Genomic DNA, 245,492 nt, shown 5'->3' with positions numbered 1-245,492 from the left:
GCCTTCCTCTAGGAATGTAATGTAGTAGAGAAGCTATTGGACCGGTCAGGAAATCCTGCTTCTAATCCTGCTTCTAATCCTGCTTCAGATACATACTATGACTGTGGGCAAGTCACTTGATGTCTTTGGCCAGTTTTCTCAGATGTAAAATAACTGGATTAGATTGAGTAGTTTCTAGGGTCAACTCCTGTTATAATCCTATGAACTTGGTACATTTTGTGGGCAGTATCTGAGCCCTCTCAGATTATCTGCCTTTTCTCCCTTATTCTTGCCACAGGACTAGCTTACCCCCCCTCTTTCTCTTTCTGATGAGACATTTCCTTAGTGCTAATCCTGGTGCTGGATTTTTTTTTTTTTGACAGAGATCACCCTTAGAAATACAATGTGGGGGGATGGGTAGGCAGTGCAGTGGATAGAGCACCAGCCCTGAAGTCAGGAGGACCTACCTAAGTTTAAATATGATCTCAGACATTTAACAATTCCTGGCTGTGTGACCCCAGGCAAGTCACTTGCTTCAGCAAAAAAGAAAGAGAAAGGAAAAAAAAAAGAAAAAAGAAATGCACTGTGGTCTTCCTGTATTCATCTCTTTATCTGGGTCACCTGAAACTTGGAATCTTCAGATGTTATTATGTTATGTGATTCACAATCATAAAGCATCATGGGAAAAATGTTCATGTTGAAAAGATGGGTCTTAACACCCATCCACCCATTAGGATGGCTGAAAGCACTGTGTAATTTCCCAAATGCAAGGCAGTCCATTCTTCCTCCTATTCAATTCTGGATTCAACCTGTTGTTCTTTTGCTGGGGAGGCAAAAATGGAAAAATAACAATTTCTGTAAAACGGCTGATAAGATACTATTTTGCTTAAGGGGATTTGCATTCCAAGGAGTTCAAAACCTTTAAGCGACACATTCTTAACTTTTTTTCATGTCATGGATTCCCTGAGTAATCTTGTGACACCTATGTCCACATTTTTTAAAAATGCACACACACACACACACACAAAAATCAAAGAAATCAATTATGTTGAAATAAGGAGAAATTTTCTCCTATCCCCTGAAAGAAGCCATGAACCTCAGATTTAAGAATTTGAATCTTAAATTAATGGGAAAAAATTCCTAAGTAAAATTGCAGATGTAAAGTGAACAGGTTGGAAATTTTGCATGAAAGGAGGAAGAAGGGAAACCTTGTCTAGCCCTCTCCCAGATACTCAATGCTGTTTGTTTTTCTTTTTTGCAGGAGGATCTGAAAAACTAATTTCCACTAATATGTTAATAATCTGTGGCATTATTGTTGGGAATATTTACATTTAAATAAAAGGACTGATAGGATAGAGAACAATAATAACACACAAAAATTGAATCTCTAATAGTGGTCTTTCAAAGGTCATTTCACAGCAAATGGAGTAAGGAGTAGCACAGGTTGACTATTTTTAAAGAAAGCAAATCACATTGATTGGATATTTTCTAGGAACTGTGAAATCCAGACAAGAATTACTGATTTCCTTGGTTATAATTGGCCAAAGGGAATTTTTTTTGGGGGGGGTGCTAAAAGAATGGAATCAGAATGACAACATTTTCTCCCTCCTATATCTGGGGAAAATAGGTCCTGGAATATGAATGACTTTTGGCATCTGGTTGACTGTACAATATTTAGAACCAAGGGACCCAGAAGTGAAATTTTTTTCTTCTAATCTGGATAATGGGAGATGCTGACTTTTGTGTACCTATAGTTTCCTCTCAGTTTATAATTCACAACCTTGTTAATACTTGTAGCTGTAGCTACAAGTTGCAGTCAAGGCAATTGTCCAGAAGATTTTGTGTGTGTATGTGTATGTGTGTGTGTGTGCTCGTGGAGAGAGAGAGAGAGAGAGAGAGAGAGAGAGAGAGAGAGAGAGAGAGAGAGAGAGAGAGAGAGAGAGAGTTTCTGCCTGCTCTTACCTGTGAGCTGGTTGTTTCTCCCAAGAGAATAGCTGTTTCATTTTTATCTTTATATGTACTTAGTTATTTTCAGTTATCTCTCATAGTTGAGTTATAATAAGCACAGGGCCCAACGACATCATGGGTAATATCTTAACTCATGCATGATTTGAATTTAAGTGGGCAAAATTTACAGTTGTCAGCCTCATTCTCTTCCAGAGAAATCAAAGTTCAGTGGCAGGACAAAAGTCAAGATGGCTGGTAATGACTTGAGATGCAGTGAATGATCTTGGTAATCTTAAATTTGACTGAGTTTTAAGTGCTCCACAGCTGTCTTCATGGCCATTGGAGTAAATTGCTGTCATCTGCCCATTCTTCTGGTATAAGTCTTCACATTCCCCAATTCACCTATGGGTTTGAGGTCTATGGGTTATTGGCAACCTGGTTTAACCTATCTGTCACGATGGCTCAATGGAGTGTGGCTGCTATACATGTTATAGCTTCTTGGAGTCTTAAGTGAGAGTTAGGTGACTGGTGGACATCAAAGATGGATCAGCAGCCCCAAGAAAGGTTCTCACACCAAAGATGCTAATACTCCATTAAATAAATGCTAACTTGTATGCATTTATTTTCATGTTAATTTCTCCATGTGAGTTCCTCAAGGGCAGGAACTTTTTTTTTTTTTTTTCCTATCTCCAATGTCTGTCCCTATAAGTTCCTAATACGTGATTGTTGATTGACTGATATTACAAATAAAGAAATCTTACCTTAGAGGGGTCATGTGACTTACTTCTCTAAGTTCCCTGAATTGCCAAGGGGAAACAGCCAGTAAGAATCAGAATTGAAACAGTACTCTTGCCTCTAAACTACTTGCTTCTCAACACTTTCAGTGATAGGCAACAGTGTAGCAACAAAGACTTAAGAACTCACATTGTTTTATCCTTTGTATACAGTTAAATTGATACTTTCTTGTCTTTTTAGTTAAATGTACTTTGTATGTTTTTTCTGCTCCATTTGTTGTAGTTGTAGAACCTTTTAAAATTAATATTGAAAACTGTTTTCATAAACATCATATTATTCTCCTTTTACTAAAGTCTTAGGCTGGAAAGGTCCTAGACATCCAATATACAGTATAAGGTCCCAGCTAAGTGGATAGAGTGCTGGGCCTAAAGTTAAGGTGACCCAGGTTCAAATCTAGCCCAGCATGCTACTAGCTGTATGATCTTTGGCAAATCACTTAACACTATTTATCTTAATTGCCACATTTATAAAAAGAGAAGGAGAAGGAAATGGTAAACTACTCCAGTATCTTTGTCAAGAAAATTCCCAAAAGGGGCCATGAATAAAACAACCAACCCAGAAGGGCTTATAACTAAAAAATTGATTGATAGGAGATAAAGATATTTTGCCATAGTGACCCATAGAATGGACAAAAAACACCAAATAGTTATTCTGTTTTAACAGTGATAACTGCAGTGTCTGAAGATGGAGGATATGATTATTAGAATCACAGTAATTTTTCAAATAATTAAATCCCCCCCACTTAATAATAATTTGTTTTTTCCAATTACATATAAAGATAGTTTTACCTTTATAAGATTTTGAGTTTCACATTTTCTTTTCCCTCTCTTTCTCCCTTTTCCAGTCCTTAAGCTAACAAGCAATCTTATATAGGTTACATTTGTACCATCAAATTAAACATATTTCCACATTAGTCATGTTGTGAAAGAATCAGAACAAAAGGGAAACACCACAAGGAAGAAAAAACAAAACAAAAAGAAAGTGAAAATAGTATGCTTTGATCTGCTTTCAGATTCCATAGTTCTTTTTCTGGATGTGGATAGTATTTTTCACCAGGAATCTTTTGGAACTGTTTTAGATCATTGTTTTACTGAGGAGACCAAGTCTAAGTTGATCATTGCACAATGTTGCTATTATTATGTACAATATTCTCTTGGTTCTGCTTATTTCATTTAGCATCAGTTCACGTAAGTCTTTCCAGATTTGTCTGAAATTTGCCCCTTCATTTTTCATAGCAACATAGTAGAATCACAGAAGCAAGAAGACTAGTGTTTCTGAGTTCAAATCTGACCTTAGACACTTACTGGCCATAAAGTCACGACACTTTATTTTCTTTAGTTTTCTTACTGGTAAAAGAGCTAAAGAATGAAATAGCAAGTCACTTTAGTATCTCTGTCAAGAAAACCTCAAATGAGATCATGAAGAGTTGGATATGACTGAAACTGAGCAACTAAGTGGTATCATGGATAGAGTCTCAAGTTTGGAATCTTACTAGCTCTGTGACTTGGGCAAATCACTTAACCTTCTTTGAATCAGTTTCCTCTTCTGTAAGATTAATCTAATGGCTAAAACCATTCCCAAATCTTTGCCATGAAAACTCCAAAAGAAATTACAAAGAGTTAGACCACAGAAAACACAATAAGCAAAAATAGTAGTTAAGATGAAAAAGAAAAGTTCTTTGAAATTTCATAAGATATTCTAAACTATGTCAACATAGGATTTCAATGTGAAAGTAGGCCTGGGGAGGTGAAGTATATCAGGAAATTTTATTTCTGGATGAAAGACAAGAGCCAAAGATTTTTAAACAGATGTCTATATCATGAATACTTTTTACAAAAATTAAAAATCACTAGTTGTGGTGATATAAAATGAAATGCATCCTAAGAGTAAATATAGATATAGCAGTCATATCAAAATTACGTGTTCAGATCATCAGATGATTAGAGGTTCAAATAGTGACCATAATCAAAGGATAAAAAAGAATATTGCTTCTAATTAGAGTAGTTCCAACCCAACTTTTTAAAACAAAGTGCCAACACTGAAAAACAGGAAATAGATGAAAGTAAAGATTAAGAACTCTTTTGTCCTTTTGTAAAAGTTAAATGGATAAAAATCATTTACCAAGTGGTAGACACTGGAAGCATCCAGCAACCACCTCAACCAGAAAACATTCATTCTCTTTGCCAAGTGGTACCACATTGGTAGTTAAGAGCAACCCTCATTTCTAGTACAAGCTCATTTGTAAAACATCACTGAAGAGGATTAAAGAACAGTAGCTGGGTTCCCTCATACACACAACTCCTAAAAAGTAGTCAAAGAGGTAACAATGAGGGAATGAATGAAAAAAAAAACCCAAAAACCATTTTTCAAGCACTGTGCTAGGTGTTGGGGATTCAAGGAGAAAAATTGATCCATGCCTTTTTTCCTAGGAGCTCATAATCTAATTGAAGAATACAACACATAAAAGTAAGCTAAGTTGTAGTACAAATGAAATAGGTCAGCACTGTGAGATGCTAAGATCCTTAGGTTACATATGGAGTTAAACCCATAGTACCAAGGGTCCTGCAGGGCAAGGCAGATTCAAAGTTTTGGAGTATGTAAAGCCTAGTAGTTCTCCATCTCTCCATTCTTAGAAGAAATGGTGATTCTTGTTCTTATCTAGATTTAAGATATTTTATTCCAGATAAGATAACTTACTCCAGAAGTGAATTCAGATGATAACATCTTCCTAACAGGGTTTCTGGGATACTTAAATGAAATAATAAAATAAAATATGCTGCAAACCTCAAAATGCTACATAAATTTAAGTTATTATAATTAATATTATTAGTCCCAATAGGATTCTCTGTTATTGAGGATTGCAAATTGCATTGAGTCCTGGAATATTACAAAGTCTTTTATCAGGGAAACTAAGGGAATGTGAAAAAAAAATTAGTCTTACCATCCTCACTGGGGAAACAGATGGCAGGAAAAAAAAAAAAACTGCTCAAGCTATGTCTTGCAGTCCATCATATTACTCCATGAATGAGCAATAATAATGATAATAGCTGGCATTTATACAGTATCTTAAGGAATGCAAAGTACTAATGTTATTTTAATCTCATAACAACCTAGTGAGATAGATGTTATTATTCCCACTTTACAGAGAAAAAAAAGGAGGCACAACAATATTAAATGACCTGCCCAAGGTCATTCATAAGTGTCTAAAACAGAATTTGAACTTTTTGACTCTTAAGTCTAGCACTGGATACATAGATCCCAGTTGCAGGAATAGATCTTGGACATATACTCATGGCTGGACAATGAGCTGAGCTCAGAAGACAGTGGCTAAGTAGGTCATAGAGCCACAGAACAAGAGTGGATAGATAAATAAGAGGCCAATCCCATCATTTTACAGATGAAGAAACTGAAGCCTATGGAGGTAAAGGGATTTGCCCAAGCTGAGACAGTATCATAGGATGTGAAATGAGATCTCCTGACATAAGAATCAATTGTCAGAGCTGCCTCCCTGAATTGCAGAATGCTTTTAATGATTCCACATTATCCCCAGCTACAGAAAGTGCATCATCTCAATATCAAAATCCTTCAGGTGTTGCTATATGAATGCAAATCATGAATGGAACACTCAGTCATTGAAGAATCAGCATTAGAAATAGGTGAGAAAAGGCGAGGGGAAAAGGTACATGGTGATGCAGTACATAGTTTGGAGTCAGGAAGACATCTTCTGAGTTCAGATTTGACCTCTGCCATCTGTGTGACTCTGGGAAAATCACTTAACCCTATAAGTCTCAGTTTCCTCATCTGCAAAATAAGCTGGAAAAGGAAATGGTGAACCGCTCCAGTATTTTTGCCCAGAAAACTCCAAAAACGGGCTCACAAAAATTTGGACATAATCGAAAAGAAGTTGTTACATAAGCTATACTTAGATACTAAAGAGGACTCCCCCTCCTCCCCTACTTCAGAAAGTAGGTATGTTCACTGGTTAAGTAGCAAGGATGAGAGACGAGAGATTTACAACTCAAGTGGTAGGTAGAGTGCACCCAGAAGGTAAGAAAAGGACCATTCAGTTAGGAAGAATCCCTGGGACACTTTATAGGAAAAGATGGATAAGAATCCACATATGGAGTAACCCTGGAGTCGCTAGTTTGACAAGGTTGAGTATTCGTCCATCAAGTACCAAAGTACCCGCAGGTCCGAAATGAAAAAAACAACCCTCCCCACCCCCCTTCCCAGTATCCTTACCAAATCCAAGTCTCTAGCCTCCCCTAAACCCCACCCAAATCACCCTCTTCTCAAACCTTTGTTATTCAGCTTAAGGAGATGCCGGGTATTTTCTGCTCTTTGCAGTTCCTCTCCTTGTTTTGCTTTCGATCTGGACTGTTCTCAGGCAAGCCGAGGGAGTAACTTTTAGTTTTGCTCCTGTGATTATTTCCACTGACGGGTTTTCATTTTCCATTTTTTTTTTTTTTTTTACACAACCCTAGCAACACTTTAACCGTGCAGGGATCACACGGGTAGCGTTGAACAAGCAAGCACACAGTGAGAGAGACACAGAGAGAGGTAACATTTATTTATTTATTTTCCAAATAATGGTTGTGTATTTGCGAGGGGCTGTCTCTCTATGTGAGCTGGTGTGTCTGGGTGATTCTCTCAGGGGACATGTCTGTGAAGTCACATACGTGGGTCTGTGTGTCTTCTGCGTTTGTAGGAGGTGGGGGAGAGGGTTGACACAATGTTCTTCTGGCAGGAATGCCCTGGTCCCGGAGTATTCATCTCGAAGGTGGATCCTCTGCATTTTAGGGGAAGCTGCTGCCGCTGCAGTTGCTCCCCGGGCTGCTTGGAGGAGGAGGCGGAGGAGGAGGAGGAGGAAGAAAAGAAGGAGGTTGGAGGTGGTAGTGCTGGTTTAATTTCACTTTTGGATTTGTAGACGTCGAGAGGTGACTCCTTGGACCTGGAGGTTGAGCCGTGCGTCCCTGCCTGTCGTACCCGCCGTGGGGTTGTGTCCTTGGCCGGGGCCACGCAGACCATCTCATCTGTGGGGGCTGCCCTGCAAGCTCCGGGATGGGTGGGGGTCGATGCTCTTCAGCCCTGGACACCCTCGCGAGCGGGGCAGGGGAAGGACTAGCAACCTCTGGAACCGTTGGGGCGCCCGCCGGAGGGGCTAGTACTGGGCCTCAGCTCGCCCGGCTCCCGCCGGGGGAGAGGACGCCGTGTCCTTCCCCCGGGCCCTGCCCTCGGGGGTCGGCCCAGACCCGGTTCGGCCGCCTAAACTATAATGGGTCTATCGGCCTGCAGGCCCCCGGAGTGAGGGAAGGGCGCCTGGGGCTAGGCCTGGCTGCGCGCTTGGGTCTCAGCACGTCCCGTGCTCGGGGATAGCAGCCGGGACAGGCCCCGGCTACCCCAGGGGCACGGAGAAGGGGTACGTGACTTTGACGCGGCGCGCGCTTGGAGACACACTGGTTACCCTAGTGCTGCTGCCTCTTCTCCCCGGCTTGCTCGGGAGGGACGGCCCCGCGGGCCAATGGCGAACCAGCACCGAAGCCCGCGGGAGAGGAACCGGCCGAGCCGGGCTGGGGAGCGGGGTGCTCCACGGCTGCTTTCAGGCATGGGACACCTGGCGGCGATTCCGGAGCCTGCTTCAGGGGGTGGGGGTCACTAACCAGTCTACTGCCCCTGTTCTAGTTCCAGCCAGAGAAAAGAGACCCTTTCTCCAAACTGGAGCCTATGCGTCTAGCTCTTCTGTTTCGCCGGGGTGGTCCCAGGGCTGAGAGAAGCGGAGGGGAGAGGGAAAAGGAATCACCGGGGCTTAAAGGAAGCTCCATCGGTATAGAAAAGCAATGGCATTTCTAGCCTCATTAAGAGTAGCCCAGGCATTGGCTGCCTGCCTCTTCCTTCTGTAAGTGCCCATCAGATTGGATGTGCTTTTGATGAATGGCGAGCGAGGGTGGAGGACAGCTGGATTTCCTGTTGTTGATTTTCAGGAATTAATAAGGTTGTGGTCAGGCTTTCAGTTATTCATTAATTTCCCTCGGAACCTAATGGTCTAATGTTTTGGTAATAAAGATCTCTGTCAACTCCTTAAAAAAAAAAAAATCCAATGTTCCTGGATAAATGGGATCATAAGATTTTCGAATCTGTAGAGACATGAGATCATTTAGTCCAGGGGTTTCTATCCTGGGGTCCTTGGGCCACCCTTCCGTTTCCAGAAACCAGGATGAAGTTCCATCTCTGATTTCACTAATCTCTTATTGAATTCAGTTGTGTTAAAAAATATTATCTGGAGAAAGTCCACAGGTTTCAACGAGATTGCTGAAAGAAGTTCCTGAAACAAAAAAAATTAAGAACATCTTTTGGTTAAAAGTCGAAGGATTTAGGTAATTTATCCAATGACAAGGTGGCAGATCCAGGTTTCCAACACAAGACAGTATTTTTGAATTCCACTGGAGAACAAATTCATTGTTATAGTTATATCAGTGCATCAATAAGCATGTAAATGCCTACGGGAACTACTACTTGCTGGAGATATTTATACCCCCCCCCCAAAAAAAAGAAGAAATCTTTAAGAAAAAACATTTTCCAATTTAACACTAATAATTAATGCCAGGGGGAAAAGCTCTTGATTTCAAAAGCAAAGACCAGGATTTAATTGAAATTCGTGAGTGATTGTAATTGTGCTAGAAGTTAAGTGCAAGGAAAACCCTAAAATGTAGTAGCATATAATGCGCAGTTGTTGTGATTTATGTTGCTATAATAAGAACTTTTATGTTAGAAAAAAATTGCATTTTGACTTTATTTTTCCATTTGACTCCCTTTTTCTTAGGTTTGGAAATAAAGAAATCATTTTGTACTTCAGGACTAACTTTAGAAATGCCATTATAATCATTCAGGTATATGGGAGGCAAGCCATGGCAGAAAACTGAGTTGTCACAGTGAAATGATAGTGATATATGCCATGCCTACAGATTTCTCACTCCTGAACAATGATGTCATAGTAAAAACTGTCTCCATTCTTACTTGGTCTGTCATTTATACTGCTTGGTTTAGATGGTAAATATCATACAGCATTATCTCTAATACAGATAAGCTACAAAGTAGCTTACTTAATTTTGGATTCAATCTTTTTTTTTTTTTTTTTTTTCTCTTTGCCTACTGGGTTGGAACTAATTTCTTAAATTTGTATTTTTTTAATTTTTATTATTATTATTTTTTAAAGAATCCTATCATTATCATTAAAGTAACAAACCCAGTTGTTTGTATACCACAGTAAAAGAAATTTTACTTTGGATTGAATGTTTATTTTTTCCTAGCTATTTCACTGACTGTAAAATTTAGAACTGGAAGGATTTTGCTCTTTATGAGTAAATATAGAATTAAATACAAAGTATTTTATATAGATGTAGCAAGGAAAACGTTTAATTATGAAATACAATGCTTTTTGAATTTTCTCATGGTAAAATAAACGAAGGCATCTATCTCAGTGCCTTTGCTTAGGTGTCTTCCAGCTTGCTTAGAAGCCTGGGGGAGGTCCTCACCACCATCATCATAATCAGGCTCATTTGAAGTTGACAGTTTACAAAGCCTGACAAACAGACTTGGTCAAATTACTGTGGGTATTATTTAAAATTAGTCTTTGGAGAAAGAACATTGGTCTTAAAGTCTGGATGGATATTTGGGTTCTCAAAGTAACTAGCTTGTAACAGTGGTAAAATTATATAATTAATCTGGGTTTTAGTTTCCTTATTTTCACAATACAGGAGCTAGATGATATATTCCCTAGTAAACTTTCTATGCCTAAGATTGTATCATCTACATTTGTCTGTCCCTGGTTATGTCTACACTGTCAAACCAAAACAGAAGTTGGTCCTTTTCTGACTTTGTAACCCTTGATAATTTCAATAATTGATAAGTGATGATCACTAACCGGTTTTGAAAATATTGGTTCAACCTGCCTTGTGAAGAAAATACTGTTGTGGCAGAGAGAGATAAAGGTTCTTCCGTTGAGAAGGATCAACAGGAAGGAATTTGTTTTGTAAGACTAGCTCTTTGTGAAGAGAGCTATTTTGTTATTGTTGTTGCTTTGTTTTAGCCTCAAACTCCCTTTTTATTGGCTTGGGTGTTCATTGTTTACCAGAAAAATACAAAAATTAAAGGTTGAACAAGGAGCCTCTTTGTCTACATCAGTCTTCTCAGGTCCCAGTGTCCTTTCCAGCTTGACCTGCCAGCAGGAGGAATGGACAGCTGAAGTTCTCCCATCCCATTTGAATTTTCACTAGTCCTGTTTTAACGATGAGACCTGTTTGGCTCAGGAAAAAAAATGTTTTAGTTACAGTTTGTGGAAGGTGTCTGCTCTGCTATATAGTGTTAGAAATGGAATTAGGAAAACTTGGTTTTAATTCCAGTCTGATAATTTACTTGCTCATGATCACTAACAAGTCACTTTTAACAACTCTTTGATCCAGTTTTCTTACCTGAAAAATGTACATAATAGTGAAGAGTTTCTATTTTATTCCATTGCTGTAAGATTCAATGAAATATGTACCCAATTTCAAAATTGCAAACTTTAAAGTACCTTATAAATATATTTATTATTATTAGAAACAATAACTACTATTTATAGAATTTATAGAAAATACTATTTATGAAAACAGTATGTTGGCACTGTATTGTACTTATATAGCAAATTAAATAAAAGGAGAAATTGTATGTTCGACTTGATTTGACTCAATTCAATTAGATTAAATTGAGGGTTGTCTTTTTATTTATTTGTTTTTTAACCAAGCTTACTATATGCCTAACATTCTGTTAGGTCTATAATGGATGTAAAAGAAAATGGTTTTCTAGATCTATAGTGGATGTAAAAGAAAGTGGTTTTCAAGGAGCCCTTTATACTCTTAAAAATTATTGATGACCTTGCAAACAATTGATGTTTTTGTGGGTTACATATGTTTATACTTATGTATTGGAAATGAATACATCATAATACTATTAGAGATAGCTAGGTGGTGAAGTAGCCAGAACTAAGCCTGGATGAGTGGAATTCAGTTCCTGACTCAGATACTTATCTGTCTTAACCTCTGTCAGTCTCAGTTTCCTTATCTGTAAAATGAAGCAATTAGTAGCACTCATCTCAGATAAATAATGTGAGGATCAAATGAGGTAATATGCTTTGTGAACTTTCAAATGTTGTAGAAATTAAAATAGCCTTAAACTCAGAGACCTCCTGAAAGAGTTTAGTATCTGTGGACTACACTTTGAGAACCAATGCTGAAATATGCTATTTCCATAACTCAAATCTGCAAATTATTGTTTTTCACAATCTATGAAGATGAGTATTCGATTGGACCAGACACCCACGCATTTAAACAAATATGCAGTACTTATACATATGTAGACAAATAATGGCTTTTTGTCAAATGCTTTGCAATTTTGAAATGGATTTTCCGCTATTTAAATTGGATTTATGGAGAGAAAAGCTATGAAGAAGAAAAAAAAATGTTTTCTGATACTCAGATAAGGTGATAATAGGAATGTAGTTGGAGATAGATTGAGAAAATAAAGATAATCCTAGTCTAGATGGATAGTAAAATAATGTTTCCTGAATGCTGGGAATGTTGAGATAAGCTAGAAAGCACACATTTGCTCAAGGAAAAAATATTAAAGCAGCTTGGTTTAATGGAAAGACTGATGGACTTTAGGACAGTAGCCCCGTTAAGTACATAACTATTTATGAAATGCCTATTATGTACCAAGTACTGTGCTTAATTCTGAGGATACAAGTAGAATAAAAATCAAAGATAATGCATTGTAGTGGAAGAAGCCATCATGTAAAAGGGGTTGAAAAGGAAGCCTTGGATATGGTATTAAAGTCCTGATCTTAGTACTTCTTCAAAATGTTGGTTCCTATGGGAAAAGCAAAGCATTCCCCAAGGAGGTAGGGGAGGGGTCTTACAAGATGAGGAAGTGTGGGACTTGGCTTCAAGTTCCAGTGCTCATATTTAACAGCTGTATTACCTTGATCTGTTAGCCTCTAAAATTAGAATATCACTTTCAGAACACACCTTACAAGGTAGTCATGAAGAAAATCTTTGGAGATCTTAAGGTATTATACAAATGACTACATAAATAAGAGTTCTCAATATTATAAAGGAGAGAATGACAACTTAATTTGGAGTAGCCTTGCTCGAAAAATCCTTTGGACAGGCTGCTTTTATGAAGTGGCAGTGGCTCACTTGATTAAGAGATTATCTATAAATTTTTGTAAATTAGGGAAGTAGTGGTGTTTATTATGACTTAGACAAAGTTGGGAATCAGGTTAGAACTAACAACTTTGGGTGGTGATTTTTCAATGCCTAAGTCATCTACTAATGTTCTTTTAATTTCTAAATATTTAAGCTGTGACAGGTCACAGATAAAGATAGAAGAGACTGGATTTGTAGTCAGTTCCCATAAATTCACTCCTGATTTTAGACCCAGAGAAAAGATGTGTAAGTCAAATTTCTTTTTTCTTTTCAGTTTTTTTTTTAATGAGAGGATAGGTAAGGTGATTTCTAATGTCATTTCTAGCTCTAATATCATTTTTAGTATTTATTGTTCTAAATCCCCATCATATTCTAACAATTACTAGCTATGTGACTCCAGACAAGGCATTTAATCTTTGTGTATCTCAGTTTTCTCATCTCTAAAATGAGAATAATAATAGCATCTACCTTTGAGAGTTTTGTAAGAATAAAATGTGATATTTTTTAAGTGCTTTACAAATCTTAATGTGCAAATCTTTATCTTAATACAGTCTAGCTAACATCACTTTATCATAAATTCCCTTCTGGCTTCAGAATTCTATGTTCTCAGGTCTCTTTGAGCTCTAACACTCCTATCATAATGTTTGTGGCAACTTTAACTTTTTCCCCCCCCTCTTTCTATGATCTTAAAATCTTTTTACTCAATCTTTGACATTCTACATTCAGAAGCCCCTTTTAATTCTGGCATTCTGTGTTCCAAGTCTCCTTCTAGCTCTGATATAACATGCTCTAAGATTTCTTTCAGTCCCAACTTTCTGTTTGGCATTGTTGTTGAGATTTAATTTTTTTTTTATTAATTTGTGTTGTTTTTTACATTACAAACATTTCCAGATTGTTTCTACTTTGTAAGAGGTCTCATTACAAAATTAAACAGCTAAGTAAAATTAATAATGCAATGAGGTCATCTGAAAGTGCATGAAACACACATCTGTAGCACACCTCCTCCTCATTTTTTTTAAAGAATAGAAATCTATTTATTCTCCTTTTCATTGTGTTCCTACTTAAAAAAAGGGGAAAATTTGGTAATAAATATTGTTAAGTAAAACAAATTCTCTCAATGTCTCTCTGTGTTGTGGTGTGTGTGTGTGTGTGTGTGTGTGTGTGTGTGTGTGTGTGTGTGTGTGTGTGTGTATCATTAGGGACCCTAAATCTGTCCCCTCTCTGTTGTAGATAAATGTTCTATCATCAGTCCTCTATAATCATGAGTTGTTATTCTATTGATCATATTGGTTTTACACTTTTAAAAGTTGTTTTAAAAAATGTTATTGTCAAATGTATGAATTGTTGTTCTGGTTCTGCTCATTTTATTCTTCATCAATTTATAAAAGTCCTCAAGACTGTTCACTGTTATGACAGAGTATGAATTGTTCTACTGATAGTGCTTTCCTTCATTCAGTATCAGTTCACAAAGTCTATATCTCTGAAGTAATACCTTTCTTTCTTTCAATTTGTTTAGCCAGTGCTCATCTGATGGTCATCATCTTAGTTTCCAGGTGATTTTTGCTACCACAAAAAGGCTGCTATAATTATTTTTGGGCATGAAAGACCTTTTCCTCTTTGATATTTTTTGGGTATAGGCTTATCAGTGATATGTGGTAGAATATGCGCTGTAGAGTAACTTTTTTGATAATTCTATATTGCTTTCCTGAATGGTTGTGCCCCATTCATAGATCCACCAGCAATATATCAATGTACCTATTTTTCCATAAACTCTGCCCAGAATTTATTTTTTGGTCATCTTTGCGACATTAATGGTTGTAAGGTAGACTCTCAGTTTTAATTTGCATATCTCTAATTTGGAGCATTATAATCATTGTTTTTCCTATGACAATTGCCTTTTCATCTCCATATATCATTTATCATTTGGGGAATAGTTTGTTTTTGTTTTTTGTTTTTTATAAATTTGGATAATTCCACAGATACACATTCAGTTCCCTGTGTATATTTGTAGAGACACAGACACACAGACAACACACACACAAAACGCTGTGTTGTATCTATCTTATCTATTTATATCATGGAAATGTGACCTCTCTCAGAAATTTTTCTCTAGTTAATCATTTCTTTTTTAATTTTAGTTTTATAATATTTGTTTATGCAAAACCTTCATTTTTTGTAATCTGAATAATTCACTTTTTATTTTGTGATTGTCTTCCTGCTTTCGTTTTAAGACACTTCTCCTCCCCCCATCCATAGACCTTGATGGGTGATTTTCTTTTGCATATTTCTCTAATTTGATTTTGATATGGCCTTTTATATCTAGGTCAGGTGCCTATTTGGAGCTATCAAGGCTGAAATGTTAGTCCAAATCTTCTAATTTCTTCCCTGTTCTGTCCAATTTCCCCAGCACATTTTGTCAAATATTGAGAAGTCCTCATAGTAGCTAAGATTTTTGCAATTATTAAATATTAGTATATACATTTGCTTCTTTATCTTGTATATATACCTAATCTTTTCCACTGATGAACCTCTCTACTTTTAATGAAATTTATTAATAAACACTACTTTCCAGTATAGTTTGAGATCTGGCACTGCAAGACCTCTTGTTCCCATTTCTTTTTATCATCTTTCTTGAGATTCTTGACCTTTTCTCCTCTATATAAATTTAAGTATCATTTTTTTCCTAGTTCTTTAAAGTAATTCTTTGGTAATTTAATTGGAACAACATTAAATAAATTAATTTAAGTGGTATTGTCATTTTTTGTTATTGAGTATGCATGAGCAATTCATATATTTTCAATTGCATTTATATAGTTCTTGATACAGTAGGCTTTCAAGTATTTTATATATTCTACAGTAATTTAAAATGGAATTTCTCTATTTCTTACTGAGTTTTATTGGTTTTATTGATATTATGTTGCTATACTGATGATTTGTGTAGACTTATCAAGTTTGCTGGCATTGTTTCAATTAAATTTTTTATTAACTTTTAAGGATTATCTACAAAAAGGGATAATTATGTTATTTCTTGCCCTATTTTTATTCCCTTGATTTCTTTTTCTTATTGCTATAGCTAGAATTTTTAATACTAGGTCAGATGCAGGAGGTGACAATGAACATACTTGTTTCACCATTGAATTGATTGGAAAGAATTCTTGTTTATCTCCATTGCAAACAATGATAGCTCTTAGTTTGAGATATATACTATTTATCATTTTAAGGAAAGATTTATTCCTCTATTTTCTAATCATGTTAAAGAAAAGTAGATGATGTATTTTGTCAAAAATTTTTTATGCATTCATTGAAAATATGTGATCTATTTTTCATTTTGATTAATATGATTTATTGAATTTATAGTTTTCCTAACTTTAAATCCGATTTTGAATTCCTCATTTAATTCTAGTCTAGTCATAATATATATTCCTTTTTATGTTGATCTCATCTCTTAGCTGATATTAACATTTAAAATCTTTTTATCTATTTTCATTAGAGATATAATTTTCTGTTTTGATTCTCCTTGGTTTATGTGTCAAGATGATGTTTGCCTGATAGAGGGGATTTGTTGGGATTCCTTGTGTGTGTGTGTGTGTGATTTTACAATTTATGTAATATTTCAATAAATTGTTATTTGAATATTGATAGAATTCACCTATGAATTTGGTCTTGTAACCTTTTACTTTGGTTTCTATGGTTTCTTTCATTTCTTCCTCTGGAATCAGATTGTTCAAATTCTTTATTTTTATTTTAATTTGGGCATTTAATAGTTTTTAAAATATTGATTTTTTTCATGCAGGTTGCTTTTTGTTATTGCTGACATATAATTTGGCAAAATAGCTTCTAAGATTATGATTGTTTTTCTTAATTGCTATGAATTTCTTTTTCATTTTTGATATTGGAAATTTGATTTTCTTCTTTTTAACTAAAAAAGTTAATGGTTTGTCTATTTTATTATCCAACTAAAAAAAAACCAATAATTTAAAGCTTAATTTAAAAATGTGTTTTAAAATTTTTCTTTAATTTCTTCTGTGATGTTAAGGATTTCTATCTTGATATTTAAGTATAGTTTTTTTTTTTTAAATTCTGATGTTTTTTCTAGTATTTTTATTTAAATTCTCAAGTGATAAACCTGATCTTTATTTTGTTAATGAAAGTGTTTAGGGATATGCATTTTTCTTCTAAGAATTGCTTTGCTGTATCCCCCCAATTTTGGAATATTTTCTCATTGTAGCTATTACTTTTAATGAAATTATCATTTTTATGATTTGTTCTTTTAAGAAACAGTTAAGTTAATTTTGTCTCCATTTACATTTTAATCTTTTTAGTAGCCAACTTTAATATAATTTTCTGCTTTCTATATTTGTTTGTGAGAGTATATGCCCTCAGACCTGATTGCATTTGTAAAACATGTACAATTGAGAAATATATACACTCCTTTCTATTTCCATTCAACAATCACCAGTGCTTTATCATAGCTAACTTTTCTAAAATACTATTCAGGTCTTTAACTTTCTGTCTTTGTGTCTCTGTTTCTCTGTCTGTCTGTCTCTCTCTGTGTCTCATGTGTTACATTTGTGATGGGCTGATGAGATAAATTGAGGTCTCCCATTACTATAGTTTGTCTATTTCCTTATAATTTACTTTTTCTTTTAAATATTTAGAATACTATAGGATACATATAAATTAAGTGTTAAAGTAACTTCATTGTTACTTTTCAGTGAAATAGTTTTTCTTTCTATCTCTTTGAGGTCAGTTTGTGCTATTGTTTTGTCTGAATTCATCATTGCTATCTCTGCTTTTTTGTGTGTGTTTAGCTGAATCATAATATATTTTGCTCCAACCCCATATTTTAACCTTACATAAGTCTTTATGTTGTGTGTTTCTTACGAAGAACATATTGTTGGATTTTGCTTTTTAATGCATTTTGTTAACCACTTCTAGGTGAATTAATTACATTCTCAGTTATGATAGTCATTTATATCTCTGTTCTTTTATTTTCTTATACTTAAAAAACTCTGTACTGTTCTCTCCCCTTTTAGTTCATTATTATCCTTTTTTTAAACCTCTTCACAATTCCCTCTCCGAGTTTAAGATTTGTTTTACATATGACTAATCCTTCCCTGAATCTGCCTTCTCATATCTCTTTTCCCACTTCCTGTTCTATATATCATTACCTCTGTTGAATTTAATGTTGATAGTTAATTGTTGATGTTCCCTCCTTGTACTTGCACAACTCAGATAGCAAATTCTCCCATTTTCTCTTCCTATAGACTTCCTACCCAGGCCTTCTAACCCTTTCCTCCCTTATGCCTTCAAAACATAACAAAACTATTTATAGGTCAATAACCCCTTTGACATTTTACAGATCATCTTTACAAAATCTTATCATAATGTTCACTTAGAGTAACATTTTTATTTTTTCCCTAACTTCCATATTTATATTTTGAGGTTTCTTTTTACAGTGATTTTTAAAAAATCCTCAATTAGGAACATTTGAACATTTTTTGTTGTTGAGTTTTTTTAAGACCTTTGTCTTTTGACTTTTGAAATATCTCCATCTATATTTTCTGTTTCTTCAAATGATGGTAAATCTCATGTGATCATGATTGTGACTCCTTGATATTTGATTTCTTGCTTTCTGTATTTTTTTCATTTGCTTATAGTATTTTTTCATATGTAAGGTCTAGATTTTGACAATGACATTCCTGAGGGTTTTTATTTTGGGGTTTCAGGAAGTGTTTGGTAGGTTTTTACATTTTCTTGTTCTATTATGTCTGGACAACTTTCTTTAATATGACATCCAGCTTTCCTCCCTTTCTCCCCTTCCCCTTCCCCCCCCTCCCCCAAATAGATTTCATGTAATAGGTAATCTTGTGATTCTTAAGTTATGTCTCGAATGTGTTTTCCAGGTCAACTGTTTTTCTTTTCTTTTCTCATTCTTTGGAATTTGTTGCATTCTGGAGCTGTTCATTTCCATTTTGTCTGGTTTGATTCTTAGGGAATTTGTTACTCGGCAAGGTTTTGTTCCTTTTCTATTAAGCTGTTGATGATTTTTACCACTCTGTTCTCAGTAGCATTTCTTTTGCACTTTTATTTTTACTCCCATAATGTCTTCAAAGAATTATATTTATTCTTGTAGGAAAGCTATTTTTTCCTTTGTGGTTTTGGTTGTATTTTTTGAGTTATTGTTTTCTAGGTTTATTTTTTCCTTCTTCATCTTTGTCATTATAAAAGGCATTTCGTGTGTGTGTGTGTGTGTGTGTGTGTGTGTGTTCTTTTTTTATTGTTGAGTCTAAATCTTCCATACTTTGGGGAATCAAATCAGTTGGAAGACCTTTTCCTTTACCTTGGTCTTTAGTTTTTTTCTTAACCTTGGATTTGTTTTCCCTTAGTTGAATGGAGTTCTTTCCTTTGGATGGGGAGAGAGAGAAAGGAGAAACTTTTTTTTCTTTTTTCTTTTTTTTAATTGTAGTAAGTAGCGTTCTTAGATCTTTTTCTTGATGCAGATGGCATTTTCTGTCCAAAGTCTATTGGGGTTGCTTTGGATCACTGACTTACTGAGAAAAACCAAGCCCTTCATAGTTGATCATCACACATTCTTGCTGTTATTGTGTACAATGTATCTCAGGTTCTGCTTATTTCACTCAGTATCAGTTGACATAAATCTTCCCAGGCCTTTCTATAATCAGGTTATTCATCATTTTTTATAGAACAATAATATTCCATTATCTTCATGTACCACAGCTTGTTTAGCCATTCCCTAATTGATGGGCATCCACTCCTTTTCCAATTCTTTTCTACCACAAAAAGAACTGCTTACAAACACTTTTGTACATGTAGGCCCTTTTCCCTCGGAAAGAAAAACTTTAAATTCTCATTTAAATCTCGGTATGCCTTCCTATAGTGGGAGGGACCTTGCTGAGAAGTAGGGAAGGAAGAAAAAGGTTAATGTCCTTTTTGCTACAGTCTTTTCATTTTTTAATTCACTTGAATGAAAGCTTCCTCCTCTCCCCCCCCCCCCATTTTAAAAAATCTTAATGGTGGTGTTTGTCAGTTTTACCAGTTTTACCTTGTACTCTCAGGGATTTTTTTTTCTTCCTGAGGTAGTTGAGGTGGTTTTTTTTTTTTTTTTTTTTTTTTCAAACTGAGGTATGGACAAATTACATTACAGAAACATAAATTCAGAAACTCAAAACAAAAACAAAAATCCAAGCCCATAAATAACCCCACTAATTTAGCTCCTTAATTCACTTATTTTAGTCTAGTGTATATAGATGTGAATATGGCACAGAATGAAATTTGTGGGCAAGAGAAGCAGGAAAAGATGTCAAGTAACTGATAATTGCATTTCTGCTGGAGAATCTTTTTTTTTTCCTCCCTCTCTCTCTCTCTCCCTTCTTCCCTACTCCCCTCTCTCCCTCCCTTCCTCTGTTTTTCTCTTCCCTTCTTCCCTCCTCCCCTCTCTCCCTCTTCCCCTCTCTCCCTCCCTTCCTTTGTCTTTCTCTTCCCTCCTTTCTTCCTTCCCTCTCTCATTCTCTCCCCTCCCTATCTCCATCTGTCATTTCCTCCCTTACTCCTGCTTTCCCTCCCTCCCTTCCTGTTGCTCTGCCTCTCTCCTTGCTTCTCTCCTTTCTCCCTCCCTTCCTCCCCTTTCCCTCTCTTCCCCCCTGCCCCCCACTATGAATGGCAAAGACACATTTGCCAGAAAGTTAGTCCCAAGAACAGCCAACAAGAATGACAATGGAAGAAGCTCTAGCTTCTAGAAGGTGTGAAAGGCAAAAGGAATGACCCAAAAAGATTTTAGTGTTTTATTTGCCAGTGAAAAAAATATGTATATGTAATATGTACAAAGTGCAAATTTGCCTTCAATTAGAAGAAAAAATGAAAAAGTTGGGAAAATACCCCACTATACTTCAGGATGCCAGGGAGAAAAAGAATTCTTTGAAAGATTGGGGGGGGGGAGGAATGGGAAAAGGTTAAAGTACTTCAAAGAGAGAAACCTGAAGAGGCTGAATTAAAGCCCAACCTGTATCAGAAGACTAGAAGAGGATGTGACCCAGAAAATAAATAGGAGGAAATGCTGAAGTCTTATATCTTTATGGAACAGGCCCAAAACTTCCCCAATGGACATAGCTAGACCTTAATAGATGGAAACAATTTCTTTGGTTCCAAGGAACAATTAATTGTATGAGTAATCCACTGTCTTTGGTGTTTAAGAACTCTAATGAATAATTTTGAAGCTGACTTAATATTGGCCCACTAGAACAATGCTTTGTAGTATATTCAGGAGGTTATTTGTTAAACCCAGGAACTAGCTACCTATTATACTGTAAACTTATTAAATTGTTAGCCCTTCCAGGGCTTGAACTTGTGTGTTTGCTTTGTTTGTTTTTCCTTCTTTTGTATCCCTTTGCCCAACTCTTAGTGGATACTCTTAGTGGATACTTAATAAATGTGGATTGATGCTTTTAAGGGCATATGATACTACCAAAAGGAGCCCAGAAAATATTCCTAAAAATGATGATCACAGAAGTTCCAGAAGAGAAAGGTTGATTGTAAAAGGAGTAAGTACTTAAGGAAATGGTATCTGAGAACTTACTCAAATTTCTAGACCACATCTTAGTATAATAATGATAACTAACATTTGTATAATTTTTTAAGGTTTACAAAGTGTTTTTATACATCTCATTTTCTTTACAGGGTGTCCCCAAAATCTTAGTGTAGTTTTAAGCTAAAATAGACTATAGACACTGCCTCCTCCTAATCTGTGCCATATTTAGATCTAGAAGTAAAACATTAAAATAAGTGAATCATTGGTCAAAATTTGGAAGTCTTGTTTCTTGAATGGATTTAGATAATTGTTTTTACCTAGTTTTATTCTCATGGTATGACCTTTTTTTAGACATGCATATTAATGAAGACATAAGCATTGATAGAGTTATAGCCTGCAAGCACCATATGCATTCTCCATCTTTCCCTGTGATTTAGATTTAAACTCCTTAAGAGCAGAATATGTGGTTTAGCTGTTTAATGAGGAGTAAACTGAGGTTCTAAACCGAGATGGGTCAGTTCCTTTTCTCCTGGGTCTGATTCTCTCTCTCTCTCTCTCTCTCTCTCTCTCTCTCTCTCTCTCTCTCTCTCTCTCTCTCTCTCTCTCTCTCTCTCTCTCTCTCTTTCTCTCTCTCTCTCTTTCTCTCTCTCTCTCTCTCTCTCTCTCTCTCTCTCTCTCTCTCTCTCTCTCTCTCTCTCTCTCTCTCTCTCTCTCTCTCTCTCTCTCTCTCTCTCTCTCTCTCTCTCCCCCCTTCCCCAAAGTACCCAACAGAATTCGGTAGCAAATGAATTTACCTACTCAAAGCTGTGTGGAAACAAAGTCTTTATTGATTAGAATGGATCTTCGTGATCAAAATGGCTACAAGGTACAAGGCCAATTTTACAAAGAATACATTTTTGAGGACTCTGTTTTATACAGAAGCACAGTCATTCAGATTCAGTGATGTAATGAGGTTTCGGATAGTGTTGTAAATAAGACAGGAATTTTCTTATTATTGTAAATAAGACAAGAATTCTCTGTTGTAAATAAGACCGGAATTCTCTGTTGTTATCTCCTTCTGTCTCTCCCCAAAAAGGAATTTCCTGCTGGAATTTGGTCTTTTTGATCTTAAGCTATGTCCTTTCCAAATCTCATCACTATTGTTGAATGTACAGTGCATTATACAGTGTTTTGCAAGTAATAAATACTTAATAAAGCATTGTTGAATTGAACAGGATTGGAGACTTAGAAAATTTAAGAACAGCAGGAACATAAAGACCATTTACTTCAGTGCCCTTTTTTAGTTGTTGTAGTTATTGTTGTTTAGTTATTTTTCAGTGTTGTTTCACTCTTCATTGACCCCATTTTGAGTGTTCTTCACAAAGATACTGGATTGGTTTGCCATTTTCTTCTCTAGCTCCTTTTTATTTATGAATCAAACATGATTAAGTGACTTGTCCAGGGTCACATAGCTAGTAAATGTCTGAGGCCAGATTTCAATTCAGTAAGATGAGTTTTCCTGACTTCAGGTTGAGTACTCTATCTACTACGTTTCCTAGCTATCCTTTTGGAAGTATTAGAATGAAGTAAAGATTGTGAAGATCTTGTAATTCATTTCATAAAGAACCAGTCCTGAATTCTGGGCACCAGTGTTTTAATTGAAAATGACAGATGCCAACAAGTTTTTAAAAATTGAATCTAGGGGTGCCAGGCCAGCCAGGCCTGAGTCTCATGTCCTCAGATTTTCAGAAACATAAATTTCATTTTATTAACTCAATAAATTGACAAAGCTCTAGAAAATTGATTCATGCTAACCAGAAAGCCTTTATAGGATAAGATAATAGTATCTATCATTTATTCATGTTGCTCTTTTCTTGGGGGAGGAGGGAGGAGAGCCAAACAGTGAAAATCAGAAAATTGCTTCATGATTATAGAATCAGAAAAAAATTAGAAATTGCTACAAAGTTGGTTTTGCACAGTTATTATATAGCAGAGTGCTATCCTTTCTAACTGATTAGAAATCAGAACTTCCACACACTTGTAAACAGATTTGTAGAAACATTGAAAAAAAACTCTTTTGCTCTCTAACCCCTCCCTTTTTTGACAGTGTAAAACATCCCCTTTCCATTTATATTTGATATTCATATGTTATAGTTTCCAGAATTACAGTTCATTTCACAGTAGTTTACATTTAGATTTGGTAGCTTCTTGGGAGATAAAGTTTCTCAGCAACCGTTTATAAATAATCTCATTGTGGGAAGATTTCCATGGATGATTAAGCCATATTTTTATAAAATTTCAGGAGGAGATGGTGAGTAAAGGGAAGGCAGTGTGTATATTAAATGGTTGTTTGATTATAATAGGTTCAATGGAAGTAATTTTTTATTTCACACTGGGAACGGGCATACACTTAGCAAATGTTTATAGTAACTGATATCTCCAGATCCTGGGAGCAAACCTTAACAAAATTTACTACTACTTTTTAATCAACATGTATTTATTTACTCATTGCTTATTACGCATTAAGTATTGTTGATGTTAACCAAAAGGGTGTTGTCCCTGCCCTCAGGGAACTTACAGCACGGCTTATACTCTTATCTGAGTGTTTATTCAGAAAGATCTGAGTTCAAATATATGACCCGGAGCAAGTGTCTTAACCTGGTTCACTTTCATTTCCCCAACTATAAAATAGGGATAATAATAGAGCTACTTTGAAGGATTGTCATGAAGATATAATGAGATATTTCTAAAAAGTGCATACCACATAGTAGACACTATACAAATGTTTATTCCTTCTCTTCATCTCTACCCTGCTCCTTAACAGTCTACCTGAAGAAACCACATGTGTATAAAAAGTAAAGATAAGTTTTTTTTGAGAGAGAGGCACTCTAGCAGCTTGTGGATTCAGTAATGACTTTATGTCCGAGGTGGTAGGTAGTTTTTTTAGAATTTGAAGGGATTCTAAGAGATGAAGATGATGAGGAATGGTAAAAGTTCTATTTTGTCTGAAGTAGATCATTTGGAGGGAGGTAGAGGGAGATAAAGATGGGAGGACATGAATAATGCCTCAAACTTAATTCCTGAGATTGTGGTTATTCAGTTGTGTGTCTAACTCTTTATGACCTATAAACCGTACTATCTGTAGAGTTTTCTTGGCAAAATTACTGGAGGGATCGACCATTTCCTTCTTTAATGGATTAAGGCATTCAGAGGTTAAGTGACTTGCTCAGGCTCACACACTTAGGAAGTATCTCAGACCGAATTTGAAATCAGTTATGATATCAGGGATAGGAGACAATAAAAGAGATGAGATTGAATGAGTGAATATGAAGTAAGCTAATTTGTCAGGATTGTGGAGGATGAGAAGGGAAATGATGGCTAATGAGACTAGAAAGGTAAGATAGGTTGGAGGGAGAATGATGAAGGACTTTAAATGCCAAAATGAAATGTTAATTTAATCCTAAGGGCAAGATGGAACCATTGGAGTTATTATAAAGTAAAGATGTGATCTGGTACTTTGGCAGAATTGTGGTGTACACATTGTGGGGAGAAGAGATGTAAGGCAGGAGGATCAATACTTACATTCTAATGATGGCCTCCATGCGTGAAGATGTCCAATAGGTAAGAACTGATAAGATGTGGCAACAGATTAGGTAGATATACTGGTGAGATTGCATGAGAAGGTGAGGGTGACCCTGAGGTTATGAACCTAGGTACGTGGAAGAATAATAATGTTCCTGACTGAAATAAGAAAATTTGGAAGAAGAGTGGAAGAAAATTTAGAAGGAGTGGTTTTGGATAGAAAGATAAAGAATTGGTTATATTGTAATGAAAAGTTCACTTTTGGTTATAGGGGTACTAAGTCTTGGACCTAAAAAGGGATGTTAATTAAAGATCCTTTTGATGCCAGGTCTTTGCTTTTTCCTAATTTTTCTAATTGAATTCAGTAAGCACTTAAGACTTAAGTCTACTTAGGTGAAGGGCCTTTTGTTTGATGCTGGTGATCCCAAGCCAAAAAAACAAAAAACCAAAAAAGAGTTCTTGCCCTCTAGGGATTTACATTCTGAGTATGGATGAGAGTTCATGTTCTGGGATAAATACACATTCTATATAAAATCATCGAAAAGTAATTTCAAGATGGGCAACATGTTACTAATTAGGGAAGGGGAGGCCTCATGTGGGAGGATGCACATTAGTTTCCTTCATTATTTAGCCCATAATAAACTGTCATTGAATTGAAGTGAATTGACAAATTATCTCCCCTAGAACATTGTAAGCATTTTCATGTCAATGATATGAAACATATGTGTCTATAATATATAAAGCTCAATATTAGATAATAAAAATTAGTCCTTTAATCCTAAGCAAGATTGAAATTTAATAGGGGGTCAAGACATATATAGCAATAACTTTAAAACAAAATAAGACCTAAGAGAGGCACAAAGTACTGTTATAAGGCCCAAGGAGAAGGAGTCATGTCCTGGAGATACCACGGGAGGAGGTGACATTGGAGTTGGATTCAAAAGATGGAGCTTGGGAATGAAGGGCTGTCAAGCACAAAAGGGACAAAATTATTATTTTTTTTAAACTTTTTTTTGACAGTACATATGCATGGGTAATTTTTTACAATATTATCCCTTGCACTCATTTCTGTCCCAACTTTTCCCTTCCCTCCTTCCACCCCCTCCCCTAGATGGCAGGCAGTCTTATACATGTTAAACATGTTATAGTATATCCTACATACAATATATGTGTGCAGAACTGAACAGTTCTCTTGTTGTACAAGAAGAATTGGATTCAGAAGGTAAAAATAACCTGGGAAGAAAAACAAAAATGCAAACAGTTCACACTCATTTGCCAGTGTTCCTTTTCTGGGTATGGCTGATTCTGTCCATCATTGATCAACTGGAGTTGAATTAGATCTTCTCTTTAATTGAAGATATCCACTTCCATCAGAATTGATCATCATATAGTATTGTTTTTGAAGTATATAATGAGCTCCTGGTCCTGCTCATTTCACTCAGCATCAGTTCATGCAAGTCTCTAGGCCTTTCTGAAATCATCCCACTGGTCATTTCTTACAGAACAATAATATCCCATAACATTCATATACCACAATTTACCCAACCATTCTCCAACTGAGGGGCATCCATTCATTTTCCAGTTTCTAGCCACTACAAAAAGGGCTGCCACAAACATTTTGGCACATACAAGAGGGACTATTTTTGAGGAATGGTGAAATTTCTATTTTGTCTGAAGGGTAGACTGTTTGGAGGGAGGTAGAAGGAGATAAGGATGGGAGGACATGAATGGTGTGCCTCAAACTTTATTAGGAACCACTTGAGGATTTTAAGAGGAGACTGAGCTGGGGAAGTAAATGGTACTCCAGTATCTTTGCCAAGAAAGCCCTAAATAGGGTTATGAAGAATTGAACATAATTGTAAATGACTGAACAACAATTTCCTTATAGAAGGAAATCTAGCACATGGAATAGAGTGGGAACAGCAGACCTTAAGCTAAGGAGGCATAGCCGAGTGATGGTGAAGGGCATTGGAGAGCTACCTTTGGAATCTAATTGACTGTATATAAACAGTAGGAAGTAATATTAAAGTTTCCATTGTGACTAGATGATTGTGGGGAAATCAAGAGGGGGAACAGGTTTTTATTTTTTTTTATTTACAAAGCATATGCATGGGTAATTTTTCCAACATTAATCCCTTGCAAAATCTCAAATTTTCCCCTTTCCCCCTCTACCCCCTTCCCCTACCTGGTAGGTAATCCAATACCTATTAAATCCGATATTATGTATACATATTTATACAGTTATCTTGCTGTATGAGAAAGATCAAATCAAGAAGGAAGGAAAAGAAAAACTGAGAAAGAAAACAAAATGCAAGCAAATAAGAGAAAGTGAGAATGTTATGTTGTGTTCCACACTGTTCCCACTGTCCTCTCTCTGGATACAGATGGCTCTTTTCATTACTGAACAAGTGGCACTGGCTTGAATCCTCTCATTGTTGAAGAGAGCCACATCCATCAGAATTGATCGTCGTATAGTCTTCTTGTTGCTGTGCATAATGATCTGCTGCTTTTGCTCATTTCACTTAGCACCAGTTCATGTAGTATAATATTCTGGTTAGTTTTCTGGAGGTCTTGGGACCAGCTTTTGTTTCATCAGAGAATAGCTAGGAATAAAGTTCAAAAGTCCAATTGTCTCCTTCACTGTTTGTCTCCTTGCCTGGGGCCTGGCTAGCTTTCTGGAGGCTCTTCAGATGGATCTTGGTCTCAGTGGGGGAAGCTGGAGAGCCACCACAATGCTGATGAAGATGGGATGTCTCTCCCAGTCTGAGAGCTTGAGCTCCAGCTCCAGCTTATATACTCTTTTACAATTACATCATTATAGTATACTGAGTATAAACCAAGCATTATATCACTAGGGAACCATTATTTATTGTAAGATTAAATCAATCATACTGAACTAAAGAAAGGGAATGCTAAACTAGATAACTATTGTCTTATCAATTCCACTGAGTAAAGGCACCTTGTTGTAGGTTTAAATTAATAATACAGGGTTCCTGCTCTTTACCATGTAGGCCTCTCCAATGCTCTCTGAAATCATCCTGCTGGTTGTTTCTTACAGAACAATAGTATTCCATAGCATTCATATACCATAATGTATTCAGCCATTCTCCAATTGATGGGCATCCACTCAGTTTCCAGTTTCTTGCCTGACAAAGAGGACTGACACAAAGATTTTTGCACATGTGGGTTTCTTTCAGGGGAACAGGTTTTGAGAGAAAAGATGAAAATTCTTAAGAGGTTAGACATATCTTATACTTTTTATCTCCAAAGGGCTTGGTGTAATGCAAATAATTCAAATAATGTAATTCAAAGAAATGAATGTATTTTAAGTTCCTTTAGGATAGGAAGAATGTTTTAGCCCTCAATACATATTTCTAATTTTATTTTTAGAGCAAACCAATTAAACATAAAATATATATTATATATATTTCATATATAAAATATGTGATATACAATATGATTATTATATAACTTATAATCTAAATACATATATATATAATCACATAATAATGACTGAGCATCAGCAATATGTAGGATCTGGATTTGTAATATTCCTTATAAAATCATCTACTTCAACCTCTTTATTTTTCAGATGAGGAAATTGAGGCCCATGGAGGTGAAATAACTTGCCTAAGGTCATCTGGTTAGTAAGTAGCAGAGCTGGGATTTCAACCTAGATCCTCAGGCTCCAAATTTACTACTTTTTCCACCTTCCCACAAAACCATCAATCATACCATGCACTAGAATTTTATATATATTAAAGCTAAAACTCCAGTATATTTATACTTTCTCTTAAAAACATGGTTTTATTGTTCTGTGTGAAAGTTAACATATATAGAAATTCTGATCACTTTTGCTTGTTGTCCCAGCATCTTTTTAAAAGAAATTAATATTCCATTTTCCCAATTACATGTAAAAACAATCTTAAACATTTGGCTTTTTTTTAATAATTTGAGTTCCAAATTCTCCTTTCTTTACCCCATTGAGAAGACAATTTGATATATTGGTATATAGTTGGTATGTTAACTATATGTATGATTCTGCAAAAGATTTCCATATTAGTCATGTTGTAGAAGAAAATACAGATCCAAAACAAAACAAAACAGCAAAACCAAATTAAGAAAAATAAATATAATTTTAAAGCATTTTCCCTTCTGCATTCAGATTCCATCAATTCTTTCTCTGGACATGGATAGCATGTTTCATTTTAAGATTTTTGAAATTGGTTGGGCTTTGGGATCCTAATTTTCCCACATCCTCTCCAACATTTATCCTTTTCCTTTTCTGTCATATTAGCCAGTCTCTGATAGGTGTAAAGTGGTACCTTAGAGTTATTTTAATTTGCATTTCTCTAGTCAGTCATGATTTAAAGCATTCAAAAATATGATTATAAGTAACTTTGATTTCTTCATTTAAAAACTTCCTATTCACATCTTTTGAGGTTTTATCAATTGGGGAATGACTTGTATTCTTAGAAATTTGACTCAATTGTCTATGTAATTTTAGAAATAAGATTTTTATCAGGAAAACTTGCTATAAATTTTTTTCACAATTGTGATTACAGTTTATTTCTCTTAATCCATTTCCTCTTAGTTTATTGTTCTCTCTTTTTCCTTTTCCCCTGTTCCTCCTCAAAAGTGTTTTCTTCTGATCACCACCTACCCTAATCTGCCCTTCCTTCTGCCAGTCTCTGTCCTCCTTCTTTTATTTCTTTCCCTTCCTACTTTCCTAGAGGATGAGATAAATTTCTGTACCAGCTGAGTATATATGTTATTCTCTCTTTGAGCCTGTCCCAGCATCTTTTAAACCCTCCCCTCCCCCAACAACAATAACAACAAAACCCCAGGGACATCAACCTATTTTTTGGTATACTTAAGAACTAACAGCACTGATATGCTTATCTAATAAGGACTAATAGCACTGGTATGCAATTAATAAGCCTTCCATCTGTAAAGGAAAGGAGATATTCAGACAAAAACAGTGATTTGCCTTAACATGTATCATTAACAACATATAATATTTGTGGAATAACATATGCTATAAAATAAAATCTCTTTAATATCATCTTTGTATTGATGCTAAATGATTGTGAGTTGCCAGGGGAATAAGGGGAATTATCTAGCTATGTATATCTAAAAAAATGTAATAGTATAGTCAGGTAGTGAGCTGGAACGATGTTGGGCAGATGGCTCAGGCTAGCTTGAGAAACACATTCACATGCCGTATATCTTAAAAGCACCTGAAGAGAACCCACTCTGTGAAGAGTTTTATAGAATGACATGGACAAGAATTGGAGAAGATGAAAGAAAGGGTACCAGATAGGTTTTGACCTGTGACAGTGGATTGTCTATAAAATCCTATCATGTTTAAAATAAGCCTTCCTTCTTCCTATGTGACAAGCAAATTCTATTTAGCCACCAGTCTTGTCTATTATGCACAAGGCAGTCTGCTTGAATTTCATTGTTTGTTAGAAAGTAAAGATTTATTTATCCAGAGCCAAAATAACCTATTTTTTACAAGAACTAAAAAATGCTTAGGAAAGTCTTTTTTTTTTTTTTTTTGGCAGAGTTAGATGAATCATTTTAATGAGGCCAGCCAGCTAGAATAATGAAGCATAAACCAATCTTTCAGCAAAGAAATTCCTAGCTGCTTGATGTGTCAAAGCTTTCTTGATTGTATTTTTCTCACATAGACACTATATGTTAGTTCTTAAGGACTTCTAGTAGTTAAAAAAAGTTATAATTAACAAAAGTTTTAAAACCCAATTTCATGCCCATCTCCACCTCTCCATAATTCTAAAGTGAAATTTTGATTAACCTTTTTCATGGATAAAAGACTTCCCCACCATTTTTACTTGGTATTTTTATAGCATTTTATTTTCCCCCAATTACATGTTAAAACAATTTCTAAAACATTAAAAAAAAGTTTTGAGTTCCCAATTTTATGCCTCTCTCCCTGAGATGGCAAGTAATCTGGTGTAATTTTGATATGTGCAATCATGTAATCATTTTTTACAGGAACTCAAATAGAAAGAAAGAAGGAAGAAAGAGAGTCAGAAGGAAAAATGGCATGCTTCAGTTTGCATTCAGACAGTATCAATTCTTTCTCTAGAGGTAGATAGCATGATTTATCATAAAGTCTTTGGGATTGTCTTGGATCATCCTATTGTTGAGAATAGCTGAGTCATTCCCAGTTTATCATAAAATGTTGCTGTTACTATGTACTTTTTTTGGTTCTGCTCATTTTACTTTGCCTCATCAGTTCATGTAAGTCTTTTGGACTTTAAAAACTAAATTAATTGCTCATCTTCAGGTCAATAAATACACGTGATATAGTACCTACAACATTTAAAGCACTGATAAAATAGTTTATAATCTAGAAGAAAGACTGTAATTTCCTAGAGGTCATGAAGTGCTTTTTTCCTCATTGTATTCTCAAGTTGTAGCATAGTGCTTGGCACAAGGTAGGTGCTTTATAAATGCTTATCAATGAATTAATGTGCAAATAATTAATGCAAAATAGAAAATAACTAAAAGTAATATAACATTTTAGGAAACTCATGAGGAAGGAGCTAACCTTTTATGCTGGAAGGATTAGGAGTAGCTTCATGGATGAGATGGTGTTTATGCAGTATCTTGAAGGACCAGAGAGGAGGATTTCAATCTGAAATTTGAATTTGAAATTTTTGAATTTGAAAGGGGACAGTTTTGAACAAATGAGTGACAAAAGCATAAGATACATGAAGGTACCAGATAAGAAAATATAAATTATAGTATATTGTGGAAGGTCTTGTATATTGTCAGGCACTGAGGATTCATTTGAAGGTGTTTGAACTCTGAAATACTATGTTCAGACCTGGTATTAGGAAGATTAATTTGACCAGTGACAGATGAAGTGGAATGGGATAGTCTGATTAGAAGACTATTGTAGTGGTCCAAATGAAAAGCAATTTGGACCTGAGTTAGAATAGTGGCAATGGGTTTGGAAAGAAAAAGACAGATGGGAGAGAGAGAATTAAAAAGATTTAGAATTCATAGTTGGGATAGCGCATAAGGGAGAGAGAGTAAAATCTTGAATGTTCCAAGAGTGGATCCAGGGCAAAGGGCAGCACCTTTGCCAGGAATAGGGAAGTTATGAGAAAGTTCAGGTTTGAGGGGAAAGTGATTGATTTCAAGGAAGCCTAAAACTCATTCTCTATCTCGCTCTGTGTCTCTGTCTCTCTGTATATACAGTTTTCCATCTCTCTCTGTGTCTTTGTCTCTGTCTCTCTGTCTTTGTCTTTGTCTTTATCTGTGTGTCTCTCTCAGTCTTTACAACAGCTGTCAATATTCAAATAGAAGTGAGTATTAATCAACTGTGGGTGAAGTGGGAATTTTGCATTGGAAAGAATCCTGGATTTAGTCTGAGGATAAGAGATCAAGTCCCACCTCTCCTATATACCAGCTCTGTGACCTTGGCCTAGTCACTTAATCTCCATGGATCTCAGTTTCCTCAACTATAAAATGAGGGTGTCAGACTGAATTATACTTATAACTACTGTCCCATCTTTAAATCTCTGAGTTTTTAATGCATTTGCATTAAATGCAATATATTTTGCAATATAAATTGCAATAATGCAATCCAGACCCCTCTGGAATAGGGAGAAGTCTCTAGATAGTTAACAAGACACTAGGATATTGCTGCTGCTCCCCACTTTCTGCAGTATTTATGATTGGAGATATGCAAAATTATTGAGAGACTTGAAGGGAGGTCAGAATATTTATTATTGGAGAAATGTAGCTATTGCAGAGACTATTGATATGATTTAAAGTTTTTATTATTTTTAAATGGCAATTGAGAATTTTTAAATAGACAAACTTCTTTGGACTCAATCCATAACAACAACAACAAAATTAAGTGAAGATAAAATGAGGCAGAACTCTGAGGGAATTACAATACCTGGATTATTTCCTGTTTTCTGATCCCTATGAGAACTGGAGTGAGAGAACCTACATTTGGATTCTAGCTTGGCTGCTTATTAACTGTATGATTTGTTCATAAGCTTTTTGAATCTCATTTGTAAAATATATAGGATTCATAACTATGTGATCTTAAGCATTCTCTTTCCCCTCCATCATGCTTAGGGAAGGCATTTGATCTGGTTCTCTTCTTTGCTTCTATCACTACCTTGATCCATTCATTCATACCATTCATTCATTTCATATATTCATTCACCAGCCCTACATTTAGCATAGAACTTGCATTTAGCTATTTTTATTGAATATGCTTATTCAATTATGCTCTGGATTATCTTTTATTTATCATATTTGTATAGAATTTTTTTTCATGTAGCATTAATTCCTTGAGAGGATTTTTGCCTTTCTTTGGATCCCTAGCACTTGTATGTGGCATAAAATGGGAGTTTAATCTATTCTTGTTGATTTGATTATAAATAGCCCAATTTTCATGGTCAAGTAAAGGAGACTATTAAACAGTTTGGTGAATTTTGCAACTCAAAACCCATTCTAACTTAAGCCTTGTGTTAATTCCCCATTGACTATCATGATTTTTAAACTCTGAAACATACCTGGTCCAATTGTTTTGAAAGGAATGGCATTGTGGCAACTAATAGGTATAGTAAGAAAATGCCAAAAATGCATATTATCTTGATTTTTTTTTCTATTTTGTTTGTAAAGATACCATGATTGTCTACAATTCAGTATAAAATAGCTCAGTAGTTATCTAGTGAATTTTAGTTAATACATAAAACCAATTTGGATAATTTGGGCCATTTCCCTCTTTTATAATAGATTTTTTTTTTGCTTGAACAATCCTTATAATTACTCTGGTGTCCCATTTTTTTTTTTTGGTATATACAGTCTCAGAAGGACAGTTTGAAAAATTAATTCTAGTTCTTTTTCTGGGTTTTTGTGAAGTGGGACACTTCAACTTCATTTATTATGGCAGTAGTCACTGGAAAATATTCTCCTCAAAGAACTTGAGGGCACATTCTTTTACCCTGTGTGACTTAAATGAGAGAATCAGGATATTGTTTAGTTTTTAAGATACCATTGTTTCCAGACATGAGTAGGAGGAAAAACTCAGACTGGATAGCATTTGGGAAATTGTGCAGTTGTTTTAAGTGATGGCATATGGCTATGCTCATCTTTTACTGTTATTTCTCAGCAATGTTACATGGCATTGTATATCACATTCTTGAGAGAATCAAAAGTTATAATCAACCAAATAGGGAAAATGCCTGAGTAGCACATTGGTAAGGATGATTTGCATGTGGGAAGTGTAGGAGGTATTATTGATTAGAAGCATATAACCAGGAAAGGAAGTGGGTCAGTCATGTAGTGAAAAGAGACTACAGATGAATATACTGAGACATTCATTGGATGGATCTTCTATGGAAGTTTGTGAACAAGATCTTTATATACCATAGCTACAGCAATGAATGATGCATTCATCAGAGTATCAACATGACCATTACTTCTTAACATTGTTTATAAGAATGTATTGAAGTTTTGCCCTTACTTGGCAACTAACTAGATCTAAGGATAGAATTCTGGCCCTAGGTCTATGGACAAAATTTTGTCTATGGATAGAAATTCAGGAAGACCTGAGTTCAAATGTGATCTCAATTACTGGATAGTGTGGCTAGTAAAAGGATAATAATAATTAATAATGAGGTAATAATAACATCTGCCTCAGAAGGTTATTTTGAGATTAAAATGAGATGGCATTTTTAAAAGTGTTTTGTAAATCTTAAATCTCTGTATAGATGTCAACTGTTGTTTATTCAGTAGATATTTGCTATCTCACTCAGTGTCCAATATAGGCACATTCTGAGGGATTTGGGAATCAATTATTCCTCTGTAATTTAGTCTAATTGTCTAAGGCATATAAAGGTAAGATGGTTTGTCCATGGTCAGGAGATACAAAATAAATTGTCTCTACTTTCAGTGGTTTATGATTACATAGAGGAATTAATTTATGTACATAATTAATATATTTAATTATGCCTTTAAAATGCCTAAAAATGCCTTTAAAAGACAAGTATGGAGAACTTGAAGAGAAGAACATTCCATATGGAGTGGATAGTGTGAATTAAGAATTAGTGATGGGTAAGTATAGAATATATGCTTCTTCTTCCCCTAAAAGGCTATGGGCAGCCCAAGGAGAAGTGCATTATTGTGAGTAGGGTTAGAAAGGATTTTGTGGAAATTGTCATTTGAGCTAGTCTTTATGGAATATTTAGAGTGTATGGGGTGTTTGAAGAGGACTAGCACTTCTGATGGTGAGGGCTTGCTGAACTTTTTCAGTGCTGCTCATCCTTCTTTGGTGTCCACCTTTTACTTGTGGCTCCAAGGAGCATACAGCATGCATAGATAGTGGTAACAGCTGGTAAAACTGTTTTGGCAGATGAACTAAACCAGTGTAACTGACAGGCTCAAACCTATTGGTGAATTAGAGAGATGTGTACCCCAAGCTATGAAGACTTCTCTGGCTCAATGGGTAGATGAGAACAATTTGTTCCAGTGGCCATGAAGGTTGGATGAAGCAAGCCCTGTGTAGCACTTAGAGCTTGGTCAGGCATCAAAGGTGCCAAGATCATCCATTCCATTCTGGGTTATTACCAGTCATCCTGTCTGTTGTTGTGCCACTAGACTTCAGTGATTCTGGAAAAGAGAATAAAGCTGAACCACCTTATGCAACTGCTTCACTTAAATATAATTTTATCCATGAATCAAGGCATCAATTTCATTGATGATATTTGTCCTTTTTGAAAATGAAGGATAAATAACAACAGCAAACAACAATAATTCATGGTATTTCTGGCAAATCAATATGTGAAAAAATGAAAAGGATGAAAGCATAAGAAATAGCAAAGTCCCTGGGCATTTTGGTGGGTGGAAAGTAGGCCACTTTAGTTGTAAATGTAGAGTACATATATGAGTTAAAGCTAGAAAGGTAAAACAGTATCACATTGTGGAGAGCCTAAAATTTCTGGCAGAGGAGTTTGAATTTTGTTCAGTAGGGCAGTGAAAGGATTTTGAGCAGAATAGTGACATGATCAGATCTATTAATAAAGAAGATTAATCTGGCAGCCCTATGGATGATGGATTAGAGAGGGTAGAGAGTAAGACAAAGACTGTGATTAGTGATAGGAAAAAAAAAGTTTATAGTGGAAAGCGCTAAATCAATGTAATGGTACAATGCGGAAAATGAGTTTTCCTCTATTTTAAGAAAAGATTTTGTTTCTTACATGTATTGTTTACTTTTTTTTTTTCTCAGTTACATGTACTCAAAATTTTTTAACATTAATTTGTATTAATGCTGAGTTCTAAATTCTTTCCCTCCTTCCTTCCCTTCTTCTTCAGAAGGCAAGAAATTTGATACAGATCATACATGTGCAGTTATGCAAAACATTTTCATATTAGCCATGTTGCAGAAAAAATAACACAGACCAAAAAAAAGAATAAAGTTCCCCTCCCCCCAGGCTGGGCTTAAGTGACTTGCCCAGGGTCACACAGCTAGGAAGTGTTAAGTGTCTGAGAGAAGATTTGAGCTTGGGTCCTCCAGAATTCAAGGCTGGTGCTCTATCCACTGCGCCACCTAGCTGCCCCCAGAATAAAGTTTTTTTTTAAAGTATATTAAGCAACTTTTTAAAAAATTATAGTTAAAAGCACCAAAGTTTTATGAGAGTACATAGACTTTAGAGTTGGAAAGAACTTCAGAAATCATCTACTTTATTTTAAAAATGAGGAAAATGAGACCCAAAAAGATTAAATAGGATGTCTTAAGTTTACACAGGGAGTAAGTAGAAGAGCTAGTATTTAAATCTAGCCCTCTTGGCTCCAAATCCTTTAGTGTTCCTTCTCAACAATTCTTTCATAATTCAGCATCGTACTCTTAACTGGAGTCCTTTTTCTAAATCCTTGAAGGAAGGCATTTTGAAGGTCTTGAATATTCACCTAAACTATAAGATTTGGTAAAAGGGGAAAGTTATCTATTAATCCTTAGTAGTGCCTAGCATTTGAGTGATACTGCTGCCTTTGAAAAGAACCAGATTTGTATTTGAGAATGCCAGCAGTTTGCAAGACAGAGAAAGTACCAGGGAACAAAAAAGCATTATGAGTAGTTGCCTTATTTTGTTTTATTCTTTTGAAGTGAAATGTATGATAGAGTTAATTATCTGTATAACTCAGGTAAGAAATCTAATGCAGAATAAAGATAAGGGTGAAAAGGACAAGGAGCTTTAAGAAGGCTACTGGACCTGCCATCACTTGCATGAACTGTGAATGGGTGACTCATTGAGATACTATCATATCAGATAGTCAATACTTATGGACTTTGTTAATTGATGCCACCAGGGCTTATTCAATGAGAATTCAGAGATTCACCAGATAGTTTGAAAAAAAAATAAGCAAAGACTTGCCTATACTTTGTAACTGACTCATAGTTGGACTGGCTCAGCTCCCTTCTTTCTTCAAAATTCTGTGATTATGTGATGAAAGAAAAGATGCTTATATAAGCTTCCTTAGAGCTGTACAGATAAAAAAGATGTTAAAGATTTATATATTCCTGTGCAATGATAAAAGCTAAAGACTTAAGATAGTTGGGTTTCTATTTCTACCATCAAAGAAGAAGAACATAGATTCTTTAAATTATAAAACGTTCTTTATTTCTTATTCCAGGCAAAACTCTAGAATAGATTATTAGAATGATTTTTTTTGAACAATTTGAAAGGGAATCAGTGATCACTAAGCATCATCATGGGTAGCATAAGAACAAGTTAGATGCATTCAGTCTCATTTCCTTTTTGGACAGATTTGCTAGACTTATGTGAAGACGAGATGAATTATAACACAATCTATCTAGATTCATAATTGGTTGAATAGATCTAAAGGGACATGTCATTAACCTTGTTTTTATAAATGACATAATGGAGGAGGATTTGTAATAATTTGGTTACTAATGTTAGATTCCAAGTGAATTTCCATTTTCCAGAAAGATGTAAATCTGAAGACCATGTCATAAAGTAATAGAAGTTTAATAGCTGACTTCCAATACTTGAGGACTCATCCTGTGGAAGAAGGGTTGTTTTTATTCTCTGCTTTTCCTGTGGGCATAACAAGAACTACCAACCAGATGGAAACTTCAGGGAAGCAGATGTGATCTCAATGTAACATGCTTCCTAACAATTGCAGCTGTCCTAAAGGGAGAGTTTCCTTTTACTTCAGGTGTTCAAGGACAGACCAGATGACCATCCATTTTCCAGGGATGGAATAGGGGAAATTCATGTTTTATACCAAGGTTGGATGGTTTCTGAAGTTCTTTCAATTTTTTTTTTCTTTAATTGTCCAAAGTCTTCTACTCTAAAGAGTAGACTAGTCATGTACAACCTGTACCAGAATCATTAATGTTAGCTCCATTTAATTAGAGTTGGAGACCAGCAGTCTGGATTTTTTGGCTGAGCTGAATGAATTTACTATGTTGCTTATCTTCCCACTCCCTTTCACCCAGGATACTTAATAGCTTTATTGAAGATCTTATTAAAATCATAATTCAACAGCTGACTACTGATAATTCAAAATAAAAATTAAATAAATTTGTTTTAGGATTTCTGCATGTTCACAGTGAAATAAGTTGCTGATGTACTATTTTTAGTTGATATAGACAGCAAAAACAAATAAATCATCTAGCTATTTTTGAACTGAATTATTCAAATGATTTCCTCAGTTCTTCACTTGGCTTTTCCTGTTTAACACAATCGTATACATACATTTGGCTTTAGTGACATAATGAGGCATATTTTCCATGTTTGGAAGACACAAAGAAAGCGTGATGGGATTAGAGATTCACTGGGATAGGAGTGGAATTACATAGACTTCTAGTAGTTCAACTTCATAGTTATTTTTGATCATAACTTGAATCTTTTGTGTGGCACCTACTTTGTGCTGAGCTGAAAGTTTGAACAATCATGATTCTTTTTCCCCTTTCCTTCTAACCTCCTCAACTTTAAATTCCTATTGGTAAATGTCTTTGAATATTCTAGCATCTCATTAAAATTTTTTCTTTCAAATTTTCCTTTTAACTTTAATAGTGTCTGTTGATTATTTTTCTGGGCATTGAGCCCAGTTTTCTTTCTTTTTAAAAATTTCTTAAAATTTTTTAATAAAACTTTTTATTTTAAAAATGTATGCACAGATAATTTGACAACATTGACCCTTGCTTGTGTTTCAGATTTTCTCCTCCTTCCCCCCACCCCCTTACCTAGATGGCAAGCAATCCAATATAGTTAAACATGTTAAAGTATATGTTAAATCCAATATGTATCAACTTATTTATACAATTCTCTTTCTGTGTAAGAAAAATCAGATTAAAAAAAAGGAAAGTATATGAGTAACAAAACAAAATGCAAGTGAACAACAACAAAAATTGAGAATGTTATATTGTGATCCATAGTCCTTCCTCTCGGTGTAGTTATTTTTATTTCATTATTTTAGCTTATCAGAAGTGTTCTTCAGCATCATAGAAGACATCTCAAGTATTATGCAAATGGAAGAAGGATTCAGTGTAGTGGAGTTCTCTTGATGCTGCCATTTGCAGAGGGCATTGCGTTTTGTATTCGGGTCTGGAATCCTAGAGGCCCCTCCCAGATCAGAGCAATCGGCCTGACCAGTCAGGAAAAGCCTGGAAGATCAAAAATTCCTATTGTTCAGATGAGTACTTGAAATTGTATGGACTGTCATTTGTGTAAATCTGTCAGCTTGAGTGAGATAGGAAAATCCAGAAAGAAAAGAAAGAAAGAAGGAAGGAAGGAAGGAAGGAAGGAAGGAAGGAAGGAAGGAAGGAAGGAAGGAAGGAAGGAAGGAAGGAAGGAAGGAAGGAAGGAAGGAAGGAAGGAAGGAAGGAAGGAAGGAAGGAAGGAAGGAAAGAGGGAAGGAAGGAAGGAAGGAAGGAAGGAAGGAAGGAAGGAAGGAAGGAAGGAAGGAAGGAAGGAAAGAGGGAGGGAAGGAAGGAAGGAAGGAGGGAAGGAGGGAAGGAAGGAAGGAAGGAGGGAAGGAAGGAGTGTAGATGAAATAATGTATAACAGATGTGATGGATGCAAGAGAGGTCCTCAATCTGATCTGTTATGCATCAAAGCTATGTATAGCAAGAAGATGGGCTAGTTATGCTTTGATAGTGAGGGATAATGGATGGAATCCAGAACATATTAAAAATCTAATGGGTGTGTTTGTTAGAATCTCAATGGACTGTTTATAGGAAAACATGAATGAGAATTGAGGTACAGGATGGAAAGGCATGCCTGAATGTATTACAACTTACTTCATTTAGAGAAGTACCAGCAAAAGAGGTCACAGACTCATTGAAGTGGTACAGTTGGAAGAGCATTGGTAGTCAGACAACCTGAGTTCAAATTCTGCCTCTGTCACTTATTACCTTTGTGATCTTGGACAAGTCCCCTCTCTTCTCAGAAACTGTTTCCTCATTCCCCATTACTCAAACAGGAATGGGGTTGGACTACATGACACTTGGGGTCCTTCTAGTTCAAAAATCTATGATCCTATTATTCTATAATTATTAAAGCAATTGACTCTTCCCCAGTTATGTTTTTTGGCACGTATATTCACAGCAATTTTATTTATTATATGTTATATAGAGGACAACATGTCTGAGTGGTGAATTAAACTATTATGACTAGGCCTTTCCTATTATAATTATTTTATAGAAAATAGTAGCTTTTTCTTTTGGGTAAAATGCTTCAACTTCACTAAAAGGACTTAAGTGAGTTGCATTTGATAAATGCATATGTGCTTTAAATTAAGTGATATACATTAAAACTATGCAATATCATTTTCTTTGGATTTGATTTTATTCATAAAGGTAGCTATTGGAGAGTAATATAAACATGATATTTCTCTATTCTCTTTCAAAAATAATAGCTTTTTACTTTTCAAAATACAAGCAAAGATAATTTTCATTATTCACCCTTGCAAAACCTTGTGTTCCAAATTTTTCTCTCTCACTCTTCCCTTCCCACCTTCCCTGGACAGCAAGTAATTCAATATAGGTTAAATATTAGGTTAAACATATACAGTTTTTCTAAACATATTTCCACATTTGTCATGCTGCGCAAGAAAAAAACAGATCAAAAGGGGGAAAATGAGAAAGAAAAAATAACAAAATAGCGAAAATATCCTTATGATCCACATTCAGTCTTCATAGTCTTCTCTCTAGATACAGAAGGCTCTATTCATCACAAGTCTATTGGAATTGCCTTGAATCACCTCATTATTGAAAAAGAGCCAAGTCCAATCTTCTTGTTGCTGTATCCCGTGTTCTTTTGGTTCTACTCACCTCACTTAGCATGAGTTCATGTAAGTCTTTCCAGGCTTTTCTGAAATTAGCTCATCATTTCTTACAGAATAATAATATTCCATTGCATTCATAGACCATAACTTATTCAGTTGTTCCTCAGTTGATGAGCATCCACTCAATTTCCATTAGAAAATGCCATTAGAAAAAGGGCTGCTACAGATATTTTTGCACACATGGTTTGTTTTCCCTTTGTTATAATCTCTTTGGGATACAAACCCAGGAAAGATTCCAGTTATGTTTTTTAAGAGGTATTACTACAAATTATTACTGTTTAAAAAAACCAAACCAAAAAACATCAAGATGTGTGTGTGTGTGTGAGTGTGTGTGTGTGTGTGTGTGTGTGTGTGTGTGTGTGTGTGTGTGTGTATAATAGTTTAAATACTAAAGCCAAGGCAACTTCCATTTAATATAGTAAGGACCTTTCTTGTTAATATAATTAATTGGAATTAAATTCTCAAATGGAATGCCTCCTATCAGCATTTAACAACAATGCTATGGGATCTCAGAAAAATATTCCCTGAAAGAAAAATAAATTTAATAGGAGTAAGAAATACAAGCTGTCTGTAAAACCATGGTGGCATAAAGGTATAGCTGTACCTTTTGGATAACACAGTGATCTGAATTCTATGCTATGCTAGTGATAGGTTTGGTGTTTGTGTCTGCCTGCTAGGGAGAAAAATATACAGGAAATTTGTCAGCAGTGTGAAGCTTTTTTTGGCCTATCTGATTTAGCTTTAGGTGTCTTATTAGGGCTTTTATCTGTCAGAGCATTTTAAAATCTATGTTCTCATTTTATTATTAATTTTTTTCTACTATAAAAAAAAAGATAGGGCAAATCTAATAGCTGTTTTATAAATGAAGAGATAGGCACAGAACCATCATGTGGCTTTTCTGATTCCTGAACCTCTTTGTTCATCTTAGTTCATTAGAAATTTCACTTTCTCAGGTAACTTAAAATATACCTGGTTAGTAGAAGAGCTGTAACAAAAATTTAAGTCTTCTGCCTTCAATCCCATTTTCTTTTCATAAGATCTTGATCTGTGATGGGATCCAAAGCCTTTGTAATAAAGTAATAGAGCTCTAAAGGTTTGGGAGTTTTGAAATGCATACAATACTCACTTCCACTGTTATTTGTTTCTCTAATATTCATTTATTCAGCAAATTTTTGTAAGCTCATGGTATGGGTACTATATATATGTGCTTAGAGTGTGCCTTTTTTGCTGAATAAAGGATCCATAAATATTGGCCTAGTCAGTTATGGAGTTTTATCTTCCTCTCAATGCATAAAACTTTTCTCCATATAGTCACCAGACCTCAACTTGAAAGGTTCCAGGGCAAAGGGGAACTCATTCCTTTTTATAGCAGCTAGTTTTATGAGCTTTTGTGTTGCATACATGCTGTCTCCTCTTTCCCTTTCCAGCCCCAGTTTCACCCTTATACAAAATTCTGAATTCCCTGAACAACAGTGGCACTTAACAAGTTTTTATGGCATGGATCATTTTGGCAGTTTTGCAATAATGTTTTTAAATGCTTGCAGCAAAATACATGGGATTACAAAGGAAACCCATTATATTGAAATAAATTTGATCAAAATAAGCATTTTTAAAGTTCATGGAGTCTAAACTAAGAACCTCTGCTACATAGAGTCTTATAAAGACTTATCCATTTCCAGAGATGGGGACAAATGTTTTATATCTGCTCTGGAAATATGAAGAATGGCAAGGTCTGGAATCTGAAGCTATTTCCCATAGATTCATCTCTGGAGAACCCTCAATGGAGTTCAGTCTTGCTTCAATTTAATTAATACTTAAGAGTTCCCTGAAATATAGAGAACCAAAGAATCTTAAAGTTTGAAGTTCCTAGAGATGGAAAAGACCTCAGAATCCATCTAATGCAATCCCATATTTTAGTGACCTTAAGGTCATAATCCAACTTCTCCCAGGTTAGTCTAGCCTTTTACTTAGAACTGTCTCCTCTTTGTAGCACCCTTGACATTTCCATGCTCCCCTTGAAGGGCTTTCTTTATATAATTGAAACTAAAACCAGGGATTTCCATTTATAAACATGTAAGCTTTTGTGAAGTGTTACTTTAGAAGTTACAATCAGCAGTTCACTATAAATGCTTAGAGATTCTCAATCAGGAGTCTTTATTGTTTTTGAATATTTTTATGATAGTATTTTAATATAATTTGTTAACTTTGTAAGCTTATGTAATTTATTTGATGCTTTTGAGAATGTTATTCTAAGAATGGGTCCAGAGTCTTTATGAGGGTACCAAAGGAGTTCATTAGACAAAAAGAGTAAGAACCCTTGGTCTTTATTTTAATTATTTAGCTTTTTTTTAATTTTAATTTTAGCTTTTATTTAATTATTTAGCTACATCTCTGTGTTGCATGTTTAAGGTCATGCTTAAGAGGCAGAGACCATGATGAAGGGAGGCAATGTGACAGGTGTTTTATTCTAGATGACATCTCATGCAGGGCAGATGCTCAAGAGTGAACATGTGTCAGTTGCCCTTTCTGGGGGGAAGGTATATAGAAGTCTTATTAGCAGAATGGCGTCTTTTAAAAATTGGGAAGCCATTCATCTGAACTAGCTGTAGTTCATAAAAGCCCAAAACACAAATAACCAAAAACTTTTAAATTGCCAATATTTGATTGCAACTCCCCAACAAAGAAATGAATGTGGGCTTATCATGTGAAATAAGCAAGGGGGCAGCACATTATTTTTCTAACTGTGAGTCTGATAAATTAGGACAGTCAACTGTGTATAATATGGCTGAGACAGCTCCTAATTAGCAGCAATAGAAACTTACATTGAAGGCTTGCAAATCTTAGATTCCCCACAACAATCCTGGGGGGAAAGTGCTCTTTTTTAACTAACTCCTTGTAACACAAAACAGAGCAAATGATTATAACTGTTAACAGACAGGTCTTGAACTTAATTCTTTTGGACATAAGTAAAGTGACTTATTTTATCATGGTCTCTGTCTCTTAAGCATGACCTTAAATATGCGACACAGAGATGTAGCTAACAGCAATTAATATATATGTATGTATATATTACTGAACACATGAATAAAATTTGTGAAAACATTTAAGGGCAAGAACAAATTCAAAAGTGATTTTTAAAAAAAATGCCTGTACCTTAGCAGACAACTTCTAAAATGGAAGGGTAGTAGCATTATTTATTTCTTACTGGGGGCAATAGGATGATAGATGGATAGCATAGTTGAGGGAGAGGCAGTTTGGATTTGGTGTAGAATGTCTTCCAAACTGTGAGTCATTAATTTTTTTCTCCAATTACATGTAAAAAATCTTTTTTAACTTTTATTTTTTTAAATTTTGAGTTCCGAATTTTTTCTCCCTTCCCCCTTTGAGAAAACAAATAATTTGATATAGATTATACACATGTGGTTATACAAAAAGAATTTTCATATTAGTCATATTGTGAAAGAAAACAGATCAAACAAAATCCAAGAGAAATAAGGTTTAAAAAGTATGCTTTTGCTCACTTCACTTTGCATCAATTCATGTAAATCTTTCCAGGTTTTTCTGAAAGCATCCTGCTTTTTAATTCTTATAGCATAATAATATTCCATCAGAATCATATATCATAACTTGTTCAGCCATTTCTTAGTTGATTAGCACCCTTCAAATTCCAATTCTTTGCCATTACAAAAAAAAAGCTCTTATAAATATTTGTGTACATAGAAGTTCTTTTCTTTCTTTTTAAAGAAAGAGACAGTTCTTTTTGGGAGGTGGTGATATTTCCAGATTAAAGAGTATGCATAGTTTTATAGCTTTGTGTATATAGTTTCAGATTGCTCTTCAGAAAGGCTAGACCAGTTCACAGCTCTACCAAAGTACATTAGTATCCCAGTTTTCCATATCCACTCCAACATCCACAGACAATTTGATGGGTATGAAGTGGTACCTCAGAGTTGTTTTAATTGTATTTCTCTAATGAATGGTGATTTGGAGCAATCTTTCATATTACAGATAGCTTTGATTACTTCATCTGAAAACTGCCTATTCATATTCTTTGACAGTTTATCGGTCAGTCAAGGAATGACTTGTATTCTTATAAATTTGATTCAGTTCTCTAAATACTTGAGAAATGAGATATCCATCAGAGAAATTTTTTTCAGTTATGATTGTTGTATATTTTCCTCCATCGATTTCTTCCTCCCCCCCCCCCCGTTTATCCTTCTTTCTCTCTCCTTTCTCTTTTTCCCTTCCCAAGAGTATTTTCCTTCTGAACAGCACTAACCCAATCTGCTCTCCCTTATATCTGTCCCTCCTTCCTTCCTTTATTCCTTTCCCCTTCTACTCTCTGTTGGGGCAAGCTAAATTTCTACACCCCATTATGAATGTTATACCCTCTTTGAGTCATTTCCAATGAGATTAAGATTCAAGAACTATCTATTACAACTCCATTTCCCCTTCATGGTAAAAGCTCTTACTTGTCTTTTTTATATCAAGTAATTTACCCCCATTCTATCTCTCCCTTTCACCTTCTTTCAGTACATCCCTTTCTTACCCCTTAATTCTATTTTTACATGTTATTTTATCACATTTAGCACACAATCATGCCCTCTATGTATACCCCTAACTGCCCTAATAATGATAAAGGTTCTTATGAGTTACAATTACCAGTTTTCCATGTAGGAATATAAACAGTTTAATTTTATTTATTCCCTTGTGATTTCCCTTTCTGTTTTACCTTTTTGTGTTTCTCTTGAGCCTTATATTTGAAATTCAGATCTTCTAATCAGATAGTCTTTTAATTGAAAATGCTTCAAAGTTCTCTATTTTATTGAAACACTCCTCATCTGGAAGTGATCAATAGATTCTTTCAATTTCTATTTTACTCTGTGGTCCTAGAATGTCAAGACAGTTTTCCTTGACAATTTCTTGAAATATGATGTCTAGACTCTTTTTTTTATTATGCCTTTCAAATAATTCAATAATTCTTAAATTACATCTCCTGGATCTATTTTGCAGGTCAGTTGGTTTTCTAATTAGACATTTAACATTTTCTTCTCTTTTTTTATTCTCTTAAATAGTTTTATTATTTCTTGATATGTTATATAGTTCATTAGCTTCCACTTGCCCAATTCTATTTTTTAAGAAATTATTTTCTTCAGTGAATTTTTCAGTATTTCATTTTCTGTTAGTCAATACTCTTTTATAGTTCTCTTCAATGGGTTTTTGTGTCTCTTTTTACCATTTGGCCTATTCTGTGTTTTAGGGTGTAATTTTTATCATCTACCTAGCTGTTGGTTTTTTTCTATAATTTTCTTGCTTCACTCTCATCTACCTCTCCCATTTTCCCTCTACTTATGTTATTTGATTTTTAAAATCCTTTTTGAACTCTTCTAGAATTTTTTTGGGAGGAAAGAGTGGAGGAGGCTAAAACCATTTATTTATATAATGCTTCAATGTTTGAAGCTTTATATGTGTAAATTTATTTGCTACTGATGCAGTTAGTGGAAGTGCAGAGATGTGGGAATCCCCTCTAGTTGAGGCAAGTTCAATGTGAAAGAATTCACAAACCCCAAATCTGAATGTGGCAAGAAAAGGGATTTTTATTGTTGGCTAAGAAGCCAGCTTTGCTAGGAAGACAGACTTCTGAGTGCCTAGAGGTCCTGGCAGAGAAGTAACAAAAGGTTGTCATTGAGAAGAGGGCGTCTACACAGCGGGCAAGAGTCCTGGTAGGCAGCTGTGCCAAGAGGAGAGGTCTCTTGGCAAAGCATAATCCTACTTCAGACTTCTGCAAAGATTTGGAGTTCAAAATGGTCATTTTATAGGAAGTCTGGGGGTAGGGCTTCCAATGAATGAGATTCCTTCAATGTTGTCACTGCCCCCAGGTCTAGATTTCCAGCTGAATGAGACCACTTAAGTTCCAGCTAAATAGGGAGAGTGGTCCTTGGCTAATCTTAATGAAAGCACTTAACTGCCTTGAAGGGTGGGTCTCTGTCCCAGAAGAGAGTTTCAGACTCACCCCAAAAGTCAAGGAGGACAGTTTCAGGATCACCCCCATCACTATCACTACAAAACAAAAAAAAAAAAAAAAAAAAAAGATGAATACCTGCCTCAGTTGCTCTCAGGAGATAGAAATAGACAAGATAAGACCAGGGCTCAGGGAAAAGATGAATGGTGATATGTCCCAGTTGCCCCATTAGGTTTCTGGTTATCATTTGGAAATTATTGAGACTTAACACATATTTTCTAAAAATAGTTGAAAGAAGTTCTACTGGCACAGGAAGTGTGAATTATTTAACTCAGAGTCTTGGACTCATTCTTAAGTTATTTCTATGCCTTCAGCAAGTTACTATCCAGGTGGTTACTGATCTCTGTCGAAATCAATGTAAATCAGAGTAGTTTTTTTTTTCTTTCTCAGAACAAAATTAATTTTAACCCAGAATAGTAATAGTGGATGCTTAGGGCTGCAGAATGAAAACTTCTTTCTAAAATTAGCCCTGTCAAAGAGCAGTACCGAAGTATTATTTTGTATTTTTTTTCTAAGATCATGAGTTGAAGCTGCTATCACTCAATGATTTAATTTTCACTTTTGTCATTGTTCTGAAAAACTTATTCTGTTAACTAAGTTAGGATGAGAAAAACCAGTTTTTGATTTCTACCCATCCTTCCCCCCTTCCCCCAATCTTTTTTGTAGACATTTTCCTCTTTAAAATTGCTGTCATTTGTTGATTTGAGGAAGCAGATCAATCAATTCATCCACAAGCATTTGCTTTTTAAAAAATATTTGTTATTATATTAAATATTTAAATATTTTTTAAAGATTTCTTTTAAGTCATTGTATAGTGTAAGGAGCACTGGATTAGATGTCAGAGTACCTGGGTTTGAATCTCCCCTTTGCCCTTTTCTATCTTGAACAAGTTTCCCCTTCTCTGAAGTAAGGAAGTTTATCCTGGATGGAATTCCCTTGAGCTTCTAGATTTAGGAAACATTATGATTCTATGAATTGTTTATGTCATCATTGTCTTTGATAAGCAAGTAACTAACAAATAAGTGAATCTAAGAGAGATTATAAACATCAATTAAGTTTTTATAAGTCAGATTTTGGAGAAAAAAATGTGATCTATATTCAAAACAATTCAACTAGATATAGAACATTATATTAACAAAATTCTTTATAGACATTGATTCATTTGCTCCCTACCATGATCCTCTGAGTGTAAGCATTATCTCCTTTTATTATATAGGACACTGAAGCTAATACATTTTTTAAGCTCATATTTTGGATGCGGTTGTTGATCTGTCCCCCCCAACTCTGATCTTCTGTTCCCTACCACAAGATTCTTTTTATCCAGTAGACAGGTATGTGATACAGAGGAGAGAGTACTGAGCCTGGAAGCAGGAACACTTAGCTCATATCTGAGCTCAGCTATCTATGAGGAGTGTGACCTTGAATAAGTCACTTAATTTTTGCCTTAGTTTTCTTAACTATAAAAAGATAATATCAGTATCACCCAGAGTGGTAAAAACCAATTGAAATAATACTCATAAAGTATTATTTAGCTTAGCATAGTCCTTGATATTTAATAAATGTTTATCCCTTCCTTCTCCATTTCTGTAAAGTGGGGATAATAATAGCACCTCACTGGATTGTTGTGAGGATCAAATGAGATAATATTTATAAAGGCTTTTAGTACAATGCTAGCCCGTACTTAAAAGATGTCAGTTCTTTCCTCCTCCTCCTTTCCATTAATTACTTAAAGACTAGATGTGCCATTGGTGAAGAGAAGCAAAGTTACCCTCAGGAGGAGGAGATGAAGCCCACATAGTGAGTAGATCTGGAAGAAAGGAATTTCACTCATTCTTATCTGATGTGTAAAAGGTAATTCTTCTATGAGAAGCACTCTGAATGTGGGACATATGCTAGTTATACTAGACATTTTTCCCTGAGGAAGGGTGTGGTAAAATGGCCAATCAATTTTTTATGGAGTTTTCTCTTGTTAATTTAGAAAGTTTGTGCAAACAAGGTTTCTTAGGGGTCTTTCATGCCCTTTCTAAAAGTCTATACTGTCCATGTGAAAAATACTTACAAATATGCATCTCTTGAGATTGTGGTTATGAATGTTTTCTCCCCCCCATTCCTTCACATTCCTCATTTTTGCCAGTAGCTTTTTTTGACCATCTATCTTATGTATATTTACATTGAAACTGGAGTTCACCCAAACCATTTGTTCTTTCTCACATGAACTGTGGACTAGCCATGCCTTTTCATCCTGTACCTGTATTTTTGACTTGATGAATCCAGGTCTAGGCCTTCCGATTTGTTCCTACTAAATATCATCTTATCAGATTTTACCCATTGTTCAGCTTTTTAAAATACACTTGCAACTTTAATTGCAGAAAGACAGGCCCTTATTGTGAGGGCTGTGAATTTATCTAACTTTTCTGAAAGACAGTTTAAAATTATATTTTAAAACTTTGACCCAGCAATACTATGGATAGATATATATACCAAAGAGGTCAAAGACAGAAGTAAAGATAACATAATATTCAACAGTCTTTAAAGCATTTGTTCTTTCTTCTTCTTCTTCTTCTTCTTCTTCTTCTTCTTCTTCTTCTTCTTCTTCTTCTTCTTCTTCTTCTTCTTCTTCTTCTTCTTCTTCTTCTTCTTCTTCTTCTTCTTCTTCTTCTTCTTCTTCTTCTTCTTCTTCTTCTTCTTCTTCTTCTTTCTTCTTCTTCTTCTTGCAATTGGGGTTAAGTGACTTGCCCAGGGTCATACAGCTAGGGAGTATTAAGTGTCTGAGGTCACATTTGATCTGACTTCAGGGCTGGTGCTCTATCCACTGCACCACACCTAGCTGCCCCTTGCATTGGTTTCCTTTCTTTCTTTCTTTCTTTCTTTCTTTCTTTCTTTCTTTCTTTCTTTCTTTCTTTCTTTCTTTCTTTCTTTCTTTCTTTCTTTCTTTCTTTCTTTCTTTCTTTCTGTTTTGTTTTAGTAGCTTGGAAGTAGAAGAGAAGTAGGTACCCATGGAAAATAGTTGAATAAATTATAGCATATGAATGTTATTGTCCTCCAGAATGATTTACCTGAAGTCTAAGAAACTTAGGAAAACTTGTATGAGCTGACTTAGGGAACCAAGTGAACAGGACTAAAATACCTGACATTTTTATTATACACATTTGTATATATATTTTTACAAATACACTTTTATTTTTATATCACTTTTTCTACTATATCTTATGATAAAGAAATATGAGATACAGTAACTGAAGGAACATGAGATGTATATATTAGAGATATCTTTACTCTAAATGTTCATATGGATTGATTGTGCCCCACTTGTGATAGAAATCTTCTGAGCTTATATTAGTCTGGTCAGCCACCTTGTCCCTGACATAGTGATGTCATGTTGGTCCTCTTTGAGCAGAAAAAACAATACATATAATACATTTTTTTAAAAAAAGGTGGATTTTTCAAAAATCAGCAATACTAATCAATACATTGAAATTTTCCTATCTTATTCTAAAGTCTTTCAATACAATGACTAGCTGTGACTTTAGAGAACCAGTGAGAAGTAATGGACTATAAGTGTAGAATAAAGCATGTATTTTTAGACATGGCCAGCATGTTGATTCGTTTTGCTTAATTTTGCATATTTATTACAAAGAAAGATTCTGTTAAAGGCAGAAGAGTTTGGAAAGTAATTTTTTTAAAAAGCATCAATAAAGCACTTAAAGAGGAAAAAAGAAGTGTGCTATATTTTTTGCTGCACTGCAAAAGCATTATTAGGAGGAAATGCTTATAAAGGAAAAACTGCCTTTCTTTTCTCCATCTACCATATGGAAAGAATGCTTGAAAAATATACTATGTTTTTGAGTTATATCTGTCTTAGAATTTGTGTTCTTTTCTCTCTGGTTTTGCTGAATTGAAGAATCTAATGCCATCAGGTCTTAAGAGTTGTTTCTAAAAATTTATAATTTCTATTATCTTATGGCTCATCGATTTATAAGATTTGGGAAGGGAAGACACATTAGAGGTCATTTGATACCAGTTCCTCATTTTACAGATGAGGAAACTTGAAGTTCTGATGAAAGTTACTCAGATGGTGATTTGTACCTTGGCCCTTTGATTCCATCTAAATCTAATGCTCTTTCTTCTGTTTACTCTGCACTGCTTCAACTTGATTATGATAATTTAAAAATACATACTTTAAAAAAGACTGCTTGTCTTTTAACTTTTTGCCTTATTATACTTTATTGAAAAAATGAAAAAAAGATTCCTTTCTGGGAGTAGTGGGAAGGTGTTGAGAAATTCATTAGACCATAGGATTTGGAGTTGGAAGATTACTTTGAGATCATCTAAGTCACTTCCTTTATTTTACATCTGGGGAAGCTGAGAACACAAAAGTTAAATGATATATCCAGCATGACTTTAACATTAATAATGGAATTGGGATTTGAACCTTAGTCAACTATAATGTGCTACACACTAGAAGATATATGTGTATATACATATATATATATGTATATATATATATATATATATATATATATATATATATATATATATATATATATATATATATATTCTAGAATTTATAATTTAGAACCTTAAAAACATATGCTTTATTTCCATTGGATATGTTAGTACTTAAGTTTAAAAAAAAACAACAAAACTCCAAAACCACTCAACAGTCTTCAAACAGCTGCACATTTTTATCTTTCCAATTGATCCATTATGTTCTTTTTACTACTTTTTAGTTGAATGTTTTTATTGTTGCTATATTTTGTCTTTCCCCCCCCCCCAAAAAAAAAAGGTAATAATAATAGGCAGAACACTGGATTTTGAGGCTGAGGATCTAAGTTCAAGTTTCAGTTCTGCTACTTACTGCCTGGTACAATCTAGAAGAAACTAGGTGGTGTAACAGTTAGAACCCTGAGCTTAGAATCAGGAAGATTTGAGTTCAAATGTGACCTTAGATGCTTCTTAGCCATGTGACCATGGAGGAACGTCTTAACTTCTGTCTGCCTCAATTTCCTGATATAAAAAATAGGTATGATAATAAAAGTCACTGTCGGCCAGGGATGTTGTGAGAATCAAATGGGAATAATAGGCTCTTAATAAATGCTTCCTTCTTCAAAAAAAAAAAAAAATCACTTTTCTTCTTTTGGCCTTAGTTTCCTTATCCTTAAAATGAGGGGATTCAGCTATATTATCTTTTAAATTTCTTTGAGTAACTAAATCCATAATTCCAGTGCTATGAAGCTATTGAATGGCACTTGAATAATTTTTGCTTTTTTACAACTTGTCATACCTTAATAATAATAATTATTATAATATAATAATCACATATATGATACATATGATATATATGAAATATACCATTTTATAATGACAATATATAATAAAACTAATATGGTAATACCAACAAGATTCTTTAAGTAGCACTCATAATAAAATTGAAATATTAAAGAGACTCCGAGCATGACTTCTTTAAGGAAGGTAGCTGCATCATTGAGTTGGCACTCAAGGTGTAGTTCCAAACTGATGGTTCTGTTGTGTCCTCTCTAATATCTCTCTCTTTCTCTCTTTCTCTCTCTCTCTCTGTCACTCACACACACACACACACACACACACACACACACACACACACACACACACACACACACACACACACACACTGAGAGAAAGACACAGCGAGAAATGGAAAGGCAGAGAACAACTAGAGGTTTCAAGAAAAACTTCTGATACAAGGTGATACTTAAACTGAACCTCAAAACTGTAAAGGGCTAGAACTGAGCAATGCACTTGGATAATGAAGCACGTGAGACTAATTGCCAATTGGACGGTTCCCTATTAACTTGTTTGAAGGTTGACCCTCCCCAGCTGTTCTGTGCTGGCTTGATTGGTGGGACAAAGAGGGGGAAATGACTTGTGTGGGAGGAGGAGAAGGAGAAGGAGGAGAAGGAGGAGGAGGAGAAGGAGGAGGAGGAGGAGGAGAAACTTGGGTCATGGAACTCACACTCTCTCGAACTCGTGACCTGGCGTCGGAGGGTGACAGTAAAAGATCAAGAATAAAGACGTTTAGTGATCCTGACTCCGGCTGATTTCTGGGAAGACAGAGTTCCAGCATCAAACAAAGCTAAGGATTGAAGGAGCATAGACGTGCATAGGGAATGCAATCCAGTTATGGGGGGGGGAGGGGCAATCTGCAGGAAGCTATGAATATGAAAGGTAGAATGCTGAGTATAGTTATGACTAGTAGGCTAGCATGGCTCTAACGTGAATAATTCCCTTCATGTAAAATATGCTAGGAAAGCCAGGTTGCATCCAAATTCTTGAAGGCTTTGAATTCCAGATTGAGTTTGCATTTTCTCCTAGAGCAATGGGGAACTCCTAAAGCTTTTTAAGCCAGGTGATGATACAGCCAATGATGCCATACTTTAGGAGCATTATTTTGGCAGAGGATGGGTTAGAGAAGAGGGAGGTACTATTGCTGTTGCAATAGACCAGGCTAGAGTTGATAAAGATTTGCATTATTATTAGTGACTAAATGGGTGGAGCACAGAATATCTATCTCCTGCCTCCTCTATTTTTCTTAGGTTGAAGATGGGGAGACCTATTATGAAGTTCTTACAATAGTCTAGGAAAGAGGCCATTTTTACCTTAACAAGAGTGATGCTCATATAAGTAGAGAAGTTTCATCATAGGGTTGACCTGATCTGAGGACTTCTGCCTCTTCAATTACTATTTATATTTCCTTCTTCAGTTTTTCCTTTATTATTTTTTGTCTGGTCATAAACTTCTCAAGGTTAAGGGCTATTTCATATTTCATGTGGAGATTCTAATCTTTGCTCTGTATACTCTGCCTCTCTTAATTTGGATTAAAACTTTATTAGGGTTTTTAGTTGTGTTAGGATGATCTAAAAGGATATTTATCCATCCTAAGATTTCTGGAACAGTCTTGACTTCCGTTCAATTTAACAAAACATTTCTAAACTGTTTTTCATAAGATTTACACTTCTCTTCAAACAACAACAATGTGAAATAAGTAGTAAAGAAATAAATAAGTAATAAAAACAGATTAGCCCTATTTTATAGATGATAAAGACTGAGGCTCAGAATTGTAATTGATTCACCCAAGGTCTGTGCCAGTAAGGATTCTAGCTGAGCCAAACCCAGCTTTCTTAAGTACAAATCCCCAGATCTTTTCTATACACCTGACTGGCATCCTATTACCTAAAGTGACCTCCCTCAGTTTTGGGGGGAGGAAAATCTCTAGGTACTGGGCAAGAATTTCGCTTCCTTCATCAACATTAGTTTAGCATTTAAAACTTAGAACTGACTTGTTTATCTTTGCAGCTGGAATTGTCCTGAATAGTAATGATCCCTAGCAAGGAATGCTTATTTGTTTTCTTCAATAGAACACTAAAGTCTTGTGATTTCCTCTTTGTGGCCTAGTTTTAGCCACCTCATTTACTTTCATATCCCAACTAGACACCCCTCCCCCAAACCCCACCCTATGGGTCACTGGGTCACTAAAGTACATAAGCAGTTTCCAAGGTAGAGGAACCAAAAGCATAGGTGAAATGGCTTATTTTCTCTTTGCAGTATTATTTTTTTTAATGCTTATCCTAGTCTTTTTTCCCTCCTTGAATGGGATCTCTTATTTATTTTGGATTGGCAATACTCCATTTATATAAATAGACCCTTGCTCAATGATTTTAGTTTTAGGAAGTCATCTGAGGCGTTTGTCACATCATCTCATGGATCGGAAGAGGAGACCTGGTTTCTGATCTCCAAAGTCAATGCTTCTTTTTATATCCTGAATGCCTCTTCTAAGTTCTTTATAGTCCTAATAAGAACTCATATTTCTATAACATTTTTTTAAGATTTGAGTACCCTAATTCCCATTTTACAGGTAAGAAAAATGAGGTTTAAAGATATTAAGTGATTGACTTATCACACAGCTAATATTAGAAGCAGTCTAGTAACTCAGGTTTTCTTTCTACAAGCCCAGTGTTCTCTTTACTATAACATAGAACCTTTCTTACATAAGAAGACAACTATCTGCATAAGTTAGGCTTTGGTATCAGGTCTGGAAACCATTTGTATATTCCAGTATTAATGGAAAGCCCCTAATGATCTGTGTAGGCGGATTCTATTTCTCAGAGAATTTCTATTTTTATACATAAGTGCCAAGAATTGGATTCTTTCTGCAAGAGTTAGATGTCTGAAATAGCACTTTAATATTTCAAAAGATTGATGATTTCACTATACAGTGGCTAGTATTATGCCAACACTTAATAGGTACTTAATAAATGCTTGTTTCCTTCCTTTCTTCTCTATAGTGACAGAGAAGTTTTGATTGTCAAGTCATTGTTATATTTGCATTTGTACTATTATTAATGATTTGTCAGATTCTTTCAAACAGTTGTTAATAGCTTGTAATTCTTCTGAGAACTATTTGGTATTATCTTTTGCTTTGGTATTGTACATTTCTCTTGGTTGTCTCAGATGTCAAACACTTATTAGTGATATTTAATATAAAGATTTTTCCTCCCAGTTAGCTACTTCCTTTCTCATTCTAGATGCATCAATTTTGTTTGTGCAAAAACTTCTCAATTTCATATAATTCAAAATTATCCATTTTACCTCTTATAATTGATTCTATTCCTTATTGGTTAAGATTTCATCCATATGATTTGATTATTTTTAAATTTTATAGTATCATATTTAATATTCAGATTATTATTCATTTGGAATTTATTATAGAATGTTATGTACAATATTGTCCTAAGCCAATTTCTACCAGTTCTTCTAATTCTTATGAGAGAAAATTCCTTTCCGATTTATCGAACACTGAATTATTGAATTTAATTCTTCTTCTTTGTCTGATCTATTTGGTTGATTGATTTTTCATTTTTAATGAGTACTACATTGTTTTGATTATTGCAGCATAATATAGTTTTATTTCTGGAAATTCTTTATTCATATTTTTATTCATGATTTTCCTTGATATTCTAGATATTTTTGACCTCCAAATACTTTTAAAAAATTATTTCATCTAGTATTGTATAGTATCCTGTTGGTAGTTTGGTTGATATAGCAGGAAATCTACAAATTAATTTTTCTGGTATTGTTATTTTTATTTTATTGTCATGAGCACTGAATATTTCTTCAGCATTTTAAATTGTTATTTTAAAAAAGAATCACATGTAATTGGATCTATAAAGATTTTGAGTATGCTTTAGTAGATTGATTTTCAAATATTTTAAACAATTAATAGTTATTTTGAATGAGACTTCCTATTCTATTATTGATGCCTGAGTTGGTTATTATGTATAAATGATGTGTATTGGTTTTTTAGTCTGCAAATTTGTTGAAGCTATTATTTGATTTAATTTCTTTGCTGATCACCTAGATTTTTCTAAGTATGTCAGCATGTAATAAACAAAGAGGATAGCTTTCTTTACTCTTTGCTTATATTGATACATTTGCTTTTCTCCCCTTGTCTCGATGTTTTTATCGCTAACATTTCTAGAACTATAATAAATAATACTAGGAAAAGGAGACATTCTTGCTTACTTCTTTATTATAGCATTTAGTTTCAGTTTTGCTTTTCTTTTTTGCTGTGATTTGTGTTTACATTGTTGTAGTCATTGTATATATTGTTTTCCTGGATCTGTATACCTCATTTTTAAAAAAATTTTATTTACCAGATATATGTATATGCATGGGTAATTTTACAACACTGACAATTGCAAAACCCCTTGTTCCAATTTTTTCCCCTCCCTTTCGCCCCAGATGGCAGGTTGACCAATACATGTCAAATATGCTAGTGTATACTTCATTTTGTAATCAGTTCATATGTTTTTCATGCTTTTCTTTATTATCATATTGTGTAGCACAGTGATCTTCCATTACATTCATATGCTACAGCTTGCTCAGCCGTTGTCTTATTAGTGGATACCTACTTTGTCTCTAGTTTTTTGCTACTATAAAAAGAGCTGTTGTAAATATTTTGGTGTATTTAGGGCTTTTCTTTTTATTGTTGGCTTCTTTGAGCAGTGAAATCTAACTCAAAAGATATGGGATGTTTTAGTCACTTTCTTATCATAATTCCAAATTGCTTTCCAGGATGGTTTGGATCAATTCATGACTTGGAAAAAAGTTTTAGGAGAATTTTTTTTCTCATGATAATCCATCTGAAAAACACTCAATCAGCTATTATATGTATGTACATATTTTTGACAAGCCATGGGACCATGGGGGGATGTGCAGTTGTAAAACTGTTGTAAAATAGTATTGAGATATACACACCATCTAACCATTACTGCCTAAAATAATATTCCACTCAAGAGTAATTCTGGCACATGGTCAAGTAGACCCCTTGTGTGTGAGGAATAAAAATAGCTTATATTTCCATTCTAGAATGTCAAATACAAGATTGTTCTGAGAAGGCAAGAGAAGTACATTTGAGAAGAAGAAAATTCAAAGTACATTTTTCATTAACTAAGATTCTTTTCCCGATTTTATCATCAAATTAGGTGATGCTGATCTAGTTATTTTTACCTCTTGTGTTCCAGTTTGCTCATCTGTAAAGTGGGGAGGTGAAGCCAAATAACCTGGGTTTGAGTTCCCTCCTTCCAACATTTATTACCTATGTGGCAGTGTCACTTCGCCTTTCTCATATTATTTCCTCATTTAATAGGGATAATAATATTTTCATTTAGTATCTTATAGATTTAATGTGAAGAAAGTGTTTTGTAAATTATAAACCAGAGTTATTTTAGATGATCTTTAAAGGTTCACATTCTTTGGTTCTAAGGTTATACAGAGATACTCAAAATACCTATAGCTAGTTATTTTTAGAGAAAATGTGGTTATTTTGGAATGGAAAGGGGATTTTTCTGATGTAGGCTATAGGATTTCAAAAGAATAGGACTTTCTAGAGGTGTGAGTAGGATATGGTTTGAGAACTATTTCCCCCCTTTTTTTCTTTAGGTTTATAAAGATTTTTTCTGACTTTTGACTAATAACATGAGGAAGAGACATTGTGGTAGACAGAAAGAATGCTGGTTCTGGAATCAGAGGACTTAAATTCCAATCACATCTGTCATTTTTATTATAATATATGTAACTTTAGACAAGTTACTTCTTCTTGGGTTTCCTACACTTTGAAAGGAAGATGATCTGAAAGATCTCTTTTAGCTTTAAATATGTGATCCCGTGTGTAAATGGTTTGACTGAAATTAAAAAAAAAAATCCTCAATAGTATTTTATTTTTCCAAATACTTGTAAAGATAGTTTTCAACATTTATTTTTGTAAGATTTTGTGTTACAATTTTTCTCCTTCCTTTCTTACCTCCCCACTCCCCAAGACAGCAAGTAATCTTATATAGGTTAAATATGTGAAATTCTTTTAAACATATTTCCATATTTGTCATGTTGTGCAAGAAAAATCAGACCAAAAGGGGAAAAAAAGCCATGAGAAAGAAAAAAACAACAAGAAAAATACTATACTTTGACTCATAGTTAGTCTCCATAGTTTTCTGTCTAGATGTGATTGGCATTTTCTATCCCAAGTCTATTGAATCACCATGTTGTTGAGAAGAGACAAATCCATGACAGCTGATCATCACATTATCTTACTATTACTATGTACAATGTTCTTTTAATTCTATACACTTTACTCAGCATCAATTCATGTAAGTCTTTTTAGGCTTTTCTGAAATCAGCTTGTTCATCACTTCTTATAGAATAATAATATTCTATAACATTCATATGGTTTATAAAGGATACCCTAATGAGTATCCACTCAATTTCCTTGCCACTACAAAAAGGACTATTACAAACATTTTTGCATATGTGGGTTCTTTTCCCTCTTTTATGATCTCTTTGGGATATAGACCCAGTAGCAAGACTGCTAGATCAAACGATACGCACAAAAACTACGGTATCTTAATCAGATATTCTTTTAGCTGCATCTGAGATGTGCTTTTCTCTTAAGTTCTTAGAATAAATAATATTCACAGCCACAGAGTTAATATTTAATGGTGCATAAATTTGTTGATGGAGCTATTTTCATCCTTAGTCTGGGAGATGTAAATGATACATATGACACTAATATACTGCTAGCTTCACAAGCCAGGAAAATCACAAAGTAAGATCACGAATTTCCATGTTATGTCCATTTTCTTTAGCCACAGGACCACATATAATACTCTTCACAGTAGTCTATAACAGAGGTATCAAACATGCAGTCCATGTATTACTTGTAGCCCAGAAGATTCCCAGATGTGACCTGAACCAAATTAAAATGCAATTGGAAAACATTTAACAAAATAAATAAAAATGCAGTAAAAGAGATATTACATTTTAAAAATAAGTCAATATGTGATCTTTATGTATGGTTTAGTGTCCCTCCCTTTCTATTTAAGTTTGACATCATTGGTCCATAAAGTCCCTTTCCCCTCTAAATTCAATGATTCTATTATTAGAAAAGTTATGGAATCACTGAGTTTGAAGTTAACCCACCCCTCACCGCCTTCCATGGCAAGTAATCAAATATATGTTAAACATGATAGAAATATGTTAAATCCAATATATGTATACATATGCAATTATCTTGCTACACAAGAAAAATAAAATCAAACAGAAAAATATAATAAAAAAATAAAATGCAAAAAAACCAAAAAGAGTAAAAGTGTTATGGTTTGAACCACACTCAGTCTTATACTCCTCTGTCTAGATTAAGATGGCTCTCTTTATCACAAAATCATTGGAACGGGTCTGAATCTTTTCATTGTTGAAGAGAGCCATGTCCAAAGGAAATGATCATCGTATAATCTTGATGTTGCCATGTACAATGATCTCCCGTTCTGCTCATTTCACTTAGCATCAATTCATGTAAGTCTCTCCAGACCTCTCTGGAATCATCCTGTTGGTCGTTTCTTACAGAACAATAATATTCCATAACATTCATATACCAGAACTTATCCAGCCATTCTCCAATTGATGGGCATCCACTCAGTTTCTAATTTCTTGCCACCACAAAGAAGGCTGCCACAAACATTTTTGCACATGTGGATCCCTTTTCCTCCTTTAACATCTCTTTGGGATATAAACCCAGTAAAAATACTGCTGGGTCAAAGGTTATGCACAATTTGATAACTCTTTGGGCATAGTTCCAAATTGCTCTCCAGAATGGTTGAATCTATTCACAATTCCACCAAAAATGCATCAGTGTCCCAGTTTTCCCACATCCTCTCCAACATTTATCATTATCTTTTCCTTTCATCTTAGCCAATCTGTAAAGTATTCTCCCTTTCCTTTATTCTCTTCTACCAGATCTTTAATCCTCTAGGCCAGGGCTTTTTAACTTTTTCCACTTACCACCCTTTTTGCCTGAGGAATTTTTATGCAGTCCCAAGATATAGATATATAAAAGAAATATACAAATCAAATATTTATTGATAATCATAAATTTGTGACCCTCATATTCAGGTGTGTGATCCCATGTGGGGTCATGACTCACAGTTTAGGAAGCCTTACTCTAGGCTAAGACTTTGCTATCTCAAATACCCTGTATTTTCCCTTATTTTGATTCTTCCTCAATACTACAATTCATAGTAACAGAGTTGGATATCTGATTCAATTCATGCTTGAACAAGTCATAAATGGGCTTTACTTCACTGAAGGTCATTGAAGAAGCTGGATGAATTTGGTGGGAGAGCATCTACTTTACTATTTGATTATTTTAAATGGTTCTGTTATATATCAGTCAAGAAATATTTTTAAGCATTTATTCTATTCCAGACACCGTGTTGATACAAACCCAATCCTATTCTCCTGGCACTTATAATCTAATGAGGGAAATAACATGTAAATGATTAGATTCTTACAAGATAATTATAGAGTAGAGGAAAGTGGTCTGAAAGGAATGAGGGTGGGATGGGAAAAGTCATTAGCATCTGGGAAAACTTCAGAGAGTTTGCTTCAAAAGGTGGAATTTGAACTGAGTCCTGAAGGAAGCCAGAGAAACTGCATTATCCTCTCTGGTCCTAAGTTTTCTGAAGAGTAAAAGGAAGAATGTGACTTCATGAAATATTTTGAAACAGAGCTATCACACCAGATGTAGCCCACAATAATCCCGAGTCCTGCCTATTAGGAGGCAGAAGATTTAAGGCAGAAATTGCCAATGAAAAGGCAAGATGGAGGATGGAGTATTGCAAGGAAGTCACTGTACTTAAATCCCAGAGTATGTTTAGGGAAGTTGGGAATAAGGCAGAAGACTGGCTTCTACAATAATATAGTTCACAATCTACTCACACATTCTTATTCTATGTGATTCTTGCTCATTTTCTCCTCCCTATATTCCATAGATGTTCTTCTCAAAGGGAACTTTCCTCTAAGTCAAAATTTCATAACCTAGGGTTTGTGAACTTAAAGGAAAAAAAAGCTAATAAGTAAGTAAATAAATAAAATATGTGTATAGATATTATGTATATGTTATTATGTATATGTTACATTATATACATATATACATTTCATGTGTATATATATCTTTATTATATATTATCAGTATATGTTCATTTATATGAAATATTATACATTTTATTTTATAGATTTAAAAATATTATTCTAAGAAGGGGCTCATAAGCTTCACTAAATTTCTAAAGGAGTACATGGCATAAGGAGGTCCTACTAATAATTTTATAATCTATATTTTATGGATTGGAAAATGGAAACTCTTAAAAGTTAAGCAACTCTCTAAGATCATATAGCTAATAAATATTAGAAGCAGTATTTGAATGCAAATCTTCCTGACTCTATCTCCACTTTTTTGGGGGGGCGGTGTAGTTGGTGTGGGAAATAGAGTACTGGTTTTGGAATCAGGAAGATGCAAATTCATATGCTGCCTCAGATAACAATCCTCAACTTTCATGGGGTTAACTTTTGTCAAAAGTAGTGCATAAGTCAAAACTACTAATGCTGATACATTGAACCTAGGAGACATAGAAAGATAGGTTTCCATGAGCACCAAAAACTGTAATATTTTACTAGAGATTTCTGAAAACATCCTTTTCTGCAGATAATTCTTTTTTAATTATAGTTTTTATTTACCAGATACCATGAGTAATTTTACAACATTGACAATTGCCAATTTTGTTCCAATTTTTCCCCTCCTTCCCCCCCACCCCAGATGACAGGTTGACCAATACATGTTAAATATGTTAAAGTATAAATTAAATACAATATATGTATACATGCCCAAACAGTTATTTTGCTGTACAAAAAGAATCGGACTTTGAAATAGTATACAATTAACCTATGAAGGAAATCAAAAACTGCATATAATTTTTTACAACAAAACATTAATTCTGATAATATGCACTTTTCTTAATACAATAACTATGAAATACCCCACAAAATAATTACACAAAATAAAATGAGTAGCATACAAAATGTTTTATTTTGTAGAATTCTGTGACATTTTGTGCTAAGATCTCAATTAAAAAGACATTGATTTCAGAAACTTTTCATTGCACATGGAATCTACAGTACCATAAATACTGTATAGAAAATAAAATTCTTAAAATTGAGACATTTTTTAATCTGAACCTTACATGTCATTGTGTCAACTGGTGGTATGAGGGTGTTGTCCTGTATAAGATACTGTTGTAAAGCTCTTTATCTTGGCACTCTCTGAAAACTGAAGAAGTTGTGGACTGCCAAGGTCTCAACATCAATTATGACACTGATGTTTATGATTGGTGAATGGTGTTGGAGACAGTCTATATACCAGTTTGAAATAATTTGTGCTCTATTTGAAATTCTTAAGGGTCTTGGAGTATGACCACTTCACAAACTTGTGCCCATTGCATCTCTCATTTTTTCTTCTACTGCCCATGTGCAGTTTCCAATGCAAAAGTGAAAATGAGATTACTAATAAATTACTAAATTACTAGTAAAATCATGGGAATTCATGAAGTTGTGAAAATTAAATGCATGAATGTTGAAGACCAACTTTCCTTACTAGTTGTATGATTCTGGACTAGTTGCTTAATTTATGTCTGAATCTTTTTATTTATGTGCTGGGATCAAATGAGATAATTTTTTAATTGTATTTTATTTTTCTAAATACATGTAAAGATAGTTTTCAACATTCATTTTTGCAAAACCTTGTGTTCCAGATTTTTTTTCTCCTTTCCCCTTCCCCAAGAGTGCAAGCAATCTGATATAGGTTAAACATGTGCAATTTGTCTAAACATTTTCATATTCATCATGCTGCACAAGAAAAAGAAGGTAAAAAGGGAAAAAACCATGAGGAAAAGGAAAAAAAAACAAGTAAACAACACAACAAGTCAATGAAAATACTATGTTTTGATCCACATTTAGTCTCCATAGTTCTCTTTCTGATTGCCTTGTATCACCTCCAAATGAGATCATCTTAAAGACTTTATAAATGCCTTTATTATTATTTCTGGTATATCTGGATATATAATGTGAATTACGGCAGGAAAAATCTAGGTTGGAGCCAGGTGGAGGAAGACTTTAAATATATATATTTTTTTAATCCTAGAAGCAAAAGGTGCTGATGATTTTTGAGCATGAGGGTATCATAGAAAAATAATTTTTTTCTTAGGAAGATAATTTTGGTGGCCATGTGAAAAATAAGTTGGCGAGAGTAGATTGCAAAGAGATCAGTGAGAAAGCTATTACAACATCCAGGTCAGAGAGGATGAGGACTTGAAAGAGGAATGGTTTGAGTGGATAGAAGGGATTGAATGGGACAGATATGGAGGTAGAATTGAGAAAATTTAGCAACTAATTGAGTATAGGGATTGAAAGAGGGGAAAGAGCCCATAATTATTCCTGAATTCTTAGGGTGACAATAGCAAAAAAAATAGTGTGAAGGACTGGGTTTATAGGAAGAAAGATAAGAGTTTCATTTTTGACACAGTGAATTTGAAATGCTGATTAAGTAGATAATAGAGTTGACAAACAGTGGTTCAGATGATTTACTATGTCATACTATGTATGGGAGTGTATCCTATATTAAGATGTGAGCTGAAAGAATAGAGGAAAAAGGGAATGTACATGAGAGATATGGTGGTGGTAGAATCAACAAGATTTGGTCAATTATGGGATATATGAGAAGTAAAGGAGAGGAACATGTTTATGAACACCTTGAAAACTAGTTGGATGGTGCTCCTGCAGAAAGGGTTTAGTAATGATAATCTGAATTACTATTAATAATAATAATAAAATTAGCCCACATAATATATAAAACGAGGGGACTGGACTTCATGACTTCCAAGATGTTTCCCAGCTCTAAATCTGTGACAAGATGGGACTTTTATGAACAGTATTGTTCCCACTATACCATTTTTATTCTATAGACTTTCACTTTCTATTAGTATTGTTTTCATTCTCTGGAGCATTTTCAATATACAGAGTGCTTATTATGCTCTGGGGCAAATATTTCATCCTGCTGTTTTAGGGGAAAAAAGACAAATCAGTCACTAGGCTGGGGGTGTTTAAGCTTTTAATGTGGTTTATTGTATCTTTGAGTTCATGGAAGTTCTGGCTAGCCATAAGAAAAGGGAATATGTTCAATACAGAAAGTGAAACTATTGGGAATGCCAACTTTTGGGGCTTTGGTCAAAACTTCATTCTATGTGGCCTGCCAAAGAATGTAGCGTTTCTAAGACTCCAGAGACAGTATGTCTAAAAAAAAAACATGTCAACCCATCTGCAGATTTTATTCTTCCGACCTTTCATTTAGTGTTCCCTCAGGCAGAGTTCATGCTATACTTTTTAGGATCCAACCATTGGTTTTTATAATTTCCCAATGTGCCATGCAATTATCAATTGCAGCATTCAAAGAAGTGGCGAGGTTGAAAGAAATTGGAAGCAAATCTTTTTTTTTTTTTTTTTTTTTTTTTAAGGCATCACATATATTATCCCATTAGAAGAAATGTACTTTGTTTCTGCAATTTCATGAGAGTTCCTTGTACCCTACTATATCACTGTTTTATACTGATAGGCAGAATTCACAATTTAAAAGAATTATGGACTGTCACTTCTCACCTACATGGAAATGAAGCCATTTGCTTGGATATTTGATACTGAAATAGGCCTTCATTTAAAGGGTGTGTGTGTGTGTGTGTGTGTGTGTGTGTGTGTGTGCATGCATGTGTATATATGAGTATGTTCAGCAGTGCACAAATTCTTCCATGTTGTGTTTTGCTGTTTGTGTTAAAAAAAAAAAAAAAAAAAAAAAAAAAGCCATAGTGTCTGGTTTAGTTATAAACTGATGACAGAGTAATTTGTTAAACATGGCAGAAAAAGTTAAGAACTTTCCAGACTTGAGTTTGCTTGCTTAGATTGAGCTGTTTATATCCTCTTTATCTCCTGATAAATTAGTTTTCTAACCTAATGTTTTCCAAGAGAAAGAACCTTTTCTCTGTATGGGGGAAACACTTCTACAAGGTAGGGGAATCCGTTTTCAATCTCTTATTCTTGCTAATGAAGAAAACTTTCTTCTCCTGACATGTTTCCATTAGCCCTATATCTTTTCTTAAGTTGCTGTTTCTGGGTCTCTTCCAGGTTGTATAGCTCTTTCTTGAAAGACACTGACAATTATTTGGTTCTGATGTTATATAGTAAATGACAGCTTAGAGCACTTGTATATAGTTGGATTAGTTTGACTGATTGCCATCACTTGAAACATGAAGAGGCAGCATGGTATAATAGCTGGGGGCAAGAAAACAGAGAGGAGAGAATGAAAGGAAGGGGGGATGAGATAAAAAAGGGAAAAAGAGAAGAAGAAAGGGAGAGAGAGACAGGAAGAGAAGAAGAGAGAGAGAAAGATAGGGAGAGAGACAGAGACTTTACACAATTATATTTTCAGGGCTCTGGTATCACTTCTGTATTTATTATTGAGATTCAGCTAGAAGAGGTCACCTACCAGTATTGAAACAATGGAGAGACAGCACAATATAGAGGAACTACTACTAGGCTCAGTCAGGAGACCTGAGTTCAAATCTTCTCTCTGTCACATATTAACTGTGTAACTTGGGGAAAGTCATTTAATCTCTCCGAATCTCAGTTTCTTCATCAGTAAAGTCTGCATTGTTTTTTATGTTGTGTTATAGGTTTTTAGGAGGAAAACATCTTGTAAATTTTAAAGTGTTACATAAACATGAGTTATTATTATTATTATTATTATTGTTATATAAATTTCAGTCTATTACTACCTAAGTGTTTTTACCAAACTGACTTCTGTGAATCCTTTGGTCTTTGATGAACCTCATCCTAGAGGAGTTTGAGATCTTTCAGAAATTGTATGGCTGTATGCAACACCTAGAAAATGACATATTTGAATAAGGTTTATTATTGGGGAATTAACAAGATTCTACCAGGTCAGCATACCAATTTGCCCTTTAGGGTCCCTAAGATCCCTTGTCATATCCTTTTCTGTCATAAGGTAACAGATATAGGAGAGATTGGTCATTTGTTTTTTGATGACAACAGTGCTTTTGGGGAATATGGCCCACTCTTTCCTTTAAAACCAAGGTAAAGAGAAACTTGCAGTAACAGTCTGTTGAAGGGGGCAGTGAGAATAAGAAATAACAAATTAACGGGAAGCAGATGATGGAATTCACAAAATTTAGTAAATATCTTAAATCTACTGTCAGATATCTTAAATTATCATAGAGAGACAAGAAGACGGCACTAGTCACCCATTTTCAAATCCTTCCTGTTATCTTAAACTTACTCAGGATAGATAACAGTTGTTATCTGCTGCCTCTTTTACTTTTATTCTATCACTTGTATCCATCTCTTCTTTTTATTTGTATTGCAACTATTCAAGTGTAGTCCTATTTCCACACTAACAGTATCCTGTTGACCAATCTTGCTACTTCCATTCTTTCCTTTCTCAAATCCACACTCCATATCCATGCCAAACTTATCTTGTCACTTTGCTGTCCCAGACCTTTATTGGCTCATTATTGCACGTCAAATAGAATCTGGAATATTTCATCTGATATTTGAAGCCTTTCTAAACCTGGAAACCTACTTCTTTAATCAGACTTACTTCACACAGCTGTTATAGGTCATTAGATTCCATAGGACACTTGAGAGGAATCTCAGATTTAAGTTGCACAGAAATTTAATTGTCAAATTTCAACCTTTCAGTGGCAGCATCTTATAAACTTATAAGTAGAAAAAAACAAATCACATTTCAGAAAGCACTAATTTGATTTCCACAGCATTTCCTATTGAAGATGAGAAATTTAAAAAGTTTGGATTGATTATGTCTATATATCAAACAGCAAATTAACTTATAGTTGCTTGAATTGTGTTATTTGCCAAAAAATAGAGAAAATAAATGGTGAATTTTTATTACAAACAATTCCACAGTTTCTTGTAAGAAATTTAGGAAGACTAGCTCTGGGCAAAGCCTGTGACATGGAAATCTGGTTTCAAGTACAACCTTAATAAGAAAAATAAGATTTTAAAACAAAAAATGATTAGATAATAATACACTGTATTTTCAATTTTGTATGGAATAAAAAGCCTATTTTTTTTGTGGATCCTACATTTTTATAGAGTGACTTTGAGAAAATAATGACTAGAAATGTTGTAGCACTGTTTGTAATAATAAAAAATAGGGAATGGCTGAACAACTTGTGGTATAGGAATATAATGGAAAATTATAGTATCATAAGGAATACAAAGAATTTAAATATGTGAAGACATATGTTAAATGGTACAAAATGAGTAAAGTAGATCCAGAAAAGTAATACACATACTAACTGTAGCAGCACTAATAAAGACAATTAACAACAAAATTCAGTATAAGTATAATGGAGGACATTGGTTTTACTAACTCATTATTAAAGTGCATAATTCTCTTGTTTTGGTTCACTTATTTTCAGTTTTCATATTTAGTGGTTTGTTGTGTGTTTATTGCATTATCTAATTCAATCCTCTTATTATGCTGCTGGGAATGGCAAAAAAAAGGAAAGAGAAGTTACTCAAAGTAATAAAACTAGTTAATGACAGCCCCGGGAAAACCAAACAAAAGAAAATCTTGTCTCCTTCATCCTAATCCAGTCTAAATTGCATTGCTTTTTGGTATTTATCCTTCAAAATATTATTTCATTTTAGACCAGTAAATATATTTGTTGAGAATATTTAAGCATTTCAGTATATTTCTGGCACATTAATTATATATTGACTTTTGCAGTTAGTATTAAAGTATATTGATGTTGAATTTTGCTGGTTACATTCTAATCTAAAAATAGCTTTTCTGGTTTAATCAGTCATAAGTTATGCCAAATTACTACCTTCTCTTCAGCAATTCAAGTAGAAGGAAATGATCTCACTCACCAGATGCTTATCTTTTTACTTTCTATAAGTTGGCGAAAAAAAAAAAAGCAAAACTGATTTGATAAAAGGAGGTAAAGTGCCTGGCACATGAGTGGTGGAAATTATACTGTGTTGAATGACCCTTGTCCTTATGGAAGATGCAGACTTTGTACTCTACTGCTTTTTATCTCCATTTTAAAATCTTGATATAGTGTCTTTTTATAGATCTGCTAATAAAACCCCATCTTCATGAGTTCAAATACAGCCTCAGATAGTTACTATCTGGGTGAGCCTGGGCAAGTCACTTAACTCTGTTTGCCTCAGTTTCCTCTTTTATAAAATGATGTAGAGAAGGAAATGGCATAACGTGCTTCAGTATCTTTGCCAAGGAATGCCCAAATGGGGTCAAGAAGAGTTGCATATTACTAAAATGACTGAACAACAACAACAAAGGACCCAAAAGCTTGTCAGTGGGCATGGCTGAAGGGGCATTTGATGATATAAAAAAAAAGGATTTTATCTCTATCTCTGCCTTAATGCTTTTGGAGCTGCAAAAAGTTTTATGTTACTAGAACATGCATGATCAACTGATACTACTCTTGCATTCTTTGCACTGTCCTTAATAGTCACCAGCCCTGCACACTCTTCTCCAGCAAAAAAAAAAAAAATATGAACTGAGGCAGAAAATATATAACTATGATCTGGAGAAATGAGCTTCTTGTGATCAAAATCCTAATTGAAGCATGGAAGCACCATTTCAGGGGGATTTCCCCTATTGTTGTCCACTTGGAGAACTCTCACACTGCATAGCAGGCAGTTCAGTTAGTGCAAAGTCTGTGCAGCCTATTTGGTGAATTCAAGCATTTGTGTGATTTGCATTAGTGACCTCATTTGCAACAAAGCATCTTCATGGTTATGTGCAGTAAAGAAAATAATGTTATGTTGTAAAAAAGAGAAAAATATTATTTTTTAAACTTAATAGTATTTAATTTTTTTCAATTACATGTAAAGATAGTCTTCAATATTCATTTTTTGAAGATTTTTGAATTCCAAATTTTTCTCCCTCCGTCCCTTCCTTTCCCTCCCCTTAAGATATTGAGCAGTCTGTTATAGGTTATACATGTACAATCATTTTAAATATATTACTACATTAATTATGTTGTGAAAGAGAAATCAGAAAAGGAAAAAAATATAGGAAAGAAAAAAACAGAAAGTGAACATAAGTATGCTTTGATCTGAATTCTGTCTCCATAGTTCTTTCTCTGGATGTGGATAGCATTTTCCATCACAAGTGTACTGGAACTGTCTTAGATCACTGTTGTTGAGAAGAGCTAAATCTATTATAGTTGACCATCACATAATATTGCTGTTATTATGTACAATATTCTCCTGGTTCTGCTCACTTCACTCAGCATTAATTCATATTAGTCTTTCCAAATTTTTCTGAAATCTTCCTACTTGCCATTTTTATAGAAATGTATTTCTTTACATTCTTATATCACAATTTGTTCAACCATTCCCCAATTGATGGACATTCTCTCAATTTCTAATTCCTTGCTACCACAAAAAGAACTTCTACATGTAGATCCAAAAAAAGTATCTTTAAAAGTGTTTGTGAATCTGCTCCAGAAAGTGCTAACATTTCAAGTACACAATGAAAAGTGGCTAATTTGTGAGTAAATGAGATGGTCACTCCTTCATTCTCTCCTGGGTTCATGGGGCAAACAATCATTCCTCTACCTTCAACTATCCCAGTTAACAGCAAACTGCCCCATGTAGGAGTTCAGAGTCTGGGCAAGAACTGGAACATGTCTTTTTAACGGGGACATAGTGCTGAAAGGAATATTCCCCTATTGCCCCTTTTCCTTTTTCACCTTTAGTTTCTTCTGACATTGCTGCCCCCGCCCTTCCTCTGCATTGCTTATCATTTCCATAAAATGAATTCATGTAAGATGAAAATTGTATGGGTTATTGCATGGTTACTGTTTTAGGAAAAGTATGCATAGTAACAGAGTTAATGTTTTATTGTAAAGGATTGTTTGCAGAAAAGTCTTTTCAGCAGTCTTTACAGTTTTTGGTGATCACAGGAACCTAGCTGCTATAGATATAGCTGCTACAGAAACCTATTTGCTATAGGTTCAGTTATCAACATTTGAATTTTTTATTGTTATGCTCATCGTTTTCTAGGAATGGTACCGCCCCATTAAAATTAAAGATTGATTCCATGTTCTGTGACTTCCCCAATGGCAGACAGATGTCTGTAAAACCTGAACTTGGATACCCTAAGGATCATTCCATCAACAGGTTCTTTTTCTGATAATAAATCTTGGAGCTACTACATCTGAACCATATATTTTAGCAATAATTGACCTTATAGCAAGTGTGGGACTATTTTCACAGATACTTATATGCTCTTTCAGCATATAATGTTTATACTTCTATAGCCTTCCATATCCAATGGGGTATATATACTACCTACCCTTTTTTTCTTGTTTATGTGTCTTCTGAAAAAGTTTGTGAGAAGTGTCTACTTTTGTCATAGCAGTCCACTGGTGAGGTTCTGGGTGTTAAATGACATGTCCATATCATATAGGTAATAAGCCTTAGATTTGAACTTGAATATCCTCTTAAATATGTACTTAGTATGCCTAGGATCCAGTGGGGATGACAATCTGGAATGTTTTAACTCTAGACAACTTCCATCTTTCCTTGGTTGGTAATAATATTAGGGGGATTTCTCTCTCTCTCTATTTTCACAGATACTTATATGCTCTTTCAGCATATAATGTTTATACTTCTATAGCCTTCCATATCCAATGGGGTATATATACTACCTACCCTTTTTTTCTTGTTTATGTGTCTTCTGAAAAAGTTTGTGAGAAGTGTCTACTTTTGTCATAGCAGTCCACTGGTGAGGTTCTGGGTGTTAAATGACATGTCCATATCATATAGGTAATAAGCCTTAGATTTGAACTTGAATATCCTCTTAAATATGTACTTAGTATGCCTAGGATCCAGTGGGGATGACAATCTGGAATGTTTTAACTCTAGACAACTTCCATCTTTCCTTGGTTGGTAATAATATTAGGGGGATTTCTCTCTCTCTCTCTCTCTCTCTCTCTCTCTCTCTCTCTCTCTCTCTCTCTCTCTCTGTGTGTGTGTGTGTGTGTGTGTGTGTGTGTGTGTCTGTCTGTCTGTCTGTCTGTCTGTCTCTGTATGTGTGACACAGAGATCATTTTATAGTATTTTAATTCAAAGAATTAAAACCTTTCTGGTCATTTCTGGTCATGCACTAATGCCTCAAAGCTGACTGTCTTATTGAAATAAATGGATTTTTATCCTTCTGTCTTAAAAGACATATAAAGAATTAACTTCATGTCACTGCTTAAGTGTAGTTCGAAATTAAGTACAAATTTTAATTGAGTCAAGTGGATTTTTCAAAGAGGATTATTTTCTGTTTGTGCTGGTCTTTTCTATTAATATATAAACTAAGATAAGTAAAGAATTCGCTTTGTATTCAGAAGGATGTCAGAATCAGGTTATGAAGGAAAATTCACTTCTGAAATGCATAAACCAATATACAATAAGGACTTTAAGAAACATTTGTTCTTTTCAAGTATGTGAGAAATCAATGTTATCGTTCAATGTTGGTTTTCATTTGTGAACTCTTCTAAGAGCATTCTTTTTTTTTTTTTTTTTTTTGCAAAAGTTCAAACAATGTTAATATTGTTACTGTAGAACTTAAATCTTTCAGCATTTTTCTTTAAAAATTTTTGTAACGACACCAAGGAAATAACTAATTTTCTAGTCATTAATAGATGTGAAAAATGTCCTGTAACACTAACACATGCTATATACACAAGAACACTTTCATTTAAAAATCTTATTTAATATTTTATTTTTCTCAATTGCATGTAGAGACAATTTTTAACATTTATTTTTTAGATTTTGAGTTCCAAATTCTCTCCCTCTGATCCACTGCCTACCTTCTCTCTTGAGAAGACAAGCAATTTCACAGGGATTCTGGTAGCCACCTACAGTCAAGCCGTACCTGAAAAATAACCCCTTCTATAACACACTTGACAAGTGGAAGTTAGGACTTCCAACAATTCCTGCCCCACATAAAAGTGCCTTTTAAGCAAGCCCCATTGTAATATTAGGTTGCCATCTGAAATATCATCCAACTTATTTCAGGAAATCTTATCTCAACCCTGTTGTCCAATTTAAAAGTTTATTCATATTTGAGTTATTAGCCTGGTTAGTCAAGAAGATTCATTTTAGAGAATAGTAGAAGAAAAAAATAGGAAAAATAGGTTTGGAGTATAAAAAGCCTTAAAATGCACTTCACTCTTGCCTTCCTGTTATCCCTTTCTCTGGCCCTATACTGCCCAGACCAGTCTGCTCTACTGCTCAATTCAATAAACATTTATTAAGCACCCACTATGTGCTAGTCATTGTGCTAAATTTACAATTTAATGGGAGAAGCTAGCATTCAAAATGAAGCTGGAAAGTGGGCAAGGAGAACACCTTGAAGTAGTCAGCCCAAGGCATCTGAGAGTGAATAGCCAGCATAGGAATAAAGAATGAGTTGGAATCAGTTCCATTTATTTGCTACACCTAGCGAAAGAACTCTGGGAAATGAGTGTGAACCACTACATAGCATTTCCAATCCCTCTGTTTTTGTCTGCTTACATTTTTGATTTCCTTTTCAGGTTAATTTTACGTTATTTCAAAGTCCAATTCTTCTTGTGCAGCAAAATATCTGTATGGACATGTATACATATATTGTATTTAACATATACTTTAACATAATTAATATGTATTGGTCTACCTGCCATGGGCGGGGGAGGGGGGGAGATGAGGGGAAGGTGGGGAAAAGTTGGAACAGAAGGTTTTGCAAGGGTCAATGCTGAAAAAAATTACCTATGCATATATCTTGTAAATAAAAAGCTATTAAAAAAAAAAAAAAGAATGAGTTGGAAAGTCCAGTTCTGACCTTTATGAAGGAAAGGAATGTACTTCTCCATCCCCCAGCCTTCCAGTCAGAAGAGAGACGAAACTAAGAGATTTGGGAAGGTATTGAGGGTCCAAAACTGAGTTAAACAGCAAGATGAAATTTTAGGTGATCTGCTCATCCTGGAAGGGACATCTTGTTCTTTGGTATTGAAATCAAGCAGAGAGGTGCCAGCTAAGAGGCACTATCTTTATTCTGATAACATGGAGGACCATCACAGTTTACCACCTTTTCTGCTCCTGCATCCTGACATTCTCTAAACCTTAACATCTGCCTTGTCTCTAAGCCCTATAGACTCCAATGCACTATCACCTGACCTATCCATGTAACTTAAAAACTGCCTAGCTTTTGCCATCCACCCCACTGCCTCAGAATCCTTAGGTGTTCTGGATATATAGATATAATTATAGATTTTTATTTTCAATATATATATATATACATGAATAATTTTTGACATTCACCCCTACAAAATGCTATGTTCTAATTTTTCCCCTCATTTCCATCCCCTCTCCCAGTTGACAAGTGATCCAATATGTTAAACATGTGCAATTCCTCTATGCATATTTCCACAAATATGCTGCACAAGAAAAATCAGATTCAAAAGGAAAGAAAATGAGAAAGAAGATAAAATGCAAGCAAACAACAACAAAAAGAGTGAAAATACTATACATTCAGTTCCTCTCACTAGGTGTAGATGGCTTTCTTCATCACAAGACCATTAGAATTGGTCCGAATCACCTCATTGTTGATGAGAGCCATGTTCATCAGAATTAATCGTCATATAATCTTGTTGTTGCCATATATAATGATCTTCTGGTTCTGCTCATTTCCCTTAGCATCTTCTGGATATTTTCATCCATCCCATAGCTGAAACTCTCTTTTATATCCTGTCTCCTTCAGCTGGAGTGTGCACTTCTTGAAGGCAGAGACTGGTTTCTTTTCTCTGATGCTTCCTATGCTTGATACATAGTAAACACTTAACAATACATTTTAATTCATCCAGCCAAGGAATTTTTATGGCTAACTGTTAAAGGATTTCTGAACAGGGAAATGATGTGCTTAAACATTGATTTAGAAAGATTAATTTACCAGTCATGTGCAAGAAAAATGGAAAAGAAATGACTATAGGGGGCTATTACAGTATTTACACATGAAATAATATGGGGCTGAATTAAGGCAATAGAAATGAGAGGCTTTATAAAAAAAAAAAAAAAAAAAAAAAAAGATAGAACTTGGTGCCTAATTTCCAGCTTGTTAGATTGCATGGTATAATAGATAAAATAGGTCTGATACAATAAGTTCATTTGGTCAGAAAATGTTATTTATGCACAGGAAATAGTGTGGATGAATCAGCAAATAGCACTACTCAGGATGCCTTGATTTAATAATCTTATTTATGAGAAGGTAAAAACATAGGATTTGGAATTGAAGGGAACCTAAAAAATCTTTTAGTCTTGTTTCTCATTTTAAATTGTGGGAAGCAGACACACAGAAGTATCAAATAATTTTTGAGGTCACACAGTTAATAAGTAGGAAAGGCAGGATTTAAATCCAAGACTTTTGGCTCCAAATTTTTCTGTTCCACCAACCTTATTTTCCAACACATTAAACTTCACTTGGCATTTCAAATTAAATCAGCTCAAAGCATATCATCACTATACTTTTATTCACTTAACTCCCAAGGTTGTGAGAATCAAAGAAGTTAACATGTATAAAACTTTGCAAACTTTAAGGTTCTATATGAATTTGTGATTTATTGTCATTGTTATTATTGATAACAGTGGTACCAAAAATATTATTTCAGTGAATAAACACTTATTAATAGAAACAAAAATGTCATTCAGTTAGGTAAAAGATAAAAGATAGTCCTCAAAGAGCTTATACTCTTCCTTACAGAGTGCTTAACATGAAACTCTGTAGCAAGAGACACCAATTTTCACATATGGCCAGGGTGTGGGTTTGTTTATGCTTGATTCTGCTGGTTTATTACAAGGGAACTTTTTTTAAAAATGGGAAGGATTGTTGGGAGGACAAAAGTGGGCTAGTGATAGCAGTGCTGGGGGGAAAATAGAAGAAATATTAGAGGGTAATGAAACTTTTTTTGCATGCCAGAAGATGAGAAAATATATTTAGAACAAAATAAAGACAAATAGGACAGTTTTTGCAATAGGTTGAATTTATTTTATATATATATATATATATATATATATATATATATATATATATATATATGTTTGTGTGTGTATGTATGTATGTATATGTAAATATATATATTTGTATATATATATATATATTTGAAAAAAGAATCTAAGTAAATTTAATGAAGACTTGCAGATTCCTATCCAATTTTATTATTCTGTTCTTTGTATTTGTTGATGTCAAGTATAGATTAAGAAACATTTCAAAATTAAATAAAATTAAGTCTAAATAACAAATGAAATATTTCATAGAGTGTTGCTATGAAATATTTATTTCCCTCCTCAAGACTTCCACACTTTCCCCCTTTCTCCTTTAACTCTTATTTATCTGGGAAAACTGAAGCTGACACAAGCTCTTCTTCCCATTTTCTTTTCAGAACTCTGATATAATATCCCATACTCTCTTCTCTTTTTCCCCAAACTCTGACAAATGATTGGCTCTTCATCTTGCGCACAGATCTAGCCCTATAGCTTTGGTATTCAGTCACCTTTAGAGGTTACCTATTTCTTCTGGGATAAAATGTAAATCCTGTTTAGCTTTGAAAGTCCTTCACAACCTGGCCTCACCAGATCTTTCCAGGTTCACTGGACATTTCTCTTCTTCTCACATGGCTGTAGGCCAATACAAGTTATTTTGGGGGGAATGTTGAGTAGTCCTATTGGTTTGAAGAGGTTGCTTTTGGAATAGATTAATGAAAAATAATGCTAAAAATTAAGCTTGAGCCACAAATCTAGCATGTGAGGGATAATCTCCACTATATCTTTAATTTAATATTGATGAGGAGAAATTAAGGCTCTAACCTGAGATGGATCAGCTCTTTTTCTGGTGGTCTGATTACCTCTCTCTCCTTCCCCAAAGTAACCAAGGGCAGGTCCGGATAGCCGAATGAATTCACTGTTAATGCTGTCTTAAAACAAAGTCTTTATTGATAGTAAAGGGATAGACAGACATTTAGTCTCTAGGAAGGCCAAGCTGCCTGGCAAGGGAACGCCAGTTGGCGGGCACAAGGCCAGGACACTGAGTGCGAGGTTTACATTTTTAGAACTTCATTTTATACATAACCAGGGTCATAAAACAACATTTGCATAGAGATGTTATCCAAGAGGTTCCAGAGGTATTTGTAAATAAGATAGGAATTTCTCTTAATCATTTGTATCTCAAGTTATCTCCTTTAACCTCTTCCAAGACAAGAATTTCCTATCTTGGGCTATCTCTTTTTGACCTTATCAATATGACCTTTTAAATGGCTTCATATTAGACTTTTAAGCTTAGTATGTATTGATTGAGATCCTTTGTAAGAAGAGAAGCAGGTGTTCTTGATAATATTATTGGGAATCCAGGATGTCAAATGTACATCTCTTATCTGAATCCAACTCTTACATCTAGACTTGAAAATTGGTTTGATGAAAAGGAATGAATGAATTGACAAAGTATTTATTAAATATCTGCCCCACTATATGCTAGACAGGAGTAGTGCAGGAGTGAAAGACAACAATTTCTTCTCTAAAGTTACTTACATTCCGATGGAGGAAACCACAAATATAAGGGAGCAATATCCAGGGAAGGGTATTTTGGTTTAGAGAGTTACCAGTTGCTGTTACAGAGATTTGGGTGCATGAGATGTCAGTTATATTCTGGTGCGGGACCAAGTAGTGATTTAGATGTCTTTGTATTCCTTTATTTATCAGTCAATTTAGTTTAACCCTAAAGGCAGCTGAATGAGTTAACTTTTTGTAAAGGAAAGGGAAGAAAATTATCTGAAGTATGTTAATCTTATTTACCTTCTTCATTGAACTTGGTGAAAAGCAAATCAGGCATCATCTTTGCCTTTATTTCTTGGGTTAGATTTTATTACTCAGGCATTCACTTGATTTGTGATTTCATCAATGTGGGAACTTCACCTAATGATGCAGATTACAATTCATCTACTGTTTATGCAAATCTTTTCCATGTCTTCCAAGAAATCTGCAATAGGGGGTTCACTTAATGTGTTTGGGACCTTCCTCTCATTCCTGTGACTTCATGTGGATATTAACAAAGCATAAGGGCTACCCACTAGTCCACATTTTCTATATGAATGATTCATCTTTGTTTTTTATACACCTCTCTGATGAATTTCTTAATACATCTCTGCTCTTTCATCATTTCTTGCCTATAATGTGTTAAAAGCATGCTCATTTTTACCCTGAGTGGAGACAGGATGAATGATAGAATGCACAGAAATCAAGAATGTACTTGTAAATACCCACTAGTTATTGAAAGTAGATCAGGATTGGCTACCTGGAAAGGTATTTTAGAAAAGAATTTTAGAAAGAAGAATTGTGTTGACTGACTGAAGAGAATTTCTAGGCATAAAATAATTTGAAATTAAAATATGATAAAAGAGTAAAAGGAACAGACAGGGAATGTTTGATTAAAGACAAAGGGTGATTTAGGGGGGGAGTAGGATGTGATTTTTAAAAAAAGGACAGAATATTAGAGAACATGGAAAGTGGACATACAATTTTTATATGGATATATAATTGAATTAAGGGAAAATAGCATTTATGTAGCACCTACTATGTTCTAGGAAGTATGTTAAGTGCTGGGAATACAAATACAAAGAGACATTCCTTGATCTCAAAGTATATTTGTATTGTAATAGAGGAAACTCTCTCTTTCTCTGAAATGCATGAGTGTGTGTATATACATACACATACATATTTATATATAATGTATGTATATAATATGTATAAATATACATATATATGCATATATGAAACCAAAAGAGAATGATACATAGATATGTGTCAATATATTTATGTAGAGATTGATATATGATAGATATATCTATAGATATCAACATATATATATATGTATATATAGATTGTAATATTGATAAATCAGTCTCTATCTTTATTTTGTTACCTATATATTGATTTCTATCAATCTTTTTCTCTTCTTCCCTTATCTCTCTATGGGATGAAGAAAGAAAGGAATATTGGTCTGGGGATATACAGGGCTTATAAGTGGATTAATAGGTCCAAAAGTTGACATGCCTTTTCTGGTAGCAATCATCAGGTTGATTTGGCTGCTATTCCCAGAATAAACGGAAGAACAATAACAAAAACAGGGGAAGAGGTAACAAAGGAGAGGCTGGGAGCAGATAACAACTTGTCCAGGTAGACTTAAGTCTTTAGGAAGATTACCAGGCAGGATTTGGCCTGTAATTGACTAGATCCATTATTTAGAAGTATTTTATATATTATTTTGTTCCTATATAATGGCAAATCAATGAAGGGACATGTGAGAATTTTATTTATATATACATGTACACACACACACACACATATATACATACATACATACATATATATATATATATAGAGAGAGAGAGAAAGAGAGAGAGAGAGAGAGAGAGAGAAGAGAGAGAGAGAGAGAGAGAGAGAGAGAGAGAGAGAGAGAGAGAGAGAGAGAGTATATGAAATCTGGCCTTAGGTTCTTTGACCTTAGACAGAGAATATTTTTCATAATAGCATGCTATTGTATTAATTATTATTATGTCCCTTCTCAACCCAATTATGTCTTTAATGGTCAATCTCATTCTTGGGAGTATGGAATGGGATATTTTAAAAATTCTGTTCCATTGACTGATTATCTAGTATAAAACACATGCTAAGTGTCTCAAATTATATCTGTGTGATGATGGGTATGTCTCAAGAGATATGAATAGATTGGTTCTGGGAGATTTTTTTTTTTGCCATCTAAGCATCTATCCTTAGGGGGATTGAGCTGGCAATTTCACATGACAATTGATATAAAATGAAGCAGGAGGAACTCTCCTCTCTCCTAGGCAAGGAAGAGGTGCGTTTTGAGCATGAAATGAAAGATAAATGAATACCTCCAAGATAAAGAGCCTGAATTTACTCCACCACCCAAATTATACATTAGAACACAGAGGTAGAGATCAGAGAAGAAGGCAGAACTTTTTTGTGTAACTGTGAATCCTGCTGCAAAACCATCTAAATGTGGTCTTTTTTCCTTCTTTAAAAAAGGAACTATGCCGGTGGAAAGGATGCGAATGCGCCCATGGCTAGAAGAACAAATAAACTCTAATACAATACCAGGGCTAAAGTGGTTAAGTAAGGTAAGCTGGTTGTTTCTCTGTGTGTGGGAGGGTACATATGTTTGTGTGAGCTTATTATACATATGGTCAGAAGAAAATCAGAGGAAGGTTGATGTCCACATTCTAAGATAAGAGACAAAGTCAAATGCTTGCCTATTTCAAACACAGAAAGTTATTAGACATACAGGACTTGCTGTGATTGTTTTTTTAAAAACTAATTTGAGCTTCTTAGCCTTGGAATGGCATTTTTATTAATTTGTGTTTCTTTATAGCTTAGACTCTTTCCCTCCCTTTTTGCATTTCTTATCATCCTTCTGATGCTTCTTTTCTCCATGTCCTTTACTACCAGAGTATACTTTTTGAGACAGAAAAGATGACAAAGGGCTTCTGTAGGATTTCAAAGTAGAGAGAGACCTTAAGATTTCTTCAGAATTTTATACCTTAAATTAATATTAACTTAAGTAACATTGGACAATATTATTTTACCAGTAGGGAAACTGAGACCCAGAGATAAAGCAACTCATTCAAAATGCTCAGTGACAGAACAAATTCAATACCAATTTTCTGAATCTAAATCCAAGAGTGTTTCCACCATATCGTGCTACTTCACCATTGTATCCCTAAGGAATGGTTTCTGCTTGAATTGACTGTAAGCCAGATTTGAAACAGGGCATCTTTTGCTTGGAGATAGTACTCTTCTTTGTGACTGATTGTTTGAAATTAAAAATATATATATATTGGAACCAGGGCACATGGTCTGTGGTTCTATGATTTAAAAGGTACTTGAGTTATATAAGCTTCTGACTTTGACCAGGAAGCATCCCCAGCAGTAGGTATTGTTAATGGTATGCCACTGGTTAATTCTGCTTCTGGTTAGGATGGGACTTTTTTTTTCCTGTTTTAACTGGCTAGGGACCTTTCCTTGTTAGGTTTTTAATAGCCTTAAAGTCACCCAATAGAGCATTATTTAGTAGTTTAATTAAGGTAGTGTCCTCATTATCCTAATTTTTATGATTAATGAAGTTCTCAAAGACTTAGAATTATAGAATTTAAGGGTACAAGGAAACCTAGTGATCATCTAATCCAGACCTTTCATTTTACAGATGAGAAAATAGAGATATACAAGGGTTATGGATCACATAGATAGTGAATAGAAAAGCTGAGATTTCAATTCAGGGCTTTGGGGGGGGGTTCTATTTTAGTCAGTCACTAAGCATTTGTTGAAAACCTACTATATGCCAGGCACTGTGCTAAGTACTGGAGATACAAAAAGAGGTAAAAAAAACAAACAAACAAACAAAAAAAACAATCCCTTCCTGAAAAAGCTCACAATCTAATGGAAAATTTCATTGTTCTTTTCACTGTAATCTAAGGTCTTATGTTGTATATATCAAGACTTCTTAATTTTTCCACTCCCAACTCTTTTTCACCCAAGATATTTTTACATGATCTCAAGTATATTGTTATATAGAATTGGTATACAAATCATACATTTAATTGATAATAAGTCATAATTTTGTGACTTCCACATTCAATTACATCCTCCATATGGGGTCATAACCTGCAGTTTAAGAAACTGGGCTATAATGTACTATGTCACACAGTAAACGTTGCCCCCCCTTTTTTTTGAAACCCAAGGAGCCTTTAAATTCCAAATGAGTGGGTATAGTACCAGTTCATTTCTCCCCCACATTATATCTGTGCAAATTACAATTCTTTTTCTAAAAAAGAATGCCCATTTATTAATCATCTGAGGTTTATTAAAAGTACATATTAAATCAAGCAATTAATAAATGTTTATTGTACCGTTTCTTTATGCAGTGCCCTATGCGTATATGTTGGGAGTAAAAATATTCATTGTACTTCTGTTTATATGATTTTTAAATGAGAGGACTTGTTTTTAAATCCATAACTAAATCTAGTGGTCTCCAAATATGGGCTGACTAGGATAGAGTATAGTCGAACGACTGTTACGTCCTTTTTACTTGTTACTGTGTCTCTTTAAATTAGAGTAAATTGGGAAAATCAATTGAGGCAATCCATATAAAGTTTTTTAAACTTTGAAGTATAATGTAAGCATAAGTTGTTATCATTATATAGCTAGGTGACAAAGCAGAGAGAGCAATAGCCCTGGAGTATAGAAAATCTGACTTCAAATCTGGTCTCACTTACTAGCTATGTAACTTTGGGAAAGTCACCTAACCCTGCCTCAGTTTCCTCATCTGTATAATAGGGATAATAATAGCACAAGGTTGTGAGGATGAAATGAGATAATATTTGTAAAAGTGTTTAGCACTGACCTTGGCACGTTAGGTACTTAATAAATGCTTGTTCCCTTCCTTTTATCTAAAATTTTTAAAAAATTTTATTTATTTTATTCTTAAGAAACAAAATAAGCATTTCTGTAACCTCTAAGGTCTCTTCCATTCTAGTTCTATCATGCTACCTATGAGCCTCATTCCTTGAGAAGAATGAAAGGCTTGGGGGGAAGTGGGATAGGACTGAATAATGCTGACATAAACAGGATATTGTGAGCTTCTTTGTGGAGGAAAATTTTGTTTCTGTTATTGCCTTGTAAAATTGTGTGTGTGTGCTGTAGATATTTATGTGTGCATACACATGTTATATTTACATATGCCTTTATATGCATATATTTATGAATATAGAGAACATATATAAACCTTCATTTATCAGAAATCCATAGTTCCTTGTGCAATCCTCTTGTTCTTTTTTCATATATTCAAATATTTGTATTTGTTGATTATTTAGATTCCAATAGAAAATCTTACCCAAAAAATTAGGGGTTTTTTTGGGGGAAGATTTTCTTGACAAAAATTCTGGAGTGGTTTGACATTTCTTTCTTATTTTACAGATGAGGAAACTGAGTTAAAGTGGCTTAAGTGATTTGTTCAGGGATGCAAAGCTAGTAAATTTCTGCATTTAGATCTGAACTCAGGTCCTCCTTGACTTCAGTCTGGTGCTCTATTTGCCCCTTGGATCAAGTCTTGATTTCTCATCTGAGTCACTGGGAGTTAATCACTTCTGCTTCTGGCTCATTTTCCTTATCTGTAAAGTGAGAGGGCTAGATGGAGTGTAAAGTTCTTTTTGGTTGTTCCATTCTATGAGTCTGTGGATTTTCTTGCATTGTAGTTTTAAAGAAGAAAAATTTTCTTCCTTCTTTTATTTTTCAGCTGTCACTCTATTGTAATTGTGATCTTCTAATGTTTTATCTTTAATGGGCTTTGGCCCCAGCCAGTCGCTAGGAAAAGAGTAGCATTTGCTAAAACAGGGTCTGTTATTACTCTATTATTCTGACCTTGGGAGCTATTACAATGTGGGAGTGAGTTCAAGTCAATGAATATTTATTGAGCACCTTCAATGGGCAAGGTACCATGACTCATAGTCGAACTCTGTCTGTGTTTGCACATGGCTTGATGGACTCTACCCAAGGGCATAAAGTCATTTAGGGATGTTCAGAACCATCCAATCAATCTGCTCTGACTATTTACTCATGCAAATATCAGATTTCCTCAAACAGATTTGAACAGAATAAACAAAATAGTTAACTTGTTTGAAAGGAATTGTCAAATATTTAGTATTTTCTTTTGAAAATTAGGAGGAAGGTGGAAGAATGTATTTCCTTTCAGAGGTGCTCATTCTCTTTAGTTTTAGGTCGAGTTAAATGACTATTAAATGAAGGGTTCTTTTTTAAACAGTTGCACAGAATCTATCTGTTCTGACTCCAGATGGACAAGTTTCTGCTTAGGACTTATATAAGACCCACAGAATAGCAGAGGTACAAATAGTGGTCATTTTTGCTCTGGTGGATGCTAGGTACTCCAAGGGAGACTGGTTCTGGTTTCACACTGGCTTTCTCAGCCCTACTGGGTAATGAATAGAATCCTGGCCCAGAGTCAGGAAGACCTGAGTTTATATAGGATCTTAGACAGCCACTTAAGCACAGTTTATTGTAAAATAGACATAATAATAGCACCATCTCCCAGGATGGTAGTGAGAACATACTTATAAAATATCTGGCACATAGTAAGCACTTTATTTTTGTTTCTTCTCTGATGTCATGTAGAAGCTTTAAACATTAGTATTTGCACTAGATACTTGGATTTGACTCCAATCCTATAATTTGTAGGAGGCCTTTTTTCCTCTCTTCCCTTCCCCCATTACCAAAAAAATTATTTTTCTCTGAAATTGCCTCTAATTTACCCCATATGAAAGTCTTATTTTTGTACATAATTGTTTTCCTTCCCTCTGAAGGGCAAGAACAGTGCTTACATTTCTTTGTATACCTAGCACTTACCATGGTGTCTAACATACAGTAGGTGCTTAATAAATGCTTTTTTTGTTCTGACTCTTTCATGAATAGCAGCAGCATCACTCACCTGTAGAATCATCTACCCTCATTAGCATCATTACTTTTAAATATGAGAGTGAATTATAGTGACCTGGACTTTCCATGCTGATTGGATTATTTTTTTCTTTAAAATAAACACAACCTTCTCCAAACTTTTTTTTTAAACATTTAAAATCATAGAATCTTTTAAAGTATAAATCATTAGCTCTTAACACTGAAAGATTGATTAGATCTCAAGCTGTAAAAGGAACCTCAGGGCTAGCTCATCTAAACTCCTCACTTTACAAGACAAGGAAACCGATTCCCAGAGAAATTAAGTGACTTGTCCAGGGTATTTCTAATTGTCCAGATGAGGAAACTGAGGCTCAGAAAAGACATGACTTGATCAAAGTTCCTTAATCAGTTCTCCTCTTGTAAATTTAAATATTTCATGAACAATCACAGAAGGAGAGTGTTAGAACTGTGGTGGAGGACTAGACATAAGTTCACTACAAGGAATGAATAAATTAAATATTAATGCTCTTACTTGTTTTTTTATTTTTTGGCTCTTTGATGTTTTGCCCCAGTGGAAATAACTCTTTAAGAATCAGACATCACTTTATGGCATCATGCTTTGGATATTAGTCTTCATGTTATTAGCAGGCTTAATAGGAACAAACTCCCCAAAGAACCTCTTGTCCACACATGTGGTTTTCCATATTTCATTCATTTCTCTCATTGTCACAATATCGCTGTTCTTGCCAAAGTACATAGAACAAATTCTTTTGAAAGTTGGCATCTATAATAAACATGATGTCTTTAGGCACTGGGTATTTTGAGGCCAATTCTGGTACATACACACAAAAAGAATAAATCTTTTCATGAAACTTTCTTTAATCTCTCTCCTTCTCTCTGTCTCTGTCTGTCTTGAAATGTTTTTAAAAGTACCATGGGCAAATTAGCCCTTCTTTTCTCCATTAAAACTGTTTATCATCATTGTGCATTTTCTTTTTGAAATATATGGACTTTAAATAAATAAATGATACTCCTACCAAGAAATGGTTTGTGAAAACTTTGATAATTTTGATGCTTCTTTACCAATTGTTGTGATTTTGAAGTGGTCAGATTTTCTCTTCAAAGCAATTTTAGTTAGTTAATAGTTTTAGTTTCCTCAGAAAAAGTGCTCTTGATTTCACCTTGTGCCTACCATCATCTGATCCATTTGATCTGGTATTTGAAATTCTTTTTTAAAGTTTTATTGATTTTTTTCTTTTCCATTATAAATACAATTTATTCCTACATTATGAAAGTTCTCATAACAAAGTAAAACAACTAAGTAAGAGTAAAGGTGTGCAATCTAAAAGGTATGCAGCATTTCACATCTGGGACATTCCTGCTACTAATTCTCTACATTTTTTTTTTGATAAAAAGAAATATTTTGACTCTTTTGCCCCTCCACTGCATTGGGAAAAAAAAGTTAAGACAAATTTCTTATAACAAATAATTTTAGTCCAGAAAAACAAATTTCCTCAGTGACTGAACACAAAAGTAAATCTGTCTCATTCTGCACTCTAAATCTATCATCTCATTTTCATGAATGGCATATTTCATTATCAGTCTTCTGGAATGATGAAAGTTCATCATATTGATCATAATTGTTATAACTTTCAAAGTTCTTTTTTTTGCAGGATTGTTATTGAATAAATTGTTCTCTAGGTTCTATTTATTCTATTCTTTATCAGTTTATAAAAGTCCTCAGAATTGTTTCTTATATGTGATTTGCCCACCTGGTTCTGCTCCCTTTTCTCTGCATCAGTTCATAACAGTATTTTTCTGTGTCTCAAATAATGTATTTTTTATTTCTTACAGGACAATAGTATTCCATCAATTTCATATAACACTATTTATTTAGTTCTTCCTCAATTGATGGGCATCCCTTTAATTTCTAGTTGTTGTTTTTTGCCCCCCTCCCAATGAAGAGTTGTTATATATATTTTTTGTATATATAGGACCTTTTCTTCTTTCTTTGATAATCTCTTTTATATTTAAGCCTAGCAATGGTAAGTAGCTGGATCAAAATTACACTGTTAAATAACTTTTTGAGTATCATTTTATACTATTGGCCACAATAGTTGTGTTTAATCACAAATTTACCAATAGTACACCAATCTTCCTATTTTCCCAGAGCCCTTTCAGCATTTATGCTTTTCCTTTTGTCATCTTTACCATTCTCATTAATGTGAAATGGAATCTCAGAATTGCTTGACTTTGCATTTCTCTAATTTATAGTGATTTGGAGCATTTTTTCCCCATAGAATTGTAGCTATCGGAAAGAAGGAGATTCAATACTTAAGATTTCTTATACAACCTTGTCTATGTCCACAATATATGTGTGACTTTTCTTATCTGTTTCCACTTTAACCATTATTTCTTTTTGCTCAGAGGGTTATTAATAGTTTCCTAAAAGTTTTCATCTCTCCAGTGCATTCTCCTTGCAATCCATAAAATCCAGAGCTACCTAAATCATTTTCCTAATGTACCATAATGATCCTATCTCATCTTTATTAAAAATATTCCAGGGCTTCCCATTGAGTCTGGCATCCAAAGTCCTGCAAACCTATCCAATTTTTTTTTCCTACTACACTACCTTATTTATTCTGTAATCTGGCCAAAATGAACTTCTCGCCATTCCCTGTTCTTATCTTGCCTTTCTTGTCTCTGTGTTTCTGCACATTCTATTTTCCATGCTTACAGTAACCTCTTTCATCTATTAAAGTTACTTCTGTTTGAGAGCCTTCTCCATGAATTCTTCACTGTTTTCAGCCCTGTACAAATTATCTGTCCTTCCCTTTCTTATTCAGGTACATTTTGGATCAAATGGCTCCAGAAGTCTCTTCTAACTAAATCTGAGACTATAATTTTATGATCTAAATTTCTTATAATATTATATCTACCTTCCTTTTGTTCCTGTCATATGTACACAAGGTTTGTTAGATTGGAAGCAAGGGAATGCTATTTGTTTCATTTCTGAATTCCTCAAGCTTAGTACAGTGGCTTTTGTGAAATAATAAGTTTTTAATAAATGAATTAAATTGTTGATCAATTTTAGTTTAATTGTATAAATACTTATTAAGCACTTTGTGTAAGGAACTGCTGATAAAAACATATATTATAAATACTGCTCTAAAGAGCTTATTTAATAGTGGGAAATAAGTATCTCTTATACTTTGAATGAAGGGAAGAGGGAGGAAATAAACATTTCTCTAGCACCTACTATGTGCTAGGTACTGTGCTAAATACTTTAATGATGGATGAATGAAAAAATATATATTCATCACTTACTAATTATGCATATGTATATTATATATTTAATAATACATTAAATATTAAGTCCTTTACATATATATATGTGTGTGTGTGTGTATATATATATATATACACATATACATGTACAAAGTATATATGTCTATATAGTAAATATGTTATTGGTACTCAAGTGCATTCTAAGATATACAAAGTAGGATGAGCACAGATTTGCAGTTGGAAAACACCTTAGAAACAATGTAGTGTGGCCTCTGCATTTTGCAGTTGAGAAAACTTAAGTCTCAGTAATTTTACAGAGATAATTGATACCTGTGGCAGAATTTATACCAAGGTATTCTGACTCCAAATCTAGGAGAAATGAGAAATAGAGTCTTCTAAGAAATATCATACTGTCTGACCTATGTATTCTTGAACAATAAAGTAACATATTTGAGTTTTTAAATTTATAATTTTATGTTCCCATTTTACAGATGAGTTTGAAAGAAGTGAAATAAATTATACAAGGTTATATAGTTAATAAAAATCAAAATGGAGATTTAAACCCAAGTCTTCTGATTAAAAGATTTGTGCACTTTCTACTACTTAACTTCTTCATAGAATTTCAGGAGTATACTATAGGATTCGTAACAGGCAAATGTGGTATAAGAGATAGTGAGCTTACCTCAGAGCTAAGAAGACTGATGCATAACAGGTTGTATGACCCTGGACAAGGTACTATTACTAAGTAATTGTTACTGGGTAATCAATGAATTGTGTCTAACTCTTTGTGACTTCATTTGTAATTTTCCTAGCAAAGATATTGGAGTGGTTTGTCATTCCTTTCTATACCTCATTTTATAGATAAAGAAACTAAACAGGGTGTCTGAGGCTGGATTTGAACTTAGGTTCTTCTGACTCTAGTATCTTCTGCACAATTAAGCTGCTCTAATTGCTAAGTGGTCTAGGCTATTCTCAAAAATCATAAATTGAAGAGAAGGGGATGATGTGAAATAGTAGTAGACAGTGGTTTTTCTCATTAGGAACTGCCAATACTCATGAAATTACACATCTAGTAAAAAAAAAAAATCCTGTCCCAATATTGACACAAAAGCATTCTAATCTGTAATATGAGAAAGTTGGACATAGTGACCTCTAAAGTTCCTTCCAGCTCTAAATTTAAAGTCCTGTGGTTTAGGTAAATTTTTTTTGAAGATGTGGATGTCACTGAAGAGGTTCTGTTATCTTTGGGGGGATTCATGCATTTGGCCCCAACATACCCAGTAAATTGGAATATTCATATAACTTTTCCAGATTCCTTTCCTCTTTGGATGTCTTCCTTGATAATGGTGGACACATCTTGGCAAATCAGTGTTCTGTTGGATACTGTTAATTACAGCCTCATTGAACAAAATCATCTCTGGAAATATCCCTTAAGTATTCTTCCATGATCTCATTAACACATGCTCCAGATACATCTTTATGAATGAGATACCAATTTTGATATTTTGTTCTACCAAGTAAGATGCTTTTTTGGGCAATCAAATGATTAAGATCTCATATTCATATATTTTTATCTCTCAGTAATACTCTTGTGTTTTCCCCCTTAATAATCAATCTGCCCCTTACCCCTTCCCACCTCTAAAAGCTGAGATCTGAACATTAGGTGTGGTGGTGGTTGAATGGTCAAGAGTTGAAAAATAATGAAAGGTGGCTTCAATTATCTAAACAAGGTTCTGAAAACACATATGTTGGAGACCATGAGGTCCTATTTAGATTCCAATACTAATTAAGGTTTTGACTGTGGTTTGAACATCATTAATTAAGCATCTCCTGTGTATATTAAAGGAATGGTGAGACAGGAAAGAGGGGACATGAACAGCTGCTAATATAAGAGTGAATTTGGAGCAGATCTAAGGATGATTATAGATCCATAATCTACTTGAGGCTCACAGTGGGAATTACTCACTAATTAATTCTTTTAAAAAATTTTATTTAATTAAAAGAAATCTAAACTTAAATATCAAATGAAATAACAGACATTGCAGAATGAATGGATTGTACATGAATTCTTCATTAAATCAAGTTTTCTTCTCCAATTGAAATTAAAAAATAATAAAAGAATGTTTATGCTCTATTGAAAATTCAAGATCCAGCTATTAAAGGTTATTTTCATAATATACTGCCTCCAAGTTATCTGATACAGGTAGAGTAGGTTTGAGCCCAGTGAACTTGCTTGAATTTCCTCTATAAAATGATTGTTTGGATTCAGTGATCCTCCTAAGTCTTTTTCAACTCAAAATCTAATGATCTTATTACCTCCTTTGACTTGGACACAAGGTTACATTAAAGGAAACATAAAGTTTATGTAAATTCCTCCTAGAAGCTTTTTTTTACAGTCATGAAGACTGTAGCTAATTAAAACTTCCCCCTTTTTCCCCCTATGGATTTCTTATATTGGTATGCACATGTATCAAGGTTTACTTATTTCTTCTCCCTTTGATAATTGTATCATCTGTGATATTTCCTATTCTTTTGTAGTCTTCCTTTTTGAAAGTTTTCCTCTCTTTGAGATATCTTTGAAAGTTGATCCCTTTAAAAATGTGTCACTTCTAGCATTGGTTTTTCTCTATTTCTCAGCTGCTCTTCCTGATTCATTTTCTTGAATTCTCCATCAGATGCTAAGATGTTAGAGTCTAATTGGGATTGTTCCACTGTTACCAGTAATTAGAATAGATTATCATAGGAATGATAGCAAATGTAGTGCAATTCATTTCTATTTGTTGTCCTCCTTTTGGTTTCCATCTTTAATTACTCTTGGAAAGACAGAGCTTAGTTGGGCCCCATGCCACATTTCCTACAGGTTTTGGGGACAAATTGATGAAATAGATTGAAGTTCTGGTCATCCTACAGTAATGTGTGCTAAAGAAAAGGAAAGCAAACATAGAGAAGACCAAAAATCAAAGAGTCTAAAAACCATTTGCATTTGACTTTGAAATGCATTCCACTCTATGAGACATGCATTTGGTATCCACTTAGCAGTGGTCCTCTCCTGAAATGTCCTTGTAATATGTGTTCTGGGCCTTGTATGTGTTTAGAAAAATATGGAGTAGTGTTTTGGTTGCCAGGAGTCATTCAGAGAAACAGTAATAGATTCTCAGAAAAATAGAGACTTAACTAGTTATGATTTTAGTATAGTGTTCAAATTGTGGACCAAAATTGATGGCTGTAGTTCTCCTTTACTTTAATTTCCAGGAGAAGAAGATTTTTCAGATCCCTTGGATGCATGCTGCACGACATGGGTGGGATGTTGAGAAAGATGCTCCTCTCTTTAGGAACTGGGCAATTCACACAGGTATGAAAACACCCTTTATTTTCTGGGGTGTGTGACCAGGGGGATGCCATGCTATGTTCCCCATTATCATTATAAGTTACAAAATATCTTGGATTTTGGTCTCATGAAAATATCTATGAATAATGCATTGCTATAATCCCAGACAACTCATGGGGAACATGTTTCATCACCCAGAAGGAATGTCATATTTAATACTTGTAAAAGTATCCTTGTAAAGAGAGTTTATAAAATCTCCAGTGCTGAAGTACCTTGGTCACATTCAAAAGTTGTCTGTTAGAAAGGTCATCCATTCTAACCAATCATGTTAAATTTAACTTGGATTTCCGGGGGAAAAAATTATCAGAGATTTCCCACATCTTCTGCACTCCTGATTGTTTATAATCCCAAGGCAGTCATATGTAGGCAGTTAGGTGGTATAGCAGATAAAATGGTGGACTTGAAGTCAGGAAGACTTGAGTTTAAATCCCCTTTTCCCCTGACATTTATTAGCAGTGTGACCCTGGGCAAATCATTTACCTTTTTCATCCTCAGTTTCTTCATATGTAAAATGAAGATGCAATATAGTACCTACCTCACAGGGTTGTTGTGAGGATCCAACAAAATTATCTATATGTTGTATTTTGCAAACCTTCAAACTCTTTATAAATACTAGATATTATTAATTATTTAATTTTTGTTTGTGTTTCTTTCCACCTTGCTACTACATTAGGAAAACATCAACCAGGAGTAGATAAACCAGATCCAAAAACGTGGAAAGCAAATTTTCGATGTGCTATGAACTCCTTGCCTGATATTGAAGAAGTGAAGGATAAAAGTATAAAGAAAGGAAACAATGCCTTCAGGGTCTATAGGATGCTGCCCTTATCTGAAAGACCTTCTAAGAAAGGTAGAAAAAGCTCTTTGGGGGGTTGGGGATGGTCCCCTTACATCTCTCTCCTCAAGCTCAATATAAACAGTATAGCTTTTCTTTCATAACCTTTCCAAATATAGAACACCTTCATGCTCTTAAATTGGCAGATGTAAAATCACCTCTATTTTATCTCCGAGCACACGGATGAAAGAATCTGGTTCTCTGAGAATTGCCAAAGCTGTTCAACACAAGGGAAATGTTTGGACTTGCATACTTTTTTGGATTATAATAAAATTATCTTTTGTCATTACAGGAAAGAAAACAAAGACAGATAAAGAAGACAGAGTGAAGCACATTAAGGTAATCTTTGGCTATTAAAATATAAGAACAATGTGATAGTTATTTTAATGAGTCTGTTTCATGAACACAAGTAACTAGAATGTCTATTGTGAATTTCCATTTTGGGGTTTGTTTTTTTTTTTTTTATGTCACGAAATATGGGTTCATAGCCTGGCTGTAGACCAAAGATGAATCATTTTTATTTCTCTGAGACTTAATTTTCCTCATCTTTAAAATGGGCATGATAATACTTGTATTACTAGTATCACAGGATTGTTGTGAAGGAAAATGCTTTGTAAATCTCAAAATATCATAAAAATGTTTTTAAATAGATAGCTATAGATGTGAATATGCACGTCTCTTTTGTTTACTTAAAACCAATAGCAGAATTTTGGATTTATTAATAAACTATTTTAAGTCAGAGATTCACTGTAAGAAAAATTAACACCTCCTTCCTTTGGAATTTTTACCTCCTTTGCCATCCTCTGTCCTTTTACCAGCAGGAATGCTTGGAATCACTATATTCTGACAAACAACCTTCTTCTTTCTGATAATGACTAATATGTCTCTGGACCCACAGATAGAATTCTGCAGTATTGAGTGCCCCTGGTGAAGATTATAGAAACCAATTAAATAAATAAACCTTTAAGTTGAAAAGAAAATATGGGCTTAGACACTGATTATTACATTGCCTGGTCTTGTCAGATAAGATGCTTTAAACCCCTCACACTTTCCAGTAGCCAAGGACTCCTTAAAGATCTTATGATGAGTTTAACGTCTAAGAAAGAGTATAACTTTTAGCTATAAATGTGAGTCAGCAAGGGTTATCTGATGTAATTTAAAAATTTTACAGATAAGGACCCTGAAGCCAAGACACTGAAGACAATTTGCCCAAAATTACTGTTAATTACTGGATGAGCTTAACTAGACCTCCTAATAACTAGTTCAGTGTTTCTCTTAGTTTTTTTTTCCCCTTAGGATGCTTTTTTATATAAGATTTCATTATATATATATATCATTATTATTATTATTATATATAATTTCATCAGCATAGGATAATACCCAATGAAGAATTGACTTCCTCTCCCAATGAGGATAAGTATCTGCTCTTGTAAGTTACATACAGTCCTTCATTGATACAACCACCATGTGTCAAAGCCAGAATTTGAATTCAGATCTTGCTTCAAAGACACCTTTGGATCTGCTGCACTGCCTTGCTTCTATTAGGAAACTTTAAAAACCACATGGGTATTATCAACAAAAATAGCTGTAAAAGGTCCAATTTAATTAATGGGGGAAATGGGCAAAACTTATTTTAGATGAGAAATTAAGTGTTAAAAGCCATTGAGTTTAGTGAAAAATATATACTAAGTTGCTAAAATTATGTTATCTTTATAATGACAAAAAAAAAAAAAACTGAGGTGGGATAAGAAAGATAAATATTTTGCCTAAGAGAGCTGCTTGGACAAATATCTTGTTTTACAGATGAAGAAACTGAGGCACAGAGAAGTTAAGCAAGTCAACTATGGTGATACAGGTTTAAAAAAGGTGTGGGTCCTGATTTAAACCAAATATAGTGCTTTTTCCTACTGTACTACAAGTTCCCTCTGGAAGGAGATGAAAATTTATATATATATATATATATATATATATATATATATATATATATATATATATATATATATATATATATATTCAAGGAAAATTAGAAAGAGAAGGTCTTCTTATATCATTCTGGTGAAGTTTCTGTATGACAGATTCAACCAAACCTGAATTAAAGGTCCTCTTATTTTAGGGTCAAATACAACAAAATTCCTGTGTAATAAAAAATCAGACCCCTCTTGAAAGATTACTGCAATGGGATTTGACTTGAACATATTTCTATTCTATTTTTTATAGTCTTCATCCCAAAGTTGTCTAAAATTTTACATGAAGGTATGATAACTTATCCTCATCCTAAATATTAAAACAACTAAGCTGATAAAGTATTTAATACTGCGTAATTGTGACATTATTTTGTGGTGAAGAAGGAGATTGGTATGTATTAAAGTTAAAAAAAAAAGATAATAAAGTAAAAAAATGTGTTAAAATAAATAATCGCTTCTCCAGAGTAAATTATGAGATTATAATTAGCAGCCACTCAGCAAGTCTGGGACTTTTATCCGGTTTGCTGATTGCTTACCATTCAAGTCACTCAACACATGTGGTAGCACTCTTCCTTTGTACAGAATATAAGCCTAGTAACTTGTCATTGAGACTGATTGAGGCTTTGTTAGGTCTGTAAGAAGGGGAGACACTGCTAAGAATAGAAGCAGCTTTGGAATTTTTCAGAGCAATAATAATTCAACAATTATGTATCTGAGTACTTGCTGGGCACTTAGCGCAGTACTGAGTTTCATCATAGGTAGGAGCACTGAACCTTAGTTCAAATCCTGCCTCAGACACGTATATTGTGTGACACTGGGCAAGTCACTTAATTTCCCTAGGCCTCAGTTTGTTCATCTGTAAAATATGGATAATGATAGCACAGGATGGATAATGATTTAAAGCAATTTTCAGTCCTTAAACTATCTAAATGCTCACTAGTATCATGCAACAAGGTTTAAGTCATAGTATTGGCCTTGAAAAGAACTTGCATTTTAGTTGGTGAATTGAGATTGATACAAATGAAATGGTGATAAGGAGTGCGAGATAGCCCATAGGAGTTGGTACAATACTACATAAAATATAGGTGCTAAGTAAAGGGAATTTTAAATGTGAACTAAAAGTGGTAAATATCTTGTAGTTATCATTGAGATTTGGTGAGATTTATAGTCATGACTTAGCAAGGTAGAAACCTTGTTCAAAAGAAATATCATTTAACTTGATAGATACTTGAGGGCAGTGGTTTGATAGATCATTGTGGTAAAGATGGAAAAAAATATTAATATTATGGCACCATATTGCCAGGCAGGTGGAGATCAGTGGTCAAAAGTGTTGTGAAGGGGTGGGAGAAACTAGATGTGAGAACTTTCTAGTTACCTTCCAATTCTTAGATCCTTTGCTTGAATGAAATAGGAAATCATTGAATATTTTTGAATAGAGATTTATTTGTAATCACTTAATCTGATGGAAGTATGCAAGAAAGTATTGCAAGAAAGACTGGAGGGGACAGATTGAGTTCAGGGAAGTCAGCTGAATCCATCATCTGCTCAAAAAGCATTTATTAATTATCTGTTTTGTAACAGTCACCATGCTAGGCACTGGGATGACAAATTTAAAAAATTAAACTAATCAATCTATTCTTGAGGTTATATTCTCACAGATAAGAAATACATCATTCACTTCATTTTATAACAGATACATTGAATGAGTATTAACATTCCTATTTTACATATGAGAAGACTGAAGCTCAGAACCTAAGTAATTTGCCAAAGGTCACAGAGCTAGTAAGTGGTGGAACTGAAGGTGTAACTCACATCTTTTGACTCTGTTCTCTTTAGATTTAATTTCATTTATCAAACATTTTTTCTGCAAAGCATAGTACTAGGCATGGGGGATATAAGGACAAAAATGAGCTATCCTCTTTCCCCTAGGATTGTACAGTCCATTAGAGAATACATCTTGTATACCACATGGAACATAACATAAACATAAAAAGGAACATAAGTTCCTTTTGGTAGAGAATGTGCATGACTATGGTTATTTTCTCCCTATTAGGTCACATTGCCTTTCCAGATTTATGACTTTGCTTTTCCTTCCTCTTTCCTTCTTTTCTCTTTCATGTTTCTTCCTTCTTTTTCATTGCTTTAACTGACAGTGCCTCCTTTTAGCCAAAGTGGCCTTATCTCTGTTCCTCACAAACAGCATTCTATGATTTTGCACTGCTATTCTCCATGCCTGAAAGATATTTCTTTCCTCATCTCCCGCCTTCCAGAATCCCTTCTTTTCTTCAAGACTCCAGTGAGGTTTCACTTTCTGCATAAAATCTTTTCTGGTCTCCCCAACTACTCTTGCTTTGCCTCCCAAGCTGCTATCTTGTATTGCATGAATTTGTTTTTATTCTCTTTATATTTATTCTGCATATTCATATATGTATATATGTATATGTACTTCTTTTTCTTCACCATTAGAATGTTGTAAGTACCTCATGAAAAAGAATTTTTTTAAAATTTTTTTCCTCCACTCTCCTTTTCTCTCCCCTCCTTAATGCTTCCCCTCTTGTGACTTCCCCATTTCTCCTCTTTCTACCTCTTCCCTTCTTACCTCTCACTTCGCTATCTCTTTTCTCTGCACCTCTCTTGTCCTATTCCCTTTCTTCATCTCTAGTTCAATTCCCACATTTTTGTTATGTGAAATTAATAAAATGTTAAGTCAAAATGATTCAGCATGCAAAGATTCAAGTATTTCATAGAACATAAGAAAAATATATTGTGTCATCTTGAGCCAATACTTCTTGGGAGTATACATTAGGGGTAGATTAAACTCCTATTTAACCTTAAGCTCATGAACCAATTGGTCAGAATCTATTTTAACTGAAAAAAAATAGATATTTGAAAGTCAGCAACAGATATCTGTTTCACAATACTGTAGGCACCAATGGAATTTTCATCATAGGCACTTTCAAAACACAAAATACCATGCTCAGTTATTTTGACAAATGACTCCTCTTTTCAGAATTTGTTCCATGATGCTTTTTCTTATGTGTTACACAATTACCATAGAAGGTTTCCCCTTCAAATTTACCTGGGAGCACAATTTTTTAGTCCATACTTCTGAAAACCAAATACCAACTCAAAATGGAGTTTCCCCATCCTCGTGTGTTTATTAAGCCAAAATACTAATAACTTTAAGTAAGAAAAATGACATTCATAAAAGAAGTCCTTTTAGGTTCTGTCATGACACTTATTGTGACTCTGAATTTTGAGAGATCAGGTCAGCAGAGCACAAACTTTGGCAGTTCTTTCTTTAGCTAAAACTGTAAGGGCAGACCAGCCAATATATTTTTCACTGAGGATCAGTATAGTTAAGTTTCCAAAAAGATTGGCTCATCACCAAGAAATTGACCTACATGTGATAAATTATTTTAGCCAGTAAATAATGATTTGTCTACTGAGGTATGGAGGGGAGTTACAGACAGAAGGCAGAAGGAGCAATCATACAAATGAAATCATGGACCTAATTTTAGGTATGGTGGTCAAGGGGTAGCTCAAGTGGAACATATTAAAGCTTATATAAGGCATTTTTATAAGATTTAGTGGTGTTGGGATTCTAGGCTTGCTTTCCTCCCTCCAAACCTACTTTGAAGAATGATTTGGTCCATGCTATATTTCCCAAACATTTAGAGTGATAAATCAAATTGATCAAAACATCAGAGATGGCCTTAGAAAATAGCAAATCGCATCTCAGAGAAATAATCCTGCATTTAATTTTTTTGTTTCTAGTTTGGGGGCCATAGATAGAGACAGGTCTCTTTACATAGTATAAACTCTTAAAAAGGTAGCATGTCATTGACAATGTAGAGTGGTAAAAGGACTATTGGACTTGAGAGGATAAGTCCTGAATTTGAATCTTGATTCTACTTCTAATTAGACAAGTCAGTTTCCAAGTCGATTAACATTTATTAAGTGCCTACTATGTTCCAGGCACTGTGGTAAATACTAGGTTTCTTTCCTATTTTGTTTCCTTATCTGTAAAATGGGAATGATACCACTTCTACTAAACCTCTCATAAGATTTTTGTGAGAAATGAACCCTTTATCAGAATTTAAAAATGTTATATGATTATAACTTATTATTAAGGTTTAAGACTCAGAAAATGTGAGTCCATATTTAGTTAAATCAATGATTCTGGGTAAATAGATGAGCTTTTCTGAGTGTGTTTCTCCATCTGTAGTAGTCAGGACCTATCTGGTAGTACTATTGTGAGGGGTGGGAGGGAAGTATATACTGTAAACATTATTAAACCTCAAGGGGCTTCCTAAATGTGGGGGATTATTCTATTTTAGAAGAAAAAGTACCTTGAATTCTGAGGAGCATTCCTCGGTCTTCTTGACTTATGTATTTCTGCTTAGACTGACCATTCTTAACTTTAGAAGCCGATTTTTGTCATGTAAGTGGGTCATAGGCACTAATATAATAAATTTATAACTAATATAACAAATAATAACAGTTTGAACATGAATGAGGAATGGTGAGAAAGCTAGTCATTCACTGACTCAGACTCATCCTGACTTATGGAAGCAAGAAGTAGCATCAACTAAGTTAAAATAATCCTAACATTAAAGAAATCTGGCAGATAGTAGAATTTGAGCCAAGAAAATAGGGTGGGGGAGAGGGTAAGGACATGTTCTCAACTCTTTTTTTTCCCTTCTTTTCTTCCTAGCAAGAACCAGTTGAATCGTCTTTTGGGCTTAGTAATGGAATAAGTGAGCTTTCTCCTGAATACGCGGTCCTGACTTCAACTATAAAAAATGAAGTGGATAGCACGATAAACATCATAGGTAAAATGATTTTGACATTGCATTTTTACATATGTAATATATAACCCTGGACAGTACATTTCTCCAAACTCAGAATGGAGGGATCTGACTTAATGAAAGGGGAAGCTTGAGATAACATAATCTTCTCTTTCTCATATAAATGTTCCCATTTCCTTCCACACATCCTCATATAGCATAATTTCTTAACACTCTTAGGCCCTGCATGGTGAACATGGTGAACAAAGTATACCATATGTGTGGCCTGAAGAAGGTGGATTAGTATCAGTCATGTACAGTTATAGAAGTCTTCAAGGTTTAATAGTAGTTTTATATGAATATGACACATTTTGTATAAGGAACTCCTCCTCTTGTAAGAAGTGAGTTTATTTGGTAGAGGGGGAATTAGAATAGAATAGAAAAGCTACAGGTTCAATCTGTAGAAAAAACTAAATTAAAAATAAATAAATAAATAAAATGAAAATGTAACAACCACTTTCCTCTTTAATCTCATATTCACATGCAAGTATAGTTTGATGTTTTTTTGGATTTTTGGATTCTGCAATATTAAATACTTTTTCACAAGTCAAGAATTAGCTATTTTTAAATTGAAAGTTTCAAATATTAAATTCTTGTTCATAAGTCAAGAATTATTATCTATATTTTAAAATTGAAAGTTTCAAGGCTCAGAGAATTTCAATATTCAAACCTATTTCATTTGCATTTTCCAAGTCACCAGAGGAACTATTCTTAATTGCACTTTGTCTAGAGACCTATTCAATGGTGCCATTTTACTTGAGAATATGATAAAAGAAGAAAATTCCTGATTTTTCCTTACATCATGTATGTATCATGCACTGAGCAAAGAATCAAAGCATTTTATTCATTTTCTGGATGAAAAAATTGAGACACAACTGTTGGATTGTCATTGTTAACCTGGGCTGATAGGTCATGGAAGATTTCCAAAGTAGAATTCTAATTTCCTTGTTCACTAATTCCAAATTTCCAAATTTACTGAATACCAAAATGAGATTCAGTAAATTATATGATAATGAGGAAATAAGTTCTTCTGATTTCTTTTAAAGGCATCCCACAAAGAAACATCTTGGGCTATCTCTATGGGACAATTTAGGATTACAGATTTATATTTCTAGAGCTGGAGGAAACCTCAACAGCTCTCTAGTCTAAGGCAAATGATGGTACAGTGGATAAAGCACTCAATCCGGAGTCAAGAAGACCTGAGTTTAAAAATGGCCTCAAAATCTTGCTGGCTATGTGATCTGGACAAGTCATTTTGCTTTACTTTTATTTTATTTTATTATGGGGACATTATTGATCACCGTGAAGATCAAATGAGAGCATATATATATATTTATATACACACATATATTTTTGATTAAAAAAAAATAAAGCCCTTATCACTGTTCCTGACAAGTAGTAGGTACTATATAAATGCTTATTCATTTCTCATGTAGTTTGATTTTTTTCATTTTAACATTTTGCAGATGTATTTTCACTTCTCCCTTTCAGGTGGGTAAATTCCTATAGGAATAGAGAAGTGATGATTGTTATGAGATAATTGAGAGCAATGATAACTTATTTGCATAGCATTTTCTTTATAGCAACCCTTTCAAGTAGATAATACGAGTTGTTATTATCCTCATTTAATAAATGAGGAAACTATTGCTTAGAGAGGCCTCCATTTAAGTGACACAGACAAAAATGATACCATCAGTGATGTAGCCCAGATTTAAACCCAGATCTCCTAACTCTGGCTCTACACTCATCCCATTACAACACACTGCTTCTTAGTAAAAGATCAGAAACACAATGAGGTAGGTGGGACTGGTACCTTTCTTCCTCCATTCTTTTGGAGGGGAAGGTCAGTCCCTGATGCAATAAATTTTTACTTGGTAGATGGTGTGTAATTTTCCTTAATTTTCTTTTCTTTTTTTTAAGAAAATGATTTGGGGCAGCTAGGTGGGGCAGCTAGGTAGTGCAGTGGCTAGAGCACCAGCCTTGAATTCAGGAAGACCCGAGTTCAAATTTGGTCTCAGACACTTAACACTTCCTAGCTGTGTGACCTTGGGCAAGTCACTTGACCCCAACCTTTAAAAAAAAAAAAGATTTTTTTTTTTTTTTTTGGCCTTTGTACATTTTTGACTAAGAGATTCCTTAACAACTGTACATGTAGTACTCTACCTCTTGCCTCCCCATCTCCTTCTTTCTAGTGTTATCCTTCTGGCTACTGAGTTCATGTGGTTTATCTTTACCAGGCTGTCCCTGCCCTTGTTACCTTTTTACCTGCCTTTTCATTCCTTTCATTAGACAAACTCTCTTCCATGCCATTAAAGGATTTGGCTCTCGTTAGGTTGTTTGGTTTTCCAAATTTATTTCACTTTTTTGAAGTGAAACTTTTTATGTTTATGAAATGAATTCAATATTAGATAAAACCCCTAACCAAAAGAGACGCAACTATAAGTGCATTTGCTTCATTATGTATTAATTCTCCAAAGGGAAATTTTACTATAAAGTGCATTGTTCTGGGAAAGGTCTTTTTGTTTATATCTTTGTATTCCTATCATCCTGAGTAGCACCTTTCATAGAAAGTGAATTCATAATTCATAATAAGAATTAATAATAAGAACAAATTCTTCTTGTAGCTGAATGAATGAAGTATTGGTATGAATAGCAGGAGTCATATGTAAAGAGTAATGAACCGTTCCCAGCCTCTGTGCCAAAGATTTCAATTGCAGGAGTCAGTTGTCTGAACTGTAAATACCTGCAATACAATAACAAAACAACAACAAAACAAGAAGTTTCAGTGTAAGTTGGGATGTCTCTTGCTCCATCTTTGAGTTATTCAAAGTGATCCAAGCTAAAATGTCAGCTCCTTGAAGGAAGGATTTCTCTTGCTTTGTGTATCTCTCTCTGTCTCTGTCTCTATGTCTATCTCTTTGTTTCTATGTCCCCCTCTCTTATCTTTTCCTCTTTGTCTCTGTCTCTCTCTCACTGATACTTCTGCTTCCCGCCATTTCACTCTGTCTCTTGTTTCTTTCTATCTTTGTTTCTCACTATCTCCCCCTGTCTTTTTCTCTCTTTTCTTTCTTTTTCTCTCTCCCTCATTCTTCCTCCCTTTTCCCTTGTCTTCATTATCTGTGTGTCTCTCCCTCTTTGTCTCTGTCTCTTTCCCTCCCTCCCTTCCTCCTCCTCCTCCTCTTCCTCCCTCCTTCCCCCCCTCTCTCATCACCTAGCACAGTTCCTGACACTGATTTATTTATTCACTCAGATTTAGTAACACACACATATACACACAATATGTACTACATACATACACAATTTTGAGGAACTCAGATAATATGACAAAATTAAGAACAAATAAATGATCATACTTTGCATTTTTATAGGGTTTAAAGCATTTTCACAGAATTATCTCCTTTTTTTCCTTCACTAACCACCTCTGTCTTGGAGTTAAAACTCTTCTAATTATGTTGAAGAAAAATTTTTAAGTAACTTACTCTAGGTCACATTGTGGTTCTTAGAATACTAGATTTTGGAGTCAGAAGAATTAGGTTCAAATCCCATTGTGCTGTTTACTAGATAAATGAACCTTAGTAACTCATTTAACTCATGTTCTCATATAAAATGATGGGCTGGGCTAAAATACTTCTGAATTCTCTTCCAGATTCTAAAAGCTTCCTACTAAGCAAATCTGTACAGAAAGGGAACGACATTTCTTGGGCAGTAATGAGCTCCTTCTTACTACACTCAGATAACCCTGAGGTCTCTTTCATCTCTTAGCTATTGTGAGCACTGTCTTAACAGATGTCTAGCATGATTTATTTGTGATGTATTTTTATTCTTGTACCATCCATGGGAGAAAAGACAAGTCTAAATCCACCTGTAAACATTTTAAAAGCTCACTAAGTTCTGTGTTATCACACTTATCTAAGGGATGTAGAGAATGTGATATAACAGTGGCTGTTGATTATGCTCCCTTATTCTCCAAACCAGGGTCAAATATACTTTCTTAAATGACTCATGGTCTTCTATGTCTAAGCAACCAAGGAGAAGGATTGCCTCTGAGTATCGAGAACAAAATTTCAATTTATTTATTTTTTGTGTGAAGTGTAACAATTACAGAGAAAACATCCACAACAAAGCCTAGAAAAAGTATTTGTTTTTTGAAACAACTCCTTTTCTAAGTTAAGCCCTGGATGACTTTTTTTTTTTTGAGGAAAGGGAAGTAGGAGGGCAAACTGTTCTGAAACTACCAACTGGCATCTTGCCCAATATAGCAGCTCTTTTGTTGACCAATGCTCAAATTCTCCCTGGTTTGGTGTAAAAATTCTGCAGGTGTGAAGGCGAAAAGTTAAGAACATTCTATCTGACTTTGATTAGACTGTGCTATATGGCACCATTGTGTTACAGAGATAACAGGCAGCCTTATTCACTGCTCAGTAAGAGGAAAGTTTGAAATGCAACAAGGGAGATTATTCATTATTTTCTCGATGCCTGTCCCCCACATGAAAGTGATTACTTTCTCCAATTTCTTTATACCATTTTGCCTGAACAAATCTCACACTCCATTGTAAAGATCTTTATTTGTGCATGTTTTTTCTTCTAATGAGGTTATAAACTTCAGAACAGGATGATATATATGTGAACTGCACACATGCATGAATATGTGTGTATATATATATATACATATATATATATATATACACTTAAACTAATTCAATGAATCTATGATCTCATTGATTCAGAAAGTTCTTCAAATATTGGAGATCTCAACCCGCTCATGTCTGCCCACCTTTTTATGAACTATTGTCCACATTCTCCCAAAGGTGTAATACCCCAAGGCAAATACCTCTGATGATCATACATTCTTTTGTTTTATGCCTCCCTGAATGTTTATTATCAGAGGTTAACTGAAAATGGCTTTTCTATTGAATAGTTTTGATATATGAATATTATTGGGGGATGAATGTAAAGGAGAATTTAGTGGGCCATCAACTTATTTTTTGTGCTTATCTTTTACAAATGGTACAAAGATGGTCATTGATAGCTATTGTACTTCATTACATTACCTTTCCCCTGAAAGCTTGTAAGGTGGCATTTTGTTTTGCTTAATCAAATGTTTTTTTGTAATCAAAAGACACATTTATATCACATTCTCTACATATCTCAGATAACTGCAAAATAAAGATATCAAGTATCATTGATCACTTATGAAGACCTGCCTGTTCCCTACTAAAATCCTCATCAGTAATATCCTCGATTAGAATACAGATGACTCTCATAAAGTGCATGGGTGCTTATGTGCTCATGAGCAAAATGTGCTCATCTGTATGTGTATAGATGTGTGTATGCATATAGTTTTACACATATTGTACATGCATCTATATAAAACTTTAATATATACACACATCCATATATATATATAGTTTTATATGAAACTTTAGGTTTATAAAATCTATGTAAAACTTTAGATGAACAGAGGATATACTTCATAAAAAACCCTGCGAAATCAGTAGCGAAAATATTATTAAGCTCATTTTATAAGTAAGCAAATCAAGTCATAGACAAGTTAAATGTTGAAGCTAGGAATCAATAATTCTTAGTCTCCTAACTCATTTTCATATCCTCAATACTTATCATAGAGCCATGTGCATAGTAGGAAATTAATATTTGTTGAATTTGCTGGTTGAAATGGAAAAAAAAAAAAGAAATATCCATTGATTATATGTGAAGCTGATAGAACCCTGGGATTTATTTTTGATTCTGTCTGAATTTTCTAGGCTGGCTAAATGGCCTTCATACAATATTCCTTTTCTACCAACCAAATAATGCCAATTTGAATTCTATATCAGAATTTGTTAGCTAGTAATTATTAGGATTCCCTTTGAGTTCTTTCTCATAGTAGTTGTATGATCTTTGACAAGCTACTTAAACCTCTAAGGTATCAAGTTATTTCATTGAGAAATGGGAATTTGCTGAACTACTGGAATTAGTTCTGCCCTCTCCTCAATATGGAAAACCTGATCTCACAAGAGAAGACAAGGTCAATTGTGGATTCCTTTCTCACATTTGACCTTCCAGGGATGAAAATTTAATTAACTAGCACTTTAGAACTCAGTCAGCATTGTAACTCTAGAACAAATGTCTTTAATCAAAGGCATAACCTGTGGAAAGATTTTGAATGGGGGGGGAGCATAACCATTCCTGAACACAATTGGGCAAATGGATTTTGTCTCTTGCCCATCCCCCTAATTATTTTCCTTTTTTCCCATAGGGATCCCCAGTTCCCCAGAGTAATCTCTCATCCTGACCATTAAAGCATCATACTGCTGTGATTTGTGAGAGCTGAGATATTTAGAGCTCCCCCTCTCTCTTTCACTAATATTTCATTTCTATCTGTTTACAACTGATGAGAAATTCATTGGAAGGATTGACTTTGAGCAGAAAGCCTGGTCTTAGAGATAAAGTGCACATTTTCAGCCTTACGTTGCTGTATCATTCTTGATAAACTAGGAACTCAGTGAGTGAAGTTTAATTTATTTTAAGAAGTTATTTTTGCCAAAAATGATAAATTAATCTTTAAATAATAACAGTAGACATTTAGAGAATGTGTGAAGTTCCTTCCTCACAATAATCCTCTGAGGTAGGGTGTTGCCAATAATATTATCTCCTTTTTATCTTATCCCTACAACAAATGTAAGTGAGAATGGAGAATCAAGTGACTCCCAGTGATGCGGTATTTTGTGCCTGGAAGAATGGTGGTGCCCTCAATAAAAATGAATGAGTAGGATGGTGCTAATAGGGGAAAGAGAATGAATTCTATTTAGAAATATTTCATTTGATATGCTTATCCAGGTAGAATTGTCAAGCAAACAGTTCAAAATTCAGAACTGGAACTCAGGAAAGATATTAGAGCTGAATATATGCCATAGACTACATCTGTAAACCCAAACCCAAGTCTTGAAAACATATTCATTGCAATGGGGAACACTATGTAGACAGAGAAGCATATTCTCCATAGTATTAGAAAAGCAGTTAAAAAGAAAAAATTCAAATCTCAAGTTCCTCAGTAATTATTGGTCCCTTCAGTGAATTACATTTCAAATGATATTTTTTGAACAGTCATAGTTTTAGTTTAGAAATTCCTGTGGATGCTTTCAAAAACAATATTGGATAGCAGAATAGAAATCCAAAGTTTTCCAACTTTGCTTGAATGTAAAAAAAGAAAGTTTTCAGCTCTACTAATTTTGAGGAGCTACTTAGTACTGTCCACTGATTCTAAGAAATCAAAATATAGACTATGTGCTCATAATGTCAGGAGAAAAAAAAATGGATCTCTAGCACATTGAATGAATGCTTAGTGATGAACTTGTAGGAAGACATGGTTGGGCAATCCCCAATGGATTGTGATTTGCATTTTGGAAGGGCTCATTGTGATCACTGCTCCATTTAAATATACTTTATTAGGACCATGATGGAGTGTAGGGTGCTTGGCGAGAACATAATGACTGATGATCTAGTTGTAAGTGGTAGCAAATGTTACAGATCTTTACAAGATGATAGTTATCATGTAAAATCAACTACTGCTAATAAAATAAGTTATTCTTGGGGCAGCTAGGTGGCGCAGTGGATAGAGCACCAGCCTTGAATTCAGGAGGACCCGAGTTCAAATATGGTCTCAGACACTTAACACTTCCTAGGTGTGACCCTGGGCAAGTCACTTAACCCCAGTCTCAGAAAGAAAAAAAAAAAAAAGTTATTCTTTTAGAAATTTACTTAGTGAGGGTTGGAGACTTTTTGGTAAAGTAGACTGAATCCTATAATTGGAATCACAGAATGTTAAGAACTGACTCAATGATAACCCAATTTAGCCCATTTTATCAAGACACGTGTTTCCCATACTTAATAGCTTTATGTTCAAGAGCCCATTGCTTACTGAACATTTGGGGTAACATCCCTCAAACTACCTGTTTTGTAATTGTGGAAAGTATTTTGGAATCAAAGTAGTCAAGTAGTCTTGTAGAACAGTATTCTTACAAAGCAGGTGCTTACTTGGTGGTCACAGAAGGTGATACAAGGACACTCTGAATGTGTCTCTGAAGAACTCTGGAATTGATTCTGTGACATTAGGAGATGCTTACATAGGACCGCTCAACATGGCATTCCCACATCAAAGAAGGTGCTGTGTTCTATGAGTGAAGCAAAATTGCATTAGCTTGAAAAAAATGTGAGATGTACAAATCAGATGTTCATATTGGAGTATTTGCACCCAATTTGTGGTAGAGTATTCCAAGCTCATTGGTCTGATCAGACACCTGATGCACTATATCTTGACTCCCACATAGTGATGTCTTTGAGAACAGACAACAACAATGAGTAGACCTTTATTAAGCATCTATTCTGTGCCAAGCACTAAAAGAAAGGTAAAAGACAATCTCTACCCTCAAGGAGCTTACTGTTTAATGGGGAGACAACATGAAAACAACTATGTACAAGCATATCATATACAGGATAAGCTGGGGATACTATCATTAAAGGGGATCAAGAAATGCTTCTTGTAGAAAAAGAAATTTTAGCTGGGGTTGAAAGAAGCTAGGGAAACAGAAGAGGGAAATGAGAGAATATCTACTAGGTCCATATAAATGTGAATCATTATGATTTCTTCTGAGTAACTTTTCAGAGGTTTCATTCATATCAACAATATTTTTTTTTCTGCATAGGTTGTGAAAACCTGTGATTTTGCCTTTCTTGAAATTCACTCTGGCTTTTCTAAACCTTGCAATACCTTTTTTATAATGTCAGAAAAGAAATTGCTATAATGGAGCCCAGAATCTCAAGAAGGTGAAACACTAGCAATTTTATGTGAGGGGAAGAGAACAAGCTTTCAGAGGAATTCAGGGTGGTGGTTGTTGTTTTAAATGACCTTCTCTTAATTCCTTAAATATACTTTAGCATAATAAACCAGCAGCTTAAGACTTTGTGGTGGAAGTTTTTTGATTTTGTTTTTCAGCTTCTCTCTTTATTCTTTAATGCTTCTTTAGGTATTTATGTAACAGTATGAGAAAGAAGGAAGGAAGAAAAGAAAGAAAAAAAAAGAAAAGCAGGGAAGAAAGAAGGAAGGGAAGAGAGGGTAGAAGGAAGGAAGGATTTAAAAGTAGGATTTATTAAGTGCCTGTTATGTGCCAGGCACTATGCTAAGCACTTTATAAACATTATCTCATTTTATTTTCACAACAATCTTGCAAGGGAGATGCTATTCTTTTCGTTTTAAGTTGAGGAAACTGAGGTAGATGGCAGTAAAGTGTCCAACCCTAGGGTTCTATCCACTCCCCCATGTAGCTTCCTCTATTTTTATGTATGTTCACATCTATGTTATTTTAAAGGATAGAAGAGCCACATTTAGTTCCCTCACCTCCTACACTAGCCAGCCCAGTGGTGTGCGTTACAAATACTTTGTGATAGTAAAGATGAAGGAATTAATCCCCCTTCTAAAAGAGCTGAAAATACAGGCTAGAACAGCATAAGCACTGAGAAAATCTGACTCATCTTTTCTGGTTTGTTGACATATAATTGGGAAGTATTCCAAAAGCTGCATCAGCAAAGAAAAGGAAGATGTGTCCATCAAGGGTGTGTATGTGAAGTAGCACGCAGTCTTCGAGTAACTAACCTCCAAGAGATTAAATGGAAGTTGTTATTAGGTAGCCAGACTATAAGCTAAAAATCACAAAACACATTTTTTCTCAATCTGGCCCCTGAGGTGCTGGGCCTTGTCACTATTGCAGATGAGGAAACTAAATTGAAGTAATTACCTCCCATATGCTTAGTCTTTCAAGCATAGTCTTTTAAGCTCTGGAAACACTTAATAAGAAACAAAATGCTAGATCTCTAAGGCTCAGGCAGCATCTTCAACTATCATACTTCTCTGTGGTCCACTATAATACCAACTCTGAAATGAAAGGACTGTGATAGTTCTTGGATACTTCATCCATTCATTGAACAATGCTTATAAAGCCACAGGCATATAAAACTTGATTAGGATTAGAGGGGAAAGGCTTAGTTTCATGGGAAAGAAAAGTCCTACACTATTAGATTGTAAGTTCCTTAATCAGCTGAGGTTCACTTGGTCTTCCCAGACTCTAACCTCAACTCTACAAACAGTCCACGAGGTGAAAGTTTCTGTCGTTTCTGCTGAGGCTCCAGTCATACAACGAGTGTGAGGGATCCCTACTTGGTGATGCTGCTGAGCTAGCTGGGAGGTGTTTGCATTCCACATGGTTTTATATCGGCCTGGAGGTCTTTCTTCAGATCTTATTGGGTTGTACCAGGAGGATCTCTGTTCTGCCCCATATCTTCATGATTTTTTTTTTTTTTACCAATGTTTGTTCTGAGGCTCAAATTTGTTTTTTGGTGTTTTTTTTGGGGGGAGAGGGGGAATCTGGTGAGATCCTGAAATTTGTCAACCTACTTCACCATTTTCCCAGAATCCTTCCCTAAAACTCTTAATCTTTTAACACTTAACCACTCAACCTCACTTAATCAATCTTAATCCATTCTTTACACTCTTGACCCCTTTTTATCCAAGAAATTTTATGTGACCCCAGGTATATAACTCAAATATTTCCTGATAATAAATCTTAAATTTATTTTAAAACAATTCTTTGGTATACATGTAATTTTACTATTTATTAAAGATGAAAGCAAATTTGCATACTAATAGGGTGGATGTGCTTGCTTATTTTTACATAAAGAATTAAATCTTGGCAAAATCTTTGATACCTTTTATCCAAATTTTTCACCCCTTACTCTCCTCATTCAGATACTTAATCCCATATGGAGTTGTGACTCAGTTTGAGAAGCTTTGGTATAGATAATAAGGAGTCAGCTATTGGCTTACTAAATAGAACACTGGACCTGGAGTCAGGAAGACACTAAATTCAAATTTGAACTAAGATACTTCTTAGATGTGTGATCCTGCCCAACCTTAAACCTTTTGTTTGCTTTAATCCACTGAAGCATGAAATGGCAAACCACTTCAGTGTCTTTACCAAGAAAACCCCATGGACAGTACAGTCAATGGGTCACAAAGATTTGTACACAACCAAATGATTGAGCAACAATAACAGCAGCAACAGACAGTAAGCATTAGGAAAGGCATTTTAAGTGAGCCCCAATGATATGGATAGGATTTGAATATAAGGAGAGGAATAAGAGGACATTACAGGCTTGGACTGTTGTCATTAAGAAGGCAAACCTGATAATGCAAATATTTGTATCCTGTTGTTATTAGAACTTCTGAGAATCAAACAGAAAGGAACTTGAGTTTATGTGGATCAGGCAGCATTTAAAACTAGTTGATTTGGTTAAAGTGAAATGTTTATACTATATTTCAATATGCCTCTCACATGATTCCCTTGAATTCTTCCTGCTAGAAATTTCTTCCAGAGAACCTGGTTGAATACATCAAGTCTAAGAGACTCCAAGTCTAAGAGAATTTGTTAGACATCATCTTCATTATTTAGATTGAGAGGGTTTGTGGTGGGGACATAGGAAGGAGAAAAAAAGAATACCCGAATTATTAAAGTGGTAGGAATTATAAGAGAATTTTCCAAGTAGGCTACCTTCACTAGCTTCTTTCTCCTTATTTCTTCCTCTCAAATCAATCAATAAACATTTATTAATCACTTACTATATAAGTACCTACTGAAGGTCCAGGGATACAATTATAAAAAGTGAACATATAGCATAAAACCATCTCTAGTGAGGAAATCCCTCCCCCCCCCCCCCCCCCCAGTGCTAAGCTGTCTTTGGGGTTGTAGCATTCTGGGATTGTTTTCCGCTCTTATCCCCTGCCTTTTCCTTTTTTCTTTGGCCAAATAAATCTTGATGAAAGTACATCTATCCTATTCAATTCTAGATCTTTGGATTTAGAAAGCCTAGACTCTAATCCCTACTTGACTGAGTTTCCTCATCTTTAAAGTGGAGGTGATAATTCCCACAATCTTTAAAATTCTGGGCCTGAAGCCAGGAAGCCTCATCTTCCTGAATTCAAATGTGGCTTCAGACACTTGCTCAGGGTCACTTAACTAATAAGTGTCTGAGGTCAGTTTCCTCATCCGTAAATGAGCTGGAGAAGAAAATGGCCAACTACTCCAGTGACTTTGCCAAGAAAACCCCAATGGGTCATGAAGATTTGGACATGACTGAATCAGTTGAATGCAAAATACCCATAGCACTGACATGGTTGTGAGGAGAGGGTTTGTGAAAACATTTAAAATGCAATATTATTACAATATTATGCCCCGTGCCTAACAGTGCCCAAGTCATTTTGCCCCTTCCCCTGCCTTGAGGCAACATAGGTATTTCCCTCTCCCTACTGGCTCCTGACCAAGCTTTAGCTATAACTTTGTTGTTTATTCCGATACATGAAGCCGTAAAGTACACAGAGCCTTCCTCAACAAATACTTATATATTAGATTAACTCTTTCTATTTCTGCCTAGGCTACTTAGTCTCCCACTGGTCTGTTAGGTCAAATACACCCCATATCCTTCCACCCATTAAACTGTTGTGGTTCTCTGTTGGCTACAGGAACAAATACAGAATGCTGTGTTTGACATTCAGAGCCCTTCATATCTAGTCCCCTCCTCCTTTTCCAGTCTTCATACACATTATTCCTTCACCTGTACATTCAGTTTCCCTCACATCCTCTCTGCCTGAAACACTCTCCTCCTCCAACCCAACTATTGACCTTCTTGGTTTTCTACAATTCCCAACAAAAACCCCAACTTCTTCTGGAAGCCTTTCCCAATCTTTATTAATCTTTTTCCTTCTTTTAATTACTTCCTATTTATTATGTAGCTTGCTTCATATATATATATTCATTTATATATTTCTTTCGCATTAGATTGTAAGTTCCTTGAGGACAAGAACTGTCTTTTGTCTTTTTGTATTCTCAGCACTTAGTATAGTGCCTGGCACTATTAGCACTCAATAAATGTTACTGAATGAATGAATGAAAGACTATTTAGATGATATCTCATGGAAAGAACACTTGAACTAATTGAGAATCTGGAGATCTGGACTTTAGTTCCAGCTCCAAAATTAATTAACTCTGTAACTGTGTTCAAGTCATCTCTTTGTTCTTTCCTTCAGTTTTTGAAGTTCTAAGTTGGAGATAATATCTACCCCACCAATCAAGTTAAAAGTCCTGTATTTACAAATATAGGATATAATATCCTTGTTTAAACTTTGGCTGTTTGAGGTAGAATGGAGTCAATTATCACTCATAAAAGAGGTGAGAACAAGCTTTATAGTGGAAGGGAAGAGGGGGAGAGTTAAGGGGGAGTGAGTGAATCTTACACTCATTGTTATTATATTTATACTAATTTACTATAGACACATGGGGATTTTTTTCATCTTATCAAATACACTTCAATAGTTTGGTTCCATGATGTTTACTTAGTGCCTGCTGCATAGAGAACAGGAGGCTCAGGCCAGGTAGCTCATCATAACCTATCTAGCGACAAAACTTCATCATGCCCAATGATGATGCCTTCCATCCCTTCCCTTACCCTCACCCATCCTTTGTCAGCATCTTTTCTGTATTGTTTCCCCCTCCTTCTTCCCACAATTATAATGTTTGTGAACTTCTTGAGGGTAAGAACTGACTTTGTTTTCTCAGAGATTTGCACAGTGTTTGACACATGGTACATGCTTAATAAATGTTTATTGATTGACTAGGCACTGGGGAAATACAAAATTTAGATAAGAAACAAACCCAGCCCTTATGTAGCTTATAGTCCAAAGGAGGCCGGGGAAGACATGACACAAACCCAGGTAACTGTAGAACAAACTAACACCTGAGTGCCTAAGATAAGTGCAAATAGATATCTATGATGGGAGGGAGAGGTGGGTCATAAAGCACAATGGCAGTGATCTTTAAAATGGTGGTACAAGTGTAGAAAATAGGCAATCAGATCTTGGAGGGCTGAGGCCTAGAGAGATTATATAACTTCTCAACATAGTGGTATAGTAGAAACAGAACTGACTTGGAGTCCACAGTAACTGGCTTCAAATATTACCTCTGACGCTTAGTACTTTCTTGATCATAAGCAAGTTGCTTCAGTTTCCTCAGCTATAAAATGAAGGGGATGGATTCAGCAGCCTCTGAGGTCTTTTTTGTTTATAGACCTATTATTCTATGACACATGGCAGAGCTGGGATTTAAATTGTTTTTCTGACTACATGTTTTGCTCATTTCCTCATTGCCATGCAGAAGCAGCCTGGCTCTTGGGGATTGGGAGATTATGAGCCACTGCTTTGAAAGCTTCACCTGAAAGCTCTGGATGCCCTTTCTGGCTTCACAGTAGATTGCAGATATATTGATTGTTTCACTATTCCAGGATAGCTGCGCTTGGTCTGGAGAGAGGTCTTTTAGATGGAATGTTTTCACTAAAGTTCAGGAGCTTTCAACAAACAGACAAACTTAGCTGGGCCAATGAATGATATATCTTTTCTTTGAAGTTGTAGGACAGTCACATCTTGACAGCAACATCGAGGACCAAGTCATTGTCACTAACCCACCTGACATATGCCAGGTTGTTGAGGTGACAACGGAAAGTGATGAACAGCCCGTCAGTATGAGTGAACTGTACCCGCTGCAGATTTCCCCTATCTCTTCCTATGCAGGTAAGTTTTCTTGGGATGGAATGTTAGAAGAAAACTCCTTCTTGGGCTGAACAAAAAATCCCATCACTTGATGGTGATTTCCTAGAGCCATCAGCAGCATCAAGTGGTGAATTTCTCTTTGGTCCACATAGATAAATGATCTTAATTCTGCCTGACCTCTTCAAAGCTACTAGTATTTAGATTATTTTTCCTTTCAAACATGAGACTTGGGTACCACAACATTCCTGATAGAAACAACAGTCACATCAGCCCCCTATGGATGATTTGTAGGTAATAAGAATTTTCTGAGAGTAGGTAGGCAAAGAAACCCTGTTTTTATTATTACTGCATTCAATTAAAAAACAAAAAACAAAACAAACAAAAAAAACAGTTAACACTTACTAAGTGCCTACTTGTGCTAGCAGGCATGGTTCTAAAAATGTGATGACAAAAATAAAGTAATTTCTGTCCTCAAAAAGCTTGTATTCTCCTGAAAAATGTCCAGTGTGCACAGATAAATAAATAAATACAAAAGCATATACAAAGTAATTGAGAGAGAGAGAGAGAGAGAGAGAGAGAGAGAGAGAGAGAGAGAGAGAGAAAGAGAAATATGTCATTAAAAAGGTGCTAACTAAGCTGTTTAACAGACAGAGGGGAGGAGGTAGCACATAATGTCAGAAATCCAGTAGGGTATTTCCATGATTTTCAGCTCTACTTTTCTTCATGTCATTCCTTAAATGCCACTTTGTAATAATAGATTAAGCCTTTTTCTAATTCTCTCTGGAATTGTCACATAAGTGTAGGAATTGGCCCATAGAATTATATAGGAGGAAAGTTTTATTCAATTGTTTTCTCCATCCTCATGGAAAGAACTGTGACTATGTTATTACAAAGGTATTCTGTCTTTTTTGCTTCCCTCTCCTGACCCACCCCAATGTGACATTTCCATTTGAGAACACAACTATGAAAATGATATAAATTTCACATCCCAAAGAAACAGCCAATGTTCCACTCATTTAAGAATGGGTTAAGAAGCCCTTACTTCAGAAGTAAGATTATCATGTGGACTAATGAGCAAGCCCTTAGTCAATTCCAGTGGAGCCTATCTCTAGTATGGTCTCTAATCTGAGCTTGCAAACTGCCTGGCAGAATAAATGGGAGGTGGGGAGATGTGATATAAAGAATTATTAAAAAATCATACAATGGAAAGAAAAATGGAAAACTATACCACTGTGCCTCTTACTATGGACTTTATGTTGGTGGGAGAGGGATGGATACCTGTTCACAGGATATTATTTCTGCTTTAAATGAGTCTTGAGGCCATAACTAGTTTATTATTGGTAGGGAGATAGATATATAGTAAGATAGATACATAGAAAAACATGGAGATAGAAATGGATATATGGATAGAAAAAATGATAACTAGAATTGGAAAGATAGACCACAGATAGAAAATGACAGAGAGAGAGAGAGAGAGAGAGAGAGAGAGAGAGAGAGAGAGAGAGAGAGAGAGAGAGAGAATTATTTATAATAATAAACAGTTGTCTTCTTAAGCATTTGCTTTGTCCCAGTTACTGTGCTTACCCCTAGGGATACAAATACAAGCAAGACAATCCCTGCCTTCAAAGAACTTGCATTCTAATGAGGAATAACACATAAAGGAGGAGGTAGAAAAGAATGGGGGAGGAAATCTATTGTAAAGATGACCAGAAAGTGAAGTGACCTGGTTCTGAGCAAGATAAAATGAAAGGGCACCTATAAGAGCCTGGGGACCCAGGGACAGAGTCCAAAGACGCTGGTTTGTTTTTTTGTTTTTGTTTTTTTTGTTTTTGTTTTTGTTTTGTTTTGTTTTTGTTTTTATGTGTGTGTTGTGGGAAATGACAACAGTGATCAGACCTTTGGGGGGGGGGAATTATTTTAACTGGGCCAGTGATTGCATTGATATAAAGAGCTCTTAATGAAGAATTTCTTTTTCCCAATTCAATAATCACCTACTTTACAACTTAGTTTTAGAGAATTACTTGGGGGAATTGGAAGCTAAGTGAAATATGGTCAGGGTCACTCAGCTAATATATGTTAAAGGTGGCATTAAAGTTCTTGATCTTCCCAATTCTTAGTTGGGAACTCTTAGCTCTAGAGTGAGAAAGAACCTCCAGAAGCATCAAGAAGCCCATGGAAGCTGTGGGAGCTGATGAGGTCACCAAATGAAATAATATAGAGGGGAAAGAGAAGAGGACCCAGGACAGAGTCTTTGGGAACCTCCATGGTTACTGGGTATGACTTGGATAAAGATCCAGTAAAAGATTTTTAGCAACTTTGGAGCAAGGAGTTCAGTTGAATGATGTGGTCAAAAATCAGACTGCTAAGAGTATGCAGAAGAAAGTAAGAGAAAGGGAAATGGAGGAACTTATTGTAGATGGACTTGTGAAGGACTTTAGGCACAAAAGGAAGGAAAGATATGGGATCCATGGTTGGATTAAGTGAGGTGGGGTTTTTGTTTGGCTTTTTTTTTTTTTTTTTTTTTTTTGGAGGATAGAGGAAACGGGCTTGTTTGTAGTTAATAGGGAAATAGCTGGGAGATAGGGAACAGTTGAAGATTAGTGAGAAAATAGCTGGTAAGTGGGAAGAAGCAGAGTAGAAAAGACAATATGGGATGGAATCATTTGTGCATTTGTTCGTGTACAGGGCTTTGCCTTGGCAAGATGAAAGCACCTCCTCTTAATGTGAATCAATAGTAAAGGAGGAAAAAATGGCAGAAGGCATCTGAGGAGCAGGGGAGAAGGAAAAGGAAGCTCTCAGCTAATGGCCTCAGTTTTTTTTTTTTTTTTTCCAGTGAAATATGAGACAGTTATCTACTAAGAACGTGAGGGTGGGGAAGTTGGGAGAGGTTTGATGAGAGATGAAAAGCTTGGGAAAAGTCACTGAGATAAATTGGAAAGTGAATTGATTAAAGACATGTAAAAAGATTGCTTTGACACAGTGAGAGTCCAGTTGATATCATACAGCAAAAGTCTGCAATTGAGGGAAGGAAAAAGGCAAGGTTTAAAATGAAATACGGTTTGTTAGCATAGCACAGTGGAAGGGTTTGATAGCTTAAGAATGGGAGTTGGGTTGAGAGGGATAGACAAAAGGGAACAGTCAGTAGGAGATAGAAAACAGGATTCAAACAATGGCAATGATTCTGACAACCAGAATTATAGAGATTGGGTAGAAATGAAAAGGTGAGAATCTGTCAATCATTGAACAATGAGTTCAAGTTAATTATCATTGTTAAAGGGGATTTATCCTGGTATCAGACAGCTAGGTACCCATCCAGGCCTATGTGGTCAGTGAAGCTGCTTGCATATCTCCTTTTTCTATTTTTATTTTCAGTGCTTGGTATATGGTAAGCACCTAATAAATGCTTTTTCATCCATTCATTCAAGGATACCTATCTATTCTTAAGAAATCTCCTTAACAATCGTGTTTAACTCCTACCATGGATGACAAAGGGACTTTGCACTTTGGGACATATGAAATTTAGGAAACATAAATAATCTCACCCCTCATGGAACATACTGTCATGTAAGAAGACAAGAAACATGCATCTTAATCTTGATACATAATAATTTAGGTTTTGTATGTTGAACTGGTGGAAACAAAGTTCTTTAAGGATTGTATAACAAGGTCACTATTGATTGTGGGGATCAGGGAAGGCTTCTTGGAATAGATGGTATTTGAGTTGAATCTTAAGAACTTTAGCTGGCATGGCACATGGCAACAAGAAATAGTTCAGACACAGGCACCAAAGTGAGCAAAGATGGAAGCCTCAGGAAGTGCAGGGAGTGTGTGGATATGAATTCAGTTCAACAAACATTTATTTTAAACTCTGCAGAGAAATGATCTATTGCCTAATCGCTAATGTTGTGGTAAAGTAAGCACCATAAAAGAATATCCATCAACTTTTATTTACTGGGTGATATAATCAAACTGCTAGAAAATAGGAGGCATCTATGATGCAAAGGAGAAGCCTCTTAAATGAAAGAAACATAGTTATTTGCTGACCTGTAAGGCAGTGTAGGCAGTTTTATATAAACTGTTTCAGTTGTTTTCTTCTGGGTAGGGCTAGATAGTCTTTTTTTTTTTTTTTGGAGGCAAAATGTCTCAGACTAATGCCTGTTAATCAAACATCATAGAAAAAGGGATGCAGGCAGTGAGAAGATAAGGCAAATAGGAGCCCTTATAAACACTGTGACTAAGTGTTTATATGTGTATACCTTACTATATAATATGCATATACATACATATATATATATATATATATATATATATATATATATATATATATATATATATATATATATATTTGTTTTGGGGATTGAACCTATGATTTCATTGGCATAGGGAATGCCTTTTAAGAAAGTTTCTGCTGCCAATGCAGAATAGCATCTGTTTTGAAGCTTTTTAGACTTAGGTTTGGGGGAACCCTGAGAAGTTAAATGAGTGCCCATGGTCCCAGAGACAGGATTCAAACCCAGGGCTTCTCATCTCCCAAGGTGTATGGTCTATCCATTGTACCATCAATGTATATCAAGCAAAAGTTTATTTTAAAAAGTCTCTACATTCTGTCCTCCTAAGTGATAATGTCGCTGAGAATATTTAATAATTTATTTCCTTGAAGCTAAAAGTCATTTAGAGAGAACAAGGCAGTGTTTTTAAATGAGACTAAAGTCAGGGCAGCTACGTGGTGCAGTGGTTAGAGCACCAACCAGCCTGAAGTCAGGAGGACCTGAGTTCAAATGTGGTCTCAGACTCTTCATTCTTCCTAGCTATGTGATCCTGGGCAAGCCACTTAACCCCAATTGCCTCAGGGGAAAGAAAAAAGAGACTAAAGTCATCTGAAGGATATGATATAAGAAGGAAAAGTTCATCATAAAAATTCTTAGTTTTTTAGAGCTTGGTTATAAAATGGGATTGCTCTTTTCTCTCCTTTGTATTTGTCTGTTTTGATAGTATATATAAATATTTCCACAAATATTATCATTGTAGGATAATTAAGCTAGGAGGGACCTTTGAAATCATTTGCCCGACATCCTCACTTTACAAATGCTACCCTAGAAAGATTAAATGATTTGTCTAAGGTGATACAAATGGTATAATTCTATTTCTTAGCTCTCTCAAATTATACTTTTTACAGTGCTCCCTATTTTTGTCACTGTGGGAATGATTGGAACAAAGTGATAGAAAGTGAAATAAACTCATTTTGAAGGAGAATTCCAGAGTTCAATTCAACTAATATTTATTAAGCACAACATTGTGAACGTTGTCATTACTGGTGTCATGATTACATGTCATGATCCTACTTTTTGACATCATTGAAGAAAATTATTACATAGTCAAAAGAATAGTGTGAGTTTTGAGAGAAATAATTATCAATTAGAGAAATCAGAGGAAGCTTCTTGGAGAAAGTGACATTTGGATTGGACTTTAAAGACAGGAGAAGAATATAACTTGTATAAGAAAAGGGAGAAAGGCTATTCCAGGAATAAATATCAGCATGAACCAAAACATAGAGACATAAAAGTATAAGAATATATAGCAAATATAGTGATAAATCTTCTTTTTCTTGGATGTGAACTATGTGAAGGAGAGGCTAAAAATGTTGACTAGTAGACATCAAGGAGCCACAAATAACTTTTGAGCAGAGAAGTGATATGTTCTGAAATACTTGTAATGAGGTAGCTAGGTGGATTCAGGAAAACTCCTCTGAATGAGTTCAAATCCTGCCTCAGGCACTTACTAGGTGTATGATCCTGTGCAAGTTATTTAACCTGCTTGCCTTAGTTTCCTTATTTGTGAAATGAGCTGGAGAAGGAAATGATAAACCACTCGAGTATCTTTACCAAGAAAACTCCAAATGGGTTCATGAAAAGCTGGACACAATTGAAAAACAAATCAACAACACTCATGAGGAAGGTAAGTCAAGAGGATTAGATTGGAAGTGGAGAAAAGTATGGGCAGAAAGACTTATTAAGACTCTCCTTTCAGTGATCTAAGTGAGCCCATTCTTTGTGATGGGAATAACTAGGAGATGACTTATAGGAGATATTATGGAGATCAATCTGTTAGGACTTGGTTGTTATTTAGAGGTGAGAGGTGAGGGAGAGGTAAAAGTCCAGACTAACAATGAATGAGGTTTTGGTCTTGGGAGATTGAATAATGAGTGGTAATGCTAGGGAAGAGAGCTCCTTTTTTTCCCCCTTGTCTTTATTGCCTTAGCATCTTACCATAGTGGATAGACAATAGTAGGCACCTTAAAAATGTTCATTGAATTGAATTGTGAGGTCAAAAAGAGGAGCAGGGGAAGCTTATATTGTTCAAGCTAGGGAAAGAGTTTAGGACTAAAAGGCAAAGATCTTGAGGTCATCCGCATGGAGGTGATAGTTGATGACATGGACGTGAATGAGATTGCCAAAGAAGAGATTATACAGAGAGAAGTTGAGAGCTGAGGATGAAATCTTGCAGGGTTGGAAAGATGAAGAGCTAGCAAATGAAACATTAGGGTTGAAAGCACTAAGGCAAGAACCTGGAGAATGGGGTGTTTCAGAAACCAGGGGAAGTGGTTAACTGTGTCAGTTGCTACAGAGACCTCAAGGAAAGTGAAGATGATGACAGTATGATGATTAAGATATCACTGAGAGAGTAATTTCAGTATAGTGATGGATTGTGGTTGTTCAATTGTCTTTGACTCTTCATGATCCCAGTTAGGGTTTTCTTAACAAAGGTATTCGAATGGTTGGCCATTTCTTTCTTTAGCTCATTTTACAGTTGATAAGACTGAGGCAAATAGGTTTAAATGACTTGCCTAGGATCACACAAGCTTCTAAAGCCAGATTTGAAGTCATTTCTTCCTGATTCCAGGTTTGGTGCTCTACTTACTGTGATTTGAGATGCAGATAAGTGGATAATGAGAAAGTAAAGATGTAAATTCTCCAGGGGAAACAATTTTTTAAAAATTTTATTATTATTTTGTTTTTAGGTTACATTTACAGATTATTCCCAGATTGTGAGAGGTTTCTTATAATAACCAAAGTAAAATAGCTAAATAAAAACATAGTATAATGACCTGAAGACATACAACATTTGCTATTGTGTCACATTCCCCCATCTCCCTAGAAAAATCTTTCCCACTCACAAAATGACCCAATTTTTTTTAAAAAAGAAAAAAAAATTGGAAGAAATACATATAGTTAAGCAAAACAAATTTCCTAAAAGTACAAAAAAGATGTCTCATTCTGTACCTTAAATCTATTACCTCTCTCTTAAGGATTACATTTCATCACTAGTCCTCTAGAATGATGGAGGATCATTGGAGTAATCATAATTATTATAGCTTTTAGAGTTGTGTTTTTACAGTACTGTTGTTATTATTTAAATTGTTCTAATTCTTCTCATTTTTCTGGTTCTACTTCCTTTACTCTATATCAGGTCATACAAATCTTTTCAAGTCTTTTTAAAATAATCCATTTCCTCATTTCTTATAGTCTGATTATTTAGCCAATCCTCAATTAATGAGCAGCCTCTTAATTTTCAGGTTTTTGACATCACAAAAAGAGATGCTATAAATATTTTTGTAGCAATAGAATCTTTTTCTTCTTTTTTTGATCTCTTTTGGGCTATAACTGAGTCAAAGGGCATGCATTTACTGTTCAGTAACTTTTTGTATGTGATCGTAAATCACTTTACAGAATGGTTGTATCCATTTACAAATCCACCAACAGTGCAGTGTTTTCTCATAGTCTCTCCAACAAGTCTCATTTCCCTTTTTTCTGTCATCTTTACTATTCTGATGGGTGTGAGAGGGAATCTCAGAATTGTTGTAATTTGTACTAAATTTTTAATAAATTAATCTAATTAATGACTTGGAACAGTTTTGTGACTTTTAAAAAGTTTAAGAGATGTACTTTGTGGGTAATTTAATCATTTTATTATAAGACTGGCATGTTATTAATAATGGCACTTTCAAATGCCAAAAATCTTTCATGGTGGTGAGTTTACAATTTATATGCCCTTGGAAGAGTAGGTATTCCTAAGGATGGCAGTCAACTCTGTTTGTTAGCAATTAATGAGAAAATGAATATTACAATGAGAGGTGGGTTTTGTTATAGTGAGAGCTCTTGAGGTACATGACATCGAGAACTCAAATCTTGGTTAAAGAGATTTATCAATTTCCATATCACTTGTCTAACAAAAGGTAGAATTCATTTTCCCAGATTTGTCTGAGTAAACACAATGATCAGGAATCTACCCATTTGCCAGGGTTTCCCATACCAGTTGATTTATCGGTGAGGAAATAGAAAAAGGGAAAAACCTTGAACCTAGTTCAATAACTGGAAATTAAATGCAAGCCTGAATTTTTTTCCTTGAGAACTGTCTTCATCTCCTTAGACCATTAATCCAAGAGGGAAGATTGTTTCTTATAAATTTGTTTATTAAAGAAACTTGCTACAAAGATTTTCTCCCCAATTAATCTCTTCCCTTTTAATGTTATTTTTATTAAATTTGTTTTTGAAAAAAATTTCAATTTATGTAATCAAAATCTCATTTAGTCTTCTGTATTCTTTTCTTATCAATGTTTGGTCATGAATTTTTAAACTATTTAGTAGTTTTTTTTTTCTATTTTGTTTTTTATGTGACCTTTTACACCTAAGTTAGATACATTTGGAGCTTATTTTGATATTAGGTGTTAATTGTTGGTCTAAATCCAATTTTCTAAATTATTCTTCTGTCCAGATTTTCCAGCATTTTTTGTCAAATAACCTTTATTATCCCATTAGTTGAGTTCTTTGTGTTTATAAAATAGAATTGTAGGATACTACATCCATTTGATTCTTTCTGTTCTGTATCTAATCTGTTCCATTGATGAAATTATTTATTTATTTATTTTTGCTGAGGCAGTGGGGTTAAGTGACTTGCCCAGGGTCACACAGCTAGGAAATGTTAAGTATCTGAGGCCAAATTTGAACTCAAGTCCTCCTGACTTCAGGGCTGGTGCTCTATCCACTGCTCTACCTGGCTGCCCTGAATTTCTTTATTTTTAAATAAAGTGCCAGATTGTTTTAATGACTACTGCTTTGTAGTATAATTTGAGATATCTAGCATTGCTGGACTCCTTTCTTCCTCCCTCCCCCACATTTCTTTTCATTATTTTCTTAACAGTACTTGACCTTTTTAGTATAAATTTCATTATTATTATTATTATTTTTAATTCTATAATTCTATTGGTAGTTGGATAAACCCTTTAAAGTAAATAAATTTAGGTAGTATTTTCATTTTAAAAATTATATTTCCACATCCTATCCATGAGCAGTTAATATTTTTCCATTTATTAAAGTCCATCTTTATTTCTGTAAACAGTTGATTTTAGTTCTATTTATATAGTTCTCATGTTTGTCTTGGAAAGTTGGCCCCCAAACATTTTGTACTTCCTGCAATAATTTTAAATGAGATTTCTTATTCTATCTCTTTACTAGATTATACTATTATTAGTAGTACTATGTAGATATTCTGATGATTTCTATGGATTTATTTTATATTTTATAAAGTAACTGAAGATATTTATTGCTTCAATTCATTTTTAGTAGATCCTTTAAGTATATCATCATGTCTTTTGCAAAAAAGTGATAATTTTGTTTTCTCTTGACCTGGTTATTCTTTTGATATCTCTTTCTTGCCTTATTCCTATAGCCAGCATTTCTGTATATAGTATAATGTATGCAGTATAATGTCAAATAGAAGGGGTGACAATGAACATCCTTGTTTTATCCCTGAAATCATTGGAAAGGATTCTGGTATATGTATTTTACAAATAATAGTAGATTTTTCCTTTAGATATGTTATTATTTGTCATTTTAAGCAAATAATATAATAATGAAATAAAGTAGTAATTATGAAATTAGAATACAAACTCCTTGAAGGTAGGAATTACTTCTTTTCTTCCTCCTCCTCCTCCTTCTCCATCTTCCTTCATCATCCTCCTCTTCTTCCTCCTCTTCTTGGTCCTCCTCCTCTTTTTGTCTTTACATTCCTGGAAACCTGTACAGTTGCCTGGCATAGAGTAGGCACTTAAAAAAAAATACTTACTGAATTAAATTGGGAAATCAAAAGGAGCAGATTTAAGGGAAAAGTTTAGATTAATTGAAGCTAGAAAGGAAATGAAAGGTCCATTTATTCCTCTATTTTCTAACAATTTTTAACTGAAATGGTGGTATATTTTGTAAAAAGATTTTTTTTGCTTTAACTAAAAAAAGATGTGATCTTTGTTGATTTTTTAAATTATTAATATGATTCATTGAATTTGTAGTTTTCCTAATATTAAACCAACCCTCTAACCCCTGGTCGTAATGTATAATCTTTATGATATGTTGTTTTAGTCTTTTTGCTTATAGTTTAGAGATATTGGTCTATAGTTTTCTTTCTCACTTTTGATTATCCCTGTGTGATGTATCAAGACCTTATCTATATCATGGTGGGATTTTGTAGGATACCTTCATTTACCTTCATATTTATTTTTGCAACAATGAATTCTTTGAGCGTTTGATAAAACTCACTTGGGAATTCATCTGACTTTTTTTTCTTTTGTAAGTTCAATTAAGGCTTAATTTCTCTATCTCTGGAATTGGGTTGTTAAATTCCCTTTTGTTTGTTAGTTTGGGCATTATGTATTTTATTTCTATTGGTTTTATTGGCATATAATTGGGGAAAGTATATGAATAGACTTCAGTTCTACATTTGTTGTAATTCTCTTTTTTAATTTTTTGATACTGCTAATTTGACTTTCATCTTTTTATTTGTTATAAAGTCAGCTTATTTAATATTATTTAGTAATTTAATTCAAAAAATTTTAGAGATGAGGAAGCTGAGGTAGACACGATGGTTAGTGACTTGCTTGGGATTACAAAGTGTCTGAGGCCAGTTTTTTTATTTCATGGAATTTCTTTTTTTCCTGTTTTAATATTTTTATTTTCCCAAATTACATAAAATACAGTTTTTCACATTTGTTTTTAAAACTTTTGATGTGGCTGATGTAGCAAATAATGTGATAACCAGGTGATGTATTTTAAGGAGAAGCAACCAAAAGTTGGGATTTGGACATTTGAAAAACTCACAATGTCTATTCTCTTTGGCAAAAGATAGGTTTATTTAAAAGAGGTTCAGACAAAATGAAGAGATACAATAGACACCAGGAATGGTAAATATGAAATAGAGTTGGGAGAACTTAGAAAGAAAATAGATGGATAGAGGATAGAAACAGATAGATAAATATAGATAAATTATATATAGTAGAGATAAGTTGATAATAAAAACAGATGATTAATAATGATGGAAAGGACAAGTTCCTTAGGGGAACCCCATGAGGTTGAAGCATGCCCTTAGCTGGCAGGCTAAACTCTAAAAGGGATTTAGCATCCTAAAAGAGTTAGTTAATTAGGAGAAGTGGGGTTGAGAAGAGAGACACCATAAGGCATGGTGGAATAAGGAGAGACACCACGTGGCATGGGAGCATAAGTGGTAGCAGACTGACCCAAAGGAGTCATGGGCCATAAGCAGATTTATATGGAAAATTAACCCTCAGGGACTTGATGTAATTTGGATTTCAGAGTGGATTACCTCCACAAAGGGTGAGACCCCAGAGCTATTGATCTCTTCTCAGAGCCTTCTTCCTGCCTGCCCTAGGGAATAATTTTATCAATGTTCTAGTTTTTTTCTGCCAATCACACCCACCATTCAGAACCTCATCACTTTGAGTTCCAGATTCTCTCCCTTCCCTCCCCTTCTACCATGTGAAGTTATGCAAAACAATTCCATAAAAGTCATGTTGCGAAAGAAAACATAGATCCTCCCCCAAAAAACCTGAGGCTAGATTTATACTCAAGTCTTACTGACTCCAGACCCCAGCATTCTTTATCTACTGCAACACTTACCTGCTTATTTATTATATATTTAAATGTTGCTCTTCAAAGCACATTCACTTCCTGAGCAATTTGGAAGAGGGAATAAATGTTTTTTGAGAAGTCTCCCTGTTCACTCACTTCCATTGCTCATACTATTAACTCTCTTCTTGATATACATAATTAATTCTCTTTGAAGATTCATCATCTAGGAACTGTTCACACTGATGTATTGCTTCAAGTTTTACCATTTCTATTATGATAACCCTGTGAGGTGAATAGCACAGGTGTTATTATTCTCATTTCTTAGATGAAAAAATGAGGCTGAGAGAGGTTGTTATTTGCCTAAGGTCATACAGCTAGCAAGTATCAAAGTTGGGACTCAAACTCCAATCCTTCAAACTATTTCCCTTTCCATTGTGTCTCACTATCTCTTCCTTATCATTTCATTGATTGTGCAACATGACCCAGTCAAAAAACTTCTTCACATTGTTTCACTTTCTGTGTGTAGATATGTGTGTGTATGGGTGTGTGTGTGTGTGTATAATAGATATCCCCATATCTACATAAGTACATGCACAAATGTGTTGTTAAATTCTAATGGAAAAGGAGCAGAAGGTGATAATATTTGTGGAGAGCAAATGGAAATGGCACCAGGGAGGGAGGAAGGAAGGGTGAAACGAAGAAACTGGTCTTTGAACAGGAGGCTGCATTGTGAAAATGGAAAGAGGATCTTGAAATTTGGTCAGAGGTGCCAGGACAGCAAGAAAAATTTGAGAACCCGAGAAGCAAAGGGCATTCAGTCACAAAATGAGGCCTTTTAAATTCTCCTTTTCCCCTGCTGACGCCTTTACTCCTGCTGACTCAGTACACAGGTCAGGCAAGTTACTTAATATCTCTCTTCCCATTTATCTCCTTACAAAATAATTATACTAATCCATGCTTCCAGGAAGTTTTAGTGTGAGGATACGATATGAAAGAGAAAGAGAAAGGCAGAGACAGAGAGATAGACGGATGGATGGATAGATGGAACAACAGAGAGATAGGTAGAGGATAGAGATGGTGAGATGGATAGAAAGAGAGAATGATGGATAGATAGATGATAAACATAAAAATAGATGGATAGAGGATAGAAACAGATAGATAAATATAGATAAATTATATATAGTAGAGATAAGTTGATAATAAAAACAGATGATTAATAGGTTATAGATAAATGATAGATATTGATAGATAGATAATCATTGTATTTGCTTTAATGTGGAAACCATTTCCACTACTAATTTCTTGTCACTCCAGCCTTATAGAGGAATCAGGGTTAGCAGAGATGACTGTATGGAGCAGAAAAATATTAGACATAGAATCATAAGATCTCAGAGTTAGAAAGGGACCTCAGTAAGCATCTTATCCAATCCATAAATGAAAGGAATCCTTATAACCTTACCAACAAGTATTCATTCAGACTTTGCTTAAAGACCCTCAAGGGAGAAGAAACTATCACCTCTGAAGAAATCCCATCTCCCTTTTGGATTGTTCTTATTTTTAGGGAATTTTAACAGAATCAAACCCAAATCAAACTTCTTTGCCACTTTCACTTGATTCACTATCTACTTAAGATGACTTGAGCTTCCCTCCTCATTGAGCTTGCAGTCTGTTAAAATCCTCATTCTTCTCCCCCCCCCCCCACTATTGTTTAGTAACAACTTTCCCCATCATATTCTTGCAAATATAGCCTAAAGAAATTATCACATGCTCTTTGCTTTGGGGTTGTTTTTTTTTGGGGGGGTGGGGGTGGAAGTATCTCAGGAGGTGTTCAGTGTATTCTTTTTCCCCCCCCTTTTTTTTCAGTGTATTCTTTCAGAGACTATTTTACCATCTGGTTCTAGGATATCAGGGCAATTTTTTTTTTTGATGGTTTCTTAAAAGATGTTATCCAGGTTCTTTTTTTGATCATGGCTTTCAGGTAGTCCAGTAATTCTTAGATTATCTCTCCTGGATCTATTTTCCAGGTTGGTTGCTTTTCCAATGAGGTATTTTACATTTTCTTCTATTTTTTCATTTTTAAAATTTTGTTTGACTGATTCTTGATGTCTCATTGAGTCACTCACTTCCATTTGTCCAGTTCTAATTTTTATGAATTATTTTCTTCAGTTAGCTTTTTTACTTCCTTTTTCATTTGTTCAGTGGATCTCCCCCCGATTTAACCAATTCTATTTTTAAGGACTTTTTCTTTAGTACCTGTGTGTGCACATATATTTCCTCTCCCATTTTGCCAAATCTATTTTTTAAGGAATTGTTTTCTTCCTTCATTCAATTTCTATGCTTCCTTTTCCAAGCTGTTGACTCCACGCCCATATTCAAGCTTTCATAATTCCTCAGCTTAGCTCTCATTTCTTTCCCCCAATTTTCTTCTATTTCTCTTACTTGATTTTAAAAATCCTTTTTGAGCTCTTCCAAGAGAACCTTTTGAGCTTGAGAGCAGTACATATTCCTCTTTGATGTAGGCATTTTGTCATTGCTGTAATCTTCTGGATTTGTGTTGTGATCATCCCTGTTATTATAGTAGTTTTCAATGATCAGGGTTTTTTTTGCTCATTTTTAAAAGTTGAGGTCTGTTCCTAGGGAACAAGGGAGAGTGTACCAAGCTTTTTTTTTGCAGGGTGACTATGGTCTCTCACTGACTTTTCATGCTGGGACCAGTGGCTTTCCCACTGAATTGGGTTGGCCTGGCATAGTCCTAACTGTTATGCCAGGATTGCAGGGGCTTGCAATTTGCTTTCTGTGATTGGGTTAGAGGTCTCACAGCTAGTCTTCTGAGTGGCCTTCTGAACTATGACAGAGTGGCCAATGCTACTTTACTTTGGCTAAGAGCCTCCCACTAGACTCCCCAGATCAACCCTCCCTGCATAAGTGAGATAGACCTTTCCTAAAGTCCTTCCAAGATATCTTAAATTGGAAAATTGTTTCACTCCAAATGTTTATGTTCTGTCACTTCAAAATCCATCCAGAGGCTTTATTTAGCATTGATTCTGAAAAAAAGTGGGGAGAGCTTAGGCAATCTCCTGACTTTTCTATGCCAACTTGGCTTCCCCTCCCCACCTTCCCCCTCATATGCTTGTTGTAAATCTAGGACTGTGCATTTATCTCTATCTATATTTTGTCTTGTTCCATTCTAAGCATTGTTCTAAACTGTCTAGATCTTTCATCTAGCATATTATCTATCCCCCTCAGTCTTGAATCATTTACCTTCATTCAAATGTTGGATAAAAATGTTGAATACTTAAGAGCTAGAAATAATCTCTTGAAAATTACAAGCTATCTCCAAATTGACATCCTGAGTACTCTTTAGGGCTGATTCCTTCAATCATTTTCAAATCCATGTAATCAAATCCACAACTCCCCATCTTATCAACTAGCACAATATCTGATACATAATTGATATTTAATAAACATTTGTTGATTTAATTGATTGATTTATTCTTGAAAAAGCCTTATTAATGATCTTTTTCTGAAGGATCATAAATCATTCCTTCCATGAAATGTTTTAGCATTTTTGCCAGGAATTAAAGCTTCTTGGCTTATAGTCTTTAAATTCTATCCTCTTCTTTTTTTTATTTTATTTTTTTTGAAAATCAGGATAGCATTTGGTCTTCTTCAGTCTTGTGGCACATCTCCCATTCTTTACACTTTCAGAAAACATTTATAGCCATTCAGCAGTCATATCTGCCAGTTCTTTCAGCACCCAAAGATACAGTTTATCTGAGTCTGCTGACCTGAAAATGCAATTTTAGGATTTCTTCATTTATCTTGGGGCAACTGAGTACATCAATACTACTTAAATCCAAGGTCCAATTCTTTTTCTCTTGATACTTATACTTTATTTGGGGAGATCAAATGAAACAATTAAAGAATAATGATTGCATGAATATATATGCAAGAGACTTCACTGTTCCTTAAAAGATCAGAAAGGGCATTAACAAACTTGGATTGGGGAACAATAAGCTATAGAGGTAAGATTTCACATAGTGCATATTACTTTTACAAAGTTAGAGAAGAAGGAGTGTACAAGATTTGAGTGGGTTGAAAGGAATATTGCCACAGAAAGAATAGACAACCCATATTGGGAAATAGTTGGAGATGAGGTGGGAAAAGTAAATATGAGCTCAAGTTCCCAGAAATCTCCTCTCTTGTTCTTCTTGCTGCTAATTCACATTTTGCAGCAAAAAAGTATTTTGTTTAGAACAACATCATTGTGGTCTCAGCATAATTATACCCAAAAGGAAACAAAGGTTCAGGGGTTAAATGACTTGTCTATTTTGCCATACTTTGTTAGTGTCAGAGCTAGGATTCAAATCTAGGCCAAATCTGAGACTAAGTCTATTTGCACCAGTGAGCTCTTTTAAGGCCACCTCTTGTGCCAGGGGCTATGCCATTTCAAGAATACAAATGGTGGCAGAATAATCCTTACCTTCAAAGGAAACAGAATGTCAACCCCAATTTTGCTTGGAAAACAATATCTTCTTTGATTAGACTGTCGGGCTCTAGCAACTGATATTCTCTGTGCAGAGGGGTAGGCTTGCTTAGACATTATTCCTTCTAAGAAAGATAACCATTGTTTCTATGGTGTCTGAACCCAATAGTGTTGTAAATTGCAGGAATTATGGTCTTCTCTTTCTCTCTCTCTCTTTCTCTTTTTTTTATCTCTCTAACAGAAAGTGAAACAACAGACAGTGTGCCAAGTGATGAAGAAAGCACAGAGGTGAGTGTGGGTGGGTGTTGAACCCTAAGAGAGGTGCTTCGGGAAAAGTACTGCCAAAGACCATCTCGGTGTAACATTTGTTAGAGAATGTTTTTGTTGGAGGATAGGGAGAAAGAAGTGAGAGTGGGGAGGTGTGCCAGAGGCTGCATTTTGCTCTGGTAAGGATCATGAATTTTAAAAGAAGGTCATTGGAATTAGCTGGAAAAAAATTAATAGAGAAATAAGGAGAGGAGTAGTGCTTTTAAAAAAATGCATATGAAAAGAAAATTATAAAATGAGAGGCCTATGTAAGTAGTCAGTCTCACAAGAAACCTTAAGTTATTAGTGGAAATGACATCTGGCCAGATCCATACAATCCAAATCCAATGTACAGAAGAGCTGAGCACTCTACATATAGCTTGATTTTCTCTTTTTTTCCTGTGATCCAGGACCCAAGGCAGTTATTTTTTGTTTTATCTTGATTCTGGCCTGCTCCTTTGAGATTTTCCTCCTCTTGACAGTGATTACACAATGACAGGAAATTGCTATGATTATGATAGAGAGCCTTCTGATTTAACATGTATGTGTGTCTGTGTGTGTGTGTAATAGACAGAGAAACAGAGAGAGGGAGATAGTGAGACAGACAGAGAGGAGAGGAATGAGATATAAGAAGGAGGGTTGCAAATAAAGGGGAGGAGCAGGGAAAGAGAGGGGAGAAGGGGGATACAGAGACAGAGAGACAAAGAAAGAAATGGAAGGAGAAATGGGGAAGAAAAGAAGAGAGAAAAATCCTTGTACTTTTCAAGGAAAGCATAAGGACTTGAAGGACGAAGTGTGGAGATGTGCATATAAGTTCCTACTGGGATCAAAAATCTCACCATGTTTTTCTCAAAGACACATGGCTGGATCCCAGCTTCATGCTTGGAAGACATTGATGATTCCCTTGAATTAATTTGGAAGCCAACAGGAACACTGAAGCTGCCTGCTGAGAAGTTTCTTATTTTATTTTCACTAAACTGAACCTGTGGCTCATCATAAGAGTCAGACTAGATATAGCATATTTAGTGTAATGGACATAAAACCCAATTAATTTCTTAGTTTGGGAGAAGATAGAAGAATAGAGTCTCCAAATTGTTTTGTTACCATCTTTTTCTTCCTTTACATAATGGTCTTATCTTTGAGGAGTTAGTATGGTCTATACTAGGGAAAGAATTCTTAACCTGGAGGCCTTGAGCATACATGCAAACACATACATATACACAGAGAGAGATGTTTGTGCATATATTCAACATAAATGGTTTTCTTTGTAATCCTGTGTGATTTATTGTATTTAAAAACATTCAGAGAAGGAGTCTATAGGTTTCATCAGATTACCAAAAGGGTTAAAACACAGAACAAATTAGGAAGCCCTGTTCTAAAGCGAGAGGACCTGTGTTCAAATGCTGCCTCTGACACTTACTAGCTGTGTGACCTTAGTTTATCTCTGTGCCAAGTTTCTGTTTTTTCATCCATAAAATGAAGGGGTTGTGCTAGAATGGTCTCTGATGTCTCTTCCCACTCTAGAACTCTATTTTTACAGTCAGAGAATGGGAACTGAGATGGGGGAAATCCTTGCTTAAGTTACAAAAAACTACACACATATTAGTTTTTAAAATAATTTTTATTTTTCCAAATACATTTAAAGATAGTCTTTAACATTCACTTTTTCAAAACCTTGTGTTTCAAATTTTTCTTCCTCTCTCTCCCCCTCCCCAACACTACAAGCAATCTGATATAGGTTAAACATGTGATTCTTCTAAACATATTTTCATATTTGTCATGCTGCACAAGAAAAATCAGATCAAAAGAAAAAAAAAACATGGAAAAAAAACCAAAAAATGAAAATTCTATGCTTTGATTCACATTCAGTTTCCATAGTTCTTCTTTGGATGTGGATGACACTTTCTATCACAAGTCTATTGGAATACACATTTAGTGTTTAGTGAAAAATACTCTTTAGACTATTGCTAGATCTATGACTCTTTAAAAAATGCATTTAGTAACAACATATTTATTCTCCAGAGAAATAAAATAATTTTAAATGTTTTATTTTTTTTAAAGCAATATAAAAACCTTTCTAAAGTGAAAAAACCTCTTTAAATTGTTCTTTTCTTTGAAAGGGACGGCAACATTGGCTGAAAAGGAACATTGAAGGCAAACAGTACCTAAGCAATATGGGGACAAGAAACAGCTACCTGCTGCCCAGCATGGCAACTTTTGTGACTTCTAACAAGCCGGATCTCCAGGTTACCATTAAGGAGGAAACTTTGCCTATGCCTTACAACAGCTCCTGGCCTCCCTTCCCTGATCTTCCCCTAATGTCTTCAGTCTCTCAGGCTCCTACCAGTAGTCGGCCCGACCAGGAGACCCGGGCCAGTGTCATCAAGAAAACATCAGATATCACCCAGTCAAGAGTCAAGAGCTGTTAAGCCTTTGACTGTGAATTTTGGCCATGGCTGTTGGGGATTTCCTTGTTTTTGTTTTGTTTGCTTGTTTATATTTTATTTTTCTCTTTGAACACCTACTTTAGACAAATCGAAGGGGGAAAAGCCTTGACAATAGAACATTAATTGCTATGTCCTACTCCAGTTCTGGAGCTTTTTTTTAAACTCAGGACCCCAGCCTATCAGTAAGTCTCTCTAAAGTCTATTGGATTTCCCAGGACAGAACTTTGGGCCTGCTTTGTTCAAGTCTCAGGACTTCATAGGACCATCAATATCCTCACATGGGGGCTGTGTCTCTCGTAGTCAAGGCCAGGGCAAGATGGAAAGCATTGGAATGAAAGAGAAAATGTGAACTCGCTGGAATTTTTAAAATCTTTTTTTTTTGTGTGTGTGAATATGTATATAATGCAGTACTAGCAATATTGCAGTCTGCTTTCTGCACCTTATCTGATGAAAGCACTTACAAATAGGCCTTTTTCATTATCTTGCTCTAAATTAATGGCACATTCAAAACCCCTCTTTTTCCTGTTCTCTTCTCCTCCAAAAGTTATCCATACTACATGTCCATAAGGATGAGGGGGAAAGAATATTGATCTTCTGTACAGATGTCACGTTTTGAGACTGCTTTTTAAAAATTGTTTCTAATCTGCTATGCTTGAATGCCACGCGGTACAATAATAAATCTATCATGAGGATATTATGCAAATTCCCAGATTTGAAAAACACTCTAATTCTAACCAGAGCAAGCTTTTTTAATTTTTTATACAGGGGAATATTTTATTCAAGGTAAAAATTCTAAAGTGAATATAATTGTTTTTTATCTTTTCTACAGCAAATTTATAATTTTAAAATTCATTTTCTTGTTTATCAGCAATTATTATTACATCCTTGTGGCACATTTTTTTTTAATTTTGTAAAGGTGAAATAGCTTTTATGAGCTCGTGTAGCAATCAAATTATCCTGTGGATTGATAATAAATAAATATGATATAAAGTTAAATTTTTAATGAGCATCTTGCCTGGTTTTGTTTAAAGTCTGCTTCAGAGCAGCATGGCATAGTACCTAAAGAGCCATCCTAAAAAGCCAGGAAGACCTGAATTCAAATTTCATCTTTTATATATGCATACTTTGTGACTCTGGGCAAATTATTTAATCTCTTAATGTTGTAGGCATCTCTTTAAGACAGAGCTCCTCAGTGTGTGTGTGGGTGTGAGAGAGAGAGAGACAGAGAGACAGAGAGACAGAGAGAGAAGCAATGCCTTTTACAGTCTCATGAAACATACAGATTCCTCAATATATTTTTTATCATAACTGAAAGAAATGCTAAATTTCAGATATAGATAATTAAAAATAAAGATGCAATTTTTCATTCCCATCCATGCTTATGGACATTTGGAAATCTTTCCAAGCACCATTTTGAGTTTTGCGGGATCCAGGTTAAGGATTGCTATGAGATTGTATGTCTGAGAGAAGGTGTCAATCTGAACTGATAGAAGGAATATCCTAGTATAATTTATACCAACAAAATTGAGGGTCTGGTTTCTAGCTCAATTTTAGGACTAGGAGATAAAGAATATTTATAATAATCTTAATTCATATTAGCTAGTAACTTTTGTGTAGCACTTTAAGATTTGCAAACTATTTTTGCTTATATAATCTCATTTAATCTTCAAAACAACTCTATGAGGTATGTGCAGTGATTATACTAATTTTGCAGATAAAGAAACTGAAGCACAGAAAGGTTAAGTGATTTGTTCCTGGTCACAAAAGTAGTAACATCTGAGGCTGAATTTGAACTCAGTCTTCTTGATTCCAGGTCCAATATGCTATCTACTTTGCTACCTAGCTATCTCTGCCCAACTCTGACAGACAGCCAGGATTCTCAAGAGAGATTGGTTTAAGGAACCTCAAGCCTTTTTCTTTAAGATAGACACCTATTAAATAGAACATGACAATGTCTGTTTTCTTCCAAAAAAAGAAATTAGATCAAGAACTACTGTACGGAATAATAATTCTCATCTACCTACCGGTGAGGTTTTTGGTACTATTTGAACTGTAGAAAACCCCACTGGTTTTCCTATGCCCCTGCCTTGCCTTTTTAAAAGGCAGACTGCCAAAAAGCAAGACCTCAATCTACCTGTTCAAGCTTTAGATAATTTTAATCAAAAAATAAATAAGAAGAAACCAAAGTGCTGAATAGAATTTTTAAAAAACAAAATAGAAATTTTCTGATGATTTTTGAATAGCAGTGAAAAAGTATATGTGTATATATATATATGTGTGTGTGTGTGTGTATACATATATGTGTGTGTATACACATATGTGCATGTATATATACATACATGAATATGTGGCTATGTATATATACATAAGTATTATGCATTGCATCTTTTCAAAAATCATTTGCTGAAACATAAAACCTTTACAAACCATTGCTGAAAAGAAAAAAAAATATGCTTCTTTTATTGACCACAATACAATAAAAATTATATAAAGGGCTACTGAAAAGAATATTGAAAGGATTAAATAACTTAGTCCTTAAGAATTGTTGAGTCAAAGAATAAGCCATAGAAATAATAGATCATTTCATTAAAAATAATTTTAAAAACAATAAAAATTAAAAGAAAACATTTCAAAATTTGAAGAATAGTTAAAAAGTCCTTAGGAGAAAAATTATGTCTTTGGATACTTTCATTAACAAGAAAGAGAATAAATCAGGATGCAACTAAAATACTATAAACCTAAATTTAAACTCCAATTATATACCAAAATAGAAATCTTAGAAATTAAAAAAGAAATTAACAAAAGGAAAAAAAATACCACTGAATAAACAAACAAATCTAGGTCTGGGGGGGGGGGGAAGCAAACAATAAATTGTACAGATTACTATCTAAACTTTTTTGCCCTCACTTCATGACAACAGAATCAAAAATTTGAACTAAATGGATATTTGTAAGAAAAATAGCATATGGAAATGAACAAAACAAGAAAGAGCAGAAATTTTAAAACCACAAATGAACTTTTTTTTCCTTAGGCAATTGGGGTTAAATGACTTGCCCAGAGTCACACAACTAGGAAGTGTTCTATGTCTGAGGTCAAATTTAAATTCAGAACCTCCTGTTTTCAGGGCTGGTGCTCTATCCACTGCATCACCTAGCTGCTCCTACAAATGAACTTTTAAAGATAAAATTCTGAAACCAAATGGATTCTTTCAAACATCCAAAGAATAAGCAATCCCAATGTTAAATAAATTACTTGAAAAAAAATTTTTTAAATGAGAATCCTATCAAATTCCTAGAATGTCTCAGATATAGTCTTAATACGTAAACCAGAGACAATCAAAACTAAAAAAGGAAACCAGAGCAAAGGACATATGCAATTTAAAAAAATTAGCAAAGAGACTAAAACAATATATCACAAAGATCATACACTATGATCAGGTTGGAGTCAAATTAAGTATGCAGTATTAGGAAAACTATAAAAACTATATGAACAAGGACAGTGTGACTTTTCCAGTAAGCTCAGAAAAAAACCCCAAAAACTTTTGACACAAATAACACCTATTTCTGAAAATCACTAGAAATAATGACAAATGACTATTCCTTAACATGACAAATAGTATATATCTAAAACAAAGAAGTACCATTATTTATTATGGAAATAAATAAGAATCCTTTTCAGTCATATTGTCGCCATTTCTATTTGACCTAGTACTAGAAATGTTGGCCATAGCACTGAGGCTAGAAAAAAGAAGTTGAGGAATTTTTTTTTTTTTATAATCATAGGTCAAGAACAAACAGAATTATAACTTTATGCAAATGATATATCGTTAAAGAACCTTAAAGAGTCAACTAAAAATAAATTGAAGTATTGGTTAACTTTAAGAAAGATGCAGGTTGTAAAACAAATTCAGAAAAATCAGCATACCTATTCTAATACATTCCATTTAAAGATTAGATAGAGACATTCTATTCAAAATTATCACAGAATGTATATGATATTTGAGAGTATCTTTTAAAGACATAAACAAGAACTATATCAATACAACTACAATTGTTCACAAAAGTATAGGATTATTAATCATGGGTAGGATAAGCCAATATAATAAAAATGATAATGCTACTTTAATTTACTTATTAAATGCCATACCAGTCAAATGACAAAAAGATTACTTTATGAGAACTAGAAAATAATAATATCGAAATTCATGGGGAGAAGAAAAGATCAAAAATCTGAAGAAAAATAATGAAAAGAAATGGGAATGTAGGAGCCTAGCTCGGTCAGATCTCAAACTATATAATAAAGAGCAGAAATTACTGAATTCAGAATTATTGAAACAATTTGATATTGATTAAAAAAATAGATACATCAGAACAGATTAGGTTTCTGCATGCAGAAACAAATGTATCTAGTATCTTAGTATCTGATAAACAAAAACACTTCAGCTATTAGGATAAAGATTAACTATTTAACAAAAAATCCTGGGAAAAATTATATAATATGGAGAAATTAGGTTTGGATCAACACTTCACACCTATATCAGGATAAATTCCAAAAGGGTATTTGACTTTGATATAAAAAATTTTTTAAAGTGTGGATTTTAACTCACTAGCAGATCTTTGGATAGAAAGAAAGTTCATGAGATAGCAAGGAATAGAGAGAATTCTAAAAGAAAAAAAATGGAAAATTTTAATTCCATAAAATGAAAAAAATTTGAATAAGCAAATATATTAAAAATTAAAAGGGGAACAGTTATTTGAAGAAAAACATGTTGTAACAAGTTTCTCTGATAAAGGTTTTATTTCTAAGATGCATAACAAATTATTCAAATTTAGAAGAAAAAAAGCCATTCTCAAATTGAGATAAACATGCAGTTTCAAAGCAAAAAAACTCTAAGCTACCTATAGCTTTGTGGGGAAAAAATAAATCTTCTAAATCATTAATAATTAAAGAAATGCAAGTTTTAGCAATTCTGAGATTCTATCTCACACCGACCAGAATGGGCAAATATAACGGAAAAAAGAAATGTTGGCAGGGTTATGACAAAAGTCAGGCATATTGATGCATTATGATGAATATAACCACTCTGGAAAACAATTTAGAAATATAATTTAAAAGTAACTAAACTCTGTGTATGTGTTTTTACCAGTTAAAGCATTGGTAGATAGTTAAAGAACTATACCCAAAAGAAATTTTTTAAAAAGAGGAAAAGGTCTTTTACATTACAAAACTAATAGCTATTTTTGTAGTAGGAAAACTAGAAAAAGAGCTGCCTATGAATTAGGAATAAGTTGTGGGATATGAATGTGGTGGAGTATTGTACTTTCACTAATAAGGAAATGGTTGGTTTCAAAGAGAGCCTAAGACTTATATGGACTGATTGCAAAGTGAAATAAGCAGAACTGGAGAATAATTTCTGTTATAATATCATTATCACAAAAATGAAGATTTATATAAACTGATAAAAAGTCAAATGAACACAACCAAGAGAACAATTTAAACATCAGCAATATGGTTAAAAACAAATAACTGAAAGGTGTAAGAAATACAATTAATAGAATAACCATTCATGATTCCATAGGACCAAAGATAAAGAATGCCATTTAGGACGAATTATGAGACATATATTTTCTATACAGACGACATGAGAATTTGTTTTGTTTCATAATGCATATTTGTTATGAGAATTTCTTTTCAATGGAAGAAGGAGGGAAAGAAAATAGGTTTCTGTTCATTAAAAAATAGAGATGGGATGCTATAGATGTAAAATGTTGTATATACTTTCAGGTAAAGGCACTGTATTATTAATTTTTACTTAGCTGTTTTCATCAGAAGAAATTTTCCATGAAATAATTTAAAAAAAAAAAAAAAGCTAAATTCAGGATACACCTGTGAACAAATTTAAGTAAATCTATTGTCCTCAATGACGTTCTCCTCTTCCAGCCTAACTTATAGATAGCAAAAATTGCTCTGCACTGACATTCCTCCAAAGTATTCTCTGCTAGGGTTGCTGAGCTGGAATTTCAAATCCTGATAGATTCTTTTCTTATGTATGTGGGAGAGACAAACTAACCTTGGACCAATTAGTCAGGAACCAACCTTGAAAGTCTGATTGACTCATAAAGTCAGAAAAATAAAACCTGCCTCTCCCTCCCTCCGAGGAGTAAGGGTGGGAGTAAATATGCATGTAAGGGTGGGTCTCTGGGCATGGATGTTGAGAGAATTCATATAAGGCACCTTTGTGAAAAGTACAAAGAGTTAATTTAAAAAAAAAATTATCTTAGTTTGCATTGTTTGTTAGATATGATTAGCAGTCTTTAAATTATCCAGCCTTAAATTAGAAAAATAAATTAATATTTCATTGGTTGGCTTCATGTGGTTGAGAATTCTAACTGAGAATAGTCAATCTATTTTAATGAGTAGTTGCTTTAAAGTCTTTTGTTGCGGGGCAGTTAGGTGGTGCAGTGATAGAGCACCAGCCTTGAATTCAGGAGGACCCGAGTTCAAATTTGGTCTCAGACACTTAACACTTCCTAGCTGTGTGACCCTGGGCAAGTCACTTAACCCCAGCCTCAGGGGGAAAAAAATAAATAAATAAAAGTCTTATGTTGGTTTTCACTTAATTTCACTGATATGAGGAGCTTAAAAATGAGTAAAGAATCCTCAGTCCAGTGGTGTCAAGCTCAGATAGAGACAGATGGCTATAAGCCATGTATTGACTTAGAAAACCACAATTTAACATTATCTATGTTACATTGCATTTTTATTTATTTTGCTAAACTTTTCCTGATTACATTTTAATTTAGTTCCACCTAGGCAGAATCCAAACACCTCTCCTTTAGTCCTTTAAGAATCTCTTTCTGTTCCAAAATTGAGGAGTCTAGTTCCTTATTAACTTCCTGTAGAGAAATATTGTCTGATTCTAATCATAGATTTATGGGATTGTTGTTCCAGAGCCTTAAAGAATAGCAGGAGGGAAGGAAATAAGTGTTTATAAGTAGCTTGCTTTGTGTCAGGCATTTACAAATACTGTCTTTCAGGCCATCCGGTCCAGTTCCACCACTTAACAGGTAAGCAAACAAGGCCTAAGGAGATTGAATGACTTGCCAGGGTCATACAAATTGCAAGCCTCAGAAGGGCATAATTTTCCTAAAGAACAAAATGGTAAAGCTGGATCCAAATATATGTCACCTAAAAAGAAAAAATGCAAAATGAATAAAACCTAGCTACTGCTCTGGAAATTTTGAGAAATGAATAAGCCTTCTGTGGTAGGTTTTAGTGGGCAAAATAGAGGAAGTCCAGGAAAAGCAGGTCCAGCTGCCCAGGCTTAAGAAGCTCCTCCCCATTCTCCTTTCTTGCTTCCTCTTTAATTCCACATACAAATGCAGGGCCTGGTTCCCTTCCTGTCGGCATCACAGTCAAAACAGACTAGATAAAATTCTTCTCTGATTATCTTTGGGATGGTTTGCTCCCCACATTTCAACAGCTGTGACCAGTCTTAGTAAACTGTTGGCAGAGAAAATGTAATAAGCATACACACAGGTGTGGGAATTTTGGGGTAGAATTAAGGAAACTATCCCATTGCTGATGAGAACTTGAAAAACTGGCACAACTTTGAAAAGTATCAATGAAAAACAAAGAGATTTTTCTCTCCTCCAAAATGATTGTTTTCTACTAGTTTGGGGAAAATATGCCACAGGTATGGACTTCTGCTCAATCTTTAAGTTCCAGGAAGAATTTAATGGGGAGGGGGGGCAGGAAGGAGGGAGGCAGTTTCACTGATTTAACCCCAACTTCATCTCCATCAGTCAAATAAAGTATGGTGAGAGGATCATCGATCTCAAGCTGAAAGAGACTTAGAGATCATCCAGTCCACTGGACATATCATAGGTTAAGAGAAGTGAAATAAACTGACTGAGATTAAAAAAATAATAACTATCAGGCAGTTTTGGGACCTAAGGCCAGTGCACTTTATAAAAAATAAAAAGTTATATTTTTTCCCATCAAAATTTATGGAGTCTGAAATCTCTTCACCATTGTCTTGTCTGCTACTACACACATAGACACACGTGCATGTGTATATATGTATGCATGTTTAGACATGTGTCTATGTGTGCATGTGCATATTTAGCAATCACTTATCTCTAGTTATCATCTATCTCCACACCCATTTGTGGGTTTTGCTTTGTGCTGTTGTCACTTAAATGATCACTATTCTTCATATATACATAATCAGCATAATATACATTAAACCTTGGAGATTAAAAATTAAAAAACAAAACAGTCCTTATTTTCAAGTAGTGGGAGTCAGCTCTTGTGCATAGTTCAGTTTCAGGTTAAATGGGAAGGTGATCCTCAGGGCAGGGCAGTATAGTGCATCTTTACCATCACATCCTTTGTGAAGGTCATATTCTATTTCTGATGTTGAACTGTTTAAAAAAGAGCTCTAGTACCTTTTTTTGGGGGGGGGCCTTTGGTGTCTATGACTGCTGAGGAGGTGGGCAGGAGACTGCAGCACCCCCAGAGTCAGTTGTCAGGTTTCATCTTCATGAATGTTGCTCTCATTGACAATGGTTGTAATAATAGTGGTGGGGATTGATGGGGGCAGGGGGGCAACAACTCCTGGGGCTCTGGATCTACCTTTCTGAGTGTTCCAGAAATAGAAAGACTACTAGTCCATGGCCCAAAAGTTGCTGTTTCCATTCTGTCACGATGGAGTTTAATGGAAATGAAGTGATATGGGCTCTTTATGGGTAAATGTCAAGGTTGATATTGTAGGAACAAAGAAAAACCAAATAAAGTGGAAATGAATTGCAGATTGCTTTATAGACATATTTCATTTGATCATTCCACTCAACCATGTGAGATAAATGTTATCATTATTCCCATTTTATAGACAAGGAAACTGAGGCTGAGAGGATATGATTTCACCAGATATACAGAAACATACTTTCATGCATAAATGGCTAAAGAATATTTAATTTAAAACTAATGAATAAAACAAGCATTTCCTTAACACAATATAATCAAAAGATGATTATATATTATTATTATTATATATGAAGCTGTAGATCTATTCTTATTATTATTATTATGTAAAATTTGCTATTTCTTTGTGGGGGAAGGAAAAAAGTCATTTAATTCTCTCAGACAGCTATTTTTTCATCTGAAAATTGAGGGAGTTGGACTAGGAGGTTTTTTTCATCTCTATAATTCTAAGAGAAGAATTTTCATAAATCTCCTCAATACTGTCTCCTTACCATTGAGCAGTTTGGTCTTCCTGGCTCAATTCTGATCTCTCTCCATGACCCCCTATAAAAAAGGGACCCTTTTTTTCAAAAGGGAGCTTTTCAAGATTTCTTATTCTGGCCAAATTAACTCTAACAACAGGTGCAGGGTTTGACAGTGCTCCTGAAAATAGTGACTGGCAGGAAGGAAGTGGTGAGGCCTTCAAGCTAGTTTTAGCATAAAAGTTAGTCTGTCCAAGAACCCTGGACCTAGCGTCCAGGGCTGCAACATGATTCTTGACAAAAGAGTTTGGAGAATTGTTTAACTACATTTCTTGAGGAAGAAAACACACACACATATACAGCATAAAGTCCAACATTTTTCTCTGTGTCTCCTATTCTTTGCAGGTCTGGTCAGCTTCTCAACAGCAGTCCCATAAACATGTTCAAACAAGGGCTGATGTATGGGTGGAATTTATCTTCCTGGGATTGTGCAACAGCAGCTTGTTTAGCCCCTCCTGAATAATATGAACAAAACCTCATACAAACTGTACAAGGGCAGCCTGGGTGGTGGAAGTGGTTAGACTGAAGACAAAACTGTCCCTACAGGTGCTCTAATTGGTATGAAAATATTCTCTTCCTTGGATTCTTTTTTTTTTTAAATTTCTGTTTCAGTTTCCAGTAAAATTTGCTTTCTGAAAGAGGCTTTTTCTAAATGTAAACATTTGTCCACATCAGTTGATTCTCTTGGTCTGCTGCCAAGGGGCCAGAATCATGAATCTGCCCATCTGTGAGTATTAAAGGGGGAATTTCCAACTTCTAAAATGGCCTGCTCCATTTCAGACCCTCCAGAGTGAAGTCAATTGAATTTAAAATACTGATTAAACACATATTCTCTTCAATAATAGACCCAGGGCTACAAAGACAAAAAATACATTCTTGTTCTCAGAGATATAATAGTCTATTCTTAGAAGCCATTTAGAATCACTAGCTTTCTTCATAGATTGGCTCCCCTCAACTTCCAGATCATGGTTTCTGAATCTAAGGTCTATGATTTGTTTTTAAAAAAACAATTTTGATTTTCCAATATATTTCATATTTCAATATAGTTGGTTTCCTTTGTAATTCTTTATATTTTATTTTATGCATTTAAAAGACCTCTGAAAAGAAGTCTATAGGTTTAAGCAAACTGCTGAAGGGGTCCAGAACCCTACTTTATGTGAAGCTTTTCATGATCCTTCTAGCTATTTGTGCCTCTCTGTCCAAATATTTATCCATTTAAATATAAGTGTATAAATGTATATGTGTGTGTTGCACAAATACACCCACACATTATTTGCTTCATCTAGATCATAATCTCCTTGGGGGCCGGAACTGTGTTATTTTTCTTTTCCACATAGCCTCCAGAACAGGAATTTTAGTCAATGTTTGTTGTTTGCTTACTCGATTCATTCCTCAAGAAGGATTTTTGACCTGGTTGATTTTGATGTTCCTTGTCTCAACTCAACCAAATCAGCCTTTAACCTGTGGATGACTGGAGCTGAACAGAGCAGGCTAGAGCTAGAAAAGTCAGGAATCAAACAAAAGTTTCATTTCAAAGTGAAGGAAATAGCTTTCAAAGAAGAACACATGTGCTGGGGCCTTGTCCCTGGTGGCAAGTCTCAAGTCTTTATACCTGACAATGAGGGGTAACAGCAACAATGAGACAAGTTGGATTCATAGCAGGGCTTCATGAGTGAAATGTGGGTACTTCTCCAAGTTTGTCCAAGCTCAGAGAAAACATAGTGCCGGTCAAAGCAATACAATAATTATGTGGTTTTTGCAGAGGGTGAGATCATCCTGAAGAGAAACACAAAGGATTGTTCTTAGTCAAGCTCAGGGCCTAGCTTGCTGACTGAGCCTTAGCTCTGGAAAACAGACTGTCTCCTAATAAATGGACAGGGCAGGGACTGTGTCACTTTTACTTTTGAGTCTAACCCCTAGTACAGGGCCTTGTGGTGGCTGTTGTTGCTTGCTTGATTAATTTTTTCAGATAGAGATGTGATCTCATTGATATTTACGTTTCCTTCAATAATGAAGACACTATCACCTTCATAACTGTCCATTCTCTGTCACTCTTTCTATATATTCTCCTTAATATGGGATTCACCCAATATATTCGGGGCCTTCATTGGTTTTTCCTGAAATCTGAAAAGTACTACTAATATGGGCTGGTTACCTGTTACTCCACACCTTTATCACATACACAAAACATGTTAGTAATGATCATTATAATAACAATGATATTTACATAGATAGGATTTGCAAAGCTTTTTATATGTGTTACTTCATTTGATATATATAGATAGATAGATAGATAGATATGTAGGAGGCAATAATATCTATCTATCAGATAGGTGCTATTATTATCTCCATTTTACAATTGAGGAAACTGAAGCAAACAGGAGATGAATCTCCCTGACTCCAGGCTCAGCATTCTATGCACTATGGCACCACCTAGCTCTCCTATGTTTCCTTAGCTAGAGTTTAAATTTAGTGAGGGCAGAGCTGGAGTCCCTTGTACTCCTGAACACAATGTTAAGTATATGGTTCAGAGTATGACAAAATGTTAGAACCCCAAAGATATTAGATATCATTGAGTTCAACCTCCCTCTTTTATTCTTTATTTATTTTTTTTTTTTTTAAGAGGAGGAAATTGAAGATCACAGAAGGGAAATAACTTGCCCAAGATCACACATGGCAAGTGAATGTTAGAACCAAATGTCTAACCCAGATCTTCTGGCTCCAGGGTCAGAAAACATCTTTTGCTTATGTTGCTATTTCATTTTTTATTTTCATACTTAGAAATATAAAATTTCCAAAAACCCTACAGAGCATAGAAAAAAAACACACTATGGGCTAATAAGAATTTTAATTAAGAACATAAACATGATTCAAATTCTCAGCTAAATCATGACTAGGACTCTAGGAATGAGAAGGAAAGCATGAACTACATGTAGTTCCTCATTTGATGTACATGGGAGGTAATAATACTATATACTATATATGCCTGTGATTGTTTTAAAATATTATGGCTAGCTTCCAATTAAGAAATGGCCAAAGCTCTTTTCGTAGTGGCTAGAAACTGGAAGATGAATGGATGTCCATCAATTGGAGAATGGTTGGGTAAATTATAGTATATGAAGATTATGGAATATTATTGCTGTGTAAGAAATGACCAGCAGGAGGAATACAGAGAGGCCTGGAGAGACTTACATCAACTGATGCTGAGTGAAATGAGCAGAACCAGAAGATCACTGTACACTTCAACAACAATACTGTATGAGGATGTATTCTGATGGAAGTGGAAATCTTCAACATAAAGAAGATCCAACTCACTTTCAGTTGATCAATGATGGACAGAAACAACTATACCCAGAGAAGGAACACTGGGAAGTGAATGTAAATTGTTAGCACTACTGTCTATCTACCCAGGTTACTTATACTTTCGGAATCTAATACTTAATGTGCAACAAGAAAATGGTATTTACACACATATATTGTATCTAGGTTATACTGTAACACATGTAAAATGTATGGGACTGCCTGTTATCTAGGGGAGGGAGTGGAAGGAGGGAGGGGAAAATTTGGAAAAATGAAAAATAAATGAATGAATGAATGAATAAAAGAAATGGCCAAAGGATATGAATAGACAGTTATCAGAAGAAGAAATCCAAGTTATCAAATGGCCAGAAGAAAAAAATGTAAATCAGTAAAAATTAGAGAAATTCAAATGAAAATAACTCAGAAGTATGATCTCACCCCTATCAGGATAGCAAAGAAAAATGACAAATGCTGGATGTCTATAGGAAAATTCACATATTAACACACTGTTGAGGAATTTGAAGTGGTTTAGTCATTCCAAATAAAAATTTGGAATTATACTAAACTGGATATAGTTTTTAACCTAGTGATATCCCAAAGACATTGAAGAAAAAGGAAAAGGATTCATATGTTATTATTCTGGCAAAGAACTAGAAACTGAAGAAGTATCCATCAAACTGGGGAATGGCTAAATAAATTCTGCTATTAATGTAATAGGATACCATTATTTTATAAGAAATGATAACAGGGGGTGACTTTAGGAAAACCTGGGAAGATTTGTATGAATAGAAACAGAAGGAAGTGAAGTGTTATTAATATGCAATAATTAATATTCAAGAAAAACAATTATGGAACATTTAGGAATTCTGATCAACAGGATGATCAAGCAAGAAGATATAACATGTTATTGGCTTCTTGTAGCTGTTCTATTTATAGACTGAAATTTTTTTAAAAATTATATTTTTAAAAATTTTCAGAGATGGCCAAGGGCAGAATTTATTTTTCTTGAACACACATATTTATATAAGGGGGTTTTGTTTTTCTTCCTTTTTCAGCGGGAGAATTGGGAAGCCAAGAATGAAGATTTTTTTTAAGCTTTTTATTTTCAAAACATATGCATGGGTAATTTTTCAATGACCCTTGTGTTTCAGATTTTTCCCTCCTTCCCTAGATTGCAAGCAATCCAATATATGCTATATATGTTAAAATATAAATTAAATCCAATATGTGTAAACATTTATGCAATTTTCTTGCTGCACAAGAAAAATCAGATAAAAAAAGGAAAGAAAATGAGTAAGAAAACAAAATGCAAGAGAACAACATCAAAAAGAGTGAGAATGTTATGTTATGATCTACATTCAGTTCCCACAGTCCTCTCTCTTGGTGTAGATGGCTCTCTTCATCACAAGATCATTGGAACTGGCATCTATCATCTCTTTGTTGGAAAGAGTCATGTTTATCAGAATTGATTATCCTGTAATATTGATGTTGCCATGTACAATGGACTCCTGGTTCTGCTCATCTCACTTAGCATCAGTTCATGTAAGTCTCTCCAACCATCTCTTAAAATCAGCCTCCTGATCATTTCTTACAGAACAATTATATTCCATCACATTCATATACCATGACTTATTCAGCCATTCTCCAACTGATGGGCATCCACTCACTTTCCAGTTTCTTGCCACTATGAAAAGAGCTGCCACAAACATTTTTGCACATGTGAAATCCCTTTCCTTCCTTTAAGATCTCTTTGGGATATAGGATCAGTAGAAACACTGCTAGATGAAAGGGTATGCACAGTTTGATAACTTTTTGAGCATAGTAGCAAATTGCTCTTCAGAATAGCTGCCTTCATTCACAGTTCCCCCAACAATGTATTAGTGTCCCAGTTTTCCCACATCCCCTCCAATACTCATCATTATCTTCCTATCAGAGAATGGAGACTTAAATAAAATAAAATTTAGTTTTGAAAAATGAAAGAAAAATTCTTTTAAAAAACAACAACAAGTATTTGTAGCTGAAGACTTGATTTAAATCATGTAGCTCAAAATGAGTTTCTAAAAATTCTCACCACTGAAAAGAAATGTCAGTCATTTTAGTTACCAATTAGAACTTGCCAGAAATGTCAGTTGTTAAATTCCAGGAATATGGAGTTGGAGTTGGATGTTTCTAGATTAGTAGAGCTAAGGAGTTTTAAAGAAATGGGAACTGGTTTGAGTTATTGTTTGCCCTTCATTCTTCTTTTTTTTTGGTTAAGGCAATTGGGGTGACTTGCCCAGGGTCACACAGCTCTTAAGAAGTGTTAAGTGGGGGGCGGAGCCAAGATGGCGGAGAAGAAACACACGACTCAGTGAACGTCCTCACTCCCTCACAACCAATTAGATAAATTAAGTCTCAGAATTAGCTCAGGACTGATAGATACCACAAGGACTGGAAGCACGACTTACCAGCTGAAGAGAATCTGGAGTTTCAACAGGAAAGGTCAGTTCTCAGGGGAGGAATAAGAAAGACCAGCACAGACGGTGGGGTAGGGGCACACTGCGCCCATTACGCTGGGAAGGGCTCTGGGATCAGAGAAGCCACTGAGGTAAAGGAATCTGGCACAGGCTGTTAGCTCTTCTCTGCTAATTATTTAGCAGTTCAGAAGAGAAAGCCAAAATATTTTAAAACTCAAATTAGATTTTCCCGGATCTTGGGGGTGACTCAGCAGACTCGGCACTAGGGGGTGTGGCCTCAACTACCACCTGAGAATAGTTAAGAGATTGACAAGTGGGTGGATACGGCCCAAGGCAACACACACTGCCTAGCTTAGCTGGAGGGAGTGGAACTCAGCTCCAGGAAGTCCCAGAGAAGCGGAACCTTTGAACTAGGGACCACAGTTTCTGGCAGACACTTCCAGTTTGAGCACAGGGGCTTCTCACGTCACCTGCTGCAGACATCCACTCCCCACCCGGACACATAGGCTGGGCTTCGTGCTGTCTTCACTATTCTACGCCCTCGAAGCACAGTAGTGCTAATCACCTCTGAGGCACTTCCAGGGAGGGGGTGGGGAACTCTCTCCCAGAGCTCTCTCTTAGCTCAGACGCAGGGGCCGCTGCATCCATCCAGTCTGGGAGGAAGCTGGTAAAGAAGTAAATAATTTCCTACCCCAGGGACAGACCCCAAAACATTTTTTTAAATATGAGCAAAAAAGCTAAAAAAAAACTATAGATTCCTTCTATACAGAGAAAGAGCGGGTATCCAACCCCGAGGAAGTTGACAACAGAGAATCAACAGATAACAACCTAAAGGGGAACGATTCCTGCCCCCCATCACATAACTCTCTCCTAGAAGAAGCTCTTAAAAAATTGAGGGAGATCGAAGAAAAATGGGGAAAGGAAAGGGAAGCTATGAAATTGGAGTTGGAAAAAATAAAGAATTCACAGGAGATGCAGGGAAACAAAATTAGTGAATTAGAAAAGGTTAAAAAAACACAGGAAAGTAGGATTTCTGAATTGGAAAAGATAAAAAAGTCTCAAGAAAATAGAATTTCTGAATTGGAAAAAGAAAATAATTCTCAAAAAAAAAAAATTAGGGAAATGGAAAAAAATTCAATAGAGCAAAATAATTCATATAAAAACGAAATTGGGCATTTACAAAAAGAACTAAAAACTGTGAAAGAAGAAAATAACTCCTTAAAAGTCAGGATGGAACAAATAGAAATGAATGATTCACAGAGAACCCAAGAATCAGTCAAACAAAACAAAAAAAAATGAGAAGCTGGAGAACAACGTCAAATACTTACTGGGAAAATCTATAGATCTGGAAAATAGATCTAGGAGAGATAATCTGCGGATTATTGGACTTCCAGAAAACTATGACCAAAAAAAGAGCCTAGATTCTATTTTACAGGAAATTATCAAAGAGAACTGTCCAGAGATAATAGAAACAGAAGGGAAAGTAGATGTGGAAAGAATTCATCGAACTCCTTCTGAAATAGACCCTAAAAAAAGAACACCACGGAATATTGTGGCTAAGCTGCAGAATTACCACACAAAGGAGAAAATCCTGCAAGCAGCTAGAAAAAAACAATTTAAATACCAAGGTGCCACAATAAGGGTCACCCAAGATCTGGCTGCCTCCACATTAAAAGATAGAAGGGCCTGGAACCTGATATTCCGTAAGGCAAAAGATCAAGGACTGCAACCAAGAATGAACTACCCAGCTAAGTTTAGCATCTTTTTCCATGGAAGAAGATGGTCATTCAATGAAACAGAGGAATTCTATATGTTTCTAAGAAAAAAACCAGACTTAAACAAAAAATTTGATCTACACCCACAAGACTGAAGAGAAACAGAAAAAGGTACACAGAACCCTTGAGAACTGTAACTCTGTTGTGGGTATATAAAAAATACTCAAGGATAATTTGATTTTACTAATATAAAAGAAAAAAAGGGGGGTGTAGTAAAGGGAAGGAGGTCGGTTCAGAAAAAGGGGAAGGAGTGATAAAAAGAGGGAAACTACATCCCAGGAAGAGACATAGAAAATACACCATATCTGAGGGAACTTAGTGAGGGGGAGAATCATTGTGTGAATCTTACTCTCATCAGAAGAGGCTCAAAGAGTAAATAATTAACATATTTGTTTTTCAGAGAATTTTTCTCTCACCTCATTAAAAGGGGGGAGAAGAAAAGGGAAAAGGAAAAGGAGAATAAGTGAAGGGACTTGGAGGGAGGGGGGAGGGATCCTAAAAAAAAAAAAAAAGAGGGAGGGTTGCGCGTCACAAGAGGGGTCTGTAAATTAAATATCGGGGAGGGGGATCAGGGGGGTCAAGGGAAAAAAGCATAATCTGGGGATAATACGATGGCAGGAAATACAGAATTAGTAATTTTAACTGTAAATGTAAATGGGATGAACGATCCCATCAAACGGAGACGGATAGCAGATTGGATCAAAAAGCAGAACCCTACAATATGTTGCCTACAGGAAACACACTTAAAGCAGGGAGATACATACAGAGTAAAGGTAAAAGGTTGGAACAGAGCCTATTATGCTTCAGGTAAAGCCAAAAAAGCAGGGGTAGCTATCCTTATCTCAGATCAAGCAAAAGCAGAAGTAGATCTTGTTAAAAAAGATAAGGAAGGAAACTATATCCTGCTGAAAGGTAGCAAAAAAAAAGAAGCCATATCAATACTAAACATATATGCACCAAGTGGTATAGCATCTAACTTTCTAAAGGAAAAGTTAAGAGAACTGCAAGAAGAAATAGACAGTAAAACTATAATAGTGGGAGATCTCAACCTTGCACTCTCAGATTTAGACAAATCAAACCACAAAACAAACAAGAAAGAAATTAAAAAAAGTAAATAGAACATTAGAAAAACTAGGTATGATAGACCTTTGGAGAAAACTGAATGGCAATAGGAAGGAATATACTTTCTTCTCAGCAGTTCATGGATCCTATACAAAAATTGACCATATATTAGGACATAAAGATCTCAAAATTAAATGTAGGAAGGCAGAAATAATAAATGCCTTCTTCTCAGATCACAATGCAATAAAAGCTACATTCAGTAAAAAGTTAGGGGTAAATAGACCAAAAAGTAATTGGAAACTGAATAATCTCATCTTAAAGAATGACTGGGTGAAAGAGCAAATTATAGAAACAATTAACAATTTCACCCAAGATAATGATAATGATGAGACATCATATCAAAATCTTTGGGATGCAGCTAAAGCAGTAATAAGGGGAAATTTTATATCTTTAGAGGCTTATTTGAAGAAAATTGAGAAAGAGAAGATTAACGAATTGGGCTTACAACTTAAAAGGCTAGAAAAAGACCAAATTATAAACCCCCAACCAAAAATTAAACTCGAAATACAAAAATTAAAAGGAGAAATCAATAAAATTGAAAGTAAAAAAACTATTGAATTAATAAATAAAACCAAGAGTTGGTTTTATGAAAAAGCCAATAAAATAGATAAACCTTTGGTAAATTTGATCAAAAAAAAGAAAGAGGAAAATCAAATTGATTGTCTTACAAATGAAAAGGGGGATCTTTCCACCAATGAAGAGGAAATTAGAGAAATAATAAGGAGTTACTTTGCCCAACTTTATGCCAATAAATTTGATAACTTAAGTGAAATGGATGACTTCCTCCAAAAATATAGGCTCCCTAGATTAACAGAGGAGGAGATAAATTGCTTAAATAGTCCCATTTCAGAAAAAGAAATAGAACAAGCTATTAATCAACTCCCCAGGAAAAAATCCCCAGGGCCAGATGGATTCACATGTGAATTCTACCAAATATTTAAAGAACAATTAGCCCCAATGTTATATAAATTATTTGAAAAAATAGGGGATGAAGGAGTCCTACCAAATTCCTTTTATGACACAGACATGGTACTGATACCTAAACCTGGTAGATCGAAAACTGAGAAAGAAAATTATAGACCAATCTCCTTAATGAATATTGATGCTAAAATCTTAAATAAGATATTAGCAAAAAGACTTCAGAAAATCATCTCCAAGATAATACACTATGATCAAGTAGGATTTATTCCAGGAATGCAGGGCTGGCTGGTTTAATATTAGGAAAACTATTAATATAATTGACCATATTAATAATCAAATTAATAAGAACCATATGATCATCTCAATAGATGCAGAAAAAGCATTTGACAAAATCCAACATCCATTCCTACTAAAAACTCTTGAGAGTATAGGAATAAATGGATTATTCCTTAGAATAATCAGGAGTATATATTTAAGACCGTCAGTAAGCATAATATGCAATAGAAATAAACTGCAACCTTTCCCAGTAAGATCAGGAGTGAAACAAGGTTGCCCACTATCACCATTACTATTCAATATAGTACTAGAAACGCTAGCCTCGGCAATAAGAGCCGAGAAAGAGATTCAAGGAATTAGAGTAGGAAATGAGGAAATTAAACTATCACTTTTTGCAGATGACATGATGGTATACTTAGAGAACCCCAAAGACTCTGCTAAAAAGCTACTAGAAATAATTCAAAATTTCAGCAAAGTGGCAGGATACAAAATAAATCCACATAAATCCTCGGCATTTTTATATATCACTAACAAAATGCAACAGCAAGAGATACAAAGAGAAATTCCATTCCAAACAAATGTTGAGAGTATAAAATATTTGGGAATCCATCTACCAAAGAAAAGTCAGGAATTATATGAGAAAAATTACAAAACACTTGCCACAAAAATAAAATCAGATTTAAATAATTGGAAAGACATTCAGTGCTCTTGGATAGGCCGAGCGAATATAATAAAGATGGCAATACTCCCCAAACTAATCTATTTATTTAGTGCTATACCAATCAGACTCCCAAGAAACTATTTCAATGACCTAGAAAAAATAACAACAAAATTCATATGGAAGAATAAAAGGTCGAGAATTGCAAGGGAACTAATGAAAAAAAACTCAGAGGAAGGTGGTCTAAGTGTACCTGATCTAAAGCTATATTATATAGCAGCAGTCACCAAAACCATTTGGTATTGGCTAAGAAATAGACCGGTAGATCAGTAGAACAGATTAGATACAAAGGACAAAAAAGGGTACATCTATAGCAATCTAATCTTTGACAAACCCAAAGATTCCAACATTAGGGATAAAAATTCATTATTCGGAAAAAACTGTTGGGAAAACTGGAAATTAGTATGGCAGAAATTAGATATGGATCCACACTTAACACCATATACCAAGATAAGATCAAAATGGGTCCATGATTTAGGCATAAAGAGGGAGATAATAAATAGATTAGAGGAACAGAGGATAATCTACCTCTCAGACTTGTGGAGGAGGAAGGAATTTATGACCAGAGGAGAACTAGAGATCATTATTGATCACAAAATAGAAGATTTTGATTACATCAAACTAAAAAGTTTCTGTACAAATAATACTAATGCAAACAAGATTAGAAGGGAAGTAACAAATTGGGAAAATATTTTTAAAAACAAAGGTTCTGACAAAGGTCTCATTTCCAAAATATATAGAGAACTGACCATAATTTATAAGAAACCGAACCATTCTCCAATTGATAAATGGTCAAAGGATATGAACAGACAATTCTCAGAGGAAGAAATTGAAACTATATCCACTCACATGAAAGAGTGTTCCAAATCACTACTGATCAGAGAAATGCAAATTAAGACCACTCTGAGATACCACTACACACCTGTCAGATTGGCTAAGATGACAGGAACAAATAATGACAAATGTTGGAGGGGATGTGGGGAAATTGGGACACTAATACATTGCTGGTGGAGTTGTGAAAGAATCCAGCCATTCTGGAGAGCAATCTGGAATTATGCCCAAAAAGTTATCAAACTGTGCATACCCTTTGACCCAGCAGCGCTACTACTGGGATTATATCCCAAAGAAATACTAAAGAGCGGAAAGAGACATATATGTGCCAAAATGTTTGTGGCAGCTCTTTTTGTTGTAGCTAGAAACTGGAAGATGAATGGATGTCCATCAGTTGGAGAATGGTTGGGTAAATTGTGGTATATGAAGGTTATGGAATATTATTGCTCGGTAAGAAATGACCAGCAGGAGGAATATAGAGAGGCCTGGAGAGACTTAAATCAACTGATGCTGAGTGAAATGAGCAGAACCAGAAGATCACTGTACACTTCAACAACAATACTGTATGAGGATGTATTCTGATGGAAGTGGAAATCTTCAACATAAAGAAGAGCCAACTCACTTCCAGTTGATCAATGATGGACAGAGGTAGCTACACCCAGAGAAGAAACACTGGGAAGTGAATGTAAATTGTTAGCACTAATATCTGTCTGCCCAGGTTGCATGTACCTTCGGATTCTAATGTTTATTGTGCAACAAGAAAATGATATTCACACACATGTATTGTACCTAGACTATATTGTAACACATGTAAAATGTATGGTATTGCCTGTCGTCGGGGGAGGGAATAGAGGGAGGGGGGTAATTTGGAAAAATGAATACAAAGGATAATATTATAATATATATATATATATATATATATATATATATATATAAAATAAAAAAAAAATTTTTAAAAAAATTAAAAAAAAAAAAAAAAAAAAAGAAGTGTTAAGTGTCTGAGGGCAGATTTGAACCCAGTTCCTCCTGACTTCAGGGCTGATGCTCTATCCACTGCACTAACTAGCTGCCCCTGCCCTTTAAGGAGCAAGGACATTGAGAAGATGATGTCTTGATTTTCAAGTAAACTGGATTTAAGTGAGGCAGTCATCAGCTTCACTCTCTCCTCTAGTCGTTGGGAGTCCAGTGGCAAGATATGTCAAGACAACTGGTAATGGCCCAACAGTTCCCATCTGGAATCGAATTATTGACCTTTGTAGTTATACATCATTTCTTTTTGAAGCTTTCCTTTCCCCAGTACCCAGCACTATGCTTTAGTTGCAATGAATTGAATGTGAGATTCCATAGAGAGAAGGGAAGAGAATAATTATTCATTAAGCACCTACTATGTGATGGGCACTGTCTTAAGCACTTTGCATCTCAATTGTTCAGTTACTGTGATGGAGGGAAGGAACACCAGGATCAGTTCCAGAATCACAGATGCTCAGAGTCATCTAAGTTCTGCTTGAAGGTGTCTGCTGATGGGCGATCTCAGTACCCACAGAGGAATCCACTCCATTTTTCAATAGCTGCAATCAACAGGAAGTGGATGGTTTTTTTTTTTGTTGTTTTTTTTTTGTTTGTTTGTTTGTTTTGGTAATCAACAAATTATTAATTCCTTACTATGTTCTAGATTAATGCTAAGTACTGAGAAGTCAGATACAAATGGGAAGAAAAACAGTCTCAGCCCTCAAAGAGTTTACATTTCTTTTTTTTTCTTTATTTTTTATTATAACTTTTTATTTATCAGATATATGCATGGGTAATTTTATAGCATTGACAATTGCCAGTCCTATACCTAGGACTTCTTTTTATCCTATCCTTTTCAGGACTCTCATTTTACTCAATCCTGTGATTTGGGTGAGCATCAAACTCAAAACATGCTCTAATTGGAGCCTTACTAGCAGTTGCACAAACAATTTCATAACCTTTTGTTCCAATTTTTCCCCTCCTTCTCCCCACTCCCTCCCCAAGATGGCATGTTGACCAATACATGTTAAATATGTTAGAGTATAAATTAAATACAATATATGTATACATGTCCAAACAATTATTTTGCTGTACAAAAAGAATCGGACTTTGAAATAGTGTACAATTAGCCTGTGAAGGAAAACAAAAATAGAGGGATTGGGAATTCTATGTAGTGGTTCATTATCATCTCCCAGAGTTCTTTTGCTGGGTGTAGCTGGTTCAGTTCATTACTGCTCTATTGGAACTAATCTGGTTCATCTCATTGTTGAAGAGGGCCACATCCATTAGAATTGATCATCAATTGTTGTTGAAGTATATAATAATCTCCTGGTCCTGCTCATTTCACTCAGCATCAGTTCATATAAGTCTCTATAGGCCTTTCTGAAATCAATCTGTTGGTCACTTCTTACAGAACAATAATATTCCATAACATACCACAGTTTATTCAGCCATTCTCCAATTGATGGGCATCCACTGTTTCCAGTTTCTGGCCACTACAAAGAGGGCTGTCATAAACATTCTTGCATATACAGGTCTCTTTCCCTTCTTTAAAATCAAAGAGTTTACATTTCAATGGAAGAAGATAACCAAAAAGGATGCTGAAAAATTGGGGATGGGACATGATAGAAGTCTAAGCTATAGCCTGTAGAGGAATGAGACATGCCTTAAATGGTGATTCTGAAAAGAGCCATCCAGTCAGAGAGAGAGGCCATAGACATGAAAGTTACTTCCTGGAGAAGAGTGATGCTGTAAGATGTAGACCCAAGGAATGGCAGAGCAAATCCCAAATGCATTCTGGAAAGAACTGAAGGAAATTATGTAGGGAATTATTTGCTGATTTTATGGCAAGGAGGAATGTAGAATGTCATCGGTTCGATCTGGTCCTTTTAAAGTGTTGCTTCTGAATTGATTTTCATGATAATCAGGATTATGAAAATGTTGAAAGGAAATCCTTCACCAACTCCTGATAGAAACCCTTCACCTTATTCAGAAACAATCACACCCAATGGGAAACATTGGCAGAGATGACAAAGCAGCAAGATCCAATTCCATTTTTTTTAAATGATCAGAATACTAGCTTTTCTGGAGCTTTGGAGGCATGAGTTGTCCCAGAAATTCATGAATTCATTATCCAAATCTATCTTTCCTTTCTCCATGAATATGCTAGGGGCTTTTACGGGGAGGAGGAGGGAGGGCAGGTGGAGAAACTTGAAAAATTGTTTGTTAGTCTCACTATGTCCTTAGAGATGCATCAAAATCAGGTCAGACAAAACAACACTTATGGACAACAACATGGTGGTGGTGGGGGAAGTGGGGTGTGGGGAAAGGGAGAATTCTAGACCACAAAGCTAGCTTTATCTGCTTTCTAGTTTCCCATTTTCTCAAATGGAAATTTATATGAACATTATACCAGTCTGACTGAAGCACACCTGTTCTGAAGACAGAGCACCTTTTAAGTCCAAAGTAAGGTCCCTGATGCTCAATTCTGAGACTAGTTTCAGTCAAATTTCTTCCATTTTTGGGACTAGAAGTTATACATGTTTGTCTCTTTTTTGTTTTTGAAAGACCTTTAAACTAGCTCAAAAACCTCATGGACATTAGTTAGTAGATTGAAGGTCTATTGTTAACAAAGAATTTAGGAAAGCAATTGTTTATCAGAATCAGAAAGCGCATTAGTGACCACCTAGATTACCATGTACCTTTCTGAGAACAGCTTCAATAAAATCCTTATTAGGTGGGTATCTAGCCATGACCTACTTAAAGAAGCCTGTTCTACTGTGGAGTAGATCTGATTGTCAAGAAGCTTTCCCTTGAACATAATCAAAGCCTCTGTAGCTTCTGCTAATTTTTCATAGTTCTGCTTTTTGGGCTTGAGCAGAAAGAACTTTGTCCCTTTTCCATAGACAGCTTTTGAAATACTTGGAAAATTATTTATTCAGTCTTATCTATAACTATGCTTAGCAATTGAGATATGAATTCAAAATGGAATCCTGTTCCTGCAAATAGAGAACATGCCTTCTAATGGAGGAGACAACACATATAGGGAAATGGTGATGGAAGAGAGGTGTTTTGATTTGGGAAATTACTGGCAGGAGTGTGCTGGAGGCAGCTCCCTTGTAAAATTTTGAGTGTGAGCATTTATATCTCAGAAATCAACAACTGCTGCTGCTGGTTTATCAGTTGTCTGGATTTAAGAAAGTTAATCAGAAAATATGAATAATGAAGATTAAAATTGAAAAGTATGTTCTCATACATTCTCCTCCACTCTAAAAGCCAGTTGTTCAATATTTATCAGCATGCCACTGTTTATAGTAAGGATGGGGAATGACTAAGGCAATTGTCAATGATAGTGAACTGAAAGCTAGGTACAACAACTTGCCACTGCTTGAGTTATATAAATTGACCATTTATATGGACAATGAATGATATTATACATATCCACATGGCCGTTGGTAGAAAAAAAAAAAAAAGCTCTCCATCCCTGGTTTATAGGAGTAAGGAGTATTTCTTAGGAGAATATATAGGAGCAAAGATAATTGATTTGATGCTGGTTTAACAATTGGGAAGAGGAGTATCCATGATGACAATATAGTTATTGAGAAGATGGTTGGAGAACGAAAGGAAGAATGGATAGGCTAAGATTAGATGTAGTTGATGACTGAGAGTAGTGATTAGTCAGGACAGTAAGATGTCCAGGATGCTTGTTTCTGGTGGGTTAAATCTTCCCAGGAACATTTTCCAGTGTATGTGGCAAAGCAGTCATAAGCTGACTGGAGAATGAATACATCTATCACACTGTCCATTAGTCTTTTCTTTTCCACACTAAACACTCCCTGTTCCTTAAACTAGTATGGTGTGATCTCAATAACCTTCATTATCCTGGGAACCTTCACTTGGCTGCCCTCCAGTTTATTAATGATCTTCTGACATTTGGCAGATGAAACTCGATGCAGCACATCAGATGTGGCCTGAATAGGGCAGAAAGCAGAGGAGGCATCATCTTCTTCATTATGAGCCGGTATCTCTCAATACAACATAAGGTCACATCAGCATTTTTGTCTACCATTTTATACAGCTGACTCACAGTTTTAAGTCCTGTTTTCTTCTGGAGGATGAATAAAAGACTTGAAGAACTGGAGATTTCAATGGCTTAAAATTGGCAGGAGATGGGAAACCCAAATCATGGTATGCTGGTAAATATTCAGCAGCCAGCTCTCCAGAGGAAAAAATGTAGCAGAACATATTTTTTAAATTAACCTTCTTAGGGGTAGCAAGATGGTACAATGGATAATATACTGGTTCTACATGCAGCAGTGCTTGAGTTCAAATCCCTACCTCAGATATTTACCAACTAGGTGACCCAGGTGACCCTTAGCATCCTCCCAAAATGTGGTTATGAAGAGTCAGACACAAATGAAACAAATAGAAACCTTTTAGGTGCCCAGTGTTGAGTGCCCTGCTGCTAGAGATACAAAGACAAAAAAATAAATTGAAACAGTTTCTGTCTTACATTTTATTGGGAGGAAACAATATGTCCTAAATAAATATATATACTAAAACATTTCTGGTCACTAATAGCCTGGGGGGAAAGGCGAGCAGAAAGCACGCACTTGGCAGAAGCCTTGAAGGAAGGTAGAGATAACAAAATGGGGTAAAAGGGAATGAGGAGGGAAAGCATTTCAGAACTGAGCCACTGCTGCTTATGTAAAAACTATGAGATTGAAGTGTCATGGTGCATCCAGGGAACTGGACAAGGCTGGTTTGGCTAGAACAGCAATATAAAATTGGTCCAGTGGGATAGGTTGGAGACAGATTGCTAAAGATAATATAGTTTCTTTTTCACTCCTTGAGGCAATCTTGAAGCTGCTGAATCTTCTTTAGCTGGAGTGACATAGTCGAGTAATTGCTTTGAGAATATCACTTTGGTTCCTAAATTTATAGCTCCTAAATTTTTTTTTTTTTAAGTCAGGGTCATTAATCTCTACCAAGTCTTCTAGCCCTCCTCTACTGGTTTATCTCCGAGACTTCTTTTTTGTCCTGTTTCTACTTTAGAGATATCTTGTCTATTCATGTTCATCTATCAAAAAGAGAATTTCTTAAACCCAATCTGACTCAAACTTATGATCCCCAATCTTTCTCCCCTCTTCTGTTCCATTTTCATTTGCCTTGATGGATGTAATCCCATGTGCCTTTATACATCCATTCAGAAATCTGGCCACATGCTTTATAGGGAAATAAGTCTATGGAAGATTAAGTTATTAAATATTCTGTTAGCATGGAATTTGATAGAAATCCTTCTTCTAATGCCTCAGAACACCTTTTCAACTTTCCAGTGCCCCTTCTAACTTTATCCCTGGATGGGGATAAATACATTCCATACATCTTAGAGAAGCTGGGATGAATACTCTTTCCCAAAGCTACTTCTTGCAATATCTTGTTTCTCTTTGAGCTCTGTGCTCTCATATTCACAGAGGCAGGGTCAAGCTGCCTTCCCCAAGTTGGGAGGACACAAATTCCCTTGGGATCTTGGGAGAAAGGAACTTCTGAGACACTAGTGTAATGTTCTGCTTGGTTTTCTGGAGGTCTTGGGACCAGCCTTAATTTCAGCTGAGAAATCACCACGAGAATAGCAAGGGATAAAGTCCAAATTCTTTATTATCTCCTTCACCGTTTGTCTCCTTGCCTGGGGCCTGGGCTAGTTTTCTGGAAGCCCTTCAGAGGGACCTTGGTCTCCGTAGAGAAATGAAAGAGGACAGGCTAGCCACCAAGGTTGTGGGACATGGAGTGAATTGGCTCTTATATAATCTAATTACATCATCATATGTGTGAATTTTGTAGAATAGGTGTCAATCTTGTACTTAAGTACATGTAAAACTAGGTAACTATTGTCTTATCAATTCCACTGAGTTGTAGGACTAAATCAATCATACTGAGCCTTAAGTATACTTCTCCAGAGTTCTGGCCCTTTACATACTAGGATATCCTTTGTGATAGACTATAAAGCTGGGACAGAAGATATCCATTAATGATTTCATTTATTCATTGACAGTCAATAAATATTCATTAATTAATTTTGTGTCAGGCACTGTGCTAAGCCCTGAGGATACAAAGAAAGACAAATGACAATCTGTGTTCTTGAAGAGATCACAGAGTAATGGAGGAAAAGATATTAAAATAACTTTGTACAAACAGGCTATATATAAGGTAAATAGGAAATGATCAATAGAGGGAAGGCTCTGGAATTAAGAAGCATTGAGAAAAGTTTCCTGTAGTGTTGTGACCGCATTAGTACCCTGGATATCTTAGAATCAACCAGAGTCAGGATAAGCAAAAGTCTTTATTCTTGGTCTTTTGGGTCTCTGTCAGGAGATTAGATCTAGGAATCTCCACACCTCCTTTTTCTCTCTCCACCTCCAAAGAATGATCCTGCTTGTCCTACTCTGCCCTCTGAGCTCTCTTTCCCTTCTCTGTCCATACCCACAGATCCAGCCAACACAGAATAACTGAGCAGGATCATCCTCCAAGTATATGTTAATAGAGAATTGTCCAATTGGTAATTAGCCTTAAGCTAGATTATCTTACCTTCTAGCCCTTTACACTGTAGAAAATGGCCAGGAAAGCCAGGAGGCAGAAATGAGGAAGAAGAAAATTCTGTATCTAAGAGACAGAAAAATCTGAATGTTCCCCAAAGAAAATGCCTAGATTGGAGGCGTGGAGTGTTTTGTTCAAGGAACATGAAGAGACAATTGATCAAGGTGTCCATTGGAGTTTGGGGGAGGGGAAAATGTGTAAGAACATTAGTAAGTGGGGAGGGGGTGAAGCAAATGATGAAGGACTTTGAATACCAGAAGATTTTATATTTTATGCTGAAGCTTACAAGAAATTTATTGATTAGCAGATCTTTTTTGACAGGTGAATGGAGGACCGAGTGGAGAGATACATGAGTCAGGCAGACCCAGAAGCAGAGTATTACAAAAGTCTAGATGTGAGGACTCACACCAGGATGAAAGCAATATCAGAGAAGAGAAAGGAAAATATTTATAGATTGCCAGTCAGTCAGGGATCTTGGAAGTTGTTTACTTTTCTACTCTTTCATTTTACAGATGAAGAAACTGAAGCCCAAGAAAAATTAAATATCTTCCCTAAGGTTATAGAAGTAGTGAAAAACATACCCAGATCATTTTACTCCACATAGACTTTCCACTATGACATCTGTGTGGCTACCAGCATTAGCAGCTGGCAGATAGCAAGCTGGATAGTTACAATGCTGGAAGTAGCTCTGTGCCCCCAGTTTGATAACAGCCCCCCCTACAATTAGAAGATGGCAGCAACTGAACTTAGCAACTACTCTTTGGTTCACTTTTGCTTATCTTCCTAGTAATGATTTAATGATTCATTCATTCTGTCTGTCTGTCTCTTTCTTTTCTTCTTCTTCTCTTCTTCTTCTTTTTTTCTTCTTTTTTTCTTCTTCTTTTCTTCTTCTTCTTTTCTTCTTCTTTTGTTCTCTTCTTCTTTTCTTCTTCTTCTCTTGTTCTCTTCTTCTTCTTCTTTCTTTTTTCTTCTTCTTCTCCTTCTCCTTCTCCTTCTCCTTCTCCTTCTTCTTCTTTTTCTTCTTCCTCTTCTTCTTCTTCTTCTTCTTCTTCTTCTTCTTCTTCTTCTTCTTCTTCTTCTTCTTCTTCTTCTTCTTCTTCTTCTTCTTCTTCTTCTTCTTCTTCTTCTTCTTTCTTCTTCTTCTTCTTCTTTCTTCTTCTCTCTGTCTCTTTGTGTCTCGGACTCTCTCTCTCTCTCTTAGTTTCTCTCTCTTTCTGTCTGCCCTCTCTCTGTATCTCTTTCTCCCTTGCACTTCCCCATCTTTATCTATCTCTGTCTCTCTGTCCTTTCAGTCAGGAGTGACATGGTTCCATTCTTCACAGCTTCTCTTTTTGTCCCTTCTACTGGGTATATTGACAAATGTCTCACTTCCTGCTCCTGAGGTACCCTTTTTCTCTCCCCCACCCCCATGTTGTAGTGAAGCCCAATTCTATAAGATTGGGTGGAGCTAGGGAAGGAGATGAGAAAATCTTATAGGCAAATACTAGGCAGAATGTATGAGAAAACAGAATAAGAGATACAAAAAACATTATGGGATGTCAGAGGAAGGAGTAATGACTTTGGACTAGAGTAAATAGGTAAGATTTGTACTTCTTGATAAACAACAGAGATGATTGTACATTGAGTTGGTATCATTTCCTTTTACTTTTATGTGAAAGGACTATTGGTGTCAATAGCTTATATGATTGTCAATGAATAGACATAGTGAACAAGTGTAGAGGCAGGAGCATGGCTCAGTTCTCAGGCATTTTTCTTCATTTCCCACCTGGCTCTATGCCTTTGGACCTCTTCATTGTGTTCTCAGGAACCTAATCATCCTGCAAAATCACATCAACTTTAATACTCAATTACCTTCTATAAATCTCTATATTACCTTCTATAAATCTCTAAATATGTCAGACTGGGACAAAGACTGGGGAATGGAGAAACATAATGTTTTTACTTTGAATAATATTTTCTTCATTTACATCTAGAAATAATTTTTAAAATTAAAAAAAAAATGTTGAGTTCCAAATTTTCTTCCTCCCTGAGACTGTAAGCAATTTGATACAGTTAATACATATGTAATCAAGGCAAGATTCCCTCTCTCCCTCCCTTCCTTCCTTCCTTCCTTCCTTCCTTCCTTCCTTCCTCCCTTCCTTCCTTCCTTCCTTCCTTCCTCCCTTCCTTCCTTCCTACCTTCCTTCCTCCCTTCCTTCCTTCCTACCTTCCTTCCTCCCTTCCTTCCTTCCTACCTTCCTTCCTCCCTTCCTACCTTCCTTCCTACCTTCCTTCCTACCTTCCTTCCTCCCTTCCTTCCTTCCTACCTTCCTTCCTCCCTTCCTTCCTTCCTTCCTACCTTCCTTCCTCCCTCCTTCCTTTCCTCCTTCCTTTTTTTTCTCTTTTCTTCCTTCCCTCCCTCCTTCCTTCCTACTTCCTTTTTTCCTTCTCTTACAACATAACTAATATGGAAATATGTTTTACATGAATGACCATATATAATCTATATCAAATTGCTTACAGTCTTAGGAAGAAAGGGTAGAATGAGCAAGAAAATTTTGAATTCAACAACATTTTTTTAAATGAATGTTAAAAATAGTCTTTACATGTAATTGGAAAAAGTACTATTAACATTTTTAAAAAATTCTTTCTAGTATATCTGATTAATACTCATTCAACCTGAAGACCTCTATTTCTCAAGGCAGCCCATTCCACTTTTTAAACAGCTTCAATTGTTATGAAGTTTTTTCTTTTTCTTTACATCTAACCTAGATAAAAGAAAACATTTTTTGGAACATTGTTTTTATTTGACTCTTTCAATGAACAAAAGCTTATTTTCTCCCTCCTTCCTACTCTATTGAAAAATAAAAATAAAAGGGAAAAAAGCCTTATTTAAAAAACCCAACTTGTAAGCAATCAGAGTTATCCAAAAGTGGATAAGCTACTTTAGGGGATAGTGATTTTCCCATCACTGAAGACCTAAGCAGAAGCTAGACAAAAAAATTGCTGGGAATATTGAAGAGAAAATTCATTTTTGTCAAGTTTTGAGGTTACTTCCAGCTTTTAAATTCTATAATTCTGTGAAATGGTTCAATTATACAGGAGATAGATGTCATATTAATTTCTCAGAACTGTATCATTCAGAAGACTTTGTGTACACATTCATTCAAAAAGAATTCACAGTAGTCTTAAGAGAGCACCAGATATAGGAGAGTTATATCTAGATAGAGTGTACTAGGAAGGAAGAAGTGGAAATGTCAAATACTCCTCAGATTAGGAGTAACCTAACTGGAGATAAGGAGGGGCTCAGCCAGAGACTAGGGGCAGCAACAGAAGAAACAAGAGACTAAAGAGGATAGATCCAAGCACCAAGTTGAGGAAGGAGTGAATTAGTGAATAGAAAATAGAGCCATTTAACCCTTTTTGTAGTGGCAAGAAACTGGAAACTGAGTGGATGCCCATCAGTTGGAGAATAGCTGAATAAGTTATGGTATATGAATGTTATAGAATATTATTTTTCTAAAAGAGACGATCAGGAAGATGATTTTAAAGAGACCTGAAGAGACTTACATGAATTGATGCTAAGTGAAATGAGCAGAATCAGGAGATATACACAGCAAAAACAAGATTATGTAATGATCAATTCTGATCCAACTTTTTCTAAAAATGAGATGATTGAGGGCAGTTCTAATCATCTTGTGATGAATAGAGGCATGTACACCCAGAAATAGGATTGTGGGAACTGAATGGGGAATCACAATATAGCATTTTCACTCTTTGTGTTATTTTTTGCTTACATTTTATTTTGTTTCTCATTTTTTTCCCTTTTTGATCTGATTTTTCTTGTGCAGCCAGATAATTGTAAAACTATGTATGCATATATTGGATTTAACACATATTTTAACATGTTTAACATATGTTGGATTACTTGCCATTTAGGGAAGGTGTAGGGGAGAGGAGGGGAAAATTTTTTGGGGGGTCTGTGTTGAAAAATTATCCATGCATATGTTCTGAAAATAAAAAAGCTTTAATGAAAAAAGAAAAGAAAATAGAGCCATTTGGAGTCTTTTGCATCTGCTTCGAATGACTAATTTTTTCTTCCTATTGTGTTGGTTTACTGTGAACTAGGAATGAGATTTGTACCCCTTTAGATATAATGTAGGAAGGAGAGCAGCATTTTAGGAATAAGTACTGAGAGGTCTTACTTAAAACATCATTTACTTAATTGTTGTTTTCAACAATTTTATTTCATTTAATTTGCCTTTGCTTTGAATTTCTAATCATTGGCCTATAAGTGAAGCCGTAGTATAGAGGGCCAGTACTGAATAAGTCCATAAATAGGAAAAGTCCAGTCCAGGTATTACTTGAGATCTGCTTTCTGTAAGGGCTGAACATTTCAAGGCATTGGCTCACCATTTCCTTAACAATAAATCAAAGACATATTCTAGAAAAATCTAGTATAATCTTGATGGAGAATGCATGTGACAGGAACAAGGCAGTACAGCTATGCTATTTACAACTGTTTTGACAAATACCTTGCCATTGATAATTTCTGTTATTGACGACCCTGTTATGATAGATATCTTGTTATTGATAGTTAAGGTGGAATTGAAATGTCAAAGTATGGTCTATGCATTCACCCTGGAAGGTATATAGCATCACTTGGAGGTAGTTGGTGTTAATGTGATACTAGTTTAAAGAGTATATAAATCCTGGCACTCAGATTAATAAATGGAGATTGCAAAGCGTATCTTCTACCTGGTCTCAGACATTCATTCACACTCTCGATATTCACTAGAGCTGGACTCCAGCACCTTAGTAAGGTCCATGAACAGTGGTTTTAAATCAATGATTATCTCAATAATTTCAGAAAATTGGGACATAATTAAAAGGGGGCATATCATGGCTCTTGGGAATATGGAAGAAAAACAACTTTGTTGCTGGTGGAATTTGTTGTTTGAATTACTACCTTCCTTCTTCTTAGACTGATTCCACAAATATGAATCCCATCAATATTGTCCAGAGAGTGATACTAGGGGCTTTTCAATTCAACTTCTTTATACAGAATATCTGCATTCTATTTCTGTATCAAAGTTGCTGATTGGCTGTATAAAGGACTGCAGTGTTATAACAACCAAGAATTGTGTGCTAAGGAGCTGAAGCTACTATCAGAAAGCAGCTTCTTTAGTATAATAATAAAATTCTTTTCAATCTGGCTACTCACTTTATTTGATGTCCAGGCTTGTTGAACTACTGGTGGGTGAGATATTCTTTGGAGGGCAACTCTTTTGTGGTCAAGAAATTCCCAAATAGAAGATACATGAGTATTTGTTCTCAGGGAAAAGAGGGAGGGTGTAACTTTCAGCATTCCAGATGATTAAGGAACCCAATTGAGCAGACAGAGCAAAAAAGAGATTTATTATATTTGCTTTCACTTTTTTTTTACAGTTCTATTTCTTCTCAATAACTACTCCTTCACTTTCACAGAATCCCAACTTGTAAAAAAAAAAAAAAGAAAAAGAAAAAGAAAAGAAAAGAAAAGAAAAGAAAAGAAAAGAAAAGAAAAGAAAAGAAAAGAAAAGAAAAGAAAAGAAAAAGAAATAGTTAAGGAAAATGCCTACCATAATAATCAGCAATGGAGTAAGTCGTGGGACAGAGGGCCATCTCTAGTCATCCTGATTTATATTTTGCCACTGGATCCAGATGGTTCTGGAGGAGAAAGTTAGGCTAGTAATTTTTCACAGTTCTCCCTTACTGAAATCCAGTTCACTTACATGGCATGTCATCACCTCCCTGATATATCATGGTTCTCTTCAAACAATAGCAAGAAGTCCTGGGGCAGAACTCTCTTGGCTTAAGGTGACTACCTTAAACAACCTCCTCATCACTAGTTTGCTCCTTGAACTCCTTCCCTTGACCATTAGGCAGGAGGAGTGAGTTGGCCGGGTTTGGGGAATAGGCTGGATCTTCCCTGCCAACATACAAATGCCTCTCATCCAAAGATGTGAAGTCAATCAGTAATTTTTCAATGAGAGCATTTACAAATGAGCAAATGCTATAAACCAGAACTTAATTTATTATTTTGTTGGTTCTGAGCTCAAGAAAATGATGGCAAAAAATGGTAATAATGAAAATTAAACTTAAAAGCATGTTGTGAAACTCCTCTCCTTCTTTTGAAATACACAGTGGTTAAATATTAATCAGCAACTCCCCCCCCTACTCTTTCTCTGGCAATGACAATTAAATCAACATTCCTTTTACTCCTATAAAAGATAATATATTGTCACACCCTTCAACAGAAGCAAAGGTAATATTTTGATGGTCATTCCCTATTTCCTTATATCAATTCCCGTCAAACCAATCCCTTTTACCAATATCTCTATACCACTCCTTCCTGCCCTTCCGTTTTGTTCTGTGGTATCTGTGTTCTATTATTAGGAATCTGTTTTTCATATAAGATCCGCAACCTCCTCTTGGGAATTATGTTGCACATAGTTTGTATTTGTTTGCATGTGTATATATTGCTTCTTTTCATTAGAGTGCAAATTCCTCAAGGTTAAGAATCTTTTAAAAATCTCCATTGCCTATCTAGTATATATGAAGTATTAATAACTGCTAGTTGAATCGAGTCCAGTTGAATAATTCAATTCTGAATTGAATAAGGGAGGACAAGACAGATTCTTCTCAGGGCATTGCTGAGTGCCTTCCTATGGTCTTGAGCCAATCCTGGACTTTAGGGTCAACTACAGCCAGGATCAGCTGGGGTAATTTTTCCTCAGGGCTCTCAGCCAGCCAAGTCTAGGCCTTGGGAACCAGTTGGGGGACTTATTGCTCTCCTCAAGAACCTGTCATTGTTTATTCAGACTAACCAAAGCAAAACCATTGCTGGGAAAGCAGGAAAGGGAGAGACTTGGCTTTCACAAAGCTTTTATAGCCGTTTAAATGCTGTTTGCTCTTTCACTCTGTTTAGAAAAAGAAGAAGCAATCACCTCCAAACCGCATACTCTACCCCCACACAAAGCCACACACATTTTTTCTTTAATTGAATTAATCTCTTCCAATCCTGGAGGCTAGTGGGGTTATGTTTCACTTTGAGGTTACAGTAATGTGAGAGATATGTAGCCTAGACTAAGGTAAGTCCCCTTAGTTTAGACATGAAAATACCAGTCCAAGAGCCTTAAAGAAACATAAGAGTGAACTAAAGCAGTTGTTCCTTTTTTGTGTGTCATGAACCCTTTTGACAGATGGGTGAAAGGAGAGACTATTTTTAAAGTACCTGGTACTTAGGAGGTGATTATATATATATATATTCCCTTCCATTTCCCTTCTCAAAAATTGTGATTTTTAATTGGGTAATTTATTTTATTATAGGGCCTATGAATTTTAGTAATACAACAATTTAAAATATGAATGCTGTCTACTTCAAATGTGTGCAATTAACACAGTTTTTTTCCCCCCAATAAGTAATCCTTATAACAGTGATAATAGGAATAGTCCTTCATTAAGGCAGTACATGGACTACAGATATATATGTACATATATATATGTATGTGTGTATGTGTGTGTGTGTGTGTGTGTGTGTGTGTGTGTGTGTGTAGTATAGTGTATGCATAGATTATCTGTATCTATATATATCAAGATGATGTGTCTATTTTCAGTAGTATTCTCTGACATTGTGGTTCAGTACCTGAGTTTTAATTCAGCACACACAGAACAATATAACATTACATCAAAATAGTTTGATGGGGTTGGATGGGACAGTGAATAGGGACTTGAAGTCAGGAAGACTTCAGATCAAGTTCAGATCTTGCCTCAGACACTAAGTAGCTATGTGACCCTGAACAAATTGAGTAATCTCTCTCTTTCTGTGTCTCTCTGTCTCTTGTCTCTGTCTCTGTTTGTCTGCCGGCCTGTCTGTCTGTCCATTTGTCTTTCTTCTTGTTCTCTTTATCCCTATCTCTGCCTCTCATTTCCTTTTCTGCTAAATGGGAATAATAATAGCATCCTACCTTTCAGTGTTGTGTGGATAACATGAATTATTTTTGTAGAGTGTTTAGCATATGTAGCTGGCACACAGTAGGCACTTAATACATGCTTTTTGTCTTCCTTATGTATCATAACATAAATATCCTTTCTTGTTTTTTTCTTTAAAAAATTCAACCACTTCCTCTTTTCAATGGTTTTAAGTGCATACAATAAAATAAATAGGATCACAAAGGAAACTAATTATGCTGAAATATGACTTCTCAAAATATTTTTTTAAAAAAGCAAGTTCACAGACACCAAGTTAAGAATTGACAAAGAAAATTAAACAGCCTGGTTGATTAAGATTAGACAGCAGAACTAATGAAACTTAGACAATGGGCTTCAACAAAATGATACATAGTCTAACTCTTAGTTTGCTGTTTTGCCTATCCCTGTAGAGACTATAAGGTGTGGTAGTGAGATCGTGGATCTGGAATCAGTCAACTACCAAATAAGCATGTTTAAGCATCTACTAAGTATCTGGCCCCTTAAGAGTACAAAGAAAGGCAAAAGACAGTTCCTATTTTCTTTGGGAAGACAATAAGCAAACAAATGTGTATAAACATGCTATGTACAGTATAAATAGGAAATCATCAACAGACGGAAGGCACTATAATATGAGGTATTAAGAAAGACTTCCCACAGAAAGTGTGATGTTAGTTAGGATTTGAAGAAGCCAGGGAAGCCAGAGGTAGAAAGGAAGAAGAAAAGCATTACAGGCATGGAGAATAGCCAGAGAAATAGAATCTTATTTGTGGAACAGTAAGGAGTATGTGGGATAGTATAAAGTATGAAAAGACTGGAAAGATAGAGTGAGGCTAAATTCCTACTTTGAACATGTCCAGAAATATATATGATCTTGCCCATTAGTCTATCATGAAATGGACATTGTTTTCTTTTATTAGTCCTCTGGAAGCATGGTTGCTCATTCACTTGATCAGAGTTACTAAATCTTTCATTTTATAACACTGATGTTAAAGCATAAATTTCTGCTCACTTCATTTAGTTCATACAAGCTTTCCCAGAGCCTTCTGAAATCATATCTTTATTTCTTATAGCACAATAGTAATATCCCATTACATCTGATGAGGTTCGGCTCCCTTCAATTCCCGATCAGGGAGCCAAAAATGATGAGTTTTGGGGTAAGGCAGGGAGTTGTGGGAACTCCCTTCTGGTCAGCACAGGTCCTCTGTAAATGAATTTTTGAGCTTGAAAACTTAAATTGGCAACAGAAGTTTATTATTAGAACTGAGAAGTCAACTTTTGCAGGCTGAAAGTCTCTAGCAGAGAAATCCCAACAGAGAGGTAAAGAGAGATAGGGTCCTGGTAGGGAAATAGTGAGAGTGTTAAAGAAGGAGTAACTCTAAAAAGAAAACATCTTTTCAATGGGCAGAGGGTCACAGCTATGCCAAGGGGAGAGAGGGGAATCCTTGGCATTGAAGAGGTCAAAGTAGATAGCCCAGCATGCAAATAATTAACAGAATCTTACATCGTCAAGAGATATCCCTTTCTTATACAAACTTCAAAGGATTTACAGCTTCCTGAGGAACTTCTTTGCTCTATATCAGAAGGAAGCAGAAAAGTCCTTTGTAAATACAAACTCTGTTTTATGATCCTGTTTGTGTATAAAATGAACCTCCAAAATTCTATTCCTTGAACTAGGCTTTCTACCTGGAAACTTTTTGCCCACCGACCCTGCGGCGTCTCTTTCCTAATCAAGGGTTCCTTTCCTAATCAATAAAGATTTTGTTTTATCACAGCTTTGAGTAGGCAAATTTATTCACTACGAATCTGGCCTTGGTACTTTGGAGGGAGGAGGAGAGAGATAGAGAGACAGCCAGCCAGAAAAGAACCACTGACCCATCCATCTCTGCTGAGAGTTTACCACCCTCTTCACTCACCCCCTTCAGCATGATTCCTTCTTTTGCCCTCTCTGCAAGGAATTGAGCTGAAGGAAGCTTGTTATATGGGAAGCTTTTGGTAGAGGCTGGGAGCAGTTTACTGAGTTGGAATCAGAATAGAAAATCTTCTAATTGAAAGAGTATCTCTGCACTAATCTTCAACTCAATAGAGTTGTATAGAAATCTCCATCTCCAGCTCAGACTAAGGAGGAGTGGTCCTGAACTCAACTAGTCCCACCCAGGTAACAGAATGAAACCACTTTATCTTGATTCCCTAGGGCAGGTCTCTCAGGGGAGAGCTTCTCTGAGGGAATTTCCCAAGCTTTACCCCCAAAGTCCTAGAGAGAGAGAGAGAGAGAGAGAGAGAGAGAGAGAGAGAGAGAGAGAGAGAGAGAGAGAGAGAGAGAGTGTGTGTGTGTGTGTGTGTTTCGGGGCTCCCCTGGTCACATCCATGTAACATAATTTATTCAACTATTTTCCTTCTTTATCACCATAAAAATTGCTGCTTAAATATTTTGTACATACAAAGTTTTCCTTCTTGCTTTAGTTTTTTCCAGGTATAGTCCTAATAATAATGTCCCTAGGTCAAAGAACATTTTCTAGAATGACTGGAAAAATAAATATGCCCTGTTTCTCAAAATCCCTCAAACATTATCATTTTTCTTTTTAGCAGCTTTGCCAATTTGATGGACAGAAGGTAGAACCTCAGAGTTGCTTTAATTTCCATTTCTCTAAATACTAGTAATCTGAATCACTTAAAATATATTATAGATAGCTTGAATTCCTTTTCTTGAAAACTAACTGCCTATTCATATCCTTAGACAATATTTATCAATTCAGGAATGGCATTTAGTCTTATAAATTTGAACCAGTTCTTATGTAAAGATACTTTATCAGAGAAAGTTGTTTCAAAGTGTATATACCAAAATGTTTGTGGCAGCCCTTTTTGTAGTGGCTAGAAACTGGAAAATGAAAAGATGCTCATCAATTGGAGAATGTTTGGGTAAATTATGGTATATGAATGTTATGGAATATTATTGTTCTGTAAGAAATGACCATCAGGAGGAATACAGAGAGGCTTGGAGAGACTTACATCAACTGATGCTGAGTGAAATGAACAGAACCTGAAGATCGCTGTACACTTCAATGCTGTATGAAGATGTATTCTGATGGAAGTGGATATCTTCAACATAAAGAAGATCCAACTCACTTCCAGTTGATCAATGATGGACAGAAACAACTACACCCAGAGAAGGAACACTGGGAAGTGAATGTAAATTGTTAGCACTACTGTCTATCTATCCAGGTTACTTATACCTTCGGAATCTAATACTTAATGTGCAACAAGAAAATGGTATTTACACACATATATTGTATCTAGGTTATATTGTAACATATGTAAAATGTATGGGATTGCCTGTCATCTAGGGGAGGGAGTAGAGGGAGGAGGGGGATAATTTGGAAAAATGAATAATAATATTATAAAAAAAATTACTCATGCATATATACTGTGGGAAAAAAATTCTAAATAAAAAAATAAAATAAAATAAAATAAATATCAATGAGAGTAATTATTAAAAAAAAAAAAAAAAAAGAAAGAAAGAAATGACCAGCAGGATAATTATAGAGAGGCTTGGAGAGACTTCAACAATGATACTGTATGAGGATGTGTTCTGATGGAAATGGATATCTTCGACAAAAGCAAGATCCAATTCAGTTCCAACTGATCAATGATGGACAGAATCAGCTACATCCAGAGAAGGAACACTGGGAAACAAGTGTAAACTGTTTGCATTTTTGTCTTTCTTCCCAGGTTATTTTTACCTTCTGAATCCAATTCTTCCTGTGCAACAAGAGAACTCTACGGCTCTGCACACATATATTGTATCTAGGATATACTATACCATATTTAACGTGTATAAGACTGCTTGCCATCTAGGAGAGGGGATGGAGGGAGGGAAGGGAAAAGTCAGAACAGAAGTGAGTGCAAGGGATAATTGATGAGGGTGTGGTCTAGGGCAGGGATGGGTCTGAAGTCCTCTCTCTCCAAAGTTCTATGGGCGGGTCCATAGTGAAAGAATTTTACCAACTCAAAGCTGTGATAAGAAAGGCTTTATTGATTAGAAATAAATGCCAAGATATCTTGGGGGACAATATCAGCTTCAAGAGAGAAGTAATATTGCAAAAAAACATAATCTGAAAACTTTATTTTATACAGAAACAGAATAATAGAATAGGATAGGCAAGAATACTTGTTTGTATCTGAAAAAGTCTTCCTGTTTCCATAGGATATGTAAGTCCTTTTAAATTTGTGTAACAAAGGAGTTCTTCTCCAGAAACTGTAAGTCCATTTAAGTTTGTATAGGTTTTGTAGGTGATTTTACATAACTTTACTGGACTATCTGGTTTCACTCTCATCATAATGTTGTAAAAAATTATTCAGGCATATGTACTGTCAATAAAAAAGTTATAATTAAAAAAAAAAAAAAAAGAACTTTGGATGATGGAAAGGTAAATATTCATGGAAAGGTGACTAGGGCAGTTCCTGAGTTGTTTTTAGAAGGACTGGGGACTCCTCCAATCAGAGATGAGGGGAAGATTATAAGGGCTTAAAATTTTCTTTTAGGGACAGATGATCAACATAGATCATTATAGAGGCTGCTCTCAATGCATTTTGAATGAGGTTCAGGGATGCCAGGATAAGAGCAAGGAAGCACAGGGGCACAAGACAGTCAGACAGAAAGTAAAGCAAGCAGGCTTTATGGAGAAGAAGTACAATAAGAAGTCTTAGTCAGGAAAGACAGAAATAGATTTTCTGTAGAGCCAGGGCATGCTGAGACTGGTAAATATCCAGTGGGTTTTTATAAAGTTTTCATCTGAGTCAAACAGGACCAGGCATTGTGGGGAGAGATGGAACGTCTGGACCTAGGGCTGGGTAGTGATTTATAGAGACAGGAGAAGACTCCCTGGGGAATTGGTTGTACCAATGAATATAACTCCTGGTATTACATCAGGCCTGATTTTGCTGGCCTTCCTAATGGCTGTTTCCTTTTGTAAGGTAAGGAGGCTTATAGGACCTACTACATGGGAGGAAGTGAATCATTATCTTCAAAGTGTTTCTTACCACCAAGAGATAGTAGCAAACCTATGGGGGCTTTTTATCCAGATAGCTCCTCTTGTTTTCTGTCTTTAGGCTGTGTTGCTACATGAATAAATACTCCAGCTCCAGCTATGCCTTTCCTCCTTCCTGCCTGGTAACTCCTTCCATTTCTAGAATCATCTCTGCTTATCTTCTGTACTAGAACTTCTAAGCCCAAATAGGTTTGCTAAATGGGAGCTCTTTGGGAAGTTGGAAGTGGGCCCCTTATCAAATGCAGGTGAATGAGATTTCACATTTCATTTTAAATATCATTATTCTGGACTGTCTCGTTGCTACTCTGGGTGGATGAGCCTACTGCCCCACTCTTAGAAGTATCACCTCTTGGTCCCAGGGTATGGAGTTGGTATGCTGTTCAGTAGAATTTAAGCTCTTTGAAGGCAGAGTTTATGTCATGTTTGCATTTGTATCCCCTAATCCATAGCACTTAGGAGGTACTTAATAATTGCTGGATAATAGATTGCTTGTTGATTGAGGTGAGACTCCAGTAGTCGTTTCAGTTGAAAGGAATGACCAGGGACAGCTAGATGGTGCAGTAGATAGAGTGCCTGAGTTCAAATTTGACTTCAGACACTTAAATCTTCCTAGCTATGTGACCCGAGCAAATCACTTAATCCCAATTACTTGAAGGAAAAAAAAAAAAAAAAAAAAAAAAAAAAAGGAATGGCAGAGAACTTAAATTGACTTTGTCAAACTAGAGAAGTTATCTCTCTGCAGGGGAATCATTGATCCTCCTCCCTCTTCTGTCTAGTGATTGCTTTGGTGGTTGCCTTATTGCTTATGTTTCCTGTCTCTTTTTTAATCTCTAGCATCAAAGTGCTACAATTGATCCAGTGCCAATCAAGTCCTGAGTTCAAATCTCAAATCAGCTACTTACTAGGATTTAATCTCTTTCAACTTTAGTTTCCCTTTCTGTAAAATGAGGTTAAAATTGATGGGCTTTAAATTTACTTCCAATTTTAAATATATGATTCTTAAGTCTTAAGCCCTCCCCTTTAGTGAGTGAAAATAGGCCAAATAAGAACCCTTTAATAGAATCATTACATCTGATTGTTACTCAGGTAAAAGATGAAGCCTAATGCCATTCCTTTACAAATTTATATGAGATGGAAAAAAATGTAGTTGAGTAGAAAAAGGCAAGCTCAATTTCTTCATAGGATGAGGTATAGGATTGGCTCATTAAGAAGCCTTAGGGGCTGTCTATTCCAAGCATTCATTTAACAGATATAGGACTGAGAGAGACTAAATAACTTATCCAAAGGGCTCATCTATTATACTCCCATTGTCACTTGTACTCTTCCTGACTACAAGTCCAATAATATCTACTTATTATATCTTAGTGCTTCTCTATGACCCCAAACCAAAATCCTCCTCTGATGGCTTGTGATCTCATGGAGGTGATCTTGGGAGTATCCAAGGCTAACTCAGCAGCTCACAAACTCTTATCAGTTTTTACTAACTTGGAAATGTTTCTACAATGGTGTTATCATAGAAAATGTCTGTTATTTTAGAGAAAACCTCCCAAAGAAGGTCAGAAAGTCTCACCACCAGATGACTATCTACCAAATGATAAATACTTAAGACCATCAACTAAGTCATAGAGGGATGTTGATTTGTGTGGATGGAGAGTCCTCACAAAGATGAAATGAAGAATCTTAATAACCTATCCCCAATCTCACTCCCCATTTCCCCTGGTTTATATTCTTAGAAAAGTTTGTCCTGGGATATTTGCCTTCTTCAGTCCAGGAAAGGTTAAATCACTCGTTTCCTGTTCTTATTCTAGAGTACTCCATGCCTCTTGGAAAACCTATATTCTATATTTTCCAGGACAAAGCAGTGGATGTGATTTCTAACTCTGGGGATAGATCATTCAATGACCTTTTTTGTTTGCATTATGGGAGGGAATTTCCTGTTATACATTAGGGTATAATTGAGCCAAATTGAAATGCTAAAAACTGCACAATGTTTGGACTGACCCTGAGAAATGCCAAGAGAAAATATTGGTTCCCAAAGAACAGAGACTGCATCCTTATATTATACAACATGGAGAACTGAAATTTGAGTTAGAAGACTCAGCTTTGAGACCAAGCTCAAGCATTTACTGTTTGTATGACCTTGAGCAGATCATCCAAAATCATTAGTTTTGGTAAAATGGTGATAGGAATGATGCTTGTTTTAACTTTTGTAGTTTGAGAAAACTTTTTGTAAGCTTTAAAAAGAAATGGTTTTTAATTATAGGTCATAAAATATCATGTTTTATAACAATTAACATTTATGAAGCATTTTGAAGTTTGCAAAGCACTTTGATATTTTTATCTAAACTGATCTTTACAACAATCCTATAAGGTAGGGTGATATTACTGTCCCCATTATACAGATAAGAAAACAGAGGCTGAGAGCCTAAATTCTTTGCTCAGTTTTGCAGAGCTAGTAAATGTCTGAAACTATTTGAACTCAAATCTTCCTAATTTCAAGACCAGCACTCTATCTATCACTATCTATCTATCACTAAGTCTCTAGGACTCATCTATTCTTCTTCATTCATTTTCAAATTTCTTTCTCTTCTTGTCTGCTGAAAAAAAAGTACACAATTTTTTTTCATAAACCTAAGAAAGCCTTCTCTGAATTTTTCTAGTTAATATATCTACTATCCCATCTCTTTCTTCTCCTTCTTTGCTAAACTTGAAAAACTTTTCTATGCCCAATATCTCTATGCACTGATTAGCCATTCTTTTCTTAGTCCTCACCATACTACTAAAACTGTTTTCTCAAGGACTAATAATAATTTTTTTTCAAAAACTCTTTCATTTAATTTTTTCAATTAACAAAGATGTATCTTGTCTTTCACTCACTTCAATTTATTTTTATTTTTTTTTTAATTTTTTATTATATATATATTTTTATAATATTATCCCTTGTATTCATTTTTCCATATTATCCCCCCCTCCCTCTATTCCCTCCCCCCGATGACAGGCAATCCCGTACATTTTACATGTGTTACAATATAGTCTAGGTACAATACATGTGTGTGAATATCATTTTCTTGTTGCACAATAAACATTAGAATCCGAAGGTACATGCAACCTGGGCAGACAGATATTAGTGCTAACAATTTACATTCACTTCCCAGTGTTTCTTCTCTGGGTGTAGCTACCTCTGTCCATCATTGATCAACTGGAAGTGAGTTGGATCTTCTTTATGTTGAAGATTTCCACTTCCATCAGAATACATCCTCATACAGTATTGTTGTTGAAGTGTACAGTGATCTTCACTCACTCCAATTTATAAGAAAAAAGAAATAAAAGAAAAACAAAGTCCTTGTAAAACTATGTATGATCAAACAAAAAAAAATTCTTACATTATACATGTGTAAAAATATGTCTCATTCTGTATTTGGATCCATCACCTCTCTGACAATAGATAGGTGCTGTAATTCATGAGTCCTCTGAAATCTGGAATTACTAATCACTGCATTTGTCAGAGTTCTTAAAGAATCTATAGGAGTTGGTTTGTCTTTATGATGTTGTTATCATTTAAATTGTTCTGCTTCTGCTTATTTCACTCTGCAAAAGGTCATATATGTCTTCCCACATTTTCCTGAACCCATTTCTTTTCATCTTTCCTTATGAAACAGTAGTATTTCATTACAAGTATACTATAATTAATTCAGCCATTTTCTAATTGATGGATACTTCTTTAGTTTCTAGTTCTTTGTTATTACTAAAAGAGCTGCTATAAATATTTTTGTTCTTGATGCATATTTCCTCATTTCTTTTTTCTTTTTTGGGGGGATGTCGACCTAGAAAATATGTTGTTGGATTAAAGAATGTGAAAATTTTAATTACTTTTTGGATGTAGTTATTCTTTGATTGTTAAATTAGTATGCTAATAAGTAAATTAATTTGAACAATATTGTCATTTATTATGTTATATTTTATTATATTAATTCAGCATACCCAAGGACAATTATTTATATAATTATTTAGGCCTATCTTTATTTCCATAAATGTTGTCTTTGCAAGCAAGGAATAGTTTACTTAGATCTTTGGAGAAAGGAAGAATTTATGACCAAAAAAGAGATAGAGAATGCTATGAAATGCAAAATAGATAATTATGATTACAAATTGAAAAAGCTTTGCACAAACAAAATCAATGCAACCAAGATGAGAAGGAAAGCAGAAAGATGGGAAATAATTTTTATAGCAAATGTTCTTGATGAAGACTTCCTCAAATATATAGAGAATGAATGGAGTCAAGTTTATAAGAATACAAGTCATCCTCTAATTGATAAATGGCTAAAGGATATGAACAGCCAGTTTTCAGATGAAGAAATTAAAGCTATCTATAGTCATATAAAAATGTTCTAAATGAACATTTCTTAAACTGTGGATTGTGATCCCCCCATATAGAGTCATATAACTGAATGTGGGAGTTGTGAAATTATGGTTTTTTATATGTTAATGCTTTATTTGTATTCCTATTTTATATGCCTATTTATTGGGTTGCATAAAAACTTCTCAGGTGAAAAGAATGAGTAGAATAAGTTTAAGAAGCCCACTGGGATTATATCCCAAAGAGATCCTAAAGGAGGGAAAGGGACCCACATGTGCAAAACATTTGTGGTAGCCCCCTTTGTAGTGGCAAGAAACTGGAAACTGAGTGGATACCCATCAATTGGAGAATGGCTGAATAAATTATGGAATATTATTGTTCTGTAAGAAATGACCAGCAGGATGTTTTTAGAAAGGATTGGAGAGGCCTAAATCGTAAAGGGTAGGAACTCTATATGATTAATTTAATCCTACAACAAGGTATTAACTCAGTGGAATTGATAAGACAATAGTTATCTAGTTTCTTTAGCTCCACATGTTTGATTGAATCTTACAACAAATAATGGTTTCCTAGCGATATAATGCTTAGTTCATACTCAGTATACTGTAATGATGTAATTGTAATAGAGTATATAAGCTGGAGCTTGAGCTCAAGCTCTCAGACTGAGAGAGACATTCCCATCTTCATCAGCATTGTGGTGGCTCTCTTGCTTCCCCCACTGAGACTAAGGCCCATCTGAAGGGCCTCCAGAAAGCTAGCCAGGCCCCAGGCAAGGAGACAAACAGTGAAGGAGAAAATTGGACTTTTGGACTTTATTGCTAGCTATTCTCTGCTGAAACAAAAGTTGGTCCCAAGACCTCCAGAAAACTAACCAGAATATTATACTACATGAACTGGTGCTAAGTGAAATGAGCAGAAGCTGCAGATCATTATACCAATCAGATTAATTAATATGACAGAAAAGAAGAATGATAAATGTTGGAGAAGATGTGTGAAACTTGGGACATAGTTGGTGGAATCGTGAACTGATCAAATTATTTTGGAGAGCAGTTTGGAACTATATCCAAACTTTGATATACCCTTTGATCCAGCAATACCCAAACTAATTTGTATTCCAGCGATCACAAAAAAGGGAAAGTGGCCTACCCATACAAAAATATTTATAGCAGTTCTTTTTATCAGTTGGAGAATGGGAAAGCTTTGGTATATAAATGTCATGGAATACAATTGTGCTATAAGAAATCGTGATGAGCAGGCAGATTTCAGAAAAACCTGGAAAGACTTATATGAATTAGTGTTGAATGAAATGAACACAAGGAGAACATTATATATGGCAACAACAACATTTTGTGATGATCAACTATGATTGACTTATCTTTTCTCAGCAATACAATGATCCAAGATAATCCAAAAGACTCATGATGGAAAATGCTTTCCATATCCAGAGAAAGAACTATGAAGACTGAGAGCAAACAATTTTTGCTTTTTTAAAATGGCTTTTCTCTTTTGATCTTTTTCTTCTTTCACAACATGACTAATGTGGAAATATGTTATATCAGATTGCTTGCTATCTTCAGGAGGGGGACGAGAGGGAGAGAGGGACAAAAAAAATTTTTGAAACAACATCTTATTAAAAAATGAATGTTGAAAATTGGAAAAGATAAAATATTACTTACCAAAAAAATTCCTGTGCTTATTCCCTCAATTTCTTTTTTTTTTCTTATTGCTATAGCTAATTTCCAGCACAGTATCAATAATAGAGGTGATAATAAACATTCTTGCTTTACCCTTCTAATGAACATTCTTGCTTCACCTTTCTCTTACTGGAAAGGTCTCTGATTTATCTCCTACTGCATGTAGTGCCAGATCTTGATTTTAAATAGAAATTTCTCATCATAGTGAGAAAAGGCTTGTTTATTCTTGGTTTCTAATGTTTTTATGGTTAATTATATTTTCCTGATATTGAATGTTACCTATATTTCTGGAACAAATCTGATCTGATTATAGTGTATTACCTTTTTGATATGTTGCTATAATATTTTTTGCTAATTTTACTTAAAATGTTTGCTTAAAATGTTCATTAAGAATATTGATCTATTTTTTTATTTCTCTATTTTAGCTCTCTTTAGTTTTAATCAAAAGAATATATTTTTATCATAGAAGGCATTTGGGAGGATACCTTCTTTTCCTATTTTTACAGGAAGTTTTATGATATTGTTCTTTCAGTGTTTGTAAATCCATCAAAATATATATAAATACTTGTCTAAGAAAATAGCTAAGACATTTGAATTGACTGTGAATCAGTGATCATTAATGTGATGTCAATGGAGCAATCTAATACAAGACAAAAAACACATCTTATCAAGGAGATGTCGACAATGTCAGGGTAAGGTCTTCATTGGTTGTGGTGATGGTGGTGTATGTAGGAGATAATGGTTCAGCATAATTCCTGGATGTAAGCATTACTTTAAGAATGTAGACAAAAACAATAATCAATGGAAAAAAAATTAAAGGATATCGATTCTAATCAATTATTAATCAGTCATGAAATGCTCTTTTAGTCTAAAATTACAAAATAGTATTAAAAGGGAGGAGTAAATTGGAAAGAATATGGGTGAGGGCTACCAAAAGCAGATACAGAAATGAATATGGTTTTATCAATGGAGATAACAATAGAGAAAATGTATTTCTATCTGTACTGTGCCAACTAGTGGCTTTTATACTTTCTGCCCTTCCTACCCCCTCCTTTCTTTCTTTGCCTTCCTCCCTCCCTTCCTTTCTTCTTCCCTCTCTTCTCTCCTTTCTTCCATTCTCCCTCTCTTTTATCTTCCTCCTTCCATTCCTCTCTCCCTCCTTTCTTCTTTCCTTCCCTTCCTTTCTCCTTCCCTCCCTTTTTCATATACATGTCTTTAAAATCTATTAAATTTGGGTATTTTAACTTGTTGCAATTGAGATGTTTTGGAAAATAAAATGATCTCTAGAATGTTTATTAGCTCCTGAGGATTCATCTGGGAAAGAGGACACTCTAGCTTCTTCATTTTTTTTTTTTTTTTTTTTTTTTTTTTTTTTTTTTTTTTTGCTTAACTACTACTCTGCTTTGATTTTTGAAAATAAGCCAGGAGAGAAAGAACTGACACAGGCAAAGCTCATTCCATTCTAATTTTTGAAGTTATTTCCAAGAATGATGTCTACTTTGAGATGTCCCTTTTAAAATTTTCATCCTTTTTTCTTTGGGGATTCCAATCAGCTAATAGGCATTTGATTTTTTTCTTTCTTTCTTTTTTTTTTTTCCTGAGGCTGGGGTTAAGTGACTTGCCCAGGGTCACACAGCTAGGAAGTGTTTTAAGTGTCTGAGACCAGATTTGAATTCAGGTCCTCCTGAATTCAAAGCATTTGATTTCTGAAAAAGAACAGACCTTCCTAATTTGTTAGAATATCAAAAATACACACAGCTCATAATTCAACCTCAAAATTTGCTTTTGTTTCTTCTAGAGCTGTGATTCCATTTCAATCAGGAACTTCTGAGATGGAAACTTGGTCCAATGATGAAGAATGCAGCCCAGCAACTCATCTGCAATGTCAAGTTTTCAGATTTAGAGTTTTGAGAATTACAGGATCATGAATCTGAAGCATGGAGGGATATCAGAAGAACATATAGTATAAATCTCTCATTTTACAGATGGGTAAACTGAGTTCAGCATGGTAAAATGATTTGCCCAAAGTCACAGACAGTAAGTGACAAAGCTAGAATTCCAATCCAAGTCCTCAGACGCCAAATTCAGCCCTCTTCTCTAAAGAGGTAGCCAGGTTATTCAAGGTTTAATGGGTACACACTTGTATGTAGAAGAGGGAATTCCTGAACCCAGGTCTTAATTTCAAGTGTGTCAGTCTAGCCACTATCTCCCTGTTTCATTGGGCCAATCTGCCTGTGAAAACAAAGTGTTAAACTCTGTCCACAAAGTCAAGTCCTGAGCTGGAGATTAGCACTCACTCTGAGAGATTCCAGGCAGCCCAGTAAAATTCCTAACACGCTTTCAGAGGAACATGGCTCTCTCTACTTGTCCTGATGGTATTACACTTAATCCAGTCAGGCAGCATTGCTCTGGTTTCACATAACACTCAAGGACTTTTTTTTTTTTTTTTTTTTTTTTATTGCTATTCTTTCAATGTTGACAAAAGGGATCCTAGGATTATGAAACCTTACAGCAGTGTGAAACAGGAAAGAACACTGGGTCAAGATCCTAGATCTGCCACTTACTACTTGTCTGAACTTGGACAAATCATTTCAACACTCGAGGCCTCAGTTTTCTCATCTGTAAAACAAGGTGTTTGGACTAAATGTTTTTTAAGTTCTTGGGAGTTGTAAAAATCTGTAACCTTATGACTTTTGAAATGTTCACTAACACTAGAAGGGTTCCTTTTGGGTTCTATGTGAAAATCTCACTTGCAAGATTCATGGTTGCCATCAACCTATTCCCCTTCCTGTGGCTGGACCTGCCCATCAAAGTGCTTTTCAAGGGCTGCTCTGGTGAGCTCATGCAAAGCTCATTTCTAGAAATCACTGCCACTTTGGCTGCATCTCTAGCTAGTAGAGGCAAGAAAGAGACACCTTGGGATCAGGGATATCCCGAGCAAAAGGGAAATCTGGAGGTGAGGAGGGGGCCGGTTTCATGGGAAGGGGAAGGGAACAGGAATTCAAGCTTCTTCTTGTGTTTCTCATTTATCTATTTTTTTTGGTCTTTTTTTTTGGAGGAGGGCAGGTGCATGCATGTGAGTACTTGTGTAACACTTGGGATTTTATTTTTCATAAAAAGAATTGTGGCATAGCTGGCATGGTTCAAATTTGTTCAGAGAATACATCTTCTTAGCCAAATGCCTTTGCACATGAATGCTACTCTATCCACTGAAGATTCCCAGGCTGATAATTTAGTCTGCTGGACATGGGTTTGTTATGGAAAGCAGAAGTTAGGAAGCCTCTGATGATTATGGATCTCTCTAAAGACCTATAGGCTTTGGGATAGATAGCATATGCTCACCATATTTTCTCTAAGAAGTTGAGAGGTTTGACCTTTAAAATCTACCTATAAATGGTCTGATAAAAATGAAATCTGTAAGACACAAAGTACAAAGCATATTTACTAGATACCCCTTATGGGTAGAAATATGTACTAAATGCTGTGGGAAATAAAAAAAAAAAAAAAAAAAGCTAAAGTATAGTCCCTGCTTTCCAGGGCAAAAGACACTGATAATTAATTGAAGAAGGGCAGTTTAATCTAGTGGAAAGAATGACCTGGAATCAGAAAGAACCGAGTTTGAATATGAGTTCTACTTGGGCCATATTGTGTTTGAAATGAATGAATGAATGAAAAAACATTTATTAAGTGTTTCCTATGTGCCAAGCACTGTGGTAGGCTTTAGGAACAAAAATAGAAATGCAAAATAGTCAAGGAGCCTTCATTTTCTAATGGGAAGAGTCATTATATGTAGTACAAGTGAAATGGAAGGACCTCATGATCCTAAAGGCACAGCAATAAATCATATGATAACATATTTTCTTTAATCTTCACTCAACTATATCCATCTCTGATTTTGGACCACTGAATGATATCAAAGACTTTGGTGAGAAGTTCTTTTCCTGGTCTTCAGTAAATGTGGCTGATGAAACACTAATGAAAGGTACTTTCTTTTTTTTTTTTTTTTTCTTTTATAATTATAAAAAAATTTTTGACAGTACATATGTATGAGTAATTTTTTTTATAACATTATCCCTTGTATTCATTTTTCCAAATTATCCTGTCCCCTAGATGACAGGCAATCCCATACATTTTACATGTGTTACAGTATAACCTAAATACAATATATGTGTGTAAATCCAATTTTCTTGTTGCACATTAAGTATTAGATTCTGAAGGTATAAGTAACCTGGGTAGATAGATAGTAGTGCCAACAATTTACAGTTACTTCCCAGTGTTCCTTCTCTGAGTGTAGTTGTTTCTGTCCATCATTGATCAACTGGAAGTGAGTTGGCTCTTCTTTATGTTGAAGATATCCACTTCCATCAGAATACATCTTCATACAGCATTGAAGTATACAGTGATCTTCTGGTTCTGCTCATTTCACTCAGCAACAGTTGATGTAAGTCTCTCCAAGCCTCTCTGTATTCCTCCTGCTGGTCATTTCTTACAGAGCAATAATATTCCATAACCTTCATATACCATAATTTACCCAACCATTCTCCAATTGATGGACATCCATTCATCTTCCAGTTTCTAGTCACTACGAAAAGAGCTGCCACAAACATTTTGGCACATACAGGTCCCTTTCCCCTCTTTAGTATTTCTTTGGGGTATAAGCCCAATAGCAGCAATGCTGGGTCCAAGGGTATGCACAGTTTGATAACTTTTTGAGCATAATTCCAAATTGCTCTCCAGAATGGCTGGATTCTTTCACAACTCCACCAACAATGTATCAGTGTCCCAGTTTTCCCACATCTCCTCCAACATTCATCATTATTTGTTCCTGTCATCTTAGCCAATCTGACAGGTGTGTAGTGTTATCTCAGAGTTGTCTTCATTTGCATTTCTTTGATCAGTAGTGATTTGGAACACTCTTTCATATGAGTGGATATAATTTCAATTTCATCATCTGAGAATTGTCTGTTCATATCTTTGACCATTTATCAATTGGAGAATGGTTTGATTTCTGAAAGGTACTTTCTAGATGGCATCTCCACACTCCTAGATTGGTGGCTGTAGGGTTGAGCTCTTTTACCTCTCCCATTGCTGTTGGTAATCTTTGGTCAGTGGTACAGAGTGCAGGCAGCTCAATAGGTGAGTGCTGAGAATTCCTCTTCCATCTAGAAATCTATGAAAACCTAAAGATGACTCTCCCTCTCCCTTTTTTTCCCTAATTCTCTCCATCACTGCTTTTTTAGGCTAAATCCCTTTTATGGCATAATTTTGGGACTTTTCACCATTCTGATTGCACTTTTGTGGTTTCTTTCTGAACTCAGTGTTCTTGGTATGATCTGGACCAGGGAGAAGACACTGTCATCTCCCTAATTTGCCCAACCATAGTTACTCTATGTCACATTCAGAACTTGTTCCCAGGCCTTCTTCCTTGAGGGCACCAATCTGTTTTTGTGAAGTAGAAGCAAACATTCCAATATGAAGTAATTATAGTTCTCTTGTAATGTAGGAGCTTCTAATCCCTCATCTTGTTTTTCTGAAATGATATCTATAGAAAACTATTTATTAGGTAAGATAATGTGACAGTATTTATTGTACTTTGTTTTTCATCTTAACTCTTTACTATATAAGGGAAGTTCATTTCCCTTTCAATAAATTCTCCTAGAAATCATTCTCCTCCCTTTTGTCAGACTGTCTCCTAAACTTCATTGGTTGGGAAATTTGCCAAACTCCACATATTTCAAACAAGGTAGCCACAGAAAGCAAAACTCACCAGATATGTATGAATTTCCTGCCCTTCCTTAACAACAATAACCGAATCCATTGACCAGGAAGTCATATTCACTCCCAGCTAATTACTGTGTGCGTTCATATGTGAGTCCATTGCTTATGATAAGATGCAAAGAAAGCAACTTAAAAGAAGTAACTGAGAATTGGGTTCCTGTGACTGATTGAAAATGTTTCTTCAGCAATGACAAGCCTTCTTCACCACTCCCTTTTAGACAAACATACTCCTCATAAAATTATTTCACACAATATCATTAAGTATTATATAAGTATCATTAATATATAGTATAGTCAAACTCCAGTATAAAAACTATGAAATACCATAAGTAATGTTGTTCAATATGTCTCCCATAGAACTACTTGCACTCATAATGCTATTTCACCTAAAATCTTGTTTTATTGTTGATATATATTATTGATGTTGTTGAGTCATTTTCAGTTATGTTTGACTATAGTCCCAATGGAGTTGGCAAAAATACTGGCTTAATTTGTCATTTCCTTCTTCAGTTCATCTCATAGATGAAAAAATTGGGGCAGTGTTATGTGACTTGCCCAAGCTCACACAGCTAGTAAGATTCTGATGTCAGATGAAATTTGCAAGATTTGTCTCCTGACTCCAAACCTGGCATTCTATCCACTGAACCATCTAGCTGCCCCCAAAATATCCTGTTTTGATGGAACCAATTAAGGATATTAGCCTTAGTGTAAATAATACCTTGAGAAAAACTTCGGTGACTCTCCAACCAGAATGTTCAATTGCAAATAAGTGCCCTAAATTAACTTGTTTTCTGCTCTGGGAAATGTTTTATTTATAAGGAGGTTGGTACTTATCTTAAGAGTTGTCCTTATAGATTAATAGGTTTAGAGCTGAAAAGAACCATAAAATATCATCTAGCTCAACGCTTTCATTTTAAATAAGGAAAAAGGAGGCCTAGGAATGTGAACTGACTTATCTAAAGTCACCAAGGTAGTAAAGAATATTATCTGGTTTTGAACAAATGCTTTGAACTTTATGCTTTATTTTTCCTGTGGGAATCTGAGCTTCTCTCCTGAGTTCTGTTTCTAAATTGGCCTTGATTTTTTAGAGAATTTGACATCAGTTTATTTGCCCACTGAATAGCTATAATCAGCATGCTGATTCAGAGTTAGCCTTTTTTCATTCAACAAACCTTTGTTGAATGCCTTTACTATACTAGGTACCAGACTAGGAACTGCAGTATACAAAAATAATATGAAACTCAGTCTTGGATCCTATGGAGTTTTAGGACAGTTGAAGATGATGACACATCCACAAAAAAATAGGATATGAATAGGATAATTATAGAGTCTCAAAGAATTTCACAGATTTACTCAAAACTATAGTTTAATACATATAAAATTTAGCTAATTTTAGGAATATATAATAATATGTACTTAATAATAATTAAAACTGAAATTTATATAGTATTTTAAAGTTTTCAAAACATTTTGGTGATCCTCACCAAAATCTGGTGAAGTAGGTAATGTTATTATTCCCATTTTGCAGATGAGGAAACTGAGACTGAGAAGTTTGAGTGACTTGTCCAGGGTCATATAGCTAATTAATGTTAGAAGTAGGACTTCCAGATGCCAAGTCTCAGGTTATAGTGACAATACTATTCAGTAATCTTTATAATATATTCATAAAAATTAAATTAATTCATGAATAGAAAAATACACATATTATTTTAATATGGACTTATTTCCCTCAGAAGAATGTAAACTTCTTGAGATTAGGGACTCTCATTTTTAGTTTCATATGTCTAGACCCTCACATATCCAGTATATTATAGTTTCTTAAAAAATGTTTGTTGATTGAAGAGCAAGATGAATGAAGTGTTATAGGGATATGTGGAAAGGACTGAGTACATATACTTGAGGACATAAGATAGTTCTTCATGGAAGAGATGGAATTTGAGTAGAATCTCAAATGAACAGAGGAAATTTGGGCAAAAATGGAAAATGAGGAGAGACATTTGAGGTGGAGAGGAAAGCATGAATAATACTGCAGGAAAACATGCAATGGATAAAAAGTTGGGTTCTTATAAAGTTTCTATGACAGTCATCTTGCTTATCTGAAAGGTATGAGCCTTAACCTCAGAGCTGCTTTATTTTTGTTTTTCTAAGTAATGATTTAGAGCATTTTTTCAGCTAGGTGGATCCACTCAGTGGATAGCATGCTAGGGTAGGAAGATCTAAATTCAAATCCAGCCTCTGACATTTACAAACTGGACAAGTCAATGAACTTCTGTTTACTTCAGTTTCCTCAACTGTAAAGTGGAGATAATAATAATAATACCTATCTCCTAAAGTTGTTGTGAGAATCAAATATTCATAAAATACTTAATATTTGTAAAGCATGGCACAGAGAAGGTACAATATAAGTGGTAAGTATGATGATGATGATGTCTATTGATAGTCTTGATTTCTTACTTTGAAAACTTCCTGCTCATATTCTTTGATTATCAACTTAGCACTGGCTATTATTCTTATATTTGAATCAGTTCTTTTTATATCTTATCTTTATATCTTTATTAAAGAAATTTGCTGTGATGTTTTCCCACCATTTATCTGCTTCTTTTCTAATTTTAACTGCATTGGTTTTTGTTTTACAAAAAACCTTTTTAGTTTTAGATGATCAAAACATTTTACTTTTTGTGATCTTTTCTAATCATGAACTCTTCTCCTTTCTAAGATTTGATAGATAACTTCTTCATTGCTTTCCTAATTTATGATGTTATCTTTAATGTTTGTTACATATCCATTTGCAGCTTATCTTCCTATGTGATCTGAGATATTGTTCAATATTCAATCATTTTCTATTTATTTATTTATTTAGCAGGGAAATGATGGTTAAATTACTTGACCAAAGTCAAGCGTCTGAGGCTAGATTTGAAGTCAGGTCCTCCTAACTCCAGGGCTGGTTACTCTACTGCATCATCTAGCTGCCTCCACTCCTTTACTCAGTTTCTGCCAGATTGCTTTCCTATCAATTAGTTTTTACAAAGGCATGTTACTTTGAAGTAGAGTAAAACAAAAGTACAAACATATCTCCAACACTTCAGGAGCACACTCTTCCCCCACACCACTACAATCTGTTGGGAAAATGGGCTTAGATTTAACACAGTTTTTATGTGGCTTTGGTCCAATACCATTCATGGTCAAATGTGTGTCATTGCAAGATAAATCCAAGACTCAGCTACAAAATGTTGGATTTCAAATGTTCTGTTTCTTAAGTCTTGGTGCTGGAGTAGCTGGCTATGAAACACAGCCTGGACTCTCCTTCCAAATCTCTGATGACTCACTCTCTTGACATTCTAAAGTCACAATGGAATAGCCATCTTGATTCTCTTTCATCTATAACTAGAAAGAAAAAAAACACAAGAAAAGAGGCATGTATTTCCAGACTACATGTAGGACTCTGATGAGGAGGACTTGAAGCCTCTCTCATTCCAGCATTGTCTTCCTTCCCTTACTGAGGTGTGGTTAGTCAGGAAAGCATCTGACTGAAAAGGGACAGACCCTGACTGACTTTTGCCTTTTGAATACTCACAGATTATGCCTCCTTAGCCCATCAAAGATGCTCTTCTTCACATATATTTAGTGTAAATACTAGCTACAGAATGTTGGTACTTGCTCCAAAATCCATATTGGGGTTACATTAACTGAATAGTTTGTGTATGCTTATGATGGTTAGGCTCATTAACCAGTATCCAACTATGAATGGATATTATTTTTGAATTTCAGTAGCTTTTTGAACTATTACTTTCATTATATGAGCAGCCTTATTCAGTTTCCTAGCCTTGTGAGTTGATCTAGTTTAGACAGAAAGGAAAAAAAGGGGTAGAAGTTTATAGCTAATCTAGAATCTAGGAACAAAGGTAAGAAAGGCAACTAAGTCTCTGATAGAAAGTGAATTCTTTTTCTTCTCTTTAAAAAAAGTCAGGCATTATTGTTTTATTGTAAGATGACTTAATACATACCACTCTGGTCTAGAATCTCTCTAGGTCGCTGTGTCTCTAATTCTGTCTCTCTGAATCTCTGTCTCTCGCTGACTCTTTCTGTGGCTGTTATTCTCTTTCTCTTCCCCACTCCCATCTGTCTGTCTGTCTCTTTCTCTCTGCCTCTGCCTTTGTCTCTCTTTCTCACACACACCATCATCATCATCATCATCATCATTAGTCATTGTATTTGGAGATGATACTCCTGATGGCAAAGCCATCTGTATAGGAAACTGTGACTCAAAGGTTCAATTTATCAACAGTTAAGTATGCACTGTGCCCACAGGCAGATGTTTTCTGCTCTGCCCTAGTCTCTGTCATTTGAAGATTCATCCTGTTTGGTCCCCTTAGACCTGTAGTATGCTCCCCAAGCTCTTGCCCAGAAAAAGACTCCCCAGCTCCAATAGTTTCATGTATTTTGACTTCTCTGGAATGTCACCTCCTATATACTGTGAGCCTGGTTCTGGATTTCACAGCCATAGAAAGATATGGAGAAAACAGACAGCTTTCAAAGGAAAACTGTGAAGATGATCAAAGGAACTGAGAGTCTTCAAGTTAGAAACAAAGGCAAGGAGGTACAGGAGGTGCATGGGAAACATGATTGTCTAGCCCCTGAATATGTTTATCCCAGGAGTTGTGAGTGCCATATGCTATCTCTCTGTAGAGATAACAAGAAGAACAAAATGAAATATTAAATATGGAATGACAAAGTTGGAGTAAACTCAGAGGTCCTCTAAGCTAAGAATTACACAATTGATTTAGAAAGCCACATTTTATTATTATGTTCTATTATATTTTTATTTATTTGTTTTTAAGGTTTATATTTAATTTTTTATTAATGTTTATTTATATTTGTATAATTTTATTTTTGTATTTCCCTATTACATTTAAACATTTGGGAATACTGTATACCACATTCAACCTGCATGTTTGATTCCTGTGCTCCATAAGGCACTTTGAGTAAGAGCTGGCCTTAATCAAGAGAATTTTTTTCCTAAAATGATCCTGCAAAATTAATTTGTATTTTAGATTACTCTCCTTTTTGTGGCTTATGCTGATAGTATATACATTCCTTTAAAAACTTTTCAGCTACAGAATCCATTCCATACCATCATAAACATAATTCTTAGATGTATTATATGATTGTTAGATGTTATAAGATGTATGTTATATACTTATCTGGACAGGATTATATGGTGAAAACCCTCTGATCAAGCCTTCTCATTTCTACCGTCAAGTCATCTCTTGTGTACTTACCCTTGTATCAACTCACACACAAGTGCTATCCTGATGCAGGTTCTAAAACTGTAAAGGGCAAAAATTGCCAATCTGCATTGTAGAGAGTTCCTTTCTTTCTTTCAATCTTTTTTTTTTCACTACACATCCTTTTTAGTATATATCATACATATTAAGGCATATTCAACAATGTTGAGAGATTTCTCTCCCAAAAGGGGAGGCTGTTTTAATGGAATAATGCACTCACTAGTGAATCAAATGAAATGAATTGCCAAACTAAAAAATGGACAGTTCCACATCACTGGGATTTAGGGGCATGGTACCCCTGCAATCTGGATAATACATATCAAATTTTTTAATCCTCCCTTCATAGCAGAGAAGAAATTTAATTATGATATTGAAAAGTAAAATATGTTGATAACATATACATATATTTTATACATTTCTCAGTCTTTAAACTTTTTCTGTGTCATCTGTTGGCCTTTGCATGCTGTTTGTGGCTTTTGCACAACTCCCTCTCTTTAATTTCTTATGCTGACCATAGATATTTCAAAACTACAATGGGGAAAGTTGAGATGTAGAAGGAACAACTTGGTGTACGAGGGAAACTTGCTTGCTGATAGCAACTTCATCTTCCTATGGACAAATCTTGGTTTTATAAAGCTTTGGGGGTCTGTTTAGAATTTTAAAACAATATTGGCTTTGCCCAAATATAGACTATTAATGTGAGTTGGATTTTTAAAATAAAAATAGTTCCAACTACCCAAGTTATTACTATGGGGCAATTACAAAAAATGAGTCCAAAAGATTCAAATGGGTTTTGGAGGTATGTATGCATGAAAACATGCAGACATATATATAGATATATGTGCAACTCTTGCAAAAGAAGTCTTCCTTTGTTTCTTTTTTATAGAAGTCTTAACCACTCCCATTCCAGTCAGTGAAATGAGTACATAAATCTATCCACTATGAGATCACTTATGCCTTTATAACTAAGCTAAAAAGAATGGACTTGAAGAATGGGCTTGAAGATGTGCAAACACATCTAAAATAGAGTGTCAAACAAGTAGCTTTAAAATGATTTTTGGTGGTAGTGGTGGGGTGGGAGAAATATTTTTGCTGCCTGAGCCCCAGGGAATACTTGGAAAGATAGTGACTACTGGGACATAAGGGATGCTTCACTTGCAGAGAGGCTTAGAGTACACAGCCATATCAGTAGCATTTTGATGCATTTAAGTGGGCCAGGGGTATACAGATTTTCCAAATATGGAAGTCAACATGAAAAGCTCTTAGTTTCCAATTGGGTGAAACATTGGTGGGGTCCTTCTCAGCTAAAAGTCCCCTGTGCAGCTAGACTTTGTGGAATCAGCCTGAACATGATGGAATGAGTTGAGTCATTTTGTTATTTAGTTTGCAGCAGAATGGAGGTAGTAATTCAGTCTACCAGCACATTCCTCTGATAACAAGATTGTTTTTCCTCCACAGTTAGAAGAGAGCTCTGGATTTGGTGTCAGAAAACTTTTGTTCCGATCCTGGCTCTTGTGTCAAACAACTCACTCAGCTTTTCTAAACTTCCATTTCCTCATTCTTAAAATAAAGAGGGGGGGATGAATTATATTTCATCCAGATTCAAATCTATGATGTTATATCTGGGTCCCAAATTAGAATTAGAGAATCAAAAGCACAAATTTTCTATATTGTTAGCTTCATAGTAAAAGCAAGGTCTTTTTGCATAAAAATTCCAGGAACCTGGCTGACATCACACTTCTAAGTATAAAAAAGCATTTAAGCACAGGGCTATTCAAGCTCCAAGGTGGACAGCTTATTCTATTACTAGAAGCACTTAGAGTGTAGTTATACAACCTGCAATTTCCCAGCTTTAGTGGGATGTTATTTTCATCATTGAACAAAGATGTTTAATTAAAAATGCCGTAAACAGAAAGGGAGGAAAAAAACATCCTATGCTAGTGATAGGATACTTCATTGCTCTACAACTTGCTCTGGGATAATCCTATTCTGTTGTAACACATGGGGAAAGATTTGTTCATCATGGTCTCTGTGAAAAAAGATGGGAGCATAGGAAGGAACTGAGATAGGAATTGGTCTAGGTAATTTAGTTAGAGTTCAACAACATAGCAGGGTTCAATGAAGAATCAGAGGGAGATCATATCTGAAGTTTGCGGTTGAAGCCTAAGTGCTTTTGTTTGTATTTTTTGGGCTACAATTTCATTGGAAATTTTGATGAGGAAACTCCTACAAATACAGATTAACATTATATTTACAGTTTATATTTTTAGAAAGTTGTGTAGGGGCACTGAGAGGCAACTATATGGTACAATATGGACATGGCATCAAGAAGACATTTACTGGCTGCATGACGACTTTTCTCTGCTTCAGTTTTTCATTTATTAAATGGGGAAAAATTAACATTTACATTGCAGAATTGTTTTAAAGATGAAATGAGATATTTTTAAATTTGCAAGATTTGCAAATCTTCTATTCTACATAAATATCTATTATTGTTGTTGTTTATTATTCTTACTATTATATAACTTGCCTAGGATTATGCAGCTAGTATGTCAAATGTAAGACAAATCTAAATATTCTTAACTCCAAGCTTTCCTCCTGCAAAGAGTCACACTAGATCTGGGTTCAAATGCTACCTGAAACATGTGTGAGCTGTCATCCTCAGTTTACTTAGCTATCAAATGGGAATAATAAGAGCACTTACCTCACAGAGCTGTTATGACAAAGTGTTTTGTAAACCTTCAAAGGCTATTGTAAACATTAGCTCCAGAGCCCAAAGTCTATTGCTTGTTTTTAAGCATACTCCACTCACTAAATCCATTTCTTAAGTATTCCAGATTGGATGTTAGCCATATCTATAACCTTGAAACCAGCCAGTATGCAATTTCAGAAACTCTAAAGAAACACAATACTTTTCTAAAATGTCTATTCTAATGCTCTGTGATTTTTAAAATTCTAGGAATTAAAAAAAAAAAAAAAAAAAAGCAAGGGAAAAAAATGAGTCACATTGTATAACAGCACCCCCTAGGCTTCAAAACAGAATTAACAAATATAAGAGGATGCAATGTGGATTGATCATACAAATAAAATAGCCTTAATTTGCAGATTCAGGGTTTTTCTGTGTTTTTGTTTTTCCTTCCCTCCATCCCTCTCTCTTTCTCCTTGTTTTTTTCTTTGTTTCTTTGTTTCTTTCCTTTTCTTTCTTTCCCTCCTTCCTCTTTCTCTCTCTCCCTCTCTCTTTCTCCTTGTTTTTTTCTTTGTTTCTTTGTTTCTTTCCTTTTCTTTCTTTCCCTCCTTCCTCTTTCTCTCTTTCCCTCTCTCCCTTTTTTTCTCCCTCCTTCTCTCCCTTTTTTTCTCCCTCCTTCTCTCCCTTCTTTCTTCCCTCCCTCTCTCCTTTTCCTTCCTTCCTTCCTTCCTTCCTTCCTTCCTTCCTTCCTTCCTTCCTTCCTTCCTTCCTTCCTTCCTTCCTTCCTTCCTTCCTTCCTTCCTTCCTTCCTTCCTTCCTTCCTTCCTTCCTTCCTTCCTTCCTTCCTTCCTTCCTTCCTTCCTTCTTTACAACAAAGTTTACTGTATTGCATTGTTTGCTGCCTTGGGGAGGAGGGAGGAGAAGGAGAAAAATTTAGAACACAAAGCTTTACAGAGGTGAATGTTGAAAACTATCTTTGCATGTATTTGGAAAAATAAAATATAATCAAAATAAATAAAGAAAAAAGGAAAAAAACACAATAAAAGTTACTAAAGGAGATTGTGGCACCGCCTCTGGGGGGTTTTAAAAGAGAAAAGAAGCATGTCTAACTGAGGCATGGCTATTTCTATAGCCATCTTGCCTGAAGTCAGGAGAAGGGAGGATGATGCCTCCTGGGGCTTTTCTAAGCTAAAAGTCTCTGGTCTTGGAGCTTCCTACCAACATTCTTTCAACTAATCCCTTCAGGTATAAATATCTGCCATGCCAGCTGCCTGCAACCAATCATTTTGCATCCACACCCAAACGGCCGCTAGGGTATTAGATATTAAACCATCCTGTTAACACTGGTCTTTGTATTCTGGAGAGACCTTTCATGAGGACCTTAAGCTCCAGTTACCAGTCACCCCCACATTTCCCCATCACCTTGGGCAGAGGTGGGGTTGCTGGTGGGGGTTGGAAGAGTGGTCTGTGAATCTTAGGGCTGGAACAATCAATGCACTATTCAAGGATGGAGAAAAGATATTTTTAGAGGGAAAAGTTATACTTTTTTTTCATCTGAAATTAAAAGATAAAGCCATTTCTCATAACCATGAACTGGATCATACCCCAATAGGCCAAGACCTCATTGTTTCAACTGAATAGTATCTCAGGTCCAAGAACTTATTAATATTTTGTTTAGGTCTCAAACTTCATTTTCTTTGGAGCTGAGGAGAATAGGGCTAAGGAAACAGCCTGTGCAACAAAAATGAGATTATATGTGTATATGTATATATATGTGCATAAATACATCAAATATATATACAGGTATACAGAGATACATACACACAATTCACATATATGTAGAAATATATACATACACACATATATATATGTGTGAAAGTGCATGTATATATTTAAATCTGTTAGTCTTCCTTCTCTGTCTTGCCTTTTTGGGGTTAATTATCTGCAACTTATCCTGTCTATATCTTTTGTACTCAGTTGTTTATATATTGCCTCCCCTGTTAGATTTTGGACTTCTTAAGAGCAGAGTCTGATTTTATTGTTTGTTTATTTTGCTGTCCTTTGTATTCCCAGCACTTAGCATAGTGTCTGGGATATAGGTGACATTTAACAAATGCTTGTTGACTTAACAAATTGAATAGCAACCACTATGCATAGTGGATATGGTCTGAAATCAGGAAGACTCAAGTTCAAATTTGACCTCAAACATTTACTAGTTGTATGATCCTATGTAAATCACTTAACTCTATTTGCCTCAATTTCCTCCTCTGTCAAATTAATTAAAGGAAATGGCAAACCACTTTGGTATCTTTGTCAAGAAAATGCCAAATGAGATCACAAAGAGAAAGACAGGACTAAAATGGCAGAACAACAATGTCTATCATCTCCAATTTCTATCAATCTATCATCTCTATTTTTTTCTGTGTCTGCTTAACTGTCTGAAAACTAGGTAACATGTAACATGCCCTCCTGGCAGTTACTATTACCAGTCTGTCCTAGGCCCCACAGAGTACCTTTGACCACTGACCTTGGCAGTGTCAACTCTACCCGGCTTGCCTCCTCTGAGGCCTTCAAAGGTCTCTGGCCATGATTTCTTGAATCTATAGTTTAATAACCAGTAGTGCACTCAAGAACAGCCACATGTAATCTTAAAAGCCTTTATTATACCTACTCACATAATGCCCTGACTTGTTAGCTCCCTAGTGAACACCTGGTCTGAAGACCCACATGTTCACCACCAAACTCCTTACCTCTCTGGGCTATCCATCTGCTTGGCTCAGCTACCCCAGGCTAGGGAGCCAGGTTAAAGAGAGCGACTGGCTGCAAGCAGTGGGCTTATAAAGAGCCTGTGAGGTCACACACATAGCCAACCAGCGAGAGAGCCGTCACCCATTATGAAGCTATCTCAATATGGCCAGGATCCCACCCACAGGGCAGTCCTATATCCACAGAGATTACTTCTGGGCCGCTCAATCTCCTGTTGCACCATGGCGCCGCCCATTTAAAGGGCCCTTACAATTCCCTTCTCTTGTTTTGCGGGAACCGCACATCTCATCAAGCTAAACTTTTAGCACCAGCTATAGTTCACTTGATCCATGAGATGACAGAGTGTTATGCCCAAGGAGGTACAAAGCAGCAGATCAGTAAACAGAAGTATGACAATGAGAACCAGGCTCAACAGTGGCCCAAGTGTTCAACCCAATCATTAAAGTCATATTCAGGGAGATAATAAGCCAAAGAGGTTGGATGCCAATGAGGTAGGATGTCAACACTGAGGTGGGAAGTCAACAAGGTAAAACATCACAATTCTAGTTAACAATTAAATATCAGTGAGGTAGGTTGTCACAATTCTAGTTACATTTATCACAATTCTAGACCAATTCTAGTTTCTCACAATTCTCTATTGTACTTTTCACAATTCTAGAACAATTCTAGTTTCACAGGTGCACATAAGCAAAGTCATGTCCAATAACATTGTCTCAATAACAACGGCAGGTGGGTGCGTTGTTTTTTCACCCACTAATTTAAAAGCATAGTCCTTCAATAGAAAGTATAGGGCAAAGCCTCTCTCCAGGCCACCATATGACAAGTAGCCACGGGAGAAGCAAGCGGGCCCATTGTCCATTTACAGTCTTTTTATTGCATATCACCCGAAACAGTCCATTTCAGCTGCTACACTGGAACTGTCTGCTGTCTCTGGTGTCACGGTCAGGAGGGACATTGCTGCCATCAGCGTCTGAAAGGCTGCTGACATCTGGCTGGTCCCTCTGGGCTGTTGTCTGGTCCTTCTCTTGGATCCCCAGGTCACAAATGGCTCTGGTGGGGATCAACTCTGCTGCTGGATCTGCATCTAGAATGAAAGGAATGCACCCAGGGCCCCAAACCCTGACCCAACTTGGGCCTTTCCAAATGCCATCTAGGCCTTTCCACATCAGTGTGGAAAGAAAGTTCTTGTCAAAAAGATAAACAAAAAGTCAGACAAAAGTCAGTCAGTCTGTCTCTTAGCTACACTTTCTGTGTATGCCCGAAGTGCATTGCTGAGGTAAAATGCAAAGAAGTTAAAAACATAAAACCGTAAAACCAAAATAACTTAAAAATATAAAATCAAAATAACTTAGTAATGTAAAATCAAAATAACTTAAAACTATAAAATCAAAAGTGTTTAAAAATGTAAAATCAAAATTAAAAAATTGCAAGCAATCACATATATGTATTGCCACATCTTGTGCATATCCCAAAATTCCCTTCTCTTGTTTAAAAGAGATCTTGGGGATATAGTCTGTGCAATAATGACTTTACTAGTAGGATTATAAGAAATGCCAATGGAATGGGCAAAGCCAAATTCAATGCAAAAACATCTAAAAGCAAAATATTTATAAGCCATAATGTCCATTGGTCTTAAAACATTAAATTTCAAACCATAAGGGGTTTTGTTCTATGGGGAGCATAGGAGAGTAAAAAGAAAGATAAGCTATGTTGCCTTTTGCCATGCTCCTAGTTTCCTCTTTAGTTATCACAATTTGCAAATATAAGATTCTAGCAGCCTGATTATAAAAGATATGATTTGAAGGTCCACTCTGAAAATGGACATGTAGGGTATAATATTTATCTGAGCGCTTTCTCACTCATTCTCGAAGTTCTTTAGAGAGCTGATAATATATTTTTAAAACTACAAATTTTATTTGATTCTTTGTACCACATCTGTTGAATAAGCTGAATCAAAATCTGGGATGGTTTCACAACATACATCAATTTGTGCATTGATATGAGAGATATTTATTTTACCAGGTCTTGTTCCAGATAATTTTACTTCTTTCTCAATGGCTTTTATTAGAATTTTAACCACAAGCACTGGGTAAAATTTAAATTTTTTTATCTGATTGTGCTGGGAAGTTTACCCACTTCCTACTATCTCCTTGATGAAGGATTGTAACCAAATTTGATATTTCCAATACTTTTTTAGTTATTTTTTCAGCCATATTAGATAAAGTCAATTCAATTTCTCTTAGAGCTTCTTTTTTAAGATGGTATTGTAAATCTAAAATACTGTTTCCTCTTAGAAGTAGTACCACCTTAACTCTTGGAGATACTTTTCTCACAGGAGTAAGGTCATCTGCCACACTCCTTTGATTCAAAGTAGCGCTGTTCTTTATGCCATGTGGCCAGGCCATCCATTCAAATCCTCTATGAGGCTCAGCTGAATTAATACTGGGCACTGAAAATATAAATTCCTTCATATCCTTATCTAGAGAAATAAAATTCTTAATCCTAAAAGACCATTCCTCAAGCAATTGAGGAGATGGAAGCTCAAGCTGAAGAGCTTCTATTGTCTCCACGTGTCCATTTACTTTTCTCTGATCAATAAACATTCTCCATTGCCCAAACTTAACAAATTTAGGGGAATCCCAAGGACTTAGAGAAACTTGTAAATGTCCTTGGTTAAGTCTTTTCTGTCCTGTGCCTAATGAAATTTGAACTTTTTCATTTTTTAAGAAGTCTCTTCCCCATTGGTCAATGGGGGACCTTTCCACTATAAAATAAATTAAGTTTTACTGTCTTAAACTTAAATTTCCATTTCCAAGAGGTAGTACTAACTTTAACTCCTATAGATCCTTTATACCTGACACGTAGGTATTTGCTGTGATTTTTAACCAATCACCAGTCCAGCTGGCACATCTAATAGCTATATTACTTACATCTGTGTCTACCAACCTTTTCAATGGTCTGCCATTCATACAGATAATGAGAAAAGATCACTCAGCTATGAAAGCTTCAGCCCATGATATCCCTGAATTCTTTAGTCTAAAATCAAAGTTTGAATTTCTAATACCGAAGTACAGGAATGTGAATCAATACAACTGATATTACTTCTCCTCCTGGGTCAAAGACCACACACTGTCTATTTATTCTAGTGATTAAAACAGCAATTTTCCAAACCATTCTAAAAATACTCATAGGGAGTTGGGAAATCAAGCCCACCTGTGGAAGTGGAAAATCCACGAGGTAAGAAAAAGAGGAGTTCCAACTCTCCAAAGACTATCCTAGCAGTTTTATAAGTATAAAACTCCACTTTCTCTATCTGAGCTGTGTTTTTAAAAAAATTTTTGAATACTATAACAATTACTGTCCTCAGGATGCCACAAATTTTTTGCTTGGTCCATAAAGCCTACTTCCTTAGCTATTATTATTTGAATTTGAGTCAGCCATTCAGGAGCCCAATCAATTTTTCCTGAGTCAATTATTCTTAAGAATGACTTGTTTTCTGTATAAATAGTACACATGAGTTTTTCTTGCCCAATCATCTGGGTAAAATTTACCTCACCAAAAGAAGGTAATGGGAGTGCTTTAGGCATTAGATGATCTCCCTTTAAGTTCACAGGTTCCATATATTTTACTATCTTAGTATGTACAACCATGGGTGCATAGTCTGAAAATCTGATTCTATGTCCTGCCTTAGGTTGTACCTCAACGTGTGCAGCAGTCCATGGAGTAATGTTAAAACCCTCAACTGCATTCACCAAATACTGTAAATATTTCTCATGAAAGCTTGATCTTAATATACTTAGTATGTGTTTGGGGTCCTCAAGGGACCCCCACGCGAATTTCCCTGAACTGCAGTCTTACTTTTCTTCCTGATCCTACAAAATTCTACCTATCTTTCCCCAAGCAAGGTCAAAGAATTTTCTGTACCCTTTTGGCGACTTATAGCATTGAGCTTGGAAATGTCCCTTTCTGCCACATTTATTACATTTCTTTCCTTCTATCTTCTCAGAATCCTACAGCATTATATTTTCACCTTCAGCAGCTACCTTCATTAACCCATCCTGTAAAGCTGTGAGGGGGTGGCTTTTTCTGTGCTCAATGGGAAAAACAACTGGTCTTTCCAAAGCTATCTCCTGTCTCTTCTCTGGCTCAATCTGTAGCCAGGGCTCTGGCTTTCTTTTTTGTTCTAATTTAACCCTTTCTCTGTCTTCTACCTCAGTTCTCTGCCTGAGCTGTTGCATTTCCTGGTCTAATTGCCATAACTTGGCCTTTACTGCTTGAAGGCCTAATTCCTGCAACTTGTGTTCTATTTGCTTAATCCCTTCACCCATTCTCTCTATTTCAGCTATACTTAAAGGGTGAGGGAGGTAGTTTTCTTTATCATCTGAATCACCTGGAGGCACATATCTTGATAAACCTTCTAATGAAAGATAAATGCTTTCTGGCACTGGGGAGCACTGCTGCTTTTCTTGGGGTGTGTTTTCTGTTAAAGAATCATCCGTTCTGGTTTGTAATTCATAAGCTTGCTCTTCTTTCATAACTCTATTCTTGGGTCTGGCCACAAATTGACCCATAATGTATCTCTACCTTCTCTTCCAGATGAGGAACTGTTACACCTTTCTGGATATTAATTTTAATAATTAATAATTAATATCTCAAGGTTTAGCATTCTAAATATTGTACCTCATGTCTGGCACCATATTGTTAGGGCTATATTTTCCTCTTCCTAACTAATGCTAATCTGTCCTTATTCCTAGGCCTATTAGAGAAAATCTGGTAAATATAATATCAATAATAATATCAATCTCACCTCTATTTTGAGGTTTTTAGAATCCTCTGGCTATTATCTCATAGAAAGTAGTTGAAGCATAACAGAGCACTCAAGAGTTTAAATGAGCAGCAATCTTAAACTTTATTTCCGTAAATCACATCTACCCTAATGACCTCCTGCACATACTTTAGTATCAACTTTCCAGTCCAGGCTCCAGATGGAAAGAGGAAGGAGAAAAGGGAAAAGAGAGAGAGGTGCTCCTTTTCCCAAGCTTATTTAATGGGTGTGGGGGTAGCTTCCTGCTGTTCTTCAGTGGTGATCTTTGTTAAAAGATCTTCCATCTGGCTCTTTAACCTATTTATATAAGCATTATGTTCAGCTGCATCCTTGATCCCTGATCCCAGAGTTACCTGGGTCCATATTGCCTCTCTGCCTTCCCTCCTAGGCAGTTTCTACCGGATCTTTCAGAATCTTAATTCCGAATATTAAATATTAATTTTCAAAACCTGATAATTTCTGATCTGTCCACGTTCAGGCACCATTTGTAACGCGCCCTCCTGGCAGTTACTATTACCAGTCTGTCCTAGGCCCAACAGAGTACCTTTGACCACTGACCTTGGCAGTGTCAACTCTACCCGGCTCCCTTCCTCTGAGGCCTTCAAAGGTCTCTGGCCATGATTTCTTGAATCTATAGTTTAATAACCGGTAACGCACTCAAGAACAGCTACGTGTAATCTTAAAAGCCTTTATTATACCTACTCACATAATGCCCTGACTTGTCAGCTCTGAAGACCCACATGTTCACCACCAAACTCCTTACCTCTCTGGGCTATCCATCTGCTTGGCTCAGCTACCCCAGGCTAGGGAGCCAGGTTAAAGAGAGCGACTGGCTGCAAGCAGTGGGCTTATAAAGGGCCTATGAGGTCACACACAGCCAACCAGCGAGAGAGAGCCATCACCCATTACGAAGCTATCTCAAAATGGCCAAGATCCCACCCACAGGGCAGTCTTATATCCACAGAGATTACATCTGGGCCATTCAAATCTCCTGTTGAGCTGTGGCCGCCCATTTAAAGGGTCCTTACAGTAACACAATGGATAAAGCCTGGGTGTGGAGAAAGGAATACTTGCTTTCAAGAATGACTTTAGACACTAGCTGAGTGATATTGGGCAAATTACTTAGCCTCTGTCTAACACAGTTTCCTCATCTCTAAAATGGGAATAATAGGAGCACCCACCTTATGGTGAGGATCAAATAAAATAATATTGTAAAGTACTTAACATGACACTGGTGAGATTAGATTTAGAGAACCAAATGATGAGATTAGATTCAGGGAACCAAAATGAGGAGATTAGGGTTCCTGGTGATCAGGAAGTTAAATGATGAGGTTGTAGCAGATTCGGGGTTCAGGGAATCAAATGAAGAGGTCAGGCTTCCCCAAATCCCTTGGGATTGGCACAAGGTAGAGAGTTTTGGGAATCCCACCTTCTGGTGGCACAGAGGTCCTTCATAAAAGAATTTATGAACCTGAAAAGTTAGACTGATAAAAATAAGTTTATTATTGGCATTGAGAAGTCATCCTTTACTATGCATAAATAGAAAGGCTGAATTATTATTATTTTTTTTTTCCTGAGGATGGGGTTAAGTGACTTTCCCAGGGTCACACTGCTAGGAAGTGTTAAGTATCTGAGACCATATTTGAACTCTGGTCCTCCTGAATTCAAGGCTGGTACTCTATCCACTGGGCCACCTAGCTGCCCCGGCTGAATTCTTTAGTGACAAGATCCCAACAGAGAAGTAAAGTTTCTAGTAGAGAAATCCCAACAGAAAGGTATAAAGTCTTGTTAGGGAAATAGGTGAGGATAAAAGAGGGAACGCTGAAAGAGAATATTTCAGCGGGCAGAGTTTGCTAATATTCCAGGAAAAGAGAGAGTTTCCTTGGAATGGCATATTAGCTCCTCTGCAAGGAGTGAGTTCCAAGTTGGCTCTTTTTATCTACAAGCTGGGTTTCAGTTTGAGCTAGAATTGAATATAAAATCTTAGAACTGAATGGATGTTTCTCCAATTCAATGAGGTTAGAATGTCCAACTTCAGACTCAGCTAGCCCTACCTAGATAATAGAATGAAGCTGTTTGTTCTCAGGCAGGGTCTTTACAGTGGCAGGATTCAAGGAGAAAATCTCCTTGAAAGAGTTTTCACAGAGTTTCAGGGTCCCTTGGTCAGTACCTGGCACATAGTAAATGCTATATAAGTATTGTTATTATTGCTTTTATTATTCTATGTCTGTATCCACACATAATTGTATGTGATAGAAAATATTCTGAACATGATATCAGATATCCTGGGTTGGAATCCAGAATTTAGCCTACATAAAATAAATTCCTCCCATATAAGCCCCTGCTATTTGCCTCTCAGGGTCGTTTTGAAGACAATACTTTATAATACATATGGAGATACATAAAATATGATTTAAGTTGTTGTTATTACATATACAGATATGTGAAGAGTATAAGAAGTTAAGTTTTCACAAATATTGTCAAAACAGGATAAATGGAGGGGTAAAATATCTTGTTAAGATATCTCCAACCAATTACTGTGTGAATCAAGGAACTGGCTAAATGATAAAGTTCTTGACAGAGGGACCCAGGCCTAAATCAGCCCAAACTGGCTAACATCAAAATGACAGGACATAAGCCTTTTGACATATGGAATGAGCAAATAAAGAGGATTGAAAATCCAGCCAATTGTAACTCAGATAGTAAACATAACCAATTGTAACTAACTCTAGAAATTGGAAACTGACTGGATGCCCATCAGTTGGAGAATGGCTGAATAAGTTATTGTATATAAATGTTATAGAATATTATTGTTCTATAAGAAACAATCAGCAGGATGATTTGAGGGAGGACTAGAGAGACTTACATGAGCTGATAAAGTGAACAGAAGTGAAGTGAACAGAACCAGGAGATCATTGTATATGGCAACAAGATTATATGATGATCAATTCTGATGGAAGTGACTTTTTTTCAACAATGAGATGATTCAGGCCAGTTCCAATGGTCTTGTGATGAAGAGAGCTATCTGCACCCAGAGAGACAACTATGGGAACTAAGTACGGATCACAAGCTAGTATTTTCACTCTTTTTGTTTTCTTTCTCATTTTTTTCCTTTCGATCTGATTTGTGTGTGTGTGTGTGTGTGTGTGTGTGTGTGTGTGTGTGTGTGTATGTGTGTAGCACAATAATTTTGGCAATACGCATAGAAGAATTGCACATATTTAACATATGTTGGATTATTTGTCATTTAGGGGAGAAGGGAAGGAAACATTTGGAACACAAGGTTTTACAAAGGTAAATGTTAAAAATCATCCATGAATATGTTTAAAAAAAAAAAAAAGAGCTTTAAAAAAATATGAAAAAATCACAGTCTGGGAAACGAAGTTCCCAGGATGAATGTTTTAGCATTTCCTGGAAAAGGGGAGAGAACAAGCTGATTTCAGGATTCACATCACTACTACATAAGATAAAAACTTAATAAAAGGGCTTGGTAATTGATTGCTAGAACCTTCCCTTCCTGTCTTGTATTTATTTTGTCTTTATCTGGCATCCACTTGTGAAGGGTTGAAACTCTTGAGCCAATGCACTGGGATAGGACAATTGAGCACTTGAGGTTAATTACTGATTGGGCAATACTCTATAAGAATATGCTTGGAAAATGGCGCTTCCCACTATCCTGTGCTGGCCCAATTGTTTGGTGTATAAAGAGAATTGTGGGAGGGACTAGGAGGTACAGACCCTAGGACTAGCCAGGGTCACTTCTGTGAGAGAGACGAGGCAGTGAGGTTTCAGAGATCCTACACGTCTGCTCTCTTAATATCTACCACTAAAGACCAAGAATAAAGACTTTTGCTTGTCCTGACTTCGGCTGATTCCAAGGTACCCAGGGTGTTAATGCGGTTGTCACATCCATTTATATTTGTACATATTGTCTCCTCTAATAGAATGGAGGAACCCTGAGGTAGAAACTGCTTCACTCTCTTTGAATCCCCAGCACCTAATACAGTGCTTGGTGCATAGCAGGTGCCTAATAAATATTTTGGGGTTAATTAAAAATCCATAACAGCATGAACTGAATGCTGTTTCCTTTAAAGCCTTCTCTCCTAGCTAAACACCCCTAACCCCTTCAGCAAGTAGGCCATTTGTATATATTGGAATAGACTGCTGGACTTGAGATTAAAAAGATCTGAGGGCAAATGTCTTGGAAAGTCTTTTTTTTAGCTTCAGTTTCCTCATCTTAGAGGTGAATGCTACATGGTTTACTCCAGAGTAGGTAAGGGCTACTTGTCGAGATGATAGGGCTTCATTCCTTGGAGTTGTGCAAAGAGGTTGGAGGACTGGTGTTTAATACATTATAGTAGAGTTTCTTTTATTGAGCATGGATTGATCTGATTGGCTGTTAAGGCTTCTTCCAACACTCAAATTCTGTGATTTTCATATTGAATTCTGGCTTAATTCATTGTTAATCTCTAGAGTGCATACAAGAAAGATGTGCCCTGAACCATCTCAACAAGCTGTCTATCTAATAGGATGTTAGCATTTGTACAATTCATAATCTTCATTTTTTTTTCTATTTGGTTGGTGTGGTAAATCTCATTGACTATTGTCTCACCAGGTACTTGCAGTATTGTTCTAGGTTTGATGCAATTATCAAAAGCATACTATATATGACTGGAAATATGTTTTTTCAAATACTGTTGTATTGATGACTTTTTAAAAATGTCATTGTTACTTTCCACTGACTCCAACCAACCTCTATCCCATCATTAACATTAGAGTGATACTTTTTTATAAGGTAGGATTAAAATAAATTACATATTGGACATGTTGGAAAATATATGTTCTATTTCATACCTCAAGTCTACCACCTCTCTGCTGAGAGTAGAGAGATAGGAGACGACTTCTCATCAGTTTGCTGAAATAAGTTACCTCACATGATTAATTATGGATTTATGTGTTTGCTTGTTTATATTCTCCCAGTAAGTTGTAAGCTTTTTAAGAGCAAGATCTCCCTCTTTCTCTGTTCATTTATATATTTATTTATCCATTCACCTACATTCATTTATCTGTTTATTTAATCATTCATTCACCTATATTTATCTATATTCCTATCTACTTATCTATCTCTTTATCTGTCTACCTATTATATCTATAACTTTAGCACTTTGCACAGTGCCTAATACACAATAGATACTTTTAAAATACTTGTTAGAATTGTTGGACTGTATAATACTTCTACTGTTTACTTCACAAGACTGTGAGGATCATATAACTTATAAAACTTTGTAACTTGGGATGTGGGTTTAATATACCTGGTATATAGTAGGCATTTAATAAATGCTTCTTGACTACGCTTAACTTAACAAAGCATGCTAGATAACTGTACTTTTGTATTTTGTGTGTGAGCTATAGATTTCATGGATCCTACATGCATACGTATTAAAAGATTGAGAAGAGAAACTATTAGGTACATATTGGGTTCATCCAATGGAATAAGGAAGAAGGATTGTATTTATTTGGGGAGGCAGCTACAGATAGTTCTTGCCCCCCCTCCATGTATCTCTTTTAAGGACACAATGAAGCTGTTTCAATGTGCCTGAGGGAATGGATCATGGATTTCTCTCACTTTCTCCAAGTGAGAGAAGAAAATATGTTTTTATGTCAGATGGAGTCTATGTGTAAGAGGGATACTGTTCTATCAGATGATTTCAAACATTCAATATATACTCATAGTACTTCAAATATACTAAAATGAAATGTATCCCATCTTGCAAATGTGTTTGATGAGCACATCTGGACCATTAAAAAACTAATGGATTAGAAACATTTCTTCCATACACACACACACACACACACACACACACACACACACATGGAATCTGCCCAGGGTCATACAGTTAGTAAGTGTCTAGGGCCAGATTTGAACTCGGAAAGAAAGATGAGTCTCTCTGACTTCAGTTCTGGCATCGTCCATTGTGCTACCTAGTTGCCATAAGCTTACCAGTATATAGTACTCTAAGGTTTGCAGATAAAGAAACAGAGGCACAGAAAATGTTGTCCAGGGTTAAACAGCTACTAAGTGTCAGAGGTTGGATTTGAATTTTGTGGTCTCCTAGGTTCAGATTCTCTTCTCCATCTACCTTCAATTTTCCTCTTTTTGGCAAATTTTACTGTTCCAACCACAGTGACTGAACAAGTCATATATACTGAAGGACCAGCTCTGAGAATCATCTTTAACATAACATAGTTTGGCTCCCAGAGAGCATTTTTTTTTTTCCGTGTGAATAATTAGGCTGAACCCTTCTTAGAAATGATTACAAATTTCATTTAAAAGGCTCTGTGTTGTTGTGGGGTTTAAATCATTCCTGTCAACATTGATAAACATGAGTATTCAAGGAACTTCACCATCTATGGACAGTCCTTCCATTTGGTCTCTATCCTGTGTTTCTGATATATTTGGTATACAGAATCAAATGTTGATATTGATCTAGACACCAAATATTGGGGTATGTTCATGTGAAGCATTCACAATGGCCATTCTCTTCGGCTAAAGGTTTATTTAGGAGAAGAGGTTACAGACAAAATGAAGAAATACAACAGAATACAGGAATGATAAATATGAAATATATTTGGGAGAGCAATTGATGCAGTTAGTGGCAGTGCACAGAGTTGAGGTGTGAGAATCCCCTTCTGGTCAGGTTCAACGTGAAAGAATTCCTGAAATATTAGTGGCCAAAAAAGAAAGTTTTATTGTTGGTACTGCAGAAGTCAGCTTAGCTAGGAAGACTTACTTCCTCAGTGGCAAGGTCCTAGCAGAGAAATAAAGGTCCTAGCAGAGAAATCTTGGCAAAGAAATAAAAGGGGTTACCCCTGGGAAGAGACTGTCTTCACAGCAGGCAGGAGTCTTGACAGGCAGTTATGCCAAGGAGAGAGAGATCCCTTGGCATGGTATAATTCCTATTTCGGGCCTCTGCAAATTATGAGTTTAAAAATGACTTTTTTATAGAAGATCCTTCATTGTTGTCATTGCCCCCAGGCCTAGATTTCCAGTTGAATGAGACCACTTAAGTTCAAGCTAAGTAGGAGTGGTCCTGGACTAATTTTCAACTTAATAGGGGGTACAGCTAGTCACCACCAAGATAATAGGATGAAGCCATTTTATCTTGATTGGAGAGTCTCTCAAGAGTTCAAGGAGAATTTCTCAAGAGTTCACCCCATGGTTTCCCCCCCCAAGTCAGAGAGGACAGTTTCAGGGTTCCCTCCCATCACAATGGTTAGCAAAGAAATGGGGTTTTAATAATTAACAGTGGAAAAAACAAGTTCCCTAGTGGAACTCACAATTAACCAGGAGAAAGGGTATATATACTTCATGAGGTGAGAGCATACCATTGACTGGCAGGAGTTTAACACCCTAAAAGAGTGAGTTTGTTACAAGACAGAGAAAGATCCTATGAGGCATGATGGGGGAATGAGTGTAATGAGATCCTGATTAAATGGATGTGATAGAGAAAGAAAAAAATATTAGTGGCATTGTCCCCTGGGGCAAACAGAAAGGGCACTGTTGAGGAGTGATTTAACTTTATGGCCCCACCCTGTTGTGTCCAACCAAGAAGTCAAACCCCTGAGGTTAAATTTCCCCTATAAATGTCTATGGCTCACACCATCTTTGCTGAGCCCTTTGGGCCACCTTCATGGCCCTCTGCCTCTTGGTGTCTTTCCCTTTACCCCACTCCCATGCCACATCTTATCTCTATGGTGGCTCTCCTCTGCTCCCCCATCTTTCTCCTTCCCAAAGCTAATTAACTCTTTTAGGCTGCTCCATCATTAATTGTTAAAACCTCTCTCCTTGCTAACTACGTTCTCTCCCAACTCTATTTCACATTTACCACTCCTAGTGTCTACTGTATCTCTTCATTTTGTCTGTAGCCTCTTCTCAATAATGCTACCTTTTCCCAAAGAGCTGTGAATTCTTTGTCTGACCAAACCCCAACATTTGGTGTCTACATCAATCTTAATATTTTGTGCTCTCCTAAATCACATCATTTTGTGTCTAAACCATATCAAGAGGAAAGACACCCTTAGATCTGGGGGAAGGGGGAGGAGAAAGAGGCCACAAGGTAGAATGTCATCATGGTGTGCTAATCCAAAAGGAATTCAGCAAAGATGACATGGCCATAGGCGGATTTACAGGGGAAATTTAACCTCAAAGGGTTTGACATAACTTGGATTTCTGACTGGAAACAACAAAGTGGGCTACCCATGATCTCCATAGGACTATTAGGCTGAATTGATTCCCATCAGTGTCCTTCCCTGCGTGCCTCAGGGAGTAATTTTTATCAGTATTTCACACTTTCTCTGCTAACCCCAGTGACCAAGGATCTCAGCACTTCCTTTATGCTAGGTTGAACACTTTTTTTTATGCATCTATCTGTCTTCCTGATATTTGTTTCACTTACTCTTAATAATCCAGGAAGTCATAAATAAAACTATCTGTATTGTGTTATTTTTAATGACATCTATGATTTTCACACATGCCTGGGAGATGACATTTGATTAGAAAAGTATCTTTAAGAAAAGCCTTTTTTTGGGGGGGAGGGAATCAAATTAGACATGGTTTTTAAAGATAGTAAACAAATAAGGTTCTGTGGATATCTCTTTTTATCTCTCTCTCTCTCTCTCTCTCTCTCTCTCTCTCTCTCTCTCTCTCTCTCTCTCTCTCTGTCTCTTTCTCCTCTGTCTCTGTATGTCTGTGTTTCCCCTTTTTTTTTATCTAAGCTGGACTTAGATTCAGGAAGATGAGTTCAAATCCAGCCTCAGACACATATTAATGGTATGACTCTGGACAAGTCACTTAAAATCTTTTTACCTTAGTCGACTAGAGGAGGGAATATCAAACCACTCCAGTATCTTTGCCAAGAAAACTTCATGGATGAGACAGGAGAGGAATCAGAAGGAGTCAGTCACAATTCAAAGAATAAAACAATAGTAAACAAATGAGAGGTACAATGGGCCCCCTTGCAGTCAATTCAGTAACTCTAAAACAATGTAGCATGATATAAAATATCAACTGTAAAATCTGCTTTATTCATCTCTTACCCTTAAGAATGCCCTTGGGGCAGCTAGATGGCCTAGTGAATAGAGCACCAGCCCTGAAGTCAGGAAGACCTGAGTTCAAATCTGATCTCAGACACTTAACACTCCCTAGCTGTGTGACTCTGGGCAAGTCACTTAACCCCAATTGCCTCAGCAAAAAAAAAAAAAAAGAATGCCCTTGATCTCTGTGCAGATTATCTCATAAAGATTTTACAGAGATGAGAAGAAAAGGATGGGTTTTGTTTATTGATGTTATTTCAGTCATCTTTTTTTCTTTTTCTTTCTTTCTTTCTCTCTTTCTCTTTCTTTCATTCTCTCTTTTTTCTTTCATTCTTTCATTCTCTTTCTTTCTCTCTCTTTCGCTCTCTCTTTTTTCTCTTTCTCTCTTTCTTTCTTTCTTTTTTTCTTTCTTTCTCTCTTTTTCTCTCTCTTTCTCTCTTTCTCTCTCTTTTTCTCTCTCTCTTTCTCTTTCTCTCTTTCTTTCTCTCTCTTTCTCTCTTTCTTTCTCTTTTTTCTCTTTCTCTTTCTTTCTTTCTCTCTCTCTTTCTCTTTCTCTCTCTCTTTCTCTCTTTTTCTCTCTCTTTCTCTCTTTTTCTCTCTCTCTTTCTCTCTCTCTCTCTTTCTTTCTTTCTTTCTTTTCTTTTCTTTCTTTCTTTCTTTCTTTCTCTCTTTCTTTTCTTTCTTTCTTTTCTTCTTCTCTCTTTCTTTCTCTTTCTCTCTTTCTTTCTCTTTCTCTCTTTCTCTCTTTCTCTCTTTCCTCTCTCATCTCTTTCTCTCTTTCCTCTCTTTCTCTCTTTCTCTCTTTCTCTCTTCTCTCCTCTCCTCTTTCTCTCTTTCTCTCTTTCTCTCTTTCTCTCTTTCTTTCTTTCTTTCTTTCTTTCTTTCTTTCTTTCTTTCTTTTCTTTCTTTCTTTCTTTCTTTCTTTCTTTCTTCTTTCTTTCTTTCTTTCTTTCTTTCTTTCTTTCTTTTCTTTCTTTCTTTCTTTCTTTCTTTCGTAGGGATTGCTTTGCTGTCTTGTTTTTATATTCCCATTTCAGTGTCTGACACATAATAGATACTTAATTGATATTCTATCTGGTAGGAAGATGGAGAGAATTTGGAACATAAAATTGAATTTAAAAGCTTTTAAATGCTTTCTTATTTTTCTTTGTTTATTCTTCCTTCCCTCCCTCCCTCCCTCCCTCTCTTCCTTCCTTCCCTTTCTCCTTCCCTCCCTCTCTCTCTCCCTCTTCTCTTTCCTCCTCCCTCCTTCTTCCTTTCCTCTCTTCCTCTTCTCTTCTCTCCCTCCCTCCTTCTTCCTTTCCTCTCTCCCTTCTTCTCTCCCTTTTTCCCTCCTTCCCTTTTTCCCTCCCTCTCCTCTTTCCTCCCTCCCTCCCTCTCTTCTTCCCTCCCTCTCTTCTTCCCTTCCTTTCTTCCTTCTTTTCTCTCTCTCTTTCTCTCTCTCTCTCTCTCTCTCTCTCTCTCTCTCTCTCTCTCTCTCTCTCTCTCTCTTTCTCTCTCTTCTCCTCTGTCTCTCTGTATGTCTGTGTTTCCTCTTTTTTATTGATCTGTCTCTTAATGTCTATTTTAGTTTTCCTCTTTAGACTAATAGTGAATCTATCCTTGAGGGCTGGGATTACATTTGCTCTTCATTCAGTGTCTGATATAAAGAAAGGACTTAATAAATGTTTGTTGATTTACTAAATAGACTGGAAATAATAATTTGGCCTCATATACAAATTTTATTACCCACTTTCATCTGATATTCACAGATTGGTGTTAACTGGAGGGGATGCTTTGGAGCGAGAGCAGAGAGATGGAGGGGAAAAGCAAATATACCCTCAGGGATGTATCCATCACTCTTGACTGATATCAGACATGGCAAGTGTCCTGGACCTCTGGGGACATTTAAGGTCTCAGAGAGAAAATGATTTGGGAGTTGGAGTTGTGGCTGGTTCTATACGAGATCCTGGTTCAGAAACATTTGCTCAGTTCCTTTCCAGTGATCATCTGAAAAGATTGTGTATAGGCTTTTCTATTCCAGGATAGAAAAAAAAATAATAATCATGATTTGACTCATGGATGAAAGGTAGATGTTACCATACCCTGAACCATTGTGACTAGGTAAAGTTCAGGTCTTTTCAGAGGACATTGATGTCTGTTTAGAAAGGGAAGAAATAGCTATTTAGGGATCCCTTGGGTCAAAGATGTCACTAGCCTAAATTTGAAGTAATGGTAGTACTGATAACAATACTTCCATATATCTATACTTGCTCTGTTTGGATATCACACAAGTAAACTATAAACCTATTATAATTTAGGAGACAGCTTTCATGATTACTAAAATAAAAATATTCATCATCTGGTAGAAACATCCTTAGAATTTAGCTAGAAGATGATCAGACACATAGTCAAAAGCTTTCCAGCTAGAAGTTGAAATATTTCTTAAAAGCTTATGACAACTTTTGTGCAGGACAAGATAGCACTGGAGGAGAATTTTTGTGGATTAATGGGTAGACAGATGATAATCATATCTCTATTTTGTGTTTATATAACACAATATTTTTTTTCCCAAAGCACATAAGTTTTTTCAGAGCTATACTGGAGGGGTATCTAGTTGGTACAGTGGTTAGAGCACTCGTCCTGCAGTCAGGAAGGTTCATCTTACTGAGTTCAAATCTTGCCTTAATACTTAATACTTAATAACTGTATGATCCTGGACAAGTCACTTAAAACCTCAGCTTCCTCATCTGACAGATGAACTGGGGAAGGAAATGTTAAGCCTCCCCAGTATCTTTGCCAAGAAAAATCCAAATAGGTTCATGAAGAATCAGACAGATCGGAACAACAAAATCCTGCCTAGGACCAAAACCTGACAGGAGTTCTTGATCTGGTCAAGGTCAAGACTTTTATTAAACTTTTAAAAAATTGAAAATAATTTCAATGTAATTGATTTCCTTGGCAAGTTTCTTTATTTTATTTTATTCATTTAAAAACATTATTCTATAAAGGAGTCCATAGCTGTTACCAGACTGCCAGAAGGGTCCAGGATACAAGAAAGGTTGAGAACCTTAGCTTTCTACAGTCCTGCTTAGCACATCTCCATACTTTTTCTGGAACTAAATTCTGTATCTAAAGATCAGAACCATGGAGGCCTTTGATTTTACTATTCACCAGGCTGCAAATTGTTCTCCTCAGGGACTGATGGAAGTCTATTTTCTATCTTCATAGAAACCCTATATTGAGGGAACTGCACTTTGTGGAGGCACATGATCTCTTAGTGCTTTACCAGTTGGATCGGCCATGGTTGTTTCTGCATATTCAGCACTAATTGGTTTCTCTGTTCAAACTTGTACCCTGAAATTAGGAAATTAACATGAAGTTGCTAAATGAAAACAAATGCATTTTATTTGGGCATCAGATGCAGGTGCAGGCAAGGTGATAAAAAGAATAATAATGCAAAGGAATAATTCTGAATCATTCTGCTTAGTTTGTCCATATTTGCTCAGGTTATCTGCTTTTTTCCTCCTCTAACTGCCTTCCATCCCCATTCCTCTGTCTTCATGAAGAAGAAGGTAGGAAGAAACAGGCATTTAGTAAATGCAATTATATTACCTCAGAGCCATTCTGCAAAGTCTCAAAAAAGGCAAATCCCCAAAATTTATGAAAGAAGGTCAATATCCAGGGGCAGCTAGGTGGCGCAGTGGATAGAACACCAGCCTTGAATTCAGGAGGACCCGAGTTCAAATCTGGTCTCAGACACTTAACACTTCCTAGCTGTGTGACCCTGGGCAAGTCACTTAACCTCAGCCTCAAGGGAAAAAAAAAAAAAAAAAAAAAGAAGGTCAATATCTGGATGATAGGCCCCACCAACCATAATCTTGAGTGCTACGTCAGGGCTTTGTCTTAGTCAATGAGCCAGAAATTCTGACCCAAATTTTCCTTTTGCCTCATGTAAAAGGTTTGTGATAATCTTATTCCACCACCAAGAAACAGGGATGAGAGAGGATCTGCAGCTTGGGAAATCCATGTATTTTCCATCATGGTGACATTTTTTGAGAAGTGGAGGCAGCCTGTAGAGAGGTAGATCCTGGAATCAGAAGACCAAGACCAGGAATAAGAAGAACCTGTGAAGCAAAACGAAGATGTCATTAATAGCTTGAGAAAAGAGAATTCAAAGAACCAAAGGTTAAGGGTAGGTCTATGTAATATAAGCAATGAGGAGAAGCAATGTGTGTGCGTGTGTGTGTGTGTGTGTGTGTGTGTGTGTGTGTGTGTGTGTGTGTGTATTGCTGAGGCAATTGGGATTAAGTGACTTGCCCAGGGTCATACAGCTAGGAAATGTTAAGTGTCTGAGGTCACATTTGAACTCAGGCCCTCCTGACTTCAGGGCTGGTAGAGAAGCAATATTAAAGGGCCAAGCTGGTAAGTCAATGAAATCAGGACACAGAGGATCAAAGATCAGGATCCTGAAGAATATTAAAGAATCTCTGACAATTTTCTTGCTTCAAGTGATTGGTTTTTAATTTATTTCTGATAGTACCTGGCAGTTATTAAGTGTCCTCTCCTTTCTCTGAATAGAACCCTCTGAGAGAACCTTCAGGGTCAATGACTATGGCAGCAATGTTTTGGAAATAACACAGGTCTCTTGACCTTGACCAAGATCAGGCAGACATTTTATTTAACTTACTAATCATACTCAGAATCCCAGAATGTTAGAGCTAGAAGGGACTTCAAAGACTACCTAGTGACTAGAAATTCTTACCCTGGAAGCCAGGGACTCCAAAAAGATCCTTGAATACATTTTAGGGATCCAAGAATTTGGATGAAAAAAAAAAAAAAGATCTTTTTCAATATAATTGTTTTTATTTGTGATTTTATGTATTTTGTATTATATATTTTAAAAATATTATTCCAGAAAAGTCAATAGACTTCTCGAGATTGTCAAAGGAGCCATGACACAAAAAGGTTAAAAACCTTTGAAGTAATTCAGCCTCCTAATATTTTTTCTTTTTTTCCTTTCTTTTCCCTTCTCTTCCTTTTCCTTCTCCTTTTTCCTTCTCCTTTTTCCTTCCCTCTTTTCCTTCCCTCTTCCATTCCTTTTCCTTTCCCTTCCCTCTTTCATTCCTTTTCCTTTCCTTCTTCTTTTCCCCTTTTTCTTCCATTTTCCCTTCTCTTCCTCTTCCCTTTCCCCTTTCATTCCTTGATCCCTCTTTTTCTTTCCTTCCCTTCCCTTCTCTTCTCCCCTGTTCTCTTCCCCTTTCCTTCCCTCTTGTTTTCCCCTTCTCTTCTTTTTGGGAGTGCTTTTATGTCCTTAGCACACTGTGTCCCACTATGAGGGACATAACCAAATCTATTTTTTTGTCCTTAACCTTTCTTCCCTCTATCCTGCTCCCCCTGGGAGTCTCAGTTTAGGTTTCAAGCTTTTTAAAAATGTAAGTGTTAAAGTTGTCAGAAGCGTCTCTGACCAATGAAAGCCTCTAATTCTCAAAGCAGCTGCACAAATCTGGAACATTCTCATATTGTCCTTTGAGCCCCCCCCCTTTCACTAGGCAGGTATCTGTTTTGAAGAAAGATAAAGTGATGGAAAAGTGAGGCATTTAGATCCCAGCTCTGACACTTGCTAGTTGTATAGGCAAGTCATTGAACTTTTCATGAACCTCAGTTTCCTCATTTGTAAAATAATAATTCTTATACTTAGAATAAGATCAAGCTAGGAGAAATTGGTTGGTTGTTGACCTTCATTTATGAAGAGGATCAAAAAGACACTGCTATGTTAGAGTCAAGTTATAATATGTCTAACTGTGGCTGCTCAGACCAATATGACCTTGCATTGTTCTGCCACAGGCCGGACACAAATGTCTATGTGAACATTATAGGCTGGATTCTCTAACTTTGTATATTTTGTGTTTCCTTTAAGCTACTTTAATTTAATTTGCTCATAGAGCACGGCACCTTCTTTGATTGCATGCCTTACCAGGCAATCCTGTGCCTCCGTCTTTCATGTCATAAAATCAACTTTGAGAGTGTCTTGGTATTTTTTCTGATCTCCATATGAGTCCTTCCCTGTGTGAATTTCCCACAAAATTATCATTTTTTGTAAGCATACATTTGGCATTCAAACAAGGTGGTCAGTCCAACAGAATTGTATTCTCTACATTAGAGTTGGGTGCTTGGCAATTGAGCTCAAGAAAGGATCTCAGAGTACCTTATCTTGTAGCAAGGTGATCTTCAGCATCTTCCTATGACAATTCAATGGAAGTGATTCAGATTCCTGACATGGCCCTGCTATACTATCCAGGTTTCATAGGCAAAGAATGACATTCAGTTTGGTAATCAGTCTAATACCTCTCCTCTCCCACATTTTCCTTTGGAGTCTCCCAAATACTGAACTAGCTCTGGCAGTTCATGTATCAATCTCATTATTGATTTGGACATCACTGGAAAGTATACTGCCAAAGGAAGTGAACTTATCCACAGCCTTCAAAACTTCTCCATTTACTGTAACTGATGGTTTCACATATGGATGGTGTGGTGCTGGCAGATGAAGTTTTCTTTGTGTTAATTGTTAGGTTAAAATTAGCTCAAGCAGCAGAGAATTGACATATTTTGTTGCATCATACCTTTAGAGACTTTGGAGACTGTATTCAGTGCACAATTAGCTGCAAACAAACAAACAAACAAAAAAAAAAAAACCATGCACCGACACTCTCTCTCATAGCCTTTTTAAGCTAAAGAATTCATCATTGCGATCACTGACCTTGATGTCACTTTGTCCTCACTGAAGGGATTTGCCTATATGGCTGAAAACATCATGCTAAAAAGCATGGAAGCAAGCACAAGCCCTGTTTCACTCCATTGGTGCCTGGGAAAGCTTGAGAACCTCGCCCATTGTCCAGAACCCAGGCAAGTGTGCCATTGGGAAACTGACACACAATACTGATGAACTTTTCTAGACAACCAAATTTTGACATGATTTTCCATAAGCCCTCAAGGCTGACAGTATCAAGTAGCTTCGGTCAGATCTAGAAATGTTGTGTACAGACAGTTCTGCCCCTGGAATTTCTCCTGGCAGCAAACACCATATTCACTGCTCCTCAGACCCTTCTGAAGCTAGAAGGGCTTTCAGGCACATGACCTTCTTCCAAGTGTAAGATCAGCATAATAAGGAAGACGGACAAAAATCTTGCCAGCAATGATTAAGAGAGATACTTTCCACCTTTCCTTCTCCCTCCCTCCTCTCCCTTGTGAATGTATGTTATAAATCTTAAATAGCTTAGAAGGTGTTATAGTAGAGAGAGAGCTAGCCTTAGGGAAGCTACTGATACATATCAGCTATGTATGTCATACACACAAATGTGTCATACACCTGGGCATTCCCAGTGCTTCAGAAACTTCCTAAGAGATTAACTGCAGAACAACTGCCTTCTGACTGAGAAGTTTCCTCATTAAGAATTCTCTATACAATAGGTCTAGTCTTTACCCTTATCCTAAAGTCCTATGTAAAGATGAGTTATTAAAGGCTCATAAATTTTATTTCTTTGATGTGTACAAGAACTTTTAAAGTTTTCCTTATATTTAATTCCAAGATCAAGTTCAACTAACATTGCCTCCTTACTACATGGCTCAGGTATTACATTCAACATGATCCTTTGAATAATTAGAGGTTTTTACAACTTCTTAATGGTTTGGTACATAGTCTCTGTTGACATGTTATATTCCCTTCAGTCCTCTATTCCCATCTCACCAAGTAGAATGGAAACTTCTTGAGGGGAGGGACTATTTTACTATTCTATCTATATCCCCAGTACCTGACATATCATACCTGATGGATATCACTTAAAATGTTTTTTAAACTTTAATAGAGGCAGCCTCTACTTCACTGTTCTACTCCTGTTTTGATTCTTTGCCTATTTTTGGTAGCAAAAATTGCCTTTTCATCTAGTGGATTCCCTTGACAATCTGATGAAGCCTCTGTGATATGAATCCCATCCAATCCTTCATCAATTCTGATCAGGTCAATTTCCCAAGCATCTCTAGTTAGCATAAACTTAATGGAAGCTTCCCAAACTGTCTTATTACTATAGTTAAGGCAGCTACAATGTGGCCAGATTACCTTGTTATCATTTTTAAGATAATTATGCTGGGAATCAAGGCTTTCCCAGTATGTCTTTGTAGCATCTTCAAGACAGCCTCAACATTTCAATACACATCCTTATTCCCACTTTTATCTCCCTTCTTTTCCTGAGACTCTAAGTTACTGTGTGAAAATGCCTATGGTTATATTTGCCCTAAAAAAGATAAGCTCGCTACGAAAATCTTGACTCCTCTTTTGGACTAATCCACCATTTGATATTTTTTCTCACTGATGGGGGTTTTCTCACTTGAGGTCCCTTTAAGAAACCCCCACTCCATGGCTGACCTTTGATTTACAAATCCTGGTCAGTGCATTTTCCCCATCCCCCACCGGATCTGAACTAATTTGAGTTTTTCCCAACACCCACAGTTTAAACCCATTGAATTCTGTCCAACGATGACCCTGGCTGAAAGCCCACCAGGAGCCTGGGACTCCAACCATAAGCTCCTTTTAAGTATAAAAGAGCCAAGCTGGAGTTCTTTCTTTGCAGGAGCCCTTCACCCAAAACATGGTATCCTTCCGGCCATGTAAATGTTCCTGCCTACCCAGCAACCACCTCTGGCTCTGGCGTCTTTCAACCTTTGGCTTTACTTCCAAATCCCTACGATAAACCTTTTTATCAATCTAGGTTTTCAGGCCTGTAAATTTATTTACAGGGGACACTGCGCCGTCATGGGACTATCTTTGTGCTGACCCAAACAGGGTTCCCTCTTCTCTAACTCTCATCATCACTTCATGGTGTATATCCTTTAATGGCTTCTTCCTCCTGGTTAATTGTAAGCTCCACTAGGGAATTTGTCCTTCCCTTTGTTGACTGTTAAAACTCCTTTGCTTGCTAATTCCTGTGTACTATTCACATACTAAATTGTCAAGTCCAGGCTAGCTCCTCTGAAGGGCTCAGAATCAGTCCTAGTCAGGATAAGCAAAAGTCTGCCCCACATTGTGGGTGCCAAAATGTAAAGTTCTATCGTCTCTCAATTGTAATCCTTCTCTGGGAGGAGGTATCTTTTCTGTATAATCTTTTCCTCTGTGAGCAGGTTCTTGGGAGGCTTCTGGAGCCTTCCCCTCCAAAAGTGTGGGATTGCTGGACTTGCGAATCCACAGGATGTCTTCTCTTTGACTCAATCCAGATTGTTCTTCAGACTCAATGTTGCCTCCTTTTATCCTCCCAGAGAATGGACTTGTGAGTACTGCAGGGGCTTGTGGGAACTCCTTCAACTAATGAATTTGCTTCTTTAAAGTATTCCTTTCAAAGGTGAACACTACCTTAAAGGTTTGAACTAAAGGTGTGAATTCTGAGCTAGAGAATTTCCAAGTACCAATTTACCATCTAGTAAGAACCTAACATCTCCCCCTTTCTTTTGATTTAGAACATAGAGTGGTCATGACCTTGAAACAGGTATACATAAATCCATCAATATGGGAGATATTACACATAATTACATAAATTACATAAATACATAGTAACATAACACATGCTAGAAGTGATGTAACAAATAACATGATCAAATAATCATAAATTGAGAATTTATAATGTCCATAAGTCCACTGTCTATTAATTCATGTGCCAGAAATCCAATAATTCCTCCAAGTTTTAAAGTCCTACAATAGTCTTCATCAACAATTTTTCATCTCAAGGAAACCAATGATCTCTGCTGGTTTTCAAGTCTTTTAACAGTCTTCTTATCAGCATACTCTTTCAGTGTCAGATGTTTTTTAGATCTTCTCCTTTGTTTTGAGGTCTTTCTCTTTTTCTGTCTCTCTCATGGACAAGGCGAATATGATTTGTTGGCACCCATCTGATTCCTTCTCCATCTGAAGAAATACAAGCAAACCCTCTCTCCCAAGCAGTTAACCTATCTAGTTCCTTCCATTCACCACTTTCTGGGTCTCTTCACATCACCTGATGATTATCTAAAGATAGTGGAGTTGTTCCTACTGGACACTGTCCTTCTGGTGGGTTATAAAACCTGTCTGCCAGAGCCAGTGCATCTTTGTCAAAAATTTAAAAATTAATGGTATACAGAACTAAGTTTAGAAGTTCTCTAGAGTTACCAGTGGCTCCCCCTTTCTTTTGTTTTTGGAGGAGTGTCTTAATGTCTCTGTTTCTTCTCTCTACTATTGCCTGACCTTGAGGATTAAAAGGTATGCCAGTGGTGTGTAAAATCTTAGACTGCACAAAAGTGTGCAAAATGTTTAGAAGTATATACAGATCTGTGCCAAAATGTTTGTGGCAGCCCTTTTCATAGTGGCTAGAAGCTGGAAGATGAATGGATGTCCATCAATTGGAGAATGGTTGGGTAAACTATGGTATATGAATGTTATGGAATATTATTGTTCTATAAGAAATGACCAACAGGAGAAATACAGAGAGGCTTGGAGAGACTTACATCAACTGATGCTGAGTGAAACGAGCAGAACCAGAAGATCATTATACACTTCAACAATGATACTGTACGAGGATGTATGCTGATGGAAGTGGATTTCTTCAACATAGAGAAGAGCTAATCCAATTCCAATTGATTAATGATGGACAGAACCAGCTACATCCAGAAAAGGAACACTGGGAAATGAGTGTAAACTGTTATTTTTACCTTCTGAATCCAATTCTTCCTGTGCAACAAAAAATTCGGTTCTACACACATATATTGTATCTAAATTATACTGTAATATATTTAACATATATAAGACTGCTTGCCATCTGGGGGAGGGGGTTGGAGGAGGAAGGGAAAAAATCTGAATAGAAGTAAGTGCAAGGGATAATGTTGTAAAAAATTACCCATGCATATGTACTGTCAAAAATGTTATAATTATAAAATAAAATTAAAAAAAAAAAAAAAAAAGAAGTATATACAGATCCATTATCTGTTTTTATTTCTTGTAGCACACCCATAATTGCAAATGCTTGGATAAGGAATTCAGTGACCACTCGGGCTGTCTCTTTTGCTATTGGCACTGCAAAAGTGAATCCTAAAAAAGTATCTACCACCACATGGAAAAAAGACAGACGACCAAAAGATTTATAGTTGGTCACATCCATTTGCCAGATTTCATTGGGTCTCAAACCACGAGGATTCTTCCATGGAGGGAGTGTAGCAGTGTGGAAAGGAAGGCAAGCTGTACAGCTTTTTACTATGCTCCTAGCTTCCTCTCTTGTTATTCTAAATTGTAAACGTAAAGCTCGAGCAGCTTGATGATATTTAGAATGAGATTCTTGGGCTTCCTGAAATAAAGGAGTACTGGCTAACATAGTTAAAAGGCTACCTGACTTTGAATTTCCATCAAAAATAGGACCTGGAAGTCCACTATGTGAGTGGACATACAAGATATAAATCTTGCTTGGATGCTTTCTCACTTGCTCTTGAAGTTCCTTAAAGAGCTAATAAATATTAGAGGCTACAAATTTTATTTGGGCTGTGGCAATTCTATGTACCACACCTACTGAATATGCTGAATCAGTAATTATATTTATGTCTCCTGGGTAATAAGTAAGAGCTAGCATGATAGCAAATAATTCATTCTGCTGAGTGGACTAAAGAGGAGTTCTGATAACTCTCTTTATGGTTAAATCATGAGAGTATACAGCACAAATATTTTCTTTGGAGGCATCTGTAAAGATCATTGGTCCTTTAAGAGGAACCTTAGAAACCTTTTCTTCAAAAATCCTTCGCCAATTATGTAGTAGTGGGGTTATCTTTAATGGAGACCCATGTGCAAAATTTGGAGCTGTGGCCAATAAAATTTGCCATTCTGGGATGGTCTTACAGCATACATTAATATGTGTGTTAGTATAGAATGTGTAAATTTTTTCAGGACTTATCCCAGATAATTGTACTACTCTCTTAATAGCCTTTAATAAAATTCTAGCCACAAGCATTGGGTAAGGAATAAGGCTTTGTTCTGGTTGTGCTGGGAAGTTCACCCACTCAATCACACTGTTTCCTTGATTAAGGACTGCTGTGGGTGTCTCTTTTGTAGCAAAAACTTATATTTCCAAGGGTTTTTGAGTGACTCTTTCAACCACATTGGATAAAGCCAGTTCAACTTCTCTCAAAGCCTCTTGTGCTTCTTTTGTAAGCTGGCATGGTGAATTTAAAGCACTGTCTCCCCTTAAAATGTCATATAGAGGTTGCAGTTGATTGGTAGTTAATCCTAACACTGGATGTATCCATTGGATATCTCCTATTAATTTTTGGAAATCATTTAAGGTGTCCAACTTCTCTGTTCATAAAGAAAACTTTTGTACTGTGAGTGTCTTAGGATATACTTCATATCCCAAATATTGAAAAGGAGCATGTCTTTGAATTTTTTTCTGTAGCTATATGCAGTTTGTAGTTCTTTAGTGTTTCCATGATCTTTTGTAGACATGCTTCTAACATTTGTTCCCCAGGTGCACATCCCAAAATATCATCCATATAATGTAACAATATTACTTTTGGAAATGCTTTTCTTCCTGGAGCAAGAGCAGCAGCAACATACATTTGGCACATAGTAGGGCTGTTTTTCATTCCCTGTGGCAAAACTGTCCATTCATATCTTTTATAAGGCTCAGCCAAATTAACACTAGACACTGAAAAAGCAAATCTTTTCATATCCTCCTTATCTAGAGGGATAGAATAGAAACAATCCTTAATGTCTATAACCCAAAGAGGCCATTCTCTTGGCAACTGAGGAGATGGAAGTCCAGGCTGAAGAGTTCCCATAGTTTCCATCTGTTCATTTACTCTTCTTAGATCAGTTAACATCCTCCATTTTCCAGATTTCTTTTTCACCACAAATACTGGGGAATTCCAAGGACTTAGAGAAGGCTGCAAGTGTCCAACAGCAGCACTGCTGTTGAATTTGTAATTTGAATTGAATGTAATGTTGAATTTGCTGTTGATTTATAATCCTATCTGCTGTAAAATGTCTCTTCCCCATAGATTGATGGGGATTTTTTCAACCACAAAAGGAGTAAAAACAACTGTTTCACCTTCAAATATCCATCTTAAAGGGGTAGCACTAACTTCAGCTGCTATTGATCCTCCTACACCAGACATGTAGGTGTCTGCCTTAATCTTTGGCCAGTGACTGGGCCAAAATACGATCTGAACCTGTGTATACCAATGCTTCTAATGGTATTCCATTTATATAAATAGTAAGCATAGGTTGGTCAGCTGTCACAGCTGCTGTCCAATATATTCCTGGATTTTGTTCATTGGAGTCAGAATCTGGGCGACTGTCACCAAATTGCTTATTAGGGGTACGTAACAATAAGCCTGATGCTACTACTTCTCCTGGTTGATAAATCTACCGTGTCTACCTGTGTTAGTGACTGGGATATTAGCTACACATTCTCCAGTTTCCCACATCAGTGTATGGATGAACACTGTTTTGTACCAAGTACCAACTTACCACCTAGTAAGAACCTAATACTATAGCAAAACTTTGTAACCTATAATGGATGCCTAGGACATTTCTTTATGCCATGAACTGAATCTCCATTATGCTATTTTTATAAAATAATCTTTTAGAATCTGTTGCTCTCCTAAATCTATTTCTATTATTGATGAGGTTCAGCTCCCCTCAATTCCTGGTCAGGGAGCCAAATGATATGGTTTGGCGCAGGGCAGGGAGCTGTAGGAAATCCCTTCTGCCGGTACAAGTTCTTCATAAATGAATTTATGAACCTGAAAAGTTAAACTGGCAAAAGAAGTTTATTATTAAAGATCTAGCAGAGAAATATTCTATCAGAGAAAGTTTCTTGCAAAGAAATCTTGACAGAAATGTGAATAAAGTCTTGTTAGGGAAATAGGTGAGAAAGATAAAGAGGAAGTAACACTGAAAGAGATTGTCTTTTAGTGGGCAGAAAGTCCCTCAAAGGTAGTTTTGTTAAGGGAGGTCCCTTAGGCTAGCATGATTCCTGCTTTGAGGTACTCTGCTGCAAAGGATTGAGCCCAGCTGCCCCCCATTATAATTGAAACCTTGGCTAGAAGCTGGGAGCAGCTCTTGATGGGGGCTGAAAGGAGTTTGAGCTGGAATCAGAATAGAGAATCTTGGAACTGAATGAGTGTCTCTGGGCTAATTTCCAACTCAATAGAATTGGATAGAAAACTCATCTCCAGCTTGAGTGGTCTTGGACTCAACTAGTCCCACCCAGATAACAGTATGAAACCACTTAATCTTGATTCCCTGGGGTGGATCTCTCAGGGGAGACCTTAGTGTTCCTCCCAAAATCAGAGAGAGAGAGAGAGATTCGGGGCCACCCTTGTCATTATCACTCTTAGTGCCTATTTACATTTAGACCCTTTTCAGAATAATGCTTTTTTAAATAATTGAAGGAAATGCTATATATGTCAGTTGGGGGTGAGTGAAAATAAAGGTATTTTTCCCCCCAATTCAAATCCACAGACCCATTGAAACCTATTCATGGACTCTTTGGTGGGTTCTTGGATCCCAAGGTAAGAAACTCTAGGCTAGTAGGAAAAAAAATGCAAATTTCAAAAACTAATTAAAATGTTATACCAAAGGATTTTCTAGATTATTCAGAATCCCAGACATAAAGTCAGAAAATATAAGAATTTACAGTGATTATATAGAGAACATTTTTTGCAAAAAGATGCAAATAAAATTATATTAACTCATGCCATCTCCTAGTTTTTACTCCTCCTTTCTTATTTTCATCTCCAATCGTTATCTTACTATTTTCTAGAAGTTTTCTAACAATATTTATATTTAAAAAAAAAAAACAAACAGAAAAAAAAAAAAACAACTTTAAGATCAGGCTAACAGTTAATTTAAAAAAAACAAAACAAAACCCAAAGGATCTTTAATTACCTTAGATGTCCTTAGTACTAAGATTAAATAAGATTAAATGTATGATATATAATATATATAACATATATACCTGTACATACTTATATATATATGTATATAGATATTTAATATATGTATATAATATATTAAATATGTGTGTGTATGTTGAGGTTGGGAAGGGACTCAAAAAAATTGGGGGTCACAGACCAGTGTTGTGAGGTGTCTCAAAAGAATTTGCAAGTTTGAAAACATATCCAAATCAGGGGGAAAATTTTATTGTGGTTGTAATGTTAATTGAAGCTGGGCAAAATTCCAAATAGATTTAGCAAGGAACCTGAAGCAAGGAGACACATTTATCTAGTTCTTAATGTTATTGATTTGCTAATTTTATGACCTGGAGGTAGAATTCAGGAGTGATTTCAGGAATTTGATTATCACTGACCACTGACTTAGGATAGGCCTAGGATTATCTTAAAGCCAGAAGACATTAGAATCATTGTCAGACAAAATTATCAGAACAATAGTATTCAAAAGTTAGAATCTCAGAATCACTAATATATCTTCCCTTAAAGTCTAAGGGATGAAATATTATTATATTTTTAAACCAGAAGACTTTTACAATCATTGACAGAATAATACCATTCTTAGATCAGAGGGCCTCAGGATCACAGATTCCAAAGGCAGAAGATTTAGTATCACTGACATTGTTAGAACAGAAGCACCCTAAGGTCAGGGGACCTTAAAATTATTGCTGTCTCTCCTAGCAGCTGTATTCCATCATACACACACACATATATGAAAAAACAAAAATCACTTTAGTTTAATGGGGGGGAAACCCATTTACTCAGGCTGAAAGTTAATTTTTTTGTTTTGTTTTGTTTTAAGGAAAGTCTCAATTAGCTTTCTCCCACCAGAGGCAATTCCTTGGGTTTAACTGTGCATAAAAGTCCTCTCTGTAGTTTCTTGTCTCATCCAGAGGAAAGCTAAAGAAAGTTCTTCAGCTGATTGGTGGAGAGGAGAACTTTGGTTTCCCTAAGGAAAAGTCCTTAAATTAGTTTGATTCCAAGAGAGAGGAAACTTAGAAATCAACCTACTTTCTGTAGCCTCAACAACAAATAAAGCAAAAATAAATTGATAAATGAACAAAAGAAATAAATGGACTAGCAAACAAAGAAATGAATAATGAAAAGTTAATAAGGAACAATGTTAATGACTGTAGTAATGACTAAGGTATAAATCTGAGTAAGAAAAATAATTTTAAAATACCTATAATCAAAACTTCAAAGAAAAAAAAGAGAAAACCTTTCTAGGAGAAATAACTATTGGACTTAGGGGTAAAGTTAAAAGTCCATTTTATTATGTAACTACAGCAGTAGGTGTCCTATAAAATAGGTACCCTTGAAACCAAAAGACATGTTTTTTAATAATTTGTCACAGGAAATGCAAGTCTTCCCCCACTAACTGTGTACTACAGAGAGCACCTAATCCCCTAAGTATGAATCCCAACCCCTGATTACATTATTGCATCTTCTCTTGATGTTCACTTATTTGGATAGAGTTCAGACCTTCTCCTGATTCACTATTGGATAGGTACTACAAAGGTCACAGCCTATCTGGAAAGTCTAATTGCTCCACATGAGTCTTCACTTCTAATTCCATCATTCCATCTTTCATTCTACTTGAGTAGAAGTCCTTAATTACCTCTTCCCTTCCATTTGTGAGTGATTCTCCACCTCTAATTACATTTTATTCTAAATCCTCATCTCTGATGATTGCATTTCCCCTCTATATATGTCAGAGTTCCCAATTACATTTTTTCTCCATTAGTTTTGCTTTCTTGTTTTGTTAGCTTAACTTTCATTTCTTAGATTTCAATTTAATTTTTATGATTTAAGTTTCATAACTTTGTGGAAACTAAAGCCTCATCCAATTCTCACATTTTCCTTGAAAGACAATTAGAATTTTTTGAAGAAATGATGCAGAAGTTCCAAAAAGATATTATAAAAGCAATGAGTGTTACAGAAGAGAGAACTGGAAAAAGGAACAATAACTTAAAAGAATAAGAGAACAAAACTTCCCAAGTAATAAAAATCCTTGTGAATTAAATAGAAATTAATATCTTCAGGAGACAAAATAATTTTAAAAGATAAGATAAATAAAAGATAATAACTGACTTAGAAAACAGATCAAGGTGAGAACTTAAAAACCATAGAATTTCCTGAAATCTATGACTCTTCCCCCTCAAAAGAATTTAAGATATCATCTTGCAAGTTATCTTTTTTAAAATTGCCTGGATATATCAGAACAAGAAGCCAACATGAAAAAGAAAGAATCCATGATTATGTCCTGTAAGAAACCCTAAAATAAAAACTTCCTGGGAATGTAAATTGTTAGCACTACTGTCTATCTACCCAGGTTACTTATACCTTCGGAATCTAATACTTAATGTGCAACAAGAAAATGGTATTTACACACATATATATTCTATCTAGGTTATATTGTAACACATGTAAAATGTATGGGATTGCCTGTCATCAAGGGGAGGGAGTAGAGAGAGGGAGGGGATAATTTGGAAAAATGAATACAAGGGATAATGTTATTAAAAAAAAATTACTCATGCATATATACTGTCAAAAATTATAAATAAAATAAAAAAAAAAAAAAACTTCCTGGAATGTTATTGTTAAAATCCAGAGCCTCCAAACAAATGAAAAATGTGACAAGCAGCCAGAAAAGAATTCACATATCAAAGAAACACTATCAAGATCATACAAAATTTAACAGCTCTCATTTTCATTTAATAGAGAACATGGAATGAGATCAATTTCATATAGCAAAAGACAAAGGTCTACAATTAAAAATGGAATATAATCCTAAGAAAAAAGTAATGGATTTTTAATTAAATAGAATATTTTCAAAGATTCCTGATAGGGAAAAAAAAAAAAAAACCTAAGCAGAAGAGAAGTTTTGAACTATAAATATGGTATAATTCTGGAGAAACTGAGCAAGATAGAGATTAGAGTATTCAATACAGAATTTATTAAATGGAGAGATTTACTGGGACCAAATTGGATCCATGGTTTGGACCCAGGGCTGAAAGAAATTATTGTCTCAAAGAATCCAGCTCTGAATGTTGAATACAAGATTCTTTTATAGGATTACAAGACTGATGACATAATGGGGGAGGTACCTGGATGGGGATGACCTAATGGGGGGAGGCACCTCCGATGAAATAATTGAGGGAGGTAATAGAGAGGCTCCTGATATTCTAATGATGTCTAAAATGGATAAAGACCTTTATCCCATCAAACAGTAAAAGGGAATGACTATAGCCTAAGGTCTAAGATATAAGACCTTTATCCTAACATTAGATTAGAAGAGACTTTATAAGGATTTATTACTTCCATTTTAATGGATAGGAAGGATATTGAAAAGGATTCTGTTTAAATCTTAATGTCACAAGGGGTTACAGAGTTATTCAATTAAAACAGAAGATCTATAAATACTTTTCTTATTGTTTTGAAGATGTAGGAAAAAAGAAAAAAGGAATAGAGAAACATATTAAGAAAAAATAGGAAAGATAGAAGATTTTGTTTAGACACATAACTGGGTTGTACAAATAAAACTGTATGAAGACCTGGAAGAAGTGACAGTCACTTGAACTTCACTTTCATCTAAACTGGTCAAAAAAGAATAGAACACAGACAAAGATTTTGGTCTAAAAATGCTCTCAATTCATCAGAATAAGGAACAGTGAAAGAAGAAAAGAGCATAATCAAGCTGATAGATTGAGAGGAGTAGTCATAAGCAAAATAAATATTAGAGAGAAGATAGCAAAGAGGTAAAAAAGAAAGAATAGCAACTTGAAATAAACAGGGGAAAGACTATAAAGGAAGAAAAATGAATTTAAGAGAAGTAAATGGAAGAACATTAACAATTAGCAATCATAATTGTCAATGTGAAGGAGATGAACTAAACTATAAAATGGAAAAGATTAGCAGAACAAGTTAGAAAGCAGAATCCAATAACATGCTGTTTGCAAGTCAACAAATACAGCTGCCCCAGAATATAAAAATATTACAAACAATTGCAGAAAGGAAGAAATAGTACATACTCTTTACTGATCAAAATGCAATGAAATTATGTTAAATAAAGGGCCATTGAAAAATGTGAGAAAAGTAATAGGTGTTAAATAACTTAATCCATAAAAAATTTTGAGTCAAAGTTCAAATTATAAAGAGAAAGATAATTTCATTTAAGATAATATCAATGAAACAAAATTACCAAATTTGGAGGATGCAGCTAAAGAAGTCCTTAGAGGAAAATCTATATCTCTAAACAAAAAAAAAGAAAAAAAAATAGAGAAAGAAAAACTTTTTTTGGGATTAATAAAAAAAAAGAGAAAGAACAACTCAATGAATATTGCAAATAAAAGTACTCGAAAGCTAACACATTTAAAAATAATTAACCACAAAGATAGAAATCCTAAAAATCAAGAAATAAAAAACTCATTGTGTGGAATGGCGATTCAATTCCTTACTCAAAATGATTATTCAGACATTTCTCAAAGTAAAGATAAGAAGGCTTATTAGAATCCCCTGAGAAAGGGGGCAGCTAGAAGGCGCACCAACCCTGAATTCAGGAGGACCTGAGTTCAAATCTGGTCTCAGACACTTAACACTTCCTAGCTGTGTCACCCTGGGCAAGTCACTTAACCCCAGCCTCAGAAAAAAAAAAACAAAAAAACAACAAGAATCTCCTGAGAAGTGGCAATCCACTCACTGAGTTTCTTAGAGAGAGGAGGCTGATTTTACAAAGGCATAGAGATGATTTAAATAGTCAAAAATCACAGGAACCTGCGACCTCTTCTTATCTGGTTAATTATCACTGTCTGCTTAGATGGAAGTAACAAAGGTTTGCTAAATTCTAGTAAAGCCAATATAGTTGACAAGCCTAAATTTATTGTGGTCAGTTTGTTACAATGTTTGCAAATGCTTGCCTGAGCTGATACAAGCACCCTCTTGTAAGGTTTGTACAAAGAATTTCATTTTTCCCAAACTCATCAGATTTTCATAAACTAAAATTTAGATTATAGGTTCAATCTACCTTAGTTAATAATTAGTTAATAATTTTATGAGAAACTACATAATCCCTCACAACAAGGAGATTTATTTAGAGGTAAGTAATTGATTAAGCCAGAGTGGTTAAAGGTTTCTAGAATAATTGAGGAGACTTAGTTTACCTTAGGCTTTCTCAATCAACAAATAGAGATTGCTAGTTTGGTGGCTTCTCAAATATCTCCACCATTAAATTATTAATCAGGTTCTTCTCTAAGCAGTTAAGTAAAGGTCAAGGGGGTTATCTCAGGTATTGCTGCTAGAAAAACAAGTCTTTTGCTCTTCTTCCTGGAGCCTTAATGATTAACAGACCCTTGGTGCTGAGTCTTGAATTACCCACAGTTATTATTCTGAAAAGTCCTCAGTTTCCCATTTCACTCACTTAATGAACAAAACTACTAATTTGTTTATTCTTTTGAAAAAAAAAAAAACTAATTTGATTAAAGAGAAAAACCAAGTTACCAGCATCAATAATGTAAAAGGATAATTTAAAACAAATGAAGAAACAAAGGCTATTACTAGAAATTATTTTGACCAACTATCTGGCAAGAAAACCAACAACTTAAATGAAATGAATGGATATTTTTAAAAAACCATCAAAATTAAAATAGAACAGAGAGAGAGAGAGAGAGAGAGAGAGAGAGAGAGAGAGAGAGAGACAGAGAGAGAGAGAGAGAGACAGAGAGAGAGAGAGAGAGCAAACAACTCAGTTTGAGAGGAAGAAATCAAACAATTCATAAATCAGTCTCCAAAGAAAAACTCCAGTTTCAGATGGATTCACAAATGAATTCTATCAAACATTTGAGGAACAATTAATTCCAGTAGTACATATATTGTTTGTAAAAAAAAAAAAAAAAAAAAAAAAAAAAAAAAAAAATTAGTAAAGAAAGAATTCTACCAAATTCCTTTTAAGATACAGATATAGTCTTGATATATAAACCAGGAAGAAAAATAAATCCAGAAAACTAAAATTAATAAATTCTAGCAAAGAGACTAAAACAATATATAACAAACATTATAGACTATAACCAAATTGGATTTGTGCCTGGAATGAAGTGTTGCTTTAAAAAATATTAAAAAAAAAAAAACAAAAACAAAAACAAAAACAAAATAAAACAAATTCATTAAATCATGTTAGTAACAAAATCAACAAATTTCACATGACTTAAATTCATCAAGTGAGCTATTAATTTCTTGCCTGATGCTTTTTTCCCCCATCTCTCATTTCTTGGCCAAAAAATTTTTTCTCCTTTAACACATTAATTTTCATTTATAAAAAAAGTACCTTTTCTAGTTCCATTTTTGCCCACACTCTGCTGGGTTGGACTTTTTTTTTTTTTTTTTTTTTTTGAGACTTCTCCTACAGATATTTTTAAAGAAATTTTTCATTTTTTTTTTCCAATTACATGTAAAGACAATTTAAAAAAATTTTTTTAAAAACAAACTTCTCTGCTCCCCAAGATAGTAAGCGATTTGATACAGGTTATATATGTACATATTAGTCATACTGTGAAAAAGAACAAAACCTTTGTGTATATATTTTGAAATAATTCTTTACTTTTAGGTATGTATCTGGATAGATTTTTATTTTTTTGTTCAGTCATTCTTTTAATCTATTCCTTGATTTTGTGCTAGATTTGAGCTATAATGACTTTTGGAGAGAAAGTCTGGGCTGATCCTACTGTTGCTTTCTTGGGAATATTGAGGGTTGTGCTATTACAAGATCTGTGGAACAGCTCAGGTTAGGGATTCGCATGCTTTCAGTGCTCTCTATATGGTCTAATTGAGGACAAAGTCTAATTGCTGGCCTCCTGAATTGGGATCTGAGAAATAGGCCCTTGGCTTTAGTCTGAAATTCTTGTCCTGAATATTCCTCTGCAGGCTTTAAAAGAGGTTGAAAGTTGGAACACACACACACACACACACACACACACACACACACACACACACACACTCTGCTAGATTCCTCCCCTACTTTACTTCTTGGATCTGAACCAAATTGCTTATATTTGCTTTTGAATTTGTTCTTTTTTCAGTACACAGTCTAAGGCCTACATACAATAGCTCTTCACCTTGGAATGCCATCCAGAGACAAGTTTTCTAGATTTATGACTAGGTAGTAATGGGCAGTTACCAGTTGGTATCTGTTGTCCAAATCTAAACATGTTTAGACCTATCTATAACTGATCTGGGACCTCCTCTTGCCTTAATGCACAGCTTTTATGTATGTTAGAATGAATATTCTTTGTGGCCAGACTTTGAGCCTAGTGTTTCCAAGTCTTTTTGTCTAGATCTCTCTGCTAAACTGGATTGGAAAAATGATTCACTGTGATATTCTCCATGGATTTCCCAAAGAGAATTTAATTTGATTGTATTTTCTTTTTTTTAATTATAGCTTTTTATTTGCAAAACATATGCATGTGTAATTTTTCAACATTGACCCTTGCAAAACTTTCTGTTCCAACTTTTCCCCTCCTTCCCCCAACCTCTCCCTAGATGGCAGGTAGTCCAATACATGTTAAATATGTTAAAGTATATGTTAAATCCAATATATGTAAACATATTTATACAGTTATTTTGCTATACAAGAAAAATCGGGTCTAGAAAGAAAGAAAAAAAATCTGAGAAGGAAAACAATCAAACAATAATGGAAAGAGTGGAAATGCTATGTTGTGGTTCACACTCATTTCCCATAGTTCTCTCTCTGAGTGTAGCTAATTCTCTTCCTTACTGAACAACTGGAACTGGATTGAATCATCTCATTGTTGAAGAGAGCCAATTTTGATGTATTTTCTAAAGCTGTTTGAAGTATTAGAAGATTTCTTCTAGTTTCTTGCTCTCTGCATTTCTTTTGGCTAGTTGACATTTTAGATCTACTTCTTTCGATTAAAAACAATTCATTGTGAGCAGTGAGATAATATCTATACAGATGAGATCAAGAGATTTATCAGTGAATCCTGAAAAAATTTAAAACATTCTCATCATGTTCTTTTTTCATCTCTGACTTTCTGTCAATCCCAGGCCAAGTGCTTTATGCCTTTCTTTGGTAAATATAGTATATAGACTATCTATTATCCATTTGGGTCCATCTGTTATCACTCAATCTTTTTTTTTTAATAATTTTTTTTCAATTACCAAAAAAATCTTCTCTTCCTCACACTCCCCACAACTAAAAAAGCATAAGATCCCCACAACTTTATAACAAATGGGCATAATTAAACAAAACAAATTCCTGAAAGGACCACATCCAAAAAAATATGTTTCAGTTACACCTTCAATTCATCACCTTTTTGTCTGAAGATGGGTAGTATGTTGTTTCATTATCAATTCTCTGGGATTGCAGTCTTTCAGAGTTGTTTATCTTTAAAATGTTATAATTGACTAAATTTCTATTTAGCTAAATTCCATTTAGCTCTTTATTAGTTCATAGAAGGCTTTCCATGTTTCTTTTAAATAATCCCTTTTATCATTCTTTTTAGCACAGTAATATCCTATTATGTTCATAAATCATATTTTTTTAAATCATTTCCTAATTGATGGGTACTCCCCCTTGGTTTCTTGACACTACTTAAATAATTACTAAAATATTATTACATATATAGATTGTCTTCTTCTTGGTTTAATCTCATTAGTGTATGGAAACTACTAGTGTTATTGTTGAGTTAAGTAATTTAATAGTGCTTTAGGCAAATTCCTTTCCAGAATGACTGGGCCAGTTGGCAGTACTCATGTGCCTGTTCTCCCATAGCCCCTCCAGAATCATTTTCCTTTTATGTCAAGTTCTGTTAGGTATGAGATAGAACTTCAGAGTTACTTTAATTTACACTTGTCTAATTATTGATTTATATCATATTTTTAATATATCTGTTGATAGTTTTGATTTCTTTGTCTCAAAACAGCCTGTTCATATACTTTAACCATTTGTCAATTAGACAATAGCTCTTAATGTTATAAATTTGAATCTGTTCCTTGTAAATGAGAAATCTATCAGAGAAATTACTGTAAATTTTTCCTTCTAATTTTAGCTGTTGTCTTTGTTTGAAGCAAAACTTTTTAATGTTCTACAGCCAAATTATCTATTTTACCTGTTGTAATCCTTTTCTATCATTTGGTTAAACAATCTTCCCTTATTCATAGATTTGAAAAATATTTTCTCTTTTGCTCTTTTAATTTTTTTGTGTGACATCCTTCTCATATCTAAGTCATGTAGCCATTTGTACGTTATCTTAGTTTAGAGAGTGAAATATTGTTTTACACCCACTTTCTGCCAGATAGCTTTCCAGATTTTCCAACAATTTTTGTTGAGTAGTTTGTTCTTACCCCAATAACTGAGATCTGAGTTCTTACATCAATAACTGAGATCTTTTGATTTATCAAACATCAGGCTCTTTGGTTCACATGCTCTGTGCATTATATACACAATTTTCTCCACTGACCATCCTTTTTCTTAAATATGACTAAATAATTTTAATGACTATTGCTTTTAGTACAGTTTGATATGTGGTACTATTAGACCTCTTTCTTTCCCACTTATTTTATTTTTTTTTTTTTTGCATTATTTCTTGACCTTTTGATCCTCCAGATGAATTTTTTTTTTTTTTTTTACTCTGGAAAATAGTTTTACTGTTGTAGAAATAAATTAATTTAGGTAGAATTTATTATTTTATTATAGTGGCTTGGCCAACTCATATACAATAGATGTTTTTGCAATTAGTTATATCCATCTTTATTTGTGTGTATAGTATTATATAGTTGCATTTGTATAGTTCCTGTATGTGTCTTGTCAAGTAGACTTTTCTTATCTCTAATTCTTATTACATCATTGAAACTTATTCAGACAAAACCCATGAATATAATATAGCTTTGGATGCTTATTCCTAATCCAAAAGAAATAAAATCAGTAAAAGTGTATGGAAGTTAGATTGTAAATAAAGAAGCTATACTGAAATATTGTGGAAAATATTTGATTGAAGGACAATGGAGGGAGAAAACTAAAATGATTTTATCATCAAATTGTATTATAGACCACTTCGACAGAAAGAAGCAGTATGTGAGAAGTTCAGAAAATAAATTGAAAACCAGGCATGTAAATAACAAGGGTCTTCATTTATCTAGCCATCTGTGGTGGCTCTCTGTGTTAAGTATAGAGTATATAGTATATAAATTCTCAACTTTTTGTAATGCCTATTTAATCTTTTAAAAGATAGGAAATACCCAAGAGAAAATTCTATTTTGAATCTTATTTTCTTTAACAGGAAGGAACTAATTGCTGAGATATAGATAATGGGAACTTTTGGGGAAAGTAAATACTTCCTCCTAGAGTTTGTAACAGAGTAAAGCAAAATTGGGCATAATTTAACCTATATCCTAGATTTTGGAAGAGCAGATTTCAAAGGAAAGATGGGTTGGATATTGTTTACTAAAATTCTAAACAGAAAATTAATTGAAGAGGGCTTGAAAACTCTGAAGCACAAAAATTCTGAAAGCACAAAGGGGAGATAAAATGGAAAGGAGGGGGAAAAAAAAGAATTTCTGAAGAGACCAATATAATGCACCAAGAACTCACAAAAGACTTTAGATTTTAGGAAGGTATATGCAGAAGAGATAAACAAGATGGGGGATGAATAGAACTAAAGCTTGGGAAGGTCTGAGACTGGCATGAAAATCAAAGGACAATAAATAGGCTGTTGTTTTTTAAAAAGCAATATGGAAAAAAGGAAGGATCAAAGAAGGGATTGGGCCAATGCTGGGTTGAAGGGATGATAACTCACAACAAAACAGTTTTTGATTTTTTTTTGTTTCTATTTAACCTACCAATGACAATGGCAATAGCCTCCTTTAAAAAAAAAAAAAACAATAGCCTCCTAGTTGGACCTCCAGTCTCAGATCTCTCCCCACTTCTACACTTGCCAAAATGGTTTTTTTGACTATACCCTCTCCCAAACTCTACTTTATTAAATGATAGTGATTTACTCCAGTCTCTAGCATCAAATATAAACTTCTCTGGTGGACATTTAAAGTTATTTATAATTTGATTCCAGTCTACCTTTTTAACCTTATTATATATTACTCACATATATGAGCTCTATAATTCAGCCAAAATGGATTTCTTATTCTGCACACATGCCATTCTGTCTCCTATCTCTTTGACTTCACACTGGCCGTTCCCTCTTCCCCAAGGTCATTTTGCATAATTATTTTTTGTATGTGCAAGCACACATATGGCTATAAATGTATGTATACATTTAATATGTATATAATAAATAAATAAATATATATACATTACACAGCCCACCCACCCATATATACATATATGTTGTCTTCCATGTTAGAATGTTAGGTCCTTGAAGGTAATGGTGATTTCACTTTTATCTTCATATCCCCAGTGCCTAGCGTAGATTGTGGTATATATGAGGTGCTTAATAGATGCTTACCAATTGATTTTTAAAATAAGAATGACTTTTGAATAGGAAAGAGAACAAAAATGACTAATAGAGAGTTAACACCCAATGAAAGTAAAGCTATATTAATAGAGCACCTAGTTGTTCTTGATAAATCCAAATCACCAGGCCCAGATGAACTGGTATATGTATGTGATTTCTGAACCACTATCAGTGACATTTGAAAAATAACAAAAAAATTGTGATAATTTTTTTAAAGAAGGAAATAGATTAGAGTCTGCAAAGTTTGAAGGGGTGAATTTGGTTTCATTTTCTAGGAAAATTCTTGAATACATCATTAAAGATCAGTGAACATCTAGAAAAGGAAGCAGGGCCAGCAAGAGCAGGACATGGTAGAGTAACCTTATTCCCTTTCCTCCCCCTTTTGTGGACAATGCTATTGGCTAATAAAGTAGAGAAATGTTGTTGAATGATATACCTAGACCTAAGCAAAGCATGGAATGAAGCTTCTTGTGGGACAGATGGAGAGATATGGGGTAGATGATAGTACGATGAGATGAATTCAGAACTAAGTTGAATGGCTAGATTTAAAAAATAGTTGCTTAATGTCTCCATTTCAGCTTGGCAGAATATTTCTAGTGAAGGCCATTCTGGATTGGCACTTGGTCCTTTACTGCTTAAAATTTTTTTCCATGAACTGAATAAAGGCAAAAATTTTCAGATGACTCAGATTTAAATGATATCAAATGATTAACAGATCTTGACAGGCAAGAACATCTAGGTTAAATCTAGCAAGTTAAAATAATAAGTTTCTATTTCTAAATGTAAAGTCTTATATTTGGGTTCAAAAAATTGACTGCACAAATATAAGATAATGGAGGAATAGTGAAAAAATGTCTGGGGGTTTAAAAGGTTGAAACAACAGCCAAAAATACTAATGTAATCTTGAATTGAGAGGTATAAGATATAAGGAATCAATAATCCCTGATCAGACCACATCTGGCAATTAGGAGGGAGAAGAACTTATGAGTTCATGCTAAATGAAGTTTATGAAGTTTCTTGGTGAAGATCCTGGAGTGGTTTGCCATTCTGTTCTACAGACCTTATAGATGAGGAAACTGAGGCCAACAGGGTTATATGACTTACCAGGGTCACATATCTAGGAAGTGTCTGAGGCCAGATTTCAACTCAGGAAGAAGAATCTTTCTGATCCCATGCTTTGAGCTCTACCTACCATGCTACTAGCTGCCCCATGTATATACATACATTCGCACATATATTCATACTTATATATATATATATTTAAACATACATATATACATATGTTTACATACATAAATACACATATATTTATACATATATTTATGCATATATACTCACATTTATTTATACTTATATATACATATACACACCAATATATTTATTTATACATACATATTCACATATATTTATACATACATATAAATACACACATATATTTATCTATATATACATACACACATGTATTTATACACACATACTCACACACATACACACACATACACACACACACACACACACACACACATATATACATATATATATATGTCATCTCTGTTACCATATCAAAGCAAGGTCTCTGATTTACCATGTGTTTTTTCACTGTTTTTTAGGTCACCAGCATTGAAAGGTGGAGGTGGATAGAGTATTGAGCCTGGAATCAGGAAGACCTGAGTTCAAATCTTGGTCTTGATACTAGCTGTATGACCCTGGACAAATCATTTAACCTTTTAGGACTCCAGTTTTCTCATCCATAAAATGAGGGAGTTGGACTATATGTTTTCAAAAGTTCCTTCCAATTACAACATTCTGTGATTCTTCAGAGATGGGCATTTAGTTATTCACGGCCACATTACTAGTATATTGGTGTAAAAAACCACCAGCAGACCAGCTTTTGTGGCTGTGACAATGGAAATTGATACTGTACACAATATAATATTGAGAGGAAAACGTCCAATTCAGGCTCAATCTTGGTCTTAGGGCCCAACAAAGGAAAAAAAATATGATGTATCTTTATTGGGACAGCATCAGATTGGAATGTATGCAATCTAGACTATTTCTGTTGAATTGATTTCTGCAGTTCTCTGAATAAAGCAATAGCTGATCTATTGTCCTTATTGTTCTGATGTATAAATGCTGTTTGACAGGGTTTGTTTTTCACCCAGCCCTAGTAAAGAATCAGCCTCTTTCTATAAAACTGTTTCCTGTTTTTTCCTTCTCATTCCAAACATTGTGCCCAGGGCTATGGCATAGCACATCCTCTAAGAAGTGATAAAAATAACCAGACCAAGATGATGTGATCAAAACATGTGAGTTTACTTTGAGTATATGTCTGTAAGGAGCTCACAGATGTATCTCCTGCACAGACAGAAGGGACAGCCTTGGATTTGTGCCTGTGACAATACTATCCTGCCCCTTATCTTTAGATAAGGCCCTTTGGTAAGGGGCTTCTCGTGAATAGAACTCCCTTCTTTAGGCCCTCCCTTTTATTTTTTGGGTGCCTACATTCTTGTGTCCTTACAGCTCGATGCTATTTCATTCTCAAGTATTAAGGAAACCGAGGTTTTTATAGTAACACAACCCAGATGTGGCCTCCTTCCACAGTGTCACAAACAACAAGAGCAACAAGTTCTGTAGGAATAATGAAAAACATGTTATTTTCCACATTTTTGGGAATAAATGGCAGATTCAAGGCCTGCTTGCTTTAAGTTTAGATTTTTCAAAAACAAAATCACCCATCTGCGGATATTGAAGAGCTAGCTATTAATGACCCATTAAAGAGCAGGCAGAGATTGGTCTACAGAGATTTTTCAACTAGTTTGAAGAGTTGGGGGCCCAATTTACCAGCAGTAGATTTGCTAAGCATCTCTTTGAGGTCAGGGAATTTTGAGGGCAGTCCTTCTTCAAATGCCAGTGGCTAGAAATAGTAATAAATGTCATGTGATGACACTGCCTTTTGAATGGAGAAATTATGAGACACCTACTCCCACCTACTTCTCTCAAAGAGACCTGGGATTGTAGTCCATTCCACATCTTCTTTCTGTGTGAATTTGGCTCACATTTTGTTCACAAGTGTGTACCTGCCCATAACCTCTAAAAATAGCTCTAAATCCCAGGATCTGTCATTAAAAGCACCATGAAGCAATTTTATTTTACTCCAAGACCAACTAAATAAACTTGGTCATTTATTTTTCTAACTGGATCTAGAGAGATTATGCATTTTTTTCTTTTTCTGGTGATTGTTATAGTTATCATAAAGTTTAATTAGGTTGAAATGGTACTCTCTTTCATCATTACTCACAGGCGTGGAAAATTGGAGAGTGTTTATACTATTTGCCAGAATTTATAACAAAGCATGTGGAATGGAGAACCTTGGGGTGCTGACAGTGTTGGGAAATGAGGATTCTAGTCTGGGGCAAAGTAATTGAGAGACAGTGTGGCGAAGGAAGGAGAGCACCGGATCTGTAGTTAGGAAAAGCTGTTTTCAAATCCCACTATACTTAACTAGCTATGTGACTCTAGACAAATCACTTACTTCCCCCTCTCCCTGCCTGTTTGTTCACCTACAAAACGACAAGGTTGTATTTTATGGCCTTCCATATTCTTCTTCTATCTCAGGGATCCTCTCTTAGGTTCCTTAATGACTAACTCCACTGGTAAATTGATAGCAGATATTTCTTCCAATGTTTCTTGAAGCCTTTCTATTCCCTTATTGTGAGGCAATATGATATAGAAAGGAAGGAAGGAAGCATTTATTTGGGGAACAGCTAAGTGTCCCTGTGAATAGGGTACTGATCCTGCAGTCAAGAAGACCTAGATACTTCCTAGATGTATGAATTGTCCCTTGAGCTGTTTGCCTCAGTTTCCTCATCTGTAAAATGGGGATAATAGCAGCACTTACCTTCTATGTTTTTTGCAAGGATCCAATGAAATAATTGTTGTAAAGTGATTAACACTGTGTCTGGTACATGTAAACACTATATAAATGTTAGTTTTTATCATTATACATCTTCCATATACTGGTGCTATGTGCTTTATAAATACTCAATCTTATTTGATCTTCACAACAACTCTATAATATTATTATTCTCATTTTATTGATGAGGAAATGCAAGGACTTACCTGAGATCACACGTAAGTGTCTGAGGCTGGAGTTGAAGACAGGTGTTCCTGACTTAAAGCACAATGTTCTTTCCACTGACTCAGATAGCCAGTAGTGGGAAAAGTACTGGATTTGCAGTCAGAGGATCTGGATTCAAATCTCAGCCTGTTATTTGTTACCTATGTGACATTAGGCAGGTTATTTCCTTTCTCTGGGCCTCCATTTTCTCATTTGCAAAATAACAAAATGATTGGACATAATGAATTAGAAGGATCCTCTCAACTTCAAAGTTATGATACTATTATCCTATTCTGGAATCCCAGGGGCTTATAGCATAATGGTTGAGGTTTGCCAAATCTGTGTGATGTAAACTGAAATCTTGGGGGGAAGGGTGGTCCTGGGTTAGAAATCTCAAACCCCTCTGGGAGGGGCCCTACCCTTCTGTTCATAGGAGAAACTCCCAGATATGTTATTGCCTTCTAAGATTCAATTGGAGACTTTGACCCAGCCATACTACTACTGGGCTTATACCCCAAGGAACTACTAGAGAAGGGAAAGGGTCCTGTATGTGCCAAAATGTTTGTGGCAGCCCTTTTCATAGTGGCTAGAAGCTGGAAGATGAATGGATGTCCATCAATTGGAGAATGGTTGGGTAAACTATGGTATATGAATGTTATGGAATATTATTGTTCTATAAGAAATGACCAACAGGAGAAATACAGAGAGTCTTGGAGAGACTTACATCAACTGATGCTAAGTGAAACGAGCAGAACCAGAAGATCATTATACACTTCAACAATGATACTGTACGAGGATGTATGCTGATGGAAGTGGATTTCTTCAACATAGAGAAGAGCTAATCCAATTCCAATGGATTAATGATGGACAGAACCAGCTACATCCAGAAAAGGAACACTGGGAAATGAATGTAAACTGTTATTTTTACCTTCTGAATCCAATTCTTCCTGTGCAACAAAAAATTCGGTTCTACACACATATATTGTATCTAAATTATACTGTAATATATTTAACATATATAAGACTGCTTGTCATCTGGGGGAGGGGGTTGGAGGAGGAAGGGAAAAAATCTGAATAGAAGTAAGTGCAAGGGATAATGTTGTAAAAAATTACCCATGCATATGTACTGTCAAAAAAATGTTATAATTATAAAATAAAATAAAAAATTAAAAAAAAAAAAAAAAAAAAAAAGATTCAATTGGAGATCTTGGCTAGGGGCATAATCACCACCCTTTATTGGATTGAAAATTAGTTCCTCAAGTTGGGGCTCTTTGACTTGGGGCAACAAAAATCCAATAAAATCAAAGGCTGTGTGCTCAAACTTTTGCAAAAGTCTTAACAGAACTTTTGCCTGCTAAGGAAGTTGGGTTTTTTAGTGTAATAAACCTATAGTTCTGCCACAAACCTCACGCCTGTATTCATTAGGGTTTGTGAATTCTTTCAGAAAGCCTGCAACAGGCCAGAGGATCTCTCAACCCTCATTTCTCATACATCAACATGTGGATAATCATACCTAACTGAATCTTGCCTTAATCCTTATTATGTGAATGTAGCAGACAGTGGGCATGTGCTGCTCAGCCCTTAAGCTCTCTGTCCCTGTCATCACCTGGATGAGGTGCAAATGATAAGGTTAGAGGTAGTGAAGAGGTGCAAGAATTGGAGTGGGAAATCCTCTCTGGCCAGAGCCACAGGTGCAATGCAAAACAATTCCCAAACCCTAAATCTGTCTGGCAAAAGAGATTTATTGGCACTGAGAAGACAATATCTTCAACATTGGGCAAAGGTACTGGCAGAACATAATCCTGTTTAGGACTTCTGGAAAGATTTGGGGTTCAGAGTTGTCTTTTATTAGCCATCTGAGGCTCAGACTTCAAAATTGAATGACAACTCAATGTTGTCAATGTCGGGGACTAGATCTCAAATTGAAAAGAGATCACTTATCTTGCTGGGAGTGGATCCGAACTAATTTTCAACTTTCAAAGATATGCTTTTCCCAGGAGAGAGCTTGTGACCCCAAATCACCCTTCTTTTACAGATTAAAGGGTCCCCCACACATAATTTACATCATTCTCATTGAACTTAATCCCCCATGGAATAGTGATAAGGAAGTCTCTTTTCCTCAGTTCCATTGGCTTCTGACTGATTATACATGAATTGATGAAAGAATGAATGAATGAGAAAAAGGATTATTTTACTCTTGTATTAAATTAATTATTAAATTAAAACAAAGGTTTTCCCTTTTTCTACTTCCTTATTCAGAAATCAGCCTTTGAAGTACAGGGCTGATCAAAAGATAAAGTTAGGAGAATTGATGAATTTGGGCCCATTGTTTCTTATTAAGACAAGTCTGGAAAAAATGTGGATTCTCTCTTTGGTCACATGGAGCTCAAGAACTCTGGAGAGGTAAACTTGAAACAAGGATACTTACAACAAGGTGTTAACTCAGTGGGATTGATGAGATGATTGTTCTCTAGTTCACATATATCCTTAGTACTTAGCATAGTGATGTAATGGTTCTCTAGTTCACACATACTCAATATTCTGTAATGATGTAATTATACTAAGGTTTATAATACTAAGGCTGAGAAGGGACATTCCATCTTTGATCATTCTCATTGTGGCTGTCCTGCCTTCATCACTTCTCCACTAATACCAAGGACTCTGGCTGATCCAGAAAGCTAGCCCAAACATTACAGGTCAGACAGTTGATATGCATACAGATAATTCACTTTGACCAAAAATGAATGATCAAAATCAGGAATCCCAGACCCTCCTAAGAACAGATTTACCTCTCATTATAAGACTCATTTTCTCATTAATTGATAACTAACCAGAGTTAATTTCTATCCCCAGGAATACCCATTCTTCCAAGGCCAGAGAAGCATTAAGTGAGCTCCATGATTAGTCAGAGATGGCAAATGTCCCTTTTTATTAATAATATGCTAGATTATTAATAAAATGATTAGTTACCCATAAATTATTTCTCTTGAACTTTTTATGTGTCATAGAAGCATTTGCTAAGCACAATTCTATCTAGTGGGGATACAAATAGAAAAAGAAGATGGCTCCTGACCTTAAGCAGCTCACATTCTCATGTGGGGGCTAATTTCTAGGCAAGGTTTTAGCTGTTAATCAGTGGGTCCTGAGAATAAGTACAGCAACAAAGCAAATTATCTTGCTTCTTCTCTAGCACCATTTTCACTGATAAAATGATACTAGTTTCTGATGACAAATATTTGAGAGCACCAAAACCTTTGATAGAGAGAACTTTTATTTTCTGGTTCTAAAGTAGCTGTGTCTATAGCATGCACTTTCAATGATGCATCCTCAGGGATTCTTCCCAGAATGGCTTTGGTAGCTGAAGTAGCTTGGCATAATTGGAATGAAGGAGGGGTATGGAGTCAGAAGGCCTGGATTACTTACCATAAAATGCAAGTCTCTTAATCTGTCTGGTCTTACTTTATCTCCCAAATTTAGGAGGATAGCTAGATGGTACAGTGGATAGAGACTGTCCTGGAGGCAAGAGGATTTGAGTTCAAATCTACCTTAAATGTCTAACACTTATTAGCTGTGTATCTGTGGCCAAATCACTCAACCCCAATTGCCTCTCAAAAATCAATGTAAAATGAAGGAACTGTCATAGAAAGCTTTTGAAGTTCCTTTCCTTTCTAAATATTGTATATGAAATGACTGCTAGTTTGTCTATGTATAATCTAATGACACATATGTCTATGTTTGAGTTTCAACATTGATATGTTTATTCTTCATGTGGGGACAGACCCAAAGACTTCCAGTGCCTGAGAAACTCCTCTTCCAATTCTTTGCATTTTTACTATCTCCCGATCCTGGAATTTTTCCCTTCTTTTTCTTCTTCTCCTTGACCTCATTGTCTTCCTTCACTTAACCATATGCAAGAACTCATTCCAAGTTTCCCTTAATATTATTCCCTTCCCTCTGAGTTACTTCTGATCCATGCTCTATACTTCTTCTTGATATATGTTTCTGGCATGTTGCCTGCCCTATTAGATTGTGAATTCTTCAAGGACAGGGACAGTTGTTGCACTTTCTTTCTTTTTCTATCTTTACTTTGTTTCTTTTTCTCTCTCTTTCATTGTCCTTCCCTGCTCCTTTCCTTTCTCCTTCCCTCTATATTATGCTGATCTTTCCTTCTTCTCTCTGTTTCCTTCCTTCCATCTTTCCTTCTTTTCTTCTTCCTTCCCTCCCTCCTACTCCTTCCTTCCTTTTATCTTTATATCCATATTTTCTTCCTTCTTTTAATCCTTCCTCTCTCTCATCTTTCCTCCCTCCCTCCCTCTCTTTTCTCTCATTCTTTCTTCTTCCCTCCCCCGCGGTTCCTTCCTTCTTCACTTCTTTCTCTGTGCCTGTGCACAGTGCCTGGCAAAGAATATATGATTATAAAATGCCTACTAATTGACTTGACTAGACCATCATATATATATATGATATACCTGAGCC

The 245,492-nt window shown here is 35.4% G+C and overlaps 1 protein-coding gene across 5 annotated transcripts; it reads left to right on the top strand.

Annotated features, from left to right (window-relative positions):
• Positions 1-7,053: 7,053 nt before the first annotated feature.
• IRF2 (interferon regulatory factor 2) lies at positions 7,054-133,622 on the top strand. 5 transcript variants are annotated; one of them, XM_074273496.1, is made up of 10 exons: positions 7,055-7,281; positions 28,661-28,711; positions 80,060-80,151; positions 91,034-91,133; positions 91,843-92,019; positions 92,297-92,343; positions 98,686-98,803; positions 113,322-113,486; positions 130,108-130,154; positions 132,293-133,622. In XM_074273496.1, the coding sequence occupies exons 3-10, from the start codon at positions 80,065-80,067 to the stop codon at positions 132,599-132,601; spliced, it is 1,050 nt and encodes a 349-aa protein (XP_074129597.1). In that variant the 5' UTR covers positions 7,055-7,281; positions 28,661-28,711; positions 80,060-80,064; the 3' UTR covers positions 132,602-133,622. The 5 variants fall into 5 exon arrangements, with proteins under 5 accessions (XP_074129598.1, XP_074129597.1, XP_074129599.1 ...); XM_074273498.1 differs by having other exon boundaries at positions 28,661-28,715; XM_074273499.1 differs by having other exon boundaries at positions 7,062-7,281; positions 113,328-113,486.
• The last annotated feature ends 111,870 nt before the right edge of the window (positions 133,623-245,492 follow it).

The sequence above is a fragment of the Sminthopsis crassicaudata genome, chromosome 6, assembly GCF_048593235.1.
Source record: "Sminthopsis crassicaudata isolate SCR6 chromosome 6, ASM4859323v1, whole genome shotgun sequence".
In the NCBI taxonomy this organism is placed as follows: Eukaryota; Metazoa; Chordata; class Mammalia; order Dasyuromorphia; family Dasyuridae; genus Sminthopsis; species Sminthopsis crassicaudata.
The sequence above is the reverse complement of the archived record's forward strand: the minus strand, read 5'-3'. Positions and strand labels throughout refer to the sequence as shown.

What these genes read in the sequence shown, in the direction of transcription:
- IRF2 (XM_074273497.1), top strand. Translation starts at nt 80,065, where the DNA reads ATGCCGGTGGAAAGGATGCGAATGCGCCCATGGCTAGAAGAACAAATA. An exon ending in TGAAAGACCTTCTAAGAAAG is followed by an intron (nt 92,020 to 92,296) that starts GTAGAAAAAGCT and finishes TTGTCATTACAG; the next exon opens with GAAAGAAAACAAAGACAGAT. An exon ending in CCCTATCTCTTCCTATGCAG is followed by an intron (nt 113,487 to 130,107) that starts GTAAGTTTTCTT and finishes TCTCTCTAACAG; the next exon opens with AAAGTGAAACAACAGACAGT.